We start from the raw sequence: 245,741 nt of genomic DNA, 5'->3' as shown, positions 1-245,741 counted from the left end.
CACAGGAACTGAGGTAATTGATGGTGATAAGCTCTTGAGCAATAAGATGAAATTTCTCCTCACATAGTGCTTTGTCATTCTGTGGAAACTCATGGCCATGAGGAGGTCAAGTCATTGAGAAACTGGAAATGGAGGATTAGTGTTCCATAGTTCATACCCCCGATTGCAGTGCCTTGGGGGCGTTTTCAGGGCATAAAACTGTGATCTACTTGCAAGACGTATCCTCAGGCCTGCCCATCCATGCCTTGAGGCTGTGGGGCAGTGACAGGAGCCCTGCTTGAAAGCTGGCCTGCCCAAGTCCTCTTCTTTACAGAGCTACAAAGATAAAGGTAAACATTCTGTTTGAACACTGTCTTCGGCTCCAGTGTTGGACCATTTCGACCGGATACTCCCTGCTGATGTGGATAGATTCCTCTGAGCTGCCAGGCCCACCACTTGCTCCCTTGACCCGTGCCCGTCTTGGCTGATTAGAGCGTACCCAGACATTGCATGGATCCCCCTGGTTGAAATTATCAATTTGTCCCTTAGCACGGGGACATTCCTAGGGGAGCTGAAGGAAGCAGTGGTGTGTCCGCTCTTAAAGAAAACTTCATTAGATCCTCTTGTTGTAGTGAAGTTGGGAAATCTTGGTATGTCAAACGCTGGTTCACGCAGGAGTGAGGCATTGTGGGAGGGATAAGATTGTGGCCTTATGGGGAATGGGTGTTTGGTCTCTTTAAAAGTAAAACTCTCTGTCTCTAGAAGTGTGAGTCAATTACTGGTACATCTTGACTCTAGGCAGGATGAGATGTTATCTGATTTGCAGACCCTGGCACAGCTGGGGCCTGAGTGTGGATAGGGTTGTAAAAAGGCACAGGAGGCTATCAAGTAATTTACAACTTAGGAGCCTGGTACGGTAAGAGAGGCCTGGGAAAGGAGGAAGAGCCTTTTGATCTTAAGGTCTCTGAGTCTAAACAAAGTTCAGCTGTGCTGGTCTCCTGACAATCAGGAGTATCCGCCCTCCCTTCCCCACAGGTGGGCGGGTATACAGCCATTGGTAAATTGGTAATTAACTTGAAGAAATGATTGGTCCCTAACCTGTCCTCCACATGGGTTTTCAAGGATAAAGGATTTAGGAATTCAGATGCAAAGGACAGAACATCTTGCCTTGGTACTTCACCTGGGGGCGTTTGACCAGTGAAAGGACTCTGCTGCGTCAACTCTGCTGTGTTTTGAACTATTGTTGCTGTGTGAGTATGGTTTTAGCTAGTCATACTTTACAATGTTTTTATTTTTTGTTTGTAACCTAAGAGATGTGCAACTTTTCGAGTGGCCTTTTCAATAAATGTGGAAAAGGACTTTTTGTATTTTGTACTCTGTGCCTTTGCTCGGGGAAGCTAAACTGGTGCTTACCGTTTGGACACCTACCTGTTGAATTTCTGTCTGCGTCACGGTAAAGTGATTCAGGGCTGGGCAAACCTGGTAAATATCGAAGGGGGGTTCCCCTCCTTGAACCCCATTCGAGGGTGGTCCAGGAAAGGAGGTGGTGGCAGCTTTACTGTTTGGCTTGTGATTTGCAACAACTAGCGATCTCTCCCCCTTCCTGGCCAAGTCCTGCCAGTGTCTAGGAGGATTGGGGGGGGGATAGTCCCACTTACTACACTTGTCCTTTCTTGAGCTTGCAACTGAGAACTGTGAGTATTTGGAAATAAATCTCAGAAGAAGAAAAATGTAGTGTACTGAAGTACTGGTGTCAGTTTGCAGCTTTGTTATTGTTCCATTTGAAGGAAAGAGACACTGAAAAGAAAATTGGTTGGCAATATGATGTTGAGTCTGAAATCCAGCTCTTGTTTTTTTTAAAAAAGGAACTTTGTTGACATTTGCCTTCCCTGCAAATGATGATACATGTTGGGTTTAAAATACACAAATCAAGACCAAATTCGCATGGAGATGGCAACATCCTTCAGGGACTCGGTGCTGATCTGAAACTTTTGAATGCGTTTTAAAGGGTTAGGTGCAGAGGGTCTTGCTTTGCATCAGTTTGTAGAGGTCAATGAATTGTAATTTGTTGTATTGGTCACAGGTAATTTGCAAGAAAACACCCCCCCCTCCCTAGTTTCCAATAAAAATTACAAAAAGTGGCACTTGCCCATGAAAACGAGCTCTCATTGTAATTTGCTGCAGATGGGTTGTCCAAGTTACAGATAAATGATTGAGATTGCAAATCTAGTAGATTGGCCACATCTTTTAAAACACACTTAAAAGGAAAGCATCTAAATAACCTGTGGCATACCTTTTATTGCTCTTTTTTAGGGAAGATCAAGCCTATTAAGACACAAATAGTTTGAATACTGGAGTTATAACAGCATTAGCTAAAACAATATATTATGTAAAGAAGCTTAACAACAGTTACATTGGTCACTGTGGGATTACTGTGCAGCATTTTCTTGCCGTTTGGCAGCTGAAGGTCTCTTCTGATTGTATCTTCTATGCATCCAGATAATTGCAATGACCAGACCCAGGAAGATAAGGGTTTTCAAGGCGAAAAGCCCATAAATCAGGTATCTGTGTAAATGAAACAGAATCATAACCATAGTAATACACCACCCATTTGACTGGGTTGCCCCAGCCATTCTGAGCAGGTATCATATAATTGCTGATAGAAGAAAACAGGACTATTTCCCACCATTCTCTAATATAGAAGCTTTGTGGATTAACACACCACAGCCGGTGCTCCCATGAGCCTTTCTGAGGGAATCGACTCAAATGGCACTCAAGGGTGGCATCTGGGTGCTGCACCCGCCTCCCTCCTTGCTTGTAGTGGCAGTGCCTCCTCCTCCCAGGGACACGACTTCAGGAATATAGGAAAACCAGGAGGAATGGCAACTGAAAATGATGGAATGTGCAGAGTTAGAAGGCATAACCAGCAGGGTCAGAGAACAAGATGATCAAGTTTATAAACAGGAATGGAAAGTTTTTGTGGAGTATTTGCATATAATTGTAAGAAAGTGAAAACACTAAGCAGGGTTAATTCAACAGTCTGATTTTGATTGCGGTAATATGAAAAGGAGGAGAAATTGGTTGGTTGGAATAAAATAGTCAGTAAGAATGGGAAACTTAAAAGACCCACGGAAGGGGAAGAAGGGAAGTTGATGTATTATTTTATAGGTGGTTGTTTTATTTGTGGAAACTGTATAATTGAAAACTTAATTTAAAAAATGAATTACAAACAAGGGAAACAGGTCTTGCTAGCCACCAGGGGGTGGCAGCATGAAAACCTTTTAGAGGTTGCTGAGCCAAAATATCAGTGATATGACATGTTTACACAAAGGGAATCTCAATACTTACTCTGTTGGAATAGGGCTGAAGCCTGATTGGTTGTTTGTTTGTTCTGGTTTGGTAGTTATGAGAAAGAGATCAGGTTCTGACTGCCAGCTAATTGCTGTTGTTCCTTCTGAATCTGAGGAGGAAGCTGAACAAAGATGAAGAAATGGACAGCTTCAGACACTGAACTTCAGAAAATGTGACAAGAACTTCAGAAAATGTGAAGAGGGACTGGCAAATAAGGGATACTTCCAGTCAAACAAAACAAGTGCCAATGGTCAGATGACTTCCTGGTACAACTAGACTTCTCCGCAACCCTTCCCATCTGCAGGGAGGTGAGACCAATTTGAATGGTCTGCCTCTGCCACTTAATGGATCCAAATGGCTTCAAAAGAGTGATAGGTGCAGTGCTTTTTTTTCCCTTAAGAAATGTTTAGGGGTACTCTCATTTTGACTCAAGAAAATCACCATTTTAAAGTTCAAATCGGGGGAAATACATACAGTAGCTAAATGGATAAAAGTACTGTACAAAGATTCACAAAATGTTTAGGAGTATGTGTACCCCTGCGTCCCCCCAGAAAAAAAACACTGGGTAGGGGAGACATTATTATCCCATGCTGATGGCCTCTCAGCTGATACTCTGGTGACCCACTGAAATGTGTAGTTAACCAGGGTTTTAGACCGTTAACTCTGAAGTGCCCTCTTCGATTGCATGGAGCTGGGATGACCATGTGGTTTTCCCAAGGGCTGAAGGCGATGAAACGATCTCTGAGAGGACTAGGGCACGGATGGGGGAAAACGTCCTAAATTGGACTGAATATAGGTTAGAGCTCATTGCAGAGCCTACCAAATCGCAATAGCGATGGCAAAGAAGACCCTTTTCACTGTCTCTATGGCATCTGCAGAAAGCGGTTCCAGGAGACTCTTAGGTGGTTTGTAGTCTAACAGAACCACCTTTGCCACTGAGGTCCAAGAAGGACTCCAAAATGTCCCCCAACGATTTTGCAAAGCTTTTTGCAGATAAAATCACCCAGATTCAGAAAGAGGTAGGCGCCACTGTGGTAGCAGGGCTGAGATGGGAGAGTTTCAGCGCTCTGTCTAGTCAAGTTGTATAAGATCAATTTCAACCTGATTACCTCTGAGGAGGTAGACAGTGTGTCTGGATGAGTGAAACCTGTTGTCTTGACCCTTGCCTATTCTGGCTCAGAAAGCGAGCCTGAGACCCTACCTGCCTGCAGACTGTCTTGCCAGAGTGGTGCATTCTTTGGTTATATCTCCAGCTTGGACCACTGCAATGCGCTCAAGGTGACTCAGAAGCTGCAATTAATGCAGAATGTGGCTGCCAGATTGGTGACTGGGAGCGGCTGCTGGGACTATACAGTGGTACCCCGCAAGACGAATGCCTCGCAAGATGAAAAACTCGCTAGACGAAAGAGTTTTCCGTTTTTTGAGTCGTTCCGCAAGACCAATTTCCCTATGGGCTTGCTTCGCAAGACGAAACGTCTTGCGAGTTTTTTTCCTTTTTCTTAAAGCCACTAAGCCGCTAAGCCATTAATAGCCGCTAAGCCTCTAATAGCCGTGCTTTGCAAGACGAAAAAACCGCAAGACAAAGAGACTCGCGGAACGGATTAATTTCGTCTTGCGAGGCACCACTGTACTGTATAACATCTATCCTGAAAGACCTTCATGTGACAAAGGCCTTTGAGAACAGAAGCAGTAAAGTGCTGGAAAATGCTGGAAAGTGAAGATTCATTCTTCTAGCTGACTCATTCCTTATACAAATATTGTTTCAATTACAGGAAGTAACATGGAGCCAGGAAGGATAAATACATGGGCTCAGTGTGCTCTTTACTACTTTTTATTTTGCTCTCTTCCATTATTGTTGGTACAGTGTTTGTAAAGAAGTCTGTTTGCCTCAGTAAAGGTTTTTTTACTGTGAATTTTGACCCTGCGTTTTGACTTCACTGTGCGACAAGACCTACATTAGCTCCCAGTGTGTTTCTGAGCACAATTTAAAGTGTTGGTTTAAAGCCCTTAATGACTTTGGCCCAGTATACCTGAAGGAGTGTTTCCGCCCCCATTGTTCAGCCCAAACACTGAGGTCTAGATTCAAGGGCCTTCTGAGGGTTTCCTCATTGTGAGATGTTAAATTACAGGGAAGCAGGTAGAGAGCCTTCTCAGTAGGGGCACCCTCCAGTGAGATGTCAAAGAGATAAATAATTATATGATCTTCCGTAAACATCTGAAGGCAGCTTGACTCTGAATTCCAAATGAGAATGATTATCCTTGATAAAAAACTCTGCTAGCAATCCTTTCTTCTTCAGATCCTGTCGTCTAACAACTATTTTACAATTGCTGTGAACACAATTGATGCACTGGAGATTTTTTTCTTTCCTCATTCCTGCATTTCTATCATTACAAACAAGGAGAGGAGGAGGAGGAGGAGTATTTACCTGGAGTAACTGTCACGTTCACCCTGTGTCTGATATTGGGCAAGAGACGTTCTATAACACAGTAATAAACACCGGAATCATCCAGATTCAAACTGTCCATGGTCACTTGAAAGTAGTGCTCTTTTTTATTCTCTCTGAGGGAGACTCTGTCCATGTTCACCTTTCCATCTGATGATATTAAACTTTCGCATGAAGACAAAAACATGCCTTCTTTCATTTTGCACCAACTCTTAGTGTTATCTTCAAAGGTTTGTTGATAACGGCAGCGCAGAGAGAGAGATTTCCCTTCATATCCATGCACTTCAACTGGACCAGTCAGTTGCCATGTCTCTGGGGGAAAGAAAGAGAATCATTCATTGGAGTCAACCATGTTCCTGGTGTTGTCAGGCTACAGGGAATCTAATCCCCCTCCCTCATGGCTGACAGCCAGAAATGGGGAAAATAAGACGTTCTTACCAAGGTATTTTATTCAATATTCACAGAGAGAGATGCATAATGCCACCCCTTGGATAATGGCTTTGCTCTGAGTAAACTCCTCCATCTCTTCTATTATATGTCATCCCTACGTTGGCTGATCTGTGCTTTCTGCCTCTGAGCTTTCTGTTGTCCTACTCTAAGTGCCTGCCTGGACCTGGGAGGGGGGCAGTTCTGGCATGCTCAGTGGTGTTGGAGGGGGGGGTGGTCCGCCCCGGGTGACATCCTGGGGTGTGTGTGTGACATTATCTTTGCAAGTATGTGTACACTTACCCAGCAGTAAGCACCTTTGAGGTTAATGTGCATAAGGTCACATTTATTCCCTCTTTTGAGTTTCCTGTAGAACTTGGAAATGGGACTCACCTGGGAGAACAGTAATATTTACACGGAATCCATAATCAGAGCCAGCTTTTTCTATGCCACACCAGTAAATCCCAGCATCTTCCTGTGTGAGGTTCTCCAGTCTGACTGTCAATTCCAAACGAGAATGATTATCCTTGATAAAAACTCTGCCAGCCGTCCTTTCTTCTTCAGATCCTGTTGTCCGAACAACTATATCACAACTGCCCCATGGACTTCCTTTGCACCAATATTTTGCATATTTTCTAAACCCAGCATCATATCTGCATCTCACAGAGAGTGACCTGCCCAAAAATCCACTCAGTGCTTTAGGACCAGTCAGATCAGACATGCAACCTGAAAAACAGAATAAACCTGGAGTGAGGTATTAGCTCTCCAACTAGTATGCCTCTTGTATCATGGAAAAATATAAAATTACACATCCCCCATGTCGCTTGTTAATTCATAGGTTACTGCATCCATACAGACCACATTCCCAGCACCAAGAGCCACTTTGTCAGCTTCAAAGAGCCTGCCACTGAATTCTAACTCCCAGGAGCCCCTGTTGAAGCATGGTCAGATCTGGGAGGGATGCGGGAAGGGAGTGACTCTCCAAACAGATAACATGATGGCAAACCACAGCCATATGAAATGGCCACTGACCAACCAAGGACATATACAGCAACAATCTGGGGTTGGGAAACAATGCACCAACACTGTAGCACACTTTAGGGTCAGGGGCCCATTGTGGAAGTGAGCGCTGTTCACATCTGTGCAAGCATGGGCCCTAATAAAAAGTTAATAAGGTACCAAATCCATCTCTCAACTGAGAGGTTTAAATACTGGAACAAGTCTGCTCTTAAGTCCTCAAAGATTGGGCAAATCAGTAAGCAGTGGGGTAGCTCTTCGGGAACATTGAACATTATGTACACATGGGCAAACACTCTTCCTAAGGAATCTGGGGATAGCATTCTTCAACTATGGCAGCGTGCATTGACTGGAACTACAGAGAAGCCCTGCCCTCCCCTGCCTCTGATCCTACCCTCTCCTGCCACACACAGCTCATGTCCCTTTATGAAGTCTTTTTTTGTAATTCAGTACTTGTGCCCTCACTACCATCCTTCTCTTTTCCTTACCTGGAAGCAGCACCCAGGTGAGGAGCATCCAGTTCCTCCAGAGGCTCATGGTGCTGTTGTCTTCCCCGCTCAAGGGACCTGGAGGGAAGCCAAAGTCTCCCAGGAAACTCACGGAGAGAAGAGGGGCACTACAATGTGTTGGAATCCAATTGCCAGAATAAGCTCCGGCTAAATGAAGCAGAGCTTCGGAAAGCGAAAGTAGGAAGGATTTGATGTTGCATGTTTGATGGGCAAGACTGTGGTTAGTGTTGTTCTGCTTTTATGTCCGGCACAAGCAGAACAGAAAAAGAAAGAGCAGCTTCAGTGGGTCAGGCCAAGTGTCCATCAAGTCCATTCACCCCTCTTGGTGTGGCGTTGTGGCAGGATGGTGGAGGTTCCACTGGAGCCCTGATGGGGGAACTGGAACTGCCGTGCCCTTCCTGATGAACTTATGCCCCCACCACCTGTCAGGAACTGGATCTTAGCTTGCACTCTGCTTTGGTGAATGGGGATGCAGGCTGGGACTTGGGCTGTGCCAGGGGGCGGAGCAAACAGGGTGGGAAGGCTTCCTTCGGTTCCACCCCCTTGCCCATTTAAGCAGCTTGCACCTGGGGCACTACGTTCCTTCATTGGGTTTCCCTGCCCGCCTACCCTCGGTTTAGGCTGATAGTCAAGGACTTTGCTGCGACTACGGTGGTCGCTGTCCTTTAAGGGGCCAGATAGGAATTTGCCCACCGGGCTAATTGGCTCTGACCCGGTGGTTTTGCCTACCTCATAGCAATTGTCACAACTGGTTGGGCATTGGACCAAGACTTTGTCTTGGATGGAGGGGAGGTTGTAGTCTCTGCCTGCTTCTCCAAACGCTGGGGTATCCAGTTAAAGGGATCTGGGTGAGTGGCCATGTTTGCCTGCCCAGGCAGAGCAAGGGCCGAAGGCACTCCCCAACACAGGAGTCCCTTAGGGGGTCACCCTATTTGATGTAAGTCTTAGTATTGGGACTGACCACGCGTCACTTCTGGCAGGTGGGCCGGAAGTATTTCAATTGCCCAAGCCCAACCTCTTTCATCTGTATTCAATAAAGCTGTGGCCTGTTTTGACCCAAAACCAGTCTTATTGACCTCTTATGGGGAGCACCATGCTTGGGCCTGCAAGTCAGCATTCTGTTTCTGAGGGTGTCCAGTCAGATAGATGTCTCTGGAAAGTCCACAAATGAGCAGTTACACTTCTCTGAATTCTGTGCTGCAGTCCTCTGATCAAACAGTGCTTACAAAAAGGTACATGGTAGAGGGAAATGTGGAAAAAGAGAATAAGTTAGTGAAAATAACGCAGAAGAATGAATTATGTTAGGAGAATTTGCTCGCAAAAAATTGTCTGAATTGCATACAAAAATGTGTTTATTCAGAGAAATTAGCCTCCATGACCAGTCCGATCAAGGCGCATCCCCTAACTGGGAGCAAGCGCAAACACACGTTGAAGGGTTATAATAATCACAACAGTTTATATGTGACAATAACAGTATTTGATATATGCATTGGGGGCTGGGGGTGGCCACAGCAATGGAAGACTAGGAAGAGGAGGTGAGCATCTAACAGTGGCAGTGAAGGGTAGGGGTCACAGGAGGTAGCACTGGGTTTTTTGCCTCTAGCAGCAGAACATCCCGCACTGGACATGAACTGTACAATTATAAACACCCCATAAGCAAATCACAAGAACTTGCTGGCTGAATGTTTACTTGTTTATTTTACAAAAAAAATGTATTGTTGATTGTAAGAAAATCTAAGTGGTTTTCCAAAATATAAAACAGAACATTTAAGTTATCAATAAAACCTAGTAAAAAAAAACTTTTCCAAACTCCCTTCTTACTGTACCCAAACCTTGTTTTAAACTGCCACTTTGCCTCAGTGTCGACCCCTGTTCTCTGCCCAAACTTCTGCCATGGTTTGCAATTCCCACTTTTTAAAAAATAAGCACCCTAGTTGCAGGGAATAATGTCCTGAGGGGAACTTTGAGTATCTTGAAAGAAAGTACAGAAGGAGAAAAAGATACTATACTGAAGTGTTGGTGTCAGTTGGCAACTTTATTATTTTAAGTTTGAGGGACAGAGAAACTGAAAAGAAAATTGGTTTGCTGAGTGATGGCAATATGATGTTCATGAATATGAAATCCAGCTCTCTTTCTTTTTTAAGGAATTTTGTTGACATTTGCCATCCTTGCAAATGATGATAAATGTTGGGTTCAAAATAAACATATCAAGGTTAAATTCCCATGGAGACTGCAACTTCCCACAAGGAATTCTCACTTGTTACATTGGTCACAGGTAATTTGCCAGAAAACATTTCCCTCCACAGTTTCCAATAAACATTGCAATAAGTCACACTTGCCTATGAAACGTAGCTCTCTGAATTTTGCTGCAGATGGACTATCCAAGCTACAGGTAAATTACAGTGGATGCTCAGGTTGCGGACGTGATCTGTGCGGGATGCATGTACCCGCAACCCACAGCTGCACATCTGCGCACGCGCGGGTTGTGATTCAGCGCTTCTGCGCATGCGCGACCACCAAAACCCGGAAGTAACCCATTCTGGTACTTCTGGGTTTCAGCGGTCCATAACCTGAAACAACACAACCTGAAGCATCTGTAACCCGAGGTATGACTGTACTGAGATTGCAAATCCAGTAGATTGGCCACATCTTTTAAAACATTGTTAAAAGGAAAGCATCTAAACAATCTGTGGCATACCTTTTATTGTACTTTTTGGGGGAAGATGAAGCCGGTTGGTACACAAATAGTTTAATGTCAACTAGAGTTACAAAAGAGTGTTGGCTAAAACACAATATATTATGTAAAGAAACTTAACAACAGTTACATTGGTCGCTATGGGATTGCTGTCCAGCATTTTCTTGCCACATGGCAGCTGAAGATCTCTTCTGATTGCCTTCTATGCATCCAGATAATTGCAATGCCCAGACCCAGGAGGATAAGGGTTTTCAAGGCGAAAAGCACATAAATCAGGTGCCTGCATCAAAGAAACAGAATTATTATTATTATTATTATACCCTGCCCATCTGATGGGGAAAGTTCTGGTACTCATCACTTGAATGTCCGAGCCATGATGCCTGTGCCAGCCAATGAGATGGGTTGCCAGGTGTTACTGCTGGCAGACACAGCATGCCAATAGCAGACAGCAGGCCTTGCTGGCCTTACCTTTGGTAATGGCACCAAACAGAGTCTGCCAGCCAATGCACTTAGCACTCCATCTCACAGCTCATTTTTCCATTTGGCAATGAATTTTTAAAGAGATCCTGGACTCATCTATACAGCTGCAAAGAAAACATTTTAATGTGTTGTAATTTGCCATATACAAATGTTACACTAGATGGCGAGAGTACGCTATGCAAAATTCAATTTATTTTTCAAAATGTTGTTGTTTTTAAAAAGCATTTTCACAGCGTTTTTTAATATGTATGTAGATTAAACCCTTGTTCCCAATGCATTTGACATCTCAACCACGGGAGGTTAGTTTCAGAGATATCGCTCGCCCGGAGGTGGGTTGTACTTGCAGGGCGAAGGGGAGAAAGAGAGACCTTAAAAGCTTTTAGAGGTTGCTGAGCCCACAGATCAATGATCTCACGTGTTTACACAGAGGGAATCTCAAGACTTACGCGTTGTCAGTAGTGTTTAGGGAGGGATCAAGGTCTGTCTGGCTGCTAATTGCTGTTGTTTCTTCTGGATCTGAGGAGGGGAGTAGAGAGGGTGAGAAATGGACAGTATCAGCAGCAGTTGTGGAAGAGACACTGAAGAGACCGAGAACTACAGAAAATGTGAACAGAGAACTGGCAAATAAGTTCATGCTCCCAAATGCACGAGGGCAGCTTCAGTAAACAAGCTGTGATATGTTTTTAAGAAATTTGCCACAGAAGTTTATGCAGCCCACGGCAGGGCATTGGCTAGGCCCATCTGGATCCACCCAGACCTGATGGTCCTGAGCACACCCAGCTCTCTTGCAGCCCTTCAAACAGCCCCACAACACCTAGGAACATGGGAGAGGTGGTGGAAGCAGCATCTGCTGCCTGTCTCTGGAGTCATTCCTGCGACCAGCATCCCTGTGAGCTTGTTCTGTGGTGTTTGGAACGGTATGTTTGTGTTTTTTGGCTGCTCATGGCCTCAGCTCTGCTTCTGGTGATATGTATCTTGTACTGGAAGAAGCAAAGATCACCAGTGTCAAAGCAGTGATTCTTCAACATCAGCTTTGTTGCACTGGTCATGTTGTGTGGATGCCTGATGATCATCTTCCAAGGCAACTTCTCTATTCTGAACTTAAAAATAGAAAACTTAATGCTGGTGGTCAACAAAAGAGGTTTAAAGACTCTCTCAAGGCAAATCTAAAAAAATGTAGTATAAACACCAACAACTGGGAAATACTGGCCTGCGAACGCTCCAGTTGGAGAACAGCCTTTACCAAAGGTGTCATAGGCTTTGAAGATGCTCAAACTCAGGACAAAAGGGAGAAATGTGCTAAGAGGAAACCCTCACCGTGATCAACTCCTGCCCAGAAACCTTTGTCCCCACTGTGGAAGGACGTGTGGATCTAGAATTGGCCTCCACAGTCACTTACGGACTCACTGTTAAAACCGTGTTTTTGGAAGACAATCTTACTCAGCTACAAGTGATCGCCAAAGAAGAAGAAATTGGGGTGCTTGTGGGGTGTGCATGTTGGGATATTGCCAGGGAGACAAAGTCCATCATGACTCCACGTCGTCTCCGGACGGCCATCGATCTCCCACAGACACGCAGTATCAGCAATTAGCGACATGAGCTCCAGAAATAGCTTGCCACATTCCAGAACTGATGCACGCTCTATCAGCAGATAATGCACAGTGAAAGTTGCAGTCAGGAGAGCATTCTTTACAAGTTTATTCAGCGTTGGTCAGAACAAAGAAAAAACATGACTGCCTGCTTCAGTGTCTCCGGCAGAGAGAGAGAAACGAAAGCAAAGACACAACATAAACATCCTGTGAAACAGGAAAATACGCAGGCTGTGACACAAACATCCTGCTCCCTTTTAAGGTGGAACGGAAATATCCTAACAGTGCAATGCGGGTGTGCTGCGAGGCACGGGGTGTTCTGGGTATGTTCAACCCACACTTGTTGTAAAGAAAGTACACAGCTGAACCAATGTTGTTGAACAAAAACAAGAAGGTGAGAACATATGTGTGAGAGGCTAGTGATGAAGCACACCTCAGGAGAAACAAAATGTCTGCTGCAGTGCGACAGAGATTTTATGAGGTTTGTTGGGATCACACAGTTTAGTTCAGTTTTGTCTTTTAAATATATTTGGTTTGGACTTTCCAGTTGCCTCAATCCATGGCAAGCAGGGCCAGTCCAGGATGTCTTGCCACTTGAGGCAAAAAGCCTCACTGCCTCCCCTCCTCCAGCCACCACTCTTTCCAGATCTGAGCCCCTGCCGTGATGCCTTGGCTGCACCCCTATCCCGGGTGTGGTGAGGATGCTGTGGCAGCAATGTGAGCATAGCATGGGCAGGGAGGGTGCAATAGTAGTGGAGGAAGTGAGTTCCTCAGGCCTGGATCTGGCGCCTGAGGTGATGGCCTCACCTTGCCACATATAGGCAGGCTGGCCCTGTACAAAACCCCATAGTTGGGTTCAGAGGCACCCTTAGAACAAGCTGGTGACATGAAACAATTTCTTGGGCAGGTAATTCAAGTGGGAGATCTGTTTCCCTGCCTCCAAGCGCAACATTTCCTCCCAAGTCGACACTTTTACTTGGGATGGGAGAAATCCAAAGCCTGTCATGGGTTTCCTCATATGCTTATATGGGGCTACTGCAAAGTCAACCTGAGGATCTGCTGCATTGCAGGTATGTCCTTTGGGATTCTGAATTCTACCCCAGTCCGTTCAGGCAACCGTGCTGGCAGGGGAATCTGTGGCAGGAGACAATTCTGCAAACATAGGTTTCCCTAATGTCAATTTTACATCTGCATCATGAAGTCCCAAAAGTAAGCCTTGTTTCATTTACTATTATTTACCTGCTTAACGGGCCATGTAATATCCTTTTGGAAAGAGAAAAATTATCAATCTATTCACTTCCTATCTATTTTTAGTATAGAAGTAGCACCTCTCCTTATCTTTGCAAGTCTTTGCACACTTACCTGGGAGTAAGCCCCTTTTGGGTTAATGTGCATAAGGTAAAGGTAAAGGGACCCCTGACCATTAGGTCCAGTCGTGACCGGCTCTGGAGTTGCGGCGCTCATCTCGCTTTATTGGCCGAGGGAGCCGGTGTACAGCTTCCGGGTCAAGTGGCCAGCATGACTAAGCCACTTCTTGACGTGCTTTCGAACTGCTAGGTTGGCAGGAGCAGGGACTGAGCAATGGGAGCTCACCCCATCGCGGGGATTCGAACCGCCGACCTTCTGATAGGCAAGTCCTAGGCTCTGAGGTTCAACCCACAGCGTCACCCCGTCACGCTTATTCCCTCTCTGATGTTTTCTTCCCCTTTTAGCTGTATTTGGCTTTCGATTTCCCTGTAGGGCTTGGAAACAGGACTCACCTGGGAGAACAGTAATATGTATACGGAATCCAGGATCATAGCCTCTTTTCTTTATGCCACACCAGTAAATCCCAGCATCTTGCTGTGTGAGGCTCTCCATTCTGACTGTGAATTCCAAATCAGTATGATTGTCCTTGATAGACATTCTGCCAGCTTTCACTTCTTCCTCAGATCCTGTAGTCTGAACAACTACACTACATTTGCTCCATGAGCTTCCTTTGCACCAATATTTTTTATATGTCTGATACCAATATTCGTATCTGCACATCACAGAAAGTGACTTGCCTAGAAATCCACCCAGTGCTTCAGGACCAATCAGTGCAGACATGCAACCTGGAAAACAGAATGAACCTGGAATGAGGCACCACCTCTCCAAGTAGTATCCCTCTCGTATAGCAGAAAAATATAAAATTACACATCCCTGTGTCCGGATGAGAACTGTGGCCTTGGCATTGAGGATGCATGGAAGAAAAGAGACAGTGTTAATAATGTTGTTGCTCAGATGGAACAGGTTGTGTTCAACCAGTTCTCCATGGGGTTGCACACCCTCTGAAGGAGAATTTTGGGAGTACTCCCTTGAATCCATTCCTGTCACTGGAAGCCAGGACTGCCATCAGCAGGCACCCAGGACGTTCATCGAAAAAGCTTTTTATTTTTTATTAAAGTACAGGCAACCACTGATTTTTGCGTTCTGGGTCATCATGCACGATGGTAGGGCATTCATCAGCTTGCTCCGCCCCATTATACCCTGTTCCACCACCCATACCGCCCCATTTCCAGACACTTCTGTGTAGCTGTGATTTGAGTCCAATTGTTGCGTACAAATCGGTTGTTGCCTCTATACCAGACAGCCATAAAGAAAATTAGAAAGCATAATGTGGAGGCAACACCTAAGGTGTAGTAGGCAGATACAGTGGTACCTCGGGTTACAGACGCTTCAGGTTACAGACTCCGCTCACCCAGAAATAGTACCTCGGGTTAAGAACTTTGCTTCAGGATGAGAACAGAAATCATGCAGCGGCAGCTGGAGGCCCCATTAGCTAAAGTGGAACCTCAGGTTAAGAACAGTTTCAGGTTAAGAACGGACCTCCAGAACGAATTAAGTTCTTAACCCGAGGTACCACTGTACAGAGATGCTGCTTATGCAGCTTAATCCAAGCCAAGCCAGGTGCACTTAAATCTGGAGCAAGCCCTGAAAGATGGGCCTGGAAGGTGACTTTGTGCTCAGCGCTCTGGGGAAAGGCACTCTGGACCCCCTGCTGCAGGATTGATAGCTCTGGAAGGGATGTGGGCGGGGGGGGGGTGACTCTCCAAAGTGAGAAAAGGTGGCAAAGCACATCCGTATGAAATGGCCGCTGAACACCCAGGGACACAAACAGCAACAATCTGGGGGTGGGAAACAAAGCACCAATACTGTAGCACACTTTAGGGTGTGTGGGTAGGTGTGTGTGGGGGGGTGCCCATAGGAGAGGTGAAAGCTGGTCACATCTGTGGAAGCATGGGCCCTAATAAAAAGGGAATAAGGGAATAAGTTAAAAGTCAATAAGGTACCTAATCCATCTCTCAACTGAGAAGTTTAAATATCTGAATATTTGCTCTTAAGTCCTCATAGATTGGGCAAACCAGTAAGTAGTGGGGCAAATCTTCAGGCATATTACACATTACAGTGGTACCTCGGGTTAAGAACATAATTCGTTCTGGAGGTCCGTTCTTAACCTGAAACTGTTCTTAACCTGAAGCACCACTTTAGCTAATGGGGCCTCCTGCTGCTGCCGCACCGCCGGAGCCCGATTTCTGTTCTCATCCTGAAGCAAAGTTCTTAACCTGAAGCACTATTTCTGGGTTAGTGGAGTCTGTAACCTGAAGCGTCTGTAACCCGAGGTACCACTGTACTTCCACAAACTCTCTTCCTAAGGAATCTGGCAATAGCGTCCTTCACCTATGGCAGCGTGCCATAGACTGGAGCTGCAGGGAAGCCATGCCTTCCGCTGCCTCTGATCCCACCTTTAATTGCCATACACAGCTCACGTCCCTTTATGGAGTCTTGCTTCACAACGACCACCTTTCTCTGTTCCTTACCTGGAAGCAGCCCCCAGGTCAGGATCGTCAAAGTCCTCCAGAGCCTCATGGTCCTGCTGTTTTCTCTGTTCAAGCTAGAGGGAGCTGGAGAGTAGCCAAAGTCTCCCCGGAAGCTCGCGGTGGAGGAAGAGGGGCACCACAATGTGTTGGAATCCAACCGCTGGAATAATCTCTGGCTAAATGAAGCGGATCATGAAGCAGAGCTTCGAAAAGTGGAAATAGGAAGGCTTCTATGTTGTAGGTTTGATGCGCAAGACTGTGGTTAGTGTAGTTCTGCTTTTATAGCATGCGCAGGCGGAATGGGAAAAGGAAGAGCAGCTTCGATGGATTGGGTCAAGTGTCCGTCAAGCTCTCTTTCCAAGAGCGGCCAATCAGATGCCTCTGGAAAGTTCAAAAGTTAGCATATTTCTAATAATACCAGATGCTCCGCCTGGTTAGATGGTACTGGATCAGGAGCAGGCAGCCAGATGCCTCTCAAAAGTTCAGAAGGAGGAATGGAAGTAATATTCATTGTTTAGCATCAGGTACTCAGGGATAATACTGCCTCTGTATAGGGAGGTTCCATTTTTACTACAATAGTTAATAGGTATTGAGGAGGCTTATTTTACCTTAACATATCTTATCCTTTAAAAAACACACACGTTCTAGCATGATCACCTTAAGTTGCCCTTTGAATCATAGGGGGAAGTAGGATCATGACAGTTTCTACAGAATATTACAACATGTCATAAGTCCCAGTGGAGGACTGAAAAGTCTCTGTTTCCAACTACAGTGGTACCTCGGGTTACAGACGCTTCAGGTTACAGACTCCGCTAACCCAGAAATAGTACCTCGGGTTAAGAACTTTGCTTCAGGATGAGAACAGAAATCGCATGGCGGCGGTGTGGCGGCAGTGGGAGGCCCCATTAGCTAAAGTGGTACCTCAGGTTAAGAACAGTTTCAGGTTAAGAACGGACCTCCAGAACGAATTAAGTTCTTAACCCGAGGTACCACTGTAAAGGAAAGCTCTGTTAGCTCTTTCCACTGTTATACTGCTCTTAGAGTCTGAAAGTTCTTCCTGGTGTTTATTCCTTTTCTGTAGGATGAAGCCATTGGTTTGAGTCCTATCCTACGGAGCAAGAGAAAACAAGTTTGCTCCATCTTCCATGTGACAGCCCTTTAGATATTTGAAGATGACTATCATATCTCCTCTCAGTCTCCTCTTTTCTAGGCTAAACATAACCAGCTCCTTTAAATGCTCATTGGAAGGCTTGGTTTCCAGACTCTTGATCATTTTGGTTGCCCTCCTCTGCACCCATTCCAGCTTATCAATATCCTTCTTAAATTGTGGCATCCAGAACTGGACACAGTACTCCAGGGGTGGATTACGTGTGCCATTGGTCTGATCCCAGTAGGGCTTTACTTTTGTTCATGTGTCCATATGACACCCTCATATATTCTTTCCAACTATGAGGGGGTTCTCTGAACTCCCCTCTTGTTTATCTTCTCCAGGGTTGTGATGACAGCTGAAGAAATGTACCTCCTCCTTTTTGCCAGCACAGCTGAAGACAATCCCTGCAGTGGGCTCACTGCCCAATCTGATCAAGGCACACCGCCCCACTGGGAATAAGTGCAAATGTGCATAGAAGGACTGTAATCATCACAACATTTTATATGTAGCAATAACAGTTTTTGATATATGCATTGGGGAGATGTGGCCACAGCAGTGGAATACTAGGAGGAGGAGGCATGCATCTAACAGGGGCGAGTGCTGGGTGGTGGGTGCCCAGTGGCAGTGAGAAGTTAAGGGTCACAGGGGATGGCATTTGGGTTTTTGCCTCTAGCAGCAGAACATCACGCTCTGGCCTTGAACTGGATGATTATAAACACCCCATAAGCAAATCACAAGAACTTGCAAGCTTAATGTTTATTTATTTATTTTACACACACACACACACACACACATTTGATTGTGAGAAAACCTAAGTGGTTTTTGAAAATATAAAATAAAACCCAGTTAAAAACAGCCTTTCTAAACTCCCTTCTCTCTGTACAGTGGTACCTCGGGTTACAGACGCTTCAGGTTACAGACTCCGCTAACCCAGAAATAATACCTCGGGTTAAAAACTTTGCTTCAGGATGAGAACAGAAATCGTGCTCCGACGGCGCAGCAGCAGTGGGAGACCCCATTAGCTAAAGTGGTGCTTCAGGTTAAGAACAGTTTTAGGTTAAGAACGGACCTCCGGAACGAATTAAGTACGTAACCAGAGGTACCACTGTACTCAAACCTTGTTTTAAACTGCCACTTCCCCTCAGTGTCTTCCTCTGTTCACCCTACCCAAACCTCTGCCATTCCTTACAATTGCCACTCTCTCCCTCTCAGTATGCCTCCATCCCTGCTTTGCTCAAACTTCTGCCATTGATTTAAAGCATTATTTTTCCTCTCTGTGTCTCTCCCTTCTCATTCCCTTTCCACGGTCACTGTTGTTGTGTAACCTGCCTTCATTTTGCTCTCTTCCTCCACCCTGTTTTTGTGAAAATCCAGGATTGTGATATAGTATTACAAATCCTCCAATGGGGCTGCATGATAGCATTCTTACATTTTTATTATATAGAGAGACTACTATAATATAAATGCCACCAGCACGCACACTCAAACAAACAAACAAACAAATGTAATAGAATTTCCAAGTGAAACTGATAAAATGCAAATGATTGTCAGCAAAAGGGGGCCGGGGAATCAAGACTGTGACTGATCACTGTTTCAGAGTAGACAAAGGCACAGTGACTTTGAGGCTGGTTGGCTTCTTTGGATCCTGGTACTTGCAGATGCAGAAGTTGAGGACACAGCAGAATGACAACGGAACAAGCTGAGAAAAATGCCTTCTTGCATAGTTCATTTCCTCTTTTCTTGTTGGGTTGAGTCATTGTCCAGATAGGAAGTAGTGATAGTTCTTACAGTGGTCCTTCTGACGTCACCTCCTCAGAGGGCTATGTCTTCTTACTGCGCATCCAGATAATTGCAAGGATCATACCCAGGAAGATGGGGGCTTTCAAGGCAATTGAAACCAGGAAGGACATGTAGACCAGGTATCTGCATTGGAGAAACAGAATATTATCTTCACTGGAGTAGATCACAATGCAATACCCCCTGCATTCTCTAACAAGAAGCTTTGTGGCTCTGAATAGCATACACCAAGATCCCAGAAGCTACAAAGCATGGCTTACGGAGTTGGGGGCTTATTGGATGAACTCTGTCCCTTTCTTTATGCCAGGGTAGGCAACCTAAGGCTCGGGGGCTAGATGCGGCTCAATCGCCTTCTCAATCCAGCCTGCGGACAGTCCGGGAATCTGTGTGTTTTTACATGAGTAGAATGTGTCCTTTTATTGAAAATGCATCTTTGGGTTATTTGTGGGGTCTGCCTGGTGTTTTTACAGGAGTAGAATGTGTGTGTTTATTTAAAATGCATCTTGGGGTTAATTGTGGGGCATAGGAATTCATTCATTTATTTTCCAAAATATAGTCCGGCCCACCACATGGTCTGAGGGACGGTGGACCGGCCCACAGCTGAAAAAGGTTGCTGACCTCTGCTTTATGCCTTCAAGATCCCCACAGACTAAGGATTGATGATCATTAGCAATAAAAAGGTGTTTGTGCAGAATGACAATCGGGGGACTGACTGATGACTGGCCACCGCTAGTCTCCCTTGACCGACAGAACCCAAATAATCTAAAGAAGCCTCCTGGAGGCTAAGAAATTCCTCCTTCCTGTCCCTTATCTCATTTTACAATTTTTATCATGGTTTCCTGAGAAACCCATTTTAGCTAGTCCAAAATAGAGTGACCCTTCTCTTGGAGAAGATGCTCTGGAGCTATTTCAGGGTCCTGACTACTCTGGAAAACAAAAACGAGCATGGCTTGTAGGGAAGGAAATGAGGAGAAGGGGAAGAAAGGAAGGAATAATAAATAAAGCCTAAGTGGAGCATCACTGTGGGTAGAGCATCATGAAGTAGAGTGCTATGGAAGTTTTTGTTTTTATTGAGGGTTTTCAACATAAAATACAACAAAGAACAAACTAATCTAAAGAAGATAAATAGGAAAGAAGCATGAATATGCCAAAGGCATTAAAACATTAGCCGGATGATATCAACCTATGCAGTAAGAAATAATCAAATAGGAAGATAAGAGAGAATTAGTAAACAGATTCAAATTGGATATGCAGTAACAAAAAGATACAGATTAAGTAACCGCAGAAAGGAGGGGAGGCGAGGAGAGGGAAATGTAAATTGAAATTGTAAGAATTTTGTTTAGCACCCTAAAACATTGGTAAATTGCAAAAATGAAAAATATTTTTTTTAAAAAAGCAAAGGAAGAAAAAAAGAGGAAGAGACAAGGAAGAGAAAATAAACACAAGGTCCTCTATCACAATAATATCTTAATCCTTACTCCACACACAGAAGAGTAAACCCTTCCAGCTCTCACCCGGGAGCTTCCCCCTCTTCCCCCAGCCTTACACCCTGGGAGATCCTCTCTGTTCTGCCCTTCATCTCCCATCCACCACCTTCCTGTGTTCATTAATCCAAGATAGGAGACTTCAAAAAAGCAAAGCATAAATATAGATTGAATTAACAGAGAGAAAACAAGGATTAAAGGTCATTAGAAAAGCAAGATAAGAAGAGAAATAACAGAAAAGTAAAAGAGGGTCTTCTGATTTTCTGTCAGCCTATTATGTATATAACAATTATCCAAAATATTCAAAACATGTGCTCTAAGTTCCTGGGGTATCTTAAGCTGCATGAATTAATTATCATGTCATAGTATGGAGTCCCAGGCAGTGGAGCATCTCCAGCCACACAGGTTTATTTTTTAGCTAGGTGCTGTTTTGCTGAAAAGGACTGAACTCTGAATTTCTCAGGAAATGCAGGAAGGAATAACTTGACCTAATTAACCTGGTCTATTAGCAACATGTGAGGTATACCTGATTTAAATGAGTAGGTTGAATAAATAAGTCCATTTAGTTAATTATAAATTGTTCACTGCACAAGAACAATTCGCCCTAATCTTAGGTTTCTCTTAGGTGTCTCCCATTTACCTGAAGTGGGATGCGGGTGGCGCTGTGGGTTAAACCACAGAGCCTAGGACTTGCCCATCAGAAGGTCAGCTGTTCGAATCCCCGCAACAAGGTGAGCTCCCGTTGCTCGGTCCCTGCTCCTGCCAACCTAGCAGTTCAAAAGCACGTCAAAGTGCAAGCAAATAAATAGGTACCGCTCCGGCAGGAAGGTAAACGGCGTTTCCGTGTGCTGCTCTGGTTCGCCAGAAGCGGCTTAGTCATGCTGGCCACATGACCTGGAACCTGTACATTGGCTCCCTCGGCCAATAAAGCGAGATGAGTGCCGCAACCCCAGAGTCGGTTATGACTGGACCTAATGGTCAGGGGACCCTTTATCTTTAAGTTGTCCAGTTCACAAGAACAGTTCGCCCTAATCTTAGGTTTCTCTTAGGTGTCTCCCATTTACCTGAAGAGACTCAGTAAAAACTGCATGAAGGTGGGAAAGATTTCAGATAGGAAAATGTTTTGTTTTTCTTTGGATATGTCAGCTTATTGTGTGTGTGTTACACTAAATTAACTATTTTAAGATTTACCACCTTGTACCAATTTGTTAGCAGGGGCTCCACAACCTGCATGTGCAAGTACAAAGGTGTGTGTGTGTGTATAGTAGCAGGAGATTGCAGACATTCAACTGCAGTCTTTAAACTGGAGATCTTTATTCCTGTCCGCATCTGTATTGGGTTTGCTTTTTACATATAGAATTGTTCTTTATTGTTTTTATTGCTGATGTTTTTACTGTGAAATTGCGTTCAGATATTTTGGGGGAAGAGGTTCATAAATGGAATCTCATTCACGAATAAAGAAATGATTCTGTTTCTCCGGGAAGCAGAACATATAGACAAGTCAGAAGGGAGAGAGTGGCTCAAACCAGGACATGCTGTGAAGGAAGTTCACGCACCTGATAGAACTGATATCCTTGTGAAAGGCGTCTTCTGGTCCTCTGGTAGTTTCTAATATAGAAAGAAGAAGAATGGAAGACAAAGGTGTGAAATTGGGCTGCTCCACAGTAAGTCTGTGAGTGACATAAACCTGACCTCAGCCTGAATAGATGACTCTTGCTGTCACTCAAATGGTAATCAATGGATTAAGTTTCCCTCTACATTCAGTCTTTCCAGAACAATCCATTCTCCAATCTCTATCTTGCATGGCCTACAGCAGGGGTCAGCAAGGTTTACCTCACCTGGGCCAGTTCACTCCAGTGGAGATCCCTCTATGGGCTGGATCATACATGCACCCGCAATTTCTGGTGTCTGCATCTGCGCAGACATGATTTATGGCGCCGTGGAAGCGAGTCCCCATGCCGCACTGTGGTAGTTTAGTGCAGCGCACAGGGACTTGCCGAAGGGGTGGCTCAGTTCAGGGGAGGCTCATGGGCCAGTTAAACGATCCCATGGGCTGCATGGACCTTAGGTTGCCGACCCCTGGCCTATAGTTTATACAGGAGTGGCCAACGCATATAGGATTTGACTGAAGCCAACATGACTCCTACTTAAGGAAGCTGTAGACAACGAACATGTGTTTGATCAGGTGAAAAACAATATAAGGAAGGTATTAACTGGAAAAAAGAGACCTTTAATGGGATGAAGATACAATACTGCCTGGGTCACTCATATTCATAGCTGTCAACTTACAGATTTGAAAATAAGGGGCCAGCAGCCTCAAAAATAAGGGATCAGCCGCCAAAATAAGGGATTTTCAGAGCACAGGTATGGTCAACTTCTGAGCCCCTCCGAGCCAAAGGCAGAAAGCGCAGCCAAACAAAGCCTCAAGCAATGGTTCCCACAGCTCAGCAATCCAGCAAAGGGGATGCAGCAAGGAAAACTACCGTCACCTCTCTGCTGGGAAGCGCTGAGCAAAGGCGAGTCCCTAGGCAATGCAGCCGATTTTATCGGCACATGGCATGCAAGCTCCACCCCCCCAGTTGTTCTTAGACTCCTTATTGGGTGAGCAACGCAGCCAAGCAACACAGTTGGAGCCTCCCTCCTCCCTGGCTGGCAGGGAGGGAGGGAAAGGAGCTGCTTCCTTTGAAACCCAGGAAATTTAAGGGACATCATCAATAAGGGACAGCAACGGGACACAGCGCTGGGATAAGGGACTTTCCCGCCAAATAGGGGATGGTTGACAGCTATGCTCATATTCTCCAGAAATTTTGAGCATGAAAGCAAACATAAAAAAGCAGAAGCTACAAAGGAAATTGGATGGAGGTATGGGAAGAGACTCTTAGTAACACTTTCATTTCCAACTTAGAAACAATCCTTTAGACTTTCATTTTTTTAAAAAGGATGAGGTAAGGAGAAACACAGAATCTTGTGACCTGCTTTGATGGTGACATTTGGCTTAATGCAACTTTAGCCGAAGCCTAATATTTCCATATGTTCTGAAGTTGCATTAAAGGGTTGGGTCCCTTGGACAGCCCTAATGCTCCCTGATGTTGTTGGACAATGACCCTCATCATCTCCAGCCAGGTCAAGGATTGGAGCACTGTAGTCCATCCATCTCTGGGGACTGAGAACCAAGGAAGGCTGCTGGAGAACAATCAAACCATTTGGATGTTAGGGCTGGAGAAGGCTGTCCTACAGCAATTATTGAATAATAATAATAATAATAATAATAATAATAATAATAATAATAATAAATTTCTTTATACCCAACCCATCTGGCTGGGTTTCCCCAGCCACTTCGGTCAGCTTCCAACAAAATATTAAAATACAATAGTCCATCAAACATTAAAAACTTCCCTAAACAGGGCTGCCTTCAGACGTCTTCTAAAAGTCTGGTAGTTGTTTATCTCTTTGACATCTGGTGGGAGGGTGTTCCACAAGACGGGTGCCACTACCGAGAAATCCTTCTGCCTGGATCCCTGTAACTTGCCTTCTTCCAGCGAGGGAACCGCCGGAAGGCCTTCGGCACTGGACCTCAGTGTCCAGGCAGAACGATGGGGGTGGAGGCACTCCTTCAGTCCAATGGGGGAAAACAGTCCTCTCCTTCTTTCTATTCTCGCCATCACTTCAGCTGTGATTCGGCTTCCTGGGCTAAAATCAAAGCAGGGGGACTCATTAACCTACCTGTCACATTGACTGGAACCATCAGATCCGAACCTCCCTGCACAATCATGCCACATTTGTACATGCCAGTATCACTGTTGGTCAGCTCATCAATTGTCACTGTGAATTGGTTTAATGAATGGTTGTCTCTGATGGAGACTCTGCCTTTCCTCACTGGCTCTTCTGAACCTGAAGTCTCGACAATTTTGTCACATGATGTTTTGCTCATTTCTCTGCACCAATATTTGGGGTTTCCTTTATACCATTCATCGTATCTGCATTCCACAGACGCCAATCCTCCCAGGATTGCATGGATCTTGAGGACGGTCAAGTCAGAGAAACATCCTGAAGAACGAAAAGAAGCAGGCTAGGTTACAATATTTCTTCTCCCCAGCAACTGTGTGTGTGTGTGTGTGTATCTAAATTCCAAAGCTGGTTGGGGTGGTGAGGCCCGGTGCAGAGGGTTCATCATCACCCCCTCCTTTTTCCTATACACTGATACCTCGGGTTACATATGCTTCAGGTTACAGACTCCGCTAACCCAGAAATAGTACCTCAGGTTAGGAACTTTACCTCAGGATGAGAACAGAAATCGCGTGGCGGCGGCGCATTGGCAGCGGGAGGCCCCATTAGCTAAAGTGGTAGCTCAGGTTAAGAACAGTTTCAGGTTAAGAACGGACCTCCAGAACGAATTAAGTTCTTAACCTGAGGTACCACTGTATTCCATTGTTATCTTCTCATACACCCCTAATTTTGACATAATCACATTTATTTGGCAGAACAATAGCCCCCCACATAGGGCCCCACAGACCATAAAGCTGCCACTATTCATTAAGATTAGTTAGGTATGGCTTAATTGTGACTGTTCAAGCTTCTCCTATCCTCTCCGCACCCACCCCATTCCCACTTCTAATATGAAAGCACCAGAGTCTACAGCAGGGGTCAGCAAATGTTTTCAGCAGGGGGCCGGTCCACTGTCCCTCAGACCTTGTGGGGGGGCAGATTAAATTTTTTGGGGGAAATAAATGAATGGACAAGCCCTGGTGGCTGCTTACCTGTGTCTTGCGAGCGGCAGGGGCTGGTGGAAGCAGGACGATGAGCGGCACACGAAAGGGCTCCAGAGAGGGGCTGGCAGCAAGCACTGGCGGAGGAAGAGGAGTAGTGTGGGGGGAGTGCACCGCACCCGGCAGCGCGATCCCAGTGGGGTGCCATCGCGGCTGCTCTCCGCCCCTCCGGTGCCGGAGCCGGAGCATGAAGTCCGCCACTGGCAGCAACAAGCCTGGAATTCAGCCTGCTTACAATGGTGGCTGCTCGAGCGCTCACTCACGCTGCTGCTGGCACCAACAAAGCCCCGCTCCTTCCTCTCTGCTCTAGGCAGGGCGGGGAGAAGCCAGGAGGAGGGAGGGAGGAAGCACCGCTGCAGTGTGAGGGAAAGGAGAGGGAAATGGCGCAGCCCGAACGATCAGATCCACACTGAACCACACAGTGATTCCTGGATCGTCCACAGGCCAGATCCAGAAGGCAACTGGGCTGGATCCAGCCCGGGGCCTTAGTTTGCCGACCTATGGTCTACAGTGTTGTCCTGCAATAACAGACAGCATTCATTATGAAAGCCGTTCAGTGGTACCTCGGGTTAAGAACTTAATTCGTTCTGGAGGTTCGTTCTTAACCTGAAACTGTTCTTAACCTGAGGTACCACTTTAGCTAATGGGGCCTCCCGCTGCTGCTGCATGCAATTTCTGTTCTCATCCTGAAGCAAAGTTCTTAACCCGAGGTACTATTTCTGGGTTAGCGGAGTCTGTAACCTGAAGCGTCTGTAACCTGAGGTACCACTGTAATTAGTTTTGGCTAGCAACTCTCATTCACAGGCAAGCTAACCTTTGATTAAATTTGGAAGTAGTAAAATGAAAACAACCGTCTTACCTGGCAGGAGGAATACCAGCCCCAGCAAGGACAGCGGCTGCATCGTCTGGTCTACTAGACAGCTGCTCCCTTCCCACATCTCACTTCTCTTTGGGACACTTAAAAACAATTATCTGCAAATATTGCCTGTCATGGAGGCAAACAATTCTTGCTTCTTCTTTCTTCGCATTGCTTCATCACTTCCTTTGGCTTCCTCCCATGTCTTTTCCCACATTGTTGTTTTGTACAACCAGCCTATTGTAATGACAACCAGGCGGGTAGAGATAATTCTCTGTCTCAAAACAATTTACGACAGAACATCCTAGCAATGAGAGTGAGGGGGAAGAAAAAAAGCATTGCCTCTGGCTAACTGCAATTGCCTTTTCTAGGGCTAGACTGAGCAATTTCCTTAGCCTATTTTCTAGAAACAGCCCCCAATATAACTAAACCCTTTACTGTATTCTTTGAATATGCTCCACTTCAGCACAATATTGTTCTCCTTTGTCATCTTTCTCTCTTGGACATGCACATTTTCTTTCTGTCTTTTTAAAAATCTGTTTAACTTCCTGTGAGTGCCGTTTTAAGAATTACAACAACGCTCTTGCATCATCTGCATTTATATTTATTTCTCTTCTGCTGTCAGTATAAATACCTTTCTGGGTGCTTCCAGGTATCTGTTCATTGTGGGATCTGTGCTCCTCATGCAGGCATAAAATATTCACACAACATTGTTGGTATATAAATGTCAACCATATTAATTCCCTGACTTTTTACATTCTTGGGGAAATCTGAGAAATTTGTTTTTGTTTTAAGCTCTGGCTTGGAAGCATCGTTCCTAACATTTAGAACTTGACATCCTCTTCTGTCTTTCCCCAGTGGGGTAGCCATTTTAGTTATTTGCAGCAAAACCAATGAAGTTGTCTTGTGACAACTTCAAAAGACTAAGGCTTGTATTCAAAGTAGTGCTAGGGAGATCATTCAATTAGTGCAATTGTTTCTGCTTGCCTGACAAAACCACCTCCCCTCTCCTCCCACTTTATGCTGGTCTGGGGGGTTCTCCTGACCCTCTGGAGCGGTTTGGGGGAGGCTGTGAGGGAGGAGAGTGGGGGGAAGCCCTGTTGCGCTAAGGGGCAGTGGCATAGCATGCTATACCAGCGCCCGGTCTCTCGTGGTGGGGTGGGAGGGAGGGAAACGGAGTACACATGTGCATTCAACAGCCTAAAGGCGTCCATGTCACCCAGAGATAAGAAAAGAAGAGTTACATAGTTCACATAGAGAAGTAGTTTTCAACGGAGCCCAGCAATGGAAGCGCACAGCTGTATTGAGGCAGCACCAGGCGTTGAAAGTTTGCACCCCATACAATTTTGCACCTGGGGCAGCTGCCCCTGTGGCCCTCCCATGCTACACCACTGCTAAGGGGAATCATTGCACTGGTTTCTGCTAGTGCAACGATTTAGCTTAATACGAACCTAACCAATTTACCACAGTGCAAGCTTCCGTGGACTGCAGTTCAGCTCACCAGATGCATGAAGCTGCAAGAGCATAGACTCAGCTGGAAGTATATATGCATATGGGAACTGTAAACAGTGAGGTCAGAAGTAAATAAGGTACAGAAAGTACATATATGATAATCACACAATTCACCGTTAGTTTTTAAGGTGCCACAAGACTCTTTGTTATTCTTTCTCTCTCCCCCTCTCCTTTGTATCTGTACTAACTTTCTTACCAAACTTCCTATCTCTCTTCTATTCTTTGCAGGGCATCTTCAGACCTGCTGTTCATCCATTTGTTCATGCACAAAGCTTATCTGGTACAGTGGTACCTCGGGTTACAGATGCTTCAAGTTACAGACTCCGCTAACCCAGAAATAGTACCTCAGGTTATGAACTTTGCTCAGTGGCAGTGGGAGGCCCCATTAGCTTAACCTCAGGTTAAGAACAGTTTCAGGTTAAAAACGGACCTCCGGAACGAATTAAGTTCTTAACCCGAGGTACCACTGTAGCTAGATGATGTTCAGTCTTAACTAACTATTCTTTCTGATTGATTTACAGGGTGGTTATTACACAACAATGAGTGTTCATCCTGAGTTTACGCACACCCCTCCCTTTAATCATTTGTTCATCCCACACTTTTCAGTGTCTAGAATTTACCCTTCAGTCCATGTTAACTTTGATTGCAAATCTATTATACCACCACTAGACGGCTCTGTACACTTCTAACTACACCAGTTTAGTGCCGAGAGTGTGATTTCTGCTGAACAAGAAAGGGAAATCTGGATTTTTCAACCTTTGTGGCTATAAGAATCTTCTCTTTCAGAAACGTCTCTGAGCTCACCTGTCCTTTCATGTGCTACGGGAAGATCTTAAAGTAGGCCTCCAGATGTTTGATGGACTACAACTCCCATCATCCCTGACCAGTGGCCATGCTGGCTGGTGCTGATGGGAGTTGGAGTCCAACAACTTCTGGTGGTAACTAGTTTGGCTACTCTTGGCTTAGAGGTTAAGCACACATAGCTAAAAAAAATTTTAAGCAATCTCCAGCTTTTCATATGTATTGGTTCTGTTGTGTCTGAATGTCCAAATGTGTTTCCCCCCCAAATTATTATTATTATTTCTTAAAGTATTAATAATACAAATAAAAATGTGCTCCCCACTCCAAGACCATTATTTATCATAATTATCCAACTTTCCAAAAATTCAACACTTCTTGAGATGGTTTGACCCCTTTCTGTTTTAGCAATACGAATTCCACAAATATTTTCCATATTTCCTCAACATCATTTCTCTTCCACATTTCTCTTCTTACTTTAATAGCACACATCACTTTATCATTAATTGCCACACTTGCCTGTACCATTCCTCCATTTCATATTCAGCTTGCCCCTTCCACTTCCTAGCTATGATAACTCTTGCCACTGTCAACAAATGTCCAGATGTTTCTGGCTGATGTGAGTTGCAAAGTTCAAGCTCCTTCAGCGAGAAGATTTCCCCAGTCTAAAGTGGTCTTGCTTTGAACCACTGATACCGCATGACATTGCAGGAATTGCACTTCTTTATTTTAGCCTCCCACACACCTCATGGAAAGTTCCCTTTTATGCATTTTCACTGCAAAAAACACCATTCCATAGAGATTTTTTAAAAAAAATGAGTAAGGCTTTAGTCACTGGGCAAATGCCAAGTTTTACTAATTTGCACCTCTTTCACAACTTTACGTCTCTCCCACCCTTCTCCCAACCATCCCAGAAGCAAACAAGGACCAGACATCTCTTTGCATGGTGCCCCATACGCATACAGGTATGGATCCTGTTCTGTATAGATGATAGTCCACAGATCTCTGGGCCAGTAGCTGAAGAAAGGAAAGCTGTCTGAGGACTTTTGGCGGTGTGTGTGTGTTTTAAATCCATACATATTTATTAAAGAAACCCATAACACATTTTTGGAAGGAACACCAGAAGGCAAAAGAGCTCCAGGATCAACCTTGAAATTGAAGAATACCTTTTGCAAATCAGTTGATGCTTTGATAGGCTATAAAGGATTTAGTCTGGACAAAGAAGAATGGGCAAATAAATACTGTTAATGCAGCAGCAAACGGCCTTCCTGGCTGGTAATGCTAAAATGCATTGACAATGTTTCTATAAGGTAAAGGTAAAGGGACCCCTGACCATTAGGTCCAGTCGTGGCCAACTCTGGGGTTGTGGCACTCCGAAACATTCGAAAACTGAAGGCTCAGTATGGAAGCCTCAAAACAGAAAACTCAATAGGGAAGCCACATTTCATGTTCGACTTCTGAGGCCCATTCGACAACTGAAGCACTTACTTCCAGGTTTACGGCATTCGAAAACCGAAATGTTTGTCAACAGAGATGTTCGATAACCGAGGTACCACTGTATAAAATCTTAAAAGAACATAGTAAAAGGTAAAGGGACCCCATACCATTTGCTCCAGTCGTGACAGACTCTGTTGTAAATTTGCAAGAGGTCCCTCTGCCTGAGCAGCAGCTCACCAAGGGGAGGGGCAGCTGCCCCCCATCAATAAAAAAATACATAGCAAACTGAGGTTCTGCCTGCCCCCCCAAATAAATACTGGATACACCCGTGTCACCAGGTGAGGGCGATTTGCAGGGCCTCAAGCAGCAGACACTGGGTCTGGGTGTATCAACGACGCAAATCCATCCTCTTCTGACTGGGCAGAAAGTGTTGGAAGCTGGGCTGTGAGACACCGGGGAAGAGTGTTAGGGCAGCCAAATGATCTGGCTTGACTCTCAGAACCAAGTAAGGAATGCCAGCTGGATGGCATCTGTGTGGCTGGCACAGCTTCCTTGAGCAAAAGGCAGGCTTGCCTAAAACAGAGACAGCTTAGAGCTGAGCTGGCCCTGTGGTCAATCAGCAGGTCAACCAAGCTATTCAATATTTTAGTATGCTTTCGCCCATGTTTGATGAAGGAGAATTACGATGAGCTGAGGCTTTGGTTTATTACTTGCCCCTCATGCTAAGGTCCTAGAGAGGGTCTCAGTTTAAAAAACAACCTTGAAAACAGTTAAAAACAAATTGTAAGAATTGGGTGGGTCCTAAAAAAATAGACACGTCAAGTATCAAAGGTATAAAGTATAAAAAGTATAAAGAGGTGCAACCTCAGCCTTCAGTGGAAACTGTACAGTGAAGGCTCAAGACACAGCTGTGGGAAAAGGAGTTCAACAATGATGGGACTGCTGTAGAGAGTGTTCTCTCCTGCTCCACCACCGCACAAGTTTCCGAGGGCTCTGAAACAACCAAGAGGTCACAGTTCCATAGTGCGTTTTAGGTCAAAGCCTTCTGCTTTGAGAAATGAGAAGAAAGCTTCCTCCTGCAGATGGTCGCTGAATTTCTGTGCATGGAACTGGGAGGATGGCGCTCATGCCTTGATCGACTCCTAGGCTAAGAAAGAGATGGTTCATCAGCTACAGAAAAGCAACAAGAAAAGATTCCACATTAAAGTAGCAGCACCTGAGCTGTGGTATTTTGTTGGGTTCTTCTTTCTTATCTTGGACTTTGTGTCATTGCTTATCCCAAGCAAAACCTCTTGTTCGTACAGAAAAATCAGGGGTTAAAGTTAGTTTGAAGGAGGAACAACGTAGAAGTTATTTGTGGGACTACTGTCTGGTTTTGACTCTGGATAATTAGGGAGGTGATAATATCAGAATCAAGCAGAGCTTGGTGGTATAAAACCACCCAACGCTCCAGGCTGTACCATACATTTTTCAGGCAAAATGCAAAACATTTTACATGTGCTTTGCAAACCCATCACATCCGCACATGCTTGTCTAACACATGTGGTCACCTTTGGTGTGTTGTGCTAGTAATTTGCCAGGGATCTGCAATCGGCAACATTTCTCTGCAACATCTGGAAAACATGGATTTGGGCTGTGCAATAATTTGTGAAAGAGGCCTTTGGAGTGTGAGTAACCTGTCTTGATTTAGGATAAAAAAAGCCCCACATTGGCCAAGCACTGAGAAGAGGAATAGGAAAAAATAAATTTTGTTAACTGCAGCAGCAAAGGCCTTACTAGTTTCTTAACAGGATCCTGGATTGTCTATACTTGGCATGTAAATTATCTCTTGGGTATCAGTGTTGGCAGGGCCAAAGTATGCAACTACCAGGTAGGCCTCCCACCTTCTCACTTTCTCACAGCATCCCTGGAAATCTGGAAATTAATGACACAACTGAGTCATCAGTGAGAGTTGGTTACCCTTAGATGGGATACCTTAAAGCTCTTCTTCAGTCTCTGGAGCCTTGGGGTTGGAGCTTCCTCTGGTCTTCCTGTACCATACATGCACCCAAACCACAGCGGCCAACATAGCTAGGAAGACTGGGATTTTCCACATGACCAGGAGCAGGAAATCGGTGTTGCTAGGCTGGGTTCTAAAGAGAGATATGTTCCACTTTCTAATTCATTGCCATAATGACACATGCAAGCAATGTGAGCATGAAGTAAATGTGCATTTATTTTATTTCTATCCTGCCTTGAGGCTTTTTTGTTGTCATAGAAAGGTAGATTAGAAACAACACAAGATGGAAGAAGTAAAATATTGAGATCACACATGGGTGAAGGGGAGTGAGGGGTATATGGGAACCTATAATATCATTTATAATATAATTTGTTAATTGCGTTGTATTTACATATAGCAAAGGGAAGCCTAGAGCAATTAGATATATTTTAATTTAGGTAATCTATGTAATAGGCTTATGTTAGAAAATGAATATGGATTTTGAATTTGGTGTTTGTAATTTTTTTTTGGTTTTGAAATAAAAATTTAATATTAAAAAAAGAGAGAGAGATGCTGGCAGATAAAAAAGAAAAGAAAAAGAAAGGTAGATTAGAAGCAGAATGAATGAATATACAGTAACATTTTTGCCATGGGTGGGAAAGATGGCCTCTGGCTCTTCACTGCAATTAGACTTGGCATTCAGCTGGACTTGGCACCCAGCTGTTATAATAGGCTACATTGGGAGTCCTCCCTGGAACATACGGGGTATAAAGGGTTATGGCACCTTTCAGGATCGACGGGAGATACAGCTGGCTCTTCTGTTGCTTGTTCCATGCTTCCAAAATGAGTCGAAGGGACAGAATCTGCAGGGGGAGGAAAAACATGCACAGTCAAATCCTAACCTGGGAAATTTATTCATCTTTTCAGATTCCTTTTTTAACAGGAGATTTTGGTGTGGGTTCAAATGGTCTGCAAGTTGATGCTACTCAGAGCCAGCCATGCAATGCGAAATAAGAAGAAAACACTAAATGAAGAGGCAGCTGAATGCTAGACCTGTGCCCTGATCCATCAGAGCTTGTGGCAAACCTGCAAAAGTTGAATGTGCGTCATTTAAACATTCATATATTGCTTTCCTGGTGCTGGAGGAGACTCTTGAGAGTCCCATGGACTGCAAGAAGATCAAACCTATCCATTCTTAAGGAAATCAGTCCTGAGTGCTCACTGGAAGGACAGATCCTGAAGCTGAGGCTCCAATACTTTGGCCACCTCATGAGAAGAGAAGACTCCCTGGAAAAGACCCTGATGTTGGGAAAGATGGAGGGCACAAGGAGAAGGGGACGACAGAGGACAAGATGGTTGGACAGTGTTCTCGAAGCTACCAGCATGAGTTTGACCAAACTGCAGGAGGCAGTGGAAGACAGGAGGGCCTGGCATGCTCTGGTACATGGAGTCACGAAGAGTCGGACACGACTAAATGACTAAACAACAACATACTGCTTTCTTATTATAAAATAGTATTCAAAGCAGTTTACAAATCCCAGTAATATTGAAAGCAGTTTACAAATCAATAAACCCACTGCATTTAAAAGTTCACCAGCAGTAAAATCAAACCTTAGGGTGAAGCTCAAAGCATGTCTGCTTGACTGATGGGGTGACTACCCTCTACTGACCTCAAAGGTGATGTGGAGGGGGTCATGGAGGAGGGTGGCATGGGTATGGGAGGGAGGAAAGCCCTGTTGTAGTAGTGGGACTTGTTGCGCTGGCTCCCACTAGAACAGCTATTTAGCTGAATCCAGCCCTCAGAAACCAGAAAGAGCAGTCGATAAAAACAACAAGCACCGGTCACCTATCAAATGTCTTCGAAAATAAAAAAGGCTTGGCCTAAGTGATCAAAACATTGACAGCAGCTGAACCTGCCTGCGTAAAATGATGGGCCAAAGCAAGTGAAATTGTTCACTAAAAAGACTGCATGCTTCAACCAATATACACACCCCATTTACTTGGTGGGATTGACTTTGCTTTTGCTAGTCAAGCCGATAGTCCTAGATGCCTATGGATTCTTCCAAGGTCTGCTACTCTCCCCACTTCTGAGATGTCATCACCATTACCCACACACCTTCAAATCTAATCCTCAAGGGCCAGAAACATGCTCTCTTTTAAAAAGAAAGGTGCCATTCTCAAGGTTCTGAGTGCAACCCGTATCAAACCATCACACAATTCTAGCTTTAGGAAGCTAGAGTCTGGAGTGGCCCAAGCCATTTTGCCGCCCGAGGTGAAGGACAAGATGGAGCATTCCACATTCTATGCAGAAAATCTGACCAGACTTGTAGCCCTGGTGACGGAACAGTGTCTTCCACTGCATCCCAGGGCACCAAGCAGGCACACATTTCTAGCCACTTCCCGCCCCTCAGAATCTGCAACCTGAGGCAGATGCCTCCCCCTGCCACATGGAAGGAATGGCTCTGCTGGAGTGCATTAGCTTCTTTTGTAGACACAATGGCCCTCTCCCTGTAAGAGTAAATGCAGCAGTGGGGAAGTGTACCTGTAATGATAACTTCCACTGGATGCCAGATGTTATATGCTCTCTCTACCACACAGATATAGGTCCCGGCATCTTCATTAGTGAGGTTTTCCATGGTCACAGTGAATTTATGGAATGTGGGGTTGTCTTTAATGGACATTCTGTCATTCATCCCCTCTGCCTCCATCTTAGTTGTACGGACAGTGTGGCTACTGGAACAGAGGGTCAAACCTTCTTCTTTGCACCAGTATTTGACAGACTTTTCATCCTCCTTTCCATATTTACACTGGACAGACAGTGAGCCACCAAGAGGTGCAGTGACTGTTTCAGGGCCTTCCAGTGTCCAACAAACTGTGAAAAAGAGAAAGAGAAAGGAAATACTTTTCACTCAGAACAAATCAGACATTTAGCATATTCAGAGCTATGACACACAAAATCGTCTGTTCCAAAATGGATGGAGCCATATTGCCTGCCTCAAAATCTGTTGCTTTAATGGTTATGCTTTAGGGGGAAACATCCAGAATATTGCTAAGGCTTCAGTCACATCGACCACACATTTATAACGCTCTTCTCATGGAGAACCCTGGGAAGTATAGTTTGCTAAGGGTGCTTGGAATTGTAGGTATGTGAAGTCAGCACCCTTAACAAACCACATTTCATGGCATTCTCCATAACTCATCATGTGGTATAAGAGTGCTGTAAATATACGGTGTGAATGTGACTGAACACAATAAGCTGGAGACTATGTTCTTTTATGATTTTATACAGTGGTACCTCGGTTTTCGAATCTGTCTGTTGACAAACGTTTCGGTTTTCAAAGGCTGTAAACCTGGAAGTAAGTGCTTCAGTTTTTGAACGGGCCTCAGAAGTCTAACATGAAATGTGGCTTCCATATTGAGTTTTCTGTTTTGAGACTTCCGTACTGAGTTTTCAGTTTTTGAACGTTTCGGAACTTGAAAGGTCTTCCAGAACAGATTACGTTTGAAAACCGAGGTACCACTGTATATTGAATTTACCGGTATATTCATCTGAGGACAACAGGGTGGTTTACAGCATAAAAACAGAGAAATACATAACAAATTAACAAACAAAGCAACCCACCCCATGCGTCCACACAGTTTAAAAGGTCATAGATGGATTAATTAGCCAAAGGCCTAGGAGAGACTTTCTTCTGGTGCTTAAAGATATGAAATGAGGGTGCCAGACAAGCCCCTGGGGAGAGCATTCCACAAATGGGGAGCCACCACAGAAATGGCCCATTCTCATGCTCAAATTCCCATTCAGCCATGAAGCTCATGGGATGAGTTTGGACCAGTCATTGCCTCTGAGCCTAGCCTACCTCATTTTGCCTCATAAGCTTGTTGTGATGATTAAATGGGGGGGGGGGGAGAGAACCATCTACACCACATTGAGCTCCTTGGAGAAAAAGGTGGGATATAAACAAACGAACATTTAAATCCCCATACTAATCACTTTTTCCATTATGCAAGTATCTCTGATTGCTTTCTTCTGGGGTGGAAAGCTCAAGCGCAAGCATTTTATCCTTGCTCTGCAGATTTATGCACAAGCCTTGATTTCAAGATTTTTATCATTGACCAAAAGAATGAAAGGGGGGGGAGAGAGAGAGAGAAAGACTGGGATTCTTGAGCCTGCACCTTCCCAAGCAGAATGCACCCAGTGGAAAGCCCAACTTATTCCACACCTCTAGTTCTCACCTTGGAAAAGAGTCCAAATCAGACCACGAAACAGTTCCATTGTCCTTGTCCTCTGTTCAGGTAAGTTATTTCGCAGGGGGGAAATTAGTTTTTCAGCTTCTGGGAGCTTGTTTTAATTGCATCTCTCAACGCCAATCCTGCTGCCTAGTCGTCTGTGGCATTTCTCTCCTGCCTTGTCAAAGAAGGTGGTTTTTCACCAAGGGGAGGAGAACTCACCAGGTCTTGCTCAATTTATGAAAATACATGATGATTAATCTCCTATGAAGGAGAGACGTGAGGCCCTGCAATGTCACAATTAGAATGGAGAAGTACCCAGATTTTTAAAGTTCTCAGAGGGGTAGTAGCCATAACCGTCTGCTGCAACAAACCCAATAAACCACAGTGAGCTTTTGTGGGCCACAATCCATTTTACCAGATGCACGAAGCGTCATTCTGGGTTAATATCCTTTCTCAAGAACTTAGGACTAAGTGGACATCTTTGAAAAAGTCTTAATGGTCAAATCAAATCTATTATAGTTCATTGTCCTTTTTGTATTGTTGTTGATTGTCCTTTTCAGTATGTTTGTTCTTTGGAGTACTTTATATTTTCATATGGTTAAACCACAGAGCCTAGGACTTGCTGATCAGAAGGTCGGTGGTTCGAATCCCCGCGACGGGGTGAGCTCCTGTTGCTGGGTCCCAGCTCCTGCCAACCTAGCAGTTCAAAAGCACGTCAAAGTGCAAGCAGATAAATAGGTGCCGCTCCGGCGGGAAGGTAAACGGCGTTTCCGTGCGCTGCTCTGGTTCGCCAGAAGCGGCTTAGTCATGCTGGCCACATGACCCGGAAGCTGTACGCTGGCTCCCTCGGCCAGTAAAGCGAGATGAGCACCGCAACCCCAGAGTCGGTCCCAACTGGACCTAATGGTGAGGGGTCCCTTTACCTTTTACCTTATATTTTCATATATGTGGGTCTTACAGCTTATTGTGACTCCATCTAAGGCAGCTTCCCATGTTTCAGGATGCTTGCATTATCAACAGTAACTCTCAGCCAACAAGCTGTATCTGCAGGATGTCTTGATCTTGCTCATGCTACTTGCATGTACCACAGCACTTCACATTTGTTGAAGCTTGGAGGTCCACCAGCACATCTCCAGACTAAACGGAGCCACCAACTGGACCATGCCACAGAAGCCTAAAAAGGCTGGGTGGGCCAGCATCATCAGATGGCAGCGCAGTTCGCTGCCGCAGAGTCAGCGACAAACTATGGTTATCCCAGAATGCCTCCAACCCAAGTATCCCTCTAGCAAGTTGGATCATTGATACTGTGTGGGCCAGTGCTATTTTTCTCTAAAAAGAGATGCCAGAACTCACATGAACACCTCTTATAATGGCAATGGAACCCACATGACAGATGCTGGAACTGAGTTCAGGCGAGTTCCAGCTGAAAAAAGCCCTGGTGTGGGAACTTCCCTATCCTTCAGGTGAGCAGGAGCAGCCTGAGGATTCTTGCAGGGGGATGTACAATGCCCTGGTGAAGGTACACACTGTTCCTATCCTGACAGCCTAACATGGGAAGAGCTGGATCAAGCCAAAAGTCTTTCTAGTCCAGCATCCTTCTGTCTCCTGGCTGTAATTCTGCAGCCTGCATAGAAGCATTTCAGCTTTCCCCCACCCAACTTGTCTAAGACTCTTGCCCAGAATCTCCCTTTTCTCTCGTTTCTACCAGATGCCTGTAGAAGGTATGCCAGCAAGACTTGAAGAGGAAGAAGAAGAGTTTGGATTTGATATCCCGCTTTATCATTACCCGAAGGAGTCTCAAAGTGGCTAACATTCTCCTTTCCCTTCCTCCCCCACAACAAACACTCTGTGAGGTGAGTGGGGCTGAGAGACTTCAGAGAAGTGTGACTGGCCCAAGGTCACCCAGCAGCTGCATGTGGAGGAGCAGGGAAGCGAACCCGGTTCACCAGATTATGAGACTACCGCTCTTAACCACTACACCACACTGGCTCTGAACACCACACTGAACACAACAGCACTCTTCTCATGATTCCCAGCCCACTGGTCTTCAGGGATATGCTGCCTGTGACAGTGGAGGTGGAACATAACCATCATGGCTAGCAGCCACTGACAGTCTTATCTTTCATACATTTGCTTAATCCTCTTTTAAAGACACCCATTGGTGGCCGTCACTGCTTCTTCCTGGAGCAAATTGAATATTTTAACTATGCAGGGTGGAAAAAAAATGCTTTCTTTTATTTGTCCCATGTCTGCCACATTCAGATTCACCAAGTGACCCCGGGTTCGAGTAGTATATGAGAGGGAGAAAATCTCCTCTCTATCTGCATTCTTCACACCGTGCATCATGTTATATACCTCTATAACAACCTCTTCACTTAAATTCAGTTCTCCACATTTCTGCAGCAAGTCACCATTTCTTTTTAAGGAAAACTTCGTGAAAACTCATCCTTTCGGTGCGAGTTTCTCCTAATAAACATTTTTGTATGCAATTTTAACTAACATGCAGATGCTTTCAAACAATTTACCCTAATAGAATATATTTACTGTGCTCTTTTCACTAATATTTTCATTTCCTCCGCACACTTTCCCTTAATATATGCACTTTGGTAAACATTGTTTGATCAGAGAACTGCATTGCAACATTCACAGAAGTGTGAATTTTGAAGGATGCCTGCGTATGGCAACTCATCTTGTTTGGGGGAAGTGCAAATTTGATAGATTCGTCTTTAAATGTGAACTGAATTGAATTTATCCCGATTTCCTTAAAAAAGAGAGCAAAGCTAAACAACTTTGGGTGGCCCCCGCCCAACAAAAATCCTAGCTACGCCCATGTCTCCCACCAGCCCCAGTCAATGGGGCCCATAGTGTAGGATGATGGACATTGAAGTCCAGCAATATCCTGTGTGACTCAGATTAGTTGCCCCTGCCTTAATTTATACCCTGAATATGCTACCTGCTGATTCCCTTCTGCCTCTGCTTTTTGGAATCATATTATACCGTCAAAACAGCTGAAAACTGATGTTCTCTTCATTGTTGAACCCAGCTCAATGTCACCAAAGGACACATGTCTTAACCACCATGAATTGCAATTTGGGGTTTTCATTTTTTTTTCTTTTGGAGAAAAGGAATCTTTAGATGGGGGGGGGGGCAGCTCCTGCTTAAGCATCATGCTAATCACTGAAATGGCTGTTCATCTGGTGGAAATAAAATGCGTAAAACTATTTGGGTCAGTGCTCAGAACGTTGCTTGAAGGCGATGCAATTAGACTTCATGCAGAAATTTGGAAGGACGTTAAGGAAACATCTCCGAGCGCACGCACGCATGGACATGCATCCTTTGTGACACTACTGGATAGGAGCTCTCAAGTGCAATAAGAATTGCGGGAAGATAAAGGGATGGACAGCAGAGCAAAGTGGGTAATACGAGGAGCCACATTTTTTAAAATAAAGGAAAACTCGGCTCATGCAAATATGTCTCATGCCTGCTGAGAAGCACTATGGTTTTGAACCAAATTGCAATTTGCAAAGAAATAATGCAGGAAATATCATTAGGGGGTTCTGCTTAGCCCATTTGCCGTTATTAGATTGGATATGGCAACAGTCAAGTGCATTTAAGCGCATTTATTTAAAATGGGAGAGTTGGATGTGTGCTGCAATCCCTCCCCTTGAGATCACTGGGGTTTAAAATCCTACTATTTGTTTCTAGAGCACTGGCTGCACAAATGCATAAGCACAAATGATAGTTCCCTGACCCAAGGAGGTTACAATCAGCCGTTTGGCACTCAAGCAAGAACAGAGAGGCAAGACAAATAAAGGATGGAGATGAGCACCCATAATAAAATGCAATTTTATTTGCAGATGCCTTTGCAGGCAGAAAACCTTGAGGAACAGTTTACCAGGTTAAGAGCTTCTCGGCAGCATGTTGTATGATAACAGTTCATAACAAAGTTATTGGAATGCATTTGTCACTGCGCACAATTAAGACACTTAATTATTCTCCTGGCACACCAAAGCGGCAAATTTGTTCCCTTTCTTTCCCATTGTTCTTCTATTTATAAAAGTACTTAACGTGCCTGTATCTACACCCAATGTATTATGCTAAATGCAGGATAATTTATTTCTTTAAAGGGTGTTCTCAAAGTATAAAATGCTACTGGGAAAACACCACCAGATCTCCATGATCCTGGCCTTCCCAACCCCTGGTACTTATACTTGGATGTAGGCCTGGCCAGGATGGTCTTCCTGTTATATACCTGCTGGGATTGACAAGGCATCTGACCCTCACCTGAATCTCACAGCTCTCCTGATGAGTCATTTGGTCTGCAGTCACAGTGTGGAAATAAAGGATGATTTCCTGATACCAGATACCAGGCACTCTACTATTCAAATTAGGCCCCAGTGTTTTTCTTACAATCCCCTTCTCAATGAATTAATCAATTTCAATCTAGCATGTAAATTCTCAAAACTTTCTTATTTGTTAATCAGAGCAAGTAAATGACTGCTCTCTCTTCATTACAAAACAGAATTTCTACCTGCAACACACTTGAGCAAACCTGCTCCTCTTTCTTTCACAGATATTTTGTTGCCATTTGCAACTCTAGCTGCCTCTGATGAGTTTCCGTATTTTTTGCTCCATAAGATGTACTTTTCCCCTCCTAAAAAGTAAGGGGAAATGTGTGTGCGTCTTATGGAGCGAATGCAGGGGGGAGGAGGGCAGGGAAAGCCCCCAAAAGCCGCACACAAGCTCCACACGGCTCTTGCGGGCTTTTCCTCAGGAAGGAGAAGAAGAAGAAGAAGAAGAAGAGTTTGGATTTGATATCCCGCCTTTCACTCCCTTTAAGGAGTTTCAAAGCGGCTAACATTCTCCTTTCCCTTCCTCCCCCACAACAAACACTCTGTGAGGTGAGTGGGGCTGAGAGACTTCAAAGAAGTGTGACTGGCCCAAGGTCACCCAGCAGCTGCATGTGGAGGAGCGGAGACGCAAACCCGGTTACCCAGATTACGTGACTACCGCTCTTAACCACTACACCACACTGGCCAGTTAGTCCCTTCTCCCTCCTCGTAGAAAAGCCCACAGGAGCTGTGCACTCCTTAAAGGGTGTGCAGCTCCTGTGGGCTTTCGTGGGAGGTGGGGGTATTGCCATAGCCGCGTGCAGCCTCTCCCTGCCGGAGAGGTTGCGCAGGGCTAAAGAAGCCATAGCTGCGCACAGCCTCTCCTGGCTGGAGAGGTTGTGCACAGCTATGGTAGAAGCCTCTTTAGCCACGCGCAACCTCTCCAGCCGGGAGAGGCTGCACGGGGCTAAAGAAGCCAAGACAGCGAGCGGGATGCATCCTGCTCGCTGTCTTGGCTTCTTTGCTCTTTGGGGCTGGGGGAGGGGTGGGCTTGCCGGGCAGCCCCGAGAAGCTTGCAGAGCAGTGGGAAGGCTGCACGCCTTTCCGCTGCTCCCTGACCTGTTCTTTGGGGCTGGTGGTGGGCTTCCCCCCACCAGCCCCAAAGAACAGATCGAAAGGAACCCGAAGCCTCCAGAGCGCAGCGGGAACTCCCCCAGCGCTCCGGAGGCTTCAGGTTGCCTTCACTGAAGCCTGGAGAGCGAGAGGGGTTGGTGCGCACCGACCCCTCTCACTCTCCAGGTTTCCAAGGTAGCTGCCTGAAGGCAACTGAACGCACCTTGAACGGCACCTTGTTTTAGAGGGGAAGAACAAGAGAAAAAAACTCCCCCTCTCTGCGCAGCGCCTCCTGCCGCTTCGCTGAAGGGGTGCTGGGCAAAGAGAGGGAGAATTTTTTTTCTTGTTCTCCCCCTCTAAAACTAGGTGCGTCCTATGGTTGGGTGCATTCTATAGAGCAAAAAATACGGTATCATTTAACTTGGGGGGGGGGGACTTAGCCTCACACGTCATGTGCATTGAAGTTGCCGAATCAATTAACCAACAAAAAGGTTACTGTTAATAGCAGCAGTTTTCCTGTAACTTGATATTGCTGGATAGTTCTGATGAACTGCAAAAGCATTTTTAGTTTGGGAGAGGGGAGACTGAGGCACTGGGGAGCGGGCAGGCTAGTGAGGCCCCCTAGATTTAGAGGCCCTAGGCTTCAGCTTACTTAGCCTATACATAAATCCAGCTCTGCCCCCACCCCAAGTAAAACAACCCTCACCCTCATTAAACACTAAATTAAAACAATTAGAAACAGTTTACAAACAGTTTAAAAGACTCCCAGCCACTGGTCTCAGGCCAGAACAAGGAAGCAGCAGGAGGGACACTCTAGGAGGCTGAGGCAGGCAAGGGCTCACAGCCCAGGTGGGGCTCATTCGCTTGGGGAGAAGGTGTGAGATTCCTCAGCTGGAGTGGGCTCAGGACAGGTGAGGGTCACATGCCTCATTAAGCCCAGATGCTGCAGGCAACATGCCAAGCATAAAAGGGAAGCAGAGCTGAGGTGCTGCGTCTGCTCAATTGCCCATTTTGATGGACTTTGGGTTAGATGCTCCAGGGTCTCTGCAGGACTGTGCTTTGGGTTTGATTCTAGTCTGTGTTTCCTGTCTGCTGGACTTTGGACTAGACATGCTGTATGCACCGCAGGACTCGCCACCAGGTAGGGCAATTAGCTCTTTTTTTTTTTTTTTTTTTTTTTTTGCTCCTGCTTCACATTGTTGACTCATGTTTATGGTCTGTGGTCTATTAAGCTTGTGGTCTATCAAGATCCCTAGATCCTTTTTACTTGTACTATGGGAAAGCCACTCCCGATTTGGAGAGGGGGTGGTGTTGCGGGCACGCGCCCACGACAACAGTCTCGCGGGGCTAGCCAGCCCCGCGGGATTCCCTGGGATTCCCCTCATTACCTTAGGTTTCCCCCGGCCAGCCAATCGGCTGGCTCGGGGGGCGGTCCTTAGGCTAATATAAGGTAGGGGCGGCCCTTGGCTCGCCCCTTTTCTCTCTTCAGCAGCAGCTTGTTTTCAGCGGCTATTCCTGTTGGTTCCTGCTTCTACGCTACGAGCCTGGTTCCTGCTTCTACGCTACTTCTATTCGAATACCTGCTTCTGCTCGTCACCTCGGAACTCGGGCAGTGATCGGCTGCGGACCCACCTGCATTTGCCGGGCTGAGCCTTCGCAGTGGAGCGGCCACGCGCTCACTAAGGTTGTATCCGCATCCGCGGTTTACTGCGGGCAGCCACGACGCCCCCCCTCTTCCTCTCTTGGGCGGTTCAGCGCCCGCAGCGGGTGGCGGGGAATTCTTCCTTCCAGCAGCAGTAAAAAACCGACCGAGGAGCGTACGGGCCGTCCCAGGATATTTTGCCTGCCTTTAGCTTCGCTATTTCACCTACCCTGTGGCCGCGAGAGCTGCCTGGTCTCAGGTAGTGAATCGCTTCCCCCTGCTGTGGCTGCCTTCGGCTCGGGTATTTAATTGCTAATTTAACCGCTACGCTTAGAGCGCCTTTTCCTCGCGGTCTGAATCGCCTAGCTACCCGCTTACGCTTGGGACGGCTTTCTCCCCCTGCGAGGGCTGCCTGCGGCTCAGGTATTTATCGCTAATTTAACCGCTACGCTTAGAACGCCTTTTCCACGCTGTCTGACTGACCTGGTTGCGCTCGCCGATCCCCCTCTGGGCGCCTGCTTGTTGTCTATCGGTTGCGGTGTGTATGGTGGAGCGCGGAGGTTGTGTCGCAGCGGCGTGCAGATTTTAGCGTCATCCTTGTGGGACGCGTGCGCACGTGGTGGCAGCCATCTTGCTAGAGGCATAGGGCGCCGCCATCTTGAATTCACCCTCGTGCTAGCGAAGGGCGCCGCCATCTTGAATTTGCCTTCCTTGTGGCTCGGGCGGCCATCTTTGTTAAGGGAGAAACAGCGCTGAGCTGTTTTAGCGCTACTATCCTTCCTTATCACTCCCACCCCTTAGTACTGCCTTATTAACGCCTACTTAACGCTTCATTTCTCCTCTTATTCACTCGCTGAGCGTGAGGGGCACATATAAAGAAATATATATATAAATAAATAAATTTAAAAAAAAAAAAAGGGGGGGGGGCGAGTTGAAATAAATAGTAATAAATTGCTAGGAAAATAAATAAATAAATAAATAAATAAATAAATAGGTAAATAATAATTAAAAAAAAAAAAAGTATAGAAATATACATTATATGGTTTACTATAGAAAAAATAAATTAAAATAAAATAAAATAAATAAATAAAATAAATAAAATATATACATATATGTAAATATTATAACAATAACAGGAGAGAGAAATTTCGTTGTTCTGATATTATCCAGGTCCGCTTGAGCCATCTGCGGCAGCGTCGAAGCGGTTTATCAAATCCAAACTCTTCTCTCTCCAACACTAGCTAGCTTGAGCATATTGGAGGCAGGGACTGTGCGGTGTTTCAAATACAGATTCTCCCGCCGCTTATCCTTAGAGGTGGTGCTGCGATATCACTTACTGTTGTGCCGGCTTCATTGTTGACATGGCAAACAGGGGTCCATCCAGGTCGAATCAGGTGAATGGGGCCTTACTTCCCGCCGCGCAGGGTAACCCACAAGCGTTAGTTCAGCTTTTTTCGGCAATCCAAAATTTTTATGCGCAATGTGGGCCCCAATCGGCCTCTTCAGCAGCCATAGTTGAGTTATCGCAGGACTGCATTCCCGACACCCCTTCTAGTCAACAGGACCTTGTAAGGCCCTCGACCTCCACAGGGGGTGCAACCCATCAGGGAGGAGGCCCCCCCAACCGCCCCCAAACACGCCTGCAGTAGGCTTTCCCTACTATGGGAAAGCCAAGTGTTGTCCCCCCACATCTTATATTTGTGCAGCTAGATATTCCTATCTAAGTGTAGGAACCTTGCTTTTGTCCCTACTGAAGTTCATTTTGTTAGTTTGGGCCCTGACCATTGGGTCCAGTCACGGATGATTCTGGGGTTGCGGTGCTCATCTTCCTTTACTGGCCAAGGGAGCTGGCGTACAGCTTCCAGGTTATGTGTTATACAGGTTTTTCTTCAGGGCGTTGGACTAGATCAGCCTTTCTCAACCTGTGGGTCCCCAGATGTTGTTGAACTACAACTCCCATCACCCCTAGCTAGCAAGGCCAGAGCTCAGGGATGATGGGAATTGTAGTCCAACAACATCTGGGGACCCACAGGTTGAAAACCGCTGGACTAGATGATCACCCCTTTCAAACGCTACAATTTTACAATTCTCCTTGTACCAAGTGAACCTCCTGAATGCAGCCCAAAATCAGGACAGAAAAAATCCAATTCCCCCAGTTGCTCACCCACTGTGCTTTCACACTTCTGGAAGACAAACCTCTTTAGTAGCTAGAAACAAGATCGCACAATTGCTGTTGGTGACGAATGAGATCATTGGCACTTCAAGGAAGCATCCAGCTAAGGGCTGCTTATACCCCCCGCCCAGCACTTTTTCTGCTGCTGCTCAAGAAAACTGACCTGATTTCAGTGATTGCACAATAGCAGCAAGAATGAGTGAGTGACATGCTGTTGCCCTTTCCTCCTCTGGGGGGTCCTTCTGTCTGGCAAACATCCTCCTGCTGCCTACCAGTACTTCGAAGTCAAGGCTGCGGGATCTGTGGCTCTTATGGATGCAATGGCTGCAGATGATGGTTGCTGAAGTCCCATATCTTATGGAAGGCCACAGGGTTCTTCTCAGCCCTGCTGTAAGGAAGGGCCATAGCTCAGAGGGAGAGCTGCTGCTTTGCATGCAGCAGGACCCAGGTTCAATTCTCAGCATCTCCAGGTAGGGCTGGGAGAGATTCCCTGTGTGAAACTCTAGGCAGCTCTCTGCCAGTCTTGGTACATAGACAAGGCCTCTCCTCTTCCTACAGGGGAGGGGTTGTGAGCCAGAACAGCTTCCCGCTGAGGCAGGGAGGCGTGCTCGGCTCCCTGCTCCTGATTGCTTCTGCTGCTGTGGCCAAGCCTTCCAGCCGTCCAATAGGGCCAGCTGGTGGGCAGGGCTAGCCGCATTTAAACAGCCACGGCAGCTCTCTGCTCCCAGTCTGTTCTCATGGGGGAGCTTCCACTTGTACAGTGGTACCTTGGGTTAAGTACTTAATTCATTCTGGAGGTCCATTCTTAACCTGAAACTGTTCTTAACCTGAAGCACCACTTTAGCTAATGGGGCCTCCCGCTGCCACCGCACCACTGGAGCACGATTTCTGTTCTCATCCTGAAGCAAAGTTCTTAACCTGAGGTACTATTTCTGGGTTAGTGGAGTCTGTAACCTGAAGCATATGTAACCTGAGGTACCACTGTATTTGCATCAACAAGCTCCTCCCATTGGTTGTTAACCCTGAGATGACTCCCGGCTGTGCGTGGTGGAGTCTGGTATTGCTGTTTCATCCAATGCCTAAGCCAATACTACTCACATGCTGTAACCAATAAAAGTTGTGGTCTAATTTTGCCCATTAACCTAAAATAATGTGTCTTTGTGTCTTCTTATACTCCTATGCGGGTGGCGGGTCCTCAACTCACAATTCTCTGAGCTAGGTAGACCACAAGTCTGAGTCAGCAGGGAAGCAGCTTCCTATATTCCTAAAGAACAAACTGGGAGGCACTTCAGAAGCAGCTTACTAGATCCAGTAGGTGTGCATTGTTTGAGGCATCCCGATGTAGACTTTGAGAAGCTCTAGCTGCAGACGGAACTCAGCTTGGCTTTTGCATCTTCTGTCTCGAAGGTTTGCAGCACTGCCTGCATATTTACACAAAAGTAGTGAGCCCCCCCCTTTCAGAATTGAATCCCTGCTCCCAAACCATCAGAGAGAAGGTTTTGTTTGGCTAGCACCAACTATCGAAGCCTCTGCCATTGACGTGCCTTTAAATTTGTGGGTGCCCAGACTCTTCATGGGGAATTTTGTGGGTGCTTAGGAATCCAGGGCCCCAGGGAGTTGGCACCCATGGCAGTGTGAAAAGCTTCACTTGCTGGTTTTTGCAGATCAGGTTTGCTGTTGAAGGCCCTGGATAGCTCCCACCGATTCCCATTCATTAGGCAGTCCTAGAAAAGCCATTTTGCCAGCAACATAGCAGGTTGCTGTTGTTACATTACACCTTAATGTACAGGAGGATTCTCAGGATCTGGAACCAGAAGGCTAGTGAATGAGTTCATAGGTCCTGTTCTTCTCTCATGCCAAGGAACTAAACAGAAACTAATCAGCCATGTCAAGCAGGAGCCATAAGAAACAGCTGAAATTCCTTCTTCTGCACAGCTGATGAAGGCATAAGGGCACCACCCTCCTTCCAACTAGACCCACTTTCCTGTCCAGTGAGGATCAGCACATGCTGCCTTTTAGCTTGACTGCATCTAGGGCTCCTCCACAAAACCTGTTTATTGGCAATTCATCCTGATTTGCTCGCACAAAGCTTACGTTCGGGTTGGTGCCTGCCCAGTCTTTATTGAGTATTTGTTCTGATTTGTTTGCGGGGACTTGACACGACAATGAGTGTACAGTGTTTATACATCTCCCTGTCAATAATTTGTTCAGCCCACAGATTCCATTGCATCTCCTTGTTGCTTTGTAACCACAAAAAGGAAATGCCATGGGGGGGGGGAGCTGGGGGGTGGTTTTAAAGCAGGTTTACTGCAGCAGGGCAACAGAGCACTTAAAGCCAATTTAATTGATTGAACAAACCTAAATTTCCCTCTATGCTCTCAAATTCCTTGTGCAAAGTACTGACTTCGGATTCCAGGCTAGCTTTTAAAGTCTATGTATGGCCATAGCGAACTTCTGCCACATGGCTGACCTCTAGTGGTCATTTGGGAAATCGGCTTCCCTTATTACTGACTGCTCTGATGGTAAAGGTAAAGGTAAAGGGACCCCTGACCATTAGGTCCAGTCGTGGCCGACTCTGGGGTTGCGGCGCTCATCTTGCTTTATTGGCTGAGGGAGCCGGCGTACAGCTTCCGGGTCATGTGGCCAGAATGACTAAGCCGCTTCTGGCAAACCAGAGCAATGCACAGAAACGCCATTTACCTTCCCACCGGAGCGGTACCTATTTATCTACTTGCACTTGACATGTTTTCGAACTGCTAGGTTGGCAGGAGCAGGGACCGAGCAACAGGAGCTCACCCCGTCACGGGGATTCAAACCGCCAACCTTCTGATTGGCAAGGCCTAGGCTCTGTGGTTTAACCCACAGCGCCACCCGTGTCCCGCTCTGATGGTACAGAGACCTAATAAGCAGAGTGCTTTGAGTTTGACCTGCTGTTTTGTGGGCAATAGCAACCTGTCTCTATCCTGAGCTTCCCAGTTCTAGCTAATTCAAAGCACACCTTGTTCTGCCACCACAACTCTTGTAAAACAGAATTGGTATTGTCTATTAATTGCCCTTTATTGTTTTCAGATGCCGAGTTGTCCAATATAAGCTGATAAATAGTTAAATGCTTTCGCGTATATATTTGTTGACCAATGAAAACAATGGTAGGCACAGTAAGCATTGCTTGTTCATCCATACTCAAAGGAAAGGCGTTGCGCTGGGAAGGGATGCTTCTTGTCATTGATTTCAGCTGTGTAGCATTTATTTAGCAAACTGGATTACTTCATAAGGACCTTGGCGCCAGTGAGAAATCTCAGGTGATGGAGAGACTAGAGACCCAGGAACAGCTTGTGTTCAATGGGTCTCCAACAGAGATTGTATCTGTTGCATTTTCCTATTAGTCAAAGGTTGCCTAAATTTAACAAGATTGTTGCATTTCAGCCAGCTCCTCAGATGGTGCAGATACACAACGTTTCATTACTTTCAAAGCAGTTGCGCTGACATGATACAAACTAATTACTTGTTTTATTGCCAAGCCCGGTTTGCTTATTCTGTGCTTCCCAAACGGAATTACAGCCTCGTAATAATGACATGTGCATTCTTCCATTTTATTCTCAACTGTTGTTAATGCTACTGGGCCAAAATTATCCTTGGGGTTGTGGGCACCTCTCCTTCCCTTCCTCTCCTTTGAGCCAGAAGGCACACTCCTGATCAATTTGTTTTAGTGTAAATCACAGAGGAAAATGCACTCAGGAACCTTAGAATGAAGGGAAACTTTCTGTACCAAGTCTTCCCCAACCCCAGTGCCTTAATAGGAAAACCATAAAGAGACAATGAATTTCTTGTCTAGATTACTAGCTGGTGTGCTGTTTTCATTTGTGGTGGCCTGGGGCTCTCCAGAGAATGGGCTCCTTCTCCCATTAGCCCCAGCCAGCATGGCCAATGGTCAAAGCTGAGGGGGGCTGTAGTTCAACTACACTTGAAGTACCACAGGTTAGCCAATCCTGACCTTAAGCCTTCACTAACAGGGGGAAACATAATGTAGTGTCAACCATTGCTGAACTTGAAGATGTCCAGACTGTGCTCTCAGCTGCGTGTGCGTTGATTTTGTAGCTCTTAATGCAGGCTATAATAATCTTCTGTTTTAAATAAGGAATTGTTGTGTGCTGTATTCTTTTGCTATGCGACTGATTTCACATTTTACTCTGTTGGCGTTTGCATGGGTAGAAATAAATGAATATTTCAGTGCCGTTCTGAGGGGTTTTCTATAAATAGCCAAACATGAAGGCTCATAACAAGAGTGAGAGTCCAGGGAATTAAAATGCTTTCTTAAAATTCACAATGAGGTCACTTTAAAGCTATTGCCATCCACATAACAACAGTCACTCTCTTGATCTGCCAAACATGAGGTCCCCCGAGTGAAGATTTTAAAGGTGTTAACTATAGGTCAATATGATGCAAGATGGATGTCACAGCGTGGGGAGGGAGATGGTGGCTGAGTTTCCTTGAAAACCAGGGTGCAAGTTCAAGTTGGTTTCAGATGTTATGAAGGGACAGACTGTTCAGGTGACTCTGGAATTAGTAGACGAAGGGATGCCACATGCATCTCACTAAGTCTGGGGGAAGGAGCTGGGAGATGCATGAGTTGCCTTTCAGACTTTAAAAATTAGCAGGAGAAAGAGACCCAATTTAAATGTACAGTGGTACCTCAGGTTACATACGCTTCAGGTTACAGACTCCACTAACCCAGAAATAGTACCTCAGGTTAAGAACTTTGCTTCAGGATGAGAACAGAAACCGTGCTCCGGCAGTGCAGTGGCAGCAGGAGGCCCCATTAGCTAAAATAGTGCTTCAGGTTAAGAACAGTTTCAGGTTAAGAACAGACCTCCAGAACGAATTAAGTACTTAACCTGAGGTACAACTGTAGTAGAACATTAAAAAATGTCACCATTCACCTGCAGTCTGCAATGGCATAGCCCATTCTACTTCACCACCACCCTATGACTTCATTTGCTGCTGTGTGGTGGACCCAGGTCACCAGGATAGGTGTACCCGCTCCTGCAAATCATGATGTCATAAGCCAGTGGCCTGTCATCCAATCATTTCTTGCTTGGGTTTACTTATTTTATGCATCAGAATGCAGACAGAGAGGGTCTGATCTCTCAGTAAGACGACTTGCTGATCCAATAAATTTGCTTAGAACAGACCTCACAAACTTGGGCAGCAGGTGGAAAATAAACCAAGACAAGGTTTCAGGGTCTGGGGTGTTAATGGCTCACTCTTCTAGACATTTGAAAGGAGAAAAGAAAAATAGACATGTTTCTACCAATTCTGGAAGGTTTGCTGTGGAGTGAATGGATTGTCTGTATTTTATCATAGTTCTACAGGTGATGGGATTCTGACTGTACCACTTTACAATGTAAGCGTGTGTGAGGGTGTTTTGAACATAAGCTGTGTCATAAGCTCACACATGGACGTAGCCAGGATTTTTGTTGGGGGGTGGGATGCAGAACCTCAGATTTGTATTGATTTGGGGGGGGGGCAGCTGCCCCCCCGACTGCACCCATGAGCTCACTGTGCATAGTAAACTGGCAGATAAAGGAGAGAATTGTGCAAAATCTTCTTCCCTGAGGTTCTGGCTTGCATTGTGCACAAAGTTTCATTTGGTGTGTTCTCAAAAATAATTTTTAAAAACATTCACCTGAAGTAGCCTAGCCCAGAATGCTACATCCCATTCTGTGTAATGCATAGGATGGCTCTCTGTGTGCTTGTTTATTTTCTTGGCATCAATCAAGTCTATGTTTAAATGGAAATGTCGAGGCTGGTTATTAAATGGTTAGGCCCTCCTAGCCTTGCATTTTACGGGACTCCCTAGTTCTTAATTCTCATTTCCGGTTGCTGGTTGTTGGGTTTCTGCTGCTTGTCATCTCCATATATCTTCCCCTGATGGAAGGAGAGTTTTACAGCTGACTCTAAAATAGCAGCTCAGTCTTAGGAAATGATAGAGCCTTTCTTCTTCCCTGCTTGCTACCATCCTTTCACTTTGTGCTACATTCGCCGCTGAGACCATTCATCTGATCCAAGCAGTTATGCCATTGGAGAGAGAGAACGAAGAAAAAAGGCAGGCATAATTAACTTGGCCAGGAACAGTCATTGAGCTAGAAGTTCACGGATGTAGAAATGGTTCTCGGAATTGGCATGCATGAGGATGGGGGGAGGTGACTTAGAAAAGAGCCCTGTGTATAAATAAAATATAAACCTAAGCCTTGCCTTACAGTACTGTGTGATTTAATTTTTAAAAAGATCAATTCATGCTAAGGTGATCTATAACTTTAAAAAAGAAACCGCTCGTAAACATAATTTGCCCTAATCCAGTAAGGGAGATTCCCTTGTCAGATTTGGAATTGTGCATGCAGGCTGCGTTATGAAGGCTGCATTGTAAAGCCTGCTTTGCCAGGAGGCTTTCAAAGGCACTTCCATGCAGACTACACAGTATAGGTTGTGTGTGCGTGCCTGTGTTCCGCTTCCCATCTTATGCCAATGAGAACACACAAGCTAATGATTTCAGCTGCCATTGTCATGTGGATGTACACCAATGTTGTCCACCACCCTGGGATCTTTTGGTAAAGGGCAGTATATAAATCATTTAGGCCATGTTGAAATTATTAGACTATGCTGGCTCTACCATTAGGCAGAGTAAGGAGGTGGCCTCAGCTGGCAAACATTGGAATGTGTGTGTGGGAGCAGCAGCCTTCCTGCCGTTCCCCTTGAACTCCCTTGCTCTGTTGGATGATAGGGCTGCCCTGCCCTGCCCACACTGTCTGCCCTGGGCCCATCAAAGTTAGCCTGCCACCCTCTGGTGTGGTTGGGGACACTGTCCCATCAACTGAGCCGAAGCAAAAGTCGGCTTCCAGGCATTGACTTATAGGTGCAAAATGAAGTTGCTGCTCTTCATCTTGGGCAGCAATATTTTGGGCTGACACGTTACTGACTTAAAACACAGCTAGGTTACTCTTTTTTCAATTCAGAGCAAAGCTGAGTTGGGGGAGGGGAACACATAAAAATGCAATATTTCATTAAAAAACAACAACCAGCAGGGCAGATGTGAATTATGGTTAACACCAGCGGTGCACCACTTCCCACAGCAACAAAGCACCCAATGCAGAGTAAGCAGGACGTGTGTACACACCCCGAGACTGTTAATTGCCATACAAAAGAAGTGCTGAAAGGGAAAGTGTCTTTCCATCATAGACAGGATGTTCTTTTGGTATAGCATAACTTCTTTGACTCTCAGTAGCCTCAATCCTATAGGAAGGACAACCTTCACCCACACAACTATAGCTGTGCTCTAGATGTGGCAAGTAGAAATGATCTGTTTTCTTACGTTGCCTGCAATCCTCCTAATAGTAGCTATTGCAAAGAACCTGAGTCAGCTACACGAGCAAGAAAGTGCCATGAAGTCCTGTCCCTTCAGAAAAATGGCATGTCTTACATAATGGAAAAATAAGTGTGATTGAGGAGCTAATTTCACGTGGCCTCAGTTCCCCTTGGTTGGCTCATTTGCTATTCCACGTTTAAGTCCTTGTTCATGAACACAAATTAGAAACTGAAGAGAGTTTGTATTTTGTCACAAGATACCAGTAACTGGTTTAAAAAGAGGATGTGGGAAACTGCACTCATGGACAGATGCCTGACTAGCTAAGCAGGATATGTAGGTCTGTGCCAATAAGCAACTGAAATAATTCTACATCCTCAAGTAAGACCGTAAGGTCTTTGGTCGCCTAATCTGTTTCCCAGAAGCAGAAGGCAGAACAGAAGTACAGGACATGTTCACAAGGGGAGACGTTTTGAGCAAAGACTATTGCATCAAATCAGCCTTCGCCAACTTGGTGCCCTATGGATATTTTGGACCATAAGTATCGGGCTAGAGGGAGATGTTGTCCAAAATATCTGTAGGGTATCAAGTTGAGACAACACACACTAGTTCCAACACCTAGTTCATTGGATTGCCTGTTTTTAAAAGAAATCTGACAGACAGAAATTTAGCAGGTGATGCTTTTTGCAGATGAGGTTATGGGGGCAGCTTCACTGACTTAATTTCAGCACACTGGCTCACTAGTGAAGACACAGGAGCAAGGTCAGTTTAAAGTTGGCAGTCCTAGAATGTGATCTCCCATTATAATACGCTTACTAAACTGGTCCAGGTGATAGAAACTGGAGGTTGAAAGGAAGCAGCACCAGGTATAGAGTTGGAGAGTACACAGAAGTGGTCACGCCTACCTCTGCAAGGTTGTTTTTTATACATACATATTTGCATGCATGCATACATAGTTGTATTTGCATGCTGCCTTTCCACAGTTCAAGCAAAGCTCAAGGCAGCTTACAATATGAAAAGCATTACAACATAACAAAAGTAGTCATAAACAATAAAGCATTAAAAATACACAACTAAACTGAACAATTTCCACATAAATAACAAGATCTAAAATAAAGATAGCCCCCCAGAAAACAGCAACAACCCCCTTCCAAATAGCACCCCAGTCCAAGAGTCTGTTCAGCAGTCTCAGCTTTTGTAGCTGGAGTCAGTCCAGACCCACTCTCCTAGTCCAGGTGGGAAAAGGCCTGCAAGGCAGGGAACAGGTCTCCCGGGGGAGAGACATTGCAGAAAGTCACACATTTAATGTTTACTCCTTCAGTATTCTGATAAAATTGTCCCTGCTGCCTTTTGAAACAAAACAGTAAGATACTGTGGGGTTGGTTTTTTTAACTCCTTGGTCTATACCAACCTGTCAAATGTTCCAGGATCGTAGCTGGAAAGCTGACATAACTAGCTACCATAAGGGAGACCCCTTGGAGGCACACAGTTGACTAAAAATATCCTTTCAGTGCACTTCATTGGTCTGAAGGTCAAGCATTGCTAACAACGATTAGGAAAGAGATCAGTTCTGTGAGTGCCCTAATAGAAAACTGTGTGTGTCCATACCTTGAGTAGGACATGCAGTTCTAAATGCTCTACAGTAGATCTAATAAAAAGCTGGAGCATTTCTTTCATAGTTTCACAGGCCATATAAAACCAGAGGGGTGCAGCCTGATGAAAATGAAGGCTATCATTCTCTGTTACCTACACACTTCAAGTGTGTAGGCTTGGCAAAATTTCAGGCCAGGGTTAGTTTTCAGCAGGCCTTTATCTCATTGTTGTCCTTTGGGAGGGACGCGGGTGGTGCTGTGGTCTAAACCACTGAGCCTCTTGGGCTTGCTGATTGGAAGGTCAGCGGTTCAAATCCCCGTGACGGGGTGAGCTCCTGTTGCTCTGTCCCAGCTCCTGCCAACCTAGCAGTTTGAAAGCATGCCAGTGTAAGTAGATAAATAGGTACCATTCCTTCAGCATAATGAAATCCTGCAGAGCTGGAGGCGATTGTTGGAGAGACACTTTGTTCTGAGCATCAGCAAGCCAGGTGGAATTGTACATGATTACTGGTTGTACTCTCTGCTATAAGAAACTGCTTGCTTCCAATATGCTCTGCTTGTATGTTTGCACTTGCACACACACACCTTATCAAGTATTATAAGGGTTCTGTAAATATTCAGTGTTCCATCTAATTTAAATGAAAATTGACCTTTTAAGGGGCTAGCTCTGGAACTTCCCCTTTTCACATTTTCCTCCTGACCAGATATATGGATAAACTCTTCTCTTTGGCTGTAAACTGACATGAGCATCCCTGTGATTTAACAACATAATTTAGAAAGATAACCAAGATCTGGATAAATGCACTGAACATTTGTTTCCAGCAACGTTCCTTTTTAAAAAAGAGAAAAATAGCTTGATGCTCCAAGATATTCTTAGGGATAGCAACAGTTACCTCAAACATGTGGTCATTCTGTCTCTTTCATACTAGGAAGAATAACTGTGTGCAAAGAAAGTTGTCGCCTTAAGTCATGCCCAGATTTTGGAAAAGAAATACAAACCACAGAAATCAATTCCGCTTACATAGTTACCCTTACCTTCTAAAGAGGAATTAAATCTACTTGTCATACTATATAGTCCCAAACTCGAGCAGCAGCTTGTGTGACCTATATCCTGTTCAATGCATCTTACATCTTGTTTATTGTTTTATTGCATTTAGCCAGTGTGGTATAGTGGTTAGAGTGTTGGACAAGGACCTGGGAGATTAGGGATCAAATCCCCACTTGGCCATGAAGCTCACTGGGTGGGCCAGTCACTTCCTCTCAGCCCTAACTTACCTTAAAGGGTATTGTGGTGCAAATTGAGGGAGAGAACCATGTGCAGCACCTTGAGCTACTTGGAAAAAAGGTGAGATATAAATGCAATAAATAAACAGAATCATGTCATTCCTCAAAGGTGCTCAAGGTCACATGCATGGTTCTTCCCTTAATATTATCCTAACAGCCACCCTGAGAGCAAGACCGAGAGACAGGAAGAGGCCCAAGGCTTATGGCCAGGCTAACATTTGAACCTTGGTCTCCCCAGTCCCTGTCCAACACTTTGACCATTACACCACACTGTCTCTCAGCATTACCTAGTCAGTCATTCCTTTTTCTTGGGAGTTTCGGTCCTTACTCAGGCAGAAATCTGACGGCAACAACTGTCAATCACTGTCTTGGAATTTCCCAGTGAAACAAAGTTTGGGAAATTGTTGCTTTTTGCATTGTGTTTAATAATAATAATTTAATAATAATTATGGCGATCAATTTTGCTTCAGGTTCTGAATTTGCCTGGCAAACAAAAAGCATCCATATTATTGGTTGTGTATTTGAATGCTTGATTTAACATCTCTTAAGATCCATTGGGTATCCAGGGACGCGGGTAGCACTGTGGGTTAAACCACAGAGCCTAGGACTTGCCGATCAGAAGGTCGGCGGTTCGAATCCCCGTGGCAGGGTGAGCTCCCGTTGCTCAGTCCCTGCTCCTGCCAACCTAGCAGTTCGAAAGCATGTCAAGGTATAAGTAAATAAATAGGTACTGCTCCGGTGGGAAGGTAAATGGCACTTCCGTGCGCTGCTCTGGTTTTCCAGATGCGGCTTAGTCATGCTGGCCACATGACCTGGAAGCTGTACGCCAGCTCCCTTGGCCAATAAAGCAAGATGAGTGCCGCAACCCCAGAGTCGGCCACAACTGGACCTAATGGTCAGGGGTCCCTTTACCTTTACCTAATATCCAGTGGACTCTGTTTTTGGTATCTAAACGGAATCGCTCAAGTAAGACTCTACCTTCCCCCCTTTGAAATGCAAACGAAAGGCAAACTGGAGCAAAAGCTCCAAGCACCTTCTCAGTGAATGATTGCCTCCGGCAGCTCACTTTTATTTAGGAATCTGTGCTACATCTTTCTTTCCAGAGTTGTGTGGCTCTGCTTGCATCAATGATAAAATCAGCTCCCATGAGCATCTGACAGCAGCAAAGAGGCTGCTCGCACCTGAAGGCAAAAAGGATATTGAAAACTGTTGGGGGCGAAGGGGCTGATCTTCCAGATTTTACACCATATATGAACGAACAGTGTAGACACATTCACTCCTTTGGTATCCGCAGTGATAAGTTTGAAAGTTGCTGGTAGTGCCGGAAAAGGAACCAGGGGGCAGTGTGATGTAAGAGGAAAAGCAGAGTGTTTATTCAAGTTTGGGCACTTAAAGGGACGACGTCAAAAACCTTTATTACAATGCATTAATATCTGTTGGGTGGGGCTCGACGCGGATGCAGCTGACGGCTTAGTCTCCCAGGTGTTGCGGGTGCTGTCTTAGTGCTGATCTGTGCTTAGAGCGGGTGCGGTGGAGAGGTCTCCGTGGTGCTTCTTGGCCGAGGAGTTTCCGGTCGTCTTGTGCTGCCGGAGCTGGCCTTGGTGCTGAAACCCTGTCCAGGCGCTGCAGCTTTATGGATCAGTAAAAGCTGCAAGGTTCTCGCTTGCTCAGCACTTCGCAGTCCCAGGAAACCCAGATCGTCAACAACCGCCCCCCTCCCTCCCGCACGCCGCCGCCTCCCGTACCTCTAGCCTAGCTTCACTTCAGGGCGAGCTCTCTTTAGATGCGTTTCTTTCGCACCTTTTCCTTCTCCAGGAGAGGAGGAAAATGTAGCAGGCTTGAGTCCGGAGAACTGCTGCGCTCGCTTGCTGCATTGAGGTCTGGCCCGGAGCCGGCGCTTTTAGCATTGACGCAATAAAATTAGCCTGGAGAAGAGAAATGGAGACGCACTGGGGATATCAGAGCGGGGCTGGCAGCCCTTATGACTACTCGGGGATGGGTGCCAATGGGACTGGCATCCAAAGCAGCACTTACTACAATGAGGACCTTCTGCACAAGGTACAGATGTGTTTGGGGGGGGGTAGTTGTAGGACGTAGGGCAGAGCAGAGAAAGAGTTAAAATTAGAAGCACTGCATGAAACAACATCAAGGAGACAGAACGCTATGGTACAAAGGGACGGAGGCTTATTCAATGTGATCTTTATCGTTTATGCCTGGTGCTTTAGAAGTTGAATGTATGGGACAGGAAGTGTTTCACATCCTGCTTGTGAGCGTCCCAGAGGCATCTGGTCGGCCACTGTGGGAACAGAATGTTGGACAAGATGGGTCTTAAGTCTGATCCAGCAGGGATGGTTAAAAAGAACCCCAAGAAAAACTGCAGAGTTCTTAAGGAGAGCAAGTAAAAGAGATAGGAGAGAATTTGGTGCTGCATGTAAATTCATTGCAATTGCATACACTTTTATAGGGGAGGGGAGGGAAGTTTAAACCAGATCCATCAAACGGAAATCAGCTGTGGAAACTAAACCATGATTTGTGCACTGCCTTTTTTTTAAAAAAGGACTCTGGTTCTAAGCTTGCATATTTTCATATAGCAGCTCCTCTGAGCTCCCGCTTAAACTATCCAAGTAAATATCTGCAATGTTTGGAGAGCCCAAAAGATGGCGAGAACGAGTCCTGAACGTGATGGGACATTAATGCCAGGCTGTGGCTTATTTATAGAACCCCATGAAGAACAGCACTGCAAGAAACTTCCAATTTGCCAGCAAATTACAGGGAATGGATCTGTTTTTGTCTACTGTGTTGTTGACACAACACAGCTGTTGAACAACAACTGTTAGTTAGGCCCCTTGTTTATTTCCAAGGACTAATTAGGATAATTTGAAGAGGAGATACAAACAATCATTGAATTTAAAGAGAAATAGGGTGTGTTGTCTAAAACGGACCCTAAGGGGAGTTTTTGGAAACCTGTCATGTGAACTATGTGGTTCCACCCTGCAATCAGAGTCTTTTGGGTGGAAGCCCTCTCTTATAGTGCCTGGGCAGCTTCTATTCTGGATAACAGGATTGTTGTGTCTCTGTCATCCTTGTGTTCTGTATCTTTCTGTAGTCTCTCTCTCTCTCTCTCTCTCTCTCTAATAATAGCCTGCAGTCCTCAAGCCACTTATTCCTTACGACTCTAATAGTTCCTGAATTTAATAAGGCCTCACCTCTATTAACTCAACTTAATGGGTTTGATGGCTGCATATTTCAGCCATGCAAGGTTCTTGGTCAATATTAAGTTCTTGCTTCCAAATGCATCCATTTGTACCTATTCCCATAATCCAGTCCTACATATCTAAGGTGTGTGGCTGTTGCTTCCACAAGATTAGCTCTTGGGATGGATTGATGCTGGGGTTGAATCTTTAAATGCTCTCTGTGGTTTGGGTGTTTGTGAGCCAGGTGAATTGCCAGGCTGCCTTGTTTCCCTTGCCCCCAGTTGGTGATAAAAATAAATACAGTGGTAAGGTAAGGTAAAGGTACCCCTGCCTGTACGGGCCAGTCGTGTCCGACTCTAGGGTTGTGTGCCCATCTCACTTAAGAGGCCGGGGGCCAGCGCTGTCCACAGACACTTCCGGGTCACGTGGCTAGCGTGACGAAGCTGCTCTGGCGAGCCAGCACCAGCGCAGCACACGGAAACGCCGTTTACCTTCCCACTATAAAGTGGTACCTATTTATCTACTTGCACTTGGGGTGCTTTCGAACTGCTAGGTTGGCAGGCGCTGGGACCGAGCAACGGGAGCGCACCCCGCCGCGGGGATTCGAACTGCCGACCATACGATCGGCAAGTCCTAGGCACTGAGGTTTTACCCACAGAGCCACCCGCATCCCCAAATACAGTGGTACCTCAGGTTAAGTACTTAATTCGTTCCGGAGGTCCGTACTTAACCTGAAACTGTTCTTAACCTGAAGCACCACTTTAGCTAATGGGGCCTCCTGCTGCTGCCGCGCCGCCGGAGCACGATTTCTGTTCTCATCCTGAAGCAAAGTTCTTAACCTGAAGCACTATTTCTGGGTTAGCAGAGTCTGTAACCTGAAGCGTATGTAACCTGAAGCGTATGTAACCCGAGGTACCACTGTAAATCACATACGATTTCTATAATATTTTACTGAGTTTTAGATATTTAAAATATTGGCTCATGAAGTCCAGTGCTGGGAAAGTTCTGTGATGTGTGAAAATACTGGGTTGTATCTTGTGTTAGTCCTACTACTCAGTCCTACTCAGTCATGTTCATTAATTTCAGTGTGTTTATTCTATCTTAGGTCTGTTAATTTCAGTGGGTCTATGCTAAGAAAAAACTTAATGGGATGCAACCCACCATTAATGTGTGTGTGTGCGAGCGCCTGTGGTGTCATCTACCCCTCCCATCAGCTTCCTTGACAATTACATGCTTTAAAATTTAGGTGATAACTTGTTTGCTGTGTGACATGTTCTTTCCGTGAGTTGGTCTGCCTCTAGGACAGAAGCATCAGTTCATTTCAATCCTTTGTTTGAAAGAAATAGAAGCAAGGCTTAGACCCTTTTTAATTATTCCTTTGGAGAGCTTTTCAAGGTTATTATAATCAAGGAGATGATGGGGCTCTTGTATACCACCTGAAGTCAAACCCCAGTGCACATGTGACCTGGACTTCTCAGAAAACTGGCTGTTGTCTTGAAATTCAATTGCTTCCTTTCATTGTCTGGCTCATCTTCCCTCTTGTGGCTACATCAGCTCTATAAGTCTTGATATAAATGGGTTATTGAAGCCTGCACCTTGTCAGAAGCTTGTCAGACCAATTACAGGAGTACCAAACTTTTAAGGCTTCGTTTATCGTGCCCCCTGCCTTCTGATGAAGTCGGAGGAGCACCAGCAGTCTAGCTGTCAGCTCATTGTAATGTTGGCCTAGTTCTCTGGGCCAACTAGAAGTGACGTTGGGAAACCCATAATCGGATCTTCTTTGATATTTTTTTAAATGCTAAATGAAGCCACCAGAGTGAGGGTGGAACCCATGGCCCTTCCAGATATTATCGGACTCCAGCTCCCATCAGCCCCAGCCAGGATAGCCACTGGTCAGGAATGATGGGAGCTGTAGTCCATCAATATCTGAAAGGCCACAGGTTGGGTTATGTTCATCCACTCAACAAGTGCCAGAGTCAGAGAGCAGGATAGACCAGCATAGAGGTGACTTTAGGTTAGGAGGAGGAGGAGACTTTCAGAAAAACTAACAAAGCAAGCAAACTCTGTTTCATGCTCTGCAGGCAAATGAAATGTGGAAATATCCTGAGTCATGAGCAAATCCTTCATAATACTCAATTTGGTAAACAGATTATGAACTGCAAGAACCTGGTTTCAATTGCTTTACTCCTAGGAATATTTCCTTAGTATTTGGCACCAGTTCATTTTCCCTTCAATAGTGGTGGCTGCCCCTGGGACCCTATTAAGGGGAGGATGGGAGATTCCAAACTGTGAGTGAAGGAAAATATGAGATGGGAAAACCTTCTAAGTTTCTCTGTCCTCTCCACCCTCTTCAAATTGCTTTCACATTTGATAATTAATGGGATACTCCTTTTTTAAACTGATGCAGCATTGATGTGGGGTGCAGCTTCTGCTCCTGATTTAACCAGCTCCTGTGCTGAGGAGTGCTTTGTATGGAGAAGTGAGCTGTAAAAAAAGGAGAAACGTGATGTGAATATGCTGTAGGCTGCTTGTTAACGTTTTTGCAAAGCCCACAAAACAGCGGAGTGAAATGCCCCATTTTGGAGAACAAGTGGGACTTGACACACTTTTGGAAGGCAAGTTTCCCCAGCAGTGGCAATGCCCAAACAGGAAGTGGAACAAGAGGTTGCCGCTATTGCTGTCCTGTGAGCAGAGCCCAAGGCTCACAGGGGAAGGCTAGAAGTGTCTGCTCTATGTTGGCAGGAATTCAAGGTACGTGCAGGACCTTGGAGAGCTCACAAAGTCCTATACTCCTGTCTGTGCAAATTATTGTCTTTGAAGCTGTGCAAACGGTTATCTCTGTAAGTACCTAGATGTAGCTAGAGCCTTATATGAGCTGGCTGGATTTCTCATGTGGTGAGTCCCACCTGCTCTGGAGGTGCTGGTTATTAAAGGGTCCTCATCTTTTTTTGCAGTCTTCAGGTTCTCTGGGTCTGGGGAGATGGGCGCTGTGGGAGACTCACCCTCTGAATTAGAGGGGGGTGGTAGAGTTGTGTCCTCCAGCCAGATGATCCTGAAGAAGGTCTTAGTAGTTCTTTCCCCACAAGCAGATCTAGAGCCTCATCTTCCTCTGTGTGGTCCATTGCACAGTGCATGGTTCCGAGGTGGTAGGTCAGTGGTATAACTCTTGCACTAATATAGCCAGCCAATTTGGAGAAGCAGTGTTTCCTATGGGGATCAATGCAGTGACTGTCAGGAGCACAACTGAATCTACCTGCCACTTGCAAGTTCTTCAGTATGGAGGCCCCATTAGCCTGCACTGGACCTGTCATTTTTCTGTGCTTCGTGTATTTGTTGTAAATGGGTTATAAATTCTAGTGTCTTGGTACCAGCGAGGAAAGTGCTCATATTGGAGCATAACTGGGAAAGGAATACTTATAATGATTTGATATCACAAAGCTGGCTCAACCCTGCAGTGAAACTGCCAATGCAGCTTCCAGGACTAAGGAATTAAGGTTCAGCAGCTTTATATCCAGTGCCAAAGAAACTCTAGGATTAAAAGAACACTCTTGTCCTCTGGGAATTGGCCGAATGGAAATACTGCTGCTAGGTTCCACTGTATGCTATATATTCTGGTGCATGCATTTTATTTAAGTGCAAGTTCCTGCTCGATTTCCAGCAATTTTTCCTTCACTTTTTTTCTTGCCTATTACACTGCAAATGAGCTTGCAAGAAAGGTAGGTAAGCAGAGCACACTGAAGGGCTTATGTTTCACGAGCAAACTGGGAACAAACTCTAAGCATGTGGCCCAATCAAATGGAAACTTCTGATGCCAACTTCATCTGGTGGGACTTAATGTTAGGATCTTGGGCACTGTGCAGCAGGAAACCAGGAACGAATGCTTCCCGGGTAGCACTGGTTTTTTATATAGGTCAGGTGAGATGAGATGGGATATCTCAGTGTGTTGCCAGCTACGTGGATGTTACTGTGTAGAATGGAGAAGAATGGGACTATGGCTCTGCTCAGTTTTATTGATTCTGCTGATTTTATGGGTGCTGCTTTTACTGTTGTGTCATTTGTGTTGCATTTGTCTTTTATTGTATTTTGTTTAATTTACTCTAAGTTAGATCCTGCCTTGTAAGTTCATACTGAAGGGTTGCCTATATAGTTACTGAATAAATACATAAATGCCTAACCATTAGTCCTGTGGTTCCCAACATGGGGCACGCACCCCACAGGGGGGGCAATTTGATTTTTAAGGGGTGCAATTCCAGAATGAGTTATTAACAGATAATGGCCTTTTAGGCTTCCTCCACATAAATAGGAGTTCACTTTTTGAATAATAAGAATTATATGTCATGGGGATGGGTGGGGAGTCAGGATTTTAGAGATGCTTAGCTGGGGCATGGCCAAAAATAGGTTGGGAACCACTGCATTAGTCAAAGCAAATCAGAACATATACCAAGCTGGACTATCTGGTGGCCAGTATCTTCTCTACTACAGAGCAACGGCCCTTTCCAATTAAAGGATACCTTACTATTAATCACCTCTTCTCCCCCTTGCAACATGTCCCCTAGTATTTTAAAAGATGGCGGTAAAATCGTGTCAACACCTAAAGTTAGAACGTTATTATTTTGTGCCCTTTTAGTTCATTGTGGGTTTTTCTTTTTTCTTTTCCATTTCAATTGTATTCATTTTGTAAACCACCTTGAGAATATGAGGAAGTGGATATGTCTTAAGACATTTGAAGAACTGCAGGCTAGATTGTACGTTCCCTCCTAGCATCTCCCTTTCTTCCTTCTTCTGGAGAAACTGCAGTTTGCAGCTGAAAAACCTGACTGAACTGCATGATTCGGTGATAAAAATAAAATTCTGAATAATATAACGAAGTTCAACCAAAGGTTGTGGTTAGCACTGTGTGTTACTTTCTGCTTACCAAAGGTGGCTTCATGTGTTCAATTTTACAACTCTATATTTTGTAGCGGGAGAAGACAAAATTAAGGAGAGAGCTATACTGTATGTAATAATGAAACTGTGTGGAAATGTTTGTGCATTCGTCCTGCAGGGAGACTGTGACACTGCCACAATCCTACATGAGTCTGTGTGCAATGACCTGGATTTTTCTATCTTGGGCTTGATGTCAGTCCTAAGAAGGGCTAGGATTCTGCACCAGCGCTGCCCAGAAAAATAGGAGGAGGATTTTAATTTATCACGCACCCTAAGGTTCCAGGGCAGATTATAACAATTTAAAATAGTTTAAAGCAGTTTTAAAAACTTAAAAAAAAATACAAGCACACAAAAAATATTTGGTGTGCACCACTACTAGGATTAATGTGGAGTTCCTGAAGGGGAGGCAACATATACCATGATCTGGATTTGTATGAGTTTATTTATGCAGGTTTTATTTATGCAGGTTTTATGTATGCAGGTTGAGCATAGGCAAAGGCAGACAGCTTAACACTCCGGCAACAAATTCTCTTCAGAGAGGCAGCAACACTGCCATCCCATCTCCTGTTACCTTTGTTGTTGTTGTTGTTTAGTCGTGTCCGACTCTTCGTGACCCCATGGACCAGAGCACCTGTTACCTTACAGAACCCTTAAATCAGCTCATCCCTCTCTGTGTATCTCTCCCAGGTTAACCTGGCCTCAAAACTGCAGTTTCTCTTCTGTCCCCTTACCATACCCTCCAACATTTCGCCGATGAAAATAGGAATGTCCAATTCAATAATAATTTTATTCTTTATACCTTGTCCATCTGGCTGGGTTGCCCCAGCCACTCTGGGCAGTTTCCAACATATATAAAAACATAATAAAACAAACATTAAAAACAATTTGCCTATACAGGGCTGTCTTCTAATATCTTCTAAATGTTTTATAGTTATCTCCTCTCCTATAGTTATAGCCTCCAACATTTCTCCAACAAAAATAGAGATGCCCTAAGGAAAAGTGGGACATTCTGGGGGTCAAATCAGAAACCATGATGGCTTCTTTAAATCTGGGACTGTCCCTGGAAAATAGGGACCCTTGGAGGGTCTGCCTTACATCTGCATGCACAAACACACATGCACACAATTAGTCTTTACTGGGTAGGTGAGTATGTCACCTCCCAGAATCTCGGAGGTTTCTCTGTAATTCAGGATGCTCCAAGCTCTCTGTACCAAGAAACAATTGTCTAACAATTAGCTCCTACAGAGAGACTCTCCTGGGCCATTAGCATTCCATTGTCAGGTACAAGACTGTCCAGGCATTGCCTTAAGGCACCCACTACTGATTCAATCCTGCTGACAGGTTACCCTTGAGGCAATGTAACTTTGGGCAGAAGGAAAAGGTTTCTTGCTTTAATGCAAACCCAGAGTGCTAGGCCTATTCATAGCAACCACATGGGAAACCCATAACAATGCTGTCCCCAAATACAGGGTTTCTGGGATTTGGTAGCAATGTAAAATGTGCATATTGACACTGGATGATTATGTCAAAATGGGAATTTGTGAAGCTGAGAACAAGGAAGACTGTGAACTGACATCCATGACTGGACATCAAATAATCTGATCTATAGTCCCATTAAGCTGGAGAATTTGGGAAATATCAGTGCGGTTCTGTCCTTGAGTTACATGAGCTGAATGCGGATAGGATTGCTACTAAATCTTTTATATAAGCATAACTTGAAAATGCTGAAACTGGTACACCCACATGGTAATGGAATAAAAGAGGGTGGTGGAGGCAGATATTGGGACATGCTGGAGGTACGGGGTGAGTGTAGGAATGTTCAGGGAGGCAGGAAAGGATATATTGTTTAATTATATCCTTTCCAACTTGCGTTAACAAGTTCTATAATTTAGCAGAGTAACATTCCCCTTTTAAACTTACACAGTGGATAGGTTTGCCAGGCTTGCTTAAGCCTCTAAAACAAGTTTCCTGGTAATTCCCCTTTATTCCCTCCTAAAAGGAACAGACGTGACAGTCTTGTATAAAAGGTATAAATTAGTTTACTCACATTTTCTCTTCACAGATGGATCCCAGAAGGCAGACTTAAGTTACACTGGGAATCTATCCCATAAGGAGATAGTGCCTTTGTCCTCTCTTGGCCAAGAGAGCATCTCAGGCTGACGAAAGCAAAATGGAGAAGAGAGAGGTGTTGTGGCCAGCCCTGTGCTTTTGTTACCTGCACAGGTGAGCTCATGCCCACCTCTGGTCACATGTAGAGGAAGTTTGTCCCAGCCCAGGAGGAAACAGGAAGTTTCTCTGCTGGCTGGACAAACATCCCTCTTCATGTCTAAACATGTCCACTCTAGGAACGTTGTATTTGACTGCTCTGTGTTTCACACCCCACAGTGAGAAGGTCAAAGAAGTAGCTAGCTTTCTCTTTAGGGGAAAGTTTGTATCTTTGTGGCAGAACATCTGCCTTCCATGCAGAAGTCCAAGTTCAATGTATCACATCTCCAGGTAAGACTGGGAGAGATTTTGTGTCTGAAACCTTGGTATTTAGGGATGATAGATGTTGTAGTCCCAGCAACAGCTGGAGGGCCACAGGTCCCCCATCCCTGCATGAGTGGCTTAAATGAGCCATTATTGACTCAACCATCCATGTATGTAGATGAAACTGGCCTACATTTCAGGGCTTTGTGAGCTTCTCTCATATAATGTCTGTGGAGCACTTGGGAGTAATGTACCCAGTTGGGAGTCTACAGGCAGGGAGGGTTATGATGGCAACATTCTGCAGATGGGGAATGTCTTCCAAAACAGAGGCAGAAAAACCTAATTGCTCTATTTTGCATCAGAACCTGTTTGCAGGCCTGAGTCACACAACCTTTATTGTTCCGTCTTTGGCCATGGTCAGTTTCACAGCCTGTTTCCTAGGGATTAAATTTATACCTTTTGGGAACACAGTGAGAGGTGGCAATTCTTAGACATGTAAACTCTGAATTTGTCAGGGTTACTTTGTCAGAAGTATAGGAGAAAACCTGAAACCCAGAATTGGCTCATATAATTCCCTTGTGGGGTTCATGCCGATTGCTTGCTGTCAAGCCAAACAAGGATGTGAGTAGCAGTTATTCCACTGTAATATATTTGGGAACTGCCATCTGCCTACTTATCTTTTCCGTTCAGAGGAATTATATTGGATGCTGTTTTAACTCTAGTACAACAAGCCGCCTACTATTAAGTCATTATGCCAGCTAATAGTGTATGCATGGGCCAAATATAAATATACTATTGATGTTTGGTTTCCCATCTCTTCCAAAGAACTTATGAGCCCTGCATGCATGCAATTTCCATTCATTTGAGAGCTAATGGTTTTGATTAATATTTAAGGAACAGAATATTGAAAGCCACCCTGGTGACAGAGCTATCCAGATCGTTTAAGTGAACTGTGGGTAAATAATGGGAGATTGAACCCCACACCATTCAGAGAAGCTGCGGAATATTTTCCAGCTCTTATCGATACAGCTGGAGAGCAGCCTGTTGATTTTAATCAGTCCTCTTGAAAGTGCAACAATGTGTTGCACAGCGGAACATGCAAATATCAAGTCCCTCCTGTCATGTGATCCCTTTCTTCTTGGCTGAAAAATCACCACGCATTTGAATAGCTGTGGGAGAGAACAAAGAGCCAAGCTGTAGTTCTTCTCTTCCTCTTCTCTTGGACGCCTTGGCACCAATGAATGACAGCCCACATACAAAGACCGCTCCCCACATCAAATGGGGGGTGCCTTTTGTATGGTCGAACGCAGCCCCCCCGGATCCCAATGCGGCTCCCGGCTTCATTCTCCCCAGGCTGGATACCTGGAGGTTTCAGGCCTTGGGTGGAATCCTTTAGTCTATCTTCCTAAATGGAGGGGGGCGTGAAGCGGTGACCCCCATCCCCCTTGTGGCGGTGATCACAGGGTTCCCCGTTAAAGGGGTCTTGAGGGGAGGCATTGGCCATATGCCGAGTGGTTGTCATTGCTCTCCCCTCCAACAGCTCTCTGCTTGAACATATGTTCAATTTAATAAAGTTGTGGCCAATTTTAATCCCATAGCATGTTGTCTTGAGTCATTATTCCACTCGGGGGTCAACTGGGAGGGGGTTGGGGGGTACTCCGCCTGTCCACGCAAACATTGGCTATGTGCACATTATACTGTTTGAAGCACAGCAATTCCCTCAAAGAATTCTGGGCATTGTATTTTGTTGAGTGTTGCTGGGAATTCTAACTCTGTGAGGGGTAAACTACAGTGCCCAGAATTCTTTGAGGGAAAGTCTGTGTTTTGAATGTGCTTTGAAGGTATAGGCTGGGTGCATGCAACCACTGCCTGTATCCTGCTACCATGCATTGTTTTCCAGAGGTCTTTACTTCTTTCAGTGGTGGGGAACCTGTGGGCCTCCAGATGTTGCCACACTACAATTCCCATCAGCCCCAGCCAATATGGTTCCTGTCTGCCTTTTCCAATCAGCTTGAAGTACTAAGCGTTCCTCCAGTGTGCTGTACACAAGAATGTTCCTGTACCATTTCCAGACTGTCACTATTTTGTGGGCCAGATTCAGTTTTGTACCAACAAATTTTAGTTGTGCAATGAAAGTGGATCTGGTGCTCTTCTGTGGAAAACCCACCTCCAAAAAAGAAGAAGCAAAAAAAAGCAAAATACCCCCCCCCCCAAGTTTTTGCAGTAAGAAAATGATGGCAAAGTACACTGGAAAGTGTGGTAACAATTGCTTAATGTGATGCCATCTCATGTCATATCATCTTCCCACAAATTTTGTGAAAACAAATTGGGGTGCGTGCTCAATAAATAGGTAATCTGGAGGAACCCCTGGATTACAAAAATGGCCAATGGGGTTTTGTTTCTTGTAGAAAACAAGGACTGAGGAAAGAAGCTGGTGTAATGCTTCTTTTTTAATTTTTTAAAAATATTTTTATTGATTTTTACAAATTTATATAATCCTTTCTTGAGATTCTCTTAATCTCTTGACTCCCCCCCATCCCCAAGTCTACACATCAATGCAGTTTCCATAATTTTCTTTTTTCTTAATTATCCATAAACTTTGTTACTTTAGCTGGACTTTAAAAATCACTTGTAATGTTTTAATTCGTTTACAATGGTCTCCTAGATAGGTTATAAATTTTTCCCATTCTTTTTAAAAGTCTTTATCTTCTTGATTCCTGAGTCTCTGGGTTAGTTTAGCCATTTCGGCATAATCCAGCAGTTTGGCTTGCCATTCTTCCCCAGTCGGGATTGTTGCTTCTTTCCACCTTTGAAGCCGATGTAATGTTTCTAATGCATTTGAGGACTCGGAATTTATTTTCCACCTCTGGCTGAAATAGGCAACTGTGCAGGGCAATCTTATACATGTCTACTAAGATATTAAGCCACACTGAGTTAAATAACACACTCCCAGGTAAGTGTGTAATAGCCTTAATTTTGTTTTTCTCTGTGATGGCTAGGGAAATGGGAGCGTGAGTTCAATACTGCAGGACAGGCTACTGGAGCAAGTGGAGTGAGTTCTGAAGATCCAAAGCCCAGCTTGTCATTGGTGGTAGCAGCCTCCTGCAGTCCTGACATACTTGCTTAGGGCTGGGATAGCTCACAGGTGCCCTCCAGATGTTGGACTACAAATTCCCATAAGCCTCAGGCAGCATGGTCAATGGGGAGGGATGATGGGAGTTGTAGTCCAACGAAAAACATGGAGGGTACCACATTGGCTACCCCTGTATTAGAGTGTGAAGACTATAGGACTTATTTCTGGGTGCAGACACATAAAAGATTGCATCATTAGTACCTCCCATGTTAAGTAGCAAGAGGGATGTTTTCAGTAAGCGAAGTATGGAAATGCAATATGCTTTTAAAATGATACGCACAAGGAAGGGGTGTCCTGAGCAGGGAGACCTGGCTGTTTAAGGATTCGGTATTCTGCTGATTCAGTTTTGCCAGCTTTAATGAGGACTCCTGGGGCCATTCACAAGATCCAGCGTCCTCTTCAAGTAAGGAGCAACTTAACAGAGTATCTGTTCCCAATTACAGAAGGAAATTCAAGCTCACGCCGCCATGGATATTTCCAAACAGCCTCTTGGGCAATAGTGCCTGGATACTTCCACTTTCTCTGCAGACGGGCCAATCCCCCAGCCAGCAAGCACCCACCAATGAAGAACTGTTCTGAGCCTCCAGGCTGAGCGTATCCTCTCCTCCTCCCCACTCCAGACTTTAGCTTTTGATTGGTTGTCTCACTATCAGAAACCACTTGTGTCCTGTTTCTTAATTGCACCCATCCCAGGATAATTTCCCAACAGCAGTTCTGAAGTTTTGAATAAGCACCGCAGTAAAAATCATGCAGAAATGCACACAGATTACAAACAGCTTGTGATACTTCATTGGCTCTTGAGATCAAAGATACCTTACAGATAGCAATGGACTCACAGGCAAGCACACAGCAGCGGTCGTACGATATCATGGCAGAACGTAAAACTCATTGATGTAAGAGAAACGGTGTGGAGAGCAAGGGATGCTTGAGAAGTCTGATTTCTGCTGATTCCAATGCAACTTGATCTGATCCGCCCCATCCAGATCACCCCATAGATTTTGCACTTCTTCAGATTTGTGATCTAGTTCTTGGTTTATAATTTTAAAAAATACACAGGCTTTTTAAATGTATACTTTAGGATTCCAAATGTTTGCAATGAAATAGAATGTGTTTAAATATTATCTTGTGATAAAACATTTAAATAATTTTCTGTAGCTTAAAAAAAAAAAGGACAAAAATGGAATGGCCTTAGGAAAGAACTCGAGCAAACCAGGCATGAGCTTGTTCCATCCCTGTCAGGAACCTATGAAAACATCACAGCTTATTAGACTGCTCCTTTGAGGCAGGCAGGCAGGCAGGCTTAGTTTAACATGGCTTCTTGACTGTAGCTTTCTTCCGAGGTTCCTGCAGTTGTAAGGATCAGCTACAACTCATCACAGGCCACTGGGGATCAAGTGTGTGGAGTCCAGTCATACCCCTATAAGTGACAAGGTGTTGCAACAGTCCATTATTGGAAGGGGAGAGGAGCAGAAAGGGGAAGTGTTCCACGAGGAAGGTCCCAACTATTTTTCCTTTTCAGTTCACAGTACTCGATAGCTGTCAGGATTTGAACTGGGTGCCTACTACATATTGGCGTACGTAGCTTCTTCAACTGGACCTTGAAAACTTAAGGAGGCATATGATACCTGTTCTGTAGCTGTAGGAACCTAGAAAGTGAAAAAACAACAACAGCACTGGTCAAGGAGGCAGGAACTATTGCAAGAAGACAAAGCATTGCAGGGTGCGAGGAGGCAGCGTTGTGTAGTGCAGGGGTGGAGAACCTCAGCCCCAGGGGCCAAATGTGGCCCTCCACACCTCTCTTTTTGGCCCTTGGGACTGTCCCCAGGCCACACCACTTACTGGCTAAGCTTTGCATTCTCATTGAGTGTTTTTGCCTGGCTGGCATATGTCCGTGAACTCCGATTATGCCTCTTGCTTGCCTGGTTGGAGGTGTGCAAGGGGTGTGCAGAAACAAGGTAAAATTCGCAAGTAGTTTGCGCAGAAGGGAATGTGGGCCTCCAGCTAAAACAGGTTCTCCATCCCTGTTATAATGGGCAGTGTGTTCTATTTGGACTGGGGAGAGTCAGACCCAAACCCCAGAAAACTGGGGGGTTCTCTCTCAGCATAGCCTATCTGACAGGGAGCCCCAAGTCTCAAACATGGAGGGAGAATCTCATCAACACTGGCAAACAGTCTATTCCAATGGAAAGAGCAGGGAGGCAGGCTCTCAAACGACAGTCAACCCACAAGCCTCTCAGAGCCCGTCAAGGATCCTGTTCCTTGGAGGAAGCGCAGGATAATCCCATAATATGCAACACAAGTGCACACACTCTTGGTTTGCATAACATATTGCAAGATTGTACTTTGGCAGAATTTGCTAGTAGGGGCTTGGAAACTGTAGTCATCACTGCTGTGGTACAGAGAGTAAACATGCATGATCTCTCTGCCATGAGGGAGTACTATTGCCATGGAAGTTCATGCCACTCAGCATCCCATGTCTAGCTTTGACCAACAGCGATGCTTCAGAAGAGGGAAGACCCAAAGGGACGGTGGGGAATGCGTGGTGTTGCAACCAATATCCACCCAAATTTGCTTTGGCCCACTCTTTTGGGAGTTTGTTGCATCATGGAAAAACCTCTGTCGACTGCAGCGCCACATTGTGACTTAAGGAGAACAGAATGTGTCTTTAAAGTCCAATATAAGCAGTGACAGTCACACTTTGGGGCACATGCATAGTAACTGACATGCTCCTGCGCTGGACCTAAGAGAGCTTGTGTGCATCTTGCCCATTATTTATGCAGTCCCGGCACTGCCAGACTTAATGCAGGCCAAAATGAACTAAGACCCATTTTGCACTACTAACAGAGGCATATATTTTGAGAAGCCTATTACGTAGTGGCGGTGATGGTCTGGGTTGTAATTTATGGCGTATGCATTTCCCCAGGGTTCTTTGTGAATCACTAACTGGGAAGTCAGTTGCACAAAGCAACAGGGGTCTTTCCAAAACTACCGTCTTTGTGATGTGCTCAAAAACGATATACGTTTTTAGGCGCTGCCCCCTTAACGTGTGTGGAGATCAAAGGTGGGCTATAAAAAGAGCAAAAAGCATTGGCAAATTTTCTACTCAAGGGAAGAACCTCTGGCTGAGAAGCAGAAGTCGAAGCTTTCATCACGGTTGCATATTCCACTTCTTCTGTGTGGTTTGTTGCTTGGTGGGAGCTGGGCGGAGCTGCCTTGTGGTGAGGTCTCTGCTTTGGCTTCTCAGTTCTACCAGAAGTATTGCCTTCTGCACGATTAGGAGCCTGAAATTAAACCAAAAACAACACGGTGTCCCATTTGGTATCTTTGAGCAGACCCCCCCCCATACCCCTTTGTATCTGTAGCATTATCTCAGGGTATGTTTCCCCAAGACATTTGCACGTGGCCAAAAAAACGCACACGGAGCTATCGCCTGCAATCTTGGTTCACAACAGGTGCAAGAACTGTCTGAGTATAGCACCACAGTAAGCTACCTGAAAGAAAATGGTACCCTATTGTACCAAGTTCCACAGAAGTTGTAACAGGATGTTCTGGGAGTGGATCAGCGTGGGTCAAGGGAAGTGGCCTTTTAAATGTTCCCTGAAACTACTCTTAGCATTCTGGGAAGAGCAAGAATTTGGTTCAGCAAGCCTGCTGAGGTTGAAGGCAAAAGTGAGGAGAGGAGAGGAGAGGAGAGGAGAGGAGAGGAGGGGACGGGAAGGGAAGGGAAGGGAAGGGAAGGGAAGGGAAGGGAAGGGAAGGGAGAAGTCCTTTTGCCACTTACCGTAGACAGGAGAATATCCCCACATGCTTTGGCAGCTGAAAAGATAGCAGATAGGCTGCAATGTCACATCAGTGTCTTAAAACTATTTTTTTTCTCATTTCATTTTAAAAGCAGGTCAGGGAAATAGGAAAACAAGCATTTGGAAAGAACGAGCATCTCCACAGTATCTTCACATAGCAGGAAGGAAAAGTTCTCAAAGGAGATGTGGGTAGCTGGCTGTGGAAAGTGGGTACAGATTTCCTTATCCCTCCTAATCCAACTTCTGTATTGGTCTAGGTTGAGGCAGATGTTTTGCATGAAGGGGCTGTTCTGTTCTTCCACCTCCTTCCTCTGCCTCAGCACAGCATCACCTAAACAGCAACGTGCTTTAGAAACCCAGTTTATTTTTTCAGAAAGTTTCACTTCTGCTATCTGCTCTTCTGCACTGCTACGTTTAGGTAGCCACAAATAAAACAATTTTCAAGGCCTCCATAAGTAGCTCCTGGGTGTGATATTGGGGCAATTAAAGCTGCATTGAGTGGCTATAGCTGGAGAAATATATTAACTGTAGTTATGATTGTATACAAGTTCAGCCAAAGGAAACATCTGTTCACTTATTTAAAATATTTTGAGCAGGCCCTTCATTGTGGGCTTTGAACAGCAGTATAATACTCAGTTTAAAAACATGAGATTCCACACCACTGTGTTAAAGGTAAAGGGACCCCCTGACCGTTAGGTCCAGTCATGGCCGACTCTTGGGTTGCGGCGCTCATCTCGCTTTATTGGCCGAGGGAGCCGGCGTACAGCTTCTGGGTCATGGGGCCAGCATGACTGAGCCGCTTCTGGCGAACCAGAGCAGCGCACGGAAACACCGTTTACCTTCCCACCAGAGCAGTACCTACTTATCTGCTTGCACTCTGATGTGCTTTCGAACTGCCAGGTTGGCAAGAGCTGGGACTGAACAAAGGGAGCTCACCCCGTCACAGGGATTCGAACCACCAACCTTCTGATCAGCAAGTCCTAGGCTCTGTGGTTTAACCTACACCACTGTGTTAGATTAAGCTTATTAAATTTGTGTATTGCTGCCTACTAAAAAAATAAGTCCCAAAGCAATTTACAACCAAGTAAAAAAGTGCAGAGGGACGTGGGTGGCACTGTGGGGAGGTAAACGGCGTTTCCTTGCGCTGCTCTGGTTCGCCAGAAGCAGCTTAGTCATGCTGGCCACATGACCCGGAAGGTATACGCCGGCTCCCTCGGCCAGTAAAGCGAGATGAGCGCCGCAACCCCAGAGTCGGTTATGATGGGACCTAATGGTCAGGGGTCCTTTACCTTAAAAAAGTGCAGAAAACAATGACGTCCCACTCCAATGCCAGCCCGGTAGGATAGCTCATATACAGGGTTGCACTGGAGGTCTTCAGTCAGTTTTTAACAGACGCGTAACCAGATTTCAGGAGTCTGAGGTCACGCAAAGTTCAAATGACCTGAAAATATGGAGGAAACCAGAAACGACAGTGGAGAGGCATGGGAGATGGAAAGGTAGGGGCAGACAGAGAGCATGAGACAGGAAAGATAAAATGCAGGGACTTCCTGCACACATCCACTCACCTTTTTGCTTCTTCAGGCTCCGCATTAACAGCAAGGCGGCTACTAAGAGCACCACCAGCACCAGAAAAATAACCGGCAACAGGATTGTGATGAAAAGGCTGGGATATGAAAAAGGCAGGAAGTATGTGAGACATGGTGCGTTGGTTGCTGCTTGTTCTTTGACACATAGCTCTGCAATGTGAATGGGACCTTCCTGGATAGAATTTGGAAGCTCTGAATCTTCCTCCGCAGGAGAGAAACCCCTTCGGTTTGTGATAAAGGGGAAGGATAAACTCCACTCCCTACTTTTGCTGCTGCATGACTGGGAGCTGACATCTCCAATGCCCCTTCTCCCTTCTTCTTGCAGATCTCTTTCCTTCTACATATGGAGAAACCAATGGCCCTCCTGATATTGTTAGACTTCAGCTCTCATTGGCCAGCATTGCCAATGATCAGGGATGTTGAAAATAATTTAGTTATTCCCTTAGATCACACTTTCCTCCAAGGTGCTCAAGGTGGAATCCATGGCTCTCCCCTCCCAATTTTATCTTCAAAACAATGGTGTCAAGTAGGTTAAGCTGAGGGATGTGACTGGCTGAAGGACATCCACTGAGCTTCATCCCTGAGTGGGGATTTGAACCCTGGTCTTCCTGGCCCCTAGTCCAACACTCTAACTACTGCACCACTGTAGTCCAACAACATCTGGAGGATCATTGGTTCTTCACCCCTGCTCTGAAAGTATCCTGCCCAAATCCCCAACTGGCAATTAGGAGAACCAATGTTTTCTGCTCCGTGTCAGAATTAACATAACATGTGAAATACTTCACATGGACTGCTCAGTGCTCAGCTAGCCTTTTGCTCCTTACACAAAGCAGCACTGTGTCACAGCAGAAGCAAACAGAAGCTGGAAACCACAAATGGAAATGAGCTGCACGTCTCAGATTTCCCTACACCAGCATTTTGACAGACGTCTGCTGTTCCGTGTGAGTCCTTACCCTGGTGGTTCGGAGTCTGAGTCTGGGCCTCTGGTAGTTACTGCTGCTGCTGCTGCTGCTGCTGTAGTAGTGAGAGGCTCTAAAACAGAGACAAAAACACAGACTTCATCCCACCTCTCTATATGTATATACCATTATATTGTACAGTCAAGTGTGTATGTGTGAAGGCATCATAAGTCCACCAGTTCCTACATCTGTCATCATTGAAACCGAACCTCACTCAGTTTCTAAGAGCCAGGCCACTTCCAGATGGCCAGTTAGTTGAACATTCATCCCAATCTGTTTGCATAAACTTTGCAAGGAGGTTATACAATGTCAGCTGTTCATTGAGCAGTCATTCGTAATCCTTTGCAGGGAAGCTGTGTGGCGTCAAGTCAAATTACTGCACACTTTCTAGTACATTTTCTTTCCTGCAAAAAGTCAAATTGCCAGGAGATTGGATTTGTTGCAGAGAAACATGAAACTCACTATGGCTGCGCCACCTAAGTTTCCTGGTCTGTGTTTGAATCCTGCCCATAAAATAGTCTGGAAGGAGTCCTGGTAAGACGATACATCAGCTTTCTTTCCTGTGCAAATAGCTGCTTGCTTGAACCGTTTACTGATGCGAGCAGTGTAATGGCTGGGGCTGGGGACTAGCATGAGTTCTCTGTTCCTCTTCTGTGGTAAGAACAGTATTGCGAGGAGAATCTTGTGCAACCTCTGATGTTACACACAGCCAACTGTTTGCATGAGGTTGCCTGACTCAGATCTCAGCCTCACAGGTAAAGCAGAGTCAGGTAACCTGCCTTCATGCTGGCACCAGCCTCAGAGGGGCAGAGCAGAAGGTTGAGAAGAAGAAAAAACAAAACACCTGTAATCCTTGCCCATCACAGGGCCTAGTATCCACATGTACTGCAATGCTTGAAGTCAAAATCAAAAAAGCACAATGGACAGAAAGCTCTACAGGGAAGCTGGTACAGAAGTGAGGGAAGTGGTGGTAGATTAGAGCAATGTTAGCATACCCTCCGACATTCCCCTGATGAAAATAGGGGTGCCAGAGTGTGGCCGTAGTCAGCTGACTCACGGAAGAGCGCAGCACTACAGCAAGTGCCAACACTGGCTTCAAGCACTGACTTATCCCTGGGACATTCCGGGATCCTATCAGAAGCCGGGATGACTTCTTTAAATCCAGGAATGTTCCTTTACAATAGGGACAGTTGGAGGGTGTGCATGAGCAATTGTCACCCTCAATATGAATTCAAATATGAAGAGTAGACGGCTTGAAACAAGTTGTTGTGAACTGTTTCAACATATATTTACTGAGCAAGGACCAACTTGGTCTGGGAGTTCATAACGTAAAGTAGTTTCCCATACCGATTGCAATAAGACAGAAGGCAAATGTCAATGGTCCCACATTCAATATGTGTTCCAGCTATGACCACAGAGCTCTTTCCATGGTCATGTGTCTGACACACGGTTATGGTCAACTGAGTTTGCTATTCAATGGCTTGGTAGGTGAGGAATTGCACAAGAACTTCAAAACGAAAGCAAGAGAACTTCCTGGGGAAACAGAGAGCGACAGGCGTTCCTCACATCTGCCGCCACCTTCCTGGTCTAGCTGTAGCTCCTCCCCAGCATTCGGGCAATTCCAGTAATCTGAGATTGCAGGGAAATGATGTTGCTTGTTGTGTGACAAGTACTTAGTTTTTTGGATTGCAAAGTATATTTCCATTCTTAGGTTGTTCATCCTCACACGACATAGGCTTCTGCTGCTTCAATATACAGCCTCCTAGTTCTCTGCAGTTCCTGCCTGTTGGCCTGGGATGAGTGCAAAATGTCGTTTTCCTGAACATTTGAACCAACTGTATTAGGTAGGATCAATGCCCTGAGCCACTGAATGTAAAATCATTGTATCCAGAGAATACCAATGGAAAAGCGGGGAGGGCCAGTTCTTGGGCCCCCTCCTCTGGTACCCAATGCCCTAACATGAATATGAGTGTTTTCAGCATGAAATGCTAATGAGCAAAAAACAGACAGGGTAGCTAGCATAAAGCACCCATTTTCAAATACATCCTTCATCAGCGTATATACATATTGCAATCTTATGATCATACAAGCCTCACTGAAGAAAATCTTTCCTGGTCCTCTTTATGCAATATGTATGTACACTGATGAAGGATGTATTTGGAATGAAGTGCTTTATGCTAGCTACCCCATCTGTTTTTTGCTCATGAGCATATGATGCCAAAAACACTACTATTCACATAAATTAAATTTCCAAATCAGCCTTTTGCATGCTTTTGTCTACTTTTTGCTTTTTAGCTCATAACGTGTACGCCTTGTTTTTTGTACTAACATGAATATTGACTTCCAAATCTGTCTCTAAAAGTCAGGGAAAGAACTTACCTTGCAAGACAACCACAGTGACTGGAAAATAATCATCAGACCCAAGTGGTATATTTACCCCACACCGATATTGCCCAATATCCTCCAGAGTCAGGTTCTCTGTAATAATTGTAAATAAGCAGAGGCTACGATTGTCATTGATAGAGAATCTGTCCTGTTTCACTAGGGAAGATGCTTCTGTTGTTTCAATAATTTTCTTGCACTGGTATTTCAGATCCTTGCACCAGAATTTCAGATAGAATTCATATGCTTCTGAATAACGGCATATGACAGATAACGACCCACCCACGGGTCCACTCACTGTACTATTACTGATGATGGGTAATCCAGAGTAAGGACCTGAAAAGAACAGAGTAAACAAGACTCACAACCCTCTCCTTCTGCATGGAAAAATAACACTAGGGACATTAGGCCAAAGCAGGGGGGGTAGTTTGGAATTCTATCAGTTAGTGTCAGTTTTCATGCATTGTGTTCTTACTCAACACCAAGATGCCAATAGAAAATATAATCTTGGAGTAATCATAAAAAATAAGAAATATACAACAGTGCATAAGTTTCATTAACACTGCAATCATATGTACACAGAAGTAAGTCCCACTGAATTCAGGGAGGTTCACTCCCAGGTAAGTGGGCAGAGACTCAGTGAGGGCTTGCTTCTGAGTAGGTACTGTCATTATTTATTGCATTTATTCATTGATTTCTACAAAAAAAACAACCACTTTCCTAAGTGACTAGCAAATATATAGCATATCAAACGTCCTCTGAATAATTTCAAACTAAATACACAGAATGAAACACCATAAAATAAAGATTCCAAAAGTTGTTAAGTCAACAACAACTGAACAACCTTAGCAACCTGTGGAGCTCTAGAAGTCAAATCTCTTGAGGTGAGAGGTTGTATCTTAAAGGCGCTTCCTATCCACATGGACACCCTGTGCTCACCGATTTTGTGACATACCTTCTATTATTGCACTTCATGCAAAGCAAGCTGGCTAGATATTTTTTTTTGTTGTAAGTTGCTCTGAGTTGCCTTGGGCAAGATAAAGTGACTACAGTGGTAACTCTGGTTACGTACTTAATTCGTTCTGGAGGTCCGTTCTTAACCTGAAACTGTTCTTAACCTGAAGCAAAACTTTAGCTAATGGGGCCTCCTGCTGCCGCCGTGCCGCTGGTGCACGATTTCTGTTCTCATCCTGAAGCAAAGTTCTTAACCCGAGGTACTATTTCTGGGTTAGTGGAGTCTGTAACCTGAAGTGTATGTAACTTGAAGTGTATGTAACCTTAGGTACCACTGTAACAGATGTTGATAATGATAACAACAACAACAACAACAACAACAATAACGAGGGGTCCTACTCAACTCCACTAAGAGATAAGCACAAAGAGGCCACAAATTATATTGCTGTGCAATCTTAAGTTAAAAGACCAGAATTCTGAGCAAACAGGAATGTCTTATCCAGTGCGTTGTGCCACAGGCTTGTTTTCCTGAGGAGAGCATTCCGCAAAAGTGGAGACCCCACTGAGAAAGCTCATTCGCTCCTTGCCACGCTCCTCGCCTTCAGAGGAAGGACTAGCTGCTCTGGCACCCGGAACGGCACACATGCTGTGCACTCAGGGGCGGAGCTAGCTGCCCGCGGGGCCAGTGTCCTGGAGGTGGGACAGCAATGTCACCCCCCCCCCCCAGGGAAGAAACCCAGGGTGGACTGCACCCCCACCCCCCCATTCCTCCGCCAGTGCTCACCTTCTCAGAGGGCCCCCCAGGCATGGAGGGCCACAAGGTGCTGTGAGAAGGAAAACGCAGGGAGGAGCTTCAAATGGACATTCTGCCCCGGTTCTCTTGGTGTCTTTAAAAAAAGGCACTGATGAAAGCAATTCTAGTGTTCTGTTCTTGTTTTTTTAAAAAATAATGTTAAATAGATATCATGAAAAGAATATTAATATTTCATAAAAGCAGTATGGAAAATATGAGTTGCTCACCGGAAACAAAGAGAAGTGTTTCTGGTACACCTAATAACTCTTTAGGTTTCTTGCTGCATGGCTGCTTCACAGCCCTTTCCAATCAGTGCAAACAACTCAGCTCCAGAAAAGCTGTCTGTTCTTCTACAGTGGCTGCAGCTGCCCAGTATGTTCTGCTGCTTCCTTCCCCTTGCAGCATCTAAACCACTCGTTTCCTTCACATAAATAGCTAGCTAGCGCGAATGTGCCTTTATTTTATTTTTCATTTTATATTCTGTGGCATTCTGCAACACTGAGAGAGCTTGTGTGTTTGTTTGCTTGTGGGTTGGTTGGTTTGTGAAAGTACTCTAAAAAATATATTGAACTATAGTTAATTTTTAAAAACATGAAAAAATGGAACAACAAAACAAGCAGCACCATTAATAAAATCGGCAAGTGACGACAAAACAAAACTTCATGAGTCACCTGTGATTAGGAAAACATTCAGGATTTTTTGTTAAGTCTACCTGCCGCCGGGAACTGGAGAAGGTGGCAGAAAAGGCTCTGCATTGTGATCACTAATATACAGTTGTTCTCCTTCCTCAACAGCTGGAATGTTGTTTGAATTTTGAGGGCAAGCTTAATATCTAAATTTGCACATAGTTCACTTTTCACTCCTCTATAGAATATTAGCTTTAAGAGGCATGCAACAGCTGAAATAGTTTGATGGAGGAAGTGTTGGGGGGGGATTAAGGATGGACTCAGCAGCCTAATTCCACCCTGTTTCAGTTTAGCTGGTGCTCAGTTATAGTCCTGCTCCATCTCATTTTGTGCAGATCTTTTGAAGGAATGAAAGAGAAGTCCACATTTAAAATGTATGCATTCTATATGGGCTTTTTTGTGAAAAATACACATTTTTTTCCAATGCATTTCAATGCAAAATGCATGTTTTAGTACACAGTCATTTTTAACTTGAAAACTAACTTTTTATGTGCACTTTTAGTGCACCCAAATGAAATTGCAAAATCCACAGACACGTGTAATCTTCCTGGGAGCTGCATTCTGAGTAGCAAGCAAGTCTGCGAATATTGGATCAGGTCAGTCTGCTGCTAGAAGCAGGCTGAAATCATTTCTCCCCCCCCCCCCCTTTTCAAAATGTTTACCAAATCATGAGCATTTTGCCTGATTCACATGGCTCATCTGCATTTCTGTTTGGTTGGTGACTTCTGGACATGGGTGCGAAAGGTCTCTCTTTCGTCCCACTGCTTTTCCAGGGAAAACGTGGTACAGTGGTACCTCAGGTTAAGTACTTAATTCGTTCCGGAGGTCCGTACTTAACCTGAAACTGTTCTTAACCTGAAGCACCACTTTAGCTAATGGGCCTCCCGCTGCCACCGCGCCGCTGGAGCACGATTTCTGTTCTCATCCTGAAGCAAAGTTCTTAACCTGAAGCACTATTTATGGGTTAGCGGAGTCTGTAACCTGAAGTGTCTGTAACCTGAAGCGTATGTAAGCTGAGGTACCACTGTAGTTACCACTGAATCAGAGCAAATGTCAGTTGGGCTTTTCTGCAGATCGACTTTTGTTCCAATTCAGGGCTTACTCCCCACTTCAGCTTGCCCTGCTGTTCCTCCTGGGGAAACCCAATCTTTAGTGCTGAATCAGAACAAATAACAACTGGATTTTCCACAGATTGTCTTCATTCCGATTTAGCACTAAAGAGGGCTGTTTTCCCAGGAGAAAGCTGCGGGGCAAAGGCAAAACCTGTGCTTTTTATGCAGAAGACAAGCAGAAGTGAGCCCTCAGCGGGTTTTCCTGGGGAAACACTGGGACAAAAAAAAAGACCAAAAGGAAGAAATTGTGGGACAAAGAGAAGTGTGGAAGAGCCCACAGTGAACCACTCTCATTAACTTCCACAAGGCTTAAGAGCAGCTTCTGGAGAGCATATTTGTATCCATGAAATGGGACCTAGGGGCAAGGAGGCCTAAAACCTTTCCCCCCGGGGATGTTGCTCTGATCAGATGTGGAGATCTCTGCAGATGCTTACCAATAAGGGGGGGAAACGAGACACCCGGTCAGTAGGTTAGCTCTCTGTGAATATTCCACTGAATGCTACCAGTGCTATGTCTTAGTGCACATGGTACACAATATTCCTACCAGCAACCATTAGAGAACATTGGGAGCGGGGCTGTTCGTTCCAAAAAGCACACCCCAAAAACCAGTCTCAAATGTTGTGCTCCTTCACTTGAGATTTGCAAAGAAGGAGGACACAGGGCAGGCAACACACACACACACAACACCTTGAAGCCACACCATAAGAGAGATGCTTCTCTCCGCAACATCTTACTCAGATGCTTGTGACTTCAAAGCACTGGGTTTCCCCCAGACTTCCCTTTCTCGCCCATGTTGCTCAGTTTCTGGGAAATTCTACTCAACTTTAGCCCGGTAAATGAACTACTGAGCTAGTGCATCTTACGAATTAAGGAGCTTCCTTTCTGACAGAGATATATTTGTGCTACAGAGGAGGAGTTGTATTACAACAACTTTCACTATGATGCCACGCAGTACATTCCGCAATCTTGGCAAGACGCACGTACCGTAGTAAAAAAACAAAACCCTCTGAGAATAGAACAGGACATTGTTTCAACCTCTAGTGTCTTATTTACGCTTCCTCTTGACTGGATGCTTCCAGGCAGTCACTATTTTGGGGTGGGATTTAATCACATATGCATAAACTTAAGGTTGCGCAGTGATAGTTGACTGGGAGGCCATGTGCAACAAATCTGCTTTTGGGATCTGGCTTTTGGGGAAAAGGAAAAGTGATGGCAACATGCAATTGGAAAGTGTGGGACGGCGCTCGCTTTGACACAATGCCATCTAACCCCTCTGCGAACAAATCGGAATGAATTCTCATCAAATAGCCAGGGTCATCCAATCTCCCTGAAAGCACGTCAGGATGAATGCTCCATAAACAGGTCATCTGGAAGCCTGGTATCCACTGGGCAGTCAAAAGCAAAGTCCCCCTCCCCTCCTCACTGAGATGTTGCTGATAATCAATCCTGCAATGTAATAGAAAGCATTTTCTGCAAGCATAGATTTCCTTAATGTGAATGTTATACAGTCAAACTTCGGCTCCTGAATGCATCCATTATTGTACGTTTTGACTCCCAAATGCCAAAAACCCAGAAGTAACTGCTCCAGTTTTCAAATGATTTTCGGAAGCCGAATGGCTTCTGGGGAGTTTTTCCCCCCTTTTTTCTCCATTGACTTTGCTGACTGCCCTTTGATCCTCGGTTGTCGAACAGTCTTCTGAAACGGATTAAGTTCGACAACCGAGGTTCGACTGCACCTGCATCATAGAATTGTAGAGTTGTCCAATCCCTTGCAATGCAGGAATCTTTTTGCCCTATGTGAGGCTTGAACGCACAACCCTGAGATTAAGGGACTCATGGTCTACCAACTGGGGCATCTCAGCTGACAACAACATAAAACAAAATTTGTTTCGTTTACCATTATTTCCTTGCTTAAAGGATAAAATAACCTCATTCTGGAAAGCGAGAAATTATCAAAATATTTGTGCTACAGGGGAGGAGTTGTATGACTGTCATTATTTAAAGTATAAAAGTAGCAACTCTCCTTTATATTTGCAAGTCTAAGCATGCTTACCAAGGAGTAACCACCATTGGGGTTAATGTGCACAGAACGTAGTCCCCCTCTGAGGTTTTCTTCCCCTTTTAGCTGTTTTTGGCTTTTGGGTTTCCTGTGGTGCTTGGAAACAGGACTCACCTGGCAGAACAGTAATATTTACAAGGAATCCATAATCAGAGCCAGCTTTTTCTATGCCACACCAGTAAATCCCAGCATCTTCCTGTGTGAGGTTCTCCAGTCTGACTCTGAATTCCAAACGAGAATGATTATCCTTGATAAAAAGTCTGCTAGCTGTCCTCTCTACTTCAGATCCTGTCGTCCGAACAACTATTTCACAACTGCTCCATGGAATTCCTTTGCACCAATATTTTACATATCTCCTAAACCCAGCATCATATCTGCATCTCACAGAGAGTGACCTTCCCAAAAATCCAGTCAGTGCCTCAGGACCAGTCAGATAAGACATGCAACCTGAAAAGCAGAATAAACCTGAAGTAAGGCATTAGCTCTCCAACTAGTATCATGGAAAAATATAAAATTACTCTACACATCTTCGTGGCTGGATCAGAACTCCAATAATCCACCCCACCCCACCTCTATTCTTCTGGCATGTCAGTTCATGGTACTTAATGTTGGGAGTTAACAGCAGCTTCCGGAGGGCCACAGGTTTCCCCTATCCCGGCTGCAAGGCTTAAATCTGCCGTTCTTTTCACTAGTTGAGCAGGAACTGTGTGGCCCCTGACTTCTGCTGTCTTTGGGTATGGAGGCAATAAACAAGCGAGTGAGGGGGTTCTGATCAGGCCAGGGAAGGTGCAGTTACTAAATCATTCATATTGGGGTCTATGATTGATGAGTTGATGGTTTACACTAAAGTCACTGCTACGGGGTGTGTGTGCCAACCAACTTGAATAAAATATGGGGGACAGGGAAGCCCCGCCCCACATAATCGATCACATGACACAATGTGCGCACGCGCGCACACACACCCATTTGAATGGCAATGCCCATCGACTGTTTTATTGGGGGGTGTGAAGACCCCTCAGTCCCTAGGAGTTGGCAGGAGGTGGTGATCATATGAATTGTTGGGAAATTCTTAATCTTCATATTGAAAAGATAATGAGTGTTAAACTTCATTTTTTTTTAGATCTAGGGTAGTTAACCCTTTTGGGCCCAGAACCTTTATTGATAGTCAGCCAACTTTGCAAATGCCACATGCCAGTGGTAGACATGGCTTAATGGATGTGCACATGCGCACACATGCATGCACACCAAACAGTGTACCTACAAATCTCTCTCTCTCTCTCTCTCTCTCTCTATCTCTCTCTCTCTTTCACACACACACACACACACAATTCTTGCACATGCACATTCCCCACAAGAAACTGCACTGCAATATCTTACATTCACACAGTTGCTCACTCTTGCACACAAGCAGAGACAGGCATGTGCACGCACGCACGCACACACATGCACGCACAACCAGCATTTTCATCCTCCCCTAATCCAGCGCTGAGGTTGGGATGCCTGGAAATGCTGCTTTTCCTTTGCACAGGTCATTCATCAGCGCTGAGAACAGGAGATAAAGCACTGCTATTTAAAGATGGTCCTCTGAAGACCAGGCAGAGCACTTTGTTTCCCCCAACCAGCTCAGGAGACAAAGCTGTAGGGGCTGCTGGGCACTTCTGATAGTTCAGTGGGCTGGATCCACCCACGGACTTCTCGTAGTACAGCAGGGCTTTCCCTCCTCTCCTTCCTTTGTGTGCCTCGTCCCCAAACTGGCTCAGGGCGGGTGGCTGGCTGGGGGAACCACGGAACAGCGCGCAGCGGACGGAGAGGACAGGTTGTTCCACCAGGCAAACAGAAATGGTCGTGCTGAGGGTGCAATCTCTTCAGCCCTGTGTCAACGACACCAATTTCTGCAAAGTAATGAGGGCAATTCCCCCCTTGTCATGAGCTGCCTATCCCGGGTGTGTAGAGAGAGACACTCTCTCCACACCAGGGATGAGCAGCTTGTGACAAGGGGGGAATTGCTCTCTTTACTCTGCAGAAATGAGTCTGTGTCCACACAGCTTCTTTCCTAACAGCCCCCTTCCCCACTGCCCTGAAGGTATTGGCAGAATGCATTAAATTCTGAAATTCCACCCCACATTCCATAAATTTAAGCTATGAAGCCAGTGCAAAATTGGATATTTTGCATTGCTGCAGAATATGTAAACCCCAACTCCTTGCATCTTGCCAGAAGGCAAACTCTGAAGGCACATATCTCTTGTGTATGGGCTGCCTCTAAATTGCAGAAATCATCACACGTTCACCCCCAATTCCCATCTTACCCTGTATGTCCCTGATCGTTCAGGGTAAACAGGCAGACACAAACCGCTCACCTTTTAGGTTGAAGAATAACATTCCCACAACGAAGTGCCATTGCCGCATGCTGACCATCGCCGCAGACTTGCATGATCTCCTTTCCTCTGTGCCGGCTCTTTTGAATGCACGGCTACTTCTCTTTTACGGTGCTTTGTCCCCCCCCCCCCTCCCCATGAGTTAGGGTGAATAGGCTTCTTCTGCTTCTGCTTTCTCCCCGATTCCCTTAGCCTGCCCTGGCCATTGCAGCAGTTTCATTTTCTCATAATGCTCTAGGAAGCAAAAAGCAGAAGTGTCAGCGTGACTGAAATCTTGTACTCTCCGTCTGCAATTTTGTCAAAGGTTTTGGTTTTTTTTTTAATGGAAGAACAGGTGGGGCTGGGCTATGAAGCTGGTTGTAGATGCAGTGCAATTAATGAAGGGCTCAAACAGGTGAAGGGAGCCAAGGACAGGATGGAGGGCTGCAGTGGTATGTAGAAATACTTTGTTTGGATGCTAGGTCTTCCTGTTGCTGGACTGCTGATCTACCCTACTGAGAAATGAGAGAGACTTGGAACACAAGGTTCTCAGAGGCCAGGTCTACCAGGACTCGCTGCTGCAACGTCAGCTGATTTATTAGAAATGAAGGGCCTGTTTTTAGATGTCAGTTATGTGCACTTATTTGTTTGGAGTACAGTCTTACCTTGGAAGCCAAATGGAATCCGTTCCAGAAGTCCATTCGGCTTCCAAAACATTCAAAAACCAAAGCACGGCTTCTGATTGGCTGCGGGAAGCTCCTGCAGCCAATTGGAAGCTGTGGAATCCCTGTCGGTCGGTCGGCTTCCAAAAGAATGTTCACAAACCAGAACACTCACTTCTGGGTTTGCAGCGTTCAGGAGCCAAAACGTTCAAGAACTAAGCAGTTCGAAAACCAAGGTACGGCTGTATTTACTTTGCTTCTCCCCCTGAAATATTCCTGTGGGTGTCATGCTCTCAAACCCATGTCTAACCACGTCTCTCCAGTATTACAAAGTTACCAATTAATCTGCTGCCAGCATTTGTACACTGAGAACAGAGAAATGGGGCCTCGGCCCTTTTAATTCGAACGCTAACCTGATTTTTTTTTTGTCTGATTCCCACAGACTATCCTGGTTGGAGACAGCGGAGTTGGGAAGACATCACTGCTGGTTCAATTTGACCAGGGCAAGTTCATACCAGGCTCTTTTTCTGCAACTGTGGGCATCGGATTTACCGTAAGGGCCACTTGGCTACTCTAGGCATGTTTGAGAATGGTTACTTAAATGAGGGCAGACCTTTACTATACAGTGGTACCTCGGGTTAAGTACTTAATTCATTCCGGAGGTCCGTACTTAACCTGAAACTGTTCTTAACCTGAAGCACCACTTTAGCTAATGGGGTCTCCCGCTGCTGCCGCGCCGCCGGAGCACGATTTCTGCTCTCATCCTGAAGCAAAGTTCTTAACCTGAAGCACTATTTCTGGGTTAGCGGAGTCTGTAACCTGAAGCGTATGTAACCTGAAGTGTATGTAACCCGAAGTACCACTGTACAAGTACTGACATCTGGCTTTCTGTGCAATGTAGCCCAGCAGATGGTGGTAGCAAATTAAATCGAAGACTGCATCATCAGGCCTAAACACCTGGATGTTACACCTATTTATGGGGTTCCAGATATCACTACATTGGGGGTGAGAAATCTGTGGTCCTATGGGTTAAACCACAGAGCTGTGGGTTAAACCACAGAGCCTAGGGCTTGCCGATTGGAAGATGGGCGGTTTGAATCCCCGCAACAGGGTGAGCTCCCGTGGCTCTGTCCTAGCTCCTGCCAACCTAGCAGTTCGAAAGCACGTCAAAGTGCAAGTAGATAAATAGGTAGCACTCCGGTGGGAAGGTAAACGGCATTTCCGTGTGCTGCTCTGGTTTCACCAAAAGTGGCTTAGTCATGCTGGCCACATGACCCGGAAGCTGTATGCCGGCTCCCTCGGCCAATAAAGCGAGATGAGCGCCGTAACCCCAGAGTCGTCCGCGACTGGACTTAACTGTCAGGCGTCCTTTACCTTTTATGGGTATTATTAGACTCTAGTTCCCAATAGCCTCAGCCAGAAGGGTCAGTGGCCAGGGATGATGGTAGTTGTACCAACAGAAGTTCGTGGTAGGACCCAGAATCTGCTCAGTATACCAAATCTATGGCTGTCCTGGACAGAAGTGTCTGGTTCTCTACACCATCCCTCACCCAGTCCTAGAACTCTGTGCTGTTCCTGCTATTTTCCTTCCTTTTCTCCATTCCTTTCCTCTCACCCCTGTTGCCACCATTGCAGCTGATGAAGTTGGTGCCTCATGAGGCTCTTCCTAGATCCATTAGAAACATGGAGGAGGAGTCCTTCCATGTTGCCAGCCAGTCAGAGCACACAGCCTAGATTAACCCAATCTCAGCACATGTGGTTGACCCCGTGGAAAGGACAGTATTAAACATTGGAAAGTTTCTGTCCAATTCTTCCCCTATCCATCGCCGGCCGCTAGTAATGAAACAGAAGAAAAAGAATGAGCCCTGATAGGACTTCCACTTGCCTTATCGCTATGCGTCTGTGTGTGTGTATGTGTGTGTGTGTGTGTGTGTGTGTGTGTGTGTGTGTGCGTGCGTAGTACCATCAAAGTGCAGCACATTGTCAATTATTTTGTCTGTTATTATATATTTACCATTGGGAGCATCACACACATTTTCTGCCTTAGGCACCAACACACACACACACACACACACGTTTGTTTACTTAAAATTTGTGTGTGTGTTTATTTATTGAAAACACTTCTGTACCACTCATCATCAGTAATACTAGGGAGGCACGCAACAAAGCAATACGTACAATGCCATTCCAATAAAATCAGCACATGAAAATACAATGGAATGCATTATAATCCACAGCAAACCAGTCAGATACCACTCACAAACCCTCACAAATGCCTGGGTGGACATATGGGTCTTTAGCCCTCGCTCTGGCATTGTCTGCATAAAATTACAGAGAGCGAAACGGAGCCCAGCAGCAGAGGACAGAGGAAGCTGCTTTATACTGAGCCCTTGGTCTCTCACGGTCAGTATTGCATACGGACTGACAGCAGCTGCCTAGCAATTTAGGCAGGAATCTCTCCCAGTCCTATGTAGAGATGCCAGGATTCGACCTGGGACCTTCTGCATCCAGAGCGGATGCTCTGCCACTGAGCTGTGACCCTTCCCCTAAAAGAGGAGGTCTCTTGCCAGAGAATAGGTGAAAGGAAGGCCATTCAGACTAAGACCTAAGGTAACTTATGATGGATACTTCTACTGAAGAAAGGGCTGCTTAACCTTACCCATTGCCCAGCCCTTTCCCACTGCAATCGCCATCCGCAAACTGCTTCCCCCCCAATAACATTCCAGGTGCATATTACCCCTGCAAATATCTACCTGGAGCCCCACAAGAAGACAAACAGCCCTCTGTGTGTTGGGGGAACAGGAACTGGGGGTTGTATCTGACCAAGTCATTAAATAGGGCTGCAGGTGGCGCTGTGGTCTAAACCACTGAGCCTAGTGCTTGCCGATCAGAAGGTCGGCAGTTTGAATCCCCACGACAGGGTGAACTCCCGTTGCTCAGTCCCTGCTCCTGCCCACCTAGCAGTTTGAAAGCACGTCAAAATGCAAGTAGATAAATAGGTACCACTCTGGCGGGAAGGCAAACGGTGTTTTCGTGCGTGGCTCTGGTTCGCCAGAAGCGGCTTAGTCATGCTGGCCACATGACCCGGAAACTGTACACTGGCTCCCTCAGCTAGTAAAGCGGGATGACCACCGCAACCCCAGAGTCGGCCACGACTGGACCTAATGGTCAGGGGTCTCTTTACCTTCCTTTAAGTCATTACATGCATGGAACAACTTCCACTTGTGCGCAATGGAGCGCCGTCTCCTTCCCCTGCTCAGCCACCCTACCCAACCCCCCAGCTGTCTGGAGCAAATTCAAAGGAAGTGCGGGTGAGAAGGGGGTGAGAAGGGAGGGGAAGTTCATTAAGCAGCTAAAAATTGTTCCACTTTCCATCACACGCACATGCAGAAACGTCTACCAAAATTTGCCCCCTCGTAAATCTCCTTTTCCTTAACGGAAGCAGCACCCTGGATTTTTATGCACATGCCATGTGTAAGCCCCCTCAAGCACATATGATTTTTGCTAAATGGTTTTCTAATTGGCTTATTTCTGCTCCTGCCATGATGTATTCAGTACAGGCCATGCCTCTCCCCAAAAAAGCACCTCGTCGTTGTTTTTCATTGTTTGGTATCTTGCAGCAACACCATGCCTGAGCCGCGATGGCGCGTCCCACACACAAGGTGTTCTTTAATAACACACCTAGCAAAACTAAGTGATAAGAGCAGTGCTGACGTATGCAAAGCTCTCCCAGTGACTGGGATAAACAGGGCAGAAGGCACATTTGTGCCACTTTGCCAGCCATTGCTTCCCACCCCGGAATGTGTGGATAGCTGAAAAGTGTCTTCACTCCAGGCACCCATGATGCACAGCAACCATCCTGTGACCTGCTATATATGTTCTTTCCGTGTGTGTGTGTGTGTGTGTGTGTGCACGCACAAAAATCTCCCTCCTGTCAACCTGTTTGAGAAGGATGAGTGACCAACTCTAAAACTGGCAGGGTAAGCTCATACCCTCCAACATTTCTCTGATAAAAATAGGGATGTCCAATTCTATTATTAGGGACACGGGTGGCGCTGTGGGTTAAACCACAGAGCCTAGGACTCGGCAATCAGAAGGTCGGCGGTTCGAATCCCCGCGACGGGGTGAGCTTCCATTGCTCGGTCCCAGCTCCTGCCAACCTAGCAGTTCAAAAGCACCTCAAACTGCAAGTAGATAAATAGGTACCACTCCAGCGGGAAGGTAAACGGCGTTTCCGTGCGTTGCTCTGGTTCACCAGAAGCGGCTTAGTTATGCTGGCCACATGACCCGGAAGCTGTACACTGGCTCCCTCGGCCAATAAAGCGAGATGAGCGCTGCAACCCCAGAGTCAGTAATGACTGGACCTAATGGTCAGGGGTCCCTTTACCTTTACTTTATTCTATTATTATTATTATTATTATTATTATTATTATTATTATTACCCACCCATCTGACTGGATTGCCCCAGTCACTCAGGGCAGTTTCCAACATAGGCCTTTTAAAGTCTGAACTACTGAACCATCCACTATTCAAGGCCCTTCACTTTCCGAAGAGACCCCTAGGGGAGAAGAAGACAATCTGAGGCCTCCTATCATTAAAAAAATATATTTTTAAAAAAACATTAAAAACACCCCACAGTTTTTAATGCTTGACAATTTATTATGTTTTTATATGTGTTGGAAGGCACCCAGAGGTGCTGTGGAAGCCCAGCCAAATGGGCGAGTAAATAAATAAATAAATAAATAAATAAATAAATAAATAAATATGTTATTATTTTTTTATTCCAAATGAGCCAGATGATCCATTTACCATGAGCAAGGAATGAAACAACCACAGAGATGTCCCTGGGCCTTCATAGCTAGGTACATTTTTAGGATGTGCGCGCACACACACACACACACACACTTAGTTGTGCATAAATGGCTTTCATCTTTTCATCTCATTTAAATCTTGTTTTTAAGTTGTATTTCAATCAATTGTTTTTATACCTGGTGTTAGCCGCCCTGAGCCCGGTCTTGGCTGGGGAGGGTGGGGTATAAATAAAATTTATTATATTTGTATATTTTGCCACTGAATGACAGGTACAGTGGCCCTTCGTGGCAGGCATCAGACCCAGGAGAGGACTTGAGCAAAAGGCCAAACATTTCCTAGGCCAGAACAAGGCTGCTCTATGTGTCACCACTTGGGTCTGGAAGAATTGGGAGACAGAGAAGGAAAGGGCGACGGAGGGCCATCTCCCTCTGCCCCTGATTGGCTAGAGTCAAGTCACGTGTCAGCTTCCTGCTCTCACCTGCTAGCCCTTGGCCATTTGAGGAGTCCTGCTTAAGTGCTGCTCACACCGTGTTCCTCCCTTGTGATCCTAGCTTGCCTGCCTTGCCTTGCCTTGCCTTGCCTTGCCTTGCCCTGCCTCCTCGCCTTGTCCGTGCCTTTTGCTTCCTGCCTTTCCTCTTCTCCTGCCTGGATGGATTCCACTCAGCCTTGGGCTCCATTGGCTGCTTGTGAGCAAACATCGCCCCATCCCAGAGGCACCCTGCACAGCACAGAACACCAGCCAGGTCTGTAACCTTCCTCTTCCACAGCCCAAGATGGTGGCACTTCTTGCGTTGGTCTGGGAAACAGTGGCATGGAGTGGGGTGGGGCCACAGGGGCGCCAAAAATGGTTAGGGGTGGAAAGTTTCAACACCTGGTGCTGCCTCAATAAAAAAAGGTAAAGGTACACCTGCCCGTACGGGCCAGTCTTGACAGACTCTAGGGTTGTGCGCCCATCTCATTCAAGAGGCTGGGGGCCAGCGCTGTCCGGAGACAATTCCGGGTCACGTGGCCAGCGTGACATTGCTGCTCTGGCGAGCCAGAGTCGCACACAGAAACGCTGTTTACTTTCCCGCTAGTAAGCGGTCCCTATTTATCTACTTGCACCCAGGGGTGCTTTCGAACTGCTAGGTTGGCAGGCGCTGGGACTGAACAGCGGGAGCGCACCCCGCCGCGGGGATTCGAACCGCCGACCTTTCGATCGGCAAGCCCTAGGCACTGAGGCTTTAACCCACAGCGCCACCCGCGTCCGCCTCAATACAGCTACGCAAATACATCGCTGGGCTTCGTTGAAAACAGCTTCTTCATGCAAACCAGGAAGTGGCCTTTCCAGACAATGGAACAACTATTCCTTTATTATCTCTGTGGTTGCAATCTCCTGGGGATGCTGTTAGATAGTTGAATGTGCATGTGTGATCTATCTGTTTCCCTCCCTCCCAGCCCCGGGTGCCAGCAACCCACGTTACGCCACTGCTGTGAAATGCCTCATAGCTGTAGGCTCTCACATCCCACAGTTTTTTGAAGAAGGCCTCTTCAAAAACCAGGGGCATGTGTGACGTGACATGAGAAGCATTTCCTGGTGTCCTTCCATCCAGATGTTTTGGGATGCATGTCCCTCCATCCTTGGCTACGCTGACTGAGGCTGATGGGAGCTGTGGTCCAAAACATCTGGATGGCACCAGGCCAGGGGGAACTGCTTTTTGGACCTATCTGTTGAAGGCCACCATCCCTGGCACCAATTCCCATAACTGCATAAACAGTGTAAATGTTCCATGTTCACAATCCGCTTGTAGGTGATTTCTTCTGTTATGGTCACCCAGATTCCAAATATGATATGTGTCGTATTTTCTTGTTTGATATGGTCACGGGAGTCACTCCAGGATTGTTAATTATAAATGGCTATTTCATAACCTTTACCCACTGCTTGTCTTACTGTTTGATGAAAAGTAACAAAGGAGAGGAGGACGCGGGTGGCGCTGTGGGTTAAACCACAGAGCCTAGGGCTTGCCAATCAGAAGGTCGGCGGTTCGAATCCCCGCAACGGTAGGAGCTCCCGTTGCTCGGTCCCTGCTGCTGCCAACCTAGCAGTTTGAAAGCACGTCAAAGTGCAAGTAGATAAATAGGTACCGCTCCGGCGGGAAGGTAAACGGTGTTTCCGTGCACTGCTCTGGTTCACCAAAAGCGGCTTAGTCATGCTGGCCACATGACCCGGAAGCTGTATGCCAGCTCCCTCGGCCAGTAAAGCGAGATGAGCGCCGCAACCCCAGAGTCGGCCATGACTGGACCTAATGGTCAGGGGTCCCTTTACCTTTACCTAACAAAGGAGAGACCTTTCCCCTTTCTGGCTGAGTGAAGGGAATGAAATCAGCAGAGTAATTTGCAACAAATGTACGATTAGATTGCTTGCTAGAGGGAGCGGTAATTTTGGCAAAAATATTTTTTCCCTGTGGAAGAACATTTTTGGAAAAAGTTATGGTAGAATGCAAAAGCTGTTGTCACTATTAATTGAATTGATTAAATAGTTACTTTTTAAAGGACCATGACTCATTTCTGCAGAAGTGCTGCTATTTGAGACAGTCAAAAAAACACATAGGACCTGGAAGAAAATGTGTGGAGTGCTCCTTTTCAGGATGCTAGCCAACTGTGCCCTTTTCAGGAAAACTCCATTTAATTTCCTTAAACCTCCCCCCCCCCCATCCCCCAGGTTTTTCTTCCAACCCCAGTTAGTCATTGTTCAGCAGTTACTAAGCATGTTCAGCTGTCATTGGGGTGTTTTTGCCTCTAATTTGTTTTAGTAAACTTTGCAAACCTTAGACTTCCCCCAAGGCTGCTGATATCTTCCTTTAGTGTGAGGAAGATGCTGTTTCGGTTACATGAGGTTCCTTGCTCCCAGAATGAGTTGGCTATCAAAATATACAGCACTGTATAGGATAAATTCTGAGAGGCTCTGAAGCACAAGCCTGCCCCCTTGTGGCACTTCTAGGCAAAAAGGGTTTGATCTTGAGAATTGCGTTTTCAACTTGCTTGAAGGTATTATTCATTCATACATTTCATAAAATTTATACACCGCTTGATTGTTTTTTTAAAAAAAAACTTCAAAGTGGTTTACAAAAAGAATAAAATGATAAAATTATTGCTAAAAACAATTGAAAGCAACTATTTAAAATATGCAAAATATTCAAAAAATAAATAAAATCAGCCTGTCCCTTGCTACCATCCACGCTATGTGGAACACAGAAAAGAGCCTCTCCTGTTGATTGTAGAAAGCAGGCGGTAAAATGAAAATAAGTGTTGTTCAGCCAATAAAAAGGCAACGAGCCAACCCACAAGCCCCAAAATCTAATAAATCACACGTCTCTGGAATAAAAGGCCCTGTACTGTCAAGGAAGCTTTCAGCAGTACAGAATGTTTTTTCCTTAAATATTTACTGGTCTTAGCAGCGTTTGTTCCAAACATGCCTATAATTCAAAATGCTCACTGTCATGCTTTCACCCCCCACGCCTGCAAGAGATTAAATCTGTGGTTTTTTTTAAAGCACAATTAAAAATGAAGTTGGCAAGGCTCTTAGAGGTTTCTTCTACCATGAAGGCAATTTCCCCTTTTACCTGACACAGCTAGAAGACTCCCCTGGCTCACCCCATTTGTTGTAAGCCAAGAAGCTTCCTAATATTAATTAGAGTTGGGCTAGGACCTGAGAGACCCAGCCATGGGTGCTCTTGGGCCAGTTGTATCCTCTCAACCTAGCCTACCTCCCAGGGTTGATGTGAAGATAAGATGGGGAGAAGGAGATGCATGTGATGGAAAAGAGGGCCTTCTCAGTGGTGGCACCCACCCTGTGGAACACCCTCCCACCAGATGTCAAAGAGGAAAACAACTACCAGACTTTTAGAAGACATCTGAAGGCAGCCCTGTTTAGGGAAGCTTTTAATGTCTGATGGACTATTGTATTTTAATATTCTGTTGGTAGCCGCCCAGAGTGGCTGAGGAAACCCAGCCAGATAGGCAGGGTATGAATAAATTATTATTATTATTATTATTATTATTATTATTATTATTATTATTAGCTACTTGGAAAACCACACTAAAGATCTTTCAACAGCTAAACCAAATAAATACTAGGGGAGAGGGCTTGGTGGAATTTTAAACACCGGCTGCTTGCTCTCATAAAGGATATCTAGTGGGGGGAAATAAAATAAAAAACTCTTTCTTAAGGGCAGCTCTTTGCCATTTATCCATATTCAGTCCTGAGCCACATTCCAGAACCATTGAGTTCCTATGTCAAGAATCGCAATTTAATTTGTTCACAATCCTGAGCCAGCCCGAGACATTTTACCGCCTAAGGCAAAGAAGAAAACCCGTCCCCTTCCAGCCATGGTGCATCAGGAGCCTGCTGGATCAGTCCAATAGCCCATGTGGTCACAGTGCCAACCAGATGCCTGTAGTAGTAGTAGTAGTAGTAGTAATAATAATAATAATAATAATAATAATAATAATAATTTATTATTTATACCCTGCCCATCTGGCTGGGTTTCCCCAGCCACTCTGGGTGGCTTCCAACAGAATATTAAAATACAATAACCTATTAAACATTAAAAGCTTCCCTAAACAGGGCTGCCTTTAGATGTCTTCTAAAAGTCTGGCAGTTGTTTTCCTCTTTGACATCTGGTGGGAGGGCGTTCCACAGGGCGGGTGCCACTACCAAGAAGGCCCTCTGCCTGGTTCCCTGTAACTTGGCTTCTTGCAGTGAGGGAACTGCCAGAAGGCCCTCGGCGCTGGACCTCAGTGTCCAGGCAGAACGATGGGGTGGAGATGCTCCTTCAAGCGGGAAACCCACAAGTAGGATTTGAGCACAAAGACACTGTGGTTTCTAGCAACTGATATTCAGAAGCATTACTGCCTTGAACTGTGGGGGCAGAGCCAAGCCATCATGGCTAGGAGCCATTGGTAACCTCATGTGGCCTTCAACCCCGATGCCTTGAACTGGCAAAGAGAAAATGTTACTCCTTGTACCTTCTCACTTTCAGCTGTCCTGCCCTGCAAGGACAGAGTTTTGCCATACTCCGTATCAGGGTTACGAAGCCTTTGGGCAAAACTCAGCACCTGCTTGGCTGCACAGGTGTCAGGAGCAGAAAGTTACTATTCTCTCATGAAACTGCAAGAAAACAATTTGCAGGCTCAGTGCGAAGACCATAGATTTTTCTCTGCATTGTGGATTCCTTCATCATTGCCGCTTGCGAAACGCCTATGAGAAGCCTTCACTCGTTTTGGGTGTTTCAAACACCCCGTGCCAAAGGAACTATAATCTACATTCAGTTTTCCTGATCTGATGCATTTTACATTTCTCGAATATTTTCTGCGGCATTGGTACAGAGACCGGAAATACAGGTTCTTCTAGTGAAGGGTAGTGGGGAATCAGGGCTAAATATAAGGTCTTGGAGACCTGGAGAGTAGCTCGGACAAGCAAAAATAAGTAAATAAATGCGTGAACGGAACATATCTGTGTGTGCCATCTCCTTATGTTTCCATGCACCATTTACTTTCTGGATAAAGGACAGGGCATTGCTGCACACTTAGGAAAAAAACCTTAAACTGCATTCCTACATGAGAGTAAGGCCTATTGAACCCGGTGGGACTTCCTTCTGAGGAGACGTATAGGAGGGCACTGTCACTTTGAACTGCACATAGTTTCTCCCTGCTTATTTATTTCTTTAAATGGATTTACTTTTGACAGTCACATAACCTAAGAAACCCAACCTGACCTTCTGCGTTGCAACTTCTCATTTGCACAACAAGATCTAAATTGTTAGGAGGCAGATCTGCAAACAAGTCTAAGCTGATCTGGTTTTAGAGAACTATGGATGGGTTCTGATTCCTAGTCAAACATGAGATTAAGTGTGGGGCTACTTCACAGGAGCTCTGCAATAATCTTGGAACTAGTAGAAGGGCATGTTCTCCCTAAGGAGTGGGGGAAACTTATAATTTATCTTAAGAACCATTGTAAACAGCTAAAATTGTTAGTAGGATTGGAATAACACTTGTACAGTGGTACCTCGGGTTAAGTACTTAATTCGTTCTGGAGGTCCATTCTTAACCCGAAACTGTTCTTAACCTGAAGCACCACTTTAGCTAATGGGGTCTCCGCTGCTGCCACATGATTTCTGTTCTTATCCTGAAGCAAAGTTCTTAACCCAAGGTACAATTTCTGGGTTAGTGGAGTCTGTAACCTGAAGCGTCTGTAACCTGAAACGTCTGTAACCTGAGGTACCACTGTCGTTTAATTGTGAATTTTGGACATAATGAAGATGTAAGAGTTTTGGATTATTATAATATAAAAGATGCAGGAGGAAATGGCTAAAAATAGGACCCACAAAGGGGAGGAGGGAAGTCCAGGTGATTATTTGGAATCTTGTTTTTATGTTGTATGTTGGATATGTGTTTGCAAAACTTTAATCTGAAAAACCAAATATAGGCAGCTCTAAGAACGCCAGAATGATATCGCTTGGAAACCCACAGAGTAGCCAATAGGACCCAATTTGCCAGTGAGGCACTGCCCCACCAACCTAAGTCCAAGGCTACCTGCCTTACAACCAGTCCAGGGGGTTGCCCTGGCTTCTTTGCTTCCACCTTAGTCTCATTGTTGCCCTTTTAGCATAGAGGAGGTTGAGAGGCAGAACTGCAACTGACAGAATTATTAGTTAAGTATACTGTTGACTTATTAATTTGGGTATGTGTTAGAGGTTTTTTTTAAAAAGGGATTATGTTTGTTTGTATCCTGTTTGTTTTACTGTTTGTTACCTGTCTTGAGTCTGTTTGGAGAGAGAAATAGGATTGAAGGTTGTTGTTTTTAAAAATAACACTATTTTATTTTAAAGTAATAGTATTTAAAAATAATACACGCTCCAGAGTTTTTGATCTTTCATCAGCCTCTAGGTGGGAGGTACAGCTGAAGCTTGTCTACTACTTAACCTAGTAGTTCTCAAAGAAGATGATCTCCTCCTGGTTGCTGTCCCTTTAAGAGTAAGGGTGGAGTTTCATAAGAACAATGGTACAAAATACCGTATTTTTTGCTCTATAATACGCACCAGACCATAATACGCACGTAGTTTTTAGAGGAGGAAAACAAGAAAAAAAATATTCTAAACGAAATAGTGGATATATGATTTTTGTGGTTCATGCTGTGGCCACAGACATGTGATCTGACAGTGAGTTTGGAGTAGCCCAATGCAAAAATCCTGAGGATCCATGTGGATCCATGCTTTGTAACCACGGAGGAGGGAAGGAAGGGGAACCATGGATCCTCTGCTCACGACTGCAGCAGATCCCCACCACCACCTGCAGGCATTCGCTCCATAACACGCACAGACATTTCCCCTTACTTTCTAGGAGGAAAAAAGTGAGTGTTATGGTGCAAAAAATACGGTACATAGTCCATGTGGATCTGCCTATGGCAGAGGTGGCTAACTGGCTGCCCTCCAGATACTGCTGGGCTACAGATGACTAACCATTGGCTATGATTTGAGTTGGAGTCCAATAATATCTTGAGGATCACTGGTTAGCCACCCATGGCCACTTAGCCCAATATAGGAAAGAAAATGCTATTCTCTCTGTATGTCCTCTGCGGGAGTTAAGATGGTTGGGGCATTCATTGAATTGCCAAACTAGGGGCCAGGTTGGTATGATGAACAAAGCATTAGAGTTTGACAGAGGAGACCTCTGTTTAAATATTCACTCAGTTAACAGGATGAGTCACTCACTTTTCCATACAGAGCAGTTGAGTGGGTAACATGGAACTTCCTTATGTATAAAACTGAGCTCCTTGGAAGAAGGGCAAGTACACAAACGTGATAAAACCATAATTTGAAAATTCCAATGGAAGGAATGTGGCGCTTGCGTATTCTATCATTTCAATGAAACATGTGCAGATTTTAAATTACTATTTTAAAAGTACATTTTTTATTTTATTGGAAAGAAAGTTAAAGCTTTCAGTATTTGTATGTAGCTCCCTTCCTTCTCTGGTTGTATCAAAAATTGAAGCATCTGCATATCATGAATGAGAATTGAGAAAATCAATACATAAATAGATACAGTGGTACCTCGGGTTAAGTACTTAATTCGTTCCGGAGGTCCGTTCTTAACCTGAAACTGTTCTTAGCCTGAAACACCACTTTAGCTTATGGGGTCTCCTGCTGCCGCCGTGCCGCCAGAGCAGGATTTCTGTTCTCATCCTGCAGCAAAGTTCTTAACCCAAGGTAATATTTCTGGGTTAGCGGAGTCTGTAACCTGAAGCGTCTGTAACCCGAGGTACCACTGTACAGGTAAAGAGGGGGTTCTCTGACAAAAAGGCGATAGCATGCTACTGGCAAGCCACTATTTCCTCTTTAATGTAGACATTGTTTGACAGCTGAAACAACAGAACAAACACTGTGGAGAAATTATCCATTATTGACCCACCCACAAAATTCCCAGGGAGCAGTAAATCTGTTTCATGACTTGGCACCTTTCAGGATTTTGTGACTTCACAGAGCTGAATTATGTCTCTTTTGGTGCATTGACTATTTTCATATTCATCTTATTTTATTACATTGCAAGCATTTTATCATGTTCTTTTCCAAGGAACTACAAAATGGTTAACAGATTTAATACAAGTGTTCTGTGGAGACCTGTTGCCTCAGAGTTGTCTCAGGCAATCTCCAGGTTCTGTTTAATCCCAGGGATCTGAAAATATAAAGCAATTTCCACCCAAGGAATCTTCTTCTCCGTCAGCCTGGTGAGGATGGGGAGGGGAAGAAAGGGGTTGTTCTGATCATAAATCTAGAATTGATTTCCACCAGCTGCAGATTTGGTGATATTTGGGTAGAATAAATGCCTTTAGCTCTAGCCAGAGGCCTTGTGTTCTGCAATTCCCATGAGCATGATTTTGTAAAAAGAAAAGAACTTCACTTAAGAGATGTTAGATAAGGATGTTGTTTAGGTAAGGCGATCCCTTACTGCTGTGCAAATTGAGCAAGGAATTCCTGGCAGTTCCAGAAACACACACACTTTGTTCTGTTACTGGATTTCCTCAGATTAGAGAAGATTTGAATGAAATCTGAGAATTCATTTGGAATCAAATTTACTCTTTCTCAGATATTGTTTAAATGTCATGCTGCATGTAACCAAAGTCTTTAAAATAAAAATCCGTGGAGATCAGAGGTCAAACTGATGGAAAAGATGTGCCTCTGTGGATTTTAGATGGAAGAGGCTTTGTGTTTTAAATGCTGCTTAGTTTCACGGAAACCAATTGATCTTAGAATGGGGAATCACCCAACACATTCAGTCTCAGGGTCCAGTTTCTCCGGAACTTTGGCTCTTTAGCAAGTGTGCCAAACAGTGGTGCTTATTCCAATCATTCTTGGTGATGCTGAATGCAAGGGCCAGGAATGATCCTAGATCCGTAGAGTTCCCACTCACGGGGTCTATTTGGAAAGAAGCGTGGGAAAGGGGGCGTCTCCCCATAGCCACTCTCAGCAGTTACCCCGCTGCCCGATCCTTAATAAGGGAGGTAGACAAAACGTGTGCGTAAAGTTAGTAAATCCTGCGCCGGCGGGACTTGGGCGCGGGGAAGGCTCCGGCCCTGTCCCGTGAGCCGCTTTGGAACTCGCCCCGTCGGTTCCTTCCTGAGCGCAACGGCCGCCACTTCGGGGCTTGGAAAGGGGCGGTTCTGCGGGCAGCCGGGGAGGGGCGGCAGCGGCGGCGGCAGCGCTAGCAGCGTGGCCAGAGCTGGCCAGCCTCTCGCAGGTAGTTCCTGCTCCCTGCCCGGCCGGGGACTGAAGCCACCATGATCAGCAACGGGGCAGGCGCCCCTCCCGCGCGCAACGGGACCCCCGCGCCTCCGCTGCTGAGAAAAGCCGCTTCCCTGGGCGGGAGTTACGACGTCGCCGGCAAGGTCGGAGCCTGCTCGGGTTGGGCGCCAGGGGGCGCGAGTGGGTGTGGCGGGGAGGGAAGAGGAGGGGGCTGCCGGAGGGGAGGGGGGCTCCGCTATTGGGACGCGGGCACTGCCCTCTCGCCTTCGTCGTGGCGCGCATGGCGTGCCCACTCTCTCCGGGACATAGTTTTAAGTTTCCTCTATTCACTGGTCGTTCTCCTTCCAGCTCTGAAACTCTCCTGCCTGGGTCCCACTCTGCCAGCACCCCTGGGCAGCACCCTGCCTTTCTTGCCCCCCGCCAGCTTCTAAAGTGAAAGGTGCCGGAGGGACTCAACCCTGCTTAGAAAGACATCCCAGATGTGTGGAGGTTGCTTGTAGCCATTTGGGGACTAGGAAAGTAAATTTGCATGTGCTCAAAGGCACTCTCCTTCCTGCATTCTAAAAACGAAGCGGTGACTTTAGGATCTCCAGTGAGGTAGCTGCCTCAGGTGCAGATGCTATAGGGCAGAGAGCAGGCAGTGCTGTTTGAGCCACATGGCCTGCCCTGCTGCCCTCCGGTGGATGAGGGAGAACTCTGCTCCATTGCCAGTAAGAATCAACTGCCAGTCTGTACAACGGAGTGCCCTGGCTCCTGTACATTTTGCCTGCTAAAAGTTTTAACACTTGCACCGGTGGCAGAAGTTCAACAGGTGCTGCTTTTCCAGCCTGGATTTCTACTTGTCACCCGACTTCCACCACTCTGTCAGGAAAGGTGGCTGAGCTTGCAAATGACACTGAAAACAGCCACTGGTTGGTTTCTAAGCCTTGATTGCAGAGGCCCTGCCAATCTCTGACTGAGGTGAAATCCTGCCACCGTTTAGACATCATAGCAAGTTGTTTATAGGTTGGGGTGCTTGTCAGCTTCTCGTTCTAGAGCAACTTAAAATGAATCTCCCTGACACAGCAATGCAGCGTTCTCCTTTCCTTCAACAGAGCAGTTCCTATTCAAACCGCACCCGGAGGAAGCTGCTAAAAGTGGGCTTTGTGGGGAGGTTGGTCAGGAGACGCATCTCTCAGAATGAAAGCAGCGGCAGGGGGAGGGAGAGAGACAGAGAGAAGCTTTTTGCAGGGCAAAGGGGTTAGCTTCCTCAAATGCAGCTTCTGCATGGCTCTCCCCAGCCCAGGGGCTTGAGCTCTGGGAAACCTCTCTGCTGCAGCGATGAGGAGAACATACTCCCTGCGAGGTCACTGGGATCAACTGCAGAGCCCTTTAGCTGCTGTCGTTAACAGTAGATTAGCTTTCCTCATCCCAGCACTCAGTTGAGGAACACTGCTAACAGACAAATAATCAGAGCCAGCAGTATCCTCTGGTAACAGATTTGGGCGCTGGTCAAAGCTTTTCAGTGTGGCTTTCCAAGGAGTTCTTTGCAGGTGTCCAGCTTGGTCTTTGCTGTCAATTTCATACAAAGTCAGCTTTGAACCATGAAAAGCTAACGGGGGAATGGAAGTTCTGTCTTTTCACCTTCACAGGATGCCACTGACAAGCCACTCTCACTATGAAAAACGGTAGCATTGGAAGGCTGATGAATAGCCTGCCTTGCAAGCCTGGCAAGGCCCAGGTCTTTTGTTGTCCGGGGATTCTGGTGAGCCTCTAGTAAGCTGAAGCTCTTTTGAACGCGGAGGTCAGGGGAGGCTGATTCCCATGAGGAAATGTGGCACTGCCTGCCAACCTCGGCCAGCCCTCAGCCAGCTCCCCACCTGCCTGCCTTCCTTCTTACACCCAGTCGAGGCACTACCTGCCAGCTGCCTCCTTAGTGTTGCCCTGTCTTCTGCCCCACCAGTCCCACCAGTAGTGGAAGCCATGCAAAGGGCCAGTTCATGGGATAGCTCAGTTGGTAGAGCATGTGACTCTTAATCTCAGGGTTGTGTGTTTGAGCCCCAACTTGGGCAAAATAATAATAATCCTGCGTCGCAGGGGTTGGGCTAGATGATCCACACGGTCCCTTCCAACTCTGCAGTTCTTTGATTCTCTGTGATCACTTTTCATGGCCAGTGACTTGCAGCTGTTGCTGCTCACTTGCTTGGAGAGGGCAGCTGAACAGGCAGTGGCACAAAGGAGTAGAAGCAAAGTCAAGGATCCCTGGAGGTTGGCTGCAGGCCCTGGCAGATGTCTGACAATGCAAACCCCAACACTCGCACTATATTCCCATCGCCCGTGACCTTCTACAAGTCTTTGCACATTTGCAAGCTGAAGAACCACACACCTCAACCAGACATGCACCACAACCTATTGCTTCTTTCTAGTCTAATGGAGGGGGGCATTGCGGGTACCAGGAAAGGCCTCTGCAAGCACATGAATGCCCACAGGCACCAAAGTGGCGACCCCTGTGTTACAGAGACAGCAAAACGATGACAGCCCCCAACCCAACTCCCTGCTTACACCCTTCTCTGCACAAGTTGGTGCTCTGGAACTTGCCTCCTTCCAATAAGCATTAAAAATGAAAGGGGTTTTGTGGAGTATATGAGGTCCGGTACACGTCTGCTGCCTCTCAGCTTCTCCGGACTGTAGCAGAGTAAAACACAGCGTGTGCTGATGTGTTGGCTGCGTGAACGCTCTGGCTACCAGTCTAGCCTTGTACTGTGGTTCTCCGGTTGCTGTGGGTTTAAGACGGTAAACCCAGCGGCTGCTCGCAGCCTACTTGCCTATTGGTAGCGTTGTGATGGAGAACACACTTAGAGATTCCATTGAGCTCATTTCCTTCTGCATTGCCTCTTGCCATTTCCTGGCTTCTACTTCAGGCAACCTCTGAACTTCCTCAAAATTCTATGGTTCTCACTGAGCCACACCAACCCACACGCTAGTGACCTCAAACCTTTCGGGTGGTTTCCCCTCTTTGGCTCCCCAGGGGTTTGGCTCCCCCATGGACAAGTCGTCCTCATAGATTCTGCAATGTGTGAATGTGAAGCATGCCTCCTACTCATGGTGGAAATCTGTGCCTTGGGGAACGGGGCTGTATCCATTTGGAATAGGAGCAGCTCGGAAGACACTTCAAAAGTCTTGACCTCATTGTTTGCTTTTCCTGCAAGGGCTGCTGACATATCTGATTGCAGGTTTGTCCCCTAGTGACAGAAAAGAGATTGCTGTTATCTCAGAGTAGACTGGCAGAGCCATTCTTTATAGGGGGATGAGCACTTGCTGATCGACATTTTTCAAAGGACACATTCCGGGGTAGGGTGGGGGTGCATCTCTTGTTAGTCTGTTACATTGGGAACGCAAGAAAGGAAGTCTTTTTTTTTTTTAACGAAAGGTTTATTGCAACAGAAATTCCCGTGGTCTAGAGACCACTGGATGAAAACTGGGCTGTAGTCCATGAAAGCTTACGATAGGGTTCAGTAGGACCTGGGAAGACCTGGGTTCAGATCCCCATTCAGACGTGAAAGTGGGAAACCTTGGGCCAGCCACTGTCTCTCAGTCTAGCTCAGCAGTTCTCAACCTGTAGGTCCCCATATGTTGTTGGACTACAACTCCCATCATCCCTGAGCTCTGGCCTTGCTAGCTGCGGTGATGGGAGTTGCAGTTCAACAACACCTGGGGACCCACAGGTTGAGAAAGGCTGGCTAGCTTACTTCGCAAGGTTGTTGAGAGGATGAAACAGGAAGGAGGAGAACTTTGTATGCCTCTTTGAACCCTGTGCAAGAAAAGTTATGATGATGATGATGATATTAGCACTATTAGTCTTTAACAACAGAGAGTTTTGTGTCACTTTAAAAACTAACAGATTTTATTATAGCATAAGTTTTCATGGACTGCAGCCCATTATGCCATAATAAAATTTGTTAGTCTTTAGGGAGAGACAATACTTTTTTCTGTTCTCCTCCTCCTCTTCTTCTTCTTTTGCTTCTGCTGCATTAGACTAGCCAGCTACCCCCCTCGGGAAATAAGTTTTAAAGATGCCACAAAGAAGACTCCTCTTTATTTCTCAGAAACAGCTCAGATAACACCTTTCTCTCCCCAGTGTAAAAAATGGACCCAGAGCTGCCAACAAAACCAGGACTTCTAAGCTGAGGTCTGTTTGCTTAGGAGGAGTGGATGCTGGCTTGCGTGTTTGCTCAGCTATCTGGCAACATGGGTGAGGCGGCTGGGGGGGGGGGAGTCCCAGATCAAACAGAGTTAGCTCATGACACGTATCACCTGGGTAAAGTGCTGTAATGGTACCTCTCAGGTGTTTATCTGGGAGATCCTCAAGCCATAGTGGAGCCTCTGTGAGCCCTGGTGGAGCCTATGTGCATTTATAGCCGCACTGACTTTTAGGGGACATTCTACAGACAAAGGGGAAGAGAGCGAAGGGACTATTTACTGTAAACAGACTTGAGACCCTAATCACAGCCTGCTCATATATATAAGTGACAAATCTGGCTCCAGCCAAAGAAGACCTGAGATGCAGGTGTTGTTTTCCAGCTGGGCCATTGCAGATTACTTGAGGGGCTTACAAAGGCTTGGAGCTTACAGAGACTGTATTTGCTCATGATGGTGGGGGGGGGGGACTTGCTTGTTTAAGGCAATGAACAAACCCTAGGAGTGTAGTAGGAGCAGGAGCAGCACTGACCCTAGTAAGGAATTTCTTTGAAATCACAGATATGTCTTGGGTAAACTGGTCCTATGGACAGTTTATATGGAGGTAAGCCTCACACAGCCTTGTTGTCTGCAATAAAAAAACGCAGAACATTCAAAACCAAAGTTAAATATGTGGCCCTGCACAGCTCCATCGGTTGTTCATAGTAGTAGAAGTCATGGAAATGAGGGCAACCAGTCAGGGAAGAGGGTTTATAACCTTCTAGTCATCCTGGGAAAGAAGAGATGATTACAAATGTGCAAGAGAGGCCTGGAACTGCAGAGAATTGTGGGCTTGGTGCCCCTCAAGATTGCTCACCTACAGATTACACGTCCCAATGCACAGTTCTTGAGACAGCATGGAAGGTAGGAAGACTTCTTAGGACCTCTTGGGAGGTCATGAGAAGATCCCTATTAGATCAGGGCAATGTCCATCTAGCGCAACATCCTCTTCTCAGAGTGGTCCACCAGATACTTGTAGGAAGCTCAGAAGTTAGTATTGAATGCAACAGCACTCTGCCTGCCTGTTATTCCTAGCAGGTGGTATTTAGAGCCATACTGCCTCCTACTGTGAACCCAGAGGGACCATGGCTTGGTCATAAAGCCCCAGACCATCGCTTGCAAGCTTTGTTGTGGTTTAGTCGTTTAGTCGTGTCCGACTCTTCATGACCCCATGGACCAGAGCACGCCAGGCACTTCTGTCTTCCACTGCCTCCCGCAGTTTGGTCAAACTCATGTTGGTAGCTTCAAGAACACTGTCCAACCATCTTGTCTTCTGTCGTCCCCTTCTCCTTGTGCCCTCAATCTTTCCCAACTTCAGGGACTCTTCTCTTCTCATGAGGTGGCCAAAGTATTGGAGCCTCAGCTTCAGGATCTGTCCTTCCAGTGAGCACTCAGGGCTGATTTCCTTCAGAATGGATAGCAGTAGCATTAAGGCAGGAGGGAAGCAAACAGGTTTCAAGGAGCTGACAGCATTCTGTTGCACGTGTCCCATGTTGAGGAATAGCCACTGTCAACATTGTGAGGCTGACCCAGAGAAGTCTGATGGGGGAGCTAACACGAGAGTGGAGATTAAGGTTTCCTGTGATTGTTTTGCTGCTGTTGGCTGACCTCCTGGCTTGCTAGATTAGATTTCCCCACCATCTAGCGCTCCAGGGGGGAAGCTTATTTAAGTGGAACTTCAAATAGGTCTTCAAAACAATAGGGCATTGGCCCGGTTATGTAACACCAGGAGCCAAGCAATCAGCCAGGAAGTGAATCTGACTCTTGAAACAGCAAAGAGCAGCTTGCTCTTGTGCTCACTTGAGCTTGGCATCCCTGCCCAGGCCCTGGACATCAGAGCACTCAGCTCTTCCTCCTACTCCTCCTCTTTCCCATCGACTTCCCAGCTCCCACCGAAGGTACGTGCTGTCCCTTGCACTATTAATGGGCTTTTGCACCCCATGTTGTAGGTGATGCTGCTTGGAGATTCAGGCGTGGGGAAAACCTGCTTCCTCATCCAGTTCAAAGACGGGGCCTTCCTCTCTGGGACCTTCATAGCCACTGTCGGCATAGACTTCCGGGTGAGAGCACTGCAGCTGCCAACGAATGCAGAGAGATGCTTCTGTTACAGCACAGGGAATGGCTGCCCCTACTGAGATTATGTTAATTGCATAGATTTTTTTTAAAAAATGTAATCTTATGTGATTGGGGTTGTAGCATGCAGGGAGGGGTTCTCTAACCCTTTCCTCCTCAGCTGTGATCCCAATTAAAATTGCTACCCCCACCCCTCTGCCATACACACTGCTGGTAGTGATGGGAATGCATAGCTCCCATTAGGACCAACTGCAGAGCAGGGAGGGGATTTCCACTAGGATAGTAGCAGGGGAGGAAACACCCCGTTCCCTCTATGTCAGGGGTCCCCAAAATAAGGCCCACAGGCCGGATAAGGCCTGAGGGACTTGTTTATCCGGCCTGCGGCGACCCCCACCACCCACTGCCTCCACCCGCTCTTAACTTTACTGCGCTGCACGGGTCAGAGGAGCACTGGAAATAGCTTGTGTGCATGTGCAAGCCTTATTTCCACATGTACAAGCCTTATTTGCACGTGTGCAAGCGTTATTTCCTGTGCACATCCAGGTCGGAGGAGGCCCATGCACATGCGCACAATCTATTTCTGGTCCTCATCCAACCCGGAATTGCACCAGAAATAGCATGTGCGCATGCATTTGTCCTATTCCACATGGCACAGGATTCCTGTACCTTGTTCTGGTGCCTCTAATGGAGCTAAAGGAGCCCTCTCTGTCGAGCAGCAGCAGTCCTTCATGGAGCCTGTCAGGCCCCACCCCAAGCCGGGTGGAGAGAGGCAGGGCAGGGCCCTTCAGGCTCACAGCAGGGAGTCCTGGGCAGCGGCAGCAGCATGCACCCACCAACATAAATCCTGGCTATGCCCATGCATATGATGACTAGGGGGGTGCTTCCCATTACCATTCCTCAGAAAATTACTGTTTTTGTTAAGACAAAGGTACTGAATGGAAATGTTGCCTCAACTAGCTAGTCTTAGATGTGCTATTTCTCATCAGTCTCACTTCTCCCAGGATTGGTATCATCGGTTTGTATTATCTCGGCATTCTTTGGATGCATAATTTGGTATAGAAACGTAGAACATACAAAGGTGCCTTCTACAGTGGTACCTCAGGTTAAGAACTTAATTCATTCTGGAGGTCCGTTCTTAACCTGAAACCGTTCTCAACCTGAGGTACCACTTTAGCTAATGTGGTTTCCCGCTGTTGCCGCGCAATTTCTGTTCTCATCCTGAGGTAAAGTTCTTAACCCAAGGTACTATTTCTGGGTTAGCAGAGTCTGTAACCTGAAGCGTTTGTAACCCAAAGCATTTGTAACCCGAGGTATCACTGTACAGTGGTACCTCTGGTTGTGAACAGGACCCGTTCCAGAGCCCCGTTCGCAACCTGAGCAGAACGCAACCCGTGTCTGCGCGTCGCGATTTGCCACTTCTGTGTATGCTCGTGACATCATTTTGAGCATCTGCACATGCGCGAGCAGCGAAACCCGGAAGTAACCCATTCCGTTACTTCTGGGTCGCTGTGGGACGCAACCTGAAAAGATTTAACCTGAAGCAAACGTAACAAGAGGTATGACTGTACTGAATCAAACGGTTGGCCCATATAGCTCAGTCTTGTCTACAGTGACTGGCTGCTGCTCTTGTGGGGGGGTGGGCGTTCAGGCAGGGGAGATGTCGGGGATTGAACCCAAGACCTTCTGCACGCGAGGCAGATGCTCAGCCACTGAGCGATGTCCCGTCTCCACATTTTGTGAAACGCATTATGAGGAATGAGATATCGGAGTCATCCGTAATGTTGGCCTTGCACGGCTTCACACTTCCACTTCTCTCATGCCTAGAAAGCATGAGTCTAAGCAGTTTTTTGCTCCTGTGCTTCCTAGACTTGGGTCCAAGCAGTTTTTGCCTTTGCGTCTGGAGCAAGCGGAAGTGTGGATGAGCCCAAAGAAGAGACAGTGATTTGGAAAGGTGTCTGGGTGCTACTTCACGCCCCGAACAATGTTCGGGTTCTGATTCCGCTTAAGTAGGGGGAGATCCTTTCACGCCATCCTCTGGGGGCTAAATCTGTGTCACGGAGGATGTGTGGCTGTTGCGGACTCCCATGCAACTCTCCAGGGGCGTTGGGTAAAAGAAATGTGAGACTCGTTTAGCAAATGTCACCGTGAATTTCTGCTTGGATGAGGCTGGGGTTGCATCAGTCCTCATAACATGAAGTCAGGCCCTGTCTACCTAATCTATGGCTGCTTTCCAATAGCACGTGACTATAATATGCAGTGCAAGACTGCAAGCGTCTGGATCTATGCTGTTTTAGAGAAGGAGCTGTATTTTAGAAGATGATTGTCAGCCCCAGATTTGCCTTGTAACCCTAATGCGGGCGACGCAGAGGGGAATCTATGGGTGGCCTTATATCATGGATCATTGTTAATGCAAGAAAGAGAAAGCGGAGAATACCTCGTGACCAAACATCTCTTACAGGACTCGAGAACCACTTAAAGCAGCATGCTGAGCCCTAATGGTTTGCTTCTATTATTTCCAATGACTACGGAGAATGTTCTCACCGAGCTTTTCCGGTGCAGGACTGCATTGTTCTCAGTGGCTGCTGCTCATCTGGGCCAGAGTGGATCTGGTTCACCCAGGGCCACTGGGAACGATGTAGCTGGGGTAGCTGCGTAGAAAGGTTCCCACACCGAACGGCAGAGCGGTTTCCTGATCATAGCCTCAGTTAAGGCGACAGTGGCAGGCGAGCAAATGTGCCGTTCATTTGCAGATAAACTGATCAGATTTGCTCGCTGGCTTGTTTCCATTGCACAGCAATGTATCCTCCTGACTCCAGATCTCAATGCGTTGGTATCAGGCACCAGGAATCTGGGCATTCCTCTCCCCCAGAATAGGTGGCCTGGATGTGAGACTTTCTGTTTATATGGTCCCTTCCAGGATGTGCCATATGCCAGTTTATTCCACCCATCAAATTTGCAAGATACTTTTCACACAGCATGACTAGTGGTGCAGGAATAAAACTGCTAAGCAGAGTCTAGTGTGGTTTCAAACTGGATGGGGGACCTTGTGTTGAGATTCCTGCATTGCAGGGGGTTGGACTAATATCCCTCAGAGAGCTTCCAACTCTCCTATGATTCTACTGTTTTTTAGCAGATTCTTCCCATTCTCAGTAGTTACAAATAAGCACCAACAGTAGTTTGATGGAAGCAATTGATATTAACTGGGTTAATGAGTTGGGGTTAATGCATTGCTCTACACTTCCCTAGGGACATAGGTGGCGCTGTGGGTTAAACCACAGAGCCTAGGACTTGCCGATCAGAAGGTCGGCAGTTCGAATCCCCTTGACGGGGTGAGCTCCTGTTGCTTTGTCCCTGCTCCTGCCAACCTAGCAGTTCAAAAGCACGTCAAAGTGCAAGTAGATAAATAGGTACCGCTCCGGCAGGAAGGTAAACGGCGTTTCCATGCGCTGCTCTGGTTCACCAGAAGTGGCTTAGTCATGCTGGCCACATGACCCAGAAGCTGTCTGCGGACAAACGCCAGCTCCCTCGGCCAATAAAGCGAGATGAGCGCCGCAACCCCAGAGTCGGTCACGACTGGACCTAATGGTCAGGGGTCCCTTTACCTTTACACTTCCATAACGTTTATAAGTGTGATGGGGAACTTGCAGCCTTCAGGATGTTGTTGGACTACAAATCCCATGAGCCTCAACCAGCATGGCCAATGGTCAGTGAGTATCTGGATGGGCAAAGGCTCCCCATTCCTAAGAAATGGCAACTGGTGGACTTGGGATAACGGTAACGACTGAGACGGTTAGCCTGTTCTTCATAGTGTTGGTCCTGTGCTTAATGGGAAGAATGCAACTCAGTTGCCTTATACCATAGCAAGGTCATTCAATGGGGCACTGAACAATGGGGGCGCTGCTAGTGGCAAGATTCACCCTGCTGATCAAACCTCCCAGCCAATCAAAGCAATAACCGCCAGAGAGTCAGTGTGATTACAGTGATTAGAGTCACTGTGTCTGTTCCTGTGAAACATTTATCTATCTTTTAAACTTTTGAAAACTGGTATCTATCCTGGAGCAACTCCCCTTCTGATGACCATTAGGTGCATCTGTAAAGAATCCTGTATCTAAAAGCAAAGGCAGAGCAGACTTTCCAGTTCCCGCCATTTATTCCGCTTTATACACTAGTGTGGTTTTATTTTTATTAATTTTGTTTCTTTCAGAACAAAGTGGTGACCGTGGATGGTGTGAAGGTGAAACTGCAGGTAGGTCTCTTGAAATTACACTGATGTTGCCTATCACCTGAACTTCTTCCAAATAAGTTAGAGGGATTTTGGCATGCACGTGGGTTGGTGTTTGTCCCTGCTGGAGTTCAGCCTCTGTGCTAGCCCTTTACGTGTATTATTGTTTTATGAATTCTCATTATGCCGTTGTTTGGGTACCCAATGATTCCTGATGTATTATTCTCTGCCCACTGACCTTTTATTGCATTTATCTAAGGCGTCCCTCAGCCAGGGCACCACCATGGGGAAAGCCCTGTTTCTCTCTGCAATTCAAAATCACAATGTCATATTAAATAATACATTGTATAAAACATGACCAAATAAGACCACAAATAAAACACAACTTTTAAAACAAGTAGCTAACCTGTGGGCCCCACAACCCTCGATCAGCCCCAGTGAGCGTGGCAAATAGTTTTGGGTGATGGGAGCTGCAATCCAACAGCCTCCTGCCACAGGTTGGTCAGATTACATACCATCCAATTTCATCACTGCCTCAGTTTAATTTCTTGGTTTTGATTCATCTACCTGAGTGTACATCTGGCCCTATATGCAGGTTTTATAGGACACAGAACCCTGCAGGGTTCCACTCGATAGAACCCAGCAGAACCCTCTCCTTGCAAGGACCCATCCAGACCTTACCTGTGAAAATTTCTGTTCCGTTCCTTATCGTTTTGCTTTGTTTGTGTATGTGTGTTTTCCCGCTACGCTGCCACTCGCTTGGCATTGGGGTTCCTGCTCATGCAATGTCATGAAGGTCTTTCTCGTGATTTACCGACTTTGCCTTGTTGCAGATCTGGGACACGGCAGGCCAGGAGCGGTTCCGGAGCGTGACTCATGCCTACTACAGAGACGCACAGGGTACGTCCTCCAGTTGGGTGTCTTGCATCGGAGCTGGTATTCTTAGCAGAGCAGCTCTTCGTTGCTAGAATCCAGTAATAATGCTATTATTATTGTGGTGCAGCTCGCAATTCGGCTGTAAAATGTGACCCCGTAATTTTCCATTAAAAGAATCGCAGGCGGCAAGGCTGGGAATGTGTCCCTGGCTGATAACCTTGACATGTCGCTGCCAATCGAAGTATACCAGGAGTGGGGAATCTGCATTTCCCCTGTCCATGATGGACAGAACAATTGCCACACACAGGAAGAATAAGGATTTAGTTTGAGTGCCGCACTTGTAGTTTCGTAAATCATTTAATGTGTCAATACGAATGGAAGTTGTTCATATTGCAGCTGTTGTATAAGGGATTATCTTGAGTGGAGTGTAATTGAAATTAATAAGCTTTTGGATAAACAGCAGAATGTAACATTTGCTGTAACAAACCAGAAATGGAAGTCAGGGTTAGTCAACAGGGAGGAGGGAAAGCAAAAAATATATGTTAAATGATGATACTGAATAATTGTTATGAGAAAATAAAATAAATAAAAATTATTTTTTTAAAAAGAAATTAATAAACTTTTGGAACACAGAACTAAAGAAAATCACCAAACCATCAATTCTAGCACACCGGGGCAGGGGATGGGACACACCTAAATTATATAGTTTGGTATATGAATGATTGGTATTAGTAATTGTATTCTCATTTGGCATTGTTATAATGAGGCAATTATTGGACTGTAATTGAAAACTAATAAAAATTATTATAAAAAAGGAGTGGGGAAACTGTCCTTGAGTCCAGCCCCCATTACACCCGACTGATTGGCTACACTGACAGGGGTTCATGGAAGCTGGAGTCTGACAACATCTGGAGGGTGGTAGGTTCGCTGTCCGCAGAGTCTCTTTGTGAACCACTTTGAGGATCTTTTTACAATGAAGCGGTGTATAAATTTATAAAATGAATATAATATACTGGGGTACACGGACCAGTGGTTTGACTTGGAATAAAACATGATCATTTTGGGGGAGGGAAACAAACGTTTTTCTTTTTGTCTTGCAGCACTCCTCCTCCTCTATGACATCACCAGCAAAATGTCCTTTGATAATATCCGGGTGGGTGTTTAACATCTGCATTTGAACCACGTGATCCGGTGCTAAAGTATGATGATCCCACAGCCCTTGCTTATCCCGACTTGCCCAGACCTTCCTCTGCTCATCAAAGCATCAAGATAAGAGCTCAGGGTTGCCAGCTAGCCAGAAATGGAAAGGGAAATCCCAGGCTAGGCTTCTTTTGTATCAGCCCCACAATTTGATGTGCAGAAAACAACAGGATCTTTTCACAGCAAGGAGATAAAACTTTATCACCTTCACATCAAAGGGCTGAGCAAAGCATAGCTGCAGTTGAAAAGCTGGTAATTCTTTAGGAACCTGATTGGGGAGCTTGCAGTCTCAATTTTATATAGGGGAGTTGAGGAACGAGGACAGCAGAAAGGACAGTGGGGCAAGCAGTGGAAACATATGCATTTGTTTCTGTTACACATACTTAGAGTTGGTTGAAGGTGGGGTATAGGGATTCAGGCAGGAGAGTGGGGAACCTTTTTGGCTCCAGGGACCAGATCCTTATCAGATCCCAGCATCATGGGTCAAATCGCCTTACGGAAGGTGATTGGGTGCTTTGAAGTCCCCGTTTTGGGACTTCAAAGCACCGCATGCAGCCCAGGTATAAGGTGTGTTAGGGTTTTCTCTGCATAGAGCTCATTCATGGAGCCAACTCAGCAGGCTTTGCCTCTACCTGCTTTCCCCTACCAATGGACAATCAGCTCCAGATTGTTCATTGCAGCCACATGATGACAGCTGTGGAGCAGGTGGGTATGGCTTGAAATTGCTTTGCGAGCCAAATTTGAACCCTTGGCGGGCCCATGAGCTAGAGATGCCTCTCCCCTTGACTTAGGGGTCACCAGTGGGGCTAAATCCAAGCTTGGTCTTACAATGTAAGATAGGACAGTATGGCATTGGCTTTACTACCCTTGTATGTATTGGTTCGGATGAAGGAATGCCATTGAGGGCAACCTTACTTTGCCCCACTCCTTTAAGCAAAGCCCTCCTCCCTCAACACATCTGTCTGCGTGGTCCAGACAGGGGACTAAAATAAAGGCTTAACAGTGCAAGCTATGCATGTCTAATCAGAAGCAAGCTCCACTGGGTTTCATGGGGCTTACTCCCAGGTAAGCAATTATGGAATTGCAGCCTGAATCCACTTATCATGATGGTGGTCCAGCCACTTAAGAGACTCTAGACCATGGTTCTAGTTACAGGGAGGTAGCCATGTTGGTCTGCTGTAGTCAAAACAAAATAAAAAAATTCCTTCCAGTAGCACCTTAGAGACCAACTAGGTTTGTTACTGGTATGAGCTTTCGTGTGCATACACACTTCTTCAGATATCTTCAGGTAGATATCTCTAAGGTGCTACTGGGATGCGGGTGGCACTGTGGGTTAAACCACAGAGCCTAGGACTTGCCGATCAGAAGGTCGGCGGTTCAAATCCCCGTGATGGGGTGAGCTCCCATTGCTCGGTCCCTGCTCCTGCCAACCTAGCAGTTTGAATGCACGTCAAAGTTCATGTAGATAAATAGGTACCACTCTAGCGGGAAAGTAAACGGCGTTTCCGTGCGCTGCTCTGGTTCGCCAGAAGCAGCTTAGTTGTGCTGGCCACATGACCCGGAAGTTGTATGCCGGCTCCCTTGGCCAATAATGCGAGATGAGTGCCGCAACCCCAAAGTCGGCCACAGCTGGACCTAATGGTCAGGAGTCCCTTTACCTTTACTTTTTAAGGTGCTATTGGAAGGATTTTTTTTATTTTGTCTAGATCATGATGAGTGCTTTGTGACCTGTTGATCTTATGTCAAATGTTAAGGCCCCATGGAACTCCCATTGCCCCGTGTCTCGTTTTTTGAACGCAGTGCTTTGCCTCACGACATGACACACCACACTAAACTTTTTCTCTTCTCCCTCTTTCCCTTTCCCCACCCCCCATCCCTCTTACAGGCCTGGCTTACAGAGATACACGAATATGCCCAAAGGGATGTGGTCATTATGTTACTAGGCAACAAGGTGCGTGTCATTTCCTGACAGGTGATGCAGACCTGCTCTTGCTTTGCAAATAGTTCCCCCTTTTTCCCCCTTGACTCTGAGCTATCTCCTCCTAGCATGCTTTGCACAGTCTTCTTCTGTGGTCGGCACATAATTGGAGGAATTCTTTATCCTGGCACCTCTTGGTTTTTGATAACTCCCTCCAGCGCTCGCTTTTCTTAAGCACCGTGAAGAGGCTCTTTGCTTCCACATACACTGGGAGCCTTTCTGCCGCCATCCCTTGCTCTGTGTTTGCTCTTCCCAGCAGTCTCAGTGGCAGAGGTGCGATTAGATTTCTGTATCTAATCCAGTAAGAGATGAAGAATAAAAGAGCCCTGTAGCATTTAGCACAAGTTGTTGTGGTGAAAGCCCCATCGTTCTGCCCAGACACTGAGGTCCAGCACCGAGGGCCTTCTGGCAGTTCCCTCACTGTGAGAAGCCAAGTTAGAGGGAGCCAGGCAGAGGGCCTTCTCGGTAGTAGCACCCGCCCTGTGGAACGCCCTCCCACCAGATGTCAAAGAGGAAAACAACTACCAGACTTTTAGAAGACATCCGAAGGCAGCCCTGTTTAGGGAAGCTTTTAATGTTTAATAGATTATTGTATTTTAGTTTTCTGTTGGAAGCTGTTGGAAGTGGCTGGGGAAGCCCAGCCAGATGGGTGGGGTATAAATAATAATAATAATAATAATAATTATTATTATTATTATTATTATTATTATTATTATTATTATTATTATTATTATTATTATTGATGCATCAAGCGGCATCTTAAATTGGCAGCTATCGCACAGCACCAAAAACAAATACACACACAAACTCAATTTTCTAAACAGTGGGGGCCAAGAGGCTGTGAAATGCAGGCCCTGCCATGCTTCTGTGCAGAGCCCAAATGTATACAGCACCAAGATGCATACAAGATGGCTTTGGATTTTGAGCAAGGATTGAGATACTTTCGGGAATTTTTATTATGTGGAATAATAAAGACTGCTGGGAAGTAGAGCTGATGTGGAATGATGGCAGTTGTGGTCCAAAACAGATGTAGGACACCAGGATGGTAGAGACCGTTTTAAATCACCCAATTGTGCATTTTTTGTTTTTATACAGTGGTACCTCTGGTTAAGAACTTAATTCATTCTTCATTCATTCATTCTTAATTCATTCTTTACCTGAAACTGTTCTTAACCTGAGGTACCACTTTAGCTAATGGGGCCTCCCGCTGCCGCTGTGCAATTTCTGTTCTCATCCTGAGGTAAAGCTCTTAACCTGAGGTACTACGTCCGGGTTAGCGGAGTCTGTAACCTGAAGCATTTGTAGCCCAAAGCGTTTGTAACCTGAGGTACCACTGTATTGTAAACTATATCACCCTCAGGTGAAGGGTGGTATAGAAATTAACGTTATTATTTATTTTGCTTATCTTTGATGCTGGTCAGTGGGAAATTTTAGATTTGTAAGTATTTAGATTAAGTCATATGGGAGGGGAAAGGTCACGGAACTATCACCCTTTTCTCTCTTGAAAGAGGGGACAGCTCCGGTTAGATGGCTGTTGCTGGCATTCATAAACCTGTTCTCACTTAGAAGTGCTTCTGGAAGACATTGTAGCTCTGCTGCCTGTACTCCTAGTTAAGCAAACAGAGGGTGACTTCAGGGCAGGTGGAAGAATCACCGCTGGAACAGCAAACCACATGATAGCATGCCAAAATTATTTTGTGAATCGCACTTAAAAGTGTACTTCCGAAATGTAACATTTCTTGAATCCATTAGATAAAGAGGGGTTGTTAGATAAAATAACCAACAGATAGAAAACGGCCGATATTTTAGTGCCCTTTTTAATATAATGCCCTTTTAAAATGTGTTGTGGAATGGGGGCGGGGATTATTGGGTCATCTTTGTTTTTAATTTTATTATGTATTTTGTGCTTTTTATATTGCAATTGTAATGCTGTGAACTGCCCCGAGATCTACAGGTATACAAATTTTAATTGTGATGATGATGGTGGATTGGGTACAGAAGCTCCCTTTATGACAAGGTTAAAGCATGCAATGAAGTATAGAGAGGAGTGGAAACAAGAAATGGAATACTGTATAACATACATGAGACACCTTTGCGTATAGTTACTGTTGTGTTTGTATGCATTCTATTGGCCTTGGAAACTTCCTGGCCAAGACCAACCAGCAGAGGGCGCCCAACACTGGAGGCGTCTACCAGTGGGTATTCAGACACTAAGGAACATACGGACGTCCAAAGTTCTGCCAAAATCCTATGTCTATATGGATTCCATCTCTGCAAAGGCACAATCCGAAAATGACTCTGGGCATATTGTGTGTCACGTAGCCGAGGTGCTCATGTGCTGCAGACATAAATCAGTTTTATCATTATTGGTTAATTTTTCACAGAAGTGCACCTGTTATCTTTCGAAACAAGCAGAAGCATCAGCCCTCATGTCAGCATCGCCCTCTGTTGGCGGAGTCAGCACTAGGCAAGCCTTTGAATGTCAGGCGGGCTTGCCAGATGTCAGCGGACCACACACCTGGCCTCCCGGCAGCAGCATCACTATCGGGTACCAGGATGGTGTGGAGTCAGGGAAGCAGGAAGTTTGGCTGCACCAGCAGGGGCACTGGGCTCTCATCTCCACCATGCTGACTTTGCCACCACCCTGCCCCACATCATCCCTGTACACTGCAATGGCACCGCTGCCCAGAGGTCAGGTCCACAGTAGCACATCTCCCAGCCAAGCCACTCCTCCCAGATATTGCAGCAGCAGCACAGGAGCCCCTTCCAGTGGCTTCTTCCCTTGCCACAAGAACTGTGTGTGCTGGGCTGGTCACATGAGTTATTCCTAGATTTCTTTCCCTCCTGTCCCTCTGGGCAGCAGGGATCTGTGTAATTGTCTCTGCTCACTGGACCTAACCCTGACGTGGCATGAGAAGAAGCCTCCTTGGGCTGCCATCGCTGTGCTTAGCAGTGTTTCTCAAACCGGGGTCTCCGGCTGATGTTGGACTACAACTCCCATCATCCCCAACTGCTAGGGATGATGGGAGTTATAGTCCAACTATAGCTGAGGGACCTAAGTTTGAGTAATACTAGCTTATTGTATTGTTTTTGCAGGGAGGGAGGCGGTCTAGTATATCAAAGCCATAGATGATAAGATCAGAGAGGACACTTCTGTTGGAGGTAAGACCTACTCAGGTGAAGAAGTCACTACTCTTCTGGGGTGGCCATGTACAACTGCCATTTATTGATTTATCCAAATAATAGAATCCACCAGGAGGGCAGACCTGGGTACTTCCCATCAAAAGATCCCAAGGAGCAGCCAGTTTCCTAGAGGTTTGATCTGTTGGCGACTCTCCTGATCCTATCTCTTCTTGAATATCTTCCCTTTTGTTGGCAGGCTGATGTGAGCAGCGAGAGAGTGATAAGAACAGAAGATGGGGAATCATTAGCCAGGGTGAGTGAACTAAAGCAAGAACCACTTGTGCTTCGGACTGGACTGCCAGTGTGGACCCTGTGGTGCTGAGCCAGCTTCTTAAAGAGACAGTTCCCGAAAATGCGATATTTCCAAACACACCCACACCCTTTAAGGTGAAAGTTTTTTTGGGGGGGAGGTAGACTCCAAGGTTCCCTTGCCTCCCCTTCCCTCCAGAAACAACATAGAAGTGATTGATTTCTCTCTTTGAGGGTGAAAAGAAGCTGAGAGTACACAATAAGAAATATCTCGCTGCTTGGAAGTGTACAACTGCGCACTGGCTGAAGAAGCCCCTTGCCAGACAGAGCATGGCAGCTGGCAAAGGGCTGGTGTTCAATCATTTCTGATATTTTGAATCACTATGTTTGGATCGAGTTAACTGTGTGACGAATTTGTTCGTTTGCCTTTATATACTAGTGTGCTGCCGATATGGCTATAGCGTCTGTTAACATTTGCTAGCTTTTAATTCTGTTGTTGCTACCATTGAGTTGCTGGGGAAGTGGGATACAATATCGAATTAAATAAAAAGGGGTGTTGGAATTCTCCACAGCAAGGATTTACCAGGTTTGCAAGATCTCCTCAATATTTCTCCTCAGGAATATGGAGTGCCTTTCATGGAGACCAGTGCGAAGACTGGCATGAACGTGGAGCTGGCGTTTCTGGCCATTGCAAAGTGAGTAACAGGCTGTAGTCAGTTTGCTTCTCCTCCCTGGAATTAGGAGGTAGCAATAAGAGAGAAACAGACCACCTTGCTGTCAGATTATCACATTCTGCCATGAGATGTTGTTGTAAACAAAAGTTGCCCTTTTCCCTTATGGGGTATCCAATAGCCCATTTAGAGTCCTTACATAGGTTCCCTATTGGTAGGAGAGAATAACAGAGGAAAAGCAAAGCAGCTAGTAAGCTTGATCTTTATTGAACTGCTGCAACAGGGTGCTCCCCTCACCCGCAGGAGAGAGGAGGAACCAAGAAAAATGGCGCGCAAGGCCTTAGAAAGACTTTTGAAATTGCCACCCTGTAGATCAAGACCACCCCCAGAAACATCATACGTACATCACAGAAGGGGTGTAACCTAAGACTACGCCCCAGATACATCATACCTACATCACAGAAAAGGCGGTCTACAACAGAAATTTGAATGTTGTTTTTCTCCTGTCGTTGTTTATCTCCTGTCTGGCAGGTTACTTGATTGGATTGCCTGGATAGTCTGGCCAGTCTTTTGTAATGATAAATACTTAGTTCCTGGGCCAGGTCACAGGCTCACACCATATTCATATCTTAAATGTGCCCTTAGGACAGGATTTGTGAGGAAAGAGACAATGGGAGGTTTCCCACTTTGACCTTGCAGAGAAAACATTTGCTCAGTTTGGGAATCAAAATGGTTCCAGGTCGGTCTTCCTGTGCTGATCTATGTACGTGCTTGGTTGGTACACTTATGAACATTACCATATATCTCTATCACAATATGTTGGCCAAGTGGACTGAGGTGGCATTCATTTCTGTGGTCTAGAGCAGCATTCCTCAAACTGGTGCAGCCCAGATGCTGTTGGACGCCAGAATGGCCAACTTGAATGATGGTCAGGAACGATGGGAGTTGTAGTCCAACGACATGAGGCAGGAGCCAGGTTGGGGTGGGGAAGGTTGACCTAGCATATCCAAACAGCAGGAGCAGCCAGGGCACTGCTGCAGACCTGGCCAACATCGGCATCGCTGCTGGGTACCAGGGATAAGTTAGGGAGGTGTAGATACAGCAGTGGAGCCAATCCTGCACTTCCACCGGTGTGCCCAAACCACCCCAACCTCCCTATACACACACACACACACACCTTGGTATACAGCAGTGATGTCACTGCCAGGAGGCCAGGTCTGCAGCAGCACCTCTCTGTGCCAGTGATGTGGCCAGTCGCCCCATTAGACTGCCATTGACATACGTAAATCAAGGGATGACTTGCAAGCTCAGTGGCAAGTCACAGGTCCAATCGCTGGCACCTCCAGGTAGGGCTGGTCTGAAACCCTGGAGAGCTTCTCCAGTCCTCCAGAACTTAGCTTGATGGACCAATTGTCTGGCTCAGTGGAAGGCAGCACCCTTTGTTCTTATCTGATGCGAGGCTTCCACAGGCCAAGTTGCTTGTTTCTCTGGGCAGGGAGGGACCCTTCGGCGGAAACAGCCCCTGAGTGGTGGTTTTTTTGCTCTTACGCTTCCAGAGAGCTCAAGCAACGAGCCGTCAAGCAGCCAGAGGAGCCCCGGTTCCAAATCCATGACTATATAGAGTCTCAGAAGAAGAAGAGCAGCTGCTGTGCCTTCCTTTGAGGGAGGAGGAGGAGGAGGAGGAGGACACAAGGGAAGCCCGGGGGACCCTCAGCGCACAGCAAAAGAGGTCAAGAAGCAGAACTGGCACCTTGGCAGCAACGCCGGGCAGGAGCTGTGTTGCAGACACTCTCCAAAGACAATCCTTTTTAGAGAATACCGTTTCCAGGTTCTAAATGAGGTCATGCCCGCCGTTGCGGGTGTATGTGCGTTTGCAGGCTTGCGTGAAGGAGGGTGTGTGTGTGTGTGTGTGTGTGAGTGAGTGTGTGGTTATGCGCAAAGTGTTACTTCAAAGGCCAAATGCACTCGAGTTCAGGACCGGCCGACCTGTGCTCAAAGTGGAGCTGGTCAGGATCTGTAATATCGCCCAGGCCTAGTCTTTGCAAGGAACTGGCCTGGACTCAAGATTCCTGGACAGAGCATCATGACTTATTTAGACAGGGCCACCTCTCCCAGGCCAGCAGGACTGAGCTAGGTTGACCTCAGCTGCAGAAGCAGGATCTGCGCAGAGGGAGGTGTCCTTTGGCAACGTCCGCAGGAGTGTTTTGGATGAGGTCTGGCTGAGCTAAAGGGTTAATTTAATAGCAGTGACATGACTGTGGGGGGGGGGAGAGAGACTGCAACCCTTTTGCTTCCCCTAGAAAGGTGACGCTTTAGATGTTAAAATGAAACTAGCAGGAGTGTCCAGTAAAGAAAAAGTAGACACATTTCCTTTGACCTCTGGCTCTTTCCTGCTGCCCACACCCAAAGATCCTGCAGTCAGGGCTGCCTTCCTTCCCCTCCCTTCCTCCCTCTGCCCCAAGGAGAAAGGACTGAGGGATGCAAGTATTATTCCTAGTGTGCCTGTTACGTCAGGAAAATGCTGCCGACCCCGGTTGGTTGAGAAGAGAAATCGCTCTGCACAAATATATCTGTTACTGGCTAGAAACAGAGGAAAGCTTTAGAAAGCTCGACTCTGCTTTTCGTTCCGGTCAAACCAAGATCCCCTGCCAAAGTGAAGCCCAGTAAGTTGAAAGGCAGCGCAGCAGAATGGGGAGAAAAGTTGGCTCCCTCTGTTCCAGCCTTAGCCAACCCAGTGCCCTGCTAATGTCTTGAACTACAAGTCCCATCAGCCTCGGCCGCTGAGAGTTTCAGTCCAGCAGGTCACCAGGTTGGCCAAGGCTGCTCCGTTCAGATGCACAAGTTGGCTACTTCAGAGGCTGTCTGCTTTGGAAAGTGGTGGAGCATTCTACGTGATTCCCCCCACCCTGGGCTCCTTCTTTCTTGCAAGCAGGGCCTGGGTTTCTGGGAGAGAAGCAAGCTCCCTTGCACAAGTTCATACCAGCCAAGCAGCGTGGCTGAAAGAATAAGCCCCCGGAGATCTATATTTGGGCCCATGTATTACTTGTCCATCTTGTACAAACTGCCACCATTCCATGCGGCATGGTGTCAGAAGTCTCCACTGGTGTGATCCAGAGGTGTTTTCAGGAATCATGCCTTACAGTGGGGATAAGGAACCTGTGGCTTTCCAGATGTTGGTCGATTACAACTCCTGTCGTCCCCAACCATTGCTCTTACTGGGTGTGGATGACAGGAACTGGAGCCCTCCCCCTGCCTTATTCATATAAGAGGAGTGCTCTTGTAGCTCAGATATAGCCGTAGACAACAGAAGTAGCTAATCCACACAAAGCAATAGTTGTGATTCTTATGTTCCTAGATTCCTATGCGATCCAAAGACCCCTGTGTGCAGTTGAGGCCTGGCCACATGCATGTTCGTTTTGAAGTGTGTGCCACTCAGTTCAATGGGATATATTCCTAGTGAATGAGATATATTCCGCACTTACCTTTCCTTCACGCATTCCAGGTATGGTCCATGCTTTAAAGCTCTGCATCCTTTATTTTATTTTTGGGTTTTTTGCTTCAGAGCGTCCCCTGCGAAAACTCACTCTTGAAAGCTCAATCGGAGCAAACAGCAATCTGCGGGAAACAAGAGCCAAGTGAGTTTTCTCAGGGGAAGCTCTGGAACAAAAAAAGCACAAACCCAAGAGTGCTCAGACACAGAGCTTTAAAGCACAGACCTGTGCCTGGAATGAGCAGGGCAAAAGGCAACTGTGGATAAGCCCTGAGTGGACTGTAGCCTTACTTGATTTCAATAGGATTTTAGTATGCTGAGCACTTTTGCTATATTCTATGCAATGCAGCCTAAACTGTCTTCTCGTCACATGCATCATGCTCATATTTCCTTAGCTCTGCTTTCTGGAAATACATCACTGGTGTATGTTGTGTTTAAATTGATGTGGCACAAACCCTTAGGCTGTTGAAGAATTTCTCGTGTCTGGGTTCTCAAGTTTTGGTTTCTGCATTTGGAACATGGCTGTCGTTGGTGCTAATCACCCCAAAGGCAATGTATAAGTTGATTTCCCCATTCCCTTCAGTCCTTTTCTATAAAACGTGGATTCCTAAATCAGTGTGGATTGCCACTGGACCAGACAAGAATTCTCCATGGCCAGCCATGTTGGTTACATGCTGCTGCTGGAGGCAGACACAGTCAGTACCTTGGGAATAAATGGAGACGGTTAGCCCCATGAAAGTGCTGCTTCTCTGCAGTGCCCTTTGATTCATTCCATTGGTGGCATGAATAGCCTACCAACAGTACTAGTGCCCATATTTTTATTGGGTGTGGGGGGTGTCAAGGAAGGCACCTCAGTAATGCCTCCTTAACCTGGAAGGAGTGGGGGGATGAAAACAGAGCATTCTTCACATGTCCCACAACCCCTTCTTTGGTGCTCCGTGTAAAGAAGAAATGGTGGCCCCGTGGCCCAGACTCAGAGCTGGCAGATCCTATGCTGTCCTTGGGAGCCCAGCCCATCGTTTAATTTAGGGCTGAAGGTAGTAAAATGGACTTTGCACCAGAAAGCTTCAAAGTAATGACTGTAAATATGTCAAGGAAAAAGCACAATGAAGCCGCTGGGAGGAAAATTGCAGGAAAAGTATTGTCTGCTTTAGGGGCTGCTCATGCGTTATTATTTTTCTTCCAACCAAAGATCTACCTTTGTTTGTAAGGCAGCAGGAGCACCTTTTTAGCTGGCTAGCAGCTTCCTCCTAATTGATTTCTTTTTTTTTTTTTTTTAAATAATATTTATTAAAATTTTTCAAAAAATACATAATCACTTATGGGACTCCCCCCTTCCCCCACCCCCACCATATTCCCATTTCACATTGTTGGCCACACAAATTCCCCTTTCAAATTAAAGCTTAATTTGTTTTACCCTTAATAATAATAAACAACCCGATGTTCTTTCCCCAGGACCCACCCCCTTTCATTCCACAATTTCCATTTTTGATAAAAAAAGCACCCCAGATAATAACAATAGAAAAGGTAAAAAATAAGAGATATAATGAATAATAAAAAAGAAAGACCAATTCAACAAAAAAGAACAAAGTTGGCAAGCCTTTGGAGTTTTAGTTCTCCCCCCCCTGTCCCCGGTTTAATTTCCCCCTGACCATCAACCCCTAGTATCTGCCTGGAATTCTTAAGGCCATAAATCACAACTTTTCCCCAACTCCAGCTGGCTTTCCCTTTTTTTTTTTTAAAATTAGAAATAAATTTTTTGATAATCAAAATTATTATTATTATTATTATTCTCCAAAGCTTTAACTTCAGTCTTTAAGAAAACTGTAGTAAAACTCCCTCCGTTGTTCTTTCCGGTTTGTAGTCTAATTTCCTTTTGTTCCGCTGCTTAAACGTTGTAATTCGCAAGTTTGGTAAGTCTGCAGGGATGGTTGTTGTTCAGGGGCAAAACCTTACGTTCAGTCCCTTCCTTTCTTCAATAGAAAAGTCTATTGTCTACAGAAAACACCCTGCAGACGAGATGTTGTTTCCGTTTTGCAGCTTTCCCAGAAGGTAACCAGTTCTGTAAAATTCCATTGGTGTTTTTCCACTTTCCCAGTCCTTGTAATGTCCCGAAGCTCCTCGAGGGGGATTGTTATAACTTTGTTTCCTCTAGTCCAAAAGTCAAGTTGTTATCCATATTCGCCATTTTGTATCCAGATTTTAACAAATTGTAGCAAATTGAAGCAAATTTAACCAGCCAAGTTCTCATAATAAAATCCACTCCACTTTCCGACTTTGACAGCTATTTTGAAAACTGTCGAACTCTCCGACTCCTTTCACCAGGCTCTCTCTTCAATCGCCCCGGTTCCCAGGGGGGGGGGTTGTGTTTCCCTTCTCCAGTTCCTCCTCCAGCACAGTTCTTGTAGTTCCCCATCGTGGAATTGTAATTTTTATCAGCAATGCAAGCCTTTTTGGGTCTTGGTTTCCCCGTCTTTGTTTTAGACAATTTACAGTAGGGAGGGGACTGACTTCCTTTTTGAATCCCCCCCGCTCGTATCCAATTCGAAAAAAAAAATTTCTTTTTTCCTCCTTTTGAACCCGATTTCCAGATTTACTCACGGGTTATTGTTGAAAAGTCCGAATTTTCAATGGAAGAAGTCAGCGCTCTCCGCCGGATGGCATGCGGCTGCGCTCAGCAGGGGAAGCAGAGGACTCAAGGCACCACGCTTCTCCCCGGCACCCGATCCGTAGCCTTTAAAAAGGCTCCTTCACGAGTCGGGAGGGCGCTAACGGTGCAAGCCGAGTCTCCATGTCCACGGCCTCCGTGGCCGTGGTTTCTAAGGGTCCCCGCATCGCCGTTGCGGTAGGACCCAGCCCCTGCCGAGCAGACTCCCTCCGGAGCTCGGAGGGAGTCCGCCATTCGGCGATGGCGCCAACCCGGAAGCCCCTCCTAATTGATTTCTACCCAGCCTCTGCAACTCACAATCTACCAAGTGCAGCCCATGAATGTTGTGGCCAGCGAGTTGCTTGACAAGGTAGGCATTAAATACAGGGGATGCTATTATGTCCTTGGTAAGTTGTTTATTTTTACACACCTGATGCATAGACACAGCCAAAAAGACACCTCCGTTGTGATACACGGGTTAAACAGAATTTTGTTTCCATGTTCTAAAAAACAACACGTAGAGCCCTTAGTTTTGCTTGCCCTTTTTGATCTCTGCATGTGGAGACCATTCTTACCGACCACACCCAAGGCAGTAGACTCCTGAGGAAGCGGAACAATTGCCTTTACAGTGACGGCTGGACGGGAGCATCAAGTCTACCCTAAACAGAATCTTCTTGGGAGGATTTTGTCTCAACTTGTATTTATGCATAGAAAGAGGACCCCCCCCCCCCATTTCTCCATTTCTAAAGCTCCTCAATTATAATGCCAATCACAGAAATATAGACACAACAGGTAGGCTAATAACTGTTAAAGCATATATAATAGAATAATGATATCGTTCAAAAAGTAGAAATAAATCTATTAGACTTTTTGAACGATATCATTATTCTATTATATATGCTTTAACAGTTATTACCCTACGTGTTGTGTCTAAGGCAGCCCTGTTTAGGGAAGCTTTTAATGTTTGAAGCATTACTGTATTTTAATATTTTGTTGGAAGCTGCCCAGAGTGGCTGGGGAAGCCCAGCCAGATGGGCGGGGTATAAATAATAAATTGGTTCTCAATTATAATGCAGCATCCCATCATTCCGTTAGGGATGAACCAGGCACGACAGGAATATGTAGAGAGAGACATCCCATCCCATGGTGTCATACTATCCCTCTCCTGCTTGAGCCCCACCTACTTAGTTTGTAAGCAGAGGCTATCTTGCATCCAGTGGATGCGATAGGCCATTAATCAAAATACAACCCAAATCACACGAATCCTCAGAATTTAAACAAACTAGCTACCTCCCATTCTATCAGGGACATGTTTTGCATTCAGAGAATCCTACATTCAATCTGTATTGCAGGGGTGGCTAATCACTGGGCCTCCATATGTTCTTGAACTCCATTGTGATGGTGGTGGTGATGGCAAGATGTTTATTCCAAAACGTTACTTTGCTACACATCTTTAAAAACCAACAAAATTATTTCCAGAACAATTTCGGGGTAGATTCTGCACCACACGACAGCCCCATGCAGAGCACATTATAATTGTCCATGTTCCTGGTGCATGGAATACTGTGGCTAAGCTAACCTTATTCAGGAATTGCCATAGCTGGTTAGGCAAGCCAGAGCGGAAAATGGGCACTGTGCCACTGTGGCTACTTGGGCCTCCAGTGACAAGGTGGAATCAAGGAGCACACCTAGACTATGCAAGACCTTCCAGAAAGAAGTCAGTCACCCAGTCCCCAAACCCAGGAACCACCAAACCATAACACCTCCATCTTGCTGACTGCATCTTTCCCCCAGATCACTGGCCCCACTGGCTGGGGCTAAAGAGAATGAGAGTCCAACAACATCTGGAGGGCCAACAGGTTAGTCACCCCTGGTCTTAGCATACCCAGTTGAAGAATCTCTAATAGCAAGGTTAGCAATGACCTTGTCTGTGACCCTGAAGTTCCATTGCTTGTTGGGAGTAGGCTGTCCTCAGCTAGGTGAACCTATGCTCTGATTTCAGCAGCAGCTGCTCAAAACAGCTTGATCATTCAGTTTTGATGATGCCTACGCATCATTCATCGCTGTGGCCCTAGAAAGAAGAAAGCAGGAAGAAATAAAGGCGTGGATCCAGATGAACTTGGTTGGGTTTGTATGCTACTGAAATTCAGGGGGACAGGATATTCATAACTTCAGTCCCATTGGTTTCAATAGGAACTAAGTTCAACTAACTTAGTCTTAGTTACCCACTCCATGGATGGTTCAAATTACTCGTGCACAACTTCCTTGTGGCTTGCTTTTAGGTTAATAAAGAATCCAGTGTCCACTGGATGATTCATAGTAAAATTTTGTGGTTTTAAGTTGGAGCAGTGAATAACACAAGCTCCCTGCTTTGCTTGTGTGGGCGCTGCATTTCCTTTCTGTATCTGTACATAATGCAAATACTTCTACTACTTCTTTCCCTATATCAGAGTCATTGAACGTCCAAAGGCATAAAATGAAAAACAAAGAATATGTAATAGAGCATTTGAATGTTTCATTGTCTCAGTACCATTTCCTGATTCAGCCAAACCTATCCATGTTTTGATATCATGGGTATTTTTATTTTTTTAACACCATAATTGCATTGTAGATAACGGTGCATTGCTTCTAATGCAGAACCTATTATATACTGGAGAATCTTGACTACACTAGCTCTTGTTTTTAAAACAGACTGTATTCCTCATACTCAGAAAAGACCTTAAAACACGTAGGCAGCTGGCACTAAAGCAGGGAAAGGGAACCTTTTCTGACGGGTGGGCTACATGGTCATTTCTCCACTCCTTGGCAAGCTGAGTTTGACAGACAGGCAAGGCCGTCCATGTGTTAATCACCTGACATCACTCTGACATTGGGTGATGTTGCACTTTGAAGTTCCAGTTGCTGGGACTTCAAAGCACAGCTCTGTTTGAGGCCTCAAACAGGAGCAAGGGAAAGTGGGCTGTCCGTTCCTTGTTTGATCCTCTTTTTTTTTTTTTTTTCCTTTGAGAAGTACTTTGTGCAGTCAGGGACGCGGTTGGCGCTGTGGGTTAAACCACAGAGCCTAGGACTTGCCGATCAGAAGGTTGGTGGTTCGAATCCCCGCGACGGGGTGAGCTCCCGTTGCTTGGTCCCTGCTCCTGCCAACCTAGCAGTTCAAAAGCATGTCAAAGTGCAACTAGATAAATAGGTACCGCTCCGGCGGGAAGGTAAACAGTGTTTCCATGTGCTGCTCTGGTTTGCCAGAAGCAGCTTAGTCATGCTGGCCGCATGACCCGGAAGCTGTATGCCAGCTCCCTTGGCCAATAAAGCGAGATGAGCGCCGCAACCCCAGAGTCATCCGTGACTGGACCTAACAGTCAGGGGTCCCTTTACCTTTTTACCTTGTGCAGTCAGTGCTTCCAAAAGGCAGCTTTTCTCCTCCACTCTCCATCACTTGACGGGAAAGGAAAAAAGTAAGTGCTTTGCCAAGGGAAAAAAATGGAGCTGCATGCTTTGACTTTGCATTCCTCAACTAACAATTGGAGGGGTAAATCCTTGAATCTGACCCATTGGCTGATGTCATGTGTGATGTCTCCCCAGGGCAGGCTGCCATAGGCCTGCACACAGAGGTTCTTCATTCTGTACTAATACTAATATCTCAGCCACCAGAGTAGATTGGGGGGAGGGGGAGGGAGGGGTTGTGTGGTCAGAGGGAAAGACCTATGCATTTAACCGTCAAGCCCTAGTCGTCCTCTGTGGCTGTCTTAAGTCCTATTGTCACGGTTGATCAAAGACCAAATGTCACCTCCAGGGAGTAGCATCTTCAGCACCTTCTCCTTCGTTTGTTAAGAATGATATAAATAGCCTTTTACAATCGCACAAGGAAATATGGCTGAGAACGTTCTAGGAGGCTAGAGAAAAATGGAAGGACAAAGGAAGTCTGGACATCTCCACATGATTCTACAAAGGTTCAGGACATTCTAGAAGATTAGTGAAAAATTGAGTCAATGCAGTAGATGTAAAACATGTTACTTAAAGCATTCTGTTCCCCCTTTTGTAGCTAATAATGTAAGTTTGATACTTAAAAGTTTCGTGTTTAGTGACTTATAGGGTATCAATATTACAATCACCTTAATTTTTTACGGGAGGTCAAAAAACCAAAATGTTAATGCAATCCTGGAAACAGTTCAGTACGGCTAGCTTAACATATAAATGAAAATTATTTTTTGTGCTTTATTTGTTGGAGCTAGTAAGTGGATGACTAGGTGGCACATCCCAAGGCCTCCTCCTTGGTTGCTTCCTGTTCAATCCAGGCCTGCCTATTGTCTTAAATGTCTTGTTCCTGCACTCCCGTGGGCCCACAGGATCCCATGAATCTCAGCAGCCATTCTCCTAAAGAATGGAGGGGGAGGGGAAATGGGAAAGTTCTACATATTTGTAAAAAGCAAATGGAACAAAAGATGCAAACCTCGATGCAGCTGCATTTAACTGAGCGGCAGAGGCGCTCTACAGAGCAGTTTGCAGAACTGCTCTTTGAAGCATCTCTTTCCTCCATTTAAACAGCTCTGCTGGGCCGCTTTCCACCTACGAAGCTTGCTCGCTCCTCTGCCTTTCTGCCAACTGTTCTGTTACCATGCTGTAGTTGGTGTGGCTGCTTATTGGCAGCCATGTGAACTACAACACAACAACACCATTTCATACACACACACACAGAATAAATGTATATTCTGCTGTTCCACAATAACAATATTGTTCAGGGCACCTATGTGATGACACCTCAGAGTAAAATCTGAGTACGGACAGTGCTTCTTGCCCTCATTCTGCACAGGCAAACATTTTGACCTTTTTTCACAGCCCTGCTCCCAGAATGGCCATCCTTTTTTTTTTCAGTTCATGAGAACATAAGAGTACTTGTAACTTCCTGGATCAGACCAATGACCCATCTACTCCCGCATCCTGTTCTTGCAGTGGCCAACCTGTAGGAAACCAGCCTGAGCCTGTGAATAAATTTTACCCAAGGTCTCAATAAAAAGCTGACTCTCCATTTAGGACTCTACTGCATTTTTACTTCTTCTTTCTAGGTTCTGATTTTACCATTATTGACAGAAAAACTTCCTCCACTGAATTGCATCGGGACATTAACCTCTTGTGACCAACTGAAAAGACTCTAGTTTGCCACTTTATTATGTTAGCTAGCAATAAACAGCCTTAAAAAAGTATTTCATATGTTTTTGCTTATTACTTCCTTCTGCACAGAGTTCCAGAAAGTTTGCCATCTTTAGTTCTGAAGTTCAACACCTCCAATGCTGACTATGGCACCATGCCAGCTCTCCGAGCCTGCATGTGTGGCTTTCTCTGCTGCAAAAACATTTCTAAACAGAGAATTTCCTACTCTTGAGCACATGGTTTGACATATAGTGACACTTTTTGTCTTGGCTGCTATTTATGGATTTCTGGTTGCAAGTTAACAGAATTAAACATCAGTATGTTGGAGACAGTCAGTGTGTGTGTCTGGTCCTTCAAGAGAACAATTTTCTTTACTCTGCAAATACATTGCACCATCCCACTGAATTCACAAAGTAAAATATTGCATTGTATCCTTCGTAATAATAGTTACTCTGGTTCAGGCTTTCAGCCTACCAGCCTGTTCTAGAATACTGTATTCTATTCTGTTTCTGGGTTTTCTTTTCCATCTGACAACATTCTGCAGCAACTGAGCATGCCCAGTTCTCACTGACCTGCTTTTCTTTATTTTTACATTCTATATAAACTCATGAAAACCTAAGGGTTCAATACAGTGGTACCTCGGGTTAAGAATTTAATTCGTTCTGGAGGTCTGTTCTTAACCTGAAACTGTTCTTAACCTGAAGCACCACTTTAGCTAATGGGGCCTCGCACTGCCGCTGCTGCACAATTTCTGTTCTCATCCTGAAGCAAAGTTCTTAACCCGAGGTACTATTTCTGGGTTAGCAGAGTCTGTAACCTGAAGCATCTGTAACCCGAGGTACCACTGTACATCCCTCCCCTGTTTCTCAGTGGTCCTGTTTTGGCTACAATACCATCAGCACTCCAACACCTGAGCCTGCTGTTAGCAGGAGCGACAGGACTGAAGTTTATGACTGCCACTCTATGCTCACAGGAAAAAGTCCTGCAGGACTCTGTGAGACTTGCTTCCGAGCAAACACATATGCAATCGAGCTGCTTGCATGTCTCATCAAACTCTGTGATAATAACACAGAGAACTGCAAGAGCAAGGGAGAGACGCTACGCCTTATTGGAATTTGTGCTGCCATGCTCAGTGGGTGTGGGAGAAGCTGGAGGCACAAGGCGCCCTCCGGAGTATCACGAAATGTTTCATAGTCCAAAGGTGATGGGGGGGGGAAGTAAACATAATCTGTTAAATTAAAACCCACAATCTCCTCCTCCTCCTCCTGTTCTCATATTGCAGACTCCAGCATTCTCCAAATACCTTTATCATCCCACCAACAGAATTGCTGCTGTTGCTGCCGGACTGAGGGAGACGCAAGCTGTGACTCTTAGAAAACACGTTTCTGTTCCTCGGCTGAGATGTTGGCCCTTCTTTACCTTACCAAGAGCTGTTGAGTGATCCCTGTTCAGGTGGTACGGTAGAATTATAGCAAATGCAACCCCCATCCCACCGATGATAGTTCAGGTTCCAAGTTACACTTCATTCCTGATTACTGTACAGTGCTACCTCAGTTTAAGAACAGTCCTGTTTAAGAACGGTTCGGTTTACAAACTCCCCAAAACTGGAAATAGTGTCCCGGTTTGAGAACTTTACCTCAGTCTAAGAACGGAATCCAAACGGTAGAAGGGCACCGGCGGCAGGAGGCCTCATCAGGGAAAGCGCGCCTCGGTTTAAGAACGGTTTCAGTTTAAGAACAGACTTCTGGAACAGATTAAGTTTGTAAACTGAAGTAGCACTGTACTGTAGAAAGCACACTGAGAGTTGCCTAGGCTTTAGGTGATTGCTGCACCTCTTTGCTACAGCCGCTGGACCTGACTTCTTGTTCGTTCAGAGGGATGGTTCATGTTTCTGACTCAGCACCACTTTGGTACACTGGGGGGTATTAAATATATTATCCTTCCTTCAGCATAGCCCTGTTGGGATGTGCCTCCTGGGAGTAGTTCCTACAGGGAGACCCTGAGGCTCAATCACATTGCATACCCCTTAATCCTAAATTAGAGAGCCCAGCTATATGATTACTGATGATGCGAAGGCATTCAGCATATGAGCTTGGAAACAGCCACCAGCATCACTTTATATGATGCAGAAATAATACCTGATTAGTGCCAAGCTATCCTCTCCACCACCAGCCAGCTCACCTGCATGGAATTCTACCAGGTGAGCTGTTAACATAAAGCTGTTTTAAAGGTCTGGAAGTTGAGGCAGGTGAATAATGCAGCAGCCAAGCTGCTGAGTGGAGGACCTGACCTGAAGGTGTTTCACTGGCCACCAATTAGTTTCCGAGCCATGTTCATGGTCTTGTTACTAACATAATAACAGCCTTAAACAACTAAGGACCAGGTTACCAGAAGGACGGACTGCCCCTGCATAAACCTGTAACACCACTTTGATCATCTGGGGAAACGTAACTCGTGGCATTGCACCCAACATAATTGTCACAGAATTGTGACCCAAAAGCAGGCATTTCCTGCCATTATCCCACATTCTGTAATCGGCCGTGCAGGAAGCATCATCCATCAGTAGTTTCAGATTGTAAAGACGTACCACTTTGCCCAGGCTTTAAATGACTCGTAAGACTGGACCCTGATGCAACTAGGTTTCTGATTTTAACTCTGTTTTTATGGTACCGTTCTGCTAGTTTTCTTGTATCTTTCTACACTGGTTAGTGATGTTGAATATTAAGCCATTAAGAAATGCTTTTAAATAAGTAAATAAAGTAAATAAGTAAATAAAAAATAACTAGAATTGCCTCCTATCGAGAAATCCTCCAACAGGTCTGCTGTTGTTGTGTATGAAGAGGTGAATCATTTCCCAGATTGGAGCTAAACATTGTGCGCACCAGCCTGATGGTTAAAGAGGCAGCTCTGGTGGCCAGCTGAAAAGTTAGCAGCTGCTGAAGTGTGCTTTCCAATTCAATTCAGGAAAAAGAAATTGTGTCTTTGCAGTCACAGACATTTGTTACATAACTGTCTTATGGTACATATAAAATGCTTTGCATACGACCACAAAAATGTAATGTGAAAAGCCACCCTGGTGGTTGAAAGGACTACGTGGTTGTATTCGAAAGACCTCCCTTCAATTCCACAAACAAGTCTTTGAATTCTATATGGTTTCCATTTACATTCAGCTGCAACATTTCCTCCATGTCCAGCAGATGTTGCTCCTCTTAAAATACTGTAGAAGGAAATAACTAGAGCAGGTAGAAGGGTTGGGGGTGACCCAGTTTCCCTGACCTTTTAAACCAAAGGGGGCATTTTCAAACTACTGGGAGGCTCAAGTTTTATTTCTTGCGATATTCACAATTCCCTATGTGTGGCAATCACATTTCATTTGCCATACAGAAATTTCTGTATGACAAAGGTATATCTGCTACCAGCTTCTTATTCTTTTGTTTTTAAAGCTTCCTTTTGCACAAGCATTATAGGAGGGTTAGAGTTGTTGAGTTGTCACCACAGTTGGTCGATCAACTACATTAGTAGCATTTTAAATTGATTAATTGGCATTCAAATAAAATAATGATTCTGGAGAAACAGGCCTACTTCTTTTGTTTTTTTTGATAATGCACACTTCTGCTGCATAAGGCCTACTTGTAGCAAAGACACCCCCACCTCTAGGGGCAATGCAAGGGTGCCATCCTGAATAAAATATTATATTGCGGGGGGGGGGGAGAGATAAGCCCCACCCTGCATAATCGATCATAAGATGTGGCACGCGCACGCGCACACACACACCATTTGGATGGCAATGCCCATCAACTGGGGGTGAGGGGGGACCTGGCCCCTTCCAATATTTTATGGGGTGGGGGGCTGGAGGGACCTTGTCCCCTAGGAGTTGGCTCCTATGGAGCAGTGCCACAATTTTTGCAAGTATAGTACTTGCATTAAAAACTACTTCAGTTCAGTTGGTGGTCCATTTAATCAGGGACCCCATTTTGACCCACTTGTCTAGGCAGCTGATTAGTCCAGGGATGCATAACCTCAGGCTCTCCAGACCTTTTTATGTGGCCCTTGGGGCTGTCCTAAAGCCACACCCCTCACTGCCCATGCTTTTTTAGCCTCATTGGGTGCTTTTTCCTGGTGGCAATCTGTCCTTGCAGCTGTGATGATGCCTGCTGTCTGTCTGGGTGGAGGGTAGACAGGTGTGAGTGTGTAGAAACTAGCCTACTGAAGAAAAGGAACAGTCCAATTGGTCGCTTTTGCCTCTGGCCCCGCCCACCTTGACATGTGGGAGCTGGAGAGTTGCCCAGAAGGGAATGCGGATCTGTGGCTGAAAAAGGTTCCCCACCCGCAGATTAGTCTTAATCAAGGAAATTCTGCAGCCCTGGGTTCATAAGACCTAGCTTGGCCTCACCCACCAAATCCTATGGCATTCTTCTCAACTTTTAGAACAAAGTTACAATGCAGTCTTGTGCGTGTCTACCAAGTTCAATGGGACTTAGGCTGCTGTAGCTAGGAATGCAGCCTTAAGGACTGTTATTATGCTTCCCTGCTTAAATCCAACAGGGTCTTTGGACTCCAGCCACAAATTGTTATATATAATTGTTCGGTCTCTCTTTTTCTTTGTGCCTCTCTTTCTCTTTCCCTTGCTGCACACACACACATGCCTTTTGTTTGCTGCTTAGTCAGCTTTATACTGCAATGTGTGGCAGCTATTGTAAATTCTTTTTCTTACAGCCTGGAAACAAGCACGCACACGGTCAACAAAATAACAAGATATATACAAGCTCCTGGCAAGTATGCAAAGTAAACAAACAAAAGATTCTCAAGGAAAATCTGCTGCCTCTATGCAAAATTTCTGTGAATGTTTCCTGCTTCTCCCTTAAAGGGAAATGAAAACATACAAGGCCGGATCCAGCTAACAAGGTCCACCAGCCAGTGTCGGCCTGAGGAAGCATGTCTAGCTCAGCAGGGCTTTTCCCTCATCCTCCCGCTGCACCCACCCAGACTGGCGGGGGGGGGGGGGGTTGGAGAGCCCCTGGAACAGCACGTGGGGGCAGGAGGAGTGGGCAGACCATGCTTGTCCTGATGGAGAGATCTGCTTAGTGCTGTGTTGAATTCCTCCCACAGACATAACACCAGATGCTCAGTGCTTTTATTTATAACAGTTACATCCAAAATCTGCACAAACCTTTTGCATCAAATGTGTTGCTGTGAGCCCCAAAAGGGAGTGTCATATGCTTGCAATGTGGGAGAAACTAAGGCCCGTTTCATAGAGCCTCCAGACTTGCTTATATTTTGTGTGACGGATTCAAGCCCACACCAGAAATTTAGGTTTGTGCAATTATTGTGGGTTAAAGTACTATGTGATCCTAGTGAAACACTTCTACCTTTTTAAAAAAAACAACAACTGACTTTTTATGGTTAGGGAAGTGAGAGAGAAATACACTGAAAAGTGTGGGGTGATCAAACAATTATCAGTAAGACGTATACGTAAATGCAAGCAGATCAGAATGAAACCAGGTTGAATGTTCATTGTTGTAGAACCTCTCCACAAAGAGATTACACAGATGCTCAGCAGAGACTGGAGATAGTCTAACCTCTGCAAAAGCTTTGTGCAAGCAAATAAGGGCGAGTGCTCAGTAAACAGGTCATCTGGAGAAACCCTGGGACCATGCTGTAAGTGGGCTGAAGGCAAAGGAGCTCAGGGTTCCTGTTGGCACAATCTTCCATGTAGGCAGGAACCAACTGCCCTGGTTCTGATGCCCACAAACCATGTCACAGAGGGACTATGCAGCAGAGGGATGGTTGCTGCCAGTCCACAATGACCAAGTAGGATCAGCACTGATGGCACAGCAACCACAGTGCCAAACTCTTATGCTAGTACTTCCACTTCCCTTTGAATGAAACTTCCAGTGCTGGAGAAACTGCAGTCTGCTTGGAGACCAGCCTGCACCTTTCCCCTTTCCCTGCGCCCTCCTAGTCTGCACGATGGGTTCTCCCTCCTTCACATATTAAACCAGGAACTAGAAACCTGTGGCCTGAAAGATGTTGTTGGACTACGACTCCCATCATCCCTCATCATTGGCCATACTGATGGAGCTGATAGGAACAGGAGTCCCGCAACTTGGGGGTGTCGCAGGAAACCCCCCCCCCTTCCTTTTAACACACCACACACCGTAATGCACAAGCACTACACGAACACCCCACACATTTCCTGTTCCCGACCCAAGGGGTGCCCCTTCTAGAGGGACACCCCAGGAGCCCTCCGTACATAAGGAGGCGCCTTCTCCATTTCCTCAAATGGGCTCCCCGTATTCCGCTTCGCCCTATCTTCACCATTGGTAGACCGGGCGACCGAACTCGGGGTCAGCCGGCGGCCGCTTCAGCCAATCAGCGTTAGCGAACAGCGCTCCTAGTGGCGGCTACGCTGGTACTGCAGGCAGCGAGCGCCCGTCTCTTCGCTTTGACAGCTCACAAATACAAAGCTTCCGACTTCACTGAACCGTGACTGATCTAATCAAAATGTAGCAAGTTGCTTCCGACTGGCGAACTTGCTTTGAACTTCAAGGGTAACTTTCTTTATAAAATCACTATAAATCAACCGTACGTCGGATTTTCATCGGACCACTTTTATTCTACTCCATATTTCAAGGACTAGCTAAGGGGGGTGACCTGGAGACGGTCAGCCATAATCCCCTAAGCGAGCAGTCACGTATACGGCTACGACACCTGGTGGGGCATGGTAAACAAGATAAGCATCCTGATGGGCTCAGGCTCATCCCATCATGGACACAATTGAATGCATACGGTTGTATATTCAGAGCAGACAGCAACAAAGGGACCACGACCGGATTCCCCTCAGGGGGATGGAAACTGCACCCTTCCCTTTGTTATTCAGGACTGGCACATGGGAGGGGGAGAGGGAGACTCTGGCCAGGTGTCAAGGTGCTCGGATTACCTGCTCGACCCCTCCCTGACTCCTCCTGATTTTGATATATTCATGATGTCACTATGATGTATTTTCTGGAGGTGTAACTCAGGGGATTAGGAGCTAATAAAAGTTAGGGTCTCCCTTTGTTCTGGGCTTCCATTTTGCTTCACCTCGTGGGCGGTGGGAGTCCTGTCGCGACAGTCTTTTTCTTCAATAAAGACCAAGCCTACTGGCTGCTGTTTTGCTCCGAACTTACTCTGGTTGGTGTCTTGTTTGTCCAAGTGAACCCTCGGTACGTATTTCCGTTAACAGTTTTGGCGACCGCGCTCAGGGACTCTTGGTTCTCCTGTAAGGGTGGGGAGGGAGATAGAGGGGATCAGGCGCCACTGGGCAGCCTTAGCCCGGGGATCCTTTTTCCTCTCCCTGCCTCCTCCTTGCGGGCGGTAATCAATAGTCACCAAAAGGCTCAACCAGAGGGAGCAAAGGCAGGGTCAAGCCGGCCAAAGAGAAAGATCCCGGGATCTACGGGGGACGTCGTCTACGAACGTGAGTATGGTTTTGAAGTAGACACATTGGGAGGGGGGTGGAAAGGGTATCCCACGACAGCCGGACTTTCCTATCTTTCCTTCTTATCTGCTTTCAGACGCCGCCTTTTCGGGGTCGTCCAGGGGCGTCCTTACTCTCCCGTCTTCCCTTTTCGGAGTCGTCCCGGGAAGCACGGTTCTTAACTACTATCAGACGTCACCCCTCGGAGTCGCCCGGGGACGTCCTAGAAAACCCCCCGTCTTCCCCCCTCGGAGTCGTCCCGGGAAGCACGGTCCTTATCTGCTATCAGACGCTACCTTTTCGGGGTCGTCCAGGAGCGTCCTATTTTTCTCCCGTTTTCCCCTTCGGAGTCGTCCGGGGAAGTACGGTTACTTATCTGCTTTCAGACGCCGCCTTTTCGGGGTCGTCCAGGGGCGTCCTAAACCCCATCCCCCTCTCCCGTTTTTCCCTCTCGGAGTCGGCCAGGGAATTGCGGTTCTATACTGTACCTTCCTTTACTAATCTATCTCTTCCTCCCTCTTAAAACTCTTCAAAAACCTCCGCAAATGAAGCCGCCCCTCCTGCTCGGCGACCTTTGTTAGGGATGACCCGAGTACGTGAGAACGCAAGGTCATTTGCTTCCTTTCCAAACCTTTGATTTTCCGGGACCCCGATCTGGCACTGCGCTGTGCAGGCGTTCAGTAGGGAATCCCGAAATTAGTTTCAAGGTCAGGTAGGAGGCTGTCGTGGTTAATAGAGGGTAGCATATAAACTGGGGCCCCACACTAGGTTTAGTCTTGTGAACAGTACTGGAGTAGAATTCGAGAAACGTGGTTACCAGGCAAAGGAGCCTGTGGTTTTCCGGGTGAGAGGCAGACCCGTGGTTTAAATAGGTTTAAGAGATGTGGTTTTCCGGGTGAGAGGCAGACCCGTGGTTTAAATAGGTTTAAGAGATGTGGTTTTCCGGGTGAGAGGCAGACCCGTGGTTTAAATAGGTTTAAGAGACGTGGTTTTTCCGGGTAGAAGAGACCCGTGGTTTCCAGGCAGAGGAACCTGTAGTGTTCCTAGATAAGATATTGTAGTTCATTTAATAGGTAGGGATTGTATTGGTTAAGGATATCCTAAATACTGAAGTCCTTTTATTATTTCTTTCCATCTCTCTGCCCCCCTTTCTTTCTCTTCTTTCCCCCTTTCCCTTGTGTGTCTACCCTTCTACCTTTAGCGTACCTTGAAAGCAAAGGGATCCTATCACACCTATTAGGAGAGATGGGTGCCCACGCTTCCAAATACCCCGACTGGACTCCTCCAGGCGAAAAGGCTTCTATGAAGCCTTTCGGTCCTAGGGAGGACTCCGATACCCCTCTGCAGTTCGTCCTTTCCAATTGGAAGGAACTGAGGGGGAGAAAGGGACTCTCAAAATCCAAGCTGAGGGATCTCTGTAACTCTTCGTGGGTTGCTTTTACCCACCACCTGGAACCCGCCTCTCAGTGGCCACCGCATGGTTCCTTTAACCTCATGAAGATGCAGGCACTTAAATCGTACCTAGCGGACGAAAAGCCCCGGCAACTGTATTATCTCAATGCTTTTGCTGAAGCCCGCGAGTTGTTCCATAGACAGCAAGCCCAAATCGTCCGCCAAATGGCCGTTCTGAAAACTACCAAACCGCCCCCTTATGATGAGATTAGGGCGCAAGAAGAACAGCTGGACCGAACTCTAGTCCCGTTTTATTATCCTGAACCAAGGGCACCCCAGCCAGCCGGTGGGGGGGGAACGGGACCCGGGGCGGGAGCAGCTAGCCCCCCTTCGGCTACCCCGTCCCAGACCTCGCCCGCAGTGCCCCAACCTAGTCCTGATCAGACCGCGCCCGGACAGGAGGAGACCAACGCTGATTTAACTACGAGAACCCTACCCAACGGGCACCCCCTTAACGAGGAAAGGGAAGGGCCAGTCGCCAGCAGGACTCGAAATAGAGAGATCACTTTGAATGGAGAAGTGGAGGGCGCTTTCCCTTTAAGAGCACTGCCTATTCCACCAGCCAGGGAAGGAGACCCACCGCGTATGGTCTTTACACACCAACCCTTCCTGACTTCAGACCTAATGAACTGGTCAGACAAGATGCCCTCCCTTCGCGACGACCCCGACAAATGCCACCGTCAGGTCGCCACCATTTTCTCCACCCACAACCCCACGTGGGCGGACGTCCATATGCTACTCGGAGCTCTCTTCAACGAGGCAGAGAAAGGAGAAATCCTAACCAAAGCCGGGGAAGCTCTGGCGCGGGAAGGCTACCAACCTAACCGACCCGCTTCGATGGCCCCTCTGACTGCCCAAACCCTACTCAATGACCCTGACTGGGATTACAACACTGCAAATGGCGCCTGGGGTCTAAAAATGTTCAAGAAAGCCATCCTAGATGGCATTAAAGCCGCAGGACAGCGTACAGTAAATTGGACCAAAGTCCAAGCCGTCCTTCAAGGACCGGATGAACATCCCTCTGACTACTATACCCGATTAGTCTCCGCGATCAAAACCTGGGGGGGAATAGATCCAGAAAGCCCCCAGCATGAGGTCATCGTTAAAGGGTTCTTTAAGGACCAAGCAACCCCGGACATAAGGAAGGCATTAAATGCACATCTGGGGTATGATGGGAAGACAGTGAGCGAGATACTGTCCATTGCCAAATCAGTTTTTAACAACAGAGATGAGCGGAGAAAGAAAGATCCAAAAATGGATCCCCCACGAGTGCTGGCTTATGCAGCCGGGGTCCCCCCTCCTAAAGAGACATTCAGAATGAGGGGACCCGGGAGACCAGACGACCGCGTCTGCTACAATTGCAACGAGGTGGGACACATCAGAAGATTCTGCCCCTTATCGTCAGAACAGACGAGAACCGAATATGGGGATTTCAGATCATACCGAGCAGACAACAGGGAGTCTACTTATCCCAAGTACAGGGAGCCCAATTCATTGTACCGATCCACTCAGACCCCATCCCAAGCCCAGACCACCGCGAGGCCACAACCACGACCCCGGAACCAACCCCAAAGTACAACGAACCCCTTCAACCAAGCAAATCGCCCCACCAACCCCACTCACGAAATGGTTATGGAAGAATATAGCGAACATTGACAATTAGAAGCAGATCCCGCCTCTTTCCCTTTTCTTTGTCCGGTCCTGCAACTATCCTCTACCGATCCGATTTGCACCATGCAAATCGATGGGCAACCCTACGATTGCCTCCTCGACACCGGGGCAACTTATTCCACCCTTACCAATAGCCATCTAGCTGCAGGGGAAGAAACCAGGACCGTGATGGGACTCGACGGAATCCCCCGCAACTGCCCCCTTTCCAAACCAGCAAAGGTGTCTGTCGGACCTTTATCCGTTAAGCATACTTTCCTACTGACATCTAGCCCCGTCAACCTTTTGGGGAGGGATCTGCTCTGTAAATTAAACGCAACAATCCAATGCGGCCAAGAAGGAATATATCTGCACATGCCAAACGACTCCATCTTTAACTTCCAGGGAGTCCTACAGGAGGCAAACACAAAAGCCATTGACCTCCCGCCTGAGCTCCTTGATAATGTCCCACCGTGGCTATGGGGAACTGAATCAACCTCAGTGGGTCTCTTGAAATCTGCGACCCCGGTAAAAATAAATTACAGAACGGATCAACCTTTCCCCTGTACCAAGCAATACCCCCTACCTCCTGAAGCGATAGACGGACTCACCCCCATGATCGATGAATTCTTGAAAATGGGAGTCCTAGTACCTTGCGCCTCCCCTTGCAACACCCCACTTCTTCCCGTCAAAAAACCCAATACGAATCCCGTCAAATGGCGCCTAGTACAAGACCTTAGGCTTATCAACTCCTTCGTCGTTCCCAGACACGCTGTGGTCGCGAACCCCCACCATCTTTTGAGCACCATCCCGGAGGGAACTGTGGTGTACTCTGTCATAGACCTATGCTCCGCTTTCTTTAGCATCCCCGTAGACCCAGAAAGCCAATTCCTATTCGCCTTCACCTGGCAAGCTGGTCAATTAACTTGGACACGGTTACCCCAAGGCTACGTGGAATCCCCAGCGATTTTCTCCGCTATATTGCACCAAGATCTGCAAGATGTCACTCTCCCCAGGGGTTCTGCTCTTCGGCTTTACGTAGACGATATTTTACTTTGTGGCCAAGACCCGGAATCTTGTAAAACAGATACCATAGCTCTCTTAACCATACTGGCGCATAAAGGACACAAAGTATCCCCTAAAAAGATTCAATACTGCCAGAAGGAAGTAAAATATCTTGGACATATCTTGGGAGAGGGCACCCGTGCCCTCTCCACAGACAGAATTGAGGCCATAACTAAATTACCTCTCCCCAAAACCAAACGGCAACTCAGGGGTTTCATCGGAATGAGTGGGTTCTGCCGAGCTTGGATACCCCGGTACGGAGAATTCTCACGCCCCCTCACGGCGATGACCCATGACACTGCCCCAGACCAACTGCAATGGACCGCTGAGGCGCTCGAGGCGTTTGAATCAATCAAACGTGAATTGAGATCCTCACCAGCCCTTGGACTCCCTGACTACAGACTACCCTTTTCGCTATTCGTCCATGAAAATAGAGGAGTAGCCTCCGGGGTCCTCACTCAGCCATTCCAAGGAAGAAACAGACCTGTCGCATACTACAGTCTTCAATTAGACACTACCGTAATGGGGAACGTGGGATGCCTGAGAGCAGTGGCTGCCGCGGCATTACTACTGGAAAAGGCTCAGGAAACCGTCTTGGGACACGAGTTAACTGTTAACGTCCCACACGCAGTAGCCACCCTCCTTAGTCTACAGGGATGTCAACGTTTCACCATTCAAAGGTTGAACAGATACGAGGCAATCCTCCTCAGCCCCTCAAACGTCACCATAAGGCGAGTAAACTCCCTCAACCCTGCAACCCTCCTGCCCCTTCCAGACGATGGTACCCCACACCACGATTGCTCACAAGTGGTTCGCCATGCTGAAAAGCCACGGGAAGACTTAGACTACCTCCCCTTAACGGACCCCGACCTCATCCTATACACCGATGGCAGCTCGAAAGTAGTTGGAGGGGAACGGAAAAGCGGGTATGCCGTTGTTAGCGACACAGACATTTTGGAAGCGCGCCCCATCCATGCAAAGTACAGTGCACAAGCAGCCGAGCTTATCGCCCTCATCCGGGCCTGCGAGTTGGGGATGGGGCAGCGAGTTACCATCTATACAGATTCCAAATACTGCTTTGGGTTAGTACATGCCACCGGGCAGATCTGGTTACAGAGAGGTTTCCTCACAGCTGCAGGCACCCGAATAGCGCATGCCCCCTTAGTGCAACGCCTTATGAATGCAATACACCTACCTGATGCCATAGCGGTGGTCCATTGTAAGGCCCACACGAAGGGGAGAGACTCCGTGTCCATGGGAAACCGTTGTGCAGATCGGGTGGCACAGGAAGCAGCCCTACAACCATTGACAGCTGATAATGAATTTCAAGGGCCTCAGATTCCCTCTGACATGGACTTTGAACAAATGTACAAGACGGCATCCGCAGAGGAGATAAAAGGATGGGAGGAACAAGGGGCACTCTTAAAAAACGGTGTCTGGTATCTCCCAGACAAGAGACTTTTAATGCCAAAGCTCTGGGTGCCTAAGCACCTGAGAATCCTGCATCAGTACACTCATTGGGGACGGGACAAGCTAATAGACTCTATGCAGCGCTGCTGGTATGCCTCAGGGTTAGCTGCCGCCGCTAAAGCGGCCGTGAAGAATTGCCATACCTGCCAAACCTTTAACCCCAAGCATAGCGCCAGATGCCCACCGGGTGCCAGACCATGGGCATTTGTCCCCTTTGAAAGCCTCCAGATCGACTTCATAGACCTGCCCCCTTGCCAAGGCTATAAACATGCCCTAGTCATCATTGATCAACTGACCGGGTGGGTGGAATGCTTCCCTGCCCGCCGAGCTACAGCCCACATAGTCGCAAAGGTCCTATTACACGAGATCATACCCCGGTTTGGAGTCCCTCGACACATAGATAGTGACCGAGGATCACATTTCACGTCCGACATTGTCCAGCAAATAGCCAAAGCACTGGGCGTAAAGTGGAAGCTCCACACACCATACCACCCTCCATCCTCGGGACAGGTTGAGAGGATGAACCAGCAACTTAAATCCCAGCTCGGAAAAATCTGTAAAGACTCAGGGATCAAGTGGGTCAATGCCCTCCCCCTAGTCCTGCACAACCTCCGAGCCTGCCCCCGTGGGAAATTGAACCTGTCCCCCTATGAACTACTTTTTGGAAGACCCTCCCCTGTATATAACACCCAATTTCCCCCATCTGAACTGGAAGTCGGAGAATCTGAACTAACAAAATATATAATGCAGCTCCAGAAGCAACTCATTGCTCTTCACAGATACGCAGCCGCCAGTCAGAACATACCTCTTGACCAGAACATTCATCAGTTCCAGCCGGGAGATTGGGTACTTGTGAAGACTTATCAGAAAGTACCCCTACAACCGACCTGGGAGGGACCCTACCAGGTACTTCTAACCACTCCAACTTCCGTCAAGGTAGCAGAGAAATCCGCCTGGCTGCACCACACCCGCTGCAAATCTGCTCCTCCACCCGACTCTGCCACCGGCGACGACCCCTACACTACTCCCCCGCTGACGACAGAGGACAACGACCTCGACGAGGACGTCGACCAACAGACCGGACCAGATCGGGGCACGAATCGGGCCCAACAGACCGGACCAGATCGGGGCACGAATCGGGCCCAACAGACCGGACCAGATCGGGGCACGAATCGGGCCCAACAGACCGGACCAGATCGGGGCACGAATCGGGCCCAACAGACCGGACCTGATCAACCCTCCACTCCAACCTGCTGGACATCCGAGATTGTCTCAACTACCAACACCGGAGACCCTCCCCCAATCCGCCTCCGCCTGCGCAAAGCGCCCCCGCCAGCCGTTTGACAGCTCCGCCGTTTGACAGCTCTGCTTTTGACAGCTCTGCTTTGACAGCTCTGCTTTGACAGCTCCGCTGTTTGACAGCTCCGCCGTTTGACAGCTCTGCTTTTGACAGCTCTGCTTTGACAGCTCCGCTGTTTGACAGCTTCGCCGTTTGACAGCTCTACGTTTGACAGCTCCACCATTTGACAGCTCTACCATTTGACAGCTCCGCTGTTTGACAGCTCCGCTGCTTGACAGCTCTACCTTTGACAGCTTCACCGCTTACCACTCCTTGCCTGACCATGCCCAACACTGAACTCGCAACAATCCCACTTCTCCCATCCCTCCTCCTTCTTCACCTTTTCGCCACCACCACCCTGGGGGATACGCATGTTTCGTGCCCAGGACTACCAGTTGAGCACAAATACTTGGACTTTGGTATTGTTGACATGGTGAAGAAGGGAACATTAGACCGCCTTGGAGACTTCGACTTTTGTGTACCCGAGACCCGGGTCCTCCTCCGCCATTCTGTCCTACCTACCCTTACCGCACACCAAACATGGGAACTTTTCATCCGCTCCCCAACTTATACCCCGCTCGGCAAGTTCGTACTCAGCAGGGATGGCCCCTGGAATCGGGCCCGCTGTATAAATGGTTCTTACACGGTCTTCTCTGATGGCGAACCCCAGCAAACCCTGAATTGGACACTCATTGACAACGGAGGTGGTGAATCCGTTTATACCGACCGCAACCACCCCACCGACCGCCTCATACACGGATTCTATTGCCAAAGAGCCGACTCCGCACCCCGCCCCACCACCCTTCAGGGGATCTGCCTCCGAAGGTACTGCTGTGTGTGGGATATCGGCCTTGCCTCCACCTGGGACGGCAGAACGTACCTTGAAGGTTGGCATCACTCCACCACTTCGCCCCCTGAATGGGATACCTCCGGACCCCAACGATGTGGCGGACTAGCCACAAATGCAACACACCTCTCACGACAGGACCCCTTGTACCCCGCGGGAACCGCTCCTCGACTAAGGGGGGAACTGTCGACATCTCAAACCCCCACGAACGACCTGCTATCCACCTGGCATTCTAACACATACGTCAAGTTGATTTCCGAAATCGCAAAACAGACCACAACCAGCGACTGCTGGATCTGCGCCAATACCCCTGCCCACCTCCACAGTGGCATTCCCTTCCTTGGAGTGCCCCTCACTCTACAACAGCACCTTTCCGCTAACGTGCAATCCTGGAATTTGACTGCCATCAACTTGACTCACCAATACATCTATTTAACTGGACCCACGAAAGGCGACATCTGTCGGAAGTTCAGCGGCAACGATCGGATGATCGGAGACAGCACCTGTAAGTACGTCATTGACATCTCCTTGAATGGTAGAATCACCCTGTGGCGACGGGGCACCCCCTTTATACACCCGGATTTCCTGTCTGCCTGGAAACAGGTACTGGACCTGCCCCGTTCCTGGGACCCTTCCCCAATTTCTCTGTGTTTCTTCCGTACCTTCCTTACTGGTCGTATAGACTCCTGCCTGCAGGGACTATTTTGGGTGTGCGGCCACCGTGGCTATACCTGGGCCAGCCCCCACTCCCGAGGCACATGCTACCTCGGACTCATCCTACCTGGAATCAGAGTAACCACAGACCTTCCCTCAGGAAGGAGACGTAACAAAAGGGCCAAGGACTTATCTGACCTGTCTGACGTGACCGCCAATGGGGAAACTTATGGCCGAGCCCTCTTCCCTGCCTATGGAGCCGGCTCCAACCACGTTGATATTCTCAAGCTGACAGACATCTTACTGACTTTTATGGAAGAATCAAATGCGGCAACTCAGTCTATCCTAACTGAATTGACAGAAGTCAGGCAGACGGCTGTTCAAAACCGCCTTGCTTTAGATTTTATTCTGGCGTCGACAGGAGGCGTTTGTGCCCTTGTGGGAACAGAGTGCTGCACACACGTCTCCGACCAGACCCTGAACGTCACCGGCCATCTTAACAACATCCACAAATTAACTGACAAGCTAAGAGACATTCAACACGAGGGTCTATCTGACGTGCAACTCTGGAACTGGTTACCAGGATCAGCATGGCTCAAGCAGCTTTTAGGAAATGGGCTCCTGGTTATAATTACGGTAACTGTATGCATCGCATTTTTCTGCTGCGCTGTCCATTGTTTTCCACTCTGCTGTCAAACGTGCGGCTCCTGCTTCCCGCCTCCCCGCTTCCGTGACCCTGCACCTCACACAACGCTTCACCCTCACCGGGCGCCGCCACCGGGGACCACTTCAACCTTCATCGAGATGGAACCCCTCCGAACCCCACGCGACCCGGACTCCAGGTATGCCATGCCGGACTTCTACTAATTTGCGGAGAAAAGGATTGCACGGCATTCTCCGTTGCAATCTTATCTCCGAAGGGGGGAACTGTCGCAGGAAACCCCCCCCCTTCCTTTTAACACACCACACACCGTAATGCACAAGCACTACACGAACACCCCACACATTTCCTGTTCCCGACCCAAGGGGTGCCCCTTCTAGAGGGACACCCCAGGAGCCCTCCGTACATAAGAAGGCGCCTTCTCCATTTCCTCAAATGGGCTCCCCGTATTCCGCTTCGCCCTATCTTCACCATTGGTAGACCGGGCGACCGAACTCGGGGTCAGCCGGCGGCCGCTTCAGCCAATCAGCGTTAGCGAACAGCGCTCCTAGTGGCGGCTACGCTGGTACTGCAGGCAGCGAGCGCCCGTCTCTTCGCTTTGACAGCTCACAAATACAAAGCTTCCGACTTCACTGAACCGTGACTGATCTAATCAAAATGTAGCAAGTTGCTTCCGACTGGCGAACTTGCTTTGAACTTCAAGGGTAACTTTCTTTATAAAATCACTATAAATCAACCGTACGTCGGATTTTCATCGGACCACTTTTATTCTACTCCATATTTCAAGGACTAGCTAAGGGGGGTGACCTGGAGACGGTCAGCCATAATCCCCTAAGCGAGCAGTCACGTATACGGCTACGACACCTGGTGGGGCATGGTAAACAAGATAAGCATCCTGATGGGCTCAGGCTCATCCCATCATGGACACAATTGAATGCATACGGTTGTATATTCAGAGCAGACAGCAACAAAGGGACCACGACCGGATTCCCCTCAGGGGGATGGAAACTGCACCCTTCCCTTTGTTATTCAGGACTGGCACATGGGAGGGGGAGAGGGAGACTCTGGCCAGGTGTCAAGGTGCTCGGATTACCTGCTCGACCCCTCCCTGACTCCTCCTGATTTTGATATATTCATGATGTCACTATGATGTATTTTCTGGAGGTGTAACTCAGGGGATTAGGAGCTAATAAAAGTTAGGGTCTCCCTTTGTTCTGGGCTTCCATTTTGCTTCACCTCGTGGGCGGTGGGAGTCCTGTCGCGACAGTCTTTTTCTTCAATAAAGACCAAGCCTACTGGCTGCTGTTTTGCTCCGAACTTACTCTGGTTGGTGTCTTGTTTGTCCAAGTGAACCCTCGGTACGTATTTCCGTTAACAGGGGGATGGGATTTCCCCTCCCTGCCTTAGCTGTTTAAGAATACAACAAAGATATAGGTCTGTGTTTACAAAGCCATGTTCGCCCATTAGGGATTGCCATCCACACCATGCCTTCACTCTTATTCCACTTTAACTGTCATGGCGTTCTTGGGAACAATAGTTTGTTAAGGGTGATTAGAGTTGTCAGGAAACCCCTCACTGTGCTACAGTTTCCAAAAAAACTTAAAAAGCTACAATTACAGGTAGGTAGCCTATTGGTCTGCCGTAGTCGAAATAAAATAAAATTCCTTCCAGTAGCACCTTAGAGACCAAGTTTGTTATTGGTAGGAGCTTTCGTGTGCATGCACACTTCTTCAGATACACTGTGTATCTGAGTGTATCTGAGTTGGTGCCTAAGGTGCTACTGGAAGGAATTTTTTTTTTATTTTGTTTTAACTAGCTACAATTCTCAGTACTGTATTATTTGGGGGAGGCCATAGCCGTTAAAAGGTATGGGTGCTTTAAACATATTGTGTCAATGTGACCTAACTCGGAGGCAGTCCCGGGTTTAACCGATATAACATACGAAACAACCTAATGCATGCCTAATTATTTCAGATTTTGGAGCGACTGGGCTCCTCCCTTTCTCTTGCGTCCTGCGCTGAAAAGCGGGCGGGGAATGCTTCCACCGGCTTGCTAAAGCCACTCAGCTAATTGGCGACTGAGCAGATTACACGAAGCTGTAATCCAAATGCAAGTGGACCGCGAGGGTCACAATTACTTTTTTAAAACTGAGTAGCTGCATACTCAGGGGGCCAGAGTCTATGAATTTACTTCCTTGATGTGTGTGTGTGTTTCCCTTCTAGGAACCTCTGTCTCCTCTCCTACAAGTCTATAGTGAAAACACACACGCCAAGATGAAGTTTTGATTGCTCAGATCGCTCCAGCCTTGTCCTTTTAATATAATTGAGGCCCAATGGAAGGAAGCGCCCAACCCTTACAGAAGTCTCGTTTTTTTGCCGCTTTGTAACATTTCGCCTTCCTGGGCGAGAGGAGGGAGAGAAAAAACCATTTTATTTTATTTTTGCGCGCTCAAGATAACTAAAGAAGAAGGAAGGGGCGGAGCTGCCTCTTTTTGCTATTTGCATATTCCAGCTTTCCGATCCTATCTTTGCCTTCGAGGGGCGTTCCCAGGGCGTATTCGCTCCTGCTTTCCCCGAATCTCATTGGTCCAAAATAGACCCTTCTGGGAGCTGCGCCCGCCCCCTTGGTAAAATCTCAATGACAGGTTCTGGAACGCTCAGACCCCGAGTAAAGCTGCGATTGGCGGAGCGGCGCTTATTTGTTACACTCGCAATCAGCATCCTATTGCCCGCAGAGCGTTCCGGGCCCGCCCCGGGGAACACCTGCTGCTGCTCCGAAGTTCCCCAGGCCCGTCCTTTAGGGATCTGCTGCCCGGGACTATTATCGCACTTTGCAGGCAACTCTGCACAACTCGCCTGCCGTCGAGTTTCTTCCCGGGGCGTCCGAGCAGCCTTAAGGGACGGAGAGCATGATGGACAACGGGGGAGGGAGCGAGCTTCTGCCCCGGCTGTGCTGCCCAGAGAAGGGGCCGAACGGCTACGGCTTCCACCTGCACGGGGAGAAAGGCAAAGTGGGCCAGTTCATCCGGCTGGTGGAGCCCGATTCCCCGGCCGAGAAGTCCGGGCTGCGGGCCGGGGACCGCTTGGTGGAGGTGAACGGCGACAACGTGGAGAAGGAGAGCCACCAGCAGGTGGTGAACCGCATCCGAGGCTCGCCGGGCTCCGTGCGTCTGCTGGTGGTGGACTCCGCGACGGACGAGCGGCTGCAGAAGCTGGGCCTCGAGTGCACCGAAGACCTGGTCCGGGGGCTTCCCGACGAGAAGTTGGAGGAGGCGAAGAGCGGCGGCCAGGAGCCGCGGGAGGCTGCGCAGCGGGAGCCGGACGTGGCGGAGGAAGATAAGAAGAAGAAAGCGGACGGGGAGGAGGAGAAGGAGGAGGCGAACCACGCTGCCCAGCGGGTGAGAATCTAGGTCACTCCCGGGAAAGAGGGGCTGAGGAAAGCCCCAGGGGGGTGGGAAGGGAAGCGGGGGAAGGAGGCTGGGAGAAGCAGAAGGAGAGGCGGGGGGATAGCTTTAAAAGAACAGAGGCTGTGTCAGGGAAGATAATCGCCTTTCAAACAACGGAGTGGCAGGCAGAAGTTCAACCGGTGAGGGTCTCTCCGTTACTGCACCGGCAAGAAAGTTTGAATGGGTGCTCCTCTCGCAACGCCCGAGGCTTTTCCCGCCGGGGCGGTCGGCGGAACCGCGCTGCACCAGCTGAATTTCTGCCTGTCGCTTCGCTCTTACAGGCATTGTCGCTGCCGTGGGTGGTGGCGACCCTAACTCCTACAACGACCTGGGGTGGATTCGGGGCGGGGGGAAAACAAACTGTCTCTTAAACATAGGGAAACTGGGGCTCCAATCCTAACTGTGCCTACTCACAAGTTCCATTCAAGGGGCTTACTCTCAGGAAAGCGGTTAGGATTGCAGCCTGGCTGTAACTCCTTGTATAGATGCAGCTACTGGCTTCTTAGCTTATTTATATTATGTATTTCCTGATGGATAAATAGTCTGAAACACCAGACTACAGTATTTCCTTCCCATCTCCCGAAGATTTCTTTGGTGTGATTCAGCTAACTTTTCTTTGGGTGCTGATGAATAACTCGGCTCTGCTTTCTCCCTCTCCCTTCCTCCTCCCTCTCTCATTATGAAATGTGACCTCTTGAAAGCTGGGTCGCTTCCGCTGTGTGTGATCTGAATGCCAGCCCTGCTGGCACCCACATGAGTCCGGAATGCTGCTGAGTCTTGGCTTGCAGAGAATTATTGAGAGCTAAACAGAGAGATGGGTTAAAAAACCAAAAAACAAAACAAAACACCCCTCCAAATATTAGAGGCCTTGCAGTATGTCCTCTGCCAGAGGCAGAAAAATAAGTCTTCTGCAAGAGACTCTAGTCAAAAATATTCTGGTGGTATTCAGTGGGCAGGAAACTGGGCACTCCTGTAATCTAGTGTAATTGAGCAAGTTCAAGGTGTTCCTTTAAAAAGCAGTGCCAGACTTTCTTTTGGGGGGGTGGTAAATTTCTTCGCGTTCTGTTCTAGCGTTAGATCGGTGAAGCAGAAAGAACCTTCCCAGTATTTGCTGGTACTCTTCGACTTGTTCAAATTCGTTTTCTGGTATAAACCTGAACTGTGGTTTTTTTCTTATGGTAGCGCAGCAAAACTGTCATTTCCTCCATACATGCAGAGGTTCACTGCAGACGACAATCTTGGCTTCAGATGAAACCTTTTCTTCTTTTTTTCTTTTTGTAAATCGCTCTTTGAGCAGGCTTCCGCAATCTGGTGCCTTCAGGTTTTTTGACTACCCTTCCCCCATCAGACCCAGAAGCCATGGCCCAATGGTCAGGGATGATGGGAATTGCAGTCCATCAAATACACCTAGGGGGCATTAGTTAGGGGAAGATTATCTTTGATATTGCTATATGCATTCTTTTGCTTGTGGCTTACAGTACAATCCTCTACTTACCTACTTGGTAGTAAGCACCATTGTATTCAGCTGGGCTTACTCCCTGACAAGTGGATATAGGATTGTGGCCTTTATCTCACTCTGCTGCTTTTTCTCACACTTTCCCCCAGTAACTCAAATGAGGGAATCTAATGCCTGTTGAAAAATATTACTAAATAAAGGAACCATACTTGTTGCATCCATGCTGAACCTTATAGGATAAAATGGGATAACTATTTACGCATGTAATCTTTTTAATCCCTTTTCCTTTTGTAAAGATAATCTCACATTGCAGGAAGCACAGCACGCTGAACAACAATACAAAACACAAAATTCAACATTTTAAATGTTGAAACACCCCCGAAATTTAGTTAGCGAGCACATTTTAGTTAGTCCTGCACAGCCACAACAAAATTAACTAGTGGTGCAATCCTAAAGACGCCTACTCAGAAGTAAGTCCTATTGAATTCAGTGGGGCTTCCTCCCAAGTATCTGGGCTTCAAATTACAGGCTAAGCCAATAACATCTTGCCTTGAAGGCCTGATCAGTGAATATTTAATTGTATGATTAATCAAGTGCTAGTTGGTATGGAGAAACTAGCATTCATCTGTTCCCCTTGTTTTCACTTATTGGATATTTTCCTCTCACCATTTATAAAATATTACAAAGGCTACCTATATTTTCACTGGAGTATGATCTACTAACATAAATGAGCAAGGTCCTAATGATTGTAGCTCAAAGCTGCTCTGCAGCAGCCCTTTGTCCACAGGGCAGGCTCAAACCAGAGTCAAAATGGTCCAGCGGCTTAAAGGGTATCCTTGGATCTGGGTGGAGGATCCTAGATGTGCTTCTCCTGTGCAGCCTTGAGGAAGTTGCTATTTACCTGTCGCCTTCAGTTTAGTGTGTGTGTGAAATGGAAATAGTCATAATAATACTAAACCACCTTATTTGATAGTAGAAATAAAGATAGAAAATTTGCACTGCTGAGCACACTTAACTGGGAAGCAAACTCCATTGAACATAGGATGGTGCTGTTAAGCATTTTTATATCAGACTTGGCAAAGGATCAGCACTAGAATGAGAAGAGAAGAGGCCGTTAAGAACTGGAACTGAATATATAAGAACTGGAACAGTGGGGGGATATTTATTTGCTTTGGAGTGATTTTAAGAAGCTTTTGCATAACATTGGTGGAGAAACATTTCTATCCCTAGGACATCTGAAATAGTTATTTCTCCAAACTTGCCCATTGTTATCAGAAGTGGTCAGAAGGTAGTTCTGGGAGCCAGTGGTAGATTAGTAAGTGTTTTTGACTCCCTGTGGTTTAACAGGAGCAACAACTAAAAGGCTTTCTCACGCTGTCTTCCCCCACCCTTAATTTAGGCTGCTGACTTGAGGAGAGTTTGAAGTGGGGGAGGGAAAACGAGGAGTGGATTTTTGTGTGACAGGACTGTGAACTCTTGCTATGGTACTGAAAAACCAAATCCTGGGCTGAGAAATGTCCTCAAAGGTACCTGGTTCTTAATTCTGTATCCCCCTCCTCCATTTTGCAGCTGGAACTCCAGGATACTAGTCAAAAACAGAAGATTATGAAAGCTGCCTACCATGAATACATAGCCTGAAATTTGTCTGTCTCTGGACTTGTTGAATATATAGCTGCATAGAAATCTGTGGCGCAGTTGGGGGTGTGATTTTTATTTCACCACACGTGGTTTTTCAGTCAGTCCTTAACTTCTCCAAAAAGAGAGGGCTTTGCTGTGTCGGACCAGTGCAGATGTTTTGCCTTGTGCTTTAGGGGAAGCCTGCTCTGCAAGTGTGTGGGGAACCAGGCCCAGGAAATGGTTTGATTAGCTAAGCAGGTGTGGGCCTAACTACTGGTAAACCAGATCAGTAGTTGGCTCTCCAGATACCCTTTAATAGGAACCCAACAAGACAGTGACGAGGGATTGAGGATTGGAGTGATCGTTCTGAGGTATTATGGCAGTGGACAAAGCTGGTGTAACTTTTGAACAAATGTGTTTTTAATGAAGTAAAACTTGGATGGGAGACCCTGTGGTGTAGCAGTGGGTTAACAAAAATGAAAATAGGTGAAAGCCAGTGCTGCTGTTCCACTTACTGAATGGCACATGTAAGAAAAGGGTGATGTGATTTTGTCTGATTCTCCATTTCCATGGCAGGCCTAGGCAAATATATTTCAGAGGGTTGGGAGACAACCCCCCCACCCGAACATTGAGGAAGGTGACATTGTGGGGAGACAGGTGCAGGTGGAAGGAGATTCAGCCAAAATCACACCCCCCCCCCACCGCCTTTTCTTACATTATAGAAGTTCTCTACTGGATCAAGAACCGTTCCATGAATGGAGCAGCCATATTGGATTTCAGCGTATAGTATATTAAACAAGTGTGTGGAGACAAGCTGCAGTTGGGAGAGGAGCTCTGCAAAGGCTCTAAAGTGCTTATTTTTATTTAATTCACTTCCTGCCTTGCACTGAGTGCCAAGCCTGCAAAATAAAATGGTAGCCGCTATTAAGGATGTTACAGCAGCAGCATTTAAATGTTGGAGTAGTTGGCTGAGAATCGGTAATGAAATCAACAATTAGACTGCAGTTAGGTCAATGGTAACTCCCTTATACATATTCCAGGTTTCAGCCCTTGTGTCGAAAGCAGTTTCTGTGGTTGAGCCCTGGCACATAAAAAAGTAATATTTGCATTGCATGGGAGGTTGACACTAATTGCAGGAATCAGAGTCTTGGGGGAAATTCTCAATCTGCTTACCGAAAGGTTTATTGCTGTGGTGGGGAGCTGGTGCATTGACACCTCCTTGCCTTGAACTCCGGGATTATACCTTCAGGGTTCTGGAAGCGGGTAGGCTGGCAAGACGCCAGGCCTCTGGAGCAATGGCACGCACTGGCAAGGCACATATTACTACTATATGCCATAAGAAGATGGCTGCTGAATGAGGCCAGTCTATCATCCTGTTCATACATTAGCTAACCAGATCCCTGTGCAAGGAGGACCCAAGCAGAAGAGCTCTGCCCTCCTATTTCTTTATTGTTTTATTCATTTTATTAAATTTGTATACCTCCCTTCATCACAAGACCTCAGGGCGGTTCACATAATAAAATCAAGGTAAAAACATAAAGCAAATAGCTAAAAGAAAAATTCAACAACGAAACAATACTGCCACCTTCCCACAAACACATTATTCTTATTTATTCAGTTTATAGAAGTACATCCCCTTTAATTCCCAGCAACAGCTTTTCATAGGCCTCTGGCAGGAGGAGTAGCATAGCTGTTGTGGCTTGTAGCCTTCAATAGCTGTGTCCTCCATGCATTTGTCTAAACCATGGGTAGGCAAACTAAGGCCCAGGAGCCCGATATGGCCCAGTCACCTTCTAAATCCGGCCCACGGACGGTCCAGGAATCAGCGTGTTTTTACCTAAGTAGAATGTGTCCTTTTATTTAAAATGCATCTCTGGGTTATTTGTGAGGCCTGCCTGGTGTTTTTTACATGAGTAGAATGTGTGCTTTTATTTAAAATGCATCTCTGGGTTATTTGTGGGGCACAGGAATTCGTTCATTCCCCCCCCCCCCCCCCGTGGTTTAACTGTGTAAAGTAGTACTCTTTTTAATCTGCCATTCAACTTCACTGGCTGTATCAGTTGGATTTGGTTTACAGGAACAACTAACTCCTGTGAAACAGAAGGGTCAGTTGCCAAGGAACATGTGGAATTATCGTGCCCTCAATTTTAGAAAATTTGGAAAGTGCAAACCACTTCAAGGCTTCACCCAAGTATGGCCTAAAAGCAGGGGCAACTAACTGGTGGTCTTCCAAATATTGCTGGACTACAACTCCCATCATTTCTGGCCATTTGGCTATGCTGACTGGGGATGATGGGAAATGGTGCCCCATCCCCGGCCTACAATACTTCTGGAGCATGCCCTGACATGGTTATCCTGACATAATTCCTTCCTGGAACACGGGGCCAGCCCTGCCATGGCAGCACCATAGAGCAGATGTGGGGAACCTTTGTCCCTCCAGATGTTGGTGAACTACAACTCCCATCAGCCACAGCAAGCGTAGCCAGGGATGATGGGAGTTGTAGTTCAAGAGTAGCTGGAGGGACAAAGGTTCCTCGCACCTGCCATAGAGGGAGGATACACAAAGGCATCCATGCTGCAGCAAGACTTTCTCAAGTGCTTGATGGAAAGCTGTCTGTCATTAAAACAGGTACAGGTGACTGACTTGAGTCATCCACACACTCCTTGAGGATATTAAGCTGCTTTCTTGACTCCCAACTCCCAAGTGTTCAGATTACATCTCAAAGTGTCACACTTGTAAGAGCACCACATGTTTACGCAACTGCTATGCTAGTTGGGGGTAAATACATTCTGTAAATATGTGTATTCTTCTGTGTTTTGATTATAGCTGACAAGCTGCATGAAGTTACATTTTAACCCAGGGATCAGCAAACTTCTTCAGCAGGGGGCCGGTCCACTGTCCCTCAGACCACAAGGGGGGGCTGGACTATATTTTGGGGGGGGGGGAGAAAAAAACGAATTCCTATGCCCCACAAATAACCCAGAGATGCATTTTTAAATAAAAGCACATATTCTATTCATGTAAAAACACGCTGATTCCTGGACTGTCTGTGGGTCGGATTTAGAAGGCGATTGGGCTGGATCCGGCCCCTGGGCCTTAGTTTGCCAACTCATGCTTTAACCAGTGGTTGGATTGCAAATAAGTGGAGCCTAGTCTATGAGGGACGCGGGTGGCGCTGTGGGTTAAATCACAGAGCCTAGGACTTGCCAATCAGAAGGTTGGTGGTTCGAATCCCCGCAACGGGGTGAGCTCCCATTGCTCGATCCCTGCTCCTGCCAACCTAGCAGTTCGAAAGCATGTCAAAGTGCAAGTAGATAAATAGGTACCGCTCCAGCGGGAAGGTAAACGGCATTTCCGTGCGCTGCTCTGATTCGCCAGAAGCGGCTTAGTCATGCTGGCCACATGACCCGGAAGCTGTACGCCGGCTCCCTCGGCCAATAAAGTGAGATAAGCGCCGCAACCCCAGAGTTGCTCACGACTGGACCTAATGGTCAGGCGTCCCTTTACCTTTACTAGTCTGTGAGGCAGGTATGCAGAACCTCTGGCTCTCCAGATTCTGCTAAACCACAGCTCCCATCCCTGGCCTCACTGGGCATGCTTGTGATGGACATTGCAGTTCAGCCATATCTAGAGGGCCAAAGCTTCCCCACTCCTGCTTTGAGGAGTAGCTAGAGATAATTCACTGAATTATGCCAACGGGGCAATTGCAGCACATCATCAATTTTGTTTTCCATGGGAGTACATTTCCATAAGCAATTCTCCATGGTGTAGATAGTTCACAAATATAACACAGTCATACCTTGGAAGTCGAACAACTTAATTCCTGAACGTTTTGGTTCCCAAACGTTGCACACACGGAAGTGACTCTTCCAGTTTGCAAACTATTTTTGGAAACCGAACGTCCGACTGGGCTTCCACTTTGGTTTTCGAGCGTTTTGGAAGTCAAACATATTTCCGAAACGGATTCGGTTTGATTTCCAAGGTACAACTGTATAAGCGGTGGGGAAATTGGAGTGCCCAAACATGGGGCTTGACCACATAGCACCAAATCATGGTTTGTATTTTGAATAATGGTGAATCACCCTGGAATCTGTTATCTATGATGGGTGGCAGATGGGTGATACCCAACATTAGTCATTCTCTGGGTGGACCCATTGAAACCAATGGACTTAAGTTAATGGATTTGCCCTGAGCATGACTAATAATTGGGTATCACCCATAGTTAGAGCAGAACTGCCGTTTGCTCAGAAATGCATGCGGAGCTCAGAATATAGACTGGCTGTCAGCATGCCTTGCCCAGCACTGGGGTTGTGTACAGTGCCCCAGTGAATAGCATTCATCTTCCTTTGCAACACAGGGCCCCCCTGAGTCCTCTTTGTATAGTCAAACTATCCGTGAAGAATGACTGCTGCTTGAATATGCTATCCTGTGAACATTTGTATTTAACTAAATTGAAGAAGCTTGATTTTTATCACCTGGAGGGATTTTACGATCACTGCTCAATCTAAATATTTTTATGGATGGAGGGCAGGAGTGTTACTTGTTAAAGATTTCACAGTTATAGCGATGAATTGTGAGCTGCTGACTGTTCTCTATATTAAGGCTGCCTTGAGACATGGGCTACTTTCACATAGGAAAGCAGAGGGGGGGGGATATTTGAGAACTGTGCATTGCCTTGATTTCTGCTCTTTTTTCATATTAAAAAGCTAAAACTAGAGCCTTTGGTGAGGCTCTGCAAAGGCTGCATTGTGCTCTTAATTCATGGGGCTTAGAATAGAAGATTGTCAAAGGAAAAGTTCTTGCCCAGGCTGCTGTTGAGGAGAATGGCCTGTGGTTGCTCAGAGACTTCCTCAAATGACATTTCCTTCAGTAGCTGTGTCAGCTGAATATTGAAATTCAAGGCTCTATTTTTGAAAGACAAAATATTTACTTAATAGTGGGGCAGACAGAGAGCCGTGGTCACGATGCCCCCTCAGTACAAGCTCATTAAACCTCAACTCTCCTTTAACCAGACTTTCTTAAAGCAGCCTGGGTGGTGATGGTAAAATAATAGATACTAGAGCACCGTTGTTTTTTTAGATCCTCCCATTGATATGTTGGGAGCAGGCTTCTGAGAATAGTTCTGCGGAAGTGGTGACACCCCTGTTGACAGTTGTGAGAATGCTCTTTGTTAATAGAGTAATGGATTAGTGCAAGATTTGGAGCACTCCCCATTAGCATGCCTCTGAACAGAGGAAGGAAATCTCCTTTCAAGCTGTGCCCTTTAATAACCTTGAATCTTGTTAATGAATTTCTGCTAAATAACCCTGTGAGAACTACATTTACCTAAAATGTTCCCTTCCTGTGCTGTGCCTTTGAGGTGCTAATCTGTTATCCTGCTTTCCTTATAAAAGCTGTCTCTGTTGATTCCCAGGTGGGGTCATAAGATGCTTTTGAGGTCTGCTGCTAAAGGGCTAAACTAAGGTAGTAAATTTGCTCAAACATTTGCACTATTTAATCAACAGCAACAAGGAGATAAAGAAGAACACAGGCTGCTTGGCATCTCTTGTTTGCTGGATGTAAGCTTTCTTTGGTGGAGGGTGAAAGGTCCCCCATTTTTAAGATCAGCCACGATGTAGCAAAACAGTGAGCAAGGGTTCAAGCTCTCCAGAACTCTTAATAAGATATTAAGCATGCAAAAAAGGGGAGGAGGGGCAATGGTGCTGTCTTGAATAGCAAAACATCCAGATATTAAGTGCAATGCATGTGATTTACTTACTTACTTATTGCATTTATGTTCCACCTTTCCTCCAAGGAGCTCAAGATATCCTCTTCCTCACCATTTTATCCTCACAACAACCCTGTGAGGTAAATTAGGCTGAGAGACTGTGACTGGCCCAGGGTCATCCACTGAGTTTCATGGCTGAACAGGAGTTTGAACCCGGGTTTCTCAGGTCCTAGTCCATGGGTAGGCAAACTAAGGCCCGGGGGCCGGATCCGGCCCAATCACATTCTAAATCAGGCCCAAGGACGGTCTGGGAATCAGCGTGTTTTTACATGAGTAGAATGTGTCCTTTTATTTAAAATGCATCTCTGGATTATTTGTGGGGCATAGGAATTCGTTCCATTTCCCCAAAAAAAATATAGTCCGGCCCCCCACAAGGTCTGAGGGACAGTGGACCAACCCCCTGCTGAAAATGTTTGCTGACCCCTGATCCTAGTCCAACACACTAATCACTACTGCAGATTTTGTGCTTATTTGAGTTGCTGGTGCATCCTCCGATAAACTCTCACAATGGCCTTCATGTGTGGTATGGATTCACATTCATTTTTAACAATGATAGCAGGAAGACTGATACACCCACCCCCACTACATCCAATGTAGAAGTCTGAACGTCTCCTATCTCATCCTGTGGACTTCTGACCAAAGCCCTGAAGTGTTGCTTGAAGATATCTTTCAGTTTGTTTACGCTGGAGTGAGTCCTGTAGGCAGAGTTGGAGGGATTTTTGTGTGGCATTCTTAATTAAATGCTCCAACTCTATAAGATGCTGTTTGTGCTGGAGGTGATCTTAAGGGCAGTGATGGAAAAGGGTCAATGGACTTTGCTGTCAGTGCTAAGCCATCACTTCTTGCCCTTTTCAGTTTATGATTATATGCAGCTTTGTTAATCGTTCTCCTTATTGGACTTTAGCCTAGAACATTGATGCTGCCTTCTGATCGCCATGCTAGGAGTGGCAGGCACAGAGCGTGGTGGAATTTTTCCACTGTTAGAAAGAAACTAGGCTTGCCGTGGTTTTTTGTGGCAGGAGGGGAAACCTCCCTGGCAGGAGTAAGGTATTGGGAGAGGCTAATGAAAGCCAGTGTGGAATAGTGCTTTATAGACTAGGACCAGAGGGACCCAGATGCAAATTCTCCCTTGGCAATGATACAGTGTTAGAAACTCAGGTATATACTGCAAACCGGTCATCACCAAATAACACCTGAAATCTAGGTTGTGGTCACTAAAATTGAATATTCACCAGGCGATTTTGGACTAAATGACCCTCAGGATACCTTCCAACGCTACAATTCTATGATTTCCACTACGTTGCTTGTCTGCAGCTTGCTCTTACAACAATTCACTTGTCCCAGTATGCAAGTAGGAAAAAAACACACAGTGGAAATGGAAATGGTATTAACTATGGATTAAGGCAGAAGTTTTTAAACTGTGGTTGCCATCCTGGCACTGAGAAATCTCCATATAGTTGCTATTAGACCTGCACCAGTAGCAAAACATGCCTGGCGCCTGGCTGGTTTCGAACACTGGCCATGAAACTCTTTGGGTGATCTTGGATCAGTCACTATCTCTCAGCCCAACCTACCTTATAATTCTTTTGAGGCCAAAATGGCGGAAAGGAGAAGAGTCCAGCTATGAGGAACATGTGGCCCTCCAGATGATGTTGTACTCCAAAGTTTCCATCATCCTTGACTATTGACTGTGTTGGCTGGAGACGATGGGAGCTGGTGTCCAACAACATTTGGAGGGCCACAGGTTCTCCATGCTTGACATATAAGAAGGAGGTTGGGATTAAATTGAATAATGATGTAGAGGAGGGGATGTCTTCAGATTCTGATTTGGGAATAATCTTATTGATGATGTGATGTTGCATCTGGTGGTTCACTCTTTAGCCAGTTTCATGTTGAGTTTAAACTCTGAGCCATATCCTTCTAAGTACAGTGATACCTCGGGTTACATATGCTTCAGGTTACATACGCTTCAGGTTACAGACTCCGCTAACCCAGAAATAGTGCTTCAGGTTAAGAACTTTGCTTCAGGATGAGAACAGAAATCGTGCCTCGGTAGCGTGGCAGCAGCAGGAAGCCCCATTAGCGAAAGTGGTTCTTCAGGTTAAGAACGGTTTCAGGTTAAGAACGGACCTCTGGAACTAATTAAGTACTTAACCTGAGGTACCACTGTAGCATGGATTCCTTGCTTTCATTGGAAAAGTGGGAAATCAGTCTTAGCTGACTTGCTTCAGTTTGAGGCATGCTTAATTGGCATAGCTGCACTATAACAGAAAAACTCATGGAGGGCTTAAATGTAAACAAAAAACAAATCAGGCTCTTCAGTAAAGACAGAACTTTGCTTCATTTAAATAGTAGTTTATTCAAAACAAATTCAGCTGAGGAACTGATGCTGCATTTAGCTTGTAACCTTTAGCATATACGGTTCCTAAATTTATCACTGCTCATGTGTACCCTTTTAATCAGTGCAGAAGGTGAATAGTTAATAGTGAATTCCGGTTTTGTATTTCCCAAAATCCTCTGTCAGCAAGCCTTTTGTCCTGCTAGCCAGAAGGATGACTTCCTATGAGGACTTTCCATAAGAGGGATTGTGTTAATTAGGGGTAGTTTAAGATAGAAGTCCTTATCTGGCGCGAGTCATTTATGAAGATCTTGTACTTCACCCCCACCATCTATTAATGGTGGGTGGAGGGATGGAAAAGGATCCTCTCTGGTACAGATATCCTTCTTGGGAAGACGTGGGTGGAATGCCTCCAGCAAAATGCTTTGATTAAGGGTCCAAGTTCGGATTGCAGTGCTTCTTGTAAGGAAAATGTTACCAAGGCAGAATGGCTGAATTTGCACAAAATACTCTACCATGTTAATCTGGTAGCCTGTTAATCATTCCCTAGGAATCATCTCTCTCCCCCCCCCCCCCTTGCAATAGTCCTAGGGAGGGTAGGTGGTGTGTTTGTATGTGTGTGTTTTGTGTGTGTGTGTGTATTCATGAAGGGTAAAGAAAAATGACTTCGCTTATTGCAGAGATATAGAGCACTCCAGGTGGTGGAAGGCCCCCTGTCCTAAGTTGGTCCTTTTCTGTTTGTTCTAGAATCCTGAAGAAGAGATCAGAATTTCTTCCTCCAGGGTCCAAAGCAAGGGCAGAGGGAATGATTAGTGGTTTGAAGGTGCTGGCCGGGGCTGGAATCTTATACAGTGCATGTGTTCCTGGGAAGTCCCAATGAACTTAGTGAGACTTTATTCCCTCCACTTTTACTCAGAACTGAGCTGTACCTTGTACCCCTTCATCCTCCTCATTGGAGACATTGCGATTTTGGGAGAACATTTGCTTAATGTGGGGATGTGGCTCCTGTGACAGCTGAGGCTGGGCCATCATGGTTTGAAGCAGCCTCCCCAAATCTGGTGCCTTCCAGATGTTGTTGGACTCCCATTGTGCCTGTCCATTGAGCATGCTGACCGGGGGCTGCTGGGAGTAGAGGTCCAACAGCATCTGAAAGGCAGGGTATAAACTTGGGGGAAATTGATTTGTAGCTTTAAGGGCAGGTTATGGTGAGATTGTAGGACTTCTGCAGTGTGGACATTGAATCTATGACCTCTTGGGAAAGCCCCCTTCTCCTGTTGGCATGCGATTCCGGTTAGGGTGCTACCTGACCTCTTCTGAGCTTTCCAAGTCGTTGTTTGAAACTAAATATGTTTCAATAAACTGCTCGTTAGGGCCTTTTAAAATGAAACAGCAAAGTAACAGCCTTAGTTCCGGGTTCTTGTTCCCTGCAAAGCCTTGTAATAGACAGATGATTGCAGGACATGGTTTCTTCAGTCAAGGTGACGGTTAAAGGTGTTGTCATGAAACTTGAACTGGTAAATGCTAACAAGACTCCAGTGCCTAAAGGTAGCCTAAAGTTCATCCTCTCAGTTCCTGCCCTCCCTGCAAACAGGAAGTACATCTCTTATTGGGCCACGAGGCTCGTTACTGTGCAGTTCACGGCAACCCCTCTGGGAACTCATTATCTGCACACTTCCCCTCCTGCCCAAATTCATTTCTCAGCTTATTTTGAGGTGAGCCCATAGCGCCCAGTGGCTTGTGGTTCTTGGCTAGTGGCTTAAACTCCTCCTCAGCTGCCATGTGAGTTGCATGGTTTTGCGAGTCTGCTTAGCTGAAACCGAATTTTGTGCAAATTCAGTTGGGCTGCTTGAATTTCAACGACATCCGTATCTGGATGACTACAGTAGTAATAGAAGTAGCAGCACTAGTAATCATAATAAACTTTCGAGGATGAACCACCCAAGATTGAGTGCAGCTTCTTGTGGGCATGCAGGATTGCCTCAGGACTAATCAGCTACCTCCACTATTACCTGCAGGGCAATGTTACCTGGGTTGTCACCTTAGAATCATAGAATTGTAGAGTTGGAAGGGACCACGTGAGTCATCTAATAATAATAATAATAATAATAATAATTTATTATTTATACCATTCCCATTTGGCTTGGTTTCCCCAGCCACTCTGGGCAGCTTCCAACAGAATATTAAAATACAATAATCTATTAAACATTAAAAGCTTCCCTAAACAAGGCTGCCTTCAGATGTCTTCTAAAAGTCTGGTAGTTGTTTTTCTCTTTGACATCTGGTGGGAGGGCGTTCCACAGGGTGGGTGCCACTACCAAGAAGACCCTCTACCTGGTTCCCTGTAACTTGGCTTCTCGCAGCGAGGGAACCGCCAGAAGGCCCTTGGTGCTGGACCTCAGTGTCCAGGCAGAACAATGGGGATGGAGATGCTCCTTCAGGTATAGTCCAACCCCCTGCAGTGCAGGAATCTTTTGCCCAACGTGGTGCTCAAACCCATAACCCATAGATTCTCATGCTCTACCGACTGGGCCATTACAGCCTGCAATTGGGGACCTCCTCATCCAACCTTTCCTCAAGGTTTGCCTCATTGACTTGAACTTATCAGAGTGCCTGCCTCCCATGAAGACATGGGAGGCAGGCATAAACTGGCTGATATCCCTGTAGAGCCACTTTTAAGGCTATGACAACCACTCAGTAAGGAGGATCTGTACTTATACGAGGAGGATGTGTCATGTTCTCAGATCTTAAGGCAGTCTTAAGGTTATTCCCCTGCTCGATACTCTAGATGTTAATGGTAATTGCAACTGAGCAAATGAACTGGAATTCTTGGGACCAAAATCAAATGAAGGGAGCTTGCTTGAGCTCTTCCCTCCAACCCACCTGCAGGCAATTGCTTGAGCTCTGCTTCGCAGTAGAGTGGAAGGAAGAATTGGAGCTGTGGAGCTGAAGCTGTGGAGCTTGTGATTTCTCAACCCTCTTGGGTGCGGACTCTCAGGGTTATGCTGAAATAGTTGGGTGTGTAGAGCAGCACTGGAGTGAATTTTGCAATCTACCACAAATGATGCAGTCAAGTTACCCGCAGTGGGGGAAATTGCAGAGGGTCAACACATCTGGAGCGCAATGGAGCCGGGGAGAACCTCCTTTGCTATCCGCTTCAAGTGCAACTGAGTTCAGGGAAACACTGTGTAGTCTGCTCCCAGCTATTCTCCAGTACAGTATATGCTATGCAGAGCAGAATTTGCTGATTGGTAAATCCTGGCTCTAGTGTCAAAAGCTATTCCACACAACTTGGAAATGACTGTATAGTGCTTCTGATGATCAGGGCTGCTGCCCTTTGCATCTCTTTCTCCATTTTTAGTCGTCAGCTCTTTTCCTTGTCCGAAAGTTACAAATTCTGCAGAAAGCATCAGCTGTTAGAACCAGATTGCCTTTGGGCCCTTGAAACACTCTCCATGCCAAGCCCCCCACTGGCCCTGCTTTTAAGCTTCCTTGAGTGTTTTGGAACTCCATTAATGTCCTTTGCTTCTCTAGTTGGAGAATATATGGGAGCTAGCCTCCATTACAAAAGTGCAATTCACATTTGTTGCTCTGTCCACTTTTGCTTCTGGTCCCACCTACAAATAGCACGTGGCCCCTTGGGAAGTTGCCTAGAATTGACTGTGGCCCTTGGGCAGAGAAAGGTGCATCTCATCCATGCCTTAGGTCTACTATGTGAGAAATAAGCAGGTGGAGAGCTTGGGCTTACTTTGTGCAGAGTATTCTAAGTGAAAGAGAAATCTCAGAAGCACATCCATGTTGAGAGAGGTACCCTATTGCTGTTAATTGATGCTCTTGGGTCTCATGTGAGATAGGTTATTTCTGCTGAAGCTGTGAATTTGGCAGCCCCAGTATTTAATGAAGGTATCCAGCAAGCCAAAAATATATCCTCACATACTTGCATGATTTCACACGTCCTTCTGTGGATGAACTGTCAGCTCTGGCCATTCAGAGTTCCATTTCTCTAACCATTTTTAGTGGACCACAGGCCTTCAGTTTAGCACAGGCATTTTCGGTTTGAGCTGTGCACCTGGGCCAGGCCGTGAACCAGAAAGCGACTGTGCAGTGTGCCAGCTGAGCAAATGCTTTTGTCAGCTGCTTATCTGGGGAGCAAGACACTTTCTCCAGGCTTTAAAGTCCACTTTCCTGCTGGAGTTAATGATGAGGCTCCAGGTCCTGCTCTCCAGCTGAGATATTTGAATGTGTCAGAGTCCTATTTACTCTGTGGGGTTGGACTTGGCCTTTATTTGCTTAACAAGCTGGAAGCATTTCTCTGCCAGGGTGTTGTGGTAGGTGACTGACAGCTCGGTCAGCTGGGGAGTGGAGCTGGAGGATGGAGGCTTTTGCATTTGGCTTTGGTCTCCCTGTCCCTCCCTCCCTCCCCTCCCCCAAGTGAAGGCATCATTCTGCTGTGGAATTGGGGAACCTTTTCCATCACCTCCAGGACTGTATGCCAGCAATAGGCGGGGCCAGAAGCATAAAAGAGCAGATCGATGAATGTCAGTTTTACCTTTCTGCATGTACACCCACACCACCCTCCATCTGGGCAAGCAAGAAGGATTATTCAAGTTCAAGGACACATTCCAGTCAGGCTAAAACGAGCTGAGTGCAAAACTATGCCAGAGAAGGGAATGTGTGACCTAGGGAAAGTTCCAAGTGCCTAGAGGGTCGCACCTGCCCTGCCAGGCCTGAGGTCCCTGAATTAATTGGTGTTTAATTCACACTTTAAAATTTGTGTGTGTTATATGTTTTTTATTTTGTAGAACGCATCATAGAGCGGAGTTCCATGTTCCATCAGTACGCAGCATTGGGGTTGGGGGGGTGGGAGAGAAAGGGGAACTCTCTCCTGCACAAGCGAAACTTCTTAATACTTGTTAGCCCAAGTTTTAAATGTGTGTATTATCTTGTAAATTTTTCAATGTAAATAAAAATAAGTGTCAGAATTTAACCAACATCTAGAAGATGAAACTTGTTTCCTAGTACAGCGGAACCTCGGTTTCTAAACGTCTCCGTTGACGAACGAGTCAGAACTCGAACGCCGTAGTTTTTCATATTAATTTTTCCGTTTGGAGGTTTCTGTATCGAGTTCTCGGTTTTTGAACGTTTCGAAATTCAAACAGTCTTCTGGAACAGATTACGTTTGAAAACCAAGATTTCACTGTACACTAGAGGGGAAGAAGTTCTGGAATGAGAAGGACTGCATTCAGCAAAATAACATTTTAAGGTCACTGGAAGGCCGCATCTGTGGCCAACAGAGACTTCCACCTGTGTGACAATTTAGAGTCTGGTTAAATCCCTTTTGGGTGCTGCAGGCCCTGGAAATTTTAATCCTAGAATTGCAGAGTTGGAAAGGACCCTGAGGGTCATCCAGTCCAACCCCCTGCAGTACAGGAATCCTGCCCACAGCTGTCCTTTGGTGGGCTCATACCACCAACCTTCTGGTTAACAGCCAGATGCACTGACCCTTTGAGCCACTGGACTCCTTCTGTTTCTGTGATGGTTTTGCTTGTCATTGTCTCAAACTATTTAAAACCGAGATCAGACCATGAAGTGGGGGAACTAGGATAATTAGGTTCATTGGTTCCCTGAAAAACAGCTAATTTTAAAACTCTTACCTGAAATTCTCAAGATTTTGCTGCAAAAAAAACACACTTGTACATTGAACTGTGGGAACAGCACTTACAGGTTAAAATTGACCCCATAAAGTGGAACAAAATCTGGAACTTAATCCCATTTCAAGTTATTCATTGATGGTGCCTGATTCCCTGCACTCTTAGCAAGATTTCAAGTACAAATAGCCCACTATGCCGGAGAGGCTGTGGACTGGCAGATACCTATTTTCATATGTGGTGGTCAGGTGAGAAGATGCAGGAATTCTCAGGATGGGTGGTAACCTTTTACAAAATGGCACTTATAACGAGTCAGGTACTAATTAAGAGTCCAGGATGGTGTTATCCCTCTTTGATGACGGAAGTAAAAACTGTTACAAAAAAAGGCTTATTAAAATTATTAATATCAGCAGCATGCTTGAGGATAACTGGAAGGTCAACAGTTAGGAGACAACTTGGGACAATTATGTTGATGGAAAAACTGACACAGAAGGTGAAGGACAGGAACAATTTTTCAAAAGGCAGAAGGAAAATGTTAAGCAGCATGGTATTTCTTAATTAAATACGTAGCACTAAAGGAACATAACTGATAAGCATAGGCCACACACAGCCCATGTGTAATGGCTGTATAAGATGCCAGCGTAAACAAAGAAGGGTAATTCTGGTCATACGTAAAGAAGAACAAATATTTTACAGTAAAACAAAGATACAAGCAATGCTCTTAACTATATGCTAGTTATATGTGTTTACTTTTTTGTCACAAAAGCAAATTTTATTTTAGAAAGAGAGAGCCAAGAGCAACTACAAGTGGAGTTTGGGAAGAGAGATTCTGGGACACAGTGTCCCGAAGGAAGCTCAGGGGAGATCTTGTTGGAAGTAGGTCTCAATGCCCTGAGCTTCTGCCTCTTTCTTCTGGGTGACCTAAATAGCTGTGCTAAGAACAAATCTGGATCAAGGGAAGGAGAGAGTGGAGCAAACTTTGTGTCAACGTTTCTTACTGCCCAACAGGCATCACTTCATCAGAATAACGTTTATTGCATATTCCTCTTGCGGCTGCTTTGTACAAGTAGTATGGATTTTTTTTTATATCAGCATTAATGCATATTGCAGCTTTCCTAGTCTTTGGAATAAGTGCATGGCTGACTAAGCTTCAGGCTGTTTTAAAAAAAATACTAAAGATTTTCATGGTTCACAAAAAATGTGCATTGTCTTTTCTCAAGTCGTATAGTCCTTTTTTACATTTGATGTGAGAAATATTACCACCCCAGTCCCCTCTCCCCCACCTTATTCTGTATAAGGTGGGGGAGAGGGAACTGGGGTGGTAATATTTAGTATATTTGTGGGGTTTTATGCCAGTGTCACTTAAGCAGGTTCACTAATTCATCTATTTTATATGTACATGTATTAAGGGACACAGGTGGCGCTGTGGTCTAAACCACTGAGCCCCTTGGGTTTGCCAATCAGAAGGTCAGCAGTTCGAATCCCCGCGACGGGGTGAGCTCCCGTTGCTTGGTCCCAGCTTTTGCCAACCTAGCAGTTCGAAAGCGCGCCAAAAAAAGTGCAAGTAGATAAATAGGTACCGCTCTGGCGGGAAGGTAAACAGCGTTTTCGTGCGCTGCTCTGGTTTTGGTGTCGTGTTGTGCCAGAAGCTGCTTAGTCATGCTGGCCACATGACCCGGAAAAACTGTCTGTGGACAAACATCGGCTCCCTCAGCCAGTAAAGCGAGATGAGCCCGCAACCCCAGAGTCACCTGCGACTGGAATTAACTCTCGGGGGTCCCTTACCTTTACCTTTTTTATATATATTTTATGTATACACACATCCATTTTTCTTGGTAGTGAGAAAGGTTGGGAGAGCCTAGGGCATGGTTGGTTACCTTTAGTTGGCTGCAGTTAGATTTGTTCATGGGGGTGGGGGTTGTTGGGCCAGGTCAGCCATTTTGATTCAAATGCTGTCGGTGAGTTCTTGCTGTCTTGTTGGGCTGTGTATGTGATAAATGGGAGCCATACTGGAATGAAGGCATATATTCTATTTGTCCCCGTGACAGTTTCATTCAGTCTATTGGTTAATTTTTCTAATAAGGATGTTTCCCATATAGTTTGATACCATTGGCCCATGTTTACTCCTGACAGGTTTCTCCAGTGTCTGGCTATGTTGTTTCTGGCTGCTGAGAGTAGGTAGGTTATGAGCTCTTTATAGTGTGTGTGAGCATTATTATCTTGGAAGATGTTTAGCAGGCCAAGTTCTGGGGTAACTTCTAATAGCTGTTTAAGTTCCACCTAGGCTGCAAATGGAATTGCAAGCAAAGCCATGAATAGTGTGGGCTGCAGTCCTGATTCACGCAAAACTGGGAGCAAAAAATTAAACATTCTCAAAGGATTAATAATAATAAAAAGTTTGGAGCCCAATTACCTAGCATTGCTTTCAAACTGGAAGTGAACCTGTCTAAATATGCTCTGAGAAAACACCTGGTTAAATCCTTGCCCTTTTTGTAAATCGTGCATTTCCTGAACAAGCGGGCATAATAGCTGGATTAGAAACATACTGGTTTTGCAACTAAAGAAAGCCTTTTACACCACCACAATGTCTGGGCATGCAGTGCACATGGCTTAGAGGCAAGGGAGCAATTGTGAAGTGGAATTAATTTTTTTTTTTAGTGCTTAGGAAGATCACTCCGTTGAGGACAAGGGGCCACGACCGAGTACAGGGCTGCCCCACAATCGGTTGCTCCGGATTTTATCAGAAGCCAAGCTGGTAAATAATTGCTGGCAAAAGCAGTGTATGTTTCACCATGAGATGGAAAGTAAATGTCAACTTTGTTTGATAGTCATAAATGGTGGCAATAAATACAACAAACATGAGCTATGGGATGATATTTATAAAGCTTGCCTTGAAAAATGCCCCCTGCGTGCAAAGAATAGCAGACTTTTTATTTGTTCTCTCCTGTCTCCACCCCTCCCTCCCTGTTTTTTTTTTAAAAAAATATTTATTTATGGTTTTCAGTTATAACAAAGAAAACATTTCACAAATCAATCAACGGTAATTCTGTCATTTTAAATCTTGACTTCTCTCCCCTTCTTTCTGTGGTTCCTTAACATTGTTTTTGTCTTTCCTGCATATCCCAAATTGTTTCAAACTATTCTTTTTTTTTTATCTGTTACTTTTTAGAAACTGCAAGCTTTTACAATAGTCCCGCTAATGTCTTGATCTGTCTGTGATTTGTTCGTAGGTATTCAATAAACCATTTCTTAGTTTGTTATTTCCCTCCCTATGTGTCAGAGCAGGGGTTCCCTATGTACTGCCCATGTATGCCATGGTACTTGAGAAGGTCTTCATTGGCACCCCCAAGCAGGGGCCCCGGACTCTAAGCATTCATTTTTTTAAAGTCTCCAGATTTCCTGTAAAGAAAGTTGTGAAGCAAAATATGCACATATCCTTCTAAGTGATGTCTGCTAAACTCCTGTCAGTGTTTTCAGCCAATGAGTGACTCAGAGCTGTGAGTGATGAGTGACTTGTTGGAACACAGGGCATTAGGAATCCCTGGCGTCCTAAAGAGCTGCTGTTTTCTCCTCCCTTTTCATGCACTTTTCCTGCTTCTGCCTTGTTTTCTGGCTCTTCGAATCTCTGTAGCCTGTCTCTTTCTGTTGCGGATGCGTCTTGTGGTAGGTTCTTCTGAGTTCAGATATAATTTGTACCCTGCCATTTCTGACTGGGTTGCCCCAGCCACTCTGGGTAGTTTCCAGCATATATAAAAACATGGTAAAACATTAAACCTTAAAAAGCTTCCCTATAAAGGGCTGCCTTTAGATGTTTCTTAAATGTTATATAATTACTCGTCTCCTTAACATCTGATGGGAGGGTGTTCCACAGGGCGGGTGCCACTACTGAGAAGGTCTTCTGCCTGGTTCCCTGTAGCTTCACTACTCACAGTGAGGGAACCACCAGAAGGCCTTCAGTGCTGGACCTCAGTGTCCAGGCTGAACGATGGGGGTGGAGACGCTCCTTCAGGTATATTGGGCCAATACTGTTTAGGGCTTTAAAGGTCAGAACCAATACCTTGCATTGTGCTCAGAAACGTATTGAGAGCCATTGTGGATCTTTTGGGACCGGTGTTACGTGGTCTCGGCAGCTGCTCCCAGTCACCAGTCTAGTTGCTGCATTCTGGTTTAATTGTAGTTTCTGAGTCACCTTCAAAGGTAGCCCCACATGGAGCTCATTGCAGTAGTCCAGATAACCAGAGCATGCACCACTCTGGCGAGACAGTCCGCAGGCTGGTAGGGTCTCAGCCTGCCTATCAGATGGAGCTGGTAGACAGCTGCCCTGGACACAGAATTGACCTGTGCCTCCATGGACAGCTGTGAGTCCAAACTGACTCACAGGCTACATGGTTATTTTCTCCAAATACAATTACACAAGATGGATGGATGTTTAAGAATGTCCCCCCAGCTCATGTAAAAACAAAGAGGCTTGGGCATGTCTCCTACTGTGCAGGAGCTAAAACCAATTGTACCATATGGTTGACTTGCATCACAATTGTATACATGTCTACTCAGAAGTAAGTCTCTTCGTGTTTAATGGGGCTTACTCCCATGTAAGAGAACATAGGATGGCAGCCTATGTTTTGGTTTAAGGTTTGGCACTGGAAAGGAAGGTTCTTGCGTGTACAGTGGTACCTCAAGTTAAGTACTTAATTCGTTCCGGAGGTCCGTTTTTAACCTGAAACTGTTCTTAACCTGAAGCACCACTTTAGCTAATGGGGCCTCCTGCTGCTGCTGCACTGCCGGAGCCCGATTTCTGTTCCTATCCTGAAGCAAAGTTCTTAACCTGAAGCACTATTTCTGGGTTAGCGGAGTCTGTAACCTGAAGCGTATGTAACCCGAGGTACCACTGTATTTAAGAGCTCCATGGTAGGCAGAAATTCAGTAGGTTTAAACTTTCCTAGTATGAAAATACAAATATGGCAGCCATTTTGCGACTGGCACCCACAGTATTTCAAAATGTGCCCGCTGGTCCAAAAGGTTTGGTAAGCCTTTTGTTAGAGGATCCTGAATTCAGTTTTAAGAGAAATGTTGGATTTAGCATATTTATACTAAACTCAGATTTCATTTTAGACCAGATAATGAACATAATGAATATATGTTTATATAATGAATATCCCTTAAAATCACTTGTCTTAACTCATTATTTCAGTATGCTTTTTTATGGCCTTTATCTGCTGCTTATATATAATTTTTTTTTATAGTATCCTGATAACCTGCACGAAGTTTTGTGTGGCTGCCAGATGGGGCCTGGAGTTTAGTTTATTTATAGCAACTTCAGAAGAAACAGTGCCTGGCTCAAGGTGGCTGCTTCCTCACTAAGAAACACTTAATATATCTACTCTGATCCTCTTGATTTCAACCAGGCTGTGTATTGTTCCCCATAAAATCCAGGGTGATCATTCCTGCTTTGTAAAAGCTCCCCAGCTGGGTCAGGTTGTTCTTACTCAATGATCTGCCTTCAAAACCCTTGAGGGCTTCCCAGCCTTTATTAGCAGAGAATTGTGTGTCTTTCACACCTTTGACAAATTGACCATGGAGGAGTTGGCTAAATCGTATCACAATACAAGTTTTCAAAGGGAGCACACAGAACAACATGTTCCTCAGCAAGCAAATTTAGCCCTTCAGCTTTGTTGCGGCCTCAAATATTGTTGTGGCCTCAAAAGAACCCAGTAGCTTTATTTGCATGGCATGACAGTGTTTAGCTAAATTTCTGGTGACTGGGCAAAACAGAGAGCACAGCTGTTGCAACAGGAGAACAGGCCTTGTTAGCAGGATGCTGAGGCTTACCTGTACTTTGGTACCAACTCTAGCTGCTTTATGTAAATTTGTACGGTGAGAAGAGCCTGTCTTTGCTTGAGAAAATTGGAGGAGCAAGTCAGTTGCTAGCTTTCTGTAGCTCGGCTTTTGCATTCCTGCAGTTGATGCAATAGGTTGTTGTGAGTTTCTTAAGCGCATCCCACACACTTCTTTCTCTGCACTTAATAGCAACTCATGTAGCATCCTGACCTGAAACCTCCTCACCTGCCATTGTGCCTCAAGCTCTACTGACCTCCTCACCCCTGCCAACCAGCCAACTTCCTGAGTCCCTTAATCTTTCCTCCTAGTATTTAAATGGAATATTTGTCTGGTCTGCAGTTGGTGAGATTCCAGTGTGGGTGAAAAATAGCAGGGGATGGGTGGAGTCCCCTTCATGGATCACTGCCTTGCAGTGGCAAAGGGGCTTGAATAACTCAGAGAAGCTATGAACTATGCCGAGCAGGGCACCCAAGATGAACAGGGCATAGTGGAGAGTTTTGACCAAACGTGATCCACCTGGAGGAGGAACCGGCAAGCCACTCCAGTATCCCTGCCAGGAAAACTCCATGGACAAAGACAACAGGCATATAAAAGTTACAGAAGTGCCTGGTGTGCTCTGGTCCATGGGGTCACGAAGAGTCGGACACGACTAAACGACTAAACAACAACATGGGTGGAGAAGAGAATGCATTTACTACTGACTTCCTCCCTGCCTTTGAAAACAGGCATCAGAGAGAATGGAGGACATTGAACTCTTCCCTTGGAAAAGTCTTAAACATTCCTGGTCTTCTCCACCTGGGATTAAAAAGTACAGGTGGGGAACTGAAAAGTGTTTCCCAGCAGATGTGCCTGGTGGAAATCTCAAACAGGCTTGAGTGATCTAACACAATGACTTGGCATTAAAAGCTAAGTTTTATCTGACTGCCTGCTGGCCGCTTGTCTTTTTTGGATATTGCTCAAAGGCACAGATTTAGTCACCATGCTTACAGAATCATAGAATTGTAGAGTTTGAAGGGACCACAAGGGTCATCCAGTCCAACCCCCTGCAATGCAGGAATCTCTTTCCCCAGTGTGGAGCTTGAACCCACAACCCTGAGATTAAAGAGGCCAACGGTGTGACGCGGCAGCTAAAAAAGCCAATGCAATTCTGGGCTGCATCAATAGGAGTATAGCATCTAGATCAAGGGAAGTAATAGTGCCACTGTATTCTGCTCTGGTCAGACCTCACCTGGAGTACTGTGTCCAGTTCTGGGCACCACAGTTCAAGAAGGGCACTGACAAACTGGAACCTGTCCAGAGGAGGGCAACCAAAATGGTCAAAGGCCTGGAAACGATGCCTTATGAGGAACGGCTAAGGGAGCTGGGCATGTTTAGCCTGGAGAAGAGGAGGTTAAGGGGGTGATATGATAGCCATGTTCAAATATATAAAAGGATGTCACATAGAGGAGGGAGAAAGGTTGTTTTCTGCTGCTCCAGAGAAGCGGACACGGAGCAATGGATACAAACTACAAGAAAGAAGATTCCACCTAAACATTAGGAAGAACTTCCTGACAGTAAGAGCTGTTCGACAGTGGAATTTGCTGCCAAGGAGTGTGGTGGAGTCTCCTTCTTTGGAGGTCTTTAAGCAGAGGCTTGACATCCATATGTCAGGAGTGCTCTGATGGTGTTTCCTGCTTGGCAGGGGGTTGGACTCGATGGCCCTTGTGGTCTCTTCCAACTCTGATTCTATGAAAGAGTATTGTGTTCTATTGGCTGAGCTGTTTTAGTTTTCACAATAATGTAGTTAAATTTCTATACTAAAAGCATTGCAGAGTCTGTGCCAAGAAATACATATTCTGTAACTGGAATAAATGCTGGAAATCTGAATGCATCTGCATGCAGTTACATAATTAGCATGCTTTATGCTTCCACATTTTTTAAAAAAAATCAAAATATCGCTCTTGAGTCAGTGCACAGCCTAGAAGAGGAGAGGCAATTTAGGGGCTTCATTTCTCTTGATTAGGGTTTTTTTTTCTTCCCCTGTGCTAAATACTATCCTCTTGACATGGTAGAGTTGCAACCTTTACATTTCCGTATGTTTTTTAATGTCAGAGCCCCAGCATGGATGCAGCCTGAAACATCTCCTTTTGTTCCCTATTGTGGTCTGTGTGTAACTGATCCCCATTTCTACACAATGAAAGTGATACTTCCACGTAAGCGCTTTCCTGAGCCTGCTTATATGATAAGGAGTCCCAGGGTCATCAGAGAGGCTAGGTAACTGAGAGTTATCTCAAATCGAAGGCTTCACCTCTGACTGTGTGTTTACAAAGAGGGCACATTCTGACATGAACATACAATTGAGAGGATAAGCTGGCCTGCCATTAACACCTTCTGACATGTGTGCTTGGCTATTTCCCACAGTAACCTATTCTGACTCTGTCAATATACATGATGGGAAATGTAAAATGGCGGCTTGAGTCATTGCTTCCTTGGATTCATCTGTGAATTCTTTACATTTGGATAAAGCAAGGTGACTGCTGTCTTTTTCGACTGCTCTCCTTGGACAGATGTTGCAGCTGTTTGATCCTTCAGAAGAAGCCAGCCTCTTGTATCTGTTCCTCCTGTTTGTCTGCCTTTTCCCTCCTTATCTCATGCGCAGCCACCTGTGGGAAGCCATACAGCAGATTCGAGCAGCTCGATTTCCGTTAACAAAAGTAGTTCTCCTTGCATTGGGTGTTTGCAAAGCTTGGCACGGGTCCCAGGGTGGTTGAATAAACAATTTAAACTGGAGCAGGTTAGTTCTTACTTTCTGATCAAGGACACGAAATGTATGAGGGTGTGAGTGGTAGGTTTCCATTGTCTTAATTCAGAATGTTCTGTATAAATAACATCTCATTGGGCTTATTCGCCTGAGCTGTGTTTACAGGGTGTGTTAAAGCTGCACTCGCAAGGTTAGATTTTTGGTTTAGTGTGTACTTACATAGTAAATTATGAATGCTGCAGGTTTGAGAGGCCTAGCTTTAAAATATCTGTGGCCCCTGTGCTTCCCAATCCTGGTGCTTATTCATAGAAGCATAGAATTGTAGAGTTAGAAGGGACCCTGAGGATCATCTAGTCCAACCCCCTCTTGGGCTTGCCAATCAGAAGGTTGGCGGTTCGAATCCCCGAGACAGAGTGAGCTCCCATTGCTCTGACCCTAGCAGTTTGAAAGCACACCAGTGCACGTAGATACACAGGTACCGCTGTGGCAAGAAAGTAAACGGTGTTTCTGTGCATGGTGTCCTGTTGCAGCAGAAGTGGTTTAGTCATGCTGGCCACATGACCCGGAAAGCTGTCTGTGGACAAACGCTGGCTCCCTCAACCTGATGAGTGAGATGAGCGCCGCAAACCCATAGTCGCCTTTGACTGGACTTAACCGTCCAGGTTAAACAATTATGTTATTAATTTCAGTTACCCCTGATAAACACAGGGGAAGAAATCAGGTTTTTGGATTAAACCCCCAAAAAGCACAGAGACTGCTGAGATGTTTGGGCAGGGGTTTTTTGTGTGTTTTGGGGGGGGGGAGGCTGGTTACAGAGGAAACACTAACATCTTGAAAGCAGGAACATCTGGCTTGGCAATGAAGTGGAGCTTTTGAATGTTGAGCTCCCTCCCCATGCTCTAAAGTTATTGTCGCTATTGAAGACTGAAGGTGGAGTTAGGCCCAAGGCCTGAAACTGAGCCAGCGTGCCTGAATCCCTCTCTCAAAAGTCACGTGACTGCACAGCAGAGAGAACGGAGTCCTTGTGCTGGAGATCCCGTTTTCTGTAGGGACTTGTCTGGCTCAGCCATTCTCTTGTCCCTTTGCATCACTCAAGAGAGCCGCGTTATCCTAGTGAGATTAGTGCCACAAGGCGAGGAGCCAGCGCCGTTTCCCTCAGAGCGTTGTTTTATTGAGCTTGTGCATTCTGCAACATGTTCTCGGCACAACATAATGGTGCATTTAAGGTGGGTTCGTTCTGCCTTCTTAGTTCTGCTATGCTTTCCCCCCAGTGCTGCTGCATTAGAGGGGCTGTATGTAGCTCAACAAAAGTGAGATGAGAAACACTCAGAACATTTGTGGTGTGGGGGAAAAGTTGCAGGATTTCAGCGGAAGAAATGCCCTGACAGGAAATGAAGCAGTGTGACAACCCCAGAACATTTGCAAGTGCAAATAGTATTGAAAAAGGGATTGCTTATGACTCGTCTGATAGCATAATGAGTACAACTCATTAATGAACAATAGAAAGGAGGGGCTGTAGGAGGTTACCATCCTGGCAGGGGATTGTGGTAGTCTAAACAATCTATATGCCATTTGAGGAAGAACTATCCTAGATAAGCCTTGCTGTGACGCAAGCAAACAATTGAGATGTGTGCTCCGTGCATTTAACCTGTGTGCTTGAGGAGCCGGGAGTATGCATGAGGACAGAAACACTAAACGTTTCTGGGTCTTGATAGTATGATAGTAAGTGGTTTCGAGCTAGGCGAAGCCATGTCTAGCCACTCTGGACAGTAGTGATTAATGTTCTGTTCTTTCAATAAGTTATTCGGGTGGCTTGCAATAAAATATTGAAGTACAATACAACAATGTAATATGCGAAAAAGCACTGTAAAGAAATATTTACAAGCCAAAATGGACTGTCAGGGGCACCACAAAATACCCGTTTCACAGAAGAAAAGCTGACAATGCTCAGAACCCCTCCCTGCAAAAAACAGACAAAATACCTATGAAACAAATAAAGCACACAGAAATACCAGACCATCCACTGCGAAACAATCAAAAATATCCCTCTCAGTGTTTTTTAACTGAGAGTAGCAGGTGTCCTTTGTGGGTGTCAGAGGGGGGTGTCTGCTGGAACCCTGGGTGTCACATTGGGGAATCCTAGGCATGGGGTTTCCTAGAATGAAGGAAAGGTTCTTGTGCATGAAATGTTAGTGCTTATCTAGATTTAAAATAGCCTTTCAACCATCTGAATTGTGCCTTTACTAGCAATGATGACTATTTTGGCTCAAAATCCTTGCCAAAGATCGGCCTTGTCAGCAAGGTCTCTTGGAGAGCTCAAGTTTTCCGAAGAAGCCCTTTAATCAAAAGTCAATATGTACCCGGAATTAAAAAGGGAAGAACAGAAGACGAAGTGGACTCTGCAGTGGAAGGTCAAGTGGGTCACCCATTCTTTGGGTGACGTGTTGCAAAACATTCTAGGAAAGCGGGAGGGTAGCAGCACCCAGCAAATAGAGATCAAATGAAAAAAACCCCAGATAAGAGAGAAGTACTGTTGGCTTGCCAGGAATTTGGCTAGTATCAAAAAGTGGTATTCGTTCTACTTTGGATGGGGCTGTACTGCCCTCGTAGGAGCAAGTGTGCAGCTTGGGCCATACACTTGGACCCTGGTGGTTTTTATCAGCTTTGGTTGATTCAACAACTTAGTTCTTTCTTGAAGACATGCTTAGCATTAGTTATCTATGTTTTGTTTACTCCCAGACTAGACTTATGCAATGTGTTCTTCGTGAGGCTGCCTTTTAAACACTTTTCGGAAGTGTAAAGTTAAAGGGACCCCTGACCATTAGGTCCAGTCGTGACCGACTCTGGGGTTGCGGCGCTCATCTCGGTTTATTGGCCGAGGGAGCCGGCGTACAGCTTCTGGGTCATGTGGCCAGCATGACTAAGCCACTTCTGGCGAACCAGAGCAGCGCACGGAAGCACCGTTTACCTTCCCGCCAGAGCAGTACCTATTTATCTACTTGCACTTGACGTGCTTTCGAACTGCTAGGTTGGCAGGAGCAGGGACCAAGCAACGAGCTCACCCCGTCGCGGGGATTAGAACCGCCGACCTTCTGATCGGCAAGTCCTAGGCTCTGTGGTTTAAAATATGGAAGCCCGATTTGTTCCAGCTTCATTTGGTTACCTGTCCATTTCTGGGCTTAATTTATATGGAAGGTCTGGCCTTTAAGTCTTTAAATGGTCTTGGGTATGGTGACCTAAAGCATCACCTGCCACCATAGCAACCTGCCCGGGCTTTCAGATCAGCTTTGCCATCCTAGTTTGCTGTGCCATTGTCCTTGCATGGCCAAGCAAGTGGGTATCAGAGACAAAGGGCTGCTTTGTGGGCTGCACCAAGGCTTTGGAACACCTTCTCTGTGTGGATTACAGCAAACGCTAAAAAATCAGCCAGTGTCGAATGTGTTGGGAACAGTGTTAGAAATTAGCCAGGCACCAAGCGCATTTTGCAACTGGCATAGGTCCAGTTGCAACCACTTGGGAGATTTCTGGATGCCAGGCTGGTGACTGGGGAAAGCAAAATGTCGCTTAGAGAAGGATCTGAAATAATTTTCCTGTAGCTTGAATTTGTTTTACAGTCGTACCTCTACTTACGTATCCCTCTGAATATGGAATCTTTGGGTTATGGCCATGGCAAACCCAAAAGTGTATACTTCCAGGTTTCACCGCGTGCACATGTGCAGAAGCGCTCGATCGCACTGTGTGTGAGTGCGCAGAAGTGCACCTCTATTTGTTATTTTGGGGTGCAAACGGACCCCCAGAACTAATTAAGTTCGTATCCAGAGGGTCCACTGTATTCTGGATTGTTTTATTCGGTGTTTTAATGTGTTGTAAACTGCTTTGAGATTTGTTCTTTAAAATATAAAGCAGTATAGAAATGAAATTGTTCTTATTCTTAATAATACTAATACTAATATTTAAACTGGGGGTGGGGATGACACCTAGATATTCCGTTGTGGCAACCATAACCTAGGTTTAAGGTGCCATTTGGCGATTAGATTATATATCTGAGGTACTAACATTGGTTAGCAATTGAGTCTCTGGAACATAACCAGGCAATTACAATAGGTTTTGATTGTTTCACTTTTGGTGTAGCTGTGGTGATTGTCTGCCCTTACTGTTCTGGAGAGCTAGGACAATTCTATTAACATGTCAGTAAGCTTTGAGTCAGAAGCTGAGCAGTTTCTTTCTTTGGTTTTTCCATAGAAACTTGATAATTAAGGCCAATACCCTGTAAAAATTCTGTTTGAAATTCAGCTGTGTGTATGGTCTCTGCCCATGGCCTGACATTTGTATGTGGGCCCTGCACGAGCAATGCTGAAGGCTTGTGCATCAATGCAAACGTGTTTAATAGCTGAAACTTGCAGTAGAGTGCATTTAAAAGCATTATGGAACATGTGGCTTTGTGTAATCGGTGATGGACAGGATGCAGGCAGCCTCATCAGTGCCAGATGGCAACCGCAACCCCAGTGGTTGCAAGAATTGGCCCTTCTGCTATTCTGCTGTCATTGGCAACCAGGAAGTTAAGTGGGCAGGTATGATTACCATAGGGTTCTGCACTGAGGCTGCTGATAGCCTGCTCACTGGCGGAAGCTGCCTTCCCACCTCTCTTTAGCAAGTAACCACAATGCAAGTTTATGTTGCTTTCCTTCCTTTAATAAATTAAACTTTGTGTGTGCTGGCAGGCACATTCCTGCCCAAATAGTTCTTCATGCTAACAGTGCAAGAATTGTGCAGAGAGGCTACCTTTTGTCCACAGCCCCTGTACCCAGCAGTAAGTCTCACTGACTTCAGTGGTGACTCATGGATAGGATTGAGCTGCCTGTGCCATGCAGTGCTTGGGTGTAAGAGGGGAACAGGACAGGTTGGACGGAGCCTAGCCTAGCCATAAGGCGCAGCCATGAGCTAGGGAAAGTTAACTGTGCATTGCTCTCCTTAACATTCTTCCACTGAAGAAACTTTGGGTGGAGGTGGGATACTGAGTTGGACAAGTCCCCACCCCCATTATGCACAAAATGGCATTGCACAAGTCTAAATCTTTTGTTTGCTTGTTTGTTTGTTTCAAAGGGATGTTTAATCTGCAGGTAAAGGTAAAGGGACCCCTGACCATTAGGTCCAGTCGTGGACAACTCTGGGGTTGCGGCGCTCATCTCGCTTTACTGGCCGAGGGAGCAGGCATACAGCTTCTGGGTCATGTGGCCAGCATGACTAAGCCGCTTCTGGAGAAACCAGAGCAGTGCACAGAAACGCCATTTAGCTTCCCACCGGAGCGGTACCTATTTATCTACTTGCACTTTGACGTGCTTTTGAACTGCTAGGTGGGCAGGAGCAGGGACTGAGCAATGGGAGCTCACCCCATCACAGGGATTCGAACCACCGACCTTCTGATTGGCAAGCCCTATGCTCTGTGGTTTAACCCACAGCGCCACCTGCATCTGCAGGTACTGGCTGCTAAATGCTGTATCTGAAATTCTGAAATTCTGACTAAGCATCAAGAAGAACTTTTTGACAGTAAGAGCTGTTTTCCAGTGGAGCAGACTCCCACAAGAGGTGGCAGATTCTCCTTCCTTGTAGGTTTCAAAGCAGAGGTTGGATGGCCACCTGTCATGTATGATCTAGTTGAGATTCCTGCATTGCAGAGGGTTGGACTAGATGACTCTCGGGGTCCCTTCCAACCCTTCAGTTCTACGATTCTGTGGGTTAAGGGGGCAGGAGATGCTGCCTCCCAAGATCAAAGGTAACATACCCTGCTGAACTTTGCATCCTTAGGTCCTGCTTCTTTCCATCCCTTTCATTCCATCTGATTCCAGAGTCCTCAATAAATTGCATGGTAGTGAAGGCAAGTCAACCATTTGGCTCACTAGTCTGCTTGTAACCAAGTCTGACTAGGGGTTATGGGATAGCAACCCACAATGAAGATCAGGCTGAAAGCTCTGCACAAAGCTGTTTTTCTGGTTTCATGTGTTTAGCCTTAGAAGTTTCAGTCTGAATCTGCCCAGAGCTTCTTGTGCTAGCTGGCTCATGGATGGTTTTGGCTTGGATAACCCAGCTCCAGATGCCCCATGCCTGCAAGTGCTGGTGACTGCCTGCTTTCCTTCACTGTAAAACAATGGCTCCAAAGCAGTAAATGGAGACTAAACAGAGCCAGGTTCAAGCTGTAAACATTCCTCCCCATGGCCCAGTGTCACCCTTCAGTTTTTCCATTAGCACTGCTTTTAGAGATTGCTCACCTTTGCATTCCCATGCAAATTGAGATCATGTGCAATTTGTAGTTGCTCTGTCAGGGGAGTGACTTCCTAAGTGCTTGGTTTTTTTTTTATATAAATACTTGAGGCTTGTACAAAATGGCCCAGAGCTGGAAGAAGTTGGGAAGGTGATTGATGGCCCCTGTGTCAAGCAGAGTAATGGCTATCTTCTTGCTGAAAACCAGTGGCGTACATTTAAATCCCAACTTGCAAAGGCATGTTGGGTGGCCTTTGCCAGCCCACTATAATGGGCTCCTTGCCTCAGTTCCATACTTGGAAAATCAGAGGCCTAATTAACCCAGATGATAATTAACTGGTTTTGTTGTAAATAACTACATACAAGAGTAGAGCTGTAGCTCAGGGATAGAGCACATGTATTGCATGCAGAAGGGATCTGCATCTCTTTTCTGCTGCCAGTCAGTGCAGACCAGCCTTCCTTAACTGGTTGACCTGCAGGTGTTGCTGGACTCAAACTCCTACCAGCATGGCTAATGGTCAATTAAGTTGTAGTGCCAACAGCATGTGGAGGGTTGGGGAAGGCTAAAGTATATGATGCAGATCTAGGTGGACCATTGTTCTGTATGCACCCAATACCTTGAAACACCCAAAGCACATTCTGGCCCTAAAAGAATTCTAGGTACTGTAGTTTGTTATGGGTTGCTGAGAATTGTGACTCAGGGGTAAACTACACTTCCCATAAATCTTTGATAGGAAAAGCATATGCTTAGGAATGTGCTTTCAAAGCTGCAGGGTATACACAGCAGTGGAATGCCTTATTCAGTTCAAGCGTGTTAAAACAAAAGAGATTGTCTTGGCATTTGCTAAAACTCTTCTGAAATGATTTAGCAGACTTCTGAAATGATTTAGCAGAGGAAACACAGCCCAGAATAACTAAGGAGATAGTACAAGAATACTTGGCTAGTTTAGATGTATTCAAGTCTCCAGGGCCAGATGAACTGCATCCAAGAGTATTAAAAGAACTGGCAGATGTGATCTCAGAACCACTGGCAGTCATCTTTGAGAATTCCTGGAGAACAGGCGAAGTCCCGGCAGACTGGAGGAGGGCAAATGTTGTCCCTATTTTCAAAAAGGGGAAAAGAGAGGACCCAAATAATTACCGCCCAGTCAGTCTAACATCAATACCAGGGAAGATTCTGGAGCAGATCATTAAGCAAACAATCTGTGAGCACCTAGAAAGGAATGCTGTGATCACCAATAGTCAGCATGGATTTCTGAAAAATAAGTCATGTCAGACTAACCTGATCTCATTTTTTGACAGAATTACAAGCCTGGTAGATGAAGGGAACGCAGTGGATGTAGTCTACCTTGATTTCAGCAAGGCATTTGACAAGGTGCCCCATGATATTCTTGTAAAGAAGCTGGTAAAATGCGGTCTTGACTATGCTACCACTCAGTGGATTTGTAACTGGCTGACTGACCGGACCCAAAGGGTGCTCATCAATGGTTCCTCTTCATCCTGGAGAAGAGTGACTAGTGGGGTGCCACAGGGTTCTGTCTTGGGCCCGGTCTTATTCAACATCTTTATCAACGACTTGGATGATGGACTCAAGGGCATCCTGATCAAATTTGCAGATGACACCAAACTGGGAGGGGTGGCTAACACCCCAGAAGACAGGATCACACTTCAAAACGACCTTGACAGATTAGAGAACTGGGCCAAAACAAACAAGATGAATTTTAACAGGGAGAAATGTAAAGTATTGCACTTGGGCAAAAAAAATGAGAGGCACAAATACAAGATGGGTGACACCTGGCTTGAGAGCAGTACATGTGAAAAGGATCTAGGAGTCTTGGTTGACCACAAACTTAACATGAGCCAACAGTGTGACGCGGCAGCTAAAAAAGCCAATGCAATTCTGGGCTGCATCAATAGGAGTATAGCATCTAGATCAAGGGAAGTTATAGTGCCACTGTATTCTGCTCTGGTCAGACCTCACCTGGGGTACTGTGTCCAGTTCTGGGCACCACAGTTCAAGAAGGACACTGACAAACTAGAACGTGTACAGAGGAGGGCAACCAAAATGGTCAAAGGCCTGGAAACAATGCCTTATGAGGATCGGCTAAGGGAGCTGGGCATGTTTAGCCTGGAGAAGAGGAGGTTAAGGGGTGATATGATAGCCATGTTCAAATATATAAAAGGATGTCACATAGAGGAGGGAGAAAGGTTGTTTTCTGCTGCTCCAGAGAAGCGGACACGGAGCAATGGATACAAACTACAAGAAAGAAGATTCCACCTAAACATTAGGAAGAACTTCCTGACAGTAAGAGCTGTTCGACAGTGGAATTTGCTGCCAAGGAGTGTGGTGGAGTCTCCTTCTTTGGAGGTCTTTAAGCAGAGGCTTGACAACCATATGTCAGGAGTGCTCTGATGGTGTTTCCTGCTTGGCAGGGGGTTGGACTCGATGACCCTTGTGGTCTCTTCCAACTCTATGATTCTATGATTCTATGATTCTATGATTCTGGGAAACGGATCATCTGCCTTGTCGCTTTGGGAATCCTTAGTTTTGTTTTTCTTTTCACGAAAGCCATAGCTGTGCTTGGCCTTTGCAATGCAACTTTCCCAAATGCCCAGCAGCCAGCTCGGCTGTTGGGAAACACTGTGGCTTTGCAAGCCCTGGGCTCTGTGCTTCCCAAGGGCCAAGCAGAGTGTAATAGTGTTCCACACAGATAACTCCATTCTGCAGATGCTCCAGCTGTTTCTCTACCTGCCTGAAGCTAGCATCACATATGACATCAAGTTTGGGGCAACTGCCTGTGGTTTTGAGGAAGCTGCACCACGGGCCAACTTGGAGATCTGTTCTGGGCCAAATTTGGGCTGGGGGCTCCTCGCCTCTGCTCTAAGCACTGCAATACATTGCTTGCATTGGATTTATTTTAATATGAGGCATGTTTAGATTATTTTGCCTGCTTGGCTCTGAGAGACCAGACTGTAAATAAAAGGGGAACGTCGGTTGACAGAATTATTTGTGTGCATGCTCACATTAGCACCCTTAGACACAAATTCGCACACTGTTTTGCCCTTGGACTCTTAGAGCCAACCTACCCACTATATTTGGGACGCGGGTGGCGCTGTGGGTAAAAGCCTCAGCGCCTAGGGCTTGCCGATCGAAAGGTCGGCGGTTCGAATCCCCGCGGCGGGGTGCGCTCCCGTTGTTCGGTCCCAGCGCCTGCCAACCTAGCAGTTTGAAAGCACTCCCGGGTGCAAGTAGATAAATAGGGACCGCTTACTAGCGGGAAGGTAAAGGGCGTTTCCGTGTGCGGCTCTGGCTTGCCAGAGCAGCGATGTCACGCTGGCCACGTGACCCGGAAGTGTCTCCGGACAGCGCTGGCCCTCGGCCTCTTGAGTGAGATGGGCGCACAACCCTAGAGTCTGTCAATACTGGCCCGTACGGGCAGGGGTACCTACCCACTATATAGAATTGGGTAGCAGAATTCTGGAAACCTGCTGGTGTAAGTGGGGAAAAAATATTCAGAGCCCTGTTTTGTTTTTGTGAGGCGGTGGTGGTGCTATTTCAAAGGAGGAATGTTTCAGGGGTGGGTGTATATATTTATCTGCATGTGCCTGCTTTTGTGGGGTTTTGTACTGTACACATGTCTGTGCTAGCAGGACACGGTGCACCTGGGAGTAGGTATTGTAAAGGAACTGCCTGCCAATTCTTTATAAAAACCTTCAGGCCTTTCCTTATGGCCATGCCAAAAAGCTGCAATTGGTTGCATAGCTAAAGTTCTTGCTATAACTAGCATAGACAGAATGTGGCACAGAACACATTTTCTTAAACGCAAAAATCTGTGGGGGGTTTTCCTCTGGAATTTCTTCCGAAATGCATTGGTGCTAAATGGAGATGAGGTGCTTTTCTTATAGGCTGCCCCCTGCGATGGTGAGAAACGGAGTTAAGGAAGTAGTAGAGGGTGGAACATGAGAATGTCTTGAGTGCAGAAACAAGGGAAGGAGCGTGCCAGCTGCACCGGCAGCCATGCGTTTTGTGCATGGGGCAGAGGGGTGGAGGGGTACAGGCAAGGGAAGAGCTTGGTTCAGCTGCCGAACCATTCCCATAATTTAGCTAAACTTCAAAAAAGGTACACAGTAGAAATGAAAGTGTATTTTTTTCCAACTGAGCTGCTAGAAAGTTGTCTCTGGTTTCTGAGCTGGGTAGAGCGATGTTGAAAAGGGGGGAGGAAAGCAGGAGGAGAGAGATAGAAGGCTCGTTCCTTTTTATTGGAAACCATAGACTAAACAAATGCATGGTGACAATTCTGCATTGTGTGCAAGCTGTACTTTGCAATCCAGCCCTGGGAAATAGGGAGAAAAGAGGCTTCTGAACTCATCCCTGATGAGCTTGCGTTCAGGGAGGAGGAGGAGGAGGAGGAGGAGGAGGAGGAGAGTTATGAGAAGAATGTCTTCTCTTTTTTTAAGGAGCTGCAGGGGAGGCGGGATTAGGGGTTTCTTTCACAGCCATAACTGAAAACAGTGAAGCTGTTTGATATCCAGTGCCCAGATTCTCATTGCAAGGGCCATTTTAAACAGGGCTGTTTCTTGCATAGGAGGGCACTTCAGATCTTTCTGTTGGCAGAGTTCTTGCAACAGAAAAGGTATGCCAGGGGCATGTTTGAGGAAAATGGCTTGAGAGCCAGCGTGGTGTAGTGGTTAAGAGCGGTGGACTCATAATCTGGTGAACCGGGTTCGCTTCCTCGCTGCTCCACATGCAGCTGCTGGGTGACCTTGGGCTAGTCACACTTCTCTGAAGTCCCTCAGCCTCACTCACCTCACAGAGTGTTTGTTGTGGGGGAGGAAGGGAAAGGAAAATGTTAGCCGCTTTGAGACTCCTTAAGGGGAGTAAAAGGTGGGATATCAAGTCTAAACTCTTCTTCTTCTTCTTCTTCTTCTTCTTCTTCTTCTTGAAATGTATCTTGATAGAATGCTGGTTCCACAGCCTTCAGGCCTTTTTAGCAGAACTAGTTCCCAGAGATCGATCCAGAGATGTCCATCATTCTTGAGGGCTGTCCAAATATCCCCCAAGCCATGCCTCTTGCCAACAAGTCTGGATGATAGCAATATAAAGGTCTGTCTGGGATGTGAAAAGTGAAAGCAGCCCCTGCTTTCCTTGCCACTTTGATTTCCGCAGAAGGGAAAATTGTGGAAGGTGGTAGAATCTTTGAGAAAAGTCTGCTCTTGAGTAGGCCTGGGTGATAGAGCAATATATCGCCCAGAATCACTATGAGGGGCTAATCATGATGGTGGTTTCACTCAGCAATATATCACTGGTGAAACCGTCGCCACTCATGAGTCCCTCCAGCACCCAGTGCAGAGGGAGAAACAGGCTGCATTGGTGAGGCTGCATACAGCGTGTTCCTTCCTCCGTGTCTTTAAAATGCTTGGCTGAGGAGAGCAAAGCTGCCCTCACCTCATCCAAGCAGTTTTATGGAGCTCTAGACTTGCCACTGGCTTGCTGGCAAAGGGGCCCTGCTAACGGAGGCTGTCAGGCTCCATTGCAGGGCTCCCTCCATCTTGGGGAGTGGTCTGGCTTGCTCAGCTGTCGGGCGGGATCCTCCCCGCCCCAGCTGAGCAGCGGGCTTGGGCATTGGCCCTGACCTGCAAGGCAGTGGGGTGAAAGGTTCCCAGCTCCCACGGTGAGAGCTGTGGCAGTTTCACCCAGCAACTCAAGGGCCAGGACCAACGCAGCTTTTTTTCAACATAATGGTATGTCACCAAACTACAATGTTTGGCTGGTGATACACTGCGATGTTGAAAACCTAATATTGTCCAGCCCTGCTCTTGGCTTGCATTAAAAAGTGCTTGTAACCGGGGGCATTTTCTCTTATCGAGCTGATTCTTACTCTTATTTAAAGTAACAGCACGTGAGCCATTGGGAATTTAAAAGTGGGGACCCTAGAGGCAAGTGACTGCCAACTAAAATAGCCGGTTTATTGAGAGGGGAGTGATGGCATACTGTCTTCTGTGGTCCTTTGAGAAACAAAGGACCAAATCTCTAGGAGGATTCCACTCACCCCCTTGATGGTTGCCAACGTGGGACTCCCAATACATTCCTCCATCTTTCTGTCTGATGGATGATGTGCAATTCTTGTACTCTGTTTGCTAGCCTTGGTGGTGTGTTGGTGCAGTGATCTTCTGTTTTCTGTCTCTTTGTCCTTACGTCAGACTTCCCAGAACTTTCTCCTTTATGCATTCTGTGATGAAATGCTTTCTTAAGATTTGAACCATAATTGGGAAACGAAGTCAAGCGGGTTCTTTCACTGGAGGAAGGGGGATGACCTGATCCTCCCTTACCATACTTCCTTTCCCCAAACCCACTCATCATAAACAGAGTTCTTCCAGCAACAGGATCCACAGGGTGCCTCCTTGAGCAGTAGGTTCGCAGGAAAAGTTTGGACGGGGTTAGGAAAGAGACACTGCAGCTCTAAATCATAGCTATAACCCACCCTGCCTCCTTGCATACCAAACAAGCTGTTCTGGCAAAGGCAAATCTTAAAACTTGGGGTTTTGTTCAAAACCCCCAGCATGCATCAGAGGCTGTAGTATCATTTGAGGAATGCTTGTGTGTTTCGTCATCTGGCAAGCAATGCATGAGAAGATTCACTCCCGGCCAAGTCTGTGGAGGACACATGTTTGCCGGGTCAATGTGCCATCATGGATAAAGCTTCTGAGACAAGTTCGTGTGCTGTAAATGGCTGAGGAATTGGGTGTTTCAGCACGTGCCAATATCTATCCTAAGGAGAAAATTTCAAAGGAAGGTCCATCTGCTTATATTCTGTGAATTCCTGGAACAGGCGTGAATACCCTGTGACAGCTCTCTAGGTGTTGCTGGACTCTCCTCATTACCTGACCATTGGCCACGTCAGCCGGAGCTGATGGAAGTCTTGCAATATCTGAAGGAGTCCACAGGTCCCCCATCCCTCTTTCTTCTTCCAGAGTAAGGGGCAGCTCTTTAAACTGAAGCTTGCCCTCAACTCCTGTACCACATTTCTGACATGATGGTCCACATGTGTTTCCCAGCAATGGAAAAAGTCACTTAAAAGTCTCCTCCCACAGTGTATTTAGTATAGAGCTTTCACATTCTTAAATCTGATAATGAATAGCAGCATTGGTTTCTCGCTCATATAAAATACCAAAGCGGCTTGCAGAAGAAATTCTAACATCAACCTGGAAACTTTTAGCGGGAAGAGTTCCTTTCTCTCCTACCCAGAATGATCTAGTCTTTCTTTTCTGTTCCTTTGTGTAGGAAGATAATTGTCAGGTTGTTCTGAAATGGTTTCTAACATTGTGTTTTTATGCTGAATCCTGCCCTGGGATCATCGGGTGAAGGCGGGCAATAAATAAATAAAAATATAAGACTAAATATTAGGGTGGGGTGCCTTATTTTTCTAGAGCTCCATAACTGGGGGGAAACATTGTACCAGCATGAGCAGTGGAGGAAGATGGGTTTTTCAGTAGCTCATAGGCAGACATAGGAATCAGGTGGTAGATGGACCTAGCTGTTTCCTAGAAAGTGACATGGCAGTGAGGTGAGCATCTGACATGCTTATTTGATCTTAGGCCAACTGAGAGGCACCACACAAGTTGCAGAAATGGGTGTCCTTTGAGCTCGCCATATTGAAGAGTGAGGTGACTGAGGGTGGCTGTGGATTCTGCCCTGTATGTCTGCGGGGATATGTTGCAATGACTGGATGTTCCACTTCCCAAAGAAGCTTCGTCATGGACTTGGCTTCCTTGTTTGAGGAGGGTGAAGCTGTGCCAGCTGCTGGGTGTGCCAGCTCCTCCTCAGTGTGGGCAGTGGCTGTGAATGACGTGTTCTTCCATCACTGCCCAGCTTTCCTATCTCCACTCAAAGAGGGAGCATGGAGGCAGGGTGCCCAACGAGTCAAATAAATGAATAATGGGAGGGTTGGGTGTTCTTCTACCATCTCTGTTGTTGTGGATATTAAAGTTCCCAGTAAACACTCTTGTTTGGGTTGCTAATCCTTTGTACAAATATATATGGATGTATAGGAGGAATGACGAGGTTTCATTATGTAAAGCATTAGCTCTCTTGCTGTTTTGTATGGGTATTCAGCAAACACAGGTCGGTTAAGGGGTGCAGTATTTTTTTAAAATTGGTTTTTATTAGAGATTTTCTTGCGTTACAAAACAAATAGGGAAAAGGACATATAGCACCTTCATTTTTCCATTTATAGACTTTTTCACAGCTTGTTTACAATTGGTATGAGACACTATTGTCCTAGATATCATGCAGTTTGGAGGGGGGGGGAGAGAGAGGGTAACATTCCTGGTCTCACTGGCTTCAGTACGACCCTAGGATACAAAAGCCAGGCTAGCTAGCCAGAGCTGCACTGGTAATCCTCTGCAGACCCAGCCCAACGTTTGCAGAGTTATGGATGGCAAGTCACACTTTAAAAATCTGCATTTCTGTCTCCAGGTGGTCCTGGCTATACAATTTGGAAAGAGATCAATGGAGAAGTTGAGAGTAGGATGGAGAAATGACCACAAACTGCAGTCCCAATGCTTCTTGTGTTTCTCCCCTTTAGAAAGAGCTGCGGCCTCGCCTCTGCCGGATGAAGAAGGGCCCCAATGGGTATGGATTCAATCTCCACAGCGACAAGGCCAAGCCGGGCCAGTATGTACGAGCGGTGGATCCAGATTCGCCAGCCGAAGCTTCGGGACTCCTGCCTCAAGACCGCATTATAGAGGTATGCGGGGTTGGGGGTGAGATGTGCACAGGCCCCAAACAAGGTCCCTTGTAGTGGTGTGGAAATAGGTCACATAGCAAACAGACTGGCGGGACTGAAATCCTTGGGGTGACTTCTCACTCCTTTGTGACCAGTAACTATATGGCTCTGTTCAGGTGTAACAAACCATGGTTTGCTACAAAAGCCAACTGTGGGGGGCCACTGACTTGCATGCTTCCCTCTTATCTTCCTCCTCAGTACATAAGAGGAGATTGGAAACTTCCGCTTTGGGATAAGCTACAGCTTTGTGTTACGTCCCATTTCTGAATTGTAGTTTGTTCTAACCATGGTTAGTTAAAACGGAACCAGGGTGTCAAGTGGTGGTTTTATCCTTTTTTTGTGGATAGGCCATGGTTCCCTGGTTTCTGGGTGCTGCCAAAAACTGCAAAAGCATCTGCAGTCTTCTCCTCTCACCGGCAAAGGAGGAGTTGGGTGCATGCGAGTCAGAGGTTTGTGGCCATCATAACAATAAATGACGGTTTCTTACATCGGAACTGGGTGTGTCTCAATTTTCACGTGTGGCCATTGCAACCAGAGCTCCCGTGTCACCTTCCCTGTATAGTGGTGCGGTGGAGTTTCCTTCCATAATTGTTCAGCAAACCAAAGAGCTAATGGAGTTTCATAGGGGTTGCCATAGGGGAATTGGCACAATTAGAGTGACCTAGCTGTTTGTGAGTTGGCTATAAATGTAGCTTGTGATCCAGGTTGAGATAGTAGCAGGGCAGCCAGTGCAGTGTTTTTCCAAATTCTCTTCTCTCCCTGCACACCCACTTTTTAAATTAAACCTAAATGCCGTCAAAAATTGAGGAGTTCAGCTCTCATCTCCCAACTTGAAAGCCATTCTGGTTTTACAGATCTGCGCACCCCTCCTCCATTTTTCCCCACGCACGTAACTTGGCAGTTTAACCTGCCTTAGGTATGTGTAATTCTTGTGTTTCTTTCTCAAAGGCCTTTCCTTTGACATTAAGGCGGGGGGGGGGGGGTTGTACAGCTACTATTCTGGGACTTCAGTGTGTGGAGAGTCATGGGCAGCAGTGTGTCGGTGTGGACTGATGCAAAAGGATTATTTTAGCATGGTACCACCACTCTTTTTCTCTTCCCTGGTAGCAGGGCCCACCTGGCTGATGCAGCAGCTTCAGTTCCATGTTTCTTGCTCAGAGTCTTGTGGATTCCTAGCTGCTCTCATTTTAATTAAAGCACCACCAAACAAAATAGGTCCCTGCCCCAAGGAGCTTCCACGTTTGTTTTTGTAAATCACTTGGAGCTCTGTTTTGTTTTTAGAATCAAGCGGTATATACATTTCATGAAATGAAATCTGACATGTTCTATGGGGAGGCACCAGCAAGAAGGAAGGAAGGAAGGAAGGAAGGAAGGAAGGAAGGAAGGAAGGAAGGAGTGGTCAAAAGTAACTAAGAAATTGTGCATTCAGCGTTCACTCTCTCCACCAAAGAAAATGTCTCCTTCGGTATTGTTAGTATTTGGATATTGGTCGTTTTGGCTCAAATCCAAACCGACAGGCCCTTTTTTTAAGGAGCAAAGGAGAGATATTGCAAGCAGTGCAGTGGGCTGAGAATCTATTGGCGGAAAAGGGTTTTGGTGGGGTTTTTTGGATCAAGTTGTGAGACGGTGCGCCTTGAATACAAATAAGAGTTCCATCATTGGGTCGTTTCACTAAAAGGCTTGTGAACTGCTGAACTAGAGGAAGACAAATGTATTAGTTGCCCTGGCACCAATTACAGCCAGATCTTTCATGCCGGAGCCGTTCAGGGATTAGCAGAGAAGCCAGCAAAACCTCATTAAAATCAGATTTCCCTGAAGCGATTAGCACAGGATTGCACAAGCAAAGCTGCCAGGTTTGTGTGGCCAGAGATGCACACAGGCTAGATGACAGGCCTGCACACCAGGCACGTGACGTTGTGTACAAACTGACAGGGAGGCTGCCTGGAAAGCTGTTGTCTGTGTGTTGTTTGTAGAAGATTCTTCTTCCCTCTGACAAACCGGTTGCTGCTCTAAATGCCCATCTTGCTTCCTCCCTAGCCCCATTGCTGTGTCCACGGGTGAAGCCAGCATTGCACGTTACACCAGAAGTTTGTGTGGACAGTGTTTTGGCTAGTAAATATCCATGTGGTCAGCCCCACCATCTGTTGATGGGTGACGGGCTGTTCTCCCCTCCCGTCTTATCCATTGCTACCCCAGTTAATTCTTTAAAAGTGGGAACCCTCCTGTTGTGCTCACCAGAAAACCAAAAGTGTGAGACTTGATGCTCATAAGAAGAGCACCGCAGGGTCAGGCCAACAGGGAACCAACAAGTCTAGCATCCTGTTCTCACATTGGCTAACCAATTGCCTATGGGAAGGCCTGCAAGCAGGACCTAAGCGCAGCAGCCCCTCTCCCTACTGGTGATTCCTAGGATCTGGTATTCAGAGGCTTGCTGGCTCTGACAGTGGAGGTCGGACACAATGAGGCCCAAGCGCATGGGTGCCTTGGTGGTGCGACTTCTGCTTCCACCTTTCAGGTATGGTGGGGAGAGCATTGGTGGGTTGCTTCATCACTCTGGAGGAGACCTGGGCTGGTACCTTCATGAACATGGAGGATGGAGAACAACTGCCTCTTCTTGACAGGGCACGAACCAGTGTTAGAAACTCATATATATATATAAGCTAGGTGCCTTATAAATCTAGGTTGCAGCCGCCATAACATAATGTCTATTTGCCAGGGGGTTGGACCAGGTGACTCTCGGGTTCCCTTCCAACACTACAATTCTATGATCTCAGTTACATTGCTTGACTGTAGCTTGCTCTTTCAACACATCACTTGTTCCAGTATGCAAGAAGGAGGATTGCACACAGTGGACATGGAATTGGTATTCTGGTCTCTGTGCAAATCTACTTTGTTCCTGCTGCTGCTGCTGCTGCTGCAACCCAGCCACCCCCTCGACCTACCTGCTGTGTCTTGGCAATGTACTGGTCTCCAATGATAACAAACCAGGATGTGGCTCTGGTTGGCTTCATGCTCTAGGTCAAAATGTTTGGAATACAATGTTTCAAATCGCATAGGAACTTCAGGCCTTGTGGTTTTGAATGATAAAATAATCTGCAGCAGACTCCTGTAGCCACATTTCCGTCTTTGTTGAACCTTCTGGTGATGGGGATAATGGTAGAGAGTTAATACAGGCCAGTGCTGAGCTTCTCCCGAGCCCCAAATATCAATGCTCCCACCTTCGTTCCTGATTCGTATGCTACTCAAAGTGCTCAGGAAGCTCAATTGTTCTGGAGGCACCCCTTTGATCATGGAGTGGTTTGCATACTTTCTGGTTTGATAGTCCTTATCAAAAGGTTTTTAAACACTGAAGGAGTTTGTCTCCATCCTGGAATGCACAGTGTGGTCCTGCAACCCACACACCCTGGCGAAGCCAGGCGTGACTGGGTTGTACTTTTGGTATTTGCAGTTCTCAGACTGTGCCTCCAGACCGTCAAATTGGGGTGAACACTTGCTGTTGTATAACCTCCCCACAAACAAATCTGAATAGTCAATGAAGACCAGATATAGTCTAACCTCCGTGTAAGCTTTGAGCAAGCAAATTGGGATGCATGCTCAAAAAATGTCTTCTGGGTGAGACCCTTGAGAGCCTATGGGGGCTCTTCCATAAAATGATGGGCAAGTTCTCCTGAAACACACGTGGGTAGGCTGACTCTTGAAGGACCTTCAAGTTGTCTCTCCATATCTCTTGGTGCACTGGGGGGAGCATGGTTTGTGATGGGTAGGGTGGTGCATGGGAAGCTGTAACCCCCAAGCATGTTCTTTCTCCCCCCCCCCATTTGTCATGAGTGTAAGCGTGTGACCCTGTTAACCACAAGTCCAGCGCATGTCCCAGGCTTCCCCAGACAGCCCACCTCCTGATGCACATGGCCTTCAATGTCAAGAAGGTTGCCCACTCCTGGTCTAAGGTGACAGCTTTTCTTTCCACCTACCAGACCACCTGCTGCTTTATCTAATCTCAGAAACGCATTGCATTCCTTGCAGGTGAACGGGGTGTGCATGGAAGGCAAGCAACACTCGGACGTCGTTTCGGCCATAAGATCTGGTGGAGACGAGACTGAGCTGCTAGTGGTGGATAGCTTAGCGGACGAGTTTTTCAAGAAGTGCAATGTCATCCCTTCTGAAGCACATCTGAAAGGTGAGGCACCCATTCTGGCAGGAATAGTCCTAAGGATTGGTGTGATCTAATCAGGGCTGCTCATTGTTGTTTTGGATAGCGAAATTGAGGTTTTTCAACAGAGGGGCGGGTGGCCACATGTCATGGATACTTTAGTTGAGATTCCTGCATTCCAGGGTCCCTTCCAACTCTGCAGTTCCATAGTTCTATGAATCCGGTTCTGAAACTGCAGGACCTCTGCTAAGAAAGGCCACTGATTTTTTTGTGCAGTTGAGAAAACCCTGCATAGCCATTGTGTGTGTGTTCCTCTTTTTTAAAAGGGGAGGGGAGCAATTGTTGATGGTGGAGAAGCTTTTTCCAAGAGTTGTTTCCCTGTGATTAAAGCGACCTGCAAGCAATAATGCCACAGCAGATGGACCTAGCATGTATCAAATGCCAGCAGCTTCAGTTTGGGGTGGATTATTTCACTTAAAATCAATATTTGAATCTCCACCTTTTCTGTTTAAATAAAATGTCCAGGGCATTTTATGCAGCATTTTTTAAAAGACTAATTAAATACGACCTGAATTAAAACACAATTACAGCAGCAGGCGGGTCAGTATGGTATTGTTCTGCAGCAAATTCAAAAGGGCTTTGTAAATGATGTCTTGGCTTGTTCCTGGGGGAAGTGTGCTGGAAGAGGGGGATTCTACATTTGAAAGACTCTTCCTCTGGTCACCAGCTTCTTAGCTTCTGAAGGCGGCATTCCTGGAGAATGGCCTCAGAAGAAAGGTGCTGGCATCTGGGCAGGTTCAAATGGGGACGATTGCCTTCTTCTTCGTGCCCTCTATTTGGAAAGGAAATGGGATGGGGGAAATCTTTCATCTCTCTACAACCTGAGAGCATTTAATTAGAGGTACAGGTGGGTGATTGAACCTGAATCTTAACGTATACCATGACTTTGTACAGGAATGATGTGCAGCTCCAGATGATGGTAGACTCCAGCTCCTTTCGCCAAATGGTCAGGGCTGATGGAGTCCAGCAAATTCTGGAGGGCGACAGGTTCCCTCATCTCTGCTATACTGCTTCAAAGTCTCAGAACAGAGAAGGCATACAAAGGCACTGTGCGCGCGCACACACACACACACACACACACACACTCACTCACTCACACATATAAAACCCTCTAACTTGTTTGCAGGTCTTCAAGAGGCTAGAGATGAGGGACACGGGTGACGCTGTGGGTTAAACCACAGAGCCTAGGGCTTGCCGATCAGAAGGTCGGCGGTTTGAATCCCGCGACGGGGTGAGCTCCCATTGCTCGGTCCCAGCTCCTGCCAACCTAGCAGTTCGAAAGCACCTCAAAGTGCAAGTAGATAAATAGGTACCGCTCCGGTGGGAAGGTAAACCGCGTTTCCGTGCACTGCTCTGGTTCGCCAGAAGTGGCTTAGTCATGCTGGCCACATGACCTGGAAACTGTACACCGGCTCCCTCGGCCAATAAAGCGAGATGAGCGCCGCAACCCCAGAGTCGGTCACGACTGGACCTAATGGTCAGGGGTCCCTTTACCTTTACCTTTAACCTGTTTGCAGGTCTTCAAGAGGCTAGAGATGCATAGGTTTGTAACGGTGACCTTAGAATTCTTTGTTTGCGTAACTACCAAAAACTGAGCAGTTGTATAGATGGGGTTTTTCTAAGCATTATCCCTGGAAAGCATGGTGCGCTTTTGGGAAAAGGAACAGCTTGGTTTGCATGCAAAAGATCTCCGGTTCAATTTCTGACATTCCCAGATAAGGCTGGGAAATACTGCCTTGTCTGAAATTCTGGAAAGCCGCAGTCCATTAGCGCAGATAATGCTAATTTAGAGTGACCAATTGTCTCGCTCTGTCTGAGAATCCAGCCTGGAGAATGTTTGCAAGACACTGTGTATGCCTATGAACTGGGCTCTGCCTGTTACATGCTCCATTGGATCCAAGCCTGACCTCTGTGCTGCATAGGTTTCCACCTGATGGAAAGCACTTGCATGCTCAGCTGTGAAATGGACTTCTTTGCAAGAGCTTGCCAAAGGCCCAGTCGTGACCTTCCTTCTTGCAGTGTGTTACCAGCCGAGCATTTGTTATGCAACAACAGGCTCTCAAACCTCCAGGGCCTGCTGCGGGAACCCCTGTGGGGCTGGGTGGGTGGGTCTGAGTGCCGCTTGAGTGATTAATTTGCGAGGTCTCCCGGGAGCCGTGCAACAAGGAAGCGGGGAGGAAGCTCTCTGGAATCTCTTAATTAATCCTATTAACCTCCCATATTTCTCACCAAAATAGCCTATTGTTGGTGCTATAGTTAATGCTTCAGCAGGTGTACACATATATTTGTCAATGGCTCCTCGGAATAGCAGAGAATCTAGGATGGAGTGGAGGAGATGGGGAGGTCAAAAGGACAAAGAGTTCCCTCTGCTCTGTGAATCTGAGAGACGGCAAGAGCTGTTCAACATTGAAATGGACTCCCTTGGAAGGTGGTGGACTCTCCTTCCTTGGAGGTTTTTAAGCAGAAGTTGGATGGACATCTGTCAGGGATTCTTTAGCTGTGATTCTTGCATTGGGACCCTTCCAACTCTATACAGTTGTACCTTGGATCCTGAACGCCTTGGAACTCGGAGGCTTTGGCTCCCAAACGCTGCAAACCCAGAACTTCCTGACAGTAAGAGCTGTTCGACAGTGGAATTTGCTGCCAAGGAGTGTGGTGGAGTCTCCTTCTTTGGAGGTCTTTAAGTAGAGGCTTGACAACCATATGTCAGGAGTCCTCTGGTGGTGTTTCCTGCTTGGCAGGGGGTTGGACTCGATGGTCCTTGTGGTCTCTTCCAACTCTGATTCTATGATTGTTCCAGTTTGCGAACGTTCTTTAGAACCTGAACGTCCGATGGGGCTTCCACAGTTTCTGATTGGCTGCAGGAACTTCCTGCAGCCAATCAGAAGCCACACTTTGGTTTCTGAACATTTTGAAAGTCGAACAGACTTCCAGAACGGATTCCGTTTGACTTCCATGGTACGACTGCAGTTCAGAATGGGCTTGTTCTGCTTTTAAAACAGCTCTTTAGTCATCTTACTTCAGTTCTGAGTTTCCAGCCTTGTGTGCTCTGCAAAAACACCCACCCTGGCCATAATAAAATCCCTGTTTTTGTCATACACAGCACCCTGACTATACTGTCTGTATTTTCACCATGAACTTAAACTTTTAAATGTGGCACGTAGATTATGAGCCCCAGGAAAACCTTTCGTTTTCAGTTCTTTTGAAGCCCAGTGTTTTATCATATTTGTGGAAGGGCAGGCACCAGCTTGAGGAAATCTGAGTTTAAAGCAGAGCAGAAGAGCAGGTACAATATTAGTTAATCAATATTAACAGTAGCAGCAGGTACACAAGGTTATTCAGGGCTTGCATCACGTGGATGCAATAACGGGATAATGAATAATGGGAATTATTGCAGGAAAAAGGTTTGGCAGGAGCAGTTAATTGCCGGGGTCTTGGTGATAGAGGTGTATGACCGCAAAGACCCTAGAGTTTCTAGCACATGTAAACTGCTCCGAGGCAAGGTTAGCTTGTGTATGTGTGTCCCTTATAGAAGGGTTTGGTGGTTGTTTTTAAAGCACACTAGCTGAGCTGAGAATTGAACCTGGTGACTTGCAATCAGTTTTTCCCTTACTTCACAACTGCATTAGCAGCTAAGCAGAGCAGTTCTATACCTGCAGTTTGGCTCCTTTCCCTGCCTCCAGCTCCACCAGAAGTCGACAAGGATTGAACCCAGAACTTTGGGTGTACAGTGGTACCTCTGGTTAAGTACTTAATTCGTTCCAGGGGTCCGTTCTTAACCTGAAACACCACTTTAGCTAATGGGGACTCCCGCTGCCGCCACGCCACCGGAGCACGATTTCTGTTCTCATCCTGAAGCAAAGTTCTTAACCCGAGGTACTATTTCTGGGTTAACGGAGTCTGTAACCTGAAGCATATGTAACCTGAAGCGTCTTTAACCTGAGCTACCATTGTACATGTCTTCTTGCAGCTCCTCCCTTTGCAATGTGCCTATCTGCTTTGCTCCACCCCAAGCAAAGACACAGCGATCAGTCGGAAACTAGAGCGAGTGGGGTGGTTCTTTTCCGTGCGGAAACAGCTTCCCTGTGGAGCAGTTCCACATAGCTGCTGAGAATTGGTGCGATCTAGTGGACCAGGACTGCTCGGACCAGGACTGGGGAGATCAAAAGTTCAAATTCCACTTACCCATTAAGCTCCCCGGGCTACCTTGGACCAGGCACTCCTTTACACATCCCTCTCTCTTGGTCTAGCCCTACCGCAAAGGGCTGTTGTGAGGATATGATAGAGCTGGTACTGTGGACTGGGCTCCTTGGAGGGAAGCCAAGTTAAAAAAAGAAAAGTAGATAATAACTCTGTGGGTAGGAGCAATTGTGTTTGCTTTTCCCACTCAGCTGCCAAACCAGCCACATGACAGGGTGGTTTGGGTGTTCATACCCCACCCATACAGTGACCGGACAGGAAGTTGCCATGGGGGAAATGGGCTACCGCAGCTGTGGATAACAAGGGTTCTTCTTGGGGCTGGGCTGCTGTGACAGAACTGGGAGACAATAGTAGCGGCTGCCTAGCTTATCTCCCTGGCTGCTGGCAGTCAGACAAGGGGTCAGGCCAGCTAGCAAAGCCCACCCTTTTGGGTTATAGAAATCCAATTAAAAGAAACAAACGTCGCTACCAGAAACCTTTCTTTTAGGAATTATAGGGGCAAAACTACCTAAATCGTATAGAAATTTATTCATGTATGCTACTACAGCAGCAAGAACGTTACTTGCCCAAAAGTAGAAAGAAGCAGAAGTACCAGTAATACAAAAAAATACAAAATGGATACAAAAAAAACTTATGGAATATACAGAAATGGCAAAACTTACCGGAAGAATAAGAAATCAAGATAGCAGACTTTTTATAAAAGAATGGAAATGGTTTATTGAATATTTACAGATAAATTGTAAACAGATGAAAACATTAGCAGGGTTATTGTAATAACCTGCAGTTTTATAAGAATATATATATACACACACATATACAGTAGATAATTAAATGAGCAAGTTAAATGAACTTGGATATGCAGAAGATATTAAAAAATTAAGGAACCGCAGAAAGAGGGGGAAGGGAGTCAAATTTTGAAATGTTAAATTGATTGCAAAACTAATGAAATGTATAAATTTGAAAAGTATAAATAAAAAACTAAAAAGAAAGGAAAAAGTGTCACTAACTGCATATCTTTGTTGTTTTTTGTTCCCCTCCAGGTCCCTTGCCAGAACCAGTTGCCAATGGTGATGTGGAGAAGGTAAAGGTTATGCCAAGTGCATGGTTCATTGATGGTCTCTTATGTTGTGTGAAGGCCCCTTTCGACAGTACAGGTTTGCTGGGTGTGCACGTGTAAGGGAAGAAGCACCAAAACGGTGTATACAGATTTTCCTGACATCTATTCGGCCCACTGGGCCTGCGTGGGCTAAGAAGCTGCAAACTGGATGCAGCTTCCCAATGCTTGCACAGACTCCAGGGTAGCACACTCTCCTTTCAGGATAAGGTTTTTATTGAAACGCCCAGGTTCCCCAACCCAGAAGCAGGTGCAAAACAGTGGCTCACCCCAGTGGACATGCTAAGATGCGAGAAACAAGATGCCTCCGGTCTCAGCCGGGGCGTTTTGCAGTCAGCACCAGAACCAAACCTGTAGGGCCTTTTGCACAGGCCTGGTTTCTCTCCCCACCCCCTGCTCCGCCAAAGCATTATTTTCCAGCAATGTAACCTGGGGATAGGGATGCAGGTGGCGCTGTGGTGTAAACCACTGAGCCTAGGGCTTGCCGATCGGAAGGTCGGCGGTTCGAATCCCCGCGACGGGGTGAGCTCCCGTTGTTTGGTCCCAGCTCCTGCCAACCTAGCAGTTTGAAAGCACGTCAAAGTGCAAGTAGATAAATAGGTACCACTCCGGCGGGAAGGTAAACGGCGTTTCCGTGCGCTGCTCTGGTTCGCCAGAAGTGGCTTAATCATGCTGGCCACATGACCCAGAAGCTGTCTGCAGACAAAAGCCGGCTCCCTCAACCTATAGAGTGAGATGAGCATGCAACCCCAGAGTCGTCCGCGACTGGACCTAATGGTCAGGGGTACCTTTACCTTCACCTTTTAACCTGGGGGTGGTGGGGAGAGCTTTTCAGCTGCTCCTTCTGTTAAAACAGCTGGAAGCTAGAAACCCTTTGCTCATTTCCTTCAAGTCCCCGTTTTACGGTTCATAGCTCAGTTGTAGAGCGCATGCTTTTGAATGCAAAAGTTCCCAGGTTCATGTCCAGGTAGGGCCGTCAACGATTCCTTCCTGAAACCCTGGAGAGGTGCTGACTGTTGCGGTGGGCAGCACTAAGCAGGATGGCCCAACATTACGAGGCGGCTTCCTAATCCTAATCTGCCTTCTGTCCATCACTGGTGGACACTGTGCATGAGACCTACGTGCAGTAAGAGCTGCTTCAGGCCCTTAGCTGTCTTCCGTAGCGGAAGTATAAGCCATTCCTCCCTGACGCTGCTAGGAGTGCCTTGCAGCCTGCCTTGATGCCACCAAGCAGAGCTTGACCTCTCAGTGGAGGAGGGGAGGGCAAAGCCCTTGAAGGCACGTCGCTCAATTTCCAGGGCCTGCCTCTTGTCACAGAACAGAATGGCCCATTCTTCACCCTGTGGGTGGAATCTCTCGCAGTGGGGGCCGCTGTTTCAAAAGGCCGTGTTACTTCCAGTCTGCTTTGAAAAAACAAAACCTAATTAAACCCAGAGTGAAGAGGAAGCCTCATTAGGAACCTCAAAAGACGGGAGGGCAGGAGGCAGGGATTTCAAATATACATTAAGGGGGCTGAGTGAGGATGTTCCCAGGCTAAAGCTTAAACCGGATAGAGAGATGTCATGCAACTTGTCTACCCGGTAGGTCTGAACGGCAGTTGGGAAGAAGCAGCCTGACTGCATTGCATCGTAAAGAAATAAATCCCGCTTCTATGGGGTGCAGTAGGGTGTTAATTGTTTAAACATGTTTTTTGGTGCAAACTTGCAAGTATAAAGCGCTCTGAAGCACAAGTGTATCTGGCTTCCAGTACTGTGGACAACCTTTCTTCCCTGCCCATTGCTACCTTTCTCCCAGTGTGAGTCTTATGTCCTGCATGCCTGTCTGCTGGGGTGATGCAAAAATTATTGGAATCCTCATTTGAATTTAGCATCTTGCTGAAACCAGGCTGGTTGCATATGCTGCTGAAGCACAATTTAGTGTTACAAGCACAAAGCTAGCCTACCACTGCCTGCCCTGGCTCTTATGGTCCCCTCTCCTCCATCATAGCCTTGAGGAGGTGCTCAGAAACTCTTGCTTCTATTTCCGATTTATCTGCAACTTGCTGTCATTCAAACCAGGGCAAACCATGGTTCATCTAACTATGGTTAGTGAGAATAAACCAGCTTCAAACCATGGTTCATGAAGCTGGCTTTGCTTTCCATAACCATGGTTAATCTTAACTGCAGTTTAGGGTTTGGATAATACCCTAAAATGTGGTTAGACTAAAATGGAAACACTTGGAATGGGAGGCAGGTAGAAGTGCTTAACAGTTTGAGAATCAAGGTTTAGTGTTGCATTTGACCAGAGCCATTGAACGGGGATGTCAAGCAGCAGTTGTGTCAACTGAATGCAGAGACTTTTCTCAGCCTGGGAATAAGAATGACCTATCTGCTTCCATGCTGTCTTCAGTCACTTCTCAGTCCTGCTCATCTGGCTTTAAGCTCCCTTGCTCAACATTTAAACCAGTTTCATCTGATAACTCCAGATGTTCTTCATGCAAAACCACTTTCCTACGCGGCTGTCATAACTTATATCTTGTCATCTCATCTTTGCTTGGCATAAACATGAAAGGAAACCTGCTCTTCCAGCGCAGGCCGACTCAGCATCAGCTGCTAATCAGCTTTCCCTACTGGGGGGTTATTGGCACCATTCGGTGGCTGTCGATAGCTTTCTGTTGGCTGGCTTGCATGCAGCCAGTCAGTTTGCCACAGGTGAGCATGCACCCATTTTCTCAAGAGGAAAGTAGATTTCAACCCTCAGTACCTAACTACTGCTTTTGCAGAGGATTAACACTAGGCTTCAGTTGGATCTCAAAAGATGGATTCCTAGCCACACCTTCATGACTTTTCTTCTTCTTCAGTAGACATCGTCCAGATCGCTATCTGCCCATGGGTCTTTTCCTTTGGAGCTGGTTTCATGCAAGGGGTGCCCTTTTTATTTGCCACTTTATGAACATGGGTGTCTCAAGATAGCGCTATATTGTCACAGAGACATCTCAAAAAGTGGGATGTGGGAGAGCCCACACCCCATATTTTGCATGCAGATAGGTTAGCTGTGATGTTGTCACTGAAAATTTGCTCACGAGAGTGATGGTGCAAGTGCTTACACTGTTGCTTAATGGAGGTGATAAAGGCCGTCTTAAGATGCCACCCGACTTGGAGCAAAACAGAAACTTTTATGTTGCTGCGAAGGGCCAGATTCCTTTTTTATATTCTTGCATTGACAGAGAAACGCATGGTATTCTGTTCTGTCCCCAAGTAGTGCAAATGCCGCTGCCTTTATCAGTGTTGCTTCAAAAGCAGCCAGAAGTGTGCAGCTTTCCTTTCAGTTTAAGTCCAAGTGCCTCTTGTCCTTTTTTTTTAAAAAAAAGAATAAATCTCACAAGGAATGTCCAGAAAGCTGCTGCTCCTTTGTCTTCTGAGAAAAAAAGCAGGACAGTTGACCAACTCTGGTGGAAACAAATACACTGAATTGCATTGTAATGATGGAAAGTAGCTGATATCTGAAAAGATTTGGAGAACATTATAAGAGCCTTGCTGGATCAGACTAAAGGCCCATTCACCTAGCCCAGGGGTCGGCAAGGTTCACGCCGCTTGGGCCGGTTCACTCCAGCAGAGATCACTCTGTGGGCTGGATCATGTGCATGCATGATTGTGCGTGCCCGTGATTTCCGGTGTCTATGTCTGCGCAGACGCGATTTCCGGGCCGTGGAAGCAAGTCCCCACGCCGCACCGGTTTACCACAGCACACGGGGACTCACCAAGTGGGTGGCTCAGTTCAGGGGCGGCTCGTGGGCTGGTTAAACGACCCCCGTGGGCTGCTTGTGGCCCATGGACCTTAGGTTACCGAACTTGACCTACCCCTTCAGTCTGTTCTCTCCGTGGTCAACTAGATACCTATGGGGGAGCCCTTCCCAGCAGCAGCAGCTGTTCAGAGGCACACTGCCTCTGACAATGGATAGGGAGTAGTTTGCTGTGGTTTCTTCCTTATACTCCACCCCCTTCTTGTTAGAGAAAGAACACAGCTGGCATTTAATCCTTCTCAGGGATAAAGAGGCTGGAGGATGCCCAGAGCAGGCTTATCAGCCTGCGGTCTGTCAACAGATTATGTGCTTAGAAGTGGGTTTCCTCATACTCCTTATTTCTTTGGTTCCCTCCAAGGAAGGGGCGGGCTGGGATAAATCAGCACTTGTTGGTCCTGGTCTCTGGTCACTGAGGAGAAGAGGCCATTTTGAGAACATTGGGTTCTCCTCAGTTTTAGGAAGAGTCTTCCCGGGCTTCTTTTGTTGGGTTCTCCTGACAGTTGTGACCCTCTGGAGAATCCTGCCGTGTGGCTTAGGAGCTTCTTCCCTAAAACCAGAGCTGCTCCCACTGCCCCTTCTCAATGCCCTGAAATATGCAACTGGCGCATTAGAGGGAGGGAGGGCCAGTTGTGATGTACCCATCAGCTCTGGGTATGTTTGAGAGCCGGTCTAGCACACTGTCCCAGAGGCCTGAGCTGTGAAGCAGCCGTATGCAGCTTATGAAGGCAGCATTCCCTAAATCATGCCAAAGGGGGTAGGAGGAGGAGGAATGTTTTCTTCTGCACAAAAATGTGTGGAACTGGCTAGAATTGGAGGGGGGGGGAATTCAGGGAAGTGATGCAGTGAGTTCTACTTTTGGCGATTTACAAATAAATAAATGCAGCGTGTTATTTATATAGCGATTGCCCCCCTTTTTTTTGTTTCAAGTTTCTCTTCCCTTCCCTGTTGTAGGAGATCATCAGAGATGACCAGCCTGAGCCTGTCTTGGAAAGTCCTTCAAGCCCTGAGCCGGTGTCTCCTTCTCCGATTCTGAATGAACCTCACAATGAGGTATGAAAGCAGCCTGGCCACAAAGGGAGGAAAGCCCAGAAATGGGGAGTCCTAAACATGTGGTACAGGCATAGAGTCCCCTCTGTTCATTGAGCATTCATCCTGATTTTGCTGCAGGGTGTTTCCATGGATTCCTCATTATTCATTTGTTCATCCCACACTTTTCGGTGCATTTCCCCATCGCTTTCCAAACTGCAAAAAGTCTGTGTGTGCTTTTAAGTGCATCCGAGGGCAGCACAGCCCTTTAAATCCACTTTCAAAACAGAAATCGTAAAGGTATGGTTTATACTTGAGTCCTGCTCACAATGTCGTTAAGAGTCCAGAGGTGCCCTTGATTCTCTATAGAGTTTTACTTTGCCAAAGACCAGCAGAAATGATTAGAGAAGTTTCAGCTTGTCCATTAGCGAACCATTTGCAAACTTTCAGAGCTTTGCCATTCTTCCTGCTCCCCTGTGGGGCCAGTCATTTTGTGCTGTAAAAATCTAGTTTGCCTGTCAACAACAGCAATTTGCCCTGGTCTTCAGTGTTCCCATTTTCAAATGGGCAGATGCCTCAATTTCTACAAAGCAAGTAATGAATGTTTAGCATCCCTGACTGGAACCATGTCCAGTTTTTAATTAAATGGCTGAATTATCATTCAGGCGCTCTGTATCAAATCTGCTTAAGGACAAAACTGCATATTTTGTTTGTACTTTCCCCCCTAAAGCATACTTAATGCTGCCACTTATTATTTTGAAGGGGAAAGGCTATGCAGGGCCCCAGACCAAATGAGGACCCTCCTGCATTTGCTGCTTGCTCCAAAGATGCCAAACAGCTGCCAGGGAGAGCAATTCTGGGGAGGAAACGGGCAGGGCCCTGATCCATATAAGGAGGATTGTATAAGCTTGGGGCCCTGGGTGGCTTCTCTTTCTGTTGCTGTCTAATAACGGAGAGCGTTCCTCAGTACCAGGAAAAATATCCAAGGTGGCCACATGCACATTCACATTCATTTCACAGAAATCGCTTAGAAAGTGCCTGCACTTTTTGCCCCATAACTTTCTTTTTTAGGAAGGCTAGAAGCTTTTAAGGAAAGTAAATTTTACTAAAATACAGTATGAAAGCTCAGAGTCTGGGGCACTTGCCCAGGGATACCACTGGAAGCCTTCACAGGTGTAATGTTACCTGGAGATGCTGAGTTCACTACCCCTGCCCAAAGTTGGCCCATTGAAATAAGTGCCCTTATAAGTGCATTCATTGATTTCCACCACCACCCTCCATGATTCTCCTCTGAGTATGATTAACATTGGATATTACCCACGATGTGACAACATTAAGCATTTTTTCTAAAGTTGGAATAATGTATAATTTGACCCTGAAGCAATTGTGATGCCGGCTGCCTGGAAGAAATGTCAGTAGTATCCAAAGGCAACATGATGACCAAATGCAACAATGCGATGTCAATATAAACTCTTTATACTTTCCGAGATTTAGAAGATTTCTGTTTTTATTTGGTTTTGCATATACTTCATATTGTTCAATGTTCTGTATAGATTATATAAAGAGTTTATATTGACATCGCATTGTTGCATTTGGTCATCGTGTTGCCTTTGGATACTCCTGATATTTGTTTGCAACACAGGGGTTTAATTGGAAGAAATGTCAGCCTCTCGATTAAAAAACCCAGACACGTTTCTAGTTAAAGATGTTGAATTCTGATGGCTTCCTTTATAGAAACAGATGTCCTGCCTGGCCATTTGCAAGGAACCCAAAGGGAGGGACATACTGCTGCTACTTCCAGGCAAACTAGACTTCATATGAACACACAAAAGGCTGGTGGGTCAATAGAGTTATGCACAAGGGCCTGTGTTGCAAGCCAGGCTGTGCTGGTGGTCTCTTAGGAAAGTGCCCTGGACATGGCAGATGGAGACAATGCCATTGCAGCATGCATGAGGCCATTGTGCGGAGAGGGGAGGGAAAGGAAGGAGGAGCAGGGACTGATCCTGCAAAATGAACTCTGTTCATGTTAATGGGTCCAGAGACACCCTGCCTTGTTTGCTGTTGTGCAATGTTGCAGCCTTAAGTGTCGGGTTTGTGTAGGAGGGCTCTCTGTCAACAGCCACCCACTTCATCACTCTTCTGTTACTGTGTGAGGCCTGTGGTTTTTAATGTTAGGGTTTTAATATGGGGCAATTTGGTGAAGGGTGGTCTTCAAGCAAAAGGGTAAAAGGAGAAAACAAGAAACTAAACACTGTCCTCAGCATTCATAGGAATCAAAGTAGGTCCAGTCAAAAGTTTTGCATACACAACACAAAACACACACACACCAAGTTCCATTTAGTAATTTCAATGAGATTTAGGCATACCAAACTGCAGAGTTAAATGCAAGTCCCATTGGTTTCTGTTAGGAGCTTGTGTTGGGTTGCTCTGTCTGTTGTGCAGCATGGAATCTGGGACAGGGGAGCCTTCTCTAGCCAAGCAGTGCTCAGGTAACAGGTGCGGGAAGGATCAGAAGAGAAGGCAAGGCCTCTAGCAGAACTTTTCTAATCACCTTTGTTGGGTGTACATCCAGTTCTTGCCCTATCTAGCCCAACAGCCTGTGAAAACACAAGCTATAATTGCAACATAATGAACTTAATTTAATACAGAACAAATGATTGACCCTCAATTACATCAGTCCCTTCTCTGGGACAGTTCTGTGGCCTTCTCTCCCTGAGAATTCTTGTGTGACGCTGAACATAACACTCCACGCAACCATCTACATTGGGCTTATATATTCTGTGACTTTTGCGAACTACATGTTTCATTGAGCACTTGGAGGGACACCTGCAGGCCCTTAACCGGAGCAGCAGGTTAGAGGTTTTCTGGAACTTTTGCTACATCTAGGTCAAGTGAGAGAGCCAGGGTGTGTGTGTGGAAATCCACATCATTGGACAAGATTTCCTCATTGGTGACTGGAGCAGAATATGCATGGCTGGTCCACTTTTAATTCTGCCAGGCAACCAAGTGTAAATTATTGGACCTACTTATTTCATTGCACACCTTTCGTGTGTACCCCCTCCTTACTCTATCTTTTAACTAGTTGTGGCATGATACTCCTTTCTGACTTGGGTGTGTATGTGGGGGGAAAACGTGGAGACAGGGGGAGGTGCAGTTGGGATGGCTAGGACACACAGCTTTGATAATCTGATCACTATCAATTTAATTGTCATTATATTAAATACGTTGCGCTTCCACTGTTGGGAGGCAACATGCCTCTGAATGCCAGTTTCTAGGAATCACAAACTGGGAGGGTGGCTATTGCATTTAGGTCTTGCTTGTGGCCTTCACAGAGGCCTTCACAGAGGTGGTCTTCCCTGAGAGCCGGTGTGGTGTAGTGTTTAAGAGCGATAGTCACGTAATCTGGGGAACCGGGTTCACGTCTCTGCTCCTCCACATGCAGCTGCTGGGTGACCTTGGGCCAGTCACACTTCTTTGAAGTCTCTCAGCCCCACTCACCTCACGGAGTGTTTGTTGTGGGGGAGGAAGGGAAAGGAGATTGTTAGCTGCTTTGAGACTCCTGAAGGGGAGTGAAAGGCGGGATATCAAATCCAAACACTTCTTCTTCTTCTTCTTCTTCATTGGGTTGGCCATTGTGAGAACAGGATTCTGAGCCTTGATGGGCCTCTGTTGGCCTGATCCAGCAGAGCTTTTTCTAATGCTCTTAATTTAACAACAATAATAACAACCCTGTTAGCAACAGTGGTAGGAAACAAGAAACTTGTGTGGAAAAAACCTTGGGTGCCTTGGCCTTGAGTTGTACGTGGAAGCTTAGGTGGGGTCCGCAGCCATTCCTCTTGGCCAACTTATTCTTGCTTTTTCTCTTTGCTGCCCAGTCACCCTTGCAGCTCAACTCTCAAGAGAAGGGAGAGAAGCACAGCTCCGTATCCGACCCAGTTCTTGACTTGGACATCCCGCTGGCCGTAGCCAAGGAGCGAGCTCACCAAAAACGCACCAGCAAAAGGGCGCCGCAGATGGACTGGAGCAAGAAAAACGAACTCTTCAGCAACCTGTGAAGTATCCCATCCCGCAAGCCGGGAGGAGGTGGTGCAGGGGCAAGGCCCAGCCAACCTGGCCAGCTTTTTCTCCTGCCCCTCCATTTTCCCCCCCTGGAGGAGGGGGTTATTCCCCCCACCCACCCACTCCCCTCTTCCCCTCTCTTTGCCAGGGGAACAGGGGCAGGATATTACACTGTCCCCTGTAATCTGAAGAAAAACAAAATGGCGTCATGACTACTCCTGCACAATTCTGGAGAAGCAATTCTATTTTTAAAAAAAGAGAATGACGAGACACTTTTATACACTGTCTATAAATAGCTGAGTAAGTTCCATGTGAGTTTGTGGTGAGGGTTTCTGTGAGCCTGAAACTAATGTGGTGTCCATATTGAGCCCATGGAGCGGGTGGAGGGAGAGCGTACTGTGGCCCGTTAGGTCTGAGGAGAAACATGCTGATCTTTTGTTCTCTCCCCACCCCCACCCCCCAATTCAATTGGATTTTTTGTGGGAAACACATGTTCACAATAAGGTTTTTGAGGCTGCCAGGGTTGGGGATGGAGGAGAAAAACTTGTGGTGCTTAGCCCTTCCTAAATTCAAAGTGGTATCTGAAACCAGCCGCCTAAAACCAATAGCCCCATGTAGGTTCTCATCGCAGAGATACCCTGTTGGATGCTGACTTGAGCCTTTCATTAAATTTGAGTGCTTAAAACCCTAATTTTGACTTCCAGCAGCCATTGGGTGGGGGTTGTGAGCACACCTCCTCTCCTCTTCACAAGGAACCGTTTTCCTTTGACTGGAATGTCAGTCCCTGACACTCCATTTTCATTTTTATTTTTAAAAAGAATTTTCTTTAAAGCAATCAATGGTAAAATTATCTGTGGGGTAAGACCCATGAACTTGTTGCACCACTTCCTATATGTATTTCAAAGCTTTCTGATGGTAAGACGGAACCCTTGGAAACTGCTCTGACTGGAATCCTGTGGGGGGTGGTGTGGTTCTTGTTTTGGCTGAGAGGGGGGGAATCTTCTGGTCTAATACAGCAACTGAAAGCAGCCAGGACATAATATCCTGTCTTCAACTCTCATTCCTGGAGATGGAGCCAATCAGGGTTTTTTTTTTTTATGATAATGCTTAATTAACAGTTTATATATAAACTGTTTCATTTTCTGGAATGTTTTCTAATTATAGCTCTCTTTCTCCTCTGTCTGTTGTGTATGTTATGGAAATTATTCCTCCTCTACGGATGTGTTTTGTTCTTGTTTTCCTTGATTGTTTGTTATGAAAAATGCAAGAGAAGAAAAAAAAAGAGAACCCTGTTTACCAGAAGGGGAAAAGTCACCTTGATTTTGTTTGTGTGCGTGTGCTTATTTTATGTTTAAATCTTTGTAACGTTCCAGAGCCTTGTGGGAAAGCTCAGCACAGCATGTGAGCTGTCAGCCCCTACTGGCCTTCCAGCCGAGCTCTCCCGAGCTCTCAATTCATTACCAGGAGCTGGTTCATGTCAACAGGATGAACTCCAGTACAATAATGCCACCACCCAACCCTCCAGCAGAATCTTCATTGGTTCAACTTACGATGACCATTTGTGCAGGTCAGGGTGGAGATGAGAGTGGGGGTGTTTCTGGGAGTGGGTTGGAATTTATACCAATCTCCAAGCACAGCAATCACAATCAGCATCATCATTCTTATTTCAATTCAGTTCAATCTTTATTACGGTCCAGAGGCCCAACAAATCGTTACAAAGCAATACACAATTCATACAGCCTACCTCCAAGTTAGACAAGCATTTTGTTCAGAATATAGGGATCATTGGTTCATGCAACCACCGATAAAAACTTTGCCACTGCTAATGTTTTAGAGTTTGTCCGGTCTTCCAATAGGAACCTGACATAGTGAGCCTCTGATTTTCCCGGGAAAGGTACCAGCAAGGGTAATATCAGTTCAGCCCTAGCTTGCTCATATTTTGAACAGTGCAACAAAATATGTTTTATGGAATCAATGTCTTGAGCACACAAGCAAAGTCCGTCCTGGTAGGGAACTCCTCTCAACCTGCCATCCAACACTGCAGAAGGAAAAACGTTTAGTCTGGCTTTGGTGAAAAGCCTTCGATAATTTGGTACTTTCTGGTTTTTAATGTAAGATGTTAATTTAAAGACATGCCCATATCGTACTCCTACTGCCAGCGGACTACAGACTTCGTGTGATTGAGATTGCAACTCACTGTACATTATCCTATTCTTATTTCAGTTTGTATCCTTCCCTTCATAAGAAGCTTGTTTTGCAACACTTTTTCCTCCCCTGGGGGAAGGCATGCACAGTTTCGCTGTTGCAACAGCCATGCATTTACTCACGCTGCAGGCCGAAGCCATGTGTTTGGGGTGGCCATTAGGAAAAGCTTTGGCAAGGAAATGCACCAGGGGGGGGGCTGTCTTACTCACCCAATCCCATGCCACCTATTTTTCTCATGTGCTCACTGGGGCATGGAGTTGCTTTGTCCAGAGGGGGATTTGCATTTGCGGGAACGCCAACTGTTTTAAAAGCAGTAGGTTTCTTGAGAGCTGCAGTGGCTATTGAATCTTTTACACTGCTGCTCCTTTGTTGCAGCTGAGAACCTGTTTGTTGCTGTACAGAGAAGAACCAGCAGCTTCTGTAGAACTTGACCAGCTTTCTTTCTATAATAATAACAACAACAAATTTGTACAAAGACAACCCAGTGGGCTGTAAAATGCCGTGCATTGAGCTCAAGAGCAGCTGTTACCCAGGAAAATCAGGCTCAAGCTGGTCTCTGACTGTAATAATAAATTATTATAATAATAAGAAACTCAGGTTCTTCCACACGTCCTTTTCTGCTGCATTTCTAGGAAACAGGTCTGGGTTTTCCGTGTATGTGTGTCCCACACCTTCCCTGGGAAAACCTGTGTTTTACCACTGAATCAGAGCAACTGGCAATTCCCAAAGGCTGCCTAATCAGCAGAACTGGCAGGTAAGTTCATACAGTTGCAAAGAGGGCACAGTAGGTTAGACCATAAAGCAAATTTGCCAAGAGGCCACTTGTGAGTTGCTGAAAGCATCAACATGTTCTTCTGCTCTGGTGACCGAATAGCTAATTCTGTGCTATGCATGGCTAATAAATGACTGAAAATATAAAATAAAAGCACCAACCAAGCAATTCTTACTGGCACCTTTAAAAAAGGGGAGGGGGAAGGGACAATTTGTAGAATACTTTTAACAGCTTGGATGTTTTAGAAAATAAATTACTGCAGGCCATATAGATGCGAGTTTTATAAAATTGCTAGTGTGTGTTGTGTTCCCCTCCCCTCCAAAGTATCACTGCAGGTTCCTGATTGTGAACAGCAATTTTCTCTCTGCCCCTGTCTAACCCTGATTCAAGTGTGTGAAGCTGCAGTGGAGTCTACCACAGTTCAGAGCCAGGTCTTCTCTTTTGCTACAGATGAAGCCATAGAATAGAGAGCATTCTAGTTGCAAAGTGCTGACCCAGTGATTTCTCAGGACACACGGTGAGGCTGGTGCCCAAAGGCACCCTACATTCGGTTGCTCCCTGGGCCAGAAGTGAGGAACAATATTATGTACAGGAAGGATGCTAGGAAGTTATTTGATACATGGTGGTTGTGTGCTACTGGTCAGCAAAAGCCATTCGTGCTGCAGCTATGAAGGCCTTTTTTCTGACTAGACAGAGTGGTGCTGTGGTTTAAAACATTTCTATACTGCTCTGAGGTAAAAGAAAACATCCAGGGCAGTTTAAAACTTATAGAATTAAGTCAAAACAAATCCACACAGCATTTGGCAATGTGAAAAGGTAGCACTTTAAGCACACAGAGAAGAGGGGGAGAAACCAGTACCACAACCTTTCCGGACCATTGTTTCAAAAGCTTCACCTGGTCTGTTCTTTAGGAGAATTCAAAATGCTAGCACTACTTTCACATCAACTTGCCTCTTTAAGATCTTCCTGAGGCCCGTTTTCCAATTCCTCCATGCCCTGCAAGTGGTGACAGACTTTTTGGTGGTGGCCACTTGGGTCTTTTACCTTCAAGGGATTTTCATTCTGTAATGGTGTCCTTCAGATGTTTTGAGCTACACCGTGGCTGTGCTGGCTGGGGTTGATGGGAAGTTTTAGTCCAAAAGACTAAAAGCTACTCCAAGAGGTTCCCTCCCAGCTGAGAGCCACAGGTTGGGAAAGCCCTTTAGTAAGCTGAAAGGTTCGAATATCTCTGCAGGAGGTGGAAGCAAACCAATACACTTCAACTGGTCCAGATGAGAACGCTTCTGACTGGCTAGAAACACAAGGAAGCTCCCTTGTAGAGAGGCAGGTTCTATCCCTGTACGGTACAACTGCACTTTTGCAGAGACTTGGACTACATGATCCTCAACACTACGATTCTATTCAGGGAAGGGCCATAGCAAAGTGGTAGAGCATCAGTTTTTCCTGAAGAAAGTCCTGGGTTCAATTCCTGGCATCTCCCAAGTAGACTGGGGGGGGGGATCCATTCAGAAAACCACGGAGTGCTGCTGCCAGACCAGTGCCAGATGGACCAATGGTCAGCTTTCTATATGTACCATTGGTCCACCTAGCTCATAACGACAAAACCGGGATCATTTTACCCTTTCCGCCTTTGATTTTGTAGACGAAATTTATACGTGATGCAGAATAATTGCTTGAGAATGCTAATCCCAGGGCGATTAGCTTCAGCCACAAAAACAGCAGGGGCTGGAGGGGGCCCAGTCAGCCCTTCCATGGGTTAATAATGTCTGTGGATTATTAAAGCGCTGTAATCCCCATGGTTAGGAAAGGGGAGGGAGGTTGGCTATATCAGCTCTATAATCTCTCCCTGACTGGGATAGCTCCCCAGAGAACTCTTCCCGTAAGCTCCACTGATCGTTCTAGTGCGTTCCCCCTGCAGCACGGAGAGAGTCTTAGCGTGGGATGCTTGCTCCTAAAGACAATATGAGAGGCATCAGTTACAAGCTGTCACAACTCTATTGGCGTCACAAGATGCACTGTAGGCACCTCCCCGCAAAATGCCCCATCTAGGAATGTGGCTGATAAATGCAACTCTGTGGTGCAAAAGGGCTGAGAGATCTGGCATCTATTGAGAGTCCACGATAGGTGGATGGAGAGGCGGTAGGTCCCGTACATTCTTTTAAAAAAATAACAAAAGTTTGACAGTTCTCTTTGGGGCCATAACAAATGTGTCAATAATCACACATTTAGTACCGATAACTGTTGTGAATAAGTTATTACGATTAACAATATAATTTTACAAGCAATTAAGAATCAGTAATTGTATTGTTTTAAAATAAAACATAAATAGCATCAGTATGCATTTTTGAATCCATATCATTTATATGTTATTAAGGTGATTTCAATTAAAAGAAATAAGAGTGATACAGAAAAAAGGGAAAGTGAGAGGGAGAAAAACAACAAGGATACTTACAAAAGCAAAAATATACAAAAAAGAGCAATATGCGATATTCCTATACATTCCTGTATAAAGTGGTATAGTGTTATTGTCCTAGTGCTTATGTAAATGTTAATAGCCTGCTACATGTTGTATAAACTCATTCCAAATGTTACCGTATTTATCCATACAGAGTCTGTGCCTGTAAAGAGTTCATAAACTGCCAGTGATGTCATATCACGAGTCCATTGATTGAAGGGTATTATATCTTTATTTTTCCAATTCCTCAATATCAATCTCTCGGCCACCATTAGGGCACAGAAAATCCATTTCCATTGTCCCGTTGATAATTTCCATATTTGAATCCATATCCTGAGTGCAGCAGGGAAGATTTCCCCCCTCACATCCGTGGCCTCAATCTGGGTTTTCTGTCCCCCGTCCCCAGTCCCCCCACCCCCCCACACACATTGTTGCTATTTTGATCAGGAGAAAAGCTCTTTGTAAAGAGTAGCCAATAGTCCTTGTTGTTCCAGAAGCAGATGATCTCTATTTGTAGATGCCCATCAGGGTTTTATATACATTGGGCCTGAAAATGTATTTCTGCCAGATTAAGCATAGCAAGACAGATGGCTTTCAATGGGTGCGAATAAACCATAGGATAAAAAGCACAAAGAACCTTGATGGATTTGACTGGACAAGAGTATGCACAGAGTGCTCCCAACAAAGCCTACATTCCTGTGCATGCTCTACCTGCATGTAAGCCCCACTGAAGACAGTGGAACTTCTTTCTGAGTAATGGAATGTGCATAGGATTGTCCCGGAAGCCGCATAACTTGCAGCAGGGAAAACCTATAAGGGCCATGTTCTTCAGATGATGTAGTCTGTGCAATCTTATGGACAGGTTTTGTGGACTTTCAATCTGCAAGTGCAATGCATCGGTTTGTTTTGGCGTGGGCCAAACCATTTGTATTCTTGCTGTGTTGATCTAGGGTGGTGTTGTCTCCTAATTGCATCTGTAGTCTTGTTAACCACTCTCACCCAACAATAAAATTGGACTGGCTGGCTGGCTGACATTTAGTGGGGGAGCTGGGCAGTCTTGAGGGATGTTTTATTGATAAGAAGACAGGGTAACTCTGGATGGTGGGCCACGAAGTTTTACTCAGAGTAGGCCTACTGAAATTAATGCACCCAACTTAGGGCTCATACTGCTTTTTGCCCCCTGCTTTCTAGGCACAGGTCTGCGCTTTAAAGCAGTGTCCCAGCACTGTTTTTCTTTTTACCCAGTGCTGCTTTCCCCACAAAAAACTTGCTCCTTAACACTGAATCAGAACAAATGGCAATTCAGCATTGTTCCATGAAGAAATCCCACTCACATATTGTCACCAAGTGACAGTCCATTAGCCACAGAGTGACCAACAGGGTTTCCACAGAAGATCTTAAGTCTTGGCTTGGTCTCTGTACTCTGGAAGTTGGTCTGCTACGTACTTTGTTTTGCAAGTCCCACGCTGTGGAGCACTCTCCCAGCAGAAATGAAGCAGGCATCCTTGCTTTTGACTTTCAAGCATCTCTTTGAGACCTTTTTGTGTGCCCCCAGGACTTTGCAGCTGCTTTCATTTTATTTTTTTAATAAATTACTCATTAATCATGGCATTATTTGCCCTCCCCTTGCCTTAAAATAGCACCTCCTGGGAGCTGGAACACCATCTTGCTCCACGGCTGCCACCTTGTGGCACTTGCTTGACCCAAGTGTCTACAACATATTTATAAAGGCCTCTTTGATACTATGCACTGAAAGCAGTATTGTACCACTTTAAACCATTGTGGCTCCCTGCAAAGAATTCTGGGAACTGTAGTTTGTTAAGGGTGCGGACAGTTGTTAGGAGACCCTTTTTTTCCCTGCACAGAGCTGAAATTCTCAGAGTGGTTGAACAGTCAATGCCACTTCCTGGGGAAACTCTACTTCTCAAGATTCTTTTGGGGGAAGCCATCTCTTGACTGGCATTTTGGCAAATGCAAGTAGATGTGGAGAAGAAGAAGAGGAGGAGGAGGAGGAGGAGTTTGGATTTGATATCCCACTTTATCACTACCCTAAGGAGTCTCAAAGCGGCTAACAATCTCCTTTCCCTTTCTCCCCCACAACAAACACTCTGTGAGGTGAGTGGGGCTGAGAGACTTCAAAGTGTGACTGGCCCAAGGTCACCCAGCAGCTGTATGTGGAGGAGCAGGGAAGCGAACCCGGTTCACCAGATTACGAGTCCATTGCTCCTAACCACTACACCACACTGGCTCTCAGGAATAAGGATGCTTTCGTGGCTCCCAAATCTACTGATTGCAGGAACATAACAAATGGGCTTTCTGGGCCACTAACTGTGGGACCTGAGTATAACAGCAGGGTTGGGGGTTTTTTAGGGGGTTCGCTTCTGGATCAGGAGATGGCATCAACAACTAAAGAATCAATCCCAGCTAAAGAATCATGGCAAGAAAAATTGATGGACTATGCAGAACTGGCAAAACTGACATACAAGCTACGGGACAAGGATAACTGTGACTTTAAAGATGAATGGGAACCCTTTACAAAGTATCTGAAGATGCAACAAAGCGAACTGGACTCCTTGGCTGGCTTTGAATAAACATTCACAAACTTTTTATTGATAATAATCAGCTAAATAGTTTGAGAATCTATACAACTGTGTAACATGCAGAAAACAGCATTTTTAGAGAAATCAAAGACTGGAACTGAGGGAAGTCGGCGGGTGGGGGTGGGTGGTTTCTGTGGGGGGAGGGAGGAAAAATGGGGGGGGGATAAGGATGATATGTTTCTGGATATGTTTTGTTTTAATTTTGAATAAAAAAGTTATTTAAAAAAAGGAGATAGCATCAACAAGTAAGACTATTCAGCCTGGTACAAACAGATTGCTCCCTACTGCCTCTACAAACCTGTTTCTTACCTGGATGTGTAGCCATTTGGGGTTGCTGTTTACCCAATTAAATATCTGTTTCTGCAATTTGCTGCTTCAGTTTAGTGAGCCAGGACAAGCCCAGTTTAGTGGGGATGTTCTGAGTCTTCGGTTAGCAAGAATCTCACTCCAGGGAGCTCACAGGAGACGGTGCGCAGGGGTGAGAGCATCAACTGTCCAGGGCCATTTTTCTATTCCTGAGGATCACTGTGACGGAAAGTACCAAGTAGACCAGAGGGTGGTTGGTGGTGCAGTGCCATGGAATTCCGCCAGAGTGATGTGGCTTACAAAGTGCTGGGCAGGAGCCTCGTTCTGATTGGCTGTGGGTACAGTTAGCCAGAAGGGGGTGGAGACAAGCACTTTGTGAGGGAAAAAGAAAAGGCAGCTGAGAGTTTTTGGTTCTTGGGGTTCAAGAGGGATAAGAGTATAGCTTCTGAGCTGTGTGTGTGTGTAATTCGCCCTGAGGAAATATCTACAGCCAGAGAAAGAAGCCTCTAAGCTTAGAGTGAAAGATAGTGCCTTTTAATAGTATACAGACAAGTGAGAATTGGGAAGCTGAATTTGAGGCAGGAGAAGTGGAGTTGTGAGGGAACACTTTACTTGGGTCTCCATTCAGCCTGAGGGGGGGATAGATTTTCTGGAGAAAATCTTAAGTTGTTTATTTAACATCTTGTTCAGAATTGGAAGCCTGTGACAACCACTGAGTGAGTGAGTGAGTGAGTGAGTGAGTGAGTGAAAACACACACACACACACACTCTTTCTTGAAAGAATTCTATTTCCCAACACAGCGTTCGTTTTACCAATTTTGTTGTAAAATTATTATTTTTTCCCTGCTTAAGTTCCCTAAGTCTCCAAGCACCCGTTTCTTAAAAAGCAAAAATATCCAGTAAGTAGTAAGAGGAGGCACACCCCAGAGCTTTAACATCATTTCCTTCTGCAACACAACCCATGACTGTAGAAATTCTGTTTTCTATATAAATTTATTTATTTGGTTTTTCAAATTAAAATTTTACAGAGATATAGCAAACATAAATCATAAAAACAAGATTCCAAGGAATCTCCTGGACTTCCATCCTCCCCTTTGTCGGTCCTATTATTTCCTCCTGCATCTTTTATGATGATCCAAATCTTTTACATTTCCATTGTGTCCACAATTCACCCTTAAACTACAAGTGATATTCCAATCCTGCTAACAATTTTAACTACTGTAGAAATTCTTGTGTGTATCGTGCTAATGTTCTTAGGTCAGCCTGGTCCTTGTGAGGGCAGCAAGCGTCGGGTGCTAGGAAAATGAATTGTTGTGCCTGACACCCCCCATAAATCCTACATGTGGAAGTAGTTTTATGCGATTCATATTTACTTGAGAGCAAGTCCCACTGAATCTCAAGTCCACACAGACACATTTGGACTGTTAGAGGCTGTGTACACACTCCTGTTTACTCTGCAACCAGTGCTGTCTCACTGCTAGTTTGGGAAGTGGCCTATGGATGACATTAGCCACAATCCATAGTTCTCCTGTACCTGTCCTGTTACTTCTTATGAAATACTGCATTTTGATGTGTTTTTCCACAATTTGAGGGGGGGGGGAATCTTAGCTGTGATTTAAGCTGGCAATGTGCACGTATACAGCCAAAGAGTGGTTGTGAACCATTTGGCTTCATTCACAACTGTAAAAATGGCCCTTCCTCAACCCAGGGGTGGGGAACATTTTTGCAGCCCAGGGACCATCTTCTGGGAGCTGCATGCCAACGGGTAGACAAGACCAGAGGCAAAAATGGGTGGAGTAATTAATACAAATTTCACCTTTGTACAGCTAGTTTGGGGGGACACACACACAACCAACCCCCTCTATATTCCATCAAGGCAAGCAAGAGGCATGATCATTCTAGCTAGGTAACAACAACAACAACAACAACAACAACAATTTATTTATACCCCGCCCATCTGGCTGGGTCTCCCCAGCCACTCTGGGCGGCTTCCAACAAAACACTAAAATACAATAACCTATTAAACATCAAAAGCTTCCCTAAACAGGGCTGTCTTCAGATGTCTTCTAAAAGTTTGGTAGTTATTTTTCTCTATGACATCTGATGGGAGGGCATTCCACAGGGTGGGTGCCACTACTGAGAAGGCCCTCTGCCTGGTTCCCTGTATCTTGGCTTCTCGCAGCGAGGGAACACTGAAGGAAATTGGGAGGGCCACATTCCTTGGCCTGAGGCTCCCCATCCCTGTCCTAAACTTCTGTCTTTTGTAGGTAAAAGTAACTTGTCAGCTAAGAGGACGGTGGTGCGATCTTCAGCACGCCTGTTGCTTAGATGTAGGCTGCTTAGATTCAGTGATATTCTCAGGCCAACGAGTGCAAGGTCAAGTCTCAAACACATCAAGGAATTGTTTTTCCGTGCAATGAATCTTTTCAAATTCCCCTGCCTCTTCTCTGCCAGCTCTGCATGCTGGAAACTGCTTGTCTGCTTGTTAAGGAGGGAGAGATGCTAAGCAGGGGAGTGAATAGGCTACACTTCTCTTGGAAGCTCTCGCTGGCTGATCTGAAAGTAGCTGGACAAAGCGTGTAGGAGTTTATGAGAGGCCCCTGCTGTGTGTGGGGGGGGGGTGGATAAAGAGAGGGAGCGCTGATGGAAAGAAAGCAGCCTGCAGTTGTGCGAGGAAAGGCTTTTGGCTCATCGTCATCCACTGCACAGCTCCAACCTGGACACCAAAGCCGGCACATCAGGAACAACCTCCTACAGGACTTGCTGACCTTCCCTGGGAATTGTTGCAAGTCCCGAAGCAGCCGGGCTATCTCCACTATGTAGCCAAGCCAAGTCTAGATGGAGGATTCAAAGTGTGCTTTTAATTCTTGGAAGGCTCTTTTCTTTTAAACTAGAGCACCAGGACAACGCATCGAAGGAATGCAATATAATTTCTGGGCTTCACTGCAGGATGGCAATAGTGCTGCCATGTCAACTGAGGACAACGGATAACAGCGGTTGGGGAAGGGAGGTGATGAGGAAGAAAAAGGATTTATAAGGTATAACTTGGTGGGTGTGAACATCTGTGCAAAGCAGGACTCCCTTAATCTAAACTCCTGAGCTGATGAAAAGTCAACAAACAGCATTAGAAGTTGTCTCCCCCCCTTTGTGGGGGAGATAACAATTTCTCCGCATTTTTTCGAAGTAAATGGAGCAGTCAAGCTGGATCACAGCTTCCTCTCTTGTTGCTTTTGTGAGCTGAACAGGGTCAACAGGCTGGAAGGCAGTCTCAGCTAATGCACTTTGTGCATATGTGTGACATATCGTTTGCCACATTAGTCCTTCATGGCGGCATGCCAGGTGGTGAAAAGACGCTTTGCAAGGAGTGTGCAACTTGTGGCACTGCTGAATGTATGCCAACACAGCCATCATTTTTGTAGATGAGAAGAAGCCAAATGGGTCTGGATATGATGAAGTGGCTATTCCGAGGCACCTGCCATGCTTTGGACACAACTTGGTCGTATTTATAGTAAACTCGTTGCGACTTGCTTGACTTCCTCCTCTGCCTCTTATCTCCTGCTTCTCTTAAAAATGATTTGAAGCAGAGAGTGAGATTAAACACATTTGTGCAGCGGAGGGCTGTAGAAAATCCACCTGACAGAAATTTGACAAGAGCAAAGTAGCAAAGTACATTTGTGGCCAACAGGAAGGTAAAAATTACTGTAAATCTAATAGCTTTCTCTACATGGATTTCCCGAGAAATCAAATTACAGCAAAGTGATCCTTTGCTTGATTTCCTCCTTCTGCTTACTTAACTCAGTGCCATCCAATATATCGCCCTACCTGAGAAACAGGGCAGGAAACTAGAGAGACCATTGGTTTGAGGAAGCAAGGCTTTTTGCTTGCATTGCAAATTAAGCCAGAAATACTTTGGAAATAGTAGCTTGGCAGCAGTGGGGCAGATCTGAAAAACGCTGGGTGTTGTGTTCCTTCTGCGCTGTTTGGTTTTGCTCACCATGGGTTTGCACTGCTTCACCACACTAAATGAGCTCTGGCCTTCCAAAGAAACAGTAGCCAGTTGGCCGCCTGACCACAGGGCTATCTTCTGCCATTCCAGTGCCCTCCTCTGTGTGGCCCTACTGCTTTGCAGTCTCTGCACAGGTGAAATGTCAACGTTTCCAGGGGACAGTGCTTCACCATCAGCAGCAGGGGAAACAGGAGCTAAGGCGAAGCTACTCAAGCAGTGGAGCTCTGCTAAATGCAAGGTAGTAGATCCTTGGAAAGGCCCAAGCCAGGGGCTGAGGGGAAAGGAAAGGCACCAGGTTTCAGAGGGCCTTGGAGGAATGAAGAGGGCGACCTTGTCGATCAGAGCCAGATGCCAACAGGAGAGGGAAGAGGCCCTGGCGATCCTGTGCCCAGCAAAGTGTGCCTGCACAGTCACCACGGTGAACTGCTCTCATCTGGGGTTGCTGGAAATCCCAACAGAAGATCCCTGCTCACTGAACAAAACAATCCTGTAAGTAAGCTGCTGGGGTGTTTTTGCTCAGCAATATCCAGTGTGTATTGGGGCGGGGGGCGGGAGGGATGCTTTAGAGATTGTAGTAGATGCTCCTTTCCCTGCAAGCCTGTGATGACTCACAGGGAGGGAGTTGAAGCATGTTCACTGGTGCTGAGTGGTGCCGTCTCATGGGAGTAAGCATTGCGAGAATGTTTGGGTCAGAAGGACCTGACCCTAGGAGCTTGCCAAAGAATGCTCGCTCCTCTGACTGCACGTGTTGGCTCCTGACCCCTTGGCTCAAGGCACAGAGCCCTCAGGGAAAGGAAGAAAACAGCCATCGTTATTTTTTTGAGGCAAATTACCACCGAGCAACCACCCTTGAAAGGGTGTACAAAGCCCCAATGTGTACCTCAGAAGGGAATCCCCCATCCTCTCATTTATAGGTCTGTAATCACATGTACAGGGGCAGAATCAAAGTCAAAGGAGGATTTCAGTACAGTTGTGATGATCTGGGATGCTGTGTGATTTACAGTTTGGGTTACCAGCACAATCACATCCACGCAGCATTTTATAATATAATAATAAGTTTTTATTTATACCCCTCCCATCTGGCTGAGTTTCCCCAGCCACTCTGGGCAGCTCCCAATCAAGTGTTAAAAACAATACACCATTAAATAAACAGGGCTGCCTTCAGCTGCTTATTTCCTTGACATCTGATGGGAGGGCATTCCACAGGGCAGGCACCACTGCCGAGAAGGCCCTCTGTCTGGTTCCCTGTAACCTCACTTCCTGCAATGAGGGAACCGCCAGAAGGCCCTCAGCTCTGGATCTCAGTGTCCTGGCTGAACAATGGGGGTGGATCATCTCCACCCCCATCGTTCAGCCAGGACACTGAGATCCAGGTATACAGGACCGAGGCCTGGTTTAAAGTTCTCTTAAGGCAGGACTATGTCTTGACATTGCAGGGCTTGTTTCACATGCCCATGTTGCTTGACCGAATTCCACTTTGTCCTGCTTGAGCTGCCTAGCCTCCCAGCTTTTATATGATACTAATAAGATGATTCTCATGCATCTGCACGGCTGACAGTCTCTCTTCATCATATCTAAGGGAACACCTGGGGCTCATATTATGTTAAGAATAGGAAGGAATGCCTCAGTAATAGGGAGCCAGATTGCACTGTGAACTGATCACCATGGAGTACAATGTGGCATGTTACCGTATTGAACCAAACTGCTGTTGGCCAGACGTGGCTTGTGAGATGCTGTTAACAAATGTCACTCTTGGTTTTGAATGCAGTGATCTTTCACATAACCGCCTGAGCATAGTCCGAAGAGAGGAGCTTGCTGGCTACCCCAACATCCAAGCATTGTAAGTGAATTCCTGCACAAAACTCCTCCAGCATAGTGTTGCAAATCACTTGCCACGCCATCCCTATTTGTGAAATCCCAAGATTACTGTCCCCATTCCAACTGTGTGAATATGGAATTATAAATACCCAAGAAATGTCAATATGCACCAAAAAACCCACTTTCCTTTTCAGCTTCTATAATCCAGGGTGCCTAGGCTGTTGCTTTCCAGATGTTGTTGGATTATTATCCCTGAACATTGGTCGCACTGGCTGAGGCTCAGGGAAACAGCTGGTGGGGAGATTGGCTCAGTGCAGGTGCTGGTTCATTCACACTACGCCAACCTCCCCACTGCCACGCCCCTTCCCTCTGGGGGCTCCTGCTGGGGCTGATAGAAGTCCAGTAATACCTGGAGGGCTACAGGTTCCACGCACCTACTTATAATAGTAAAGTCCAAACTGTAGAGTTTGAAATGAACCTGGTAGGTTTGCAATCATAGAAATGATTTTCCAATTTAGTCTTAATTACAAAAGCTGGTGGCTAGCAGAATGTCTAAATTCTGGTTGTTAGTAGTTTGTTAAGGGTTGCTGGGAATTGTAACTCTGTGCAGGACAAACTACAGTGCCCAGAATTCTTTGAGGTGGGGGGGGGGAATGTGCTTTAAAGGCACTGTGTGTACACAGTCATAGTACAGTGGTACCTCGGGTTACATACGCTTCAGCTTACATACGCTTCAGGTTACAGACTCCGCTAACCCAGAAATAGTGCTTCAGGTTAAGAACTTTGCTTCAGGATGAGAACAGAAACACTGCTCCGGTGGCGCAGTGACAGTGGGAGGCCCCATTAGCTAAAGTGGTGCTTCAGGTTAAGAACAGTTTCAGGTTAAGTACGGAGTTCCGGAACGAATTAAGTACTTAACCCAAAGTACCACTGTAACTCTCTTTTGGAGTTTACTGCACCAATAGACAGGCCTTGAAGTTTTCTGATTACCCTTCCGTTATCATCATGCTGCTTCTTGCTGATGGACACTTTCCTTGGACCTTGTAATTTCTTCCAACATTTCTTTGTGGTCTCAATTCTGCAGGGACCTGAGCTTCAACTGCATCCACACCATTGAGGAGGGAGCCTTCCACTACCTGGGCAAACTGAGGACTCTGTATGTACCATTATCTGGCACGATCTCTTCTATGAATCTTCCCCCTTTACATACCCCTCACACTCTGCCTAAAAACCGCATGCGGAAACCCTTTGGCCTGCCAGATAATGGCCAATGACCAGGTATGATGGGAGCCAGCCACATCGGGAAAGCTATTGGTTCCCTGATGATGTCATTACAGAAAGATGTCAAGGAGATTTGTTCCCTTATTAGTAGTTGCCTTGATAGGTTTAGCTCAGTGGTGAGGAGCTTGTGGTCATCCATGTATTGTTGGACACTGGTCCCATCACTCCTAGCCAGCAGGGCCAGTGGTCCATGGTGAAGGGAGTTGCAGTCTAACAACATTAGCCATGCATGAGAGGGAGGTATCTTCAGGCTCAGGGGAAGCCCAAGGTCTGCAGAAGTACAAAAACGGAGTGGGGTATTTTGGGAAAAGGGCAACGCTGGCAGGGATCTTGAACAGTAGCATTCCATGTGCTGCAGCTTTTTGTTGCGGGTGTCACTTGTACCTACGGAACAGCAAACATATATTCATCATGATATAGCCCACTGTTTAAAAAGCTTTGAACAGAGACTTGGTAGTGCCCTGTTCAAAGGTGGAGATCTTGCTTTCTTTTCCATTTTAGGGTGGAGGATTTCTCTAGGCCCACCAGGGGCACTTGTGTCTCACCCCACATTTAGATATTGTTAAAAGGAATATTACCAAATGGCAAATACACAAGCGAGTGGACTTATTGAAGATTTGGGGCTTTGGTACAAACATGATCATTTATCCTTAGATAGCAGTCACTGAATGCATCTCACCTACTGAATTATTTACACAGACAAAGTAAACACAGAGATTTTCTGATTGCTTTAAACAATGATCTGTTGAAATGGTGTGGAAGTTAAAGGAGCAGAGTTAATGCGGTGGCAACCGCTCTCTTTTGGGGGGTATGTGTGTTTTGTGGCAGCAGGTTTGCCATACAGCCTGAGAGAGGTGACTGACTTTCTTGCCCTAATTCCTTCCCCTTCTTCCTGACAGCAACCTCATCTCCAACAGTTTCACATATGACTGTTCCTTACGGTGGTTGATGACGTGGGCACAAGAGAGGCACGTTCTCGTAAGGAACACAGAATTGCTCCGGTGCGTCCCGGAAGCCACTGCTGGCAGCGCCAAACCACTGGATCTCTTATCACTGACCCGCAGTGAGTAAAATACCTTCTTGGCCAGCCAGATGGAAAAGTTTGTTGTCACCTTCAATGCTTTTTCTTCTTCTTTCACCTCGGGGCCCTGTGGAGCATCTCAGGTGTGCCTTATGGATGTAGCTGTTGCAGGAATCCATCTAATATGTGATTGTTGGGGGTTCCCACCCCTCAGATTGCTGGTGAAGGGAGTTTACTTTCATCCAAAGCCCTGCGTGTCAGTAGCTTTCTTCTCCTCCTCTGTAAAAGCCAACACTGTGGTTAGACGTGCACTGTTAATCTATCAGAAGTCTGCCTACTCTCACAAAATCTGCACTGTAAAATAAACCAAAACAAAACAAGCTACTGACAAAAGCTGTGGTCCTAGTGAGGAACCTGGTGCCCTCTGAATCTTGTTGTACTCAAACTCCCTTCAGCCCCAGACAGAATGGCCAATGGGCAAAGATTGTGGGAGTTGTCGTTGTCATTCAGCAGCCTCTGGAAGGGCAGAGGTTCCCCAGTCCCACTACAGAGACTCAAATTGGAAATGACTGTTGTCTGAGGCAGCCCTATCTACACTACATATTTATATCAGTTTCATATCACTTTGCCCAAAGAATCCTGGAGCTGGAGTCTTGTTGAGGTTGTGGACAGTTCTGTTGGACTCCTGGCCTTCTACTTCAGGAGAAAACCTAGCTCAGTAGTACAGCACGCTAATGTCAAAAGCAGCTTGCCTCAATATCCGCTGCTGGCAATCACAAGCAGGAGAGAGAGTGCTTTTGTGCTCAGGTCCCACTTCTGGGCTTCCCAAAGGCATTTGACGGGCTTCTGCAAGAACAGAATGTTGCTTCTGGACTGATTCAGCAGGACTCTGCTTGTGTCTGCATCCATCTCAGTGTTCACTCTGCAAAATGGGGAGAGCTTTCTTGCCTGCTTTGCTGGAATAGTTTGTAAAGTGTAAACAAACAAACCTGTGCAAACAGAAACCGAAACAGAGTTTTTCAAGCATTTGTCCATAAGTGGTTCAAACATTTACCGTGAGTTTTCTCTTCCTCCCTTCCCAGCTGTTGATTTTATCTCCTGTGTGAAGGACACCCTGACCAGGAGTGATGCAGTCCTGCACTATTCTTACCTTTCAACTAGTACCCACACCCAGAAGTCCTGCCTTGAACTCTGCTATAGCAAAGGGTACACCTATTACGCCATGGACTTTTTGGATCATTGCCTATGTGGATCTCTAGGCAGCGAAGCAGAGGTGGACTGTGGGAAGGTGTGCTCCAATGAAATCCAGAGCCAAGTGTGCAATAAAACAGTCATCCATGCTGCATACCCAATTCAGGTAATGGAATCAGTTCTAATAGCATTTCTGCCCAATTTTGTGTTGGGGAATTGTGGTTAGGAAGTCCAGCTCATTACTTCCCTACAAGAATGGGGAATCTGTGTCCCTCCAGATGTTGTTGGACTCCAGGATAGCCCAGTGGTCAGGAAATGATGGGAGCTGTAGTCCAGCAACATCTGGAGGGCCACAGGTTAGCTACCCCTTCTTTACTAAGTGATGCTGATGATGAGCAGATTTTTGGCAGAGCACATCCTTTGTCTACAACATGTTCAATCCCTGTCATCTCAGACAAGAGAAATGGGACCTTGGTGACCTTGAGTTGCTGCCAATCAGACATGACAAAACTAGGCTTGATGGGCTACTGGTCTCTGACTCAGCAACTTCACATATTCACATCAGATGGTGAGGGAATTTCTAGAGGGTTTGTAAAGAGTCCTGGGAAATGGAAGCCACCCCTGCCAGTGATGGAAAATAATAAGTGAGGGGCAAAGGCCACTTTAAAACTGGCAGTGCAAGCTCAAGTTCTAAAACAGCTCCTTTTCCTTGATCTCCATAAACATAAGCTGGACACCTTGTCTCTCCCAAACCCAGTCACTGATTTTAGAGGTTAGAGCAGGGGCTTCCAAATTGTGCTTTGTTCAGATGGTCCACAGTGTGTTTGTACGGATTTGTGGCTGAAGATGGGAGATGGCTCATTCAGAACATTAAATACTCATATTTTTTATTGTTTCTTTTATTTATTAATTATATTATATTTTATTATATTGCACTTTGTAAATTTAAAATTCATTGCTGGATCATTACTGGGAGTTTAATTTTTTTGAAAAATTAAGTAGGCCATGCGAGACTATAAACAGTCCATGCGTGTTCTGGAATGCCTGGTCTTCAAAAGTGTCTTTGAGTCTTTAATTGCTGCAGACATTTGACAAATATGCTTCATCCAAAACAGGACTTCTGTACCTTTTGTTGCTGCAGTACTATGAGAACAGTTACAGTTAATGCACAGCACTCCTTTGATCTGGAGCTCCTCTTCATACTACCCAAAATGTTATCATTTGCACGGCCTCTAGCTGAGTGCTGTACAAGCTGCAGGAATTAGGAATAACCTGATGTTATTAATGAGTGAGGGACATTATCCCCTTCTCATGAAATTTTACCTGCATCCTATTTATGCTTTGGGTTGGAGGAAGGGAAACTAAACCTGAGCCAAACCTTCCTACCTGCTCTTTCTGTTTAGGTGAAACTCTCATTCACCACACGGCAACAGCATGGGCAACTTGTTGAATTCGTTGCTAATATCTCACTGCCTGGCATTCTGTACATCTGGGACTTTGGAGATGGAGGTGATGGAGGTCTCAGCACCACAGACCCAAGAGTGTTGCATGCGTATCTTCCTGGTACCTATATGGTGAAGGTTGAGGCCCTGACTGCTGGAAAGAGTCTGTTCCACAGAGCTACTATTCACATGGTCTTGCCCGTGAAAGCAGTAATCCTTAAGTGTCCAAAGGTTGTGGTAAGACACCAGAACAACATAGACATCTGGATCCATGTCCAAGAAGGTACTGATCTGTCTGTCATCTGGAGAATGAAGGATCCAGGAGGCCAGGAACTTCTTGGTGAGATAAGTGGTGCTGCAGAGAGATGTCTATCCGTGTCCCACTTGGGTGGGTGGGGAAGCTGGCCATTATTTTGAGTCAAAGGTAGACTTAAGCATGGATGCTTTAAGTAGCGTGCCATCTCCTCCATCCTGGTGGGCCGGATTCTGGCTTACCCCACCTTCAGCAGGCTCTTTTGACAGGAGGGTGAGACCTGTCCACTTGTTAATCACCCGTCATCACTATCTGATGTCAATTGTGGGGCAGGAGGGTGTGGTTGGGGGTGGGGATGGGAATGGCCTCCTGGGCCAAACTGGGACCTATGTCAGGCCTAACTAAGCCTGCAAACTGAAGGTTCCCTACCCCTATGGAAGGGGAAGACCATGGCATGTTTGTCAAGGGTGTATTTTTGAATAAATCTTCCAAGGTATTAAAATTTTGGTACCAACCTCAAGGGAAGTGTTTTCCTAAATGTTATGCAAAGTTGGAAGCTGTCGAAAATGGAGATCAGAGCAAATAAGTAGTATATGGCCCCTAACAAAAGGTGCAGGATTTATGGTGGAGACAATCTGAAGTGGATCAAGGTTATTTAGGTGTGGATAAGGGAGGAGCTGGAGTTAAGGTGATGTGGAAGACGAAAGCTGGCTTAAAGTGGCTCCACCAAACCTCTGGAATCTCGCAGGATCTGAAGCGTGTCTGTGAGAGAAACTGACCTTGCGGGAAGAGAGGTTATTGCAAGCATGATGGGGACACCTGGACTTCATGTTAGGATATTAGGAAAGTGGAAGGAAGAGGGACAAGGCAGCAGAGCAGAGGCTCTAGAGAAAGCGAACTTGTCAGTGTGCCGAAGGCTGAAGGGGAACAGCAGATGTGTAACCAGGGAGACTAGGGGGCAGCTAGAAAAAAGGCATTTTCCCCCTGGGAGAGAGAGAGAGTTGTAGAGCAGCAGAGCCCATATAAAAAGACCAGAGAGGCAGGAAGCCAGGGAAGCAGCGCGAGGCAGCCAGCAATATCGGCCATTGATCTCAGAAGGCACACAGCACTGTCGGGGCCGTCTGATGCTATGAGTGTGAGAGGGGTCACCTCTTAAGGTTGCCATTGTCTCAGCCTGGATGCTGTGATGGTGGACAGAAGGTGAGAAGTCAGCTGCTAACCTCACCTAGAGCTGCAGCTGGGATGCTGCTGAGGATGGCATCCCAGGGATTTCGACCATGGTGGCTATTGTTCCTGCTGCTGGGCAAAGGGGACACAGGTAGGCGAAGCAGTGTTTCTACAATGTGGGAGTTCTGTGTTGGAAAAGCATAGCTGCAGTGGGATGACAAGGCTAGATCTCTTAGCATGTGTCAGTCAATTTTCAGCATGATTTAACCACCCTTCTGTTCACTAGATCAGGATGGTTAGAAGGGGTCGTTTTGGTTAGAAATGGCGGACTTTGCGCTTTAAAGCAATCACCAACCCATTTTGACTATGGAAAAATGCTCCAGGCAAATTATTCTTAAAGAAAAGAGAAGGATTCATACAAAACTCATGCACGCATGCTCAAACTCATTCCTGTCAAGAAGCACTAAAAAGAGTGGAGAATCCATCCTTAAAATACACAAGGCATGGTTAATGCAGCTGTTTTGTACACGTTTCAGAGATCATACTCTAAAGAGCAGAACTTTGAAGCAGATCTTTGTTAGTATTTGTCAGAAGAGGGTGAGGAGGTATTATCAGTCTGAATGAATTAGCCACAATTAAAAGACATTGTGTGGATGCTCCTTGTAGATGTAAGGAAAGGCTGAGCATCCTTGTCTGTCAGGCCCAAAACTTTGCTTTCTGTGTGCACCTTTAAGAAGCTTCTTTGACATGGTCAGCAGTAGCACTGCCATGTTTCTTAATGCCCTGGTTAAGCAATTGGGAGTTGGTCATGTGGATGTGTGTTCCATCCTCTTCCCAGACTTAACCAATGTTCAGTGTTAGATCAGCATTGATGCTGGTCCCAATTAATAGCACTAATCAGGTTCCCCGTTAGGGAGGGCCTGTAAATTTACTTCAAACCCTGATTTCAAATCTTTTTTTAAAACCCACCCAACCATCCAATCCAATATGTTTACCTGAGAGTAGGTCTCATTGAACGTAATAGGCACACATAGGCCTGCACTGTTAATGCTTCTCCTCTTGAGACAGCTACCCACCGTAGAATACCTGTTTATAAACCACCCTCTTCCCCTTCTCGTTTGGAAAAAGATGGCAGAAACTGAAAGCCAGGCTCCATAGAAACAGTAACAAAGTTTACTGGGCAGCATTTGGGAGGGCTGAAAGACCCAAACAAAGCCCTTCTCTGGACACCTGAATGCCAGCACCTAAAGGAGAGCTGTGGGGAGCCTTTAAAAATTGATTTGTATAGTTGGGAGGATTTATGGGGTCAGCAACGGATCAGACTTTGTTTAGGGTTGTCACGACAACGAGTTTTTCAAGCAGGCTGCCAACTAGCCTCCTGTTGTTGCCAAGATAGTTGGGTTTGTGAGGGAAAGTGTGTGTCCATTATACAAAAACAATTATTAATGAAGGGTTGTAGCTTCTTCTTTAAACTTTTTTTTTTTAATCCTGCATGCATTCTTAGGGATGGGATATTGGTGCTCAGGCTTGGTGTTGCCAGATCTGCTTTCTGCAGATTATAATTCCAAACATGGGCTCTGTCAAGGGCTCCTTTCGTTCTGAAGGACCTCATGATATAGCTTCCGCTTAAGAATAGCTCAGTTGGTTAGAGTGTGGTGCTGATAACACCAAGGTTGCCGGTTCGATCCCTGCATGAGACTGCAGCATATTCAGCTTGGATTAGATGATCCTCAGGGTCATTTTCCAACTCTATAATTCTATGAATCTATAATGCCTGTGTAGGATGGAATTAATTGCTCCTACCAAAATCAAAATGGTGTTTGTAGCAATGGGTCTTAAATCAGAGATGACTAATTTATTCTATTGTTTTCAACGGCTGAGTTGTAACCTACTTTAGCTGTCTTGGGGGCCTAGGTTTTGAATTCAATATGGTCTCGCATTAGAAATCTCTATTCCAATACTGTATATAATATTTTAAAAAATACCCTTGTCATACTATATTGGATGTTCTTCACCAACAGAAAGAAAAAGCCCAACTTTTTATTTTATTTTAAAAAATGCTTATAGCATTAAAAACACGTGAGGCTTCTACAATTCAAGACAGCATGTTCTGGTGTTCTCTTAAGCTTGAGTGGTTGTTGTTGTTGTTTTAATTCAGATACTTCCTCTTGCCCACGAGGTGGACAAATCAATTTGCAGAACTTGAACTGTTACTGGCTTGGTGAGACAAAGGAGACATGGCAGGATGCCAGGAAGCTCTGCCAGGGTGTGCCTGGAGGAGACCTGGTGGTGGTGAGGTCCCTGGAGGTACAGAGCTACCTCCAGAAATCTTTTTCTAAGTAAGTAACTTTCGCATGTGCCTCATTTGTAAACGTTTCCCAACTCCATGCATCATAAGGATTTTCTTTCTTTCTTTTAATGCATAGAGTACCCTGCCAGGGACACGGGTGGCGCTGTGGTCTAAACCACAGAGCCTAGGACTTGCCGATCAGAAATTCGGCGGTTCGAATCCCCGCGACGGGGTGAGCTCCCATTGCTCGGTCCCTGCTCCTGCCAACCTAGCAGTTTGAAAGCACATCAAAGTGCAAGTAGATAAATAGGTACCGCTCCGGCGGGAAGGTAAACAGCGTTTCCCTGCACTGCTCTGCTTCGCCAGAAGCGGCTTAGTCATGCTGGCCACATGACCCTGAAGCTGTACGCTGGCACCCTCGGCTAGTAAAGCGAGATGAGCACCGCAACCTCAGAGTCATCCGCGACTGGACCTAACAGTCAGGTGTCCCTTTACCTTTTTTAGACTACCCTGCCCCAGGGACAGAAGGTTTGCTGTATTGTAATATGGCATGCGTGATCCAGGTCTCTGAAATACTTTCTATTTAAACCAACCATAGCTTGTTTGTTTCTTGTTTGTTCAAAATATTCTCAGACTGCCTTAGCAGCAGGCAAGTATAGTGCAATCAAGCTAAACAATGAAATATCAAGCAGCATGACAACGATCAATGGCTTCATCCCAGAGGTTTTCAACCTTTTTGAGTCCACGGCTCCCTTGACCAACTATATTCTTTCTGCAGCACCCCTGTGGGGCTCAGGAGCCCAGTTATGTCACCCCTTGCCTGAAGAACTGGCAGCCTCTCGCCTTTTTTCAAACACCCTCCCTTGTGGAATGTTTCCTCAGCCTCCTCTCCCCTCTCTTTGGAGTCCTCTGGGCAGCCACTGCTGCCACCCCTGGTCTCTGAGCTGCCCCAAATAGAGGTTCCTCATCACACTGCCCCACAGGGGCCTGCGACTTGTTTGTCCATTCCCTTCCCTGAGGAGGGAGGGAAGGAAAGAGGGACACAGGCCAGTGTTGCCTGCCCTGACCATCATTCAAGCCACCCTAGGGTGCCACGGCACACTGGTTGAAAACCACTGGCTTCATCCTGTTCTGTCTCCAAATATTGGCCCAGTCTGTGGTGTTACCAGAGTTATTGCCTTTCCTTGTCTTTCTTATCAGCAGTGCTGGCACCGTTTGGATTGGATTGCATGACCTTGGCTCCTCTGGGTCGATGTGCTGGGTTGACGGGGGCCTCGCAGATACATTCCAGAACTGGATGTCCTCAGGCCGACCCGAGGGAGGGAAGGAAATGTGTGTGAAGATGCTTCTAGCGGATTCAAAAGGGTACTGGAGATGTAACCCATGCTCTGAGAAATCACCATTCATCTGTGAAAAGACAATTGGAGGTACTGCAGGCATTCAAGTTTGTGTTTTGTTATTTTAATTGAGTTTTTTTTTTTGCAAATGTTTTGATGGGGTGGTATTACTGTGTATTTTCATTGTGGGTGTCTATATTGTAATGTCTGTGTAACCAGCTTTTGTACTCTGCAAACAGATTAGAAGCCTATTTTGATGTGAGGTGGCATATAAATTAAACAATAAATGCAGAAACAAACATGAATAGGCTGATCTTTATTATTCATCTAATGAGATCACTCCTCTCAAAAGAGGAGGATTCATTAGAAGGAAGCTGAGAAAGACAACCAGGTAGTTCTAATCTGTTCAGGAAGCTTGGAGCAAAGTTGTAAGGGGCAATCCCATTAGCCTTAGAGACTTGGACTTTCAAAATCCTTGTGATGAAATCTCTTTTCGAAGGTCGATAAGAAAACTTTGCAGTCATGGGATGACAGAGTTGGTAACTTGGTGGAGGAAACCAAGGAGCAGAGAATAGGGAAAGATGGGCAGCTTAGGAGACACAGTATGGGCCAGATGCAGGTTGTGTTGAAAAAAAACTCAGTGAGCTTGCTCTAGAGACTGATGGGTCATCTGTAATGGACTAGAATAATTCCTCCTGCAAGGGGTTGAAAATGAGCCTTCTAGTCCATGATGTGGGAAGAATGATGAAACTGAATGCGAGCTCCTTCTGATGAGGAAGTGCTGAATGGTGAAGAAGGTGGGCACAAAAAGGAAATAGGAGAGAGCTGAAAGGAAGCGGAAAGCAGGGTCTGCCAAGAGGCCAGCAAAGTCTAGCTTCTAACCCTGATTGCTATGTTCTGAGCTCCCCACACCGTCTTGGTAAGCAGCAGCAACAGGCAGTGTTGGGAAGCCAGCAGAGCAACACAGCCTCACCCTGCCTCGCTATTGGATGTTATAGGACTGCATTGTCAGTTCCTTTTTATGTGCTCTGTGATTACAGCTGCGCTTCCAAGCCCAAACTTCTTCCTGACGGGAATGCCAAGGTTTAGCACTATCTACGAAGTGAAGAATGTCAGCACCAGAAAAGCAGCTCCTTTCTTAGGGGGCAGCAAAGTGGAGGTAATGCATTTCCAGGGCTGATTTGTTTTCATGCTTCAAATACATATTCTATTCCACAAGATGTCGCTGAGAAATCTGCTGCTTTTTGACAGTGATCTCAGCATTATACAATCCAACATCTATGTAAGTAGAAAGTTGCCCAGAAAGCCCAATAATTAGAAGTTCATGGGAAACCCTGATTTCCAAATCTGATGTGTCTCTTGTAGCTTACCTCATATGTAAAAAAACCAACTGTGGCGCCCTTGTTGCTCAGTATGTTCACTGTAGGCCCTAAACCCTCTACCCATCTGAAACTGCCCCCCAGATACCCTTGACTTGCTTTTGTCTTGCAGCTGATGCTCTTTCCAGGCCTCTGGTTCAGCCACAATGGAACAGTCGCCTCCCTAGACTTTGCTATGCAAGCAACAAATAAGCCAATCCAGGCCCGTTTCCAGATTTTCCGCCCATATTGCAGTCCCAGTCAACATTTGATTCCACCAGGTAAGGGAGAAACCCCTTCTGCTCCCTTCCTTGCAATCCCTTAGGTCAAAGAATAACAGATTCTGTCTTTATACTTTAAAGCAGTTTAATTAAAAAATAAGTTGCCATTTCTCCCTAGCAACATCTTGTTTTCAGCTGAGGAAAATGGCTTTGCTGCAGATTTTTTACAGTTCTCTCCCCGCCCCCCATTTGTTAATTCCACCATTTAATTCATTTTTGTAATTGGAATTGCTTTCCAGTCGCACTCATTTCTTCTAAAATGCGGTACTTAAATTACAACCTTTGCATATGCTGATCACAGTAATAAATTTGATAAGAGTGTGTGCGTGGGCCCAAACATTCACCTTGCATCTGTATCTGCTTGGTTTAAAACGATATTGATCTGATTCAAAGTCATTCTGTACTCTCTCTGCTTCGATCTGTAATTTAGGTTCTGAACTACCCTTTAAAAATTAAAACTGTATTCCCCATCTGCTACCATAGATAATATAAAATGTTATAACTTCCCCCTGTTTTTCACCAAGGTAGATGACATTTACTGGCAGAGTAGTCCCTCCAGAGTGCAGTGAACCTACCAAATTGAAGACAGATTGGTCCAGGGGCTTTTTGTGGGGTAAATAAAAGTGATTCACTTTCCCCCATAATGAGGAGGGAGCATGTTTGCCTCTTGCTCTTTCTTTAAAATAACTAAGATGTGGCCAGGTGTATTCTCCCCTGTACATTTCAAAAAACTTTGCAGCTTTGCATTGGTCTTTGCTTTCCAGTGACTGATTGTTTCCTCTGATAGGCTTGACAGCATGAGACCATCTGTAAAGCTGCCTGAGAGCTCTGTCTTTTGTTTTAAAGCAGAACAAGATTTGCCTTGTTATTTGAGCCCCTGTACGGACGCGGGTGGCGCTGTGGGTTAAACCACAGAGCCTAGGATTTGCCAATCAGAAGGTCGTTGGTTCGAATCCCCGCAACGGGGTGAGCTCCTGTTGCTCAGTCCCTGCTCCTGCCAACCTAGCAGTTCGAAAGCACGTCAAAGTGCACGTAGATAAATAGGTACCGCTCTGGCAGGAAGGTAAATGGCGTTTCTGTGCGCTGCTCTGGTTCGCCAGAAGCAGCTTAGTCACGCTGGCCACATGACCCGGAAGCTGTACGCCGGCTCCCTCGGCCAGTAAAGTGAGATGAGCGCCGCAACCCCAGAGTCGGCCACGACTGGACCTAATGGTCAGGGGTCCCTTTGCCTTACAGAGCTGATGCACACTCTTAAAATAGAAATGACATCTGGCTTTTTGGTTTTGTATCTTTTGTGCGATTCAGTGCCCTTTTATTTGTTCCTCAGGGTGCAAACGGCTTCATTCACCTTTTGCCTGCTGTCACTCTGAGCCACTCTGCAATGGCATGGGTGAATGCCCAAGTGGGCAACAGTGGTGCCCTTTGAAGGATCGTTGCCTGAACATCTCCAGCCCTTGCAGCTCATATGCCTTTGAGAACACAACTGCTCACATCCAGCCATTCCCATACCCTCCACGGTACAAAGCGGCTTCGCCATTCTATTCCATAGTGGCTGATCTTCCTTTATTGCTCGCCCCCAGCAATGAAAACACCCACATTCACGTAAGTGTATTGAGGAGTTGCCTTGGAGTTGTAAACAAGACTTACCCTTGTCTTTCGTTCAATGTTTGCTCTGTGCTTTGAGGTTCTTCACATATCTTGTTTTGCCTTAGGTATACAGGAAGTGGTTCTGCGGTTCCACGTGGGAAACACTTGCTGTGATGGCTCCCAGGTCATGGGACCTCTTCACCTTGGGAGCCTCTTTTTAGCCTGGCCCACCTTGCTATTTCGGCAGCCATGCAAAATGTTTTTGTTCAGATCCGCTTCTACAAATGAGTCATAAGGAGGAGCTACATGGCACCTCTGTTTTCCGTCCGATACGTGCTGCTCAGATTTTGGTGGTCTTTTAAAAATTTTATTTGGTTTTTACAAATTAATGTTTACATTCAAAATCATAGATAAAAGCAAATAAACAAGATTCTTCCAAATCTTTAGACTTCCCTCTACCTCTCCATGGGTTCGTTACTTAAACTTTTCTACTGCACATCATAAGACACTCCAATTTTTAAAGTTGTCCATTGTATCCAAAGTCATTGTTACATTACAAGAGTTATTTTAAACCTGCAAAAGAGTTCAAATGTTTACAGTGCCCCCCCCCCCATTCTTTGTTGAAATTTTGATCTTCCTGATTTCTGATTTTCCTGGTCATTTTTGCCATTTCTGCATAGTCCAACAGTTTGGTCTGCCATTCCAATCTGGTAGGGATGCTGTCTTCTTTCCAAGCCTACCAGCATCCTGGAGGCTGTCGTTGTATACATGAACAGTCTTTTCTGTTCCCTATACACCTACAATTCCTAACAAAAAGGATTCTGGTTTTTTTTAAACAAACCTTATTTTAAACAGTTTTTTTAATTCATTATATATCTTTTCCCAGAATTTTTTTATTACAGTTCCACCACATATGTTAAAAGGTCACATTGTGGTGGCCTTGTGATGTTTTATATGGATTAGCATTATTTGCTGGTACACTGTTCTGCTTCTCATGCACAACTGTAGGAAGGAGTTGAATGAAGACCAGGTGTGCGTACTTTAAATGGAGGTTGTCTCCCAATGATTCAGATTAGCTTCAGCTGTCTATTCGTTTCAGGTTCTCCTGCCAGAAGAAGAGATCTTTGTCCATCCGGGTGACATCATAGGGATACAACACAGCGCTGATAGGGGCTCGTTCCTGCAGTGCCATCCCCACACGGATTCCCCTTGGCGACAGAGTTACATTAGCCTCATGAAGGAGAGCTGGTGGGAAGGAGGTATCCCTGGGCCGCCCAACCCCACCTGGGTGGACAGCATGCTTTGTGACCTACGAGTGACCTTTGCGCAAGCAATGAAGAGCTTGGCAAACCCTCCAATGCTGGCCCAAAGGCTGGATTCTGGTACCTACACCTTCACCGCCACGGTGAGAAATGCTGTCAGCAGCTCACAGGCCAGCTGCTCAGTGCAAGTGCAGTCAAAAGTCAGTGATCTGCAGCTTATCTACCCCACACCACTCAGCGGGAAGCTCAACATACCCACAAAGCAGGAGATTTTCCTGGTCGTCAAGATCACCTCCGGCTGCAAGGCTGTGGCTAACTGGATGTCCCCGGTGGACATGGCTGGGGTGCCATTTGTGGCTGCTTGCCCAGCAGGGATTGTGCTGCATGTCCCCTCCTGCTACAGAGAGACCACAGACACCTGGTTCTCCTCGGTGAAGCTTGTCATGGATAAACCAAGAGAGGAGGAGATCTTGGACATCCTTGCTTCCAATGAGGTCAGTGCCCAGAAGTTGTCTGTGAAGATCCAGTCACATGATGCCATTGATGGACTCAGGGTGGTGCCTCCTGGACCATGCCGGATGCTAGTGGATGTGTCACAGGTGGGTTATGATGTTCCTTCCAAAGTTAACTCTTTGTTTTATGTGAGGGATGTCTGGTGTCATGTTTTGAGGATAGTGGTCCAAGGACCTTCTGATGCTCTGGCCATTCCAGTAAAACAAACAGTCCCCGGCAACAAGATCTTAACGGGGAAAACTGCAAATGAAAGATGCTTCTTTCTAATGGGTAAGCTACAGAAGAACTGATTGTCATTGTTTTTGGAGTGACCCCAGGGCATGGCCAGCTATTCTTATATGAAAAAAAATATGCTGTACATAGATGCATACCCTATACTGATCGTTGTGACTTTGCAGAATTGACGAGGACTGTACCTCTGAACTAGGAAACAATGCAGTCATGATCTTGAGTAATTAGAGTGTTAAACAGTGCACAGATCCCTCAGTCCCAGGTCACTGAAGTATCCTACCCAGACCCAGACTCATTTACTGCTCCCCAATCCTTACCCCAAAATTCAGCCAGCATAGCCAAACCAATATATATGGGTTATTCTCATCATGCAACTTCTTTGCTTTAACCAGGTATTTACTGCTGAGATCAGCCAGGGGTCCTCTGTCTCTTACACCTGGGTGATTGATAACATGGACATGTTTGCCTACAATGGTCAGAGCTACAGTGTCACATTTAAGAGACCTGCTACATATAAGCTAAAGGTGAGAAACCAAAGCCATTCAACAACAACAACAGCAATAACAGCAACCCCATAGTAGAGCATTGCACATGCAGGCATTTCAAGGAATATAAGTAGTATTTGTACAGCAATTTATATGTGTTATCTCAGTATTTCATACAACAGCTCTATAAGGTAGTCCAGCATATTAGGAGAAATTATATGTCAGAATGTGAAAATTGCATACAAAAATGAATATATGTAATCAACTGTGTGCACTCTTGCATGGATTGATTTTTTTTTAAATTACAAACTGATGTAAGCAAACTGAACCAAGACTAGAAAGATGAGGACATGAGGGAAACAAAAAAGAGACTGTAACATAACAGAGAGAGTGGCTTGCCTCCAGGTTCTCTGTGAGTTCCTTTGAGCCAGGGACTTCCTGACTCCTACAGAAGCAAATAAGGGATGCGGGTGGTGCTGTGGGTTCAACCACAGAGCTTTGGGCTTGCCGATCAGAAGGTCGGCGGCTCGAATCCCCGCGACAGGGTGAGCTCCCGTTGCTCGGTCCCTGCTCCTGCCAACCTAGCAGTTCGAAAGCACGTCAAAATTCAAGTAGATAAATAGGTGCCACTCTGGCGGCAAGGTAAACGGTGTTTCCGTGCGCTGCTCTGGTTCACCAGAAGTGGCTTAGTCATGCTGGCCACATGACCCGGAAGCTGTACGCCGGCTCCCTCGGCCAATAAAGCGAGATGAGCGCCGCAACCCCAGTCGGTCACAACTGGATCTAATAGTCACGGGTCCTTTTACCTTTACCTTACAGAAGCAAATGCATAGCTGAGCTGCTATGAGCATTATAAGAAGATGCTTCAGTGACTTGTGGGATTTGGGTGGTTTATTTGGTTTGGGATCAAAGGTTTCTTGGTTTTCTCCTCTTTGTTCATAGTTGACAGCAAAGAACCCAGTGAGCTTCAAATCATTGGAACTGATGCTCATAGCTGAACCCATGAACCCCTTGGCTCAACCTGAATTGCTGGGACTCCCTGGAATTGTGGAAGTCAATGTTCCCCAGACTATGATATTCAGGGTGGAAGTAGACACTGCCGTGGATGTCATGGTGAGGTAAGAAGCAAGGCAAGGAAGTCTGGATAGGTGCTTTCAAGTGATTGCCCATCACCGAAATCCAAGTTGCAAGGAACACACAATCTTAGGGAAAAGCTATTTGGGAACAGCCAGTGTATCTACTCAAGGCCAATTCACACCATCGTTTTCTGCAGAAAAAAACCTTCATTTGAGCTGACTTACAAACACTTCTGCTAAATTCATCCCAATTTAGCTTTTAGTATAGAATTGCTAACTTATGTAATGGCTCAGTTAGTAGCCACCAACTCAGTCTCATCCTATGCATGGATGCACAAACAGTCTGACCTGGTATCTTCCCCTAAATATATGACAATTCCTAGTACTCCCCTCTTCCCTCTTTTTTGGCACATTCGGTGATGTCCAGGAGGCGTAATAAACTGCATCTGTGACTTTGCCTGTGCATGAAAGCCACACTGGTTTGGTAGAAAATGAACCACGAGGCATAGAAGATACCCAGGAATCAGGCTGTTGCAGGGCAACAGTCCAATTCAGATCACAGTAGACCACCACGGGGTACACTAAAATGGGGGGGGGGGGGGTTACAAGGGCCAGCAAAGCAAATGGCTTAAAATAATGTAAGCAAGACAAGTCACCTATTTCAAGGGAAGGCAGACTAACAAAATAACCAGTTCATCTGCTCTGGAGAAAGCTGCTTTCTGATCGGACTATAAGTCAGAGTCAGAACATAACAGTGCCTGGGAGAATCACTGAACTTAAAATTTTAAAAAATCTAAATCAACACCCTGCTCTCTCAAGGTACCCTGGAGTTACCTGCTCTGCTGGTACCTGTAATGTCCCCACTTTAGTGTACCCCACAAGCAAGAACTACCATGCCAGAGATGGCTTTTGGAAAAGGAATAAATATAGCAAAAAGACATTTGGGGTGTTGAAATAACAAATTGTGCAACCAGGACTTGCAAATTGCTTGACTTCCAGACCTTTGGCAGCAAGCATTGTATCCATCTTGTGGAAAACAGAATTTTTGGCAGGGGCTAAAGGTGGTGATAGGTAATGTGGGAGATGTACCAGAGGGGGTGATGTGATAAGGGGCACAGAAGAAACTCTGGGAAGGAATTTATCATTGCCATTGCTGAGTCCAGTCCAATCTCAGGCAGAGATAGGGTGAACTTTCTGGGTCTTGTTTTCAGTACTCCAGATCAACCAAACCAACAAAAGAATCTTGCGGCACCTTGGCGACTAACAAATTTACTATGGATTTATGGGCCAGGATCCAGTTCACCAGCAACAAGAAGTATAATCCCTAATTAACAGGGCAGAGGTCAGAGAGGTTAGGCTGGCCTCAACTAGAGCCAGGGCTTTTTCGGCTGTGGCTCCGATCTGGTGGAACACTCTGTCACAAGAGACTAGGGCCCTGCGGGACTTGACATCTTTCCACAGGGCCTGCAAGACAGAGCTGTTCCACCAGGCCTTTGGCCAGGGCACAGCCTGACTCCCTCCTTCGGCAATCTTCGCGGAGCTCTGGCCCAATCGTTGCCAGTGGTTTGATTTGAATTAATTTTATAATGAATGATTTTAGAGTGTTGTGTTGTACTGTTGTACTGTTTTATTGTTGTTAGCCGCCCTGAGCCCGGCTTCGGCTGGGGAGGGCGGGATATAAATAAAATTTATTTATTTATTATTATTATTATTATTATTATTATTATTATTATTATTATTACAATAATATATGGGTTCCCCTGTGTTGTTTCACCTGTGGACGGGGGTGGATAGGAATGGAGAACACTGAGACCAAAGGGAAACAAATCCTTAAAAGAATGGAGAGTAATAATCACATCAAATAAAACAGTTAAAGTGGCAATTAGGATAGCTGTGTTGGTGATAACAGAAACTTCCTGGCCTTGGTAAGTTAGCAAACACATATAGTGTGATAAATATCTTGATTCAAGTCACAGATGGTAGAACTGAATTCCTGATAAAATGTAATTCAGAGAGTTTCATGCTGGAGTCTCCCTTCAGATTTCCTTTGTTCACAGACAGGCAGGTCAACAGGCATCACTGGTAGAAATTCTGTGTCAAATTGTCACTTTGTGCAGATGCTTTAGGAAACACTGCCGCTCTCATTGTGACCTCTGCCGGTTACCCACAGTATATCCAATGCATTATCTGTGGTCTGTATTTCTGTTTGCAGGTGGAATTTTGGTGATGGCAGCCCAGAGGCAGAGACCAACCTGGCTCCTCCTTACGATGCTCAGCTGCCACGACCAGATCCACAGACAGAACGAGTTCAAGTGTCAGCAAGGGTGACCCATGCCTTTATTCAGCCAGGTGGGAAGATGGGTTTGATACTAGGAGATAACTTAGGGAGCTCAAGGAGCTTCAAGTCACGCCTTTCTCCCTGAAATGAAGGGAGAATAGATGGATGAGAAGATAGCAGCTGAGAGAGCTATGTGGAGAGAGGTTAAAATTGGTGTGGGAAAATAGGTGCCAGGACAGGCTGACTAACCATCAGCAGGTTGAAACCTAGGAAACCAGAAGAGAACAGGTGAGACAAAAGCATAATAGGAGATTGACACCAAGGCAGGAACACTCCTATGGGAAGGGAAGCAAAGCTAATGAGGTGCACTGTAAAGTGAGGAAGGAGCTTTCCTGCTGTCTGGCAGCCGCGGGGAACCTGAGGCCCCTGCACCTAAATTGGCTGTCACCTGCCAATCACTTCAATCTACCTCAACAGCTTTTGTGGTTTTTCTAGGGTTAGATTTAAAATTATACCTACAGTGGTACCTCGGGTTACAGACGCTTCAGGTTACAGACTCCGCTAACCCAGAAATAGTACCTCGGGTTAAGAACTTTGCTTCAGGATGAGAACAGAAATCGTGCTCCGGCGGCACAGCAGCAGTGGGAGGCCCCTTTAGCTAAAGTGGTACCTCAGGTTAAGAACCGTTTCAGGTTAAGAACGGACCTCCAGAATGAATTAAGTTCTTAACCTGAGGTACCACTGTATTTTATATACAAGTTGTGATTATTATGTACATTTTACGTATCTTACTTTCTGTTCCCCCTTACAGAAAGACAGGATATGAATCTGATAGTTAAGGGTTAAAATATCCAATGCTAGTCAAACTCAAGAGTAGACCCATTGATGTTAATGGACCTATAACTCATGTCCATTCATTTCAACGGGTCTATTCTGCGTATGTCTAAGGTTAGGCAGAACCCGTATTTTAATTAACACATAAAGGAGAAACCTAGATATGAGCAATAAATTGAAAAACATCCAGCTTCTGAAAAATTACCACTCCTGAGTGATACGTGCTCATCGTTATTTCTGTAGGTGACTACACTGTCAGAGCTGAAGCCCTCAACAAGTATGAGGAAGTTCACCAAATGGCCAGAGTCTGTGCTGTTGTTCCCATAACCCTGGTGACCATACTGTCCACTCCAGCTTCTCCATTGGTTAAAGAGATTACTCGATTTGAGGCCTTGGTTTCTCCTTCTCTCTATGGCATATGGTATTCCTGGAACTTCGGCGATGGGTCACCTGTACAGGAGGGACCAAATTCTACTGTGTGCTATTCCTTTGAAAAGGCCGGGATTTATAATGTGACCCTAAGAGTCAATAACAATCTCAGTGACATAACATCATGGGCATCGGTGTCTGTCAGGGAAGGAATTATGGGCCTGCACGTAGTGTGCAGTGGGCCCAGTGAACTTGGTTCAGTCACAGTTGTCAATGCCACAGTTACCTCTGGCACAGATGTCAGGTGGTCTTTCGACATGGGAGATGGATCCATGTACAGAAATCTGTCACACGGTGTTGTTTCTCACATTTTTGCTGCTGAAGGAAAATACACAATAACAGTGACAGTTCACAGTGCTGCGGCATATGCCGAGGCATCCACCATAGCCAACATTTACAAACTGCGTATTAGCAGCATCCTGGCTCCTAGTTGTCTCTCCAGTGGGGAGCTGACCCGGTTCCAAGCTTTTGTGACAGGGCCAGTTAAAGGGATTATGTTCTGCTGGGATTTCCAAGATGGCCGCCCTCCCACTGTTCGTCATGGAGACCCCACGGTCCTTCACAGCTACATGGCGGCTGGGAATTACCAGGTGAATCTGACTGTCTATGGAACAATGAGCAGCGCTTCCCGTCAACTAGCCGTTTGTGTAGAGGACAAAATCAGCTCAGTTAAGCTATTGGCTCCAATGTCTGCTGTACCCTTAGAGGAACCGCTTTCCTTCTTGGCTGAAGTAGATCCAGGCCCCGACCCTCAGCACCAGTACAGGTACCATTGGGATTTTGGCATCGGTGAAGACCCAGTGCCTTCTAAAACTCCAGAAATCACATTTGTGTACTTGGAGGCTGGGTTGTACATGGTAACCGTGACTGTGTGGAACACGGTCAGCCAACAAAATGCCTCGGTAAATGTCACAGCTCAGCAGGCCATTAATACCATCTCCATTCAC

The 245,741-nt window shown here is 46.1% G+C and overlaps 7 protein-coding genes and 1 long non-coding RNA gene across 17 annotated transcripts in view; 3 read left to right on the top strand and 5 right to left on the bottom strand.

Annotated features, from left to right (window-relative positions):
* Nucleotides 1–2,254: 2,254 nt before the first annotated feature.
* Nucleotides 2,255–86,544, bottom strand: LOC310672612 (polymeric immunoglobulin receptor-like). 4 transcript variants are annotated; one of them, XM_083430077.1, is made up of 8 exons: nucleotides 86,243–86,540; nucleotides 84,000–84,332; nucleotides 78,279–78,617; nucleotides 75,894–75,972; nucleotides 74,920–75,017; nucleotides 73,336–73,370; nucleotides 72,671–72,835; nucleotides 68,992–71,200 (listed from the first exon to the last, which is right to left on the bottom strand). In XM_083430077.1, the coding sequence occupies exons 1-8, from the start codon at nucleotides 86,298–86,300 to the stop codon at nucleotides 71,117–71,119; spliced, it is 1,191 nt and encodes a 396-aa protein (XP_083286203.1). In that variant the 5' UTR covers nucleotides 86,301–86,540; the 3' UTR covers nucleotides 68,992–71,116. The 4 variants fall into 4 exon arrangements, with proteins under 4 accessions (XP_083286204.1, XP_083286203.1, XP_083286205.1 ...); XM_083430079.1 differs by lacking the exon at nucleotides 78,279–78,617 and having other exon boundaries at nucleotides 86,243–86,527; XM_083430080.1 differs by lacking the exons at nucleotides 78,279–78,617; nucleotides 84,000–84,332 and having other exon boundaries at nucleotides 86,243–86,544.
* On the bottom strand, nucleotides 10,413–16,569 carry LOC310672624 (CMRF35-like molecule 3). The gene is made up of 4 exons (XM_083430102.1): nucleotides 16,330–16,569; nucleotides 14,251–14,583; nucleotides 11,348–11,417; nucleotides 10,413–10,701 (listed from the first exon to the last, which is right to left on the bottom strand). Exons 1-4 carry the CDS (start codon nucleotides 16,376–16,378, stop codon nucleotides 10,560–10,562), a joined length of 594 nt encoding a protein of 197 aa, XP_083286228.1. The 5' UTR covers nucleotides 16,379–16,569; the 3' UTR covers nucleotides 10,413–10,559.
* LOC310673131 (CMRF35-like molecule 5) lies at nucleotides 18,221–26,887 on the bottom strand. Its single transcript, XM_083431056.1, has 4 exons — nucleotides 26,386–26,887; nucleotides 24,484–24,807; nucleotides 22,317–22,368; nucleotides 18,221–19,402 (listed from the first exon to the last, which is right to left on the bottom strand). Exons 1-4 carry the CDS (start codon nucleotides 26,462–26,464, stop codon nucleotides 19,300–19,302), a joined length of 558 nt encoding a protein of 185 aa, XP_083287182.1. The 5' UTR covers nucleotides 26,465–26,887; the 3' UTR covers nucleotides 18,221–19,299.
* Nucleotides 30,831–36,493, bottom strand: LOC310670022 (CMRF35-like molecule 6). Of its 2 annotated transcripts, none has more exons than XM_083424465.1 (5): nucleotides 36,344–36,493; nucleotides 34,650–34,979; nucleotides 32,892–32,970; nucleotides 32,104–32,261; nucleotides 30,831–31,276 (listed from the first exon to the last, which is right to left on the bottom strand). In XM_083424465.1, the coding sequence occupies exons 1-4, from the start codon at nucleotides 36,381–36,383 to the stop codon at nucleotides 32,105–32,107; spliced, it is 606 nt and encodes a 201-aa protein (XP_083280591.1). In that variant the 5' UTR covers nucleotides 36,384–36,493; the 3' UTR covers nucleotides 30,831–31,276; nucleotide 32,104. The 2 variants fall into 2 exon arrangements, with proteins under 2 accessions (XP_083280591.1, XP_083280592.1); XM_083424466.1 differs by having other exon boundaries at nucleotides 30,831–31,271.
* On the top strand, nucleotides 57,524–124,255 carry RAB37 (RAB37, member RAS oncogene family). Of its 4 annotated transcripts, XM_083430097.1 has the most exons (10): nucleotides 57,525–57,890; nucleotides 87,344–87,454; nucleotides 107,657–107,767; nucleotides 111,985–112,026; nucleotides 112,836–112,902; nucleotides 113,979–114,031; nucleotides 115,964–116,029; nucleotides 119,436–119,492; nucleotides 120,107–120,183; nucleotides 121,716–124,255. In XM_083430097.1, the coding sequence occupies exons 1-10, from the start codon at nucleotides 57,771–57,773 to the stop codon at nucleotides 121,819–121,821; spliced, it is 810 nt and encodes a 269-aa protein (XP_083286223.1). In that variant the 5' UTR covers nucleotides 57,525–57,770; the 3' UTR covers nucleotides 121,822–124,255. The 4 variants fall into 4 exon arrangements, with proteins under 4 accessions (XP_083286220.1, XP_083286223.1, XP_083286222.1 ...); XM_083430094.1 differs by lacking the exon at nucleotides 107,657–107,767 and having other exon boundaries at nucleotides 57,524–57,890; XM_083430096.1 differs by lacking the exons at nucleotides 57,525–57,890; nucleotides 87,344–87,454 and adding an exon at nucleotides 100,269–101,487.
* A 26,019-nt stretch (nucleotides 124,256–150,274) lies between these two features.
* NHERF1 (NHERF family PDZ scaffold protein 1) lies at nucleotides 150,275–211,636 on the top strand. Of its 2 annotated transcripts, none has more exons than XM_083430081.1 (6): nucleotides 150,275–151,432; nucleotides 191,726–191,887; nucleotides 195,950–196,103; nucleotides 201,377–201,417; nucleotides 206,183–206,281; nucleotides 210,133–211,636. In XM_083430081.1, the coding sequence occupies exons 1-6, from the start codon at nucleotides 150,944–150,946 to the stop codon at nucleotides 210,310–210,312; spliced, it is 1,125 nt and encodes a 374-aa protein (XP_083286207.1). In that variant the 5' UTR covers nucleotides 150,275–150,943; the 3' UTR covers nucleotides 210,313–211,636. The 2 variants fall into 2 exon arrangements, 1 of the variants encoding a protein (XP_083286207.1); XR_014508681.1 differs by having other exon boundaries at nucleotides 150,681–151,432; nucleotides 201,377–204,608; nucleotides 205,001–206,281.
* Nucleotides 211,637–218,552: 6,916 nt separating this feature from the next.
* Nucleotides 218,553–245,741, top strand: part of LOC310672584 (polycystin-1-like) — a 69,051-nt gene continuing 41,862 nt past the window's right edge. Inside the window, exons 1-17 of one of the 2 annotated variants that reach the window (XR_014508671.1) lie at nucleotides 218,553–219,370; nucleotides 221,177–223,149; nucleotides 224,429–224,500; nucleotides 225,563–225,634; nucleotides 226,659–226,822; nucleotides 227,863–228,137; nucleotides 229,375–229,753; nucleotides 232,992–233,172; nucleotides 234,324–234,550; nucleotides 235,501–235,619; nucleotides 235,952–236,099; nucleotides 237,427–237,701; nucleotides 238,786–239,547; nucleotides 240,085–240,216; nucleotides 241,120–241,295; nucleotides 243,466–243,602; nucleotides 244,609–245,741. The exon at nucleotides 244,609–245,741 is cut by the window's right edge and continues 2,535 nt beyond it. Coding sequence is in view for 1 of the 2 variants with exons in the window: in XM_083429991.1 (XP_083286117.1) it covers nucleotides 222,650–223,149; nucleotides 224,429–224,500; nucleotides 225,563–225,634; nucleotides 226,659–226,822; nucleotides 227,863–228,137; nucleotides 229,375–229,753; nucleotides 232,992–233,172; nucleotides 234,324–234,550; nucleotides 235,501–235,619; nucleotides 235,952–236,099; nucleotides 237,427–237,701; nucleotides 238,786–239,547; nucleotides 240,085–240,216; nucleotides 241,120–241,295; nucleotides 243,466–243,602; nucleotides 244,609–245,741 (4,752 nt within the window). In the remaining variant the exon portion in view is untranslated. Of the gene's footprint in view, nucleotides 219,375–221,176; nucleotides 223,150–224,428; nucleotides 224,501–225,562; nucleotides 225,635–226,658; nucleotides 226,823–227,862; nucleotides 228,138–229,374; nucleotides 229,754–232,991; nucleotides 233,173–234,323; nucleotides 234,551–235,500; nucleotides 235,620–235,951; nucleotides 236,100–237,426; nucleotides 237,702–238,785; nucleotides 239,548–240,084; nucleotides 240,217–241,119; nucleotides 241,296–243,465; nucleotides 243,603–244,608 lie in introns of both variants that reach the window. The other variant, XM_083429991.1, reaches the window with a different exon arrangement.
* LOC310672644 overlaps nucleotides 243,589–245,741 on the bottom strand; it is a 2,469-nt gene continuing 316 nt past the window's right edge. The window contains exons 2-3 of the long non-coding RNA XR_014508703.1: nucleotides 245,021–245,112; nucleotides 243,589–243,672 (exon numbers count right to left, since the gene is read on the bottom strand). This is a non-coding gene — a long non-coding RNA (uncharacterized lncRNA). The remainder of the gene's footprint in view (nucleotides 243,673–245,020; nucleotides 245,113–245,741) is intronic.

The sequence above is a fragment of the Podarcis tiliguerta genome, assembly GCF_965153285.1.
Source record: "Podarcis tiliguerta genome assembly, chromosome: 2".
Taxonomy (NCBI): Eukaryota; Metazoa; Chordata; class Lepidosauria; order Squamata; family Lacertidae; genus Podarcis; species Podarcis tiliguerta.
This window is presented reverse-complemented; position numbering and strand designations above follow the sequence as displayed.

What these genes read in the sequence shown, in the direction of transcription:
- LOC310672624 (XM_083430102.1), bottom strand. Translation starts at nt 16,378, where the DNA reads ATGAGGCTCTGGAGGACTTTGACGATCCTGACCTGGGGGCTGCTTCCA. An exon ending in GACCTGGGGGCTGCTTCCAG is followed by an intron (nt 14,584 to 16,329) that starts GTAAGGAACAGA and finishes TCTGTTTTCCAG; the next exon opens with GTTGCATGTCTGCACTGATT. An exon ending in CTAAACACTACTGACAACGC is followed by an intron (nt 10,702 to 11,347) that starts GTAAGTCTTGAG and finishes TCTTTGATGCAG; the next exon opens with GCACCTGATTTATGTGCTTT.
- LOC310673131 (XM_083431056.1), bottom strand. Translation starts at nt 26,464, where the DNA reads ATGTGGGAAGGGAGCAGCTGTCTAGTAGACCAGACGATGCAGCCGCTG. An exon ending in GGTTCCAGTCAATGTGACAG is followed by an intron (nt 22,369 to 24,483) that starts GTAGGTTAATGA and finishes TTTCTATATTAG; the next exon opens with AAACTACCAGAGGACCAGAA. An exon ending in AAGGATATCAGTTCTATCAG is followed by an intron (nt 19,403 to 22,316) that starts GTGCGTGAACTT and finishes TCTCCAATGCAG; the next exon opens with ATACCTGGTCTACATGTCCT.
- LOC310670022 (XM_083424465.1), bottom strand. Translation starts at nt 36,383, where the DNA reads ATGGAACTGTTTCGTGGTCTGATTTGGACTCTTTTCCAAG. An exon ending in GATTTGGACTCTTTTCCAAG is followed by an intron (nt 34,980 to 36,343) that starts GTGAGAACTAGA and finishes TCTTTTTCACAG; the next exon opens with TTTGTTGGACACTGGAAGGC. An exon ending in AGTGGAAGTTATCATTACAG is followed by an intron (nt 32,971 to 34,649) that starts GTACACTTCCCC and finishes CTCCCCCTGCAG; the next exon opens with ATTCTGTCCCTTCGACTCAT.
- RAB37 (XM_083430097.1), top strand. Translation starts at nt 57,771, where the DNA reads ATGGAGACGCACTGGGGATATCAGAGCGGGGCTGGCAGCCCTTATGAC. An exon ending in ATGAGGACCTTCTGCACAAG is followed by an intron (nt 57,891 to 87,343) that starts GTACAGATGTGT and finishes TGATTCCCACAG; the next exon opens with ACTATCCTGGTTGGAGACAG. An exon ending in TGTCCTTTGATAATATCCGG is followed by an intron (nt 114,032 to 115,963) that starts GTGGGTGTTTAA and finishes TCCCTCTTACAG; the next exon opens with GCCTGGCTTACAGAGATACA.
- LOC310672612 (XM_083430077.1), bottom strand. Translation starts at nt 86,300, where the DNA reads ATGGTCAGCATGCGGCAATGGCACTTCGTTGTGGGAATGTTATTCTTC. An exon ending in AAATATTACTGTTCTGCCAG is followed by an intron (nt 78,618 to 83,999) that starts GTGAGTCCTGTT and finishes TGTTCTTTTCAG; the next exon opens with GTCCTTACTCTGGATTACCC. An exon ending in TCAGACTCCGAACCACCAGG is followed by an intron (nt 75,018 to 75,893) that starts GTAAGGACTCAC and finishes TTCATATCCCAG; the next exon opens with CCTTTTCATCACAATCCTGT.
- NHERF1 (XM_083430081.1), top strand. Translation starts at nt 150,944, where the DNA reads ATGATGGACAACGGGGGAGGGAGCGAGCTTCTGCCCCGGCTGTGCTGC. An exon ending in CTCAAGACCGCATTATAGAG is followed by an intron (nt 191,888 to 195,949) that starts GTATGCGGGGTT and finishes CATTCCTTGCAG; the next exon opens with GTGAACGGGGTGTGCATGGA. An exon ending in TGAATGAACCTCACAATGAG is followed by an intron (nt 206,282 to 210,132) that starts GTATGAAAGCAG and finishes TTTGCTGCCCAG; the next exon opens with TCACCCTTGCAGCTCAACTC.